Raw genomic sequence first — 243,793 nt, forward strand, 5'->3', positions numbered from 1 at the left:
AGCGCTGACCCTGTGGACTCTGCCAGTCTCTCCCAGCACTGACCCTCTAGACTCTTCCAGTCCCTCCCAGCGCTGACCCTGTGGGCTCTGCCAGTCTCCCCCCATTGCTGACCCTGTGGACTCTGCCAGTCTCTCCCTGTGCTGACCCTGTGGACTCTGCCAGTCTCTCCCAGAACTGGCTATGTAGACTCTGCCAGTGTCTCCCAGCTCTGACCCTGTTTACTCTGCCAGTCTCTCCCAGCACTGACCTATGAACTCTGCCAGTCTCTCCCTGTGCTGACCCTGTGGACTCTGCCAGTTTCTCCCAGCGCTGAGCATGTGGACTCTGCCAGTCTCTCCCAGCGCTGAGCCTGTGGACTCTGCCAGTCTCTCCCAGCGCTGAGCATGTGGACTCTGCCCGCCCTTCCCAGCACGGACCCTGTGGACTCTGCCAGTCTCTCCCAGCGCTGAGCCTGTGGACTCTGCCCGTCCCTCCCAGCACTGACCCTGTGGACTCTGCCAGTCTCACCCTGTGCTGACCCTGTGGACTCTGCCATTCCCTCTCAGCACTGACCCTGTGGAGTCTGGCCGTCCCTCCCAGCACTGACCCTTTGGACTCTGCCTGTCTCTCCCAGCGCTGAGGCTGTGGACACTGCCAGTACCTCCCAGCAATGACCCTCAGGACTCTTCCAGTCCCTCCCAGCGCTGACCCTGTGGATCCTGCCAGTCTCTTCCTGTGCTGACCCTGTGGACTCTCCCAGTCTCTCCCAGTGCTGACCTGGTGGACTCTAACAGTCTCTCCCTGTGCTGAGCCAGTGGACTCTCCCAGTCTCTCCCAGCAGTGAACCTGTGGACTCTCCCAGTCTCTCCCAGCGCTGACCCTGTGGACTCTGCCAGTCTTTACCTGTGCTGACCCTGTGGACTCTGCCATTCTCTCCCTGTGCTGACCCTGTGGACTCTGCCATTCTCTCCCTGTGCTGACCCTGTGGACTCTGCCATTCTCTCCCTGTGCTGACCCTGTGGACTCTGCCATACTCTCCCTGTGCTGACCCTGTGGACTCTGCCATTCTGTCCCAGCACTGACCCTGTGGACTCTGCCAGTCTCTCCCAGCACTCACCCTGTGGACTCTGCCAGTCTCTCCCAGCACTCACCCTGTGGACTCTGCCAGTCTCTCCCAGCACTGACCCTGTGGACTCTGCCAGACTCTCCCAGCGCTGACCCTGTGGACTCTGCCAGTCTCTCCCAGCACTGACCCGGTGCACTCTGCCAGTCTCTCCCAGCACTGACCCTGTGGACTCTGCCAGTCTCTCCCAGCGCTGACACTGTGGACTCTGCCAGTCTCTCCCTGTGCTGACCCTGTGGACTCTGCCAGTCTCTCCCAGCACTGACCCTGTGGACTCTGCCAGTCTCTCCCTGTGCTGACCCTGTGGACTCTGCCAGTCTCTCCCAGCACTGACCCTGTGGACTCTGCCAGTCTCTCCCTGTGCTGACCCTGTGGACTCTGCCAGTCTCTCCCAGCACTGACCCTGTGGACTCTGCCAGTCTCTCCCTTTGCTGACCCTGTGGACTCTGCCAGTCTCTCCCAGCGCTGACACTGTGGACTCTGCCAGTCTCTCCCTGTGCTGACCCTGTGGACTCTGCCAGTCTCTCCCTGAGCTGACCTTGTGGACTCCGCCAGTCTCTCCCTGTGCTGACCCTGTGGACTCTGCCAGTCTCTCCCTGAGCTGACCTTGTGGACTCCGCCAGTCTCTCCCTGTGCTGACCTTGTGGACTCCGCCAGTCTCTCCCAGCGTTGAGCCTGTGGACTCTGCCAGCCTCTCCCAGCACTGACCCTGTGGACCCTGCCAGTCTCTACCAGCACTGACATATGAACTCTGCCAGTCTCTCCCTGTGCTGACCGTGTGGACTCTGCCAGTCTTTCCCAGCGTTAAGCCTGTGGACTCTGCCATTCCCTCTCAGCACTGAGCCTGTGGACTATGCCAGTCTCTCCTAGCGCTGAGCCTTTGGAGTCTGCCAGTCTCTCCCAGCACTGACCATATGAACTCTGCCAATCCCTCCCTGTGCTGACCCTGTGGACTCTACCAGTCTCACCCCGCACTGACCCTGTGGACTCTGCCAGTCTCTCCCAGCACTGACCATATGAACTCTGCCAGTCACTCCCTGTGCTGAGCCTGTGGACTCTACCAGTCTCTCCCAGCGCTGACCTTGTGGACTCTACCAGTCTCTCCCTGTGCTGAGCCTGTGGACTCTACCAGTCTCTCCCAGCGCTGACCTTGTGGACTCTGCCAGTCTCTCCCTGTGCTGACCCTATGGACTCTGCCAGTCTCTCCCAGCACTGACCATATGAACTCTGCCAGTCACTCCCCGTACTGACCCTGTGGATTCTGCCAGTCACTCCCTGCGCTGACCCTGTGGACTCTGCCAGTCTCTCCCTGCGCTGACCCTGTGGACCCTGCCAGTCTGTCCCTGTGCTGACCCTGTGGACTCTGCCAGTCCCTCCCAGCACTGACCCTGTGGACTCTCCCAGTCTCTCCCTGTGCTGACGATGTGGACTCCGTCAGTCCCTCCCAGCGCTGACCCTGTGGACTCTGTCATTCTCTATGTTTGCTGACCATGTGAACTCTGCCAGTCTCTCCCTGTGCTGACCCTGTGAACTCTGCCAGTCTCTCCCTGTGCTGACCCTGTGGACTCTGCCAGTCTCTCCCTGTGCTGACCCTGTGGACTCTGCCAGTTTCTCCCAGCGCTGACCCTGTTTACTCTGCCAGTCCCTGCCAGTGCTGACCCTGTGGACTCTGCCAGTCTTTCCCAGCACTGACCCTGTGGACTCTGCCAGTTTCTCCCAGCGCTGAGCATGTGGACTCTGCCAGTCTTCCCCCATTGCTGACCCTGTGGACTATGCCTGTCTCTACCTTTGCTGACCCTTTGGACTCTGCCAGTCTCTCCCTGTGCTGACCCTGTGGACTCTGCCCGTCCCTCCCAGCACTGGCTATGTAGACTCTGCTAGTGTCTCCCAGCGCTGACCCTGTGGACTCTGCCAGCCTCTCCCAGCACTGACACTGTGGACCCTGCCAGTCTCTCCCAGCACTGACCTATGAACTCTGCCAGTCTCTCCCTGTGCTGACCCTGTGCACTTTGCCATTCCCTCTCAGCACTGACCCTGTGGACTCTGCCAGTTTCTCCCAGCGCTGACCCTGTGGACTTTGGCAGTCCCTCCCAGCTCTGAGCCTGTGGACTCTGCCCGTCCCTCCCAGCATTGACCCTGTGGACTCTGCCAGTCTTTCCCTGTGCTGACCATGTGGACTCTGCTAGTCTTTCCCTTTGCTGACCCTTTGGACTCTGCCAGTCTCTCCCTGTGCTGACCCTGTGGACTCCGCCAGTCTCTCCCAGCATTGAGCCTGTGGACTCTGCCCGTCTCTCCCAGCACTGGCTATGTAGACTCTGCCAGTGTCTCTCAGCGCTGACCCTGTTTACTCTGCCAGTCCCTGCCAGCGCTGACCCTGTGGACTCTGCCAGTCTCTCCCAGCACTGACCCTGTGGACCCTGCCAGTCTCTCCCAGCACTGACCCTGTGGACCCTGCCAGTCTCTCCCAGCACTGACCCTGTGGACTCTGCCAGTCTCTCCCAGCACTGACCTATGAACTCTGCCAGTCTCTCCCTGTGCTGACCCTGTGGACTCTGCCAGTTTCTCCCAGCGCTGAGCATGTGGACTCTGCCCGTCCCTCCCAGCATTGACCCTGTGGACTCTGCCAGTCTTTCCCTGTGCTGACAATGTGGACTCTGCCAGTCCCTCCCTATGCTGACCCTTTGGCCTATGCGAGTCCCCGCAAGCGCTGAGGCTGTGGACTCGGGCCAGTCCCTCCCCACACTGACCCTGTGGACTCTGCCAGTCAGTCCCTGTGCTGACCCTGTGGACTCTACCAATCTGTACCAGCGCTGACCCTGTGGACTCTGCCAGTCTCTACTAGTGCTGACCCTGAGGACTCTGCCAGCCCTCCCAGCGGTGGCCCTGTGGATTCTGCCAGCCTCTCCCAGCAGTGACCCTGTGGACCCTGCCAGTCTCTCCCAGCACTGACCTATGAACTCTGCCAGTCTCTCCCTGTGCTGACCCTGTGGACTCTGCCAGTTTCTCCCAGCGCTGAGCATGTGGACTCTGCCAGTCTCTCCCAGCACTGACCCTGTGGACTATGCCCGTCTCTCCCAGCGCTGAGCCTGTGGACTCTGCCAGTCTCTCCCTGTGCTGACCATGTGGACTCTGCCAGTCTCTACCTTTGCTGACCCTTTGGACTCTGCCAGTCTCTCCCAGCGCTGAGCCTGAGGTCTCTGCCAGCCTCCCCCATTGCTGACCCTGTGGACTCTGCCAGTTTCTCCCTGTGCTGACCCTGTGGACTCTGCCAGTCTCTCCCTGAGCTGACCTTGTGGACTCCGCCAGTCGCTCCCTGAGCTGACCTTGTGGACTCTGCCAGTCTCTCCCAGCGCTGAGCCTGAGGTCTCTGCCAGCCTCCCCCATTGCTGACCCTGTGGACTCTGCAAGTCTCTCCCTGTGCTGGCCCTGTGGACTCTGGCAGTCCCTCCCAGCGCTGAGCCTGTGGACTCTGCCAGTCTCTCCCAGCACTGACCCTGTGGACTATGCCAGTCTCTCCCAGCGCTGAGCCTTTGGAGTCTGCCAGTCTCTCCCTGTGCTGACCCAGTGGACACTGCCTGTCTCTCCCTGTGCTCACCCTGTTGACTCTGCCAATCCCTCCCTGTGCTGACTCTGTGGACTCTGCCAGTCTCTCCCAGCACTGAGCATATGAACTCTGCCAGTCACTCCCTGTGCTGACCATGTGGACTCTGCCAGTCTCTCCCTGTGCTGAACCTGTGGACTCTGCCAGTCTCTCCCTGAGCTGACGATGCGGACTCCGCCAGTCTCTCCCAGCATTGAGCCTGTCGACTCTGCCCGTCTCTCCCAGCACTGACCCTGTGGACTCTGCCAGTTTCTCCCAGCGCTGACCCTGTTTACTCTGCCAGTCCCTGCCAGTGCTGACCCTGTGGACTCTGCCAGTCTTTCCCAGCACTGACCCTGTGGACTCTGCCAGTTTCTCCCAGCGCTGAGCATGTGGACTCTGCCAGTCTCCCCCCATTGCTGACCCTGTGGACTATGCCTGTCTCTACCTTTGCTGACCCTTTGGACTCTGCCAGTCTCTCCCTGTGCTGACCCTGTGGACTCTGCCCGTCCCTCCCAGCACTGGCTATGTAGACTCTGCTAGTGTCTCCCAGCGCTGACCCTGTGGACTCTGCCAGCCTCTCCCAGCACTGACACTGTGGACCCTGCCAGTCTCTCCCAGCACTGACCTATGAACTCTGCCAGTCTCTCCCTGTGCTGACCCTGTGCACTTTGCCATTCCCTCTCAGCACTGACCCTGTGGACTCTGCCAGTTTCTCCCAGCGCTGACCCTGTGGACTTTGGCAGTCCCTCCCAGCTCTGAGCCTGTGGACTCTGCCCGTCCCTCCCAGCATTGACCCTGTGGACTCTGCCAGTCTTTCCCTGTGCTGACCATGTGGACTCTGCTAGTCTTTCCCTTTGCTGACCCTTTGGACTCTGCCAGTCTCTCCCTGTGCTGACCCTGTGGACTCCGCCAGTCTCTCCCAGCATTGAGCCTGTGGACTCTGCCCGTCTCTCCCAGCACTGGCTATGTAGACTCTGCCAGTGTCTCTCAGCGCTGACCCTGTTTACTCTGCCAGTCCCTGCCAGCGCTGACCCTGTGGACTCTGCCAGTCTCTCCCAGCACTGACCCTGTGGACTCTGCCAGTCTCTCCCAGCACTGACCCTGTGGACCCTGCCAGTCTCTCCCAGCACTGACCCTGTGGACTCTGCCAGTCTCTCCCTGCGCTGACCCTGTGGACCCTGCCAGTCTGTCCCTGTGCTGACCCTGTGGACTCTGCCAGTCCCTCCCAGCACTGACCCTGTGGACTCTCCCAGTCTCTCCCTGTGCTGACGATGTGGACTCCGTCAGTCCCTCCCAGCGCTGACCCTGTGGACTCTGTCATTCTCTATGTTTGCTGACCATGTGAACTCTGCCAGTCTCTCCCTGTGCTGACCCTGTGAACTCTGCCAGTCTCTCCCTGTGCTGACCCTGTGGACTCTGCCAGTCTCTCCCTGTGCTGACCCTGTGGACTCTGCCAGTCTCTCCCTGTGCTGACAATGTGGACTCTGCCAGTCCCTCCCTATGCTGACCCTTTGGCCTATGCGAGTCCCCGCAAGCGCTGAGGCTGTGGACTCGGGCCAGTCCCTCCCCACACTGACCCTGTGGACTCTGCCAGTCAGTCCCTGTGCTGACCCTGTGGACTCTGCCAGTCCCTCCCAGCGCTGACCCTGTGGACTCTACCAATCTGTACCAGCGCTGACCCTGTGGACTCTGCCAGTCTCTACTAGTGCTGACCCTGAGGACTCTGCCAGCCCTCCCAGCGGTGGCCCTGTGGATTCTGCCAGCCTCTCCCAGCACTGACCCTGTGGACCCTGCCAGTCTCTCCCAGCACTGACCTATGAACTCTGCCAGTCTCTCCCTGTGCTGACCCTGTGGACTCTGCCAGTTTCTCCCAGCGCTGAGCATGTGGACTCTGCCAGTCTCTCCCAGCACTGACCCTGTGGACTATGCCCGTCTCTCCCAGCGCTGAGCCTGTGGACTCTGCCAGTCTTTCCCTGTGCTGACCATGTGGACTCTGCTAGTCTTTCCCTTTGCTGACCCTTTGGACTCTGCCAGTCTCTCCCTGTGCTGACCCTGTGGACTCCGCCAGTCTCTCCCAGCATTGAGCCTGTGGACTCTGCCCGTCTCTCCCAGCACTGGCTATGTAGACTCTGCCAGTGTCTCTCAGCGCTGACCCTGTTTACTCTGCCAGTCCCTGCCAGCGCTGACCCTGTGGACTCTGCCAGTCTCTCCCAGCACTGACCCTGTGGACCCTGCCAGTCTCTCCCAGCACTGACCCTGTGGACCCTGCCAGTCTCTCCCAGCACTGACCCTGTGGACTCTGCCAGTCTCTCCCTGCGCTGACCCTGTGGACCCTGCCAGTCTGTCCCTGTGCTGACCCTGTGGACTCTGCCAGTCCCTCCCAGCACTGACCCTGTGGACTCTCCCAGTCTCTCCCTGTGCTGACGATGTGGACTCCGTCAGTCCCTCCCAGCGCTGACCCTGTGGACTCTGTCATTCTCTATGTTTGCTGACCATGTGAACTCTGCCAGTCTCTCCCTGTGCTGACCCTGTGAACTCTGCCAGTCTCTCCCTGTGCTGACCCTGTGGACTCTGCCAGTCTCTCCCTGTGCTGACCCTGTGGACTCTGCCAGTCTCTCCCTGTGCTGACAATGTGGACTCTGCCAGTCCCTCCCTATGCTGACCCTTTGGCCTATGCGAGTCCCCGCAAGCGCTGAGGCTGTGGACTCGGGCCAGTCCCTCCCCACACTGACCCTGTGGACTCTGCCAGTCAGTCCCTGTGCTGACCCTGTGGACTCTGCCAGTCCCTCCCAGCGCTGACCCTGTGGACTCTACCAATCTGTACCAGCGCTGACCCTGTGGACTCTGCCAGTCTCTACTAGTGCTGACCCTGAGGACTCTGCCAGCCCTCCCAGCGGTGGCCCTGTGGATTCTGCCAGCCTCTCCCAGCACTGACCCTGTGGACCCTGCCAGTCTCTCCCAGCACTGACCTATGAACTCTGCCAGTCTCTCCCTGTGCTGACCCTGTGGACTCTGCCAGTTTCTCCCAGCGCTGAGCATGTGGACTCTGCCAGTCTCTCCCAGCACTGACCCTGTGGACTATGCCCGTCTCTCCCAGCGCTGAGCCTGTGGACTCTGCCAGTCTCTCCCTGTGCTGACCATGTGGACTCTGCCAGTCTCTACCTTTGCTGACCCTTTGGACTCTGCCAGTCTCTCCCAGCGCTGAGCCTGAGGTCTCTGCCAGCCTCCCCCATTGCTGACCCTGTGGACTCTGCCAGTTTCTCCCTGTGCTGACCCTGTGGACTCTGCCAGTCTCTCCCTGAGCTGACCTTGTGGACTCCGCCAGTCGCTCCCTGAGCTGACCTTGTGGACTCTGCCAGTCTCTCCCAGCGCTGAGCCTGAGGTCTCTGCCAGCCTCCCCCATTGCTGACCCTGTGGACTCTGCAAGTCTCTCCCTGTGCTGGCCCTGTGGACTCTGGCAGTCCCTCCCAGCGCTGAGCCTGTGGACTCTGCCAGTCTCTCCCAGCACTGACCCTGTGGACTCTGCCAGTCTCTACTAGTGCTGACCCTGAGGACTCTGCCAGCCCTCCCAGCGGTGGCCCTGTGGATTCTGCCAGCCTCTCCCAGCACTGACCCTGTGGACCCTGCCAGTCTCTCCCAGCACTGACCTATGAACTCTGCCAGTCTCTCCCTGTGCTGACCCTGTGGACTCTGCCAGTTTCTCCCAGCGCTGAGCATGTGGACTCTGCCAGTCTCTCCCAGCACTGACCCTGTGGACTATGCCCGTCTCTCCCAGCGCTGAGCCTGTGGACTCTGCCAGTCTCTCCCTGTGCTGACCATGTGGACTCTGCCAGTCTCTACCTTTGCTGACCCTTTGGACTCTGCCAGTCTCTCCCAGCGCTGAGCCTGAGGTCTCTGCCAGCCTCCCCCATTGCTGACCCTGTGGACTCTGCCAGTTTCTCCCTGTGCTGACCCTGTGGACTCTGCCAGTCTCTCCCTGAGCTGACCTTGTGGACTCCGCCAGTCGCTCCCTGAGCTGACCTTGTGGACTCTGCCAGTCTCTCCCAGCGCTGAGCCTGAGGTCTCTGCCAGCCTCCCCCATTGCTGACCCTGTGGACTCTGCAAGTCTCTCCCTGTGCTGGCCCTGTGGACTCTGGCAGGCCCTCCCAGCGCTGAGCCTGTGGACTCTGCCAGTCTCTCCCCAGCACTGACCCTGTGGACTATGCCAGTCTCTCCAGCGCTGAGCCTTTGGAGTCTGCCAGTCTCTCCCTGTGCTGACCCAGTGGACACTGCCTGTCTCTCCCTGTGCTCACCCTGTTGACTCTGCCCAATCCCTCCCTGTGCTGACTCTGTGGACTCTGCCAGTCTCTCCCAGCACTGACCTATGAACTCTGCCAGTCTCTCCCTGTGCTGACCCTGTGGACTCTGCCAGTTTCTCCCAGCGCTGAGCATGTGGACTCTGCCCGTCCCTCCCAGCATTGACCCTGTGGACTCTGCCAGTCTTTCCCTGTGCTGACCATGTGGACTCTGCCAGTCTTTCCCTTTGCTGACCCTTTGGACTCTGCCAGTCTCTCCCTGTGCTGACCCTGTGGACTCTGCCAGTCTCTCCCTGAGCTGACGATGCGGACTCCGCCAGTCTCTCCCAGCATTGAGCCTGTGGACTCTGCCCGTCTCTCCCAGCACTGGCTATGTAGACTCTGCCAGTGTCTCCCAGCGCTGACCCTGTTTACTCTGCCAGTCCCTGCCAGCGCTGACCCTGTGGACTCTGCCAGTCTCTCCCAGCACTGACCCTGTGGACCCTGCCAGTCTCTCCCAGCACTGACCCTGTGGACTCTGCCAGTCTCTCCCAGCACTGACCCTGTGGACCCTGCCAGTCTCTCCCAGCACTGACCCTGTTGACCCTGCCAGTCTCTCCCAGCACTGACCCTGTGGACTCTGCCAGTCTCTCCCAGCACTGACCCTGTGGACCCTGCCAGTCTCTCCCAGCACTGACCCTGTGGACCCTGCCAGTCTCTCCCAGCACTGACCCTGTGGACTCTGCCAGTCTCTCCCAGCACTGACCTATGATCTCTGCCAGTCTCTCCCTGTGCTGACCCTGTGGACTCTGCCAGTTTCTCCCAGCGCTGAGCATGTGGACTCTGCCCGTCCTTCCCAGCACTGACCCTGTGGACTCTGCCCGTCCTTCCCAGCACTGACCCTGTGGACTCTGCCAGTCTCTCCCAGCACTGACCCTGTGGACTCTGCCAGTCTCTCCCTGTGCTGACCCTGTGGACTCTGCCAGTCTCTCCCAGCGCTGACCCTGTGGACTCTGCCAGTCTCTCCCTGTGCTGACCCTGTGGACTCTGCCAGTCTCTCCCAGCACTGACCCTGTGGACTCTGCCAGTCTCTCCCTGTGCTGACCCTGTGGAATCTGCCAGTCTCTCCCTGTGCTGACCCTGTGGACTCCGCCAGTCTCTCCCAGCACTGACCCTGTGGACTCTGCCAGACTCTCCCAGCTTTGAGCCTCTGGACTCTGCCAGTCTCTCCCTGCGCTGACCCTGTGGACTCTGCCAGACTCTACCTTTGCTGACCCTTTGGACTCTGCCAGGCTGTCCCAGCACGGACCTTGTGGACTCCGCCATTCTGTCCCAGCACTGACCTATGAACTCTGCCAGTCTGTCCCTGTGCTGACCCAGTGGACTCTGCCAGTCTCTCTCAGCGCTGACCCTGTGGACTCTGCCATTTCCTCTCAGCACTGACCCTGTGGACTCTGCCAGTCTCTAACTTTGCTGACCCTTTGGACTCTGCCAGGCTGTCCCAGCACGGACCTTGTGGACTCCGCCAGTCTCTCCCAGCACTGACCCTGTGGACTCTGCCAGTCTCTCCCAGCACTGACCCTGTGGACCCTGCCAGTCTCTCCCAGCACTGACCCTGTGGACCCTGCCAGTCTCTCCCAGCACTGACCCTGTGGACTCTGCCAGTCTCTCCCAGCACTGACCTATGATCTCTGCCAGTCTCTCCCTGTGCTGACCCTGTGGACTCTGCCAGTTTCTCCCAGCGCTGAGCATGTGGACTCTGCCCGTCCTTCCCAGCACTGACCCTGTGGACTCTGCCCGTCCTTCCCAGCACTGACCCTGTGGACTCTGCCAGTCTCTCCCAGCACTGACCCTGTGGACTCTGCCAGTCTCTCCCTGTGCTGACCCTGTGGACTCTGCCAGTCTCTCCCAGCGCTGACCCTGTGCACTCTGCCAGTCTCTCCCTGTGCTGACCCTGTGGACTCTGCCAGTCTCTCCCAGCGCTGACCCTGTGGACTCTGCCAGTCTCTCCCTGTGCTGACCCTGTGGACTCTGCCAGTCTCTCCCTGTGCTGACCCTGTGGACTCCGCCAGTCTCTCCCAGCACTGACCCTGTGGACTCTGCCAGACTCTCCCAGCGTTGAGCCTCTGGACTCTGCCAGTCTCTCCCTGCGCTGACCCTGTGGACTCTGCCAGACTCTCCCTGCGCTGACCCTGTGGACTCTGCCAGTCTCTACCTTTGCTGACCCTTTGGACTCTGCCAGGCTGTCCCAGCACGGACCTTGTGGACTCCGCCAGTCTGTCCCAGCACTGACCTATGAACTCTGCCAGTCTCTCCCAGCACTGACCCTGTGGACCCTGCCAGTCTCTCCCAGCACTGACCCTGTGGACTCTGCCAGACTCTCCCAGCACTGACCTATGATCTCTGCCAGTCTCTCCCTGTGCTGACCCTTTCGACTCTGCCAGTTTCTCCCAGCGCTGAGCATGTGGACTCTGCCCGTCCTTCCCAGCACTGACCCTGTGGACTCTGCCCGTCCTTCCCAGCACTGACCCTGTGGACTCTGCCAGTCTCTCCCAGCACTGACCCTGTGGACTCTGCCAGTCTCTCCCTGTGCTGACCCTGTGGACTCTGCCAGTCTCTCCCAGCGCTGACCCTGTGGACTCTGCCAGTCTCTCCCTGTGCTGACCCTGTGGACTCTGCCAGTCTCTCCCAGCGCTGACCCTGTGGACTCTGCCAGTCTCTCCCTGTGCTGACCCTGTGGACTCTGCCAGTCTCTCCCTGTGCTGACCCTGTGGACTCCGCCAGTCTCTCCCAGCACTGACCCTGCGGACTCTGCCAGACTCTCCCAGCGTTGAGCCTCTGGACTCTGCCAGTCTCTCCCTGCGCTGACCCTGTGGACCCTGCCAGTCTCTCCCAGCACTGACCCTGTGGACTCTGCCAGTCTCTCCTAGCACTGACCTATGAACTCTGCCAGTCTCTCCCTGTGCTGACCCTGTGGACTCTGCCAGTTTCTCCCAGCGCTGAGCATGTGGACTCTGCCCGTCCCTCCCAGCATTGACCCTGTGGACTCTGCCAGTCTTTCCCTGTGCTGACCATGTGGACTCTGCCAGTCTTTCCCTTTGCTGACCCTTTGGACTCTGCCAGTCTCTCCCTGTGCTGACCCTGTGGACTCTGCCAGTCTCTCCCTGAGCTGACGATGCGGACTCCGCCAGTCTCTCCCAGCATTGAGCCTGTGGACTCTGCCCGTCTCTCCCAGCACTGGCTATGTAGACTCTGCCAGTGTCTCCCAGCGCTGACCCTGTTTACTCTGCCAGTCCCTGCCAGCGCTGACCCTGTGGACTCTGCCAGTCTCTGCCAGCACTGACCCTGTGGACCCTGCCAGTCTCTCCCAGCACTGACCCTGTGGACTCTGCCAGTCTCTCCCAGCACTGACCCTGTGGACCCTGCCAGTCTCTCCCAGCACTGACCCTGTTGACCCTGCCAGTCTCTCCCAGCACTGACCCTGTGGACTCTGCCAGTCTCTCCCAGCACTGACCCTGTGGACCCTGCCAGTCTCTCCCAGCACTGACCCTGTGGACCCTGCCAGTCTCTCCCAGCACTGACCCTGTGGACTCTGCCAGTCTCTCCCAGCACTGACCTATGATCTCTGCCAGTCTCTCCCTGTGCTGACCCTGTGGACTCTGCCAGTTTCTCCCAGCGCTGAGCATGTGGACTCTGCCCGTCCTTCCCAGCACTGACCCTGTGGACTCTGCCCGTCCTTCCCAGCACTGACCCTGTGGACTCTGCCAGTCTCTCCCAGCACTGACCCTGTGGACTCTGCCAGTCTCTCCCTGTGCTGACCCTGTGGACTCTGCCAGTCTCTCCCAGCGCTGACCCTGTGGACTCTGCCAGTCTCTCCCTGTGCTGACCCTGTGGACTCTGCCAGTCTCTCCCAGCACTGACCCTGTGGACTCTGCCAGTCTCTCCCTGTGCTGACCCTGTGGAATCTGCCAGTCTCTCCCTGTGCTGACCCTGTGGACTCCGCCAGTCTCTCCCAGCACTGACCCTGTGGACTCTGCCAGACTCTCCCAGCTTTGAGCCTCTGGACTCTGCCAGTCTCTCCCTGCGCTGACCCTGTGGACTCTGCCAGACTCTACCTTTGCTGACCCTTTGGACTCTGCCAGGCTGTCCCAGCACGGACCTTGTGGACTCCGCCATTCTGTCCCAGCACTGACCTATGAACTCTGCCAGTCTGTCCCTGTGCTGACCCAGTGGACTCTGCCAGTCTCTCTCAGCACTGACCCTGTGGACTCTGCCATTTCCTCTCAGCACTGACCCTGTGGACTCTGCCAGTCTCTAACTTTGCTGACCCTTTGGACTCTGCCAGGCTGTCCCAGCACGGACCTTGTGGACTCCGCCAGTCTCTCCCAGCACTGACCCTGTGGACTCTGCCAGTCTCTCCCAGCACTGACCCTGTGGACCCTGCCAGTCTCTCCCAGCACTGACCCTGTGGACCCTGCCAGTCTCTCCCAGCACTGACCCTGTGGACTCTGCCAGTCTCTCCCAGCACTGACCTATGATCTCTGCCAGTCTCTCCCTGTGCTGACCCTGTGGACTCTGCCAGTTTCTCCCAGCGCTGAGCATGTGGACTCTGCCCGTCCTTCCCAGCACTGACCCTGTGGACTCTGCCCGTCCTTCCCAGCACTGACCCTGTGGACTCTGCCAGTCTCTCCCAGCACTGACCCTGTGGACTCTGCCAGTCTCTCCCTGTGCTGACCCTGTGGACTCTGCCAGTCTCTCCCAGCGCTGACCCTGTGCACTCTGCCAGTCTCTCCCTGTGCTGACCCTGTGGACTCTGCCAGTCTCTCCCAGCGCTGACCCTGTGGACTCTGCCAGTCTCTCCCTGTGCTGACCCTGTGGACTCTGCCAGTCTCTCCCTGTGCTGACCCTGTGGACTCTGCCATTTCCTCTCAGCACTGACCCTGTGGACTCTGCCAGTCTCTAACTTTGCTGACCCTTTGGACTCTGCCAGGCTGTCCCAGCACGGACCTTGTGGACTCCGCCAGTCTCTCCCAGCACTGACCCTGTGGACTCTGCCAGTCTCTCCCAGCACTGACCCTGTGGACCCTGCCAGTCTCTCCCAGCACTGACCCTGTGGACCCTGCCAGTCTCTCCCAGCACTGACCCTGTGGACTCTGCCAGTCTCTCCCAGCACTGACCTATGATCTCTGCCAGTCTCTCCCTGTGCTGACCCTGTGGACTCTGCCAGTTTCTCCCAGCGCTGAGCATGTGGACTCTGCCCGTCCTTCCCAGCACTGACCCTGTGGACTCTGCCCGTCCTTCCCAGCACTGACCCTGTGGACTCTGCCAGTCTCTCCCAGCACTGACCCTGTGGACTCTGCCAGTCTCTCCCTGTGCTGACCCTGTGGACTCTGCCAGTCTCTCCCAGCGCTGACCCTGTGCACTCTGCCAGTCTCTCCCTGTGCTGACCCTGTGGACTCTGCCAGTCTCTCCCAGCGCTGACCCTGTGGACTCTGCCAGTCTCTCCCTGTGCTGACCCTGTGGACTCTGCCAGTCTCTCCCTGTGCTGACCCTGTGGACTCCGCCAGTCTCTCCCAGCACTGACCCTGTGGACTCTGCCAGACTCTCCCAGCGTTGAGCCTCTGGACTCTGCCAGTCTCTCCCTGCGCTGACCCTGTGGACTCTGCCAGACTCTCCCTGCGCTGACCCTGTGGACTCTGCCAGTCTCTACCTTTGCTGACCCTTTGGACTCTGCCAGGCTGTCCCAGCACGGACCTTGTGGACTCCGCCAGTCTGTCCCAGCACTGACCTATGAACTCTGCCAGTCTCTCCCTGTGCTGACCCTGTGGACTCTGCCAGTCTCTCTCAGCGCTGACCCTGTGGACTCTGCCATTTCCTCTCAGCACTGACCCTTTGGACTCTGCCAGGCTGTCCCAGCACGGACCTTGTGGACTCTGCCAGTCTCTCCCAGCACTGACCCTGTGGACCCTGCCAGTCTCTCCCAGCACTGACCCTGTGGACCCTGCCAGTCTCTCCCAGCACTGACCCTGTGGACTCTGCCAGACTCTCCCAGCACTGACCTATGATCTCTGCCAGTCTCTCCCTGTGCTGACCCTTTCGACTCTGCCAGTTTCTCCCAGCGCTGAGCATGTGGACTCTGCCAGTCCTTCCCAGCACTGACCCTGTGGACTCTGCCCGTCCTTCCCAGCACTGACCCTGTGGACTCTGCCAGTCTCTCCCAGCACTGACCCTGTGGACTCTGCCAGTCTCTCCCTGTGCTGACCCTGTGGACTCTGCCAGTCTCTCCCAGCGCTGACCCTGTGGACTCTGCCAGTCTCTCCCTGTGCTGACCCTGTGGACTCTGCCAGTCTCTCCCAGCGCTGACCCTGTGGACTCTGCCAGTCTCTCCCTGTGCTGACCCTGTGGACTCTGCCAGTCTCTCCCTGTGCTGACCCTGTGGACTCCGCCAGTCTCTCCCAGCACTGACCCTGCGGACTCTGCCAGACTCTCCCAGCGTTGAGCCTCTGGACTCTGCCAGTCTCTCCCTGCGCTGACCCTGTGGACCCTGCCAGTCTCTCCCAGCACTGACCCTGTGGACTCTGCCAGTCTCTCCCAGCACTGACCTATGAACTCTGCCAGTCTCTCCCTGTGCTGACCCTGTGGACTCTGCCAGTTTCTCCCAGCGCTGAGCATGTGGACTCTGCCCGTCCCTCCCAGCATTGACCCTGTGGACTCTGCCAGTCTTTCCCTGTGCTGACCATGTGGACTCTGCCAGTCTTTCCCTTTGCTGACCCTTTGGACTCTGCCAGTCTCTCCCTGTGCTGACCCTGTGGACTCTGCCAGTCTCTCCCTGAGCTGACGATGCGGACTCCGCCAGTCTCTCCCAGCATTGAGCCTGTGGACTCTGCCCGTCTCTCCCAGCACTGGCTATGTAGACTCTGCCAGTGTCTCCCAGCGCTGACCCTGTTTACTCTGCCAGTCCCTGCCAGCGCTGACCCTGTGGACTCTGCCAGTCTCTGCCAGCACTGACCCTGTGGACCCTGCCAGTCTCTCCCAGCACTGACCCTGTGGACTCTGCCAGTCTCTCCCAGCACTGACCCTGTGGACCCTGCCAGTCTCTCCCAGCACTGACCCTGTTGACCCTGCCAGTCTCTCCCAGCACTGACCCTGTGGACTCTGCCAGTCTCTCCCAGCACTGACCCTGTGGACCCTGCCAGTCTCTCCCAGCACTGACCCTGTGGACCCTGCCAGTCTCTCCCAGCACTGACCCTGTGGACTCTGCCAGTCTCTCCCAGCACTGACCTATGATCTCTGCCAGTCTCTCCCTGTGCTGACCCTGTGGACTCTGCCAGTTTCTCCCAGCGCTGAGCATGTGGACTCTGCCCGTCCTTCCCAGCACTGACCCTGTGGACTCTGCCCGTCCTTCCCAGCACTGACCCTGTGGACTCTGCCAGTCTCTCCCAGCACTGACCCTGTGGACTCTGCCAGTCTCTCCCTGTGCTGACCCTGTGGACTCTGCCAGTCTCTCCCAGCGCTGACCCTGTGGACTCTGCCAGTCTCTCCCTGTGCTGACCCTGTGGACTCTGCCAGTCTCTCCCAGCACTGACCCTGTGGACTCTGCCAGTCTCTCCCTGTGCTGACCCTGTGGAATCTGCCAGTCTCTCCCTGTGCTGACCCTGTGGACTCCGCCAGTCTCTCCCAGCACTGACCCTGTGGACTCTGCCAGACTCTCCCAGCTTTGAGCCTCTGGACTCTGCCAGTCTCTCCCTGCGCTGACCCTGTGGACTCTGCCAGACTCTACCTTTGCTGACCCTTTGGACTCTGCCAGGCTGTCCCAGCACGGACCTTGTGGACTCCGCCATTCTGTCCCAGCACTGACCTATGAACTCTGCCAGTCTGTCCCTGTGCTGACCCAGTGGACTCTGCCAGTCTCTCTCAGCGCTGACCCTGTGGACTCTGCCATTTCCTCTCAGCACTGACCCTGTGGACTCTGCCAGTCTCTAACTTTGCTGACCCTTTGGACTCTGCCAGGCTGTCCCAGCACGGACCTTGTGGACTCCGCCAGTCTCTCCCAGCACTGACCCTGTGGACTCTGCCAGTCTCTCCCAGCACTGACCCTGTGGACCCTGCCAGTCTCTCCCAGCACTGACCCTGTGGACCCTGCCAGTCTCTCCCAGCACTGACCCTGTGGACTCTGCCAGTCTCTCCCAGCACTGACCTATGATCTCTGCCAGTCTCTCCCTGTGCTGACCCTGTGGACTCTGCCAGTTTCTCCCAGCGCTGAGCATGTGGACTCTGCCCGTCCTTCCCAGCACTGACCCTGTGGACTCTGCCCGTCCTTCCCAGCACTGACCCTGTGGACTCTGCCAGTCTCTCCCAGCACTGACCCTGTGGACTCTGCCAGTCTCTCCCTGTGCTGACCCTGTGGACTCTGCCAGTCTCTCCCAGCGCTGACCCTGTGCACTCTGCCAGTCTCTCCCTGTGCTGACCCTGTGGACTCTGCCAGTCTCTCCCAGCGCTGACCCTGTGGACTCTGCCAGTCTCTCCCTGTGCTGACCCTGTGGACTCTGCCAGTCTCTCCCTGTGCTGACCCTGTGGACTCCGCCAGTCTCTCCCAGCACTGACCCTGTGGACTCTGCCAGACTCTCCCAGCGTTGAGCCTCTGGACTCTGCCAGTCTCTCCCTGCGCTGACCCTGTGGACTCTGCCAGACTCTCCCTGCGCTGACCCTGTGGACTCTGCCAGTCTCTACCTTTGCTGACCCTTTGGACTCTGCCAGGCTGTCCCAGCACGGACCTTGTGGACTCCGCCAGTCTGTCCCAGCACTGACCTATGAACTCTGCCAGTCTCTCCCTGTGCTGACCCTGTGGACTCTGCCAGTCTCTCTCAGCGCTGACCCTGTGGACTCTGCCATTTCCTCTCAGCACTGACCCTTTGGACTCTGCCAGGCTGTCCCAGCACGGACCTTGTGGACTCTGCCAGTCTCTCCCAGCACTGACCCTGTGGACCCTGCCAGTCTCTCCCAGCACTGACCCTGTGGACCCTGCCAGTCTCTCCCAGCACTGACCCTGTGGACTCTGCCAGACTCTCCCAGCACTGACCTATGATCTCTGCCAGTCTCTCCCTGTGCTGACCCTTTCGACTCTGCCAGTTTCTCCCAGCGCTGAGCATGTGGACTCTGCCCGTCCTTCCCAGCACTGACCCTGTGGTTCTGCCAGTCTCTCCCAGCGTTGAGCCTGTGGACTCTGCCATTTCCTCTCAGCACTGACCCTGTGGACTCTGCCAGTCTCTCCCTGTGCTGACCCTGTGGACTCTGCCAGTCTCTCCCAGCGCTGACCCTGTGGACTCTGCCAGTCTCTCCCTGTGCTGACCCTGTGGACTCTGCCAGTCTCTCCCAGCGCTGACCCTGTGGACTCTGCCAGTCTCTCCCTGAGCTGACCCTGTGGACTCTGCCAGTCTCTCCCTGTGCTGACCCTGTGGACTCCGCCAGTCTCTCCCAGCACTGACCCTGCGGACTCTGCCAGACTCTCCCAGCGTTGAGCCTCTGGACTCTGCCAGTCTCTCCCTGCGCTGACCCTGTGGACTCTGCCAGACTCTCCCTGCGCTGACCCTGTGGACTCTGCCAGTCTCTACCTTTGCTGACCCTTTGGACTCTGCCAGGCTGTCCCAGCACGGACCTTGTGGACTCCGCCAGTCTGTCCCAGCACTGACCTATGAACTCTGCCAGTCTCTCCCTGTGCTGACCCTGTGGACTCTGCCAGTCTCTCCCAGCACTGACCCTGTGGACCCTGCCAGTCTCTCCCAGCACTGACCCTGTGGACTCTGCCAGTCTCTCCCAGCACTGACCTATGATCTCTGCCAGTCTCTCCCTGTGCTGACCCTGTGGACTCTGCCAGTTTCTCCCAGCGCTGAGCATGTGGACTCTGCCCGTCCTTCCCAGCACTGACCCTGTGGACTCTGCCCGTCCTTCCCAGCACTGACCCTGTGGACTCTGCCAGTCTCTCCCAGCACTGACCCTGTGGACTCTGCCAGTCTCTCCCTGTGCTGACCCTGTGGACTCTGCCAGTCTCTCCCAGCGCTGACCCTGTGCACTCTGCCAGTCTCTCCCTGTGCTGACCCTGTGGACTCTGCCAGTCTCTCCCAGCGCTGACCCTGTGGACTCTGCCAGTCTCTCCCTGTGCTGACCCTGTGGACTCTGCCAGTCTCTCTCAGCGCTGACCCTGTGTACTCTGCCATTTCCTCTCAGCACTGACCCTGTGGACTCTGCCAGTCTCTAACTTTGCTGACCCTTTGGACTCTGCCAGGCTGTCCCAGCACGGACCTTGTGGACTCCGCCAGTCTCTCCCTGTGCTGACCCTGTGGACTCTGCCAGTCTCTCTCAGCGTTGAGCCTGTGGACTCTGCCATTTCCTCTCAGCACTGACCCTGTGGACTCTGCCAGACTCTCCCTGCGCTGACCCTGTGGACTCTGCCAGTCTCTAACTTTGCTGACCCTTTGGACTCTGCCAGGCTGTCCCAGCAAGGACCTTGTGGACTCCGCCAGTCTCTCCCAGCATTGACCCTGTGGACTCTGCCAGTCTCTCCCTGTGCTCACACTGTGAACTCTCCCAGTCACTCCCAGCGCTGACCCTGTGGACTCTGCCAGTCTTGCCCTGTGCTGACCATGTGGACTCTGCCAGTCCCTTCATTTGCTGACCAATTGGACTCTGCCAGTCTCTCCCAGTGCTGACCCTGTGGACTCTGCCAGTCCCTCCCAGCACTGACCCTGTGGACTCTGCCCGTCCCTCCCAGCACTGACCCTGTGGACTCTGCCCGTCCCTCCCAGCGCTGACCCTGTGGACTCTGCCCGTCCCTCCCAGCGCTGAGCCTTTGGAGTCTGCCAGTCTCTCCCTTTGCTGACCCTGTGAACTCTCCCAGTCTCAACCAGCGCTGACCCTGTGGACTCTGCCAGTCTCTCCCTGTGCTGACCCTCTAGACTCTTCCAGTCCCTCCCAGCGCTGACCCTGTGGATTCTGCCAGTCTCTCCCTGTGCTGACCCTATGGACGCTGCCAGTCTCTCCCTGTGCTGACCCTATGGACGCTGCCAGTCTCTCCCTGTGCTGAGCGAGTGGACTCCCCCAGTCTCTCCCAGCACTGACCCTGTGGACTCCGCCAGTCCCTTTCTTTGCTGACCATGTGGACTCTGCCATTCTCTCCCTGTGCTGACCAAGCGGACTCTGCCATTCTCTCCCTGTGCTGACCATGCGGACTCTGCCATTCTCTCCCTGCGCTGACCCTGTGGACTCTGCCTTTCTCTCCCTGCGCTGACCCTGTGGACTCTGCCATTCTCTCCCTGCGCTGACCCTGTGGACTCTGCCATTCTCTCCCTGCGCTGACCCTGTGGACTCTGCCATTCTCTCCCTGTGCTGACCCTGAGGACTCTGCCATTCTCTCCCAGCGCTGACCCTGTGGACTCTGCCATTCTCTCCCTGTGCTGACCCTTTGGACTCTGCCAGTCTCTCCCCATGCTGAGCCTGTGGACTCTGCCAGTCTCTCCCTGTGCTGACCCTGTGGACTCCGCCAGTCTCTCCCAGCGTTGAGCCTGTGGACTCTGCCAGTGTCTCCCAGCACTGACCGTGTGGACCTTGCCAGACTCTCCCTGTGCTGACCCTGTGGACACTGCCAGTCTCTCCCTGTGCTGACCCTGTGGACTCTGCCAATCCCTCCCTGTGCTGACACTGTGGACTCTGCCAGACCCTCCCAGCATTGACCCTGTGAACTCTGCCAGTCTCTCCCTGTGCTGACCATGCGGACTCTGCCAGTCCCTGCCAGCACTGACCCTGTGGACTCTGCCAGTCTCCCCCATTGCTGACCCTGTGGACTCTGCCAGTCTCTCCCTGTGCTGACCCTGTGGACTCTGCCAGTCTCTCCCTGAGCTGACCTTGTGGACTCCGCCAGTCTCTCCCAGCGTTGAGCCTGTGGGCTCTGCCAGTCTCCCCCCATTGCTGACCCTGTGGACTATGCCTGTCTCTACCTTTGCTGACCCTTTGGACTCTGCCAGTCTCTCCCTGTGCTGACCCTGTGGACTCTGCCAGTCTCTCCCTGAGCTGACCTTGTGGACTCCGCCAGTCTCTCCCAGCGTTGAGCCTGTGGACTCTGCCCGTCCCTCCCAGCACTGGCTATGTAGACTCTGCTAGTGTCTCCCAGCGCTGACCCTGTGGACTCTGCCAGCCTCTCCCAGCACTGACACTGTGGACCCTGCCAGTCTCTCCCAGCACTGACCTATGAACTCTGCCAGTCTCTCCCTGTGCTGACCCTGTGCACTTTGCCATTCCCTCTCAGCACTGACCCTGTGGACTCTGCCAGTTTCTCCCAGCGCTGACCCTGTGGACTTTGGCAGTCCCTCCCAGCTCTGAGCCTGTGGACTCTGCCCGTCCCTCCCAGCATTGACCCTGTGGACTCTGCCAGTCTTTCCCTGTGCTGACCATGTGGACTCTGCCAGTCTTTCCCTTTGCTGACCCTTTGGACTCTGCCAGTCTCTCCCTGTGCTGACCCTGTGGACTCTGCCAGTCTCTCCCTGAGCTGACGATGCGGACTCCGCCAGTCTCTCCCAGCATTGAGCCTGTGGACTCTGCCCGTCTCTCCCAGCACTGGCTATGTAAACTCTGCCAGTGTCTCCCAGCGCTGACCCTGTTTACTCTGCCAGTCCCTGCCAGCGCTGACCCTGTGGACTCTGCCAGTCTCTCCCAGCACTGACCCTGTGGACCCTGCCAGTCTCTCCCAGCACTGACCCTGTGGACTCTGCCAGTCTCTCCCAGCACTGACCCTGTGGACCCTGCCAGTCTCTCCCAGCACTGACCCTGTGGTCCCTGCCAGTCTCTCCCAGCACTGACCCTGTGGACTCTGCCAGTCTCTCCCAGCACTGACCCTGTGGACCCTGCCAGTCTCTCCCAGCACTGACCCTGTGGACCCTGCCAGTCTCCCCCAGCACTGACCCTGTGGACTCTGCCAGTCTCTCCCAGCACTGACCTATGATCTCTGCCAGTCTCTCCCTGTGCTGACCCTGTGGACTCTGCCAGTTTCTCCCAGCGCTGAGCATGTGGACTCTGCCCGTCCTTCCCAGCACTGACCCTGTGGACTCTGCCCGTCCTTCCCAGCACTGACACTGTGGACTCTGCCAGTCTCTCCCAGCACTGACCCTGTGGACTCTGCCAGTCTCTCCCTGTGCTGACACTGTGGAATCTCCCAGTCTCTCCCTGCGCTGACCCTGTGGACTATGCCAATCTCTCCCTGCGCTGACCCTGTGGACTCTGCCAGTCTCTACCTTTGCTGACCCTTTGGACTCTGCCAGTCTCTCCCAGCGCTGAGCCTGTGGTCTCTGCCAGCCTCCCCCATTGCTGACCCTGTGGACTCTGCCAGTCTCTCCCAGCGCTGAGCATGTGGACTCTGCCCGTACTTCGCAGCGCTGACCCTGTGGACTCTGGCAGTCCCTCCCAGCACTGACCCTGTGGACTATGCCAGTCTCTCCCAGCGCTGAGCCTTTGGAGTCGGCCAGTCTCTCCCTGTGCTGACCATGAGGACTCTGCCAGTCTCTCCCAGCACTGACCCTCTGGACTCTGCCAGTCTCTCCCAGCACTGACCATATGAACTCTGCCAGTCTCTCCCTGTGCTGACCCTGTGGACTCTGCCAGTCTCTCCCAGCACTGGCTATGTAGACTCTGCCAGTGTCTCCCAGCGCTGACCCTCTTTACTCTGCCAGTCCCTGCCAGCGCTGACCCTGTGGACTCTGCCAGTCTCTCCCAGCACTGACCCTGTGGACCCTGCCAGTCTCTCCCAGCACTGACCCTGTGGACTCTGCCAGTCTCTCCCAGCACTGACCCTGTGGACCCTGCCAGTCTCTCCCAGCACTGACCCTGTGGTCCCTGCCAGTCTCTCCCAGCACTGACCCTGTGGACTCTGCCAGTCTCTCCCAGCACTGACCCTGTGGACCCTGCCAGTCTCTCCCAGCACTGACCCTGTGGACCCTGCCAGTCTCCCCCAGCACTGACCCTGTGGACTCTGCCAGTCTCTCCCAGCACTGACCTATGATCTCTGCCAGTCTCTCCCTGTGCTGACCCTGTGGACTCTGCCAGTTTCTCCCAGCGCTGAGCATGTGGACTCTGCCCGTCCTTCCCAGCACTGACCCTGTGGACTCTGCCCGTCCTTCCCAGCACTGACACTGTGGACTCTGCCAGTCTCTCCCAGCACTGACCCTGTGGACTCTGCCAATCTCTCCCTGTGCTGACACTGTGGAATCTCCCAGTCTCTCCCTGCGCTGACCCTGTGGACTATGCCAATCTCTCCCTGCGCTGACCCTGTGGACTCTGCCAGTCTCTACCTTTGCTGACCCTTTGGACTCTGCCAGTCTCTCCCAGCGCTGAGCCTGTGGTCTCTGCCAGCCTCCCCCATTGCTGACCCTGTGGACTCTGCCAGTCTCTCCCAGCGCTGAGCATGTGGACTCTGCCCGTACTTCGCAGCGCTGACCCTGTGGACTCTGGCAGTCCCTCCCAGCACTGACCCTGTGGACTATGCCAGTCTCTCCCAGCGCTGAGCCTTTGGAGTCTGCCAGTCTCTCCCTGTGCTGACCATGAGGACTCTGCCAGTCTCTCCCAGCACTGACCCTCTGGACTCTGCCAGTCTCTCCCAGCACTGACCATATGAACTCTGCCAGTCTCTCCCTGTGCTGACCCTGTGGACTCTGCCAGTCTCTCCCAGCGCTGAGCCTGTGGTCTCTGCCAGCCTCCCCCATTGCTGACCCTGTGGACTCTGCCAGTCTCTCCCAGCGCTGAGCATGTGGACTCTGCCCGTACTTCGCAGCGCTGACCCTGTGGACTCTGGCAGTCCCTCCCAGCACTGACCCTGTGGACTATGCCAGTCTCTCCCAGCGCTGAGCCTTTGGAGTCTGCCAGTCTCTCCCTGTGCTGACCATGAGGACTCTGCCAGTCTCTCCCAGCACTGACCCTCTGGACTCTGCCAGTCTCTCCCAGCACTGACCATATGAACTCTGCCAGTCTCTCCCTGTGCTGACCCTGTGGACTCTGCCAGTCTCTCCCTGTGCTGACCCTGTGGACTCCGCCAGTCTCTCCCAGCACTGACCCTGTGGACTCTGCCAGACTCTCCCAGCGTTGAGCCTCTGGACTCTGCCAGTCTCTCCCTGCGCTGACCCTGTGGACTCTGCCAGACTCTCCCTGCGCTGACCCTGTGGACTCTGCCAGTCTCTACCTTTGCTGACCCTTTGGACTCTGCCAGGCTGTCCCAGCACGGACCTTGTGGACTCCGCCAGTCTGTCCCAGCACTGACCTATGAACTCTGCCAGTCTGTCCCTGTGCTGACCCTGTGGACTCTGCCAGTCTCTCTCAGCGCTGACCCTGTGGACTCTGCCATTTCCTCTCAGCACTGACCCTGTGGACTCTGCCAGTCTCTAACTTTGCTGACCCTTTGGACTCTGCCAGGCTGTCCCAGCACGGACCTTGTGGACTCCGCCAGTCTCTCCCTGTGCTGACCCTGTGGACTCTGCCAGTCTCTCTCAGCGTTGAGCCTGTGGACTCTGCCATTTCCTCTCAGCACTGACCCTGTGGACTCTGCCAGACTCTCCCTGCGCTGACCCTGTGGACTCTGCCAGTCTCTAACTTTGCTGACCCTTTGGACTCTGCCAGGCTGTCCCAGCACGGACCTTGTGGACTCCGCCAGTCTCTCCCAGCAGTGACCCTGTGGACTCTGCCAGTCTCTCCCTGTGCTCACACTGTGAACTCTCCCAATCACTCCCAGCGCTGACCCTGTGGACTCTGCCAGTCTTGCCCTGTGCTGACCATGTGGACTCTGCCAGTCCCTTCATTTGCTGACCAATTGGACTCTGCCAGTCTCTCCCAGTGCTGACCCTGTGGACTCTGCCAGTCCCTCCCAGCACTGACCCTGTGGACTCTGCCCGTCCCTCCCAGCACTGACCCTGTGGACTCTGCCCGTCCCTCCCAGCGCTGACCCTGTGGACTCTGCCCGTCCCTCCCAGCGCTGAGCCTTTGGAGTCTGCCAGTCTCTCCCTTTGCTGACCCTGTGAACTCTCCCAGTCTCAACCAGCGCTGACCCTGTGGACTCTGCCAGTCTCTCCCTGTGCTGACCCTCTAGACTCTTCCAGTCCCTCCCAGCGCTGACCCTGTGGATTCTGCCAGTCTCTCCCTGTGCTGACCCTATGGACGCTGCCAGTCTCTCCCTGTGCTGACCCTATGGACGCTGCCAGTCTCTCCCTGTGCTGAGCGAGTGCACTCCCCCAGTCTCTCCCAGCACTGACACTGTGGACTTTGGCAGTCCCTCCCAGCTCTGAGCCTGTGGACTCTGCCCGTCCCTCCCAGCATTGACCCTGTGGACTCTGCCAGTCTTTCCCTGTGCTGACCATGTGGACTCTGCCAGTCTTTCCCTTTGCTGACCCTTTGGACTCTGCCAGTCTCTCCCTGTGCTGACCCTGTGGACTCTGCCAGTCTCTCCCTGAGATGACGATGCGGACTCCGCCAGTCTCTCCCAGCATTGAGCCTGTGGACTCTGCCCGTCTCTCCCAGCACTGGCTATGTAAACTCTGCCAGTGTCTCCCAGCGCTGACCCTGTTTACTCTGCCAGTCCCTGTCAGCGCTGACCCTGTGGACTCTGCCAGTCTCTCCCAGCGCTGACCCTGTGGACTCTGCCAGTCTCTCCCAGCACTGACCCTGTGGACCCTGCCAGTCTCTCCCAGCACTGACCCTGTGGTCCCTGCCAGTCTCTCCCAGCACTGACCCTGTGGACTCTGCCAGTCTCTCCCAGCACTGACCCTGTGGACCCTGCCAGTCTCTCCCAGCACTGACCCTGTGGACCCTGCCAGTCTCTCCCAGCACTGACCCTGTGGACTCTGCCAGTCTCTCCCAGCACTGACCTATGATCTCTGCCAGTCTCTCCCTGTGCTGACCCTGTGGACTCTGCCAGTTTCTCCCAGCGCTGAGCATGTGGACTCTGCCCGTCCTTCCCAGCACTGACCCTGTGGACTCTGCCCGTCCTTCCCAGCACTGACCCTGTGGACTCTGCCAGTCTCTCCCAGCACTGACCCTGTGGACTCTGCCAGTCTCTCCCTGTGCTGACACTGTGGAATCTCCCAGTCTCTCCCTGCGCTGACCCTGTGGACTATGCCAATCTCTCCCTGCGCTGACCCTGTGGACTCTGCCAGTCTCTACCTTTGCTGACCCTTTGGACTCTGCCAGTCTCTCCCAGCGCTGAGCCTGTGGTCTCTGCCAGCCTCCCCCATTGCTGACCCTGTGGACTCTGCCAGTCTCTCCCAGCGCTGAGCATGTGGACTCTGCCCGTACTTCGCAGCGCTGACCCTGTGGACTCTGGCAGTCCCTCCCAGCACTGACCCTGTGGACTATGCCTGTCTCTCCCAGCGCTGAGCCTTTGGAGTCTGCCAGTCTCTCCCTGTGCTGACCATGAGGACTCTGCCAGTCTCTCCCAGCACTGACCCTCTGGACTCTGCCAGTCTCTCCCAGCACTGACCATATGAACTCTGCCAGTCTCTCCCTGTGCTGACCCTGTGGACTCTGCCATTCTCTCCCTGCGCTGACCCTGTGGACTCTGCCATTCTCTCCCTGTGCTGACCCTGAGGACTCTGCCATTCTCTCCCAGCGCTGACCCTGTGGACTCTGCCATTCTCTCCCTGTGCTGACCCTTTGGACTCTGCCAGTCTCTCCCCATGCTGAGCCTGTGGACTCTGCCAGTCTCTCCCTGTGCTGACCCTGTGGACTCTGCCAGTCTCTCCCAGCGTTGAGCCTGTGGACTCTGCCAGTGTCTCCCAGCACTGACCGTGTGGACCTTGCCAGACTCTCCCTGTGCTGACCCTGTGGACACTGCCAGTCTCTCCCTGCGCTGACCCTGTGGACTCTGCCAATCCCTCCCTGTGCTGACACTGTGGACTCTGCCAGACCCTCCCAGCATTGACCCTGTGAACTCTGCCAGTCTCTCCCTGTGCTGACCATGTGGACTCTGCCAGTCCCTTCATTTGCTGACCAATTGGACTCTGCCAGTCTCTCCCAGTGCTGACCCTGTGGACTCTGCCAGTCCCTCCCAGCACTGACCCTGTGGACTCTGCCCGTCCCTCCCAGCACTGACCCTGTGGACTCTGCCCGTCCCTCCCAGCGCTGACCCTGTGGACTCTGCCCGTCCCTCCCAGCGCTGACCCTGTGGATTCTGCCAGTCTCTCCCTGTGCTGACCCTATGGACGCTGCCAGTCTCTCCCTGTGCTGACCCTATGGACGCTGCCAGTCTCTCCCTGTGCTGAGCGAGTGGACTCCCCCAGTCTCTCCCAGCACTGACCCTGTGGACTCCGCCAGTCCTTTTCTTTGCTGACCATGTGGACTCTGCCATTCTCTCCCTGTGCTGACCAAGCGGACTCTGCCATTCTCTCCCTGTGCTGACCATGCGGACTCTGCCATTCTCTCCCTGCGCTGACCCTGTGGACTCTGCCTTTCTCTCCCTGCGCTGACCCTGTGGACTCTGCCATTCTCTCCCTGTGCTGACCCTGAGGACTCTGCCATTCTCTCCCAGCGCTGACCCTGTGGACTATGCCTGTCTCTACGTTTGCTGACCCTTTGGACTCTGCCAGTCTCTCCCTGTGCTGACCCTGTGGACTCTGCCAGTCTCTCCCTGAGCTGACCTTGTGGACTCCGCCAGTCTCTCCCAGCGTTGAGCCTGTGGACTCTGCCCGTCCCTCCCAGCACTGGCTATGTAGACTCTGCTAGTGTCTCCCAGCGCTGACCCTGTGGACTCTGCCAGCCTCTCCCAGCACTGACACTGTGGACCCTGCCAGTCTCTCCCAGCACTGACCTATGAACTCTGCCAGTCTCTCCCTGTGCTGACCCTGTGCACTTTGCCATTCCCTCTCAGCACTGACCCTGTGGACTCTGCCAGTTTCTCCCAGCGCTGACCCTGTGGACTTTGGCAGTCCCTCCCAGCTCTGAGCCTGTGGACTCTGCCCGTCCCTCCCAGCATTGACCCTGTGGACTCTGCCAGTCTTTCCCTGTGCTGACCATGTGGACTCTGCCAGTCTTTCCCTTTGCTGACCCTTTGGACTCTGCCAGTCTCTCCCTGTGCTGACCCTGTGGACTCTGCCAGTCTCTCCCTGAGCTGACGATGCGGACTCCGCCAGTCTCTCCCAGCATTGAGCCTGTGGACTCTGCCCGTCTCTCCCAGCACTGGCTATGTAGACTCTGCCAGTGTCTCCCAGCGCTGACCCTCTTTACTCTGCCAGTCCCTGCCAGCGCTGACCCTGTGGACTCTGCCAGTCTCTCCCAGCACTGACCCTGTGGACCCTGCCAGTCTCTCCCAGCACTGACCCTGTGGACTCTGCCAGTCTCTCCCAGCACTGACCCTGTGGACCCTGCCAGTCTCTCCCAGCACTGACCCTGTGGTCCCTGCCAGTCTCTCCCAGCACTGACCCTGTGGACTCTGCCAGTCTCTCCCAGCACTGACCCTGTGGACCCTGCCAGTCTCTCCCAGCACTGACCCTGTGGACCCTGCCAGTCTCCCCCAGCACTGACCCTGTGGACTCTGCCAGTCTCTCCCAGCACTGACCTATGATCTCTGCCAGTCTCTCCCTGTGCTGACCCTGTGGACTCTGCCAGTTTCTCCCAGCGCTGAGCATGTGGACTCTGCCCGTCCTTCCCAGCACTGACCCTGTGGACTCTGCCCGTCCTTCCCAGCACTGACACTGTGGACTCTGCCAGTCTCTACCAGCACTGACCCTGTGGACTCTGCCAGTCTCTCCCTGTGCTGACACTGTGGAATCTCCCAGTCTCTCCCTGCGCTGACCCTGTGGACTATGCCAATCTCTCCCTGCGCTGACCCTGTGGACTCTGCCAGTCTCTACCTTTGCTGACCCTTTGGACTCTGCCAGTCTCTCCCAGCGCTGAGCCTGTGGTCTCTGCCAGCCTCCCCCATTGCTGACCCTGTGGACTCTGCCAGTCTCTCCCAGCGCTGAGCATGTGGACTCTGCCCGTACTTCGCAGCGCTGACCCTGTGGACTCTGGCAGTCCCTCCCAGCACTGACCCTGTGGACTATGCCAGTCTCTCCCAGCGCTGAGCCTTTGGAGTCGGCCAGTCTCTCCCTGTGCTGACCATGAGGACTCTGCCAGTCTCTCCCAGCACTGACCCTCTGGACTCTGCCAGTCTCTCCCAGCACTGACCATATGAACTCTGCCAGTCTCTCCCTGTGCTGACCCTGTGGACTCTGCCAGTCTCTCCCTGTGCTGACCCTGTGGACTCCGCCAGTCTCTCCCAGCACTGACCCTGTGGACTCTGCCAGACTCTCCCAGCGTTGAGCCTCTGGACTCTGCCAGTCTCTCCCTGCGCTGACCCTGTGGACTCTGCCAGACTCTCCCTGCGCTGACCCTGTGGACTCTGCCAGTCTCTACCTTTGCTGACCCTTTGGACTCTGCCAGGCTGTCCCAGCACGGACCTTGTGGACTCCGCCAGTCTGTCCCAGCACTGACCTATGAACTCTGCCAGTCTGTCCCTGTGCTGACCCTGTGGACTCTGCCAGTCTCTCTCAGCGCTGACCCTGTGGACTCTGCCATTTCCTCTCAGCACTGACCCTGTGGACTCTGCCAGTCTCTAACTTTGCTGACCCTTTGGACTCTGCCAGGCTGTCCCAGCACGGACCTTGTGGACTCCGCCAGTCTCTCCCTGTGCTGACCCTGTGGACTCTGCCAGTCTCTCTCAGCGTTGAGCCTGTGGACTCTGCCATTTCCTCTCAGCACTGACCCTGTGGACTCTGCCAGACTCTCCCTGCGCTGACCCTGTGGACTCTGCCAGTCTCTAACTTTGCTGACCCTTTGGACTCTGCCAGGCTGTCCCAGCACGGACCTTGTGGACTCCGCCAGTCTCTCCCAGCAGTGACCCTGTGGACTCTGCCAGTCTCTCCCTGTGCTCACACTGTGAACTCTCCCAATCACTCCCAGCGCTGACCCTGTGGACTCTGCCAGTCTTGCCCTGTGCTGACCATGTGGACTCTGCCAGTCCCTTCATTTGCTGACCAATTGGACTCTGCCAGTCTCTCCCAGTGCTGACCCTGTGGACTCTGCCAGTCCCTCCCAGCACTGACCCTGTGGACTCTGCCCGTCCCTCCCAGCACTGACCCTGTGGACTCTGCCCGTCCCTCCCAGCGCTGACCCTGTGGACTCTGCCCGTCCCTCCCAGCGCTGAGCCTTTGGAGTCTGCCAGTCTCTCCCTTTGCTGACCCTGTGAACTCTCCCAGTCTCAACCAGCGCTGACCCTGTGGACTCTGCCAGTCTCTCCCTGTGCTGACCCTCTAGACTCTTCCAGTCCCTCCCAGCGCTGACCCTGTGGATTCTGCCAGTCTCTCCCTGTGCTGACCCTATGGACGCTGCCAGTCTCTCCCTGTGCTGACCCTATGGACGCTGCCAGTCTCTCCCTGTGCTGAGCGAGTGCACTCCCCCAGTCTCTCCCAGCACTGACACTGTGGACTCCGCCAGTCCCTTTCTTTGCTGACCATGTGGACTCTGCCATTCTCTCCCTGTGCTGACCAAGCGGACTCTGCCATTCTCTCCCTGTGCTGACCATGCGGACTCTGCCATTCTCTCCCTGCGCTGACCCTGTGGACTCTGCCATTCTCTCCCTGCGCTGACCCTGTGGACTCTGCCATTCTCTCCCTGCGCTGACCCTGTGGACTCTGCCAGTCTCTCCCTGAGCTGACCTTGTGGACTCCGCCAGTCTCTCCCAGCGTTGAGCCTGTGGGCTCTGCCAGTCTCCCCCCATTGCTGACCCTGTGGACTATGCCTGTCTCTACCTTTGCTGACCCTTTGGACTCTGCCAGTCTCTCCCTGTGCTGACCCTGTGGACTCTGCCAGTCTCTCCCTGAGCTGACCTTGTGGACTCCGCCAGTCTCTCCCAGCGTTGAGCCTGTGGACTCTGCCCGTCCCTCCCAGCACTGGCTATGTAGACTCTGCTAGTGTCTCCCAGCGCTGACCCTGTGGACTCTGCCAGCCTCTCCCAGCACTGACACTGTGGACCCTGCCAGTCTCTCCCAGCACTGACCTATGAACTCTGCCAGTCTCTCCCTGTGCTGACCCTGTGCACTTTGCCATTCCCTCTCAGCACTGACCCTGTGGACTCTGCCAGTTTCTCCCAGCGCTGACCCTGTGGACTATGCCAGTCCCTCCCAGCTCTGAGCCTGTGGACTCTGCCCGTCCCTCCCAGCAGTGACCCTGTGGACTCTGCCAGTCTTTCCCTGTGCTGACCATGTGGACTCTGCCAGTCTTTCCCTTTGCTGACCCTTTGGACTCTGCCAGTCTCTCCCTGTGCTGACCCTGTGGACTCTGCCAGTCTCTCCCTGAGCTGACAATGCGGACTCCGCCAGTCTCTCCCAGCATTGAGCCTGTGGACTCTGCCCGTCTCTCCCAGCACTGGCTATGTAAACTCTGCCAGTGTCTCCCAGCGCTGACCCTGTTTACTCTGCCAGTCCCTGTCAGCGCTGACCCTGTGGACTCTGCCAGTCTCTCCCAGCACTGACCCTGTGGACCCTGCCAGTCTCTCCCAGCACTGACCCTGTGGTCCCTGCCAGTCTCTCCCAGCACTGACCCTGTGGACTCTGCCAGTCTCTCCCAGCACTGACCCTGTGGACCCTGCCAGTCTCTCCCAGCACTGACCCTGTGGACCCTGCCAGTCTCTCCCAGCACTGACCCTGTGGACTCTGCCAGTCTCTCCCAGCGCTGAGCCTGTGGTCTCTGCCAGCCTCCCCCATTGCTGACCCTGTGGACTCTGCCAGTCTCTCCCAGCGCTGAGCATGTGGACTCTGCCCGTACTTCGCAGCGCTGACCCTGTGGACTCTGGCAGTCCCTCCCAGCACTGACCCTGTGGACTATGCCAGTCTCTCCCAGCGCTGAGCCTTTGGAGTCGGCCAGTCTCTCCCTGTGCTGACCATGAGGACTCTGCCAGTCTCTCCCAGCACTGACCCTCTGGACTCTGCCAGTCTCTCCCAGCACTGACCATATGAACTCTGCCAGTCTCTCCCTGTGCTGACCCTGTGGACTCTGCCAGTCTCTCCCTGTGCTGACCCTGTGGACTCCGCCAGTCTCTCCCAGCACTGACCCTGTGGACTCTGCCAGACTCTCCCAGCGTTGAGCCTCTGGACTCTGCCAGTCTCTCCCTGCGCTGACCCTGTGGACTCTGCCAGACTCTCCCTGCGCTGACCCTGTGGACTCTGCCAGTCTCTACCTTTGCTGACCCTTTGGACTCTGCCAGGCTGTCCCAGCACGGACCTTGTGGACTCCGCCAGTCTGTCCCAGCACTGACCTATGAACTCTGCCAGTCTGTCCCTGTGCTGACCCTGTGGACTCTGCCAGTCTCTCTCAGCGCTGACCCTGTGGACTCTGCCATTTCCTCTCAGCACTGACCCTGTGGACTCTGCCAGTCTCTAACTTTGCTGACCCTTTGGACTCTGCCAGGCTGTCCCAGCACGGACCTTGTGGACTCCGCCAGTCTCTCCCTGTGCTGACCCTGTGGACTCTGCCAGTCTCTCTCAGCGTTGAGCCTGTGGACTCTGCCATTTCCTCTCAGCACTGACCCTGTGGACTCTGCCAGACTCTCCCTGCGCTGACCCTGTGGACTCTGCCAGTCTCTAACTTTGCTGACCCTTTGGACTCTGCCAGGCTGTCCCAGCACGGACCTTGTGGACTCCGCCAGTCTCTCCCAGCAGTGACCCTGTGGACTCTGCCAGTCTCTCCCTGTGCTCACACTGTGAACTCTCCCAATCACTCCCAGCGCTGACCCTGTGGACTCTGCCAGTCTTGCCCTGTGCTGACCATGTGGACTCTGCCAGTCCCTTCATTTGCTGACCAATTGGACTCTGCCAGTCTCTCCCAGTGCTGACCCTGTGGACTCTGCCAGTCCCTCCCAGCACTGACCCTGTGGACTCTGCCCGTCCCTCCCAGCACTGACCCTGTGGACTCTGCCCGTCCCTCCCAGCGCTGACCCTGTGGACTCTGCCCGTCCCTCCCAGCGCTGAGCCTTTGGAGTCTGCCAGTCTCTCCCTTTGCTGACCCTGTGAACTCTCCCAGTCTCAACCAGCGCTGACCCTGTGGACTCTGCCAGTCTCTCCCTGTGCTGACCCTCTAGACTCTTCCAGTCCCTCCCAGCGCTGACCCTGTGGATTCTGCCAGTCTCTCCCTGTGCTGACCCTATGGACGCTGCCAGTCTCTCCCTGTGCTGACCCTATGGACGCTGCCAGTCTCTCCCTGTGCTGAGCGAGTGCACTCCCCCAGTCTCTCCCAGCACTGACACTGTGGACTCCGCCAGTCCCTTTCTTTGCTGACCATGTGGACTCTGCCATTCTCTCCCTGTGCTGACCAAGCGGACTCTGCCATTCTCTCCCTGTGCTGACCATGCGGACTCTGCCATTCTCTCCCTGCGCTGACCCTGTGGACTCTGCCATTCTCTCCCTGCGCTGACCCTGTGGACTCTGCCATTCTCTCCCTGCGCTGACCCTGTGGACTCTGCCAGTCTCTCCCTGAGCTGACCTTGTGGACTCCGCCAGTCTCTCCCAGCGTTGAGCCTGTGGGCTCTGCCAGTCTCCCCCCATTGCTGACCCTGTGGACTATGCCTGTCTCTACCTTTGCTGACCCTTTGGACTCTGCCAGTCTCTCCCTGTGCTGACCCTGTGGACTCTGCCAGTCTCTCCCTGAGCTGACCTTGTGGACTCCGCCAGTCTCTCCCAGCGTTGAGCCTGTGGACTCTGCCCGTCCCTCCCAGCACTGGCTATGTAGACTCTGCTAGTGTCTCCCAGCGCTGACCCTGTGGACTCTGCCAGCCTCTCCCAGCACTGACACTGTGGACCCTGCCAGTCTCTCCCAGCACTGACCTATGAACTCTGCCAGTCTCTCCCTGTGCTGACCCTGTGCACTTTGCCATTCCCTCTCAGCACTGACCCTGTGGACTCTGCCAGTTTCTCCCAGCGCTGACCCTGTGGACTATGCCAGTCCCTCCCAGCTCTGAGCCTGTGGACTCTGCCCGTCCCTCCCAGCATTGACCCTGTGGACTCTGCCAGTCTTTCCCTGTGCTGACCATGTGGACTCTGCCAGTCTTTCCCTTTGCTGACCCTTTGGACTCTGCCAGTCTCTCCCTGTGCTGACCCTGTGGACTCTGCCAGTCTCTCCCTGAGCTGACAATGCGGACTCCGCCAGTCTCTCCCAGCATTGAGCCTGTGGACTCTGCCCGTCTCTCCCAGCACTGGCTATGTAAACTCTGCCAGTGTCTCCCAGCGCTGACCCTGTTTACTCTGCCAGTCCCTGTCAGCGCTGACCCTGTGGACTCTGCCAGTCTCTCCCAGCACTGACCCTGTGGACCCTGCCAGTCTCTCCCAGCACTGACCCTGTGGACCCTGCCAGTCTCTCCCAGCACTGACCCTGTGGACTCTGCCAGTCTCTCCCAGCACTGACCCTGTGGACCCTGCCAGTCTCTCCCAGCACTGACCCTGTGGACCCTGCCAGTCTCTCCCAGCACTGACCCTGTGGACTCTGCCAGTCTCTCCCAGCACTGACCTATGATCTCTGCCAGTCTCTCCCTGTGCTGACCCTGTGGACTCTGCCAGTTTCTCCCAGCGCTGAGCATGTGGACTCTGCCCGTCCTTCCCAGCACTGACCCTGTGGACTCTGCCCGTCCTTCCCAGCACTGACCCTGTGGACTCTGCCAGTCTCTCCCAGCACTGACCCTGTGGACTCTGCCAGTCTCTCCCTGTGCTGACACTGTGGAATCTCCCAGTCTCTCCCTGCGCTGACCCTGTGGACTATGCCAATCTCTCCCTGCGCTGACCCTGTGGACTCTGCCAGTCTCTACCTTTGCTGACCCTTTGGACTCTGCCAGTCTCTCCCAGCGCTGAGCCTGTGGTCTCTGCCAGCCTCCCCCATTGCTGACCCTGTGGACTCTGCCAGTCTCTCCCAGCGCTGAGCATGTGGACTCTGCCCGTACTTCGCAGCGCTGACCCTGTGGACTCTGGCAGTCCCTCCCAGCACTGACCCTGTGGACTATGCCTGTCTCTCCCAGCGCTGAGCCTTTGGAGTCTGCCAGTCTCTCCCTGTGCTGACCATGAGGACTCTGCCAGTCTCTCCCAGCACTGACCCTCTGGACTCTGCCAGTCTCTCCCAGCACTGACCATATGAACTCTGCCAGTCTCTCCCTGTGCTGACCCTGTGGACACTGCCATTCTCTCCCTGCGCTGACCCTGTGGACTCTGCCATTCTCTCCCTGTGCTGACCCTGAGGACTCTGCCATTCTCTCCCAGCGCTGACCCTGTGGACTCTGCCATTCTCTCCCTGTGCTGACCCTTTGGACTCTGCCAGTCTCTCCCCATGCTGAGCCTGTGGACTCTGCCAGTCTCTCCCTGTGCTGACCCTGTGGACTCCGCCAGTCTCTCCCAGCGTTGAGCCTGTGGACTCTGCCAGTGTCTCCCAGCACTGACCGTGTGGACCTTGCCAGACTCTCCCTGTGCTGACCCTGTGGACACTGCCAGTCTCTCCCTGTGCTGACCCTGTGGACTCTGCCAATCCCTCCCTGTGCTGACACTGTGGACTCTGCCAGACCCTCCCAGCATTGACCCTGTGAACTCTGCCAGTCTCTCCCTGTGCTGACCATGCGGACTCTGCCAGTCCCTGCCAGCACTGACCCTGTGGACTCTGCCAGTCTCCCCCATTGCTGACCCTGTGGACTCTGCCAGTCTCTCCCTGTGCTGACCCTGTGGACTCCGCCAGTCCCTTTCTTTGCTGACCATGTGGACTCTGCCATTCTCTCCCTGTGCTGACCATGCGGACTCTGCCATTCTCTCCCTGCGCTGACCCTGTGGACTCTGCCATTCTCTCCCTGCGCTGACCCTGTGGACTCTGCCATTCTCTCCCTGCGCTGACCCTGTGGACTCTGCCATTCTCTCCCTGCGCTGACCCTGTGGACTCTGCCAGTCTCTCCCTGAGCTGACCTTGTGGACTCCGCCAGTCTCTCCCAGCGTTGAGCCTGTGGGCTCTGCCAGTCTCCCCCCATTGCTGACCCTGTGGACTATGCCTGTCTCTACCTTTGCTGACCCTTTGGACTCTGCCAGTCTCTCCCTGTGCTGACCCTGTGGACTCTGCCAGTCTCTCCCTGAGCTGACCTTGTGGACTCCGCCAGTCTCTCCCAGCGTTGAGCCTGTGGACTCTGCCCGTCCCTCCCAGCACTGGCTATGTAGACTCTGCTAGTGTCTCCCAGCGCTGACCCTGTGGACTCTGCCAGCCTCTCCCAGCACTGACACTGTGGACCCTGCCAGTCTCTCCCAGCACTGACCTATGAACTCTGCCAGTCTCTCCCTGTGCTGACCCTGTGGACTTTGCCATTCCCTCTCAGCACTGACCCTGTGGACTCTGCCAGTTTCTCCCAGCGCTGACCCTGTGGACTTTGGCAGTCCCTCCCAGCTCTGAGCCTGTGGACTCTGCCCGTCCCTCCTAGCATTGACCCTGTGGACTCTGCCAGTCTTTCCCTGTGCTGACCATGTGGACTCTGCCAGTCTTTCCCTCTGCTGACCCTTTGGACTCTGCCAGTCTCTCCCTGTGCTGACCCTGTGGACTCTGCCAGTCTCTCCCTGAGCTGACGATGCGGACTCCGCCAGTCTCTCCCAGCATTGAGCCTGTGGACTCTGCCCGTCTCTCCCAGCACTGGCTATGTAGACTCTGCCAGTGTCTCCCAGCGCTGACCCTGTTTACTCTGCCAGTCCCTGCCAGCGCTGACCCTGTGGACTCTGCCAGTCTCTCCCAGCACTGACCCTGTGGACCCTGCCAGTCTCTCCCAGCACTGACCCTGTGGACTCTGCCAGTCTCTCCCAGCACTGACCCTGTGGACCCTGCCAGTCTCTCCCAGCACTGACCCTGTGGTCCCTGCCAGTCTCTCCCAGCACTGACCCTGTGGACTCTGCCAGTCTCTCCCAGCACTGACCTTGTGGAGCCTGCCAGTCTCTCCCAGCACTGACCCTGTGGACCCTGCCAGTCTCTCCCAGCACTGACCCTGTGGACTCTGCCAGTCTCTCCCAGCACTGACCTATGATCTCTGCCAGTCTCTCCCTGTGCTGACCCTGTGGACTCTGCCAGTTTCTCCCAGCGCTGAGCATGTGGACTCTGCCCGTCCTTCCCAGCACTGACCCTGTGGACTCTGCCCGTCCTTCCCAGCACTGACCCTGTGGACTCTGCCAGTCTCTCCCAGCACTGACCCTGTGGACTCTGCCAGTCTCTCCCTGTGCTGACACTGTGGAATCTCCCAGTCTCTCCCTGCGCTGACCCTGTGGACTATGCCAATCTCTCCCTGCGCTGACCCTGTGGACTCTGCCAGTCTCTACCTTTGCTGACCATTTGGACTCTGCCAGTCTCTCCCAGCGCTGAGCCTGTGGTCTCTGCCAGCCTCCCCCATTGCTGACCCTGTGGACTCTGCCAGTCTCTCCCAGCGCTGAGCATGTGGACTCTGCCCGTACTTCGCAGCGCTGACCCTGTGGACTCTGGCAGTCCCTCCCAGCACTGACCCTGTGGACTATGCCAGTCTCTCCCAGCGCTGAGCCTTTGGAGTCGGCCAGTCTCTCCCTGTGCTGACCATGAGGACTCTGCCAGTCTCTCCCAGCACTGACCCTCTGGACTCTGCCAGTCTCTCCCAGCACTGACCATATGAACTCTGCCAGTCTCTCCCTGTGCTGACCCTGTGGACTCTGCCAGTCTCTCCCTGTGCTGACCCTGTGGACTCCGCCAGTCTCTCCCAGCACTGACCCTGTGGACTCTGCCAGACTCTCCCAGCGTTGAGCCTCTGGACTCTGCCAGTCTCTCCCTGCGCTGACCCTGTGGACTCTGCCAGACTCTCCCTGCGCTGACCCTGTGGACTCTGCCAGTCTCTACCTTTGCTGACCCTTTGGACTCTGCCAGGCTGTCCCAGCACGGACCTTGTGGACTCCGCCAGTCTGTCCCAGCACTGACCTATGAACTCTGCCAGTCTGTCCCTGTGCTGACCCTGTGGACTCTGCCAGTCTCTCTCAGCGCTGACCCTGTGGACTCTGCCATTTCCTCTCAGCACTGACCCTGTGGACTCTGCCAGTCTCTAACTTTGCTGACCCTTTGGACTCTGCCAGGCTGTCCCAGCACGGACCTTGTGGACTCCGCCAGTCTCTCCCTGTGCTGACCCTGTGGACTCTGCCAGTCTCTCTCAGCGTTGAGCCTGTGGACTCTGCCATTTCCTCTCAGCACTGACCCTGTGGACTCTGCCAGACTCTCCCTGCGCTGACCCTGTGGACTCTGCCAGTCTCTAACTTTGCTGACCCTTTGGACTCTGCCAGGCTGTCCCAGCACGGACCTTGTGGACTCCGCCAGTCTCTCCCAGCAGTGACCCTGTGGACTCTGCCAGTCTCTCCCTGTGCTCACACTGTGAACTCTCCCAGTCACTCCCAGCGCTGACCCTGTGGACTCTGCCAGTCTTGCCCTGTGCTGACCATGTGGACTCTGCCAGTCCCTTCATTTGCTGACCAATTGGACTCTGCCAGTCTCTCCCAGTGCTGACCCTGTGGACTCTGCCAGTCCCTCCCAGCACTGACCCTGTGGACTCTGCCCGTCCCTCCCAGCACTGACCCTGTGGACTCTGCCCGTCCCTCCCAGCGCTGACCCTGTGGACTCTGCCCGTCCCTCCCAGCGCTGAGCCTTTGGAGTCTGCCAGTCTCTCCCTTTGCTGACCCTGTGAACTCTCCCAGTCTCAACCAGCGCTGACCCTGTGGACTCTGCCAGTCTCTCCCTGTGCTGACCCTCTAGACTCTTCCAGTCCCTCCCAGCGCTGACCCTGTGGATTCTGCCAGTCTCTCCCTGTGCTGACCCTATGGACGCTGCCAGTCTCTCCCTGTGCTGACCCTATGGACGCTGCCAGTCTCTCCCTGTGCTGAGCGAGTGCACTCCCCCAGTCTCTCCCAGCACTGACACTGTGGACTCCGCCAGTCCCTTTCTTTGCTGACCATGTGGACTCTGCCATTCTCTCCCTGTGCTGACCAAGCGGACTCTGCCATTCTCTCCCTGTGCTGACCATGCGGACTCTGCCATTCTCTCCCTGCGCTGACCCTGTGGACTCTGCCATTCTCTCCCTGCGCTGACCCTGTGGACTCTGCCATTCTCTCCCTGCGCTGACCCTGTGGACTCTGCCAGTCTCTCCCTGAGCTGACCTTGTGGACTCCGCCAGTCTCTCCCAGCGTTGAGCCTGTGGGCTCTGCCAGTCTCCCCCCATTGCTGACCCTGTGGACTATGCCTGTCTCTACCTTTGCTGACCCTTTGGACTCTGCCAGTCTCTCCCTGTGCTGACCCTGTGGACTCTGCCAGTCTCTCCCTGAGCTGACCTTGTGGACTCCGCCAGTCTCTCCCAGCGTTGAGCCTGTGGACTCTGCCCGTCCCTCCCAGCACTGGCTATGTAGACTCTGCTAGTGTCTCCCAGCGCTGACCCTGTGGACTCTGCCAGCCTCTCCCAGCACTGACACTGTGGACCCTGCCAGTCTCTCCCAGCACTGACCTATGAACTCTGCCAGTCTCTCCCTGTGCTGACCCTGTGCACTTTGCCATTCCCTCTCAGCACTGACCCTGTGGACTCTGCCAGTTTCTCCCAGCACTGACCCTGTGGACTTTGGCAGTCCCTCCCAGCTCTGAGCCTGTGGACTCTGCCCGTCCCTCCCAGCATTGACCCTGTGGACTCTGCCAGTCTTTCCCTGTGCTGACCATGTGGACTCTGCCAGTCTTTCCCTTTGCTGACCCTTTGGACTCTGCCAGTCTCTCCCTGTGCTGACCCTGTGGACTCTGCCAGTCTCTCCCTGAGATGACGATGCGGACTCCGCCAGTCTCTCCCAGCATTGAGCCTGTGGACTCTGCCCGTCTCTCCCAGCACTGGCTATGTAAACTCTGCCAGTGTCTCCCAGCGCTGACCCTGTTTACTCTGCCAGTCCCTGTCAGCACTGACCCTGTGGACTCTGCCAGTCTCTCCCAGCGCTGACCCTGTGGACTCTGCCAGTCTCTCCCAGCACTGACCCTGTGGACCCTGCCAGTCTCTCCCAGCACTGACCCTGTGGTCCCTGCCAGTCTCTCCCAGCACTGACCCTGTGGACTCTGCCAGTCTCTCCCAGCACTGACCCTGTGGACCCTGCCAGTCTCTCCCAGCACTGACCCTGTGGACCCTGCCAGTCTCTCCCAGCACTGACCCTGTGGACTCTGCCAGTCTCTCCCAGCACTGACCTATGATCTCTGCCAGTCTCTCCCTGTGCTGACCCTGTGGACTCTGCCAGTTTCTCCCAGCGCTGAGCATGTGGACTCTGCCCGTCCTTCCCAGCACTGACCCTGTGGACTCTGCCCGTCCTTCCCAGCACTGACCCTGTGGACTCTGCCAGTCTCTCCCAGCACTGACCCTGTGGACTCTGCCAGTCTCTCCCTGTGCTGACACTGTGGAATCTCCCAGTCTCTCCCTGCGCTGACCCTGTGGACTATGCCAATCTCTCCCTGCGCTGACCCTGTGGACTCTGCCAGTCTCTACCTTTGCTGACCCTTTGGACTCTGCCAGTCTCTCCCAGCGCTGAGCCTGTGGTCTCTGCCAGCCTCCCCCATTGCTGACCCTGTGGACTCTGCCAGTCTCTCCCAGCGCTGAGCATGTGGACTCTGCCCGTACTTCGCAGCGCTGACCCTGTGGACTCTGGCAGTCCCTCCCAGCACTGACCCTGTGGACTATGCCTGTCTCTCCCAGCGCTGAGCCTTTGGAGTCTGCCAGTCTCTCCCTGTGCTGACCATGAGGACTCTGCCAGTCTCTCCCAGCACTGACCCTCTGGACTCTGCCAGTCTCTCCCAGCACTGACCATATGAACTCTGCCAGTCTCTCCCTGTGCTGACCCTGTGGACTCTGCCATTCTCTCCCTGCGCTGACCCTGTGGACTCTGCCATTCTCTCCCTGTGCTGACCCTGAGGACTCTGCCATTCTCTCCCAGCGCTGACCCTGTGGACTCTGCCATTCTCTCCCTGTGCTGACCCTTTGGACTCTGCCAGTCTCTCCCCATGCTGAGCCTGTGGACTCTGCCAGTCTCTCCCTGTGCTGACCCTGTGGACTCTGCCAGTCTCTCCCAGCGTTGAGCCTGTGGACTCTGCCAGTGTCTCCCAGCACTGACCGTGTGGACCTTGCCAGACTCTCCCTGTGCTGACCCTGTGGACACTGCCAGTCTCTCCCTGCGCTGACCCTGTGGACTCTGCCAATCCCTCCCTGTGCTGACACTGTGGACTCTGCCAGACCCTCCCAGCATTGACCCTGTGAACTCTGCCAGTCTCTCCCTGTGCTGACCATGTGGACTCTGCCAGTCCCTTCATTTGCTGACCAATTGGACTCTGCCAGTCTCTCCCAGTGCTGACCCTGTGGACTCTGCCAGTCCCTCCCAGCACTGACCCTGTGGACTCTGCCCGTCCCTCCCAGCACTGACCCTGTGGACTCTGCCCGTCCCTCCCAGCGCTGACCCTGTGGACTCTGCCCGTCCCTCCCAGCGCTGACCCTGTGGATTCTGCCAGTCTCTCCCTGTGCTGACCCTATGGACGCTGCCAGTCTCTCCCTGTGCTGACCCTATGGACGCTGCCAGTCTCTCCCTGTGCTGAGCGAGTGGACTCCCCCAGTCTCTCCCAGCACTGACCCTGTGGACTCCGCCAGTCCTTTTCTTTGCTGACCATGTGGACTCTGCCATTCTCTCCCTGTGCTGACCAAGCGGACTCTGCCATTCTCTCCCTGTGCTGACCATGCGGACTCTGCCATTCTCTCCCTGCGCTGACCCTGTGGACTCTGCCTTTCTCTCCCTGCGCTGACCCTGTGGACTCTGCCATTCTCTCCCTGTGCTGACCCTGAGGACTCTGCCATTCTCTCCCAGCGCTGACCCTGTGGACTATGCCTGTCTCTACGTTTGCTGACCCTTTGGACTCTGCCAGTCTCTCCCTGTGCTGACCCTGTGGACTCTGCCAGTCTCTCCCTGAGCTGACCTTGTGGACTCCGCCAGTCTCTCCCAGCGTTGAGCCTGTGGACTCTGCCCGTCCCTCCCAGCACTGGCTATGTAGACTCTGCTAGTGTCTCCCAGCGCTGACCCTGTGGACTCTGCCAGCCTCTCCCAGCACTGACACTGTGGACCCTGCCAGTCTCTCCCAGCACTGACCTATGAACTCTGCCAGTCTCTCCCTGTGCTGACCCTGTGCACTTTGCCATTCCCTCTCAGCACTGACCCTGTGGACTCTGCCAGTTTCTCCCAGCGCTGACCCTGTGGACTTTGGCAGTCCCTCCCAGCTCTGAGCCTGTGGACTCTGCCCGTCCCTCCCAGCATTGACCCTGTGGACTCTGCCAGTCTTTCCCTGTGCTGACCATGTGGACTCTGCCAGTCTTTCCCTTTGCTGACCCTTTGGACTCTGCCAGTCTCTCCCTGTGCTGACCCTGTGGACTCTGCCAGTCTCTCCCTGAGCTGACGATGCGGACTCCGCCAGTCTCTCCCAGCATTGAGCCTGTGGACTCTGCCCGTCTCTCCCAGCACTGGCTATGTAGACTCTGCCAGTGTCTCCCAGCGCTGACCCTCTTTACTCTGCCAGTCCCTGCCAGCGCTGACCCTGTGGACTCTGCCAGTCTCTCCCAGCACTGACCCTGTGGACCCTGCCAGTCTCTCCCAGCACTGACCCTGTGGACTCTGCCAGTCTCTCCCAGCACTGACCCTGTGGACCCTGCCAGTCTCTCCCAGCACTGACCCTGTGGTCCCTGCCAGTCTCTCCCAGCACTGACCCTGTGGACTCTGCCAGTCTCTCCCAGCACTGACCCTGTGGACCCTGCCAGTCTCTCCCAGCACTGACCCTGTGGACCCTGCCAGTCTCCCCCAGCACTGACCCTGTGGACTCTGCCAGTCTCTCCCAGCACTGACCTATGATCTCTGCCAGTCTCTCCCTGTGCTGACCCTGTGGACTCTGCCAGTTTCTCCCAGCGCTGAGCATGTGGACTCTGCCCGTCCTTCCCAGCACTGACCCTGTGGACTCTGCCCGTCCTTCCCAGCACTGACACTGTGGACTCTGCCAGTCTCTACCAGCACTGACCCTGTGGACTCTGCCAGTCTCTCCCTGTGCTGACACTGTGGAATCTCCCAGTCTCTCCCTGCGCTGACCCTGTGGACTATGCCAATCTCTCCCTGCGCTGACCCTGTGGACTCTGCCAGTCTCTACCTTTGCTGACCCTTTGGACTCTGCCAGTCTCTCCCAGCGCTGAGCCTGTGGTCTCTGCCAGCCTCCCCCATTGCTGACCCTGTGGACTCTGCCAGTCTCTCCCAGCGCTGAGCATGTGGACTCTGCCCGTACTTCGCAGCGCTGACCCTGTGGACTCTGGCAGTCCCTCCCAGCACTGACCCTGTGGACTATGCCAGTCTCTCCCAGCGCTGAGCCTTTGGAGTCGGCCAGTCTCTCCCTGTGCTGACCATGAGGACTCTGCCAGTCTCTCCCAGCACTGACCCTCTGGACTCTGCCAGTCTCTCCCAGCACTGACCATATGAACTCTGCCAGTCTCTCCCTGTGCTGACCCTGTGGACTCTGCCAGTCTCTCCCTGTGCTGACCCTGTGGACTCCGCCAGTCTCTCCCAGCACTGACCCTGTGGACTCTGCCAGACTCTCCCAGCGTTGAGCCTCTGGACTCTGCCAGTCTCTCCCTGCGCTGACCCTGTGGACTCTGCCAGACTCTCCCTGCGCTGACCCTGTGGACTCTGCCAGTCTCTACCTTTGCTGACCCTTTGGACTCTGCCAGGCTGTCCCAGCACGGACCTTGTGGACTCCGCCAGTCTGTCCCAGCACTGACCTATGAACTCTGCCAGTCTGTCCCTGTGCTGACCCTGTGGACTCTGCCAGTCTCTCTCAGCGCTGACCCTGTGGACTCTGCCATTTCCTCTCAGCACTGACCCTGTGGACTCTGCCAGTCTCTAACTTTGCTGACCCTTTGGACTCTGCCAGGCTGTCCCAGCACGGACCTTGTGGACTCCGCCAGTCTCTCCCTGTGCTGACCCTGTGGACTCTGCCAGTCTCTCTCAGCGTTGAGCCTGTGGACTCTGCCATTTCCTCTCAGCACTGACCCTGTGGACTCTGCCAGACTCTCCCTGCGCTGACCCTGTGGACTCTGCCAGTCTCTAACTTTGCTGACCCTTTGGACTCTGCCAGGCTGTCCCAGCACGGACCTTGTGGACTCCGCCAGTCTCTCCCAGCAGTGACCCTGTGGACTCTGCCAGTCTCTCCCTGTGCTCACACTGTGAACTCTCCCAGTCACTCCCAGCGCTGACCCTGTGGACTCTGCCAGTCTTGCCCTGTGCTGACCATGTGGACTCTGCCAGTCCCTTCATTTGCTGACCAATTGGACTCTGCCAGTCTCTCCCAGTGCTGACCCTGTGGACTCTGCCAGTCCCTCCCAGCACTGACCCTGTGGACTCTGCCCGTCCCTCCCAGCACTGACCCTGTGGACTCTGCCCGTCCCTCCCAGCGCTGACCCTGTGGACTCTGCCCGTCCCTCCCAGCGCTGAGCCTTTGGAGTCTGCCAGTCTCTCCCTTTGCTGACCCTGTGAACTCTCCCAGTCTCAACCAGCGCTGACCCTGTGGACTCTGCCAGTCTCTCCCTGTGCTGACCCTCTAGACTCTTCCAGTCCCTCCCAGCGCTGACCCTGTGGATTCTGCCAGTCTCTCCCTGTGCTGACCCTATGGACGCTGCCAGTCTCTCCCTGTGCTGACCCTATGGACGCTGCCAGTCTCTCCCTGTGCTGAGCGAGTGCACTCCCCCAGTCTCTCCCAGCACTGACACTGTGGACTCCGCCAGTCCCTTTCTTTGCTGACCATGTGGACTCTGCCATTCTCTCCCTGTGCTGACCAAGCGGACTCTGCCATTCTCTCCCTGTGCTGACCATGCGGACTCTGCCATTCTCTCCCTGCGCTGACCCTGTGGACTCTGCCATTCTCTCCCTGCGCTGACCCTGTGGACTCTGCCATTCTCTCCCTGCGCTGACCCTGTGGACTCTGCCAGTCTCTCCCTGAGCTGACCTTGTGGACTCCGCCAGTCTCTCCCAGCGTTGAGCCTGTGGGCTCTGCCAGTCTCCCCCCATTGCTGACCCTGTGGACTATGCCTGTCTCTACCTTTGCTGACCCTTTGGACTCTGCCAGTCTCTCCCTGTGCTGACCCTGTGGACTCTGCCAGTCTCTCCCTGAGCTGACCTTGTGGACTCCGCCAGTCTCTCCCAGCGTTGAGCCTGTGGACTCTGCCCGTCCCTCCCAGCACTGGCAATGTAGACTCTGCTAGTGTCTCCCAGCGCTGACACTGTGGACTCTGCCAGTCTCTCCCAGCACTGACACTGTGGACCCTGCCAGTCTCTCCCAGCACTGACCTATGAACTCTGCCAGTCTCTCCCTGTGCTGACCCTGTGCACTTTGCCATTCCCTCTCAGCACTGACCCTGTGGACTCTGCCAGTTTCTCCCAGCGCTGACCCTGTGGACTATGCCAGTCCCTCCCAGCTCTGAGCCTGTGGACTCTGCCCGTCCCTCCCAGCATTGACCCTGTGGACTCTGCCAGTCTTTCCCTGTGCTGACCATGTGGACTCTGCCAGTCTTTCCCTTTGCTGACCCTTTGGACTCTGCCAGTCTCTCCCTGTGCTGACCCTGTGGACTCTGCCAGTCTCTCCCTGAGCTGACAATGCGGACTCCGCCAGTCTCTCCCAGCCTGAGCCCTGTGGACTCTGCCAGTCTCTCCCAGCACTGACCTGTGGAACTATGCCAGTGCTCTCCCAGCGCTGACCCTGTGTACTCTGCCAGTCCCTCTCCCAGCGCTGACCCTGTGGACTCTGCCAGTCTCTCCCAGCGCTGACCCTGTGGACTCTGCCAGTCTCTCCCAGCACTGACCCTGTGGACTCTGCCAGTCTCTCCCAGCACTGACCCTGTGGACTCTGCCAGTCTCTCCCAGCACTGACCCTGTGGACCTGCCAGTCTCTCCAGCACTGACCCTGTGGACTCTGCCAGTCCTCTCCCAGCACTGACCCTGTGGACTCTGCCAGTCTCTCCCAGCACTGACCTATGATCTCTGCCAGTCTCTCCCTGTGCTGACCCTGTGGACTCTGCCAGTTCTCTCCAGCGCTGAGCCCTGTGGACTCTGCCCGTCCTCCCAGCACTGACCCTGTGGACTCTGCCCGTCCTCCCAGCTCTGACCCTGTGGACTCTGCCAGTCTCTCCCAGCACTGACCCTGTGGACTCTGCCAGTCTCTCCCTGTGCTGACACTGTGGAATCTCCCAGTCTCTCCCTGCGCTGACCCTGTGGACTATGCCAATCTCTCCCTGCGCTGACCCTGTGGACTCTGCCAGTCTCTACCTTTGCTGACCCTGTGGACTCTGCCAGTCTCTCCCAGCGCTGAGCCTGTGGTCTCTGCCAGTCTCCCCCATTGCTGACCCTGTGGACTCTGCCAGTCTCTCCCAGCGCTGAGCATGTGGACTCTGCCCGTACTTCGAAGCGCTGACCCTGTGGACTCTGGCAGTCCCTCCCAGCACTGACCCTGTGGACTATGCCTGTCTCTCCCAGCGCTGAGCCTTTGGAGTCTGCCAGTCTCTCCCTGTGCTGACCATGAGGACTCTGCCAGTCTCTCCCAGCACTGACCCTCTGGACTCTGCCAGTCTCTCCCAGCACTGACCATATGAACTCTGCCAGTCTCTCCCTGTGCTGACCCTGTGGACACTGCCATTCTCTCCCTGCGCTGACCCTGTGGACTCTGCCATTCTCTCCCTGTGCTGACCCTGAGGACTCTGCCATTCTCTCCCAGCGCTGACCCTGTGGACTCTGCCATTCTCTCCCTGTGCTGACCCTTTGGACTCTGCCAGTCTCTCCCCATGCTGAGCCTGTGGACTCTGCCAGTCTCTCCCTATGCTGACCCTGTGGACTCCGCCAGTCTCTCCCAGCGTTGAGCCTGTGGACTCTGCCAGTGTCTCCCAGCACTGACCGTGTGGACCTTGCCAGACTCTCCCTGTGCTGACCCTGTGGACACTGCCAGTCTCTCCCTGTGCTGACCCTGTGGACTCTGCCAATCCCTCCCTGTGCTGACACTGTGGACTCTGCCAGACCCTCCCAGCATTGACCCTGTGAACTCTGCCAGTCTCTCCCTGTGCTGACCATGCGGACTCTGCCAGTCCCTGCCAGCACTGACCCTGTGGACTCTGCCAGTCTCCCCCATTGCTGACCCTGTGGACTCTGCCAGTCTCTCCTGTGCTGACCCTGTGGACTCCGCCAGTCCCTTTCTTTGCTGACCATGTGGACTCTGCCATTCTCTCCCTGTGCTGACCATGCGGACTCTGCCATTCTCTCCCTGCGCTGACCCTGTGGACTCTGCCATTCTCTCCCTGCGCTGACCCTGTGGACTCTGCCATTCTCTCCCTGCGCTGACCCTGTGGACTCTGCCATTCTCTCCCTGCGCTGACCCTGTGGACTCTGCCAGTCTCTCCCTGAGCTGACCTTGTGGACTCCGCCAGTCTCTCCCAGCGTTGAGCCTGTGGGCTCTGCCAGTCTCCCCCCATTGCTGACCCTGTGGACTATGCCTGTCTCTACCTTTGCTGACCATTTGGACTCTGCCAGTCTCTCCCTGTGCTGACCCTGTGGACTCTGCCAGTCTCTCCCTGAGCTGACCTTGTGGACTCCGCCAGTCTCTCCCAGCGTTGAGCCTGTGGACTCTGCCCGTCCCTCCCAGCACTGGCTATGTAGACTCTGCTAGTGTCTCCCAGCGCTGACCCTGTGGACTCTGCCAGCCTCTCCCAGCACTGACACTGTGGACCCTGCCAGTCTCTCCCAGCACTGACCTATGAACTCTGCCAGTCTCTCCCTGTGCTGACCCTGTGGACTTTGCCATTCCCTCTCAGCACTGACCCTGTGGACTCTGCCAGTTTCTCCCAGCGCTGACCCTGTGGACTTTGGCAGTCCCTCCCAGCTCTGAGCCTGTGGACTCTGCCCGTCCCTCCTAGCATTGACCCTGTGGACTCTGCCAGTCTTTCCCTGTGCTGACCATGTGGACTCTGCCAGTCTTTCCCTCTGCTGACCCTTTGGACTCTGCCAGTCTCTCCCTGTGCTGACCCTGTGGACTCTGCCAGTCTCTCCCTGAGCTGACGATGCGGACTCCGCCAGTCTCTCCCAGCATTGAGCCTGTGGACTCTGCCCGTCTCTCCCAGCACTGGCTATGTAGACTCTGCCAGTGTCTCCCAGCGCTGACCCTGTTTACTCTGCCAGTCCCTGCCCTGCGCTGACCCTGTGGACACTGCCAGTCTCTCCCAGCACTGACCCTGTGGACCCTGCCAGTCTCTCCCAGCACTGACCCTGTGGACTCTGCCAGTCTCTCCCAGCACTGACCCTGTGGACCCTGCCAGTCTCTCCCAGCTGCTGACCCTGTGGTCCCTGCCAGTCTCTCCCAGCACTGACCCAGTGGACTCTGCCAGTCTCTCCCAGCACTGACCCTGTGGAGCCTGCCAGTCTCTCCCAGCACTGACCCTGTGGACCCTGCCAGTCTCTCCCAGCACTGACCCTGTGGACTCTGCCAGTCTCTCCCAGCACTGACCTGTGACTCTGCCAGTCTCTCCCTGTGCTGACCCTGTGGACTCTGCCAGTTTCTCCCAGCGCTGAGCATGTGGACTCTGCCCGTCCTTCCCAGCACTGACCCTGTGGACTCTGCCAGTCCCTCCCAGCGCTGACCCTGTGGACTCTGCCAGTCTCTCCCGGCACTGACCCTGTGGACTCTGCCAGTCTCTCCCTGTGCTGACACTGTGGAATCTCCCAGTCTCTCCCTGCGCTGACCCTGTGGACTATGCCAATCTCTCCCTGCGCTGACCCTGTGGACTCTGCCAGTCTCTACCTTTGCTGACCCTGTGGACTCTGCCAGTCTCTCCCAGCGCTGAGCCTGTGGTCTCTGCCAGCCTCCCCCATTGCTGACCCTGTGGACTCTGCCAGTCTCTCCCAGCGCTGAGCATGTGGACTCTGCCCGTACTTCGCAGCGCTGACCCTGTGGACTCTGGCAGTCCCTCCCAGCACTGACCCTGTGGACTATGCCAGTCTCTCCCAGCGCTGAGCCTTTGGAGTCGGCCAGTCTCTCCCTGTGCTGACCATGAGGACTCTGCCAGTCTCTCCCAGCACTGACCCTCTGGACTCTGCCAGTCTCTCCCAGCACTGACCATATGAACTCTGCCAGTCTCTCCCTGTGCTGACCCTGTGGACTCTGCCAGTCTCTCCCTGTGCTGACCCTGTGGACTCCGCCAGTCTCTCCCAGCACTGACCCTGTGGACTCTGCCAGACTCTCCCAGCGTTGAGCCTCTGGACTCTGCCAGTCTCTCCCTGCGCTGACCCTGTGGACTCTGCCAGACTCTCCCTGCGCTGACCCTGTGGACTCTGCCAGTCTCTACCTTTGCTGACCCTTTGGACTCTGCCAGGCTGTCCCAGCACGGACCTTGTGGACTCCGCCAGTCTGTCCCAGCACTGACCTATGAACTCTGCCAGTCTGTCCCTGTGCTGACCCTGTGGACTCTGCCAGTCTCTCTCAGCGCTGACCCTGTGGACTCTGCCATTTCCTCTCAGCACTGACCCTGTGGACTCTGCCAGTCTCTAACTTTGCTGACCCTTTGGACTCTGCCAGGCTGTCCCAGCACGGACCTTGTGGACTCCGCCAGTCTCTCCCTGTGCTGACCCTGTGGACTCTGCCAGTCTCTCTCAGCGGTGAGCCTGTGGACTCTGCCAGTTCCTCTCAGCACTGACCCTGTGGACTCTGCCAGACTCTCCCTGCGCTGACCCTGTGGACTCTGCCAGTCTCTAACTTTGCTGACCCTTTGGACTCTGCCAGGCTGTCCCAGCACGGACCTTGTGGACTCCGCCAGTCTCTCCCAGCAGTGACCCTGTGGACTCTGCCAGTCTCTCCCTGTGCTCACACTGTGAACTCTCCCAGTCACTCCCAGCGCTGACCCTGTGGACTCTGCCAGTCTTGCCCTGTGCTGACCATGTGGACTCTGCCAGTCCCTTCATTTGCTGACCAATTGGACTCTGCCAGTCTCTCCCAGTGCTGACCCTGTGGACTCTGCCAGTCCCTCCCAGCACTGACCCTGTGGACTCTGCCCGTCCCTCCCAGCACTGACCCTGTGGACTCTGCCCGTCCCTCCCAGCGCTGACCCTGTGGACTCTGGCAGTCCCTCCCAGCGCTGAGCCTTTGGAGTCTGCCAGTCTCTCCCTTTGCTGACCCTGTGAACTCTCCCAGTCTCAACCAGCGCTGACCCTGTGGACTCTGCCAGTCTCTCCCTGTGCTGACCCTCTAGACTCTTCCAGTCCCTCCCAGCGCTGACCCTGTGGATTCTGCCAGTCTCTCCCTGTGCTGACCCTATGGACGCTGACAGTCTCTCCCTGTGCTGACCCTATGGACGCTGCCAGTCTCTCCCTGTGCTGAGCGAGTGGACTCCCCCAGTCTCTCCCAGCACTGACCCTGTGGACTCCGCCAGTCCCTTTCTTTGCTGACCATGTGGACTCTGCCATTCTCTCCCTGTGCTGACCATGCGGACTCTGCCATTCTCTCCCTGTGCTGACCATGCGGACTCTGCCATTCTCTCCCTGCGCTGACCCTGTGGACTCTGCCATTCTCTCCCTGCGCTGACCCTGTGGACTCTGCCATTCTCTCCCTGCGCTGACCCTGTGGACTCTGCCATTCTCTCCCTGCGCTGACCTTGTGGACTCCGCCAGTCTCTCCCAGCGTTGAGCCTGTGGGCTCTGCCAGTCTCCCCCCATTGCTGACCCTGTGGACTATGCCTGTCTCTACCTTTGCTGACCCTTTGGACTCTGCCAGTCTCTCCCTGTGCTGACCCTGTGGACTCTGCCAGTCTCTCCCTGAGCTGACCTTGTGGACTCCGCCAGTCTCTCCCAGCGTTGAGCCTGTGGACTCTGCCCGTCCCTCCCAGCACTGGCTATGTAGACTCTGCTAGTGTCTCCCAGCGCTGACCCTGTGGACTCTGCCAGCCTCTCCCAGCACTGACACTGTGGACCCTGCCAGTCTCTCCCAGCACTGACCTATGAACTCTGCCAGTCTCTCCCTGTGCTGACCCTGTGCACTTTGCCATTCCCTCTCAGCACTGACCCTGTGGACTCTGCCAGTTTCTCCCAGCACTGACCCTGTGGACTATGCCAGTCCCTCCCAGCTCTGAGCCTGTGGACTCTGCCCGTCCCTCCCAGCATTGACCCTGTGGACTCTGCCAGTCTTTCCCTGTGCTGACCATGTGGACTCTGCCAGTCTTTCCCTTTGCTGACCCTTTGGACTCTGCCAGTCTCTCCCTGTGCTGACCCTGTGGACTCTGCCAGTCTCTCCCTGAGCTGACGATGCGGACTCCGCCAGTCTCTCCCAGCATTGAGCCTGTGGACTCTGCCCGTCTCTCCCAGCACTGGCTATGTAAACTCTGCCAGTGTCTCCCAGCGCTGACCCTGTTTACTCTGCCAGTCCCTGTCAGCGCTGACCCTGTGGACTCTGCCAGTCTCTCCCAGCACTGACCCTGTGGACCCTGCCAGTCTCTCCCAGCACTGACCCTGTGGTCCCTGCCAGTCTCTCCCAGCACTGACCCTGTGGACTCTGCCAGTCTCTCCCAGCACTGACCCTGTGGACCCTGCCAGTCTCTCCCAGCGCTGACCCTGTGGACTCTGCCAGTCTCTCCCAGCACTGACCCTGTGGACTCTGCCAGTCACTCCCAGCACTGACCCTGTGGACTATGCCAGTCTCTCCCAGCACTGACCCTGTGGACTCTGCCAGTCTCTCCCAGCGCTGACCCTGTGGACTATGCCAGTCTCTCCCAGCACTGACCCTGTGGACTCTGCCCGTCCCTCCCAGTGCTGACCCTGTGGACTCTGCCCGTCCCTCCCAGCGCTGAGCCTTTGGAGTCTGCCAGTCTCTCCCTTTGCTGACCCTGTGAACTCTCCCAGTCTCAACCAGCGCTGACCCTGTGGACTCTGCCAGTCTCTCCCTGTGCTGACCCTCTAGACTCTTCCAGTCCCTCCAAGCGCTGACCCTGTGGATTCTGCCAGTCTCTCCCTGTTCTGACCCTATGGTCGCTGCCAGTCTCTCCCTGTGCTGACCCTATGGACGCTGCCAGTCTCTCCCTGTGCTGAGCGAGTGGACTCCCCCAGTCTCTCCCAGCACTGACCCTGTGGACTCCGCCAGTCCCTTTCTTTGCTGACCATGTGGACTCTGCCATTCTCTCCCTGTGCTGACCATGCGGACTCTGCCATTCTCTCCCTGTGCTGACCATGCGGACTCTGCCATTCTCTCCCTGCGCTGACCCTGTGGACTCTGCCATTCTCTCCCTGCGCTGACCCTGTGGACTCTGCCATTCTCTCCCTGCGCTGACCCTGTGGACTCTGCCATTCTCTCCCTGCGCTGACCCTGTGGACTCTGCCATTCTCTCCCTGTGCTGACCCTGAGGACTCTGCCATTCTCTCCCAGCGCTGACCCTGTGGACTCTGCCATTCTCTCCCTGTGCTGACCATTTGGACTCTGCCAGTCTCTCCCCATGCTGAGCCTGTGGACTCTGCCAGTCTCTCCCTGTGCTGACCCTGTGGACTCCGCCAGTCTCTCCCAGCGTTGAGCCTGTGGACTCTGCCAGTGTCTCCCAGCACTGACCGTGTGGACCTTGCCAGACTCTCCCTGTGCTGACCCTGTGGACACTGCCAGTCTCTCCCTGTGCTGACCCTGTGGACTCTGCCAATCCCTCCCTGTGCTGACACTGTGGACTCTGCCAGACCCTCCCAGCATTGACCCTGTGAACTCTGCCAGTCTCTCCCTGTGCTGAGCCATTGGACTCTGCCAGTCTCTGCCAGCGCTAACCCTTTGGACTCTACCAGTCTCCCCCATGCACTGACCCTGTGGACTCTGCCAGTCTCTCCCTGCGCTGACCCTGTGGACTCTGCCAGTCTCTCCCTTAGCTGACCCTGTGGACTCCGCCAGTCTCTCCCAGCGTTGAGCCTGTGGACTCTGCCAGTCTCCCCCCATTGCTGACCCTGTGGACTATGCCTGTCTCTACCTTTGCTGACCCTTTGGACTCTGCCAGTCTCTCCCTGTGCTGACCCTGTGGACTCTGCCAGTCTCTCCCTGAGCTGACCTTGTGGACTCCGCCAGTCTCTCCCAGCGTTGAGCCTGTGGACTCTGCCCGTCCCTCCCAGCACTGCTCTGCCTCTGTGGACCGCCAGACCTCCCTGCGCTGACCCTGTGGACTCTGCCAGTCTCAACTTTGCTGACCCTTGGACTCTGCCAGGCTGTCCCAGCACGACCTTGTGGACTCCGCAGTCTCTCCCTGTGACCCTGTGGATCTGCCAGTCTCTCCAGTGCCCTGTGACTCTCGCCATCTCTCCAGCGCTGACCTGTGGACTCTGCCAGACTTCCTGTGCTGACGTGGACTCTGCCATTCCTTCATTTGCTGACCCTGACTCTGCCAGACCCTCCCAGCACTGACCCTGTGGACTCTGCCATCCTCCCAGCACTGACCCTGTGGACTCTGCACTCCCTCCAGCGCTGACCCTGTGGACTCTGCCAGTCCCTCCCAGCGTGAGCCTTGGACTCTGCCAGTCCTCCCTTTGCGACCCTGTAACTCTGCCAGTCTCTCCCAGCGCTGACCCTGTGGACTCTGCCAGTCTCTCCCTGTGCTGACCCTCTAGACTCTTCCAGTCCCTCCAAGCGCTGACCCTGTGGATTCTGCCAGTCTCTCCCTGTGCTGACCCTATGGACGCTGCCAGTCTCTCCCTGTGCTGACCCTATGGACGCTGCCAGTCTCTCCCTGTGCTGAGCGAGTGGACTCCCCCAGTCTCTCCCAGCACTGACCCTGTGGACTCCGCCAGTCCCTTTCTTTGTTGACCATGTGGACTCTGCCATTCTCTCCCTGTGCTGACCATGCGGACTCTGCCATTCTCTCCCTGTGCTGACCATGCGGACTCTGCCATTCTCTCCCTGCGCTGACCCTGTGGACTCTGCCATTCTCTCCCTGCGCTGACCCTGTGGACTCTGCCATTCTCTCCCTGCGCTGACCCTGTGGACTCTGCCATTCTCTCCCTGCGCTGACCCTGTGGACTCTGCCATTCTCTCCCTGTGCTGACCCTGAGGACTCTGCCATTCTCTCCCAGCGCTGACCCTGTGGACTCTGCCATTCTCTCCCTGTGCTGACCCTTTGGACTCTGCCAGTCTCTCCCCATGCTGAGCCTGTGGACTCTGCCAGTCTCTCCCTGTGCTGACCCTGTGGACTCCGCCAGTCTCTCCCAGCGTTGAGCCTGTGGACTCTGCCAGTGTCTCCCAGCACTGACCGTGTGGACCTTACCAGACTATCCCTGTGCTGACCCTGTGGACACTGCCAGTCTCTCCCTGTGCTGACCCTGTGGACTCTGCCAATCCCTCCCTGTGCTGACACTGTGGACTCTGCCAGACCCTCCCAGCATTGACCCTGTGAACTCTGCCAGTCTCTCCCTGTGCTGAGCCATTGGACTCTCCCAGTCTCTGCCAGCGCTAACCCTTTGGACTCTACCAGTCCCTCCCAGCACTGACCCTGTGGACTCTCCCAGTCTCTCCCTGCGCTGACCCTGTGGATTCTGCCAGTCTCTACCTTTGCTGACCCTGTGGACTCTGCCAGTCTCTCCCAGCGTTGAGCCTGTGGACTCTGCCCGTCCCTCCCAGCACTGGCTATGTAGACTCTGCTAGTGTCTCCCAGCGCTGACCCTGTGGACTCTGCCAGCCTCTCCCAGCGCTGACACTGTGGACCCTGCCAGTCTCTCCCAGCACTGACCTATGAACTCTGCCAGTCTCTCCCTGTGCTGACCCTGTGGACTTTGCCATTCCCTCTCAGCACTGACCCTGTGGACTCTGCCAGTTTCTCCCAGCGCTGACCCTGTGGACTTTGGCAGTCCCTCCCAGCTCTGAGCCTGTGGACTCTGCCAGTCCCTCCCAGCATTGACCCTGTGGACTCTGCCAGTCTTTCCCTGTGCTGACCATGCGGACTCTGCCAGTCCCTTCCTTTGCTGACCAATTGGACTGTGCCAGTCTCTCCCAGCACTGACCCTGTGGACTATGCCAGTCACTCCCAGCACTGACCCTGTGGACTATGCCAGTCTCTCCCAGCACTGACCCTGTGGACTCTGCCAGTCTCTCCCAGCGCTGACCCTGTGGACTATGCCAGTCTCTCCCAGCACTGACCCTGTGGACTATACCAGTCACTCCCTGTGCTGACCCTGTGGACTCTGCCAGTCTCTCCCTGTGCTGAGCCAGTGGACTCTGCCAGTCTCTCCCTGTGCTGTCCCTGTGGACTCTGCCAGTCTCTCCCTGTGCTGACCATGTGGACTCTGCCAGTCTTTCCCTGTGCTGACCATGTGGACTCTGCCCGTCCCTCCCAGCACTGACCCTGTTGACTCTGCCAATCCCTCCCAGCGCTGTCCCTGTGGACTCTGCCAGTGTCTCCCAGCACTCACCCTCTGAACTCTCCCAGTCTACTCCCAGCGCTGACCCTGTGGACTCTGCCCGTCCCTCCCAGCAATGACCCTGTTGACTCTGCCAATCCCTCCCAGCGCTGTCCCTGTGGACTCTGCCAGTCTCTCCCTGTGCTGACCCTGTGGACTCTGCCAGCCACTCCCAGCACTGACCCTGTGGACTCTGCCAGTCTCTCCCTGTGCTGACACTGTGGACTCTGCCAGCCACTCCCAGCACTGACCCTGTGGACTCTGCCAGTCTCTCCCTGTGCTGACCCTGTTGACTCTGCCTGTCTCTCCCTGTGCTGACCCTGTTGACTCTGCCAGTCTCTCACTGCACTGACCCTGTGGACTATGCCAGTCTCTCCCTGTGCTGAGCCTGTGGACTGTCCCAGTCCCTCCCAGCGCTGAGGCTGTGGACACTGCCAGTACCTCCCAGCACTGAACCTCGGGACTCTTCCAGTCCCTCCCAGCGCTGACCCTGTGGATCCTGCCAGTCTCTCCCTGTGCTGACCCTGTGAACTCTGCCAGTCCCTCCCTGTGCTGACCCTGTGAACTCTGCCAGTCTCTCCCAGCGCTGACCCTGTGAACTCTGCCAGTCTCTCCCAGCGCTGACCCTGTGAACTCTGCCAGTCTCACCCTGTGCTGACCCTGTGGACTCTGCCAGTCTCTCCCAGCACTGACCCTGTGGACTATGCCAGTCTCTCCCAGCGCTGACGCTGTGGATCCTGCCAGTCTCTCCCTGTGCTGAGCCTGTGGACTCTCCCAGTCTCTCCCAGCGCTGACGCTGTGGACTCTGCCAGTCTCTCCCCGTGCTGACCCTGTGGACTCTCCCAGTCTCTCCCAGCGCTGACGCTGTGGACTCTGCCAGTCTCTCCCTGTGCTGACCATGTGGACTCTGCCAGTCCCTTCCTTTGCTGACCAATTGGACTCTGCCAGTCTCTCCCTGTGCTGACCAATTGGACTCTGCCAGTCTCTCCCTGTGCTGACCCTGTGGACTCTGCCAGTCTCTCCTTGTGCTGACCTTGTGGACTCTGTCAGTTTCTCCCAGCGCTGAGCCTGTGGACTCTGCCCGTCCCTCCCAGCACTGATCCTGTTGACTCTGCCAATCCCTCCCTGGGCTGACCCTGTGCACTCTGCCAGTCTCACCCTGTGCTGATCCTGTGGACTCTGCCAGTCTCTCCCAGCACTGAGCCTTTGGTGTCTGCCAGTCTCTCCCTGTGCTGACCCTGTGGACACTGCCAGTCTCTCCCAGCGCTGACCCTGTGGACACTGCCAGTCTCTCCCTGTGCTGACCCTGTGGACTCTGCCAGTCTCTCCCTGTGCTGACCCTGTGGACTCTGCCAGTCTCTCCCTGTGCTGACCCTGTGGACTCTGCCAGTCTCTCCCAGCAATGACCCTGTGGACTTTGCCAGTCACTCCCAGCGCTGGGCCTGTGGACTCTGCCAGTCTCTCCCAGCGTTGAGCCTGTGGACTCTGCCAGTCTCTCCCAGCGTTGAGCCTGTGGACTCTGCCAGTCCCTCCCAGCACTGACCCTGTGGACTCTGCCAGTCTCTCCCAGCACTGACCCAGTGGACTCTGCCAGTCTCTCCCAGCACTGACCCAGTGGACTCTGCCAGTCTCTCCCAGCACTGACCCTGTGGACTCTGCCAGTCTCTCCCAGCACTGACCCAGTGGACTCTGCCAGTCTCTCCCAGCACTGACCCTGTGGACTCTGCCAGTCTCTCCCAGCGCTGACCCTGTGGACTCTGCCAGTCTCTCCCAGCACTGACCCTGTGGACTCTGCCAGTCCCTCCCTGTGCTGACCCTGTGGACTCTGCCAGTCTCCTCCAGCACTGACCCTGTGGACTCTGCCAGTCACTCCCAGCGCTGAGCCTGTGGACTCTGCCAGTCTCTCCCTGTGCTGACCCTGTGGACTCTGCCAGTCTCCTCCAGCACTGAACCTGTGGACTCTGCCAGTCTCTCCCAGCGCTGAGCCTGTGGACTCTGCCAGTCTCTCCCAGCGCTGAGCCTGTGGACTCTGCCAGTCTCTCCCAGCGCTGAGCCTGTGGACTCTGCCAGTCTCTCCCAGCGCTGAGCCTGTGGACTCTGCCAGTCTCTCCCAGCGCTGAGCCTGTGGACTCTGCCAGTCTCTCCCAGCGCTGACCCTGTGGACTCTGCCAGTCTCTCCCAGCGCTGACCCTGTGGACTCTGCCCGTCCCTCCCAGCGCTGAGCCTTTGGAGTCTGCCAGTCTCTCCCTTTGCTGACCCTGTGAACTCTCCCAGTCTCAACCAGCGCTGACCCTGTGGACTCTGCCAGTCTCTCCCTGTGCTGACCCTCTAGACTCTTCCAGTCCCTCCAAGCGCTGACCCTGTGGATTCTGCCAGTCTCTCCCTGTGCTGACCCTATGGACGCTGCCAGTCTCTCCCTGTGCTGACCCTATGGACGCTGCCAGTCTCTCCCTGTGCTGAGCGAGTGGACTCCCCCAGTCTCTCCCAGCACTGACCCTGTGGACTCCGCCAGTCCCTTTCTTTGCTGACCATGTGGACTCTGCCATTCTCTCCCTGTGCTGACCATGCGGACTCTGCCATTCTCTCCCTGTGCTGACCATGCGGACTCTGCCATTCTCTCCCTGCGCTGACCCTGTGGACTCTGCCATTCTCTCCCTGCGCTGACCCTGTGGACTCTGCCATTCTCTCCCTGCGCTGCCTGTGGACTCTGCCATTCTCTCCAGCGCTGACCCTGTGGACTCTGCCATTCTCTCCCTGTGCTGACCCTGAGGACTCTGCCATTCCTCTCCCGCGCTGACCCTGTGGACTCTGCCATTCTCTCTCTGCGCTGACCCTTTGGACTCTGCCAGTCTCTCCCATGCTGCCCTGTGGACTCTGCCAGTCTCTCGCTTTGCTGACCCTGTGGACTCTGCCGTCTCTCCCAAGCGTTGAGCCGTGGACTCTGCCAGAGTCTCCCCAGCGCAGACCTGCTGTGGACTCGCCAAGTCTCTACCTTTGCTGTCCCTTTGGGATCTGCCAGGCTGTCCCAGCACGGGTCCTTGTGGACTCCGCCCAGTTCTGTCCCAGCACTGACTATGACTCTGGCCAGTCTCTCCCTGTGCTGACCCTGGTGGACTCTGCCAGTCTCTCTCAGCACTGACCCTGTGACTCTGCCAGTCTCTCCCTGTGCTGAGCCTGTGGACTCTGCCATTCTCTCCAGCGCTGACCCTGTGGACTCTGCCAGTCTCTCCCAGCACTGACCCTGTGGACTCTGCCAGTCTCTCCCTGCGCTGACCCTGTGGACTCTGCCAGTCACTCCCAGCGCTGACCCTGTGGACTCTGCCAGTCTCTCCCAGCGCTGACCCTGTGGACTCTGCCAGTCTCTCCCAGCGCTGACCCTGTGGACTCTGCCAGTCCCTCCCAGTGCTGACCCTGTGGACTCTGCCAGTCTCTCCCTGTGCTGACCCTGTGGACTCTGCCAGTCTCTCCCTGTGCTGACCCTGTGGACTCTGCCAGTCTCTCCCAGCGCTGACCCTGTGGACTCTGCCAGTCTCTCCCAGCGTTGAGCCTGTGGACTCTGCCAGTCTCTCCCAGCGCTGACCCTGTGGACTCTGCCAGTCTCTCCCAGCACTGACCCTGTGGACTCTGCCAGTCTCTCCCAGCGCTGACGCTGTGGATCCTGCCAGTCTCTCCCTGTGCTGAGCCTGTGGACTCTCCCAGTCTCTCCCAGCGCTGACGCTGTGGACTCTGCCAGTCTCTCCCTGTGCTGAGCCTGTGGACTCTCCCAGTCTCTCCCAGCGCTGACGCTGTGGACTCTGCCAGTCTCTCCCTGTGCTGACCATGTGGACTCTGCCAGTCCCTTCCTTTGCTGACCAATTGGACTCTGCCAGTCTCTCCCTGTGCTGACCAATTGGACTCTGCCAGTCTCTCCCTGTGCTGACCCTGTGGACTCTGCCAGTCTCTCCTTGTGCTGACCTTGTGGACTCTGTCAGTTTCTCCCAGCGCTGAGCCTGTGGACTCTGCCCGTCCCTCCCAGCACTGATCCTGTTGACTCTGCCAATCCCTCCCTGGGCTGACCCTGTGCACTCTGCCAGTCTCACCCTGTGCTGATCCTGTGGACTCTGCCAGACCGTCCCTGTACTGTCCCTGTGGACTCTGCCAGTCTCACCCTGTGCTGACCCTGTGGACTCTGCCAGACCGTCCCTGTACTGTCCCTGTGGACTCTGCAAGTCTCACCCTGTGCTGACCCTGTGGACTCTGCCAAACCGTCCCTGTACTGTCCCTGTGGACTCTGCCAGTCTCTCCCTGTGCTGTCCCTGTGGACTCTGCCAGTCTCTCCCTGTGCTCACACTGTGGACTCACCCAGTCTCTCCCAGCGCTGACCCTGTGGACTCTGCCAGTCTCTCCCTGTGCTGTCCCTGTGGACTCTGCCAGTCTCTCCCTGTGCTGACCATGTGGACTCTGACAGTCCCTCACAGCGCTGACCCTTTGGACTCTGCCAGTCTCTACCTGTGCTCACCCTGTGAACTCTCCCAGTCTCTCCCAGCGCTGACCATGTGGAATCTGCCAGTCTCTCCCAGGTTGAGCCTGTGGACTCTGCCAATCCCTCACTGCACTGACCCTGTGGACTCTGCCAGTTTCTCCCAGCGCTGACCCTGTGGACTCTGGCAGTTCCTCCCAGCGCTGAGCCTGTGGACTCTGCCAGTCTCTCCCAGCACTGAGCCTTTGGTGTCTGCCAGTCTCTCCCTGTGCTGACCCTGTGGACACTGCCAGTCTCTCCCAGCGCTGACCCTGTGGACACTGCCAGTCTCTCCCTGTGCTGACCCTGTGGACTCTGCCAGTCTCTCCCTGTGCTGACCCTGTGGACTCTGCCAGTCTCTCCCTGTGCTGACCCTGTGGACTCTGCCAGTCTCTCCCAGCAATGACCCTGTGGACTTTGCCAGTCACACCCAGCGCTGGGCCTGTGGACTCTGACAGTCTCTCCCAGCGTTGAGCCTGTGGACTCTGCCAGTCTCTCCCAGCGTTGAGCCTGTGGACTCTGCCAGTCCCTCCCAGCACTGACCCTGTGGACTCTGCCAGTCTCTCCCAGCACTGACCCAGTGGACTCTGCCAGTCTCTCCCAGCACTGACCCAGTGGACTCTGCCAGTCTCTCCCAGCACTGACCCTGTGGACTCTGCCAGTCTCTCCCAGCACTGACCCAGTGGACTCTGCCAGTCTCTCCCAGCACTGACCCAGTGGACTCTGCCAGTCTCTCCCAGCACTGACCCTGTGGACTCTGCCAGTCTCTCCCAGCACTGACCCAGTGGACTCTGCCAGTCTCTCCCAGCACTGAACCTGTGGACTCTGACAGTCCCTCCCTGTGCTGACCCTGTGGAGCCTGCCAGTCCCTCCCAGTGCTGACCCTGTGGACTCTGACAGTCCCTCCCTGTGCTGACCCTGTGGACTCTGCCAGTCTCCTCCAGCACTGACCGTGTGGACTCTGCCAGTCTCCTCCAGCACTGACCCTGTGGACTTTGCCAGTCACTCCCAGCGCTGAGCCTGTGGACTCTGCCAGTCTCCTCCAGCACTGAACCTGTGGACTCTGCCAGTCTCTCCCAGCGCTGACCCTGTGGACTCTGCCAGTCACTACCTTGGCTGACTTTGTGGACTCTGCTATTCCCTCCCAGCACTGACCCTGTGAACACTGCCAGTCTCTCTCTGCGCTGACCCTGTGGACTCTGCCATTCTCTATCTTTGCTGACCCTGTGGACTCTGCCAGTCTCTCCCTGTGCTGACCCTGTGCACGCTGCCAGTCTCTCCCAGCGTTGAGCCTGTGGACTCTGCCAGTCCATCCCAGCGCTGACCCTGTGGACTCTGCCAGTCTCTCCCAGCGCTGACCCTGTGGACTTTGCCAGTCACTCCCAGCACTGACCCTGTGGACTCTGCCAGTCTCTCCCTGTGCTGACCCTGTGGACTCTGCCAGTCTCTCCCTGTGCTGACCCTGTGGACTCTGCCAGTCTCTCCCTGTGCTGACCCTGTGCACGCTGCCAGTCTCTCCCAGCGTTGAGCCTGTGGACTCTGCCAGTCCATCCCAGCGCTGACCCTGTGGACTCTGCCAGTCTCTCCCAGCGCTGACCCTGTGGACTTTGCCAGTCACTCCCAGCACTGACCCTGTGGACTCTGCCAGTCTCTCCCAGCGCTGACCCTGTGGACTCTGCCAGTCTCTACATTTGCTGACCCTGTGGACTCGGACAGTCGCTCCCATCACTGACCCAGTGGACTCTGCCAGTCACTACCTTGGCTGACCCTGTGGACTCGGCCAGTCGCTCCCAGCACTGACCCTGTGAACACTGCCAGTCTCTCCCAGTGCTGACCCTGTGAACACTGCCAGTCTCTCCCAGTGCTGAGCCTGTGGACTCTGCCAGTCTCTCCCAGCGCTTGGCCTGTGGACTCTGCCAGCCTCTCCCTGTGCTGACCCTGTGGACAGTCCCTCCCAGCACTGACTCTGTGGACTCTGCCAGTCTCTCCCAACGCTGAGCCTGTGCACGCTGCCAGTCTCTCCCAGCGTTGAGCCTGTGGACTCTGCCAGTCTCTCCCAGTGCTGACCCTGTGGACTCTGCCAATCACTCCCAGCGCTGACCCTGTGGACTCACCCAGTCTCTCCCATCACTGACCCTGTGGGCTCTGCCAGTCTCTCCCTGTGCTGAGCCATTGGACTCTGCCAGTCTCTCCCTGTGCTGACCCTGTGGACTCTGCCAGTCTCTCCCAGCACTGACCCTGTGGACTCTGCCCGTCCCTCCCAGCGCTGACCCTGTGGACTCTGCCCGTCCCTCCCAGCGCTGAGCCTTTGGAGTCTGCCAGTCTCTCCCTTTGCTGACCCTGTGAACTCTCCCAGTCTCAACCTAGCGCTGACCTGTGGACTCTGCCAGTCTCTCCCTGTGCTGACCCTTTAGACTCTTCCAGTCCCTCCCAGCGCTGACCCTGTGGATTCTGCCAGTCTCTCCCTGTGCTGACCCTATGGACGCTGCAGTCTCTCCCTGTGCTGACCTATGGACGCTGCCAGTCTCTCCCTGTGCTGAGCGAGTGGACTCCCCAGTCTCTCCCAGCACTGACCCTGTGGACTCCGCCAGTCCCTTTCTTTGCTGACCATGTGGACTCTGCCATTCTCTCCTGTGCTGACCATGCGGACTCTGCCATTCTCTCCCTGTGCTGACCATGCGGACTCTGCCATTCTCTCCCTGCGCTGACCCTGTGGACTCTGCCATTCTCTCCCTGCGCTGACCCTGTGGACTCTGCCATTCTCTCCCTGCGCTGACCCTGTGGACTCTGCCATTCTCTCCCTGCGCTGACCCTGTGGACTCTGCCATTCTCTCCCTGTGCTGACCCTGAGGACTCTGCCATTCTCTCCCAGCGCTGACCCTGTGGACTCTGCCATTCTCTCCCTGTGCTGACCCTTTGGACTCTGCCAGTCTCTCCCCATGCTGAGCCTGTGGACTCTGCCAGTCTCTCGCTGTGCTGACCCTGTGGACTCTGCCAGTCTCTCCCAGCGTTGAGCCTGTGGACTCTGCCAGTGTCTCCCAGCACTGACCGTGTGGACCTTACCAGACTATCCCTGTGCTGACCCTGTGGACACTGCCAGTCTCTCCCTGTGCTGACCCTGTGGACTCTGCCAATCCCTCCCTGTGCTGACACTGTGGACTCTGCCAGACCCTCCCAGCATTGACCCTGTGAACTCTGCCAGTCTCTCCCTGTGCTGAGCCATTGGACTCTCCCAGTCTCTGCCAGCGCTAACCCTTTGGACTCTACCAGTCCCTCCCAGCACTGACCCTGTGGACTCTGCCAGTCACTCCCTGTGCTGACACTGTGGACTCTGCCAGCCACTCCCAGCACTGACCCTGTGGACTCTGCCAGTCTCTCCCTGTGCTGACCCTGTTGACTCTGCCTGTCTCTCCCTGTGCTGACCCTGTTGACTCTGCCAGTCTCTCACTGCACTGACCCTGTGGATCCTGCCAGTCTCTCCCTGTGCTGACCCTGTGAACTCTGCCAGTCCCTCCCTGTGCTGACCCTGTGAACTCTGCCAGTCTCTCCCAGCGCTGACCCTGTGAACTCTGCCAGTCTCACCCTGTGCTGACCCTGTGGACTCTGGCAGTTTCTCCCAGCACTGACCCTGTGGACTCTGCCAGTCTCTCCCAGCACTGACCCTGTGGACTATGCCAGTCTCTCCCAGCGCTGACGCTGTGGATCCTGCCAGTCTCTCCCTGTGCTGAGCCTGTGGACTCTCCCAGTCTCTCCCAGCGCTGACGCTGTGGACTCTGCCAGTCTCTCCCTGTGCTGAGCCTGTGGACTCTCCCAGTCTCTCCCAGCGCTGACGCTGTGGACTCTGCCAGTCTCTCCCTGTGCTGACCATGTGGACTCTGCCAGTCCCTTCCTTTGCTGACCAATTGGACTCTGCCAGTCTCTCCCTGTGCTGACCAATTGGACTCTGCCAGTCTCTCCCTGTGCTGACCCTGTGGACTCTGCCAGTCTCTCCTTGTGCTGACCTTGTGGACTCTGTCAGTTTCTCCCAGCGCTGAGCCTGTGGACTCTGCCCGTCCCTCCCAGCACTGATCCTGTTGACTCTGCCAATCCCTCCCTGGGCTGACCCTGTGCACTCTGCCAGTCTCTCCCTGTGCTGACCTGTGGACTCTGCCAGACCGTCCCTGTACTGTCCCTGTGGACTCTGCCAGTCTCACCCTGTGCTGACCCTGTGGACTCTGCCAGACCGTCCCTGTACTGTCCCTGTGGACTCTGCAAGTCTCACCCTGTGCTGACCCTGTGGACTCTGCCAAACCGTCCCTGTACTGTCCCTGTGGACTCTGCCAGTCTCTCCCTGTGCTGTCCCTGTGGACTCTGCCAGTCTCTCCCTGTGCTCACACTGTGGACTCACCCAGTCTCTCCCAGCGCTGACCCTGTGGACTCTGCCAGTCTCTCCCTGTGCTGTCCCTGTGGACTCTGCCAGTCTCTCCCTGTGCTGACAATGTGGACTCTGACAGTCCCTCACAGCGCTGACCCTTTGGACTCTGCCAGTCTCTACCTGTGCTCACCCTGTGAACTCTCCCAGTCTCTCCCAGCGCTGACCATGTGGAATCTGCCAGTCTCTCCCAGTGTTGAGCCTGTGGACTCTGCCAATCCCTCACTGCACTGACCCTGTGGACTCTGCCAGTTTCTCCCAGCGCTGACCCTGTGGACTCTGGCAGTTCCTCCCAGCGCTGAGCCTGTGGACTCTGCCAGTCTCTCCCAGCACTGAGCCTTTGGTGTCTGCCAGTCTCTCCCTGTGCTGACCCTGTGGACACTGCCAGTCTCTCCCAGCGCTGACCCTGTGGACACTGCCAGTCTCTCCCTGTGCTGACCCTGTGGACTCTGCCAGTCTCTCCCTGTGCTGACCCTGTGGACTCTGCCAGTCTCTCCCTGTGCTGACCCTGTGTACTCTGCCAGTCTCTCCCAGCAATGACCCTGTGGACTTTGCCAGTCACTACCAGCGCTGGGCCTGTGGACTCTGACAGTCTCTCCCAGCGTTGAGCCTGTGGACTCTGCCAGTCTCTCCCAGCGTTGAGCCTGTGGACTCTGCCAGTCCCTCCCAGCACTGACCCTGTGGACTTTGCCAGTCTCTCCCAGCACTGACCCAGTGGACTCTGCCAGTCTCTCCCTGAGCTGACCCTGTGGATTCTGCCAAACTCTCCTTGTGCTGACCCTGTGGACTCTGCCAGTCTCTCCCAGCACTGACCCTGTGGACTCTGCCAGTCTCTACAATTTGCTGACCTGTGGACTCGGCCAGTCGCTCCCATCACTGACCAGTGGACTCTGCCAGTCCCTCCCAGCACTGACCTGTGGGACTCTGCCAGTCTCTCCCAGCGCTGAGCCTGTGGACTCTGCCAGTCTCTCCCAGCGCTGACCCTGTGGACTCTGCCAGTCACTACCTTGGCTGACCCTGTGGACTCGGCCAGTCGTTTCCAGCACTGACCCTGTGAACACTGCCAGTCTCTCCCAGCGCTGACCCTGTGGACTCTGCCAGTCTCTCCCTGTGCTGACCCTGTGGTGTCTGCCAGTCCCTCCCAGCACTGAATCTCTGGACTCTGCCAGACCGTCCCTGTGCTCACCCTGTGGACTCTGCCAGTCTCTCCCAGCGCTGACCCTGTGGACTCTGCCAGTCACTACCTTGGCTGACTTTGTGGACTCTGCTATTCCCTCCCAGCACTGACCCTGTGAACACTGCCAGTCTCTCTCTGCGCTGACCCTGTGGACTCTGCCATTCTCTATCTTTGCTGACCCTGTGGACTCTGCCAGTCTCTCCCTGTGCTGACCCTGTGCACGCTGCCAGTCTCTCCCAGCGTTGAGCCTGTGGACTCTGCCAGTCCATCCCAGCGCTGACCCTGTGGACTCTGCCAGTCTCTCCCAGCGCTGACCCTGTGGACTTTGCCAGTCACTCCCAGCACTGACCCTGTGGACTCTGCCAGTCTCTCCCTGTGCTGACCCTGTGGACTCTGCCAGTCTCTCCCTGTGCTGACCCTGTGGACTCTGCCAGTCTCTCCCTGTGCTGACCCTGTGCACGCTGCCAGTCTCTCCCAGCGTTGAGCCTGTGGACTCTGCCAGTCCATCCCAGCGCTGACCCTGTGGACTCTGCCAGTCTCTCCCAGCGCTGACCCTGTGGACTTTGCCAGTCACTCCCAGCACTGACCCTGTGGACTCTGCCAGTCTCTCCCAGCGCTGACCCTGTGGACTCTGCCAGTCTCTACATTTGCTGACCCTGTGGACTCGGACAGTCGCTCCCATCACTGACCCAGTGGACTCTGCCAGTCACTACCTTGGCTGACCCTGTGGACTCGGCCAGTCGCTCCCAGCACTGACCCTGTGAACACTGCCAGTCTCTCCCAGTGCTGACCCTGTGAACACTGCCAGTCTCTCCCAGTGCTGAGCCTGTGGACTCTGCCAGTCTCTCCCAGCGCTTGGCCTGTGGACTCTGCCAGCCTCTCCCTGTGCTGACCCTGTGGACAGTCCCTCCCAGCACTGACTCTGTGGACTCTGCCAGTCTCTCCCAACGCTGAGCCTGTGCACGCTGCCAGTCTCTCCCAGCGTTGAGCCTGTGGACTCTGCCAGTCTCTCCCAGTGCTGACCCTGTGGACTCTGCCAATCACTCCCAGCGCTGACCCTGTGGACTCACCCAGTCTCTCCCATCACTGACCCTGTGGGCTCTGCCAGTCTCTACATTTGCTGACCCTGTGGACTCTGCCAGTCTCTCCCATCACTGACCCTGTGGACTATGCCAGTCTCTCCCATCACTGACCCTGTGGACTATGCCAGTCTCTACATTTGCTGACCCTGTGGACTCTGCCAGTCTCTACCTTTGATGACACTGTGGACTCTGCCAGTCCCTCCCAGCGCTGACCCTGTGGACTTTGCCAGTCACTCCCAGCGCTGACCCTGTGGACTTTGCCAGTCACTCCCAGCGCTGAGCCTGTGGAGTCTGCCAGCCTCTCCCTGTGCTGACACTGTGGACTCTGCCAGTCTCTACCTTTGCTGACACTGTGGACTCTGCCAGTCTCTCCCTGTGCTGACACTGTGGACTCTGCCAGTCTCTCCCAGCGTTGAGCCTGTGGACTCTGCCAGTCTCTCCCAGCGCTGACCCTGTGGACTCTGCCAGTCACTCCCAATGCTGAAACTGTGGACTCTGCCAGTCGCTCCCATCACTGACCCTGTGGATGCTGCCAGTCCCTCCCAGCACTGACCCTGTGGACTATGCCAGTCTCTACATTTGCTGACCCTGTGGACTCGGCCAGTCGCTCCCATCACTGACCCAGTGGAGTCTGCCAGTCTCTCCCTGTGCTCACCCTGTGGACTCAGCCATTCCCTCCCTGTGCTGACTCTGTGGACTCTGCCAGTCTCTCCCTGTGCTGACCATGTGGACTCAGCCATTCCCTCCCAGCACTGACCCTGTGGACCCTGCCAGTCCCTCCCAGCGCTGTCCCTGTGGACTTTGCCAGTCCATCCCAGTGCTGACCCTTTGGACTCTGCCAATCTCTCCCTGTGCTGACCCTGTGCCCTCTGCCAGTCTCTCCCAGCGCTGACCCTGTGGACTCTGCCAGTGTCTCCCAGCGCTGACCCTGTGGACTCTGCCAGTCTCTCCCAGCGCTGACCATGTGGACTCTGCCAGTCTCTCCCTGTGCTCACCCTGTGGACTCTGCCAATCGCTCCCATCACTGACCCTGTGGACTATGCCAGTCTCTACATTTGCTGACCCTGTGGACTCTGCCAGTCTCTATCTTTGCTGACCCTGTGGACTCTGCCAGTCTCTCCCAGCGTTGACACTGAGGACTCTGCCAGTCTCTCCCAGCGCTGACGCTGTGGACTCGGCCAGTCTCTCCCTGTGCTGACCATGTGGACTCTGCCAGTCCCTTCCTTTGCTGACCATTTGGACTCTGCCAGTCTCTCCCTGTGCTGACCAATTGGACTCTGCCAGTCTCTCCCTGTGCTGACCCTGTGGACTCTGCCAGTCTCTACCTGTGCTCACCCTGTGAACTCTCCCAGTCTCTCCCAGCGCTGACCATGTGGAATCTGCCAGTCTCTCCCAGCGTTGAGCCTGTGGACTCTGCCAATCCCTCACTGCACTGACCCTGTGGACTCTGCCAGTTTCTCCCAGCGCTGACCCTGTGGACTCTGGCAGTTCCTCCAGCGCTGAGCCTGTGGACTCTGCCAGTCTCTCCCAGCACTGAGCCTTTGGTGTCTGCCAGTCTCTCCCTGTGCTGACCCTGTGGACACTGCCAGTCTCTCCCAGCACTGACCCTGTGGACACTGCCAGTCTCTCCCTGTGCTGACCCTGTGGACTCTGCCAGTCTCTCCCTGTGCTGACCCTGTGGACTCTGCCAGTCTCTCCCTGTGCTGACCCTGTGGACTCTGCCAGTCTCTCCCAGCAATGACCCTGTGGACTTTGCCAGTCACTCCCAGCGCTGGGCCTGTGGACTCTGACAGTCTCTCCCAGCGTTGAGCCTGTGGACTCTGCCAGTCCCTCCCAGCGCTGACCCTGTGGACTCTGCCAGTCTCTCCCAGCACTGACCCTGTGGACTCTGCCAGTCTCTCCCAGCACTGACCCAGTGGACTCTGCCAGTCTCTCCCAGCACTGACCCAGTGGACTCTGCCAGTCTCTCCCAGCGCTGACCCTGTGGACTCTGCCAGTCTCTCCCAGCGCTGAGCCTGTGGACTCTGCCAGTCTCTCCCAGCGCTGACCCTGTGGACTCTGCCAGTCTCTCCCAGCGCTGACCCTGTGGACTCTGCCAGTCTCTCCCAGCGCTGAGCCTGTGGACTCTGCCAGTCTCTCCCAGCGCTGACCCTGTGGACTCTGCCAGTCTCTCCCTGTGCTGACCCTGTGGACTCTGCCAGTCTCTCCCAGCGCTGACCCTGTGGACTCTGCCAGTCTCCTCCAGCACTGACCCTGTGGACTTTGCCAGTCACTCCCAGCGCTGAGCCTGTGGACTCTGCCAGTCTCTCCCTGTGCTGACCCTGTGGACTCTGCCAGTCTCCTCCAGCACTGAACCTGTGGACTCTGCCAGTCTCTCCCAGCGCTGAGCCTGTGGACTCTGCCAGTCTCTCCCTGTGCTGACCCTGTGGACTCTGCCAGTCTCTCCCTGTGCTGACCCTGTGGACTCTGCCAGTCTCTCCCAGCACTGACCCAGTGGACTCTGCCAGTCTCTCCCAGCACTGACCCAGTGGACTCTGCCAGTCTCTCCCAGCACTGACCCTGTGGACTCTGCCAGTCTCTCCCAGCACTGACCCAGTGGACTCTGCCAGTCTCTCCCAGCACTGACCCTGTGGACTCTGACAGTCCCTCCCTGTGCTGACCCTGTGGAGCCTGCCAGTCCCTCCCAGCGCTGACCCTGTGGACTCTGACAGTCCCTCCCTGTGCTGACCCTGTGGACTCTGCCAGTCTCCTCCAGCACTGACCGTGTGGACTCTGCCAGTCTCCTCCAGCACTGACCCTGTGGACTTTGCCAGTCACTCCCAGCGCTGAGCCTGTGGACTCTGCCAGTCTCTCCCTGTGCTGACCCTGTGGACTCTGCCAGTCTCTCCCAGCACTGAACCTGTGGACTCTGCCAGTCACTACCTTGGCTGACTTTGTGGACTCTGCTATTCCCTCCCAGCACTGACCCTGTGAACACTGCCAGTCTCTCTCTGCGCTGACCCTGTGGACTCTGCCATTCTCTATCTTTGCTGACCCTGTGGACTCTGCCAGTCTCTCCCTGTGCTGACCCTGTGCACGCTGCCAGTCTCTCCCAGCGTTGAGCCTGTGGACTCTGCCAGTCCATCCCAGCGCTGACCCTGTGGACTCTGCCAGTCTCTCCCAGCGCTGACCCTGTGGACTTTGCCAGTCACTCCCAGCACTGACCCTGTGGACTCTGCCAGTCTCTCCCTGTGCTGACCCTGTGGACTCTGCCAGTCTCTCCCTGTGCTGACCCTGTGGACTCTGCCAGTCTCTCCCTGTGCTGACCCTGTGCACGCTGCCAGTCTCTCCCAGCGTCGAGCCTGTGGACTCTGCCAGTCCATCCCAGCGCTGACCCTGTGGACTCTGCCAGTCTCTCCCAGCGCTGACCCTGTGGACTTTGCCAGTCACTCCCAGCACTGACCCTGTGGACTCTGCCAGTCTCTCCCAGCGCTGACCCTGTGGACTCTGCCAGTCTCTACATTTGCTGACCCTGTGGACTCGGACAGTCGCTCCCATCACTGACCCAGTGGACTCTGCCAGTCACTACCTTGGCTGACCCTGTGGACTATGCCAGTCGCTCCCAGCACTGACCCTGTGAACACTGCCAGTCTCTCCCAGTGCTGACCCTGTGAACACTGCCAGTCTCTCCCAGTGCTGAGCCTGTGGACTCTGCCAGTCTCTCCCAGCGCTTGGCCTGTGGACTCTGCCAGCCTCTCCCTGTGCTGACCCTGTGGACAGTCCCTCCCAGCACTGACTCTGTGGACTCTGCCAGTCTCTCCCAACGCTGAGCCTGTGCACGCTGCCAGTCTCTCCCAGCGTTGAGCCTGTGGACTCTGCCAGTCTCTCCCAGTGCTGACCCTGTGGACTCTGCCAATCACTCCCAGCGCTGACCCTGTGGACTCACCCAGTCTCTCCCATCACTGACCCTGTGGGCTCTGCCAGTCTCTACATTTGCTGACCCTGTGGACTCTGCCAGTCTCTCCCATCACTGACCCTGTGGACTATGCCAGTCTCTCCCATCACTGACCCTGTGGACTATGCCAGTCTCTACATTTGCTGACCCTGTGGACTCTGCCAGTCTCTACCTTTGATGACACTGTGGACTCTGCCAGTCACTCCCAGCGCTGACCCTGTGGACTTTGCCAGTCACTCCCAGCGCTGACCCTGTGGACTTTGCCAGTCACTCCCAGCGCTGAGCCTGTGGAGTCTGCCAGCCTCTCCCTGTGCTGACACTGTGGACTCTGCTAGTCTCTACCTTTGCTGACACTGTGGACTCTGCCAGTCTCTCACTGTGCTGACACTGTGGACTCTGCCAGTCTCTCCCAGCGTTGAGCCTGTGGACTCTGCCAGTCTCTCCCAGCGCTGACCCTGTGGACTCTGCCAGTCACTCCCAATGCTGAAACTGTGGACTCTGCCAGTCGCTCCCATCACTGACCCTGTGGATGCTGCCAGTCCCTCCCAGCACTGACCCTGTGGACTATGCCAGTCTCTACATTTGCTGACCCTGTGGACTCGGCCAGTCGCTCCCATCACTGACCCAGTGGAGTCTGCCAGTCTCTCCCTGTGCTCACCCTGTGGACTCAGCCATTCCCTCCCTGTGCTGACTCTGTGGACTCTGCCAGTCTCTCCCTGTGCTGACCATGTGGACTCATCCATTCCCTCCCAGCACTGACCCTGTGGACTCTGCCAGTCGCTCCCAGCGCTGTGCCTGTGGACTTTGCCAGTCCATCCCAGTGCTGACCCTTTGGACTCTGCCAGTCTGCCCCTGTGCTGACCCTGTGGACTCTGCCAGTCTCTCCCTGTGCTGACCCTGTGCACTCTGCCAGTCTCTCCCAGCGCTGACCCTGTGGACTTTGCCAGTCCATCCCAGCGCTGACCATGTGGACTCTGCCAGTCTCTCCCTGTGCTCACCCTGTGGACTCTGCCAATCGCTCCCATCACTGACCCTGTGGACTATGCCAGTCTCTACATTTGCTGACCCTGTGGACTCTGCCAGTCTCTATCTTTGCTGACCCTGTGGACTCTGCCAGTCTCTCCCAGGCTTGACACTGAGGACTCTGCCAGTCTCTCCCAGCGCTGACGCTGTGGACTCGGCCAGTCTCTCCCTGTGCTGACCATGTGGACTCTGCCAGTCCCTTCCCTTTGCTGACCATTTGGACTCTGCCAGTCTCTCCCTGTGCTGACCAATTGGACTCTGCAGTCTCTCCCTGTGCTGACCCTGTGGACTCTGCCAGTCTCTACCTGTGCTCACCCTGTGAACTCTCCCAGTCTCTCCCAGCGCTGACCATGTGGAATCTGCCAGTCTCTCCCAGCGTTGAGCCTGTGGACTCTGCCAATCCCTCACTGCACTGACCCTGTGGACTCTGCCAGTTTCTCCCAGCGCTGACCCTGTGGACTCTGGCAGTTCCTCCCAGCGCTGAGCCTGTGGACTCTGCCAGTCTCTCCCAGCACTGAGCCTTTGGTGTCTGCCAGTCTCTCCCTGTGCTGACCCTGTGGACACTGCCAGTCTCTCCCAGCACTGACCCTGTGGACACTGCCAGTCTCTCCCTGTGCTGACCCTGTGGACTCAGCCAGTCTCTCCCTGTGCTGACCCTGTGGACTCTGCCAGTCTCTCCCTGTGCTGACCCTGTGGACTCTGCCAGTCTCTCCCAGCAATGACCCTGTGGACTTTGCCAGTCACTCCCAGCGCTGGGCCTGTGGACTCTGACAGGCTCTCCCAGCGTTGAGCCTGTGGACTCTGCCAGTCCCTCCCAGCACTGACCCTGTGGACTCTGCCAGTCTCTCCCAGCACTGACCCAGTGGACTCTGCCAGTCTCTCCCAGCACTGACCCAGTGGACTCTGCCAGTCTCTCCCAGCACTGACCCAGTGGACTCTGCCAGTCTCTCCCAGCACTGACCCAGTGGACTCTGCCAGTCTCTCCCAGCACTGACCCAGTGGACTCTGCCAGTCTCTCCCAGCACTGACCCTTGGACTCTGCCAGTCTCTCCCAGCACTGACCCAGTGGACTCTGCCAGTCTCTCCCAGCACTGACCCTGTGGACTCTGACAGTCCCTCCCTGTGCTGACCCTGTGGAGCCTGCCAGTCCCTCCCAGCGCTGACCCTGTGGAGTCTGACAGTCCCTCCCTGTGCTGACCCTGTGGACTCTGCCAGTCTCTCCCTGTGCTGACCCTGTGGACTCTGCCAGTCTCTCCCTGTGCTGACCCTGTGCACGCTGCCAGTCTCTCCCAGCGTTGAGCCTGTGGACTCTGCCAGTCCATCCCAGCGCTGACCCTGTGGACTCTGCCAGTCTCTCCCAGCGCTGACCCTGTGGACTTTGCCAGTCACTCCCAGCACTGACCCTGTGGACTCTGCCAGTCTCTCCCAGCGCTGACCCTGTGGACTCTGCCAGTCTCTACATTTGCTGACCCTGTGGACTCGGACAGTCGCTCCCATCACTGACCCAGTGGACTCTGCCAGTCACTACCTTGGCTGACCCTGTGGACTCGGCCAGTCGCTCCCAGCACTGACCCTGTGAACACTGCCAGTCTCTCCCAGTGCTGACCCTGTGAACACTGCCAGTCTCTCCCAGTGCTGAGCCTGTGGACTCTGCCAGTCTCTCCCAGCGCTTGGCCTGTGGACTCTGCCAGCCTCTCCCTGTGCTGACCCTGTGGACAGTCCCTCCCAGCACTGACTCTGTGGACTCTGCCAGTCTCTCCCAACGCTGAGCCTGTGCACGCTGCCAGTCTCTCCCAGCGTTGAGCCTGTGGACTCTGCCAGTCTCTCCCAGTGCTGACCCTGTGGACTATGCCAGTCACTCCCAGCACTGACCCTGTGGACTATGCCAGTCTCTCCCAGCACTGACCCTGTGGACTCTGCCAGTCTCTCCCAGCGCTGACCCTGTGGACTATGCCAGTCTCTCCCAGCACTGACCCTGTGGACTATACCAGTCACTCCCTGTGCTGACCCTGTGGACTCTGCCAGTCTCTCCCTGTGCTGTCCCTGTGGACTCTGCCAGTCTCTCCCGTGCTGACCATGTGGACTCTGCCAGTCTTTCCCTGTGCTGACCATGTGGACTCTGCCCGTCCCTCCCAGCACTGACCCTGTTGACTCTGCCAATCCCTCCCAGCGCTGTCCCTGTGGACTCTGCCAGTGTCTCCCAGCACTCACCCTCTGAACTCTCCCAGTCTACTCCCAGCGCTGACCCTGTGGACTCTGCCCGTCCCTCCCAGCAATGATCCTGTTGACTCTGCCAATCCCTCCCAGCGCTGTCCCTGTGGACTCTGCCAGTCTCTCCCTGTGCTGACCCTGTGGACTCTGCCAGCCACTCCCAGCACTGACCCTGTGGACTCTGCCAGTCTCTCCCTGTGCTGACCCTGTTGACTCTGCCTGTCTCTCCCTGTGCTGACCCTGTTGACTCTGCCAGTCTCTCACTGCACTGACCCTGTGGACTATGCCAGTCTCTCCCTGTGCTGAGCCTGTGGACTGTCCCAGTCCCTCCCAGCGCTGAGGCTGTGGACACTGCCAGTACCTCCCAGCACTGAACCTCGGGACTCTTCCAGTCCCTCCCAGCGCTGACCCTGTGGATCCTGCCAGTCTCTCCCTGTGCTGACCCTGTGAACTCTGCCAGTCCCTCCCTGTGCTGACCCTGTGAACTCTGCCAGTCTCTCCCAGCGCTGACCCTGTGAACTCTGCCAGTCTCACCCTGTGCTGACCCTGTGGACTCTGGCAGTTTCTCCCAGCACTGACCCTGTGGACTCTGCCAGTCTCTCCCAGCACTGACCCTGTGGACTATGCCAGTCTCTCCCAGCGCTGACGCTGTGGATCCTGCCAGTCTCTCCCTGTGCTGAGCCTGTGGACTCTCCCAGTCTCTCCCAGCGCTGACGCTGTGGACTCTGCCAGTCTCTCCCTGTGCTGAGCCTGTGGACTCTCCCAGTCTCTCCCAGCGCTGACGCTGTGGACTCTGCCAGTCTCTCCCTGTGCTGACCATGTGGACTCTGCCAGTCCCTTCCTTTGCTGACCAATTGGACTCTGCCAGTCTCTCCCTGTGCTGACCAATTGGACTCTGCCAGTCTCTCCCTGTGCTGACCCTGTGGACTCTGCCATTCTCTCCTTGTGCTGACCTTGTGGACTCTGTCAGTTTCTCCCAGCGCTGAGCCTGTGGACTCTGCCCGTCCCTCCCAGCACTGATCCTGTTGACTCTGCCAATCCCTCCCTGGGCTGACCCTGTGCACTCTGCCAGTCTCACCCTGTGCTGATCCTGTGGACTCTGCCAGACCGTCCCTGTACTGTCCCTGTGGACTCTGCCAGTCTCACCCTGTGCTGACCCTGTGGACTCTGCCAGACCGTCCCTGTACTGTCCCTGTGGACTCTGCCAGTCTCACCCTGTGCTGACCCTGTGGACTCTGCCAAACCGTCCCTGTACTGTCCCTGTGGACTCTGCCAGTCTCTCCCTGTGCTGTCCCTGTGGACTCTGCCAGTCTCTCCTTGTGCTCACACTGTGGACTCACCCAGTCTCTCCCAGTGCTGACCCTGTGGACTCTGCCAGTCTCTCCCTGTGCTGTCCCTGTGGACTCTGCCAGTCTCTCCCTGTGCTGACCCTGTGGACTCTGACAGTCCCTCACAGCGCTGACCCTTTGGACTCTGCCAGTCTCTACCTGTGCTCACCCTGTGAACTCTCCCAGTCTCTCCCAGCGCTGACCATGTGGAATCTGCCAGTCTCTCCCAGTGTTGAGCCTGTGGACTCTGCCAATCCCTCACTGCACTGACCCTGTGGACTCTGCCAGTTTCTCCCAGCGCTGACCCTGTGGACTCTGGCAGTTCCTCCCAGCGCTGAGCCTGTGGACTCTGCCAGTCTCTCCCAGCACTGAGCCTTTGGTGTCTGCCAGTCTCTCCCTGTGCTGACCCTGTGGACACTGCCAGTCTCTCCCAGCGCTGACCCTGTGGACACTGCCAGTCTCTCCCAGCGCTGACCCTGTGGACTCTGCCAGTCTCTCCCTGTGCTGACCCTGTGGACTCTGCCAGTCTCTCCCAGCACTGAGCCTTTGGTGTCTGCCAGTCTCTCCCTGTGCTGACCCTGTGGACACTGCCAGTCTCTCCCAGCGCTGACCCTGTGGACACTGCCAGTCTCTCCCTGTGCTGACCCTGTGGACTCTGCCAGTCTCTCCCTGTGCTGACCCTGTGGACTCTGCCAGTCTCTCCCTGTGCTGACCCTGTGGACTCTGCCAGTCTCTCCCAGCAATGACCCTGTGGTCTTTGCCAGTCACTACCAGCGCTGGGCCTGTGGACTCTGACAGTGTCTCCCAGCGTTGAGCCTGTGGACTCTGCCAGTCTCTCCCAGCGTTGAGCCTGTGGACTCTGCCAGTCTCTCCCAGCGTTGAGCCTGTGGACTCTGCCAGTCTCTCCCAGCACTGACCCAGTGGACTCTGCCAGTCTCTCCCAGCACTGACCCTGTGGACTCTGCCAGTCTCTCCCAGCACTGACCCAGTGGACTCTGCCAGTCTCTCCCAGCACTGACCCTGTGGACTCTGCCAGTCTCTCCCAGCACTGACCCAGTGGACTCTGCCAGTCTCTCCCAGCACTGACCCAGTGGACTCTGCCAGTCTCTCCCAGCACTGACCCTGTGGACTCTGCCAGTCTCTCCCAGCACTGACCCAGTGGACTCTGCCAGTCTCTCCCAGCACTGACCCTGTGGACTCTGACAGTCCCTCCCTGTGCTGACCCTGTGGAGCCTGCCAGTCCCTCCCAGCGCTGACCCTGTGGACTCTGACAGTCCCTCCCTGTGCTGACCCTGTGGACTCTGCCAGTCTCCTCCAGCACTGACCGTGTGGACTCTGCCAGTCTCCTCCAGCACTGACCCTGTGGACTTTGCCAGTCACTCCCAGCGCTGAGCCTGTGGACTCTGCCAGTCTCCTCCAGCACTGAACCTGTGGACTCTGCCAGTCTCTCCCAGCGCTGACCCTGTGGACTCTGCCAGTCACTACCTTGGCTGACTTTGTGGACTCTGCTATTCCCTCCCAGCACTGACCCTGTGAACACTGCCAGTCTCTCTCTGCGCTGACCCTGTGGACTCTGCCATTCTCTATCTTTGCTGACCCTGTGGACTCTGCCAGTCTCTCCCTGTGCTGACCCTGTGCACGCTGCCAGTCTCTCCCAGCGTTGAGCCTGTGGACTCTGCCAGTCCATCCCAGCGCTGACCCTGTGGACTCTGCCAGTCTCTCCCAGCGCTGACCCTGTGGACTCTGCCAGTCACTCCCAGCGCTGACCCTGTGGACTCTGCCAGTCTCTCCCTGTGCTGACCCTGTGGACTCTGCCAGTCTCTCCCTGTGCTGACCCTGTGGACTCTGCCAGTCTCTCCCTGTGCTGACCCTGTGCACGCTGCCAGTCTCTCCCAGCGTGGAGCCTGTGGACTCTGCCTGTCCATCCCAGCGCTGACCCTGTGGACTCTGCCAGTCTCTCCCAGCGCTGACCCTGTGGACTTTGCCAGTCACTCCCAGCACTGACCCTGTGGACTCTGCCAGTCTCTCCCAGCGCTGACCCTGTGGACTCTGCCAGTCTCTACATTTGCTGACCCTGTGGACTCGGACAGTCGCTCCCATCACTGACCCAGTGGACTCTGCCAGTCACTACCTTGGCTGACCCTGTGGACTCGGCCAGTCGCTCCCAGCACTGACCCTGTGAACACTGCCAGTCTCTCCCAGTGCTGACCCTGTGAACACTGCCAGTCTCTCCCAGTGCTGAGCCTGTGGACTCTGCCAGTCTCTCCCAGCGCTTGGCCTGTGGACTCTGCCAGCCTCTCCCTGTGCTGACCCTGTGGACAGTCCCTCCCAGCACTGACTCTGTGGACTCTGCCAGTCTCTCCCAACGCTGAGCCTGTGCACGCTGCCAGTCTCTCCCAGCGTTGAGCCTGTGGACTCTGCCAGTCTCTCCCAGTGCTGACCCTGTGGACTATGCCAGTCACTCCCAGCACTGACCCTGTGGACTATGCCAGTCTCTCCCAGCACTGACCCTGTGGACTCTGCCAGTCTCTCCCAGCGCTGACCCTGTGGACTATGCCAGTCTCTCCCAGCACTGACCCTGTGGACTATACCAGTCACTCCCTGTGCTGACCCTGTGGACTCTGCCAGTCTCTCCCTGTGCTGTCCCTGTGGACTCTGCCAGTCTCTCCCTGTGCTGACCATGTGGACTCTGCCAGTCTTTCCCTGTGCTGACCATGTGGACTCTGCCCGTCCCTCCCAGCACTGACCCTGTTGACTCTGCCAATCCCTCCCAGCGCTGTCCCTGTGGACTCTGCCAGTGTCTCCCAGCACTCACCCTCTGAACTCTCCCAGTCTCTCCCAGCGCTGACCCTGTGGACTCTGCCCGTCCCTCCCAGCAATGACCCTGTTGACTCTGCCAATCCCTCCCAGCGCTGTCCCTGTGGACTCTGCCAGTCTCTCCCTGTGCTGACCCTGTGGACTCTGCCAGCCACTCCCAGCACTGACCCTGTGGACTCTGCCAGTCTCTCCCTGTGCTGACCCTGTTGACTCTGCCTGTCTCTCCCTGTGCTGACCCTGTTGACTCTGCCAGTCTCTCACTGCACTGACCCTGTGGACTATGCCAGTCTCTCCCTGTGCTGAGCCTGTGGACTGTCCCAGTCCCTCCCAGCGCTGAGGCTGTGGACACTGCCAGTACCTCCCAGCACTGAACCTCGGGACTCTTCCAGTCCCTCCCAGCGCTGACCCTGTGGATCCTGCCAGTCTCTCCCTGTGCTGACCCTGTGAACTCTGCCAGTCCCTCCCTGTGCTGACCCTGTGAACTCTGCCAGTCTCTCCCAGCGCTGACCCTGTGAACTCTGCCAGTCTCACCCTGTGCTGACCCTGTGGACTCTGGCAGTTCCCCCAGCACTGACCCTGTGGACTCTGCCAGTCTCTCCCAGCACTGACCCTGTGGACTATGCCAGTCTCTCCCAGCGCTGACGCTGTGGATCCTGCCAGTCTCTCCCTGTGCTGAGCCTGTGGACTCTCCCAGTCTCTCCCAGCGCTGACGCTGTGGACTCTGCCAGTCTCTCCCTGTGCTGAGCCTGTGGACTCTCCCAGTCTCTCCCAGCGCTGACGCTGTGGACTCTGCCAGTCTCTCCCTGTGCTGACCATGTGGACTCTGCCAGTCCCTTCCTTTGCTGACCAATTGGACTCTGCCAGTCTCTCCCTGTGCTGACCAATTGGACTCTGCCAGTCTCTCCCTGTGCTGACCCTGTGGACTCTGCCATTCTCTCCTTGTGCTGACCTTGTGGACTCTGTCAGTTTCTCCCAGCGCTGAGCCTGTGGACTCGGCCCGTCCCTCCCAGCACTGATCCTGTTGACTCTGCCAATCCCTCCCTGGGCTGACCCTGTGCACTCTGCCAGTCTCACCCTGTGCTGATCCTGTGGACTCTGCCAGACCGTCCCTGTACTGTCCCTGTGGACTCTGCCAGTCTCACCCTGTGCTGACCCTGTGGACTCTGCCAGACCGTCCCTGTACTGTCCCTGTGGACTCTGCCAGTCTCACCCTGTGCTGACCCTGTGGACTCTGCCAAACCGTCCCTGTACTGTCCCTGTGGACTCTGCCAGTCTCTCCCTGTGCTGTCCCTGTGGACTCTGCCAGTCTCTCCCTGTGCTCACACTGTGGACTCACCCAGTCTCTCCCAGCGCTGACCCTGTGGACTCTGCCAGTCTCTCCCTGTGCTGTCCCTGTGGACTCTGCCAGTCTCTCCCTGTGCTGACCCTGTGGACTCTGACAGTCCCTCACAGCGCTGACCCTTTGGACTCTGCCAGTCTCTACCTGTGCTCACCCTGTGAACTCTCCCAGTCTCTCCCAGCGCTGACCATGTGGAATCTGCCAGTCTCTCCCAGCGTTGAGCCTGTGGACTCTGCCAATCCCTCACTGCACTGACCCTGTGGACTCTGCCAGTTTCTCCCAGCGCTGACCCTGTGGACTCTGGCAGTTCCTCCCAGCGCTGAGCCTGTGGACTCTGCCAGTCTCTCCCAGCACTGAGCCTTTGGTGTCTGCCAGTCTCTCCCTGTGCTGACCCTGTGGACACTGCCAGTCTCTCCCAGCGCTGACCCTGTGGACACTGCCAGTCTCTCCCTGTGCTGACCCTGTGGACTCTGCCAGTCTCTCCCTGTGCTGACCCTGTGGACTCTGCCAGTCTCTCCCTGTGCTGACCCTGTGGACTCTGCCAGTCTCTCCCAGCAATGACCCTGTGGTCTTTGCCAGTCACTACCAGCGCTGGGCCTGTGGACTCTGACAGTGTCTCCCAGCGTTGAGCCTGTGGACTCTGCCAGTCTCTCCCAGCGTTGAGCCTGTGGACTCTGCCAGTCTCTCCCAGCGTTGAGCCTGTGGACTCTGCCAGTCTCTCCCAGCACTGACCCTGTGGACTTTGCCAGTCTCTCCCAGCACTGACCCAGTGGACTCTGCCAGTCTCTCCCAGCACTGACCCAGTGGACTCTGCCAGTCTCTCCCAGCACTGACCCTGTGGACTCTGCCAGTCTCTCCAAGCACTGACCCAGTGGACTCTGCCAGTCTCTCCCAGCACTGACCCAGTGGACTCTGCCAGTCTCTCCCAGCACTGACCCTGTGGACTCTGCCAGTCTCTCCCAGCACTGACCCAGTGGACTCTGCCAGTCTCTCCCAGCACTGACCCTGTGGACTCTGACAGTCCCTCCCTGTGCTGACCCTGTGGAGCCAGCCAGTCCCTCCCAGCGCTGACCCTGTGGACTCTGACAGTCCCTCCCTGTGCTGACCCTGTGGACTCTGCCAGTCTCCTCCAGCACTGACCGTGTGGACTCTGCCAGTCTCCTCCAGCACTGACCCTGTGGACTTTGCCAGTCACTCCCAGCGCTCAGCCTGTGGACTCTGCCAGTCTCCTCCAGCACTGAACCAGTGGACTCTGCCAGTCTCTCCCAGCACTGACCCTGTGGACTCTGCCAGTCACTACCTTGGCTGACTTTGTGGACTCTGCTATTCCCTCCCAGCACTGACCCTGTGAACACTGCCAGTCTCTCTCTGCGCTGACCCTGTGGACTCTGCCATTCTCTATCTTTGCTGACCCTGTGGACTCTGCCAGTCTCTCCCTGTGCTGACCCTGTGCACGCTGCCAGTCTCTCCCAGCGTTGAGCCTGTGGACTCTGCCAGTCCATCCCAGCGCTGACCCTGTGGACTCTGCCAGTCTCTCCCAGCGCTGACCCTGTGGACTTTGCCAGTCACTCCCAGCACTGACCCTGTGGACTCTGCCAGTCTCTCCCTGTGCTGACCCTGTGGACTCTGCCAGTCTCTCCCTGTGCTGACCCTGTGGACTCTGCCAGTCTCTCCCTGTGCTGACCCTGTGCACGCTGCCAGTCTCTCCCAGCGTTGAGCCTGTGGACTCTGCCAGTCCATCCCAGCGCTGACCCTGTGGACTCTGCCAGTCTCTCCCAGCGCTGACCCTGTGGACTTTGCCAGTCACTCCCAGCACTGACCCTGTGGACTCTGCCAGTCTCTCCCAGCGCTGACCCTGTGGACTCTGCCAGTCTCTACATTTGCTGACCCTGTGGACTCGGACAGTCGCTCCCATCACTGACCCAGTGGACTCTGCCAGTCACTACCTTGGCTGACCCTGTGGACTCGGCCAGTCGCTCCCAGCACTGACCCTGTGAACACTGCCAGTCTCTCCCAGTGCTGACCCTGTGAACACTGCCAGTCTCTCCCAGTGCTGAGCCTGTGGACTCTGCCAGTCTCTCCCAGCGCTTGGCCTGTGGACTCTGCCAGCCTCTCCCTGTGCTGACCCTGTGGACAGTCCCTCCCAGCACTGACTCTGTGGACTCTGCCAGTCTCTCCCAACGCTGAGCCTGTGCACGCTGCCAGTCTCTCCCAGCGTTGAGCCTGTGGACTCTGCCAGTCTCTCCCAGTGCTGACCCTGTGGACTCTGCCAATCACTCCCAGCGCTGACCCTGTGGACTCACCCAGTCTCTCCCATCACTGACCCTGTGGGCTCTGCCAGTCTCTACATTTGCTGACCCTGTGGACTCTGCCAGTCTCTCCCATCACTGACCCTGTGGACTATGCCAGTCTCTCCCATCACTGACCCTGTGGACTATGCCAGTCTCTACATTTGCTGACCCTGTGGACTCTGCCAGTCTCTACCTTTGATGACACTGTGGACTCTGCCAGTCACTCCCAGCGCTGACCCTGTGGACTTTGCCAGTCACTCCCACCGCTGACCCTGTGGACTTTGCCAGTCACTCCCAGCGCTGAGCCTGTGGAGTCTGCCAGCCTCTCCCTGTGCTGACACTGTGGACTCTGCTAGTCTCTACCTTTGCTGACACTGTGGACTCTGCCAGTCTCTCACTGTGCTGACACTGTGGACTCTGCCAGTCTCTCCCAGCGTTGAGCCTGTGGACTCTGCCAGTCTCTCCCAGCGCTGACCCTGTGGACTCTGCCAGTCACTCCCAATGCTGAAACTGTGGACTCTGCCAGTCGCTCCCATCACTGACCCTGTGGATGCTGCCAGTCCCTCCCAGCACTGACCCTGTGGACTATGCCAGTCTCTACATTTGCTGACCCTGTGGACTCGGCCAGTCGCTCCCATCACTGACCCAGTGGAGTCTGCCAGTCTCTCCCTGTGCTCACCCTGTGGACTCAGCCATTCCCTCCCTGTGCTGACTCTGTGGACTCTGCCAGTCTCTCCCTGTGCTGACCATGTGGACTCATCCATTCCCTCCCAGCACTGACCCTGTGGACTCTGCCAGTCCCTCCCAGCGCTGTCCCTGTGGACTTTGCCAGTCCATCCCAGTGCTGACCCTTTGGACTCTGCCAGTCTGCCCCTGTGCTGACCCTGTGGACTCTGCCAGTCTCTCCCTGTGCTGACCCTGTGCACTCTGCCAGTCTCTCCCATCGCTGACCCTGTGGACTTTGCCAGTCCATCCCAGCGCTGACCATGTGGACTCTGCCAGTCTCTCCCTGTGCTCACCCTGTGGACTCTGCCAATCGCTCCCATCACTGACCCTGTGGACTATGCCAGTCTCTACATTTGCTGACCCTGTGGACTCTGCCAGTCTCTATCTTTGCTGACCCTGTGGACTCTGCCAGTCTCTCCCAGCGCTGACACTGTGGACTCTGCCAGTCTCTCCCAGCGCTGACGCTGTGGACTCGGCCAGTCTCTCCCTGTGCTGACCATGTGGACTCTGCCAGTCCCTTCCTTTGCTGACCAATTGGACTCTGCCAGTCTCTCCCTGTGCTGACCAATTGGACTCTGCCAGTCTCTCCCTGTGCTGACCCTGTGGACTCTGCCAGTCTCTACCTGTGCTCACCCTGTGAACTCTCCCAGTCTCTCCCAGCGCTGACCATGTGGAATCTGCCAGTCTCTCCCAGCGTTGAGCCTGTGGACTCTGCCAATCCCTCACTGCACTGACCCTGTGGACTCTGCCAGTTTCTCCCAGCGCTGACCCTGTGGACTCTGGCAGTTCCTCCCAGCGCTGAGCCTGTGGACTCTGCCAGTCTCTCCCAGCACTGAGCCTTTGGTGTCTGCCAGTCTCTCCCTGTGCTGACCCTGTGGACACTGCCAGTCTCTCCCAGCGCTGACCCTGTGGACACTGCCAGTCTCTCCCTGTGCTGACCCTGTGGACTCTGCCAGTCTCTCCCTGTGCTGACCCTGTGGACTCTGCCAGTCTCTCCCTGTGCTGACCCTGTGGACTCTGCCAGTCTCTCCCAGCAATGACCCTGTGGACTTTGCCAGTCACTCCCAGCGCTGGGCCTGTGGACTCTGACAGTCTCTCCCAGCGTTGAGCCTGTGGACTCTGCCAGTCTCTCCCAGCGTTGAGCCTGTGGACTCTGCCAGTCCCTCCCAGCACTGACCCTGTGGACTCTGCCAGTCACTACCTTGGCTGACTTTGTGGACTCTGCTATTCCCTCCCAGCACTGACCCTGTGAACACTGCCAGTCTCTCTCTGCGCTGACCCTGTGGACTCTGCCATTCTCTATCTTTGCTGACCCTGTGGACTCTGCCAGTCTCTCCCTGTGCTGACCCTGTGCACGCTGCCAGTCTCTCCCAGCGTTGAGCCTGTGGACTCTGCCAGTCCATCCCAGCACTGACCCTGTGGACTCTGTCAGTCTCTCCCAGCGCTGACCCTGTGGACTTTGCCAGTCACTCCCAGCACTGACCCTGTGGACTCTGCCAGTCTCTCCCTGTGCTGACCCTGTGGACTCTGCCAGTCTCTCCCTGTGCTGACCCTGTGGACTCTGCCAGTCTCTCCCTGTGCTGACCCTGTGCACGCTGCCAGTCTCTCCCAGCGTTGAGCCTGTGGACTCTGCCAGTCCATCCCAGCGCTGACCCTGTGGACTCTGCCAGTCTCTCCCAGCGCTGACCCTGTGGACTTTGCCAGTCACTCCCAGCACTGACCCTGTGGACTCTGCCAGTCTCTCCCAGCGCTGACCCTGTGGACTCTGCCAGTCTCTACATTTGCTGACCCTGTGGACTCGGACAGTCGCTCCCATCACTGACCCAGTGGACTCTGCCAGTCACTACCTTGGCTGACCCTGTGGACTCGGCCAGTCGCTCCCAGCACTGACCCTGTGAACACTGCCAGTCTCTCCCAGTGCTGACCCTGTGAACACTGCCAGTCTCTCCCAGTGCTGAGCCTGTGGACTCTGCCAGTCTCTCCCAGCGCTTGGCCTGTGGACTCTGCCAGCCTCTCCCTGTGCTGACCCTGTGGACAGTCCCTCCCAGCACTGACTCTGTGGACTCTGCCAGTCTCTCCCAATGCTAATCCTGTGCACGCTGCCAGTCTCTCCCAGCGTTGAGCCTGTGGACTCTGCCAGTCTCTCCCAGTGCTGACCCTGTGGACTCTGCCAATCACTCCCAGCGCTGACCCTGCGGACTCACCCAGTCTCTCCAATCACTGACCCTGTGGGCTCTGCCAGTCTCTACATTTGCTGACCCTGTGGACTCTGCCAGTCTCTCCCATCACTGACCCTGTGGACTATGCCAGTCTCTCCCATCACTGACCCTGTGGACTATGCCAGTCTCTACATTTGCTGACCCTGTGGACTCTGCCAGTCTCTACCTTTGATGACACTGTGGACTCTGCCAGTCCCTCCCAGCGCTGACCCTGTGGACTTTGCCAGTCACTCCCAGCGCTGACCCTGTGGACTTTGCCAGTCACTCCCAGCACTGAGCCTGTGGAGTCTGCCAGCCTCTCCCTGTGCTGACACTGTGGACTCTGCTAGTCTCTACCTTTGCTGACACTGTGGACTCTGCCAGTCTCTCACTGTGCTGACACTGTGGACTCTGCCAGTCTCTCCCAGCGTTGAGCCTGTGGACTCTGCCAGTCTCTCCCAGCGCTGACCCTGTGGACTCTGCCAGTCACTCCCAATGCTGAAACTGTGGACTCTGCCAGTCGCTCCCATCACTGACCCTGTGGATGCTGCCAGTCCCTCCCAGCACTGACCCTCTGGACTATGCCAGTCTCTACATTTGCTGACCCTGTGGACTCGGCCAGTCGCTCCCATCACTGACCCAGTGGAGTCTGCCAGTCTCTCCCTGTGCTCACCCTGTGGACTCAGCCATTCCCTCCCTGTGCTGACTCTGTGGACTCTGCCAGTCTCTCCCTGTGCTGACCATGTGGACTCAGCCATTCCCTCCCAGCACTGACCCTGTGGACTCTGCCAGTCCCTCCCAGCGCTGTCCCTGTGGACTTTGCCAGTCCATCCCAGTGCTGACCCTTTGGACTCTGCCAGTCTGCCCCTGTGCTGACCCTGTGGACTCTGCCAGTCTCTCCCTGTGCTGACCCTGTGCACTCTGCCAGTCTCTCCCAGCGCTGACCCTGTGGACTTTGCCAGTCCATCCCAGCGCTGACCATGTGGACTCTGCCAGTCTCTCCCTGTGCTCACCCTGTGGACTCTGCCAATCGCTCCCATCACTGACCCTGTGGACTATGCCAGTCTCTACATTTGCTGACCCTGTGGACTCTGCCAGTCTCTATCTTTGCTGACCCTGTGGACTCTGCCAGTCTCTCCCAGCGCTGACACTGTGGACTCTGCCAGTCTCTCCCAGCGCTGACGCTGTGGACTCTGCCAGTCTCTCCCTGTGCTGACCATGTGGACTCTGCCAGTCCCTTCCTTTGCTGACCAATTGGACTCTGCCAGTCTCTCCCTGTGCTGACCAATTGGACTCTGCCAGTCTCTCCCTGTGCTGACCCTGTGGACTCTGCCAGTCTCTACCTGTGCTCACCCTGTGAACTCTCCCAGTCTCTCCCAGCGCTGACCATGTGGAATCTGCCAGTCTCTCCCAGCGTTGAGCCTGTGGACTCTGCCAATCCCTCACTGCACTGACCCTGTGGACTCTGCCAGTTTCTCCCAGCGCTGACCCTGTGGACTCTGGCAGTTCCTCCCAGCGCTGAGCCTGTGGACTCTGCCAGTCTCTCCCAGCACTGAGCCTTTGGTGTCTGCCAGTCTCTCCCTGTGCTGACCCTGTGGACACTGCCAGTCTCTCCCAGCGCTGACCCTGTGGACACTGCCAGTCTCTCCCTGTGCTGACCCTGTGGACTCTGCCAGTCTCTCCCTGTGCTGACCCTGTGGACTCTGCCAGTCTCTCCCTGTGCTGACCCTGTGGACTCTGCCAGTCTCTCCCAGCAATGACCCTGTGGACTTTGCCAGTCACTCCCAGCGCTGGGCCTGTGGACTCTGAGTCTCTCCCAGCGTTGAGCCTGTGGACTCTGCCAGTCTCTCCCAGCGTTGAGCCTGTGGACTCTGCCAGTCCCTCCCAGCACTGACCCTGTGGACTCTGCCAGTCTCTCCCAGCACTGACCCAGTGGACTCTGCCAGTCTCTCCCAGCACTGACCCAGTGGACTCTGCCAGTCTCTCCCAGCACTGACCCTGTGGACTCTGCCAGTCTCTCCCAGCACTGACCCAGTGGACTCTGCCAGTCTCTCCCAGCACTGACCCAGTGGACTCTGCCAGTCTCTCCCAGCACTGACCCTTGGAATCTGCCAGTCTCTCCCAGCACTGACCCAGTGGACTCTGCCAGTCTCTCCCAGCACTGACCCTGTGGACTCTGACAGTCCCTCCCTGTGCTGACCCTGTGGAGCCTGCCAGTCCCTCCCAGCGCTGACCCTGTGGAGTCTGACAGTCCCTCCCTGTGCTGACCCTGTGGACTCTGCCAGTCTCCTCCAGCACTGACCCTGTGGACTCTGCCAGTCTCCTCCAGCACTGACCCTGTGGACTTTGCCAGTCACTCCAAGCGCTGAGCCTGTGGAATCTGCCAGTCTCTCCCAGCACTGACCCAGTGGACTCTGCCAGTCTCTCCCAGCACTGACCCAGTGGACTCTGCCAGTCTCTCCCAGCACTGACCCTGTGGACTCTGCCAGTCTCTCCCAGCACTGACCCTGTGGACTCTGCCAGTCTCTCCCAGCACTGACCCAGTGGACTCTGCCAGTCTCTCCCAGCACTGACACTGTGGACTCTGCCAGTCTCTCCCAGCACTGACCCAGTGGACTCTGCCAGTCTCTCCCAGCACTGACCCTGTGGACTCTGACAGTCCCTCCCTGTGCTGACCCTGTGGAGCCTGCCAGTCCCTCCCAGCGCTGACCCTGTGGACTCTGACAGTCCCTCCCTGTGCTGACCCTGTGGACTCTGCCAGTCTCCTCCAGCACTGACCGTGTGGACTCTGCCAGTCTCCTCCAGCACTGACCCTGTGGACTTTGCCAGTCACTCCCAGCGCTGAGCCTGTGGACTCTGCCAGTCTCCTCCAGCACTGAACCTGTGGACTCTGCCACTCTCTCCAGCGCTGAGCCTGTGGACTCTGCCAGTCTCTCCCAGCGCTGAGCCTGTGGACTCTGCCAGTCTCTCCCAGCGCTGAGCCTGTGGACTCTGCCAGTCTCTCCCTGTGCTGACCCTGTGGACTCTGCCAGTCTCTCCCAGCGCTGACCCTGTGGACTCTGCCAGTCACTACCTTGGCTGACCCTGTGGACTCGGCCAGTCGCTCCCAGCACTGACCCTGTGAACTCTGCCAGCCTCTCCCTGTGCTGACCCTGTGGACAGTCCCTCCCAGCACTGACCCTGTCGACTCTGCCAGTCTCTCCCAACGCTGAGCCTGTAGACTCTGCCAGTCTCTCCCTGTGCTGACCCTGTGGACTCTGCCAATCACTCCCTGTGCTGACACTGTGGACTCTGCCAGTCGCTCCCAGCACTGACCATGTGGATTCTGCCAAACTCTCCTTGTGCTGACCCTGTGGATTCTGCCAAACTCTCCTTGTGCTGACCCTGTGGATTCTGCCAAACTCTCCTTCAGCTGACCCTGTGGACTCTGCCAGTCTCTCCCAGCACTGACCCTGTGGACTCTGCCAGTCTCTACATTTGCTGACCCTGTGGACTCGGCCAGTCGCTCCCATCACTGACCCAGTGGACTCTGCCAGTCCCTCCCAGCACTGACCCTGTGGACTCTGGCAGTTCCTCCCAGCGCTGAGCCTGTGGACTCTGCCAGTCTCTCCCAGCACTGAGCCTTTGGTGTCTGCCAGTCTCTCCCTGTGCTGACCCTGTGGACACTGCCAGTCTCTCCCAGCACTGACCCTGTGGACACTGCCAGTCTCTCCCGGTGCTGACCCTGTGGACTCTGCCAGTCTCTCCCGGTGCTGACCCTGTGGACTCTGCCAGTCTCTCCCTGTGCTGACCCTGTGGACTCTGCCAGTCTCTCCCAGCAATGACCCTGTGGACTTTGCCAGTCACTCCCAGCGCTGGGCCTGTGGACTCTGACAGTCTCTCCCAGCGTTGAGCCTGTGGACTCTGCCAGTCTCACCCAGCTTTGAGCCTGTGGACTCTGCCAGTCCCTCCCAGCACTGACCCTGTGGACTCTGCCAGTCTCTCCCAGCACTGACCCAGTGGACTCTGCCAGTCTCTCCCAGCGCTGACCCAGTGGACTCTGCCAGTCGCTCCCAGCACTGACCATGTGGATTCTGCCAAACTCTCCTTGTGCTGACCCTGTGGATTCTGCCAAACTCTCCTTGTGCTGACCCTGTGGATTCTGCCAAACTCTCCTTCAGCTGACCCTGTGGACTCTGCCAGTCTCTCCCAGCACTGACCCTGTGGACTCTGCCAGTCTCTACATTTGCTGACCCTGTGGACTCGGCCAGTCGCTCCCATCACTGACCCAGTGGACTCTGCCAGTCCCTCCCAGCACTGACCCTGTGGACTCTGCCAGTCTCGCCCAGCGCTGAGCCTGTGGACTCTGCCAGTCTCTCCCAGCTCTGACCCTGTGGACTCTGCCAGTCACTACCTTGGCTGACCCTGTGGACTCGGCCAGTCGCTCCCAGCACTGACCCTGTGAACACTGCCAGTCTCTCCCAGCGCTGACCCTGTGGACTCTGCCAGTCTCTCCCTGTGCTGACCCTGTGGTGTCTGCCAGTCTCTCCCAGCACTGAATCTCTGGACTCTGCCAGACCGTCCCTGTGCTCACCCTGTGGACTCTGCCAGTCTCTCCCAGCGCTGACCCTGTGGACTCTGCCAGTCACTACCTTGGCTGACTTTGTGGACTCTGCTATTCCCTCCCAGCACTGACCCTGTGAACACTGCCAGTCTCTCTCTGCGCTGACCCTGTGGACTCTGCCATTCTCTATCTTTGCTGACCCTGTGGACTCTGCCAGTCTCTCCCTGTGCTGACCCTGTGCACGCTGCCAGTCTCTCCCAGCGTTGAGCCTGTGGACTCTGCCAGTCCATCCCAGCGCTGACCCTGTGGACTCTGCCAGTCTCTCCCAGCGCTGACCCTGTGGACTTTGCCAGTCACTCCCAGCACTGACCCTGTGGACTCTGCCAGTCACTCCCTGTGCTGAGCCTGTGGACTCTGCCAGTCTCCTCCAGCACTGAACCTGTGGACTCTGCCAGTCTCTCCCAGCGCTGAGCCTGTGGACTCTGCCAGTCTCTCCCAGCGCTGAGCCTGTGGACTCTGCCAGTCTCTCCCAGCGCTGAGCCTGTGGACTCTGCCAGTCTCTCCCTGTGCTGACCCTGTGGACTCTGCCAGTCTCTCCCAGCGCTGACCCTGTGGACTCTGCCAGTCACTACCTTGGCTGACCCTGTGGACTCGGCCAGTCGCTCCCAGCACTGACCCTGTGAACTCTGCCAGCCTCTCCCTGTGCTGACCCTGTGGACAGTCCCTCCCAGCACTGACCCTGTCGACTCTGCCAGTCTCTCCCAACGCTGAGCCTGTAGACTCTGCCAGTCTCTCCCTGTGCTGACCCTGTGGACTCTGCCAATCACTCCCTGTGCTGACACTGTGGACTCTGCCAGTCGCTCCCAGCACTGACCATGTGGATTCTGCCAAACTCTCCTTGTGCTGACCCTGTGGATTCTGCCAAACTCTCCTTGTGCTGACCCTGTGGATTCTGCCAAACTCTCCTTCTGCTGACCCTGTGGACTCTGCCAGTCTCTCCCAGCACTGACCCTGTGGACTCTGCCAGTCTCTACATTTGCTGACCCTGTGGACTCGGCCAGTCGCTCCCATCACTGACCCAGTGGACTCTGCCAGTCCCTCCCAGCACTGACCCTGTGGACTCTGGCAGTTCCTCCCATCACTGACCCAGTGGACTCTGCCAGTCCCTCCCAGCACTGACCCTGTGGACTCTGGCAGTTCCTCCCAGCGCTGAGCCTGTGGACTCTGCCAGTCTCTCCCAGCACTGAGCCTTTGGTGTCTGCCAGTCTCTCCCTGTGCTGACCCTGTGGACACTGCCAGTCTCTCCCAGCACTGACCCTGTGGACACTGCCAGTCTCTCCCGGTGCTGACCCTGTGGACTCTGCCAGTCTCTCCCGGTGCTGACCCTGTGGACTCTGCCAGTCTCTCCCTGTGCTGACCCTGTGGACTCTGCCAGTCTCTCCCAGCAATGACCCTGTGGACTTTGCCAGTCACTCCCAGCGCTGGGCCTGTGGACTCTGACAGTCTCTCCCAGCGTTGAGCCTGTGGACTCTGCCAGTCTCACCCAGCTTTGAGCCTGTGGACTCTGCCAGTCTCTCCCAACGCTGAGCCTGTAGACTCTGCCAGTCTCTCCCTGTGCTGACCCTGTGGACTCTGCCAATCACTCCCTGTGCTGACACTGTGGACTCTGCCAGTCGCTCCCAGCACTGACCATGTGGATTCTGCCAAACTCTCCTTGTGCTGACCCTGTGGATTCTGCCAAACTCTCCTTGTGCTGACCCTGTGGATTCTGCCAAACTCTCCTTCTGCTGACCCTGTGGACTCTGCCAGTCTCTCCCAGCACTGACCCTGTGGACTCTGCCAGTCTCTACATTTGCTGACCCTGTGGACTCGGCCAGTCGCTCCCATCACTGACCCAGTGGACTCTGCCAGTCCCTCCCAGCACTGACCCTGTGGACTCTGCCAGTCTCTCCCAGCGCTGAGCCTGTGGACTCTGCCAGTCTCTCCCAGCGCTGACCCTGTGGACTCTGCCAGTCACTACCTTGGCTGACCCTGTGGACTCGGCCAGTCGCTCCCAGCACTGACCCTGTGAACACTGCCAGTCTCTCCCAGCGCTGACCCTGTGGACTCTGCCAGTCTCTCCCTGTGCTGACCCTGTGGTGTCTGCCAGTCCCTCCCAGCACTGAATCTCTGGACTCTGCCAGACCGTCCCTGTGCTCACCCTGTGGACTCTGCCAGTCTCTCCCAGCGCTGACCCTGTGGACTCTGCCAGTCACTACCTTGGCTGACTTTGTGGACTCTGCTATTCCCTCCCAGCACTGACCCTGTGAACACTGCCAGTCTCTCTCTGCGCTGACCCTGTGGACTCTGCCATTCTCTATCTTTGCTGACCCTGTGGACTCTGCCAGTCTCTCCCTGTGCTGACCCTGTGCACGCTGCCAGTCTCTCCCAGCGTTGAGCCTGTGGACTCTGCCAGTCCATCCCAGCGCTGACCCTGTGGACTCTGCCAGTCTCTCCCAGCGCTGACCCTGTGGACTTTGCCAGTCACTCCCAGCACTGACCCTGTGGACTCTGCCAGTCTCTCCCTGTGCTGACCCTGTGGACTCTGCCAGTCTCTCCCTGTGCTGACCCTGTGGACTCTGCCAGTCTCTCCCTGTGCTGACCCTGTGCACGCTGCCAGTCTCTCCCAGCGTTGAGCCTGTGGACTCTGCCAGTCCATCCCAGCGCTGACCCTGTGGACTCTGCCAGTCTCTCCCAGCGCTGACCCTGTGGACTTTGCCAGTCACTCCCAGCACTGACCCTGTGGACTCTGCCAGTCTCTCCCAGCGCTGACCCTGTGGACTCTGCCAGTCTCTACATTTGCTGACCCTGTGGACTCGGACAGTCGCTCCCATCACTGACCCAGTGGACTCTGCCAGTCACTACCTTGGCTGACCCTGTGGACTCGGCCAGTCGCTCCCAGCACTGACCCTGTGAACACTGCCAGTCTCTCCCAGTGCTGACCCTGTGAACACTGCCAGTCTCTCCCAGTGCTGAGCCTGTGGACTCTGCCAGTCTCTCCCAGCGCTTGGCCTGTGGACTCTGCCAGCCTCTCCCTGTGCTGACCCTGTGGACAGTCCCTCCCAGCACTGACTCTGTGGACTCTGCCAGTCTCTCCCAACGCTGAGCCTGTGCACGCTGCCAGTCTCTCCCAGCGTTGAGCCTGTGGACTCTGCCAGTCTCTCCCAGTGCTGACCCTGTGGACTCTGCCAATCACTCCCAGCGCTGACCCTGTGGACTCACCCAGTCTCTCCCATCACTGACCCTGTGGGCTCTGCCAGTCTCTACATTTGCTGACCCTGTAGACTCTGCCAGTCTCTCCCATCACTGACCCTGTGGACTATGCCAGTCTCTACATTTGCTGACCCTGTGGACTCTGCCAGTCTCTACCTTTGATGACACTGTGGACTCTGCCAGTCCCTCCCAGCGCTGACCCTGTGGACTTTGCCAGTCACTCCCAGCGCTGACCCTGTGGACTTTGCCAGTCACTCCCAGCGCTGAGCCTGTGGAGTCTGCCAGCCTCTCCCTGTGCTGACACTGTGGACTCTGCCAGTCTCTACCTTTGCTGACACTGTGGACTCTGCCAGTCTCTCCCAGCGTTGAGCCTGTGGACTCTGCCAGTCTCTCCCAGCGCTGACCCTGTGGACTCTGCCAGTCACTCCCAATGCTGAGCCTGTGGACTCTGCCAGTCGCTCCCATCACTGACCCTGTGGATGCTGCCAGTCCCTCCCAGCACTGACCCTGTGGACTATGCCAGTCTCTACATTTGCTGACCCTGTGGACTCGGCCAGTCGCTCCCATCACTGACCCAGTGGAGTCTGCCAGTCTCTCCCTGTGCTCACCCTGTGGACTCAGCCATTCCCTCCCAGCACTGACCCTGTGGACCCTGCCAGTCCCTCCCAGCGCTGTCCCTGTGGACTTTGCCAGTCCATCCCAGTGCTGAAACTTTGGACTCTGCCAGTCTCTCCCTGTGCTGACCCTGTGCACTCTGCCAGTCTCTCCCAGCGCTGACCCTGTGGACTTTGCCAGTCCATCCCAGCGCTGACCCTGTGGACTCTACCAGTCTCTCCCTGTGCTGACCATGTGGACTCTGCCAGTCTCTCCCTGTGCTCACCCTGTGGACTCTGCCAATCGCTCCCATCACTGACCCTGTGGACTATGCCAGTCTCTACATTTGCTGACCCTGTGGACTCTGCCAGTCTCTATCTTTGCTGACCCTGTGGACTCTGCCAGTCTCTCCCAGCGCTGACACTGTGGACTCTGCCAGTCTCTCCCAGCACTGACCCTGTGGACTCTGCCAGTCTCTCCCAGCACTGACCCTGTGGACTCTGACAGTCTCTCCCTGTGCTGACCCTGTGGACTCTGCCAGGCCCTCCCAGCGCTGACCCTGTGGACTCTGCCAGTCTCTCCCTGTGCTGACCCTGTGGACTCTGCCAGTCCCTCCCAGCGCTGGGCCTGTGGACTCTGCCAGTCTCTACCTTTGCTGACCCTGTGGACTCTACCAGTCACTCCCAATGCTGAGCCTGTAGACTCTGACAGTCCCTCCCTGTGCTCACCCTGTGGACTCTGCCAGTCTCTCCCAGCGCTGTCCCTGTGGACTCTGTCAGTCTGCCCCTGTGCTGACCCTGTGCACTCTGCCAGCCTCTCCCTGTGCTGACCCTGTGGACTCTGCCAGTCTCTCCCTGTGCTGACCCTGTGCACTCTGCCAATCTCTCCCAGCGCTGACCCTGTGGACTCTGCCAGTCCCTCCCTGTGCTGACCCTGTGAACTCTGCCAGTCTCTCCCAGCGCTGACCCTGTGAACTCTGCCAGTCTCACCCTGTGCTGACCCTGTGGACTCTGGCAGTTTCTCCCAGCACTGACCCTGTGGACTCTGCCAGTCTCTCCCAGCACTGACCCTGTGGACTATGCCAGTCTCTCCCAGCGCTGATGCTGTGGATCCTGCCAGTCTCTCCCTGTGCTGAGCCTGTGGACTCTCCCAGTCTCTCCCAGCGCTGACGGTGTGGACTCTACCAGTCTCTCCCTGTGCTGACCAATTGGACTCTGCCAGTCTCTCCCTGTGCTGACCAATTGGACTCTGCCAGTCTCTCCCTGTGCTGACCCTGTGGACTCTGCCAGTCTCTCCTTGTGCTGACCTTGTGGACTCTGTCAGTTTCTCCCAGCGCTGAGCCTGTGGACTCTGCCCGTCCCTCAAAGCACTGATCCTGTTGACTCTGCCAATCCCTCCCTGGGCTGACCCTGTGCACTCTGCCAGTCTCACCCTGTGCTGATCCTGTGGACTCTGCCAGACCGTCCCTGTACTGTCCCTGTGGACTCTGCCAGTCTCACCCAGTGCTGACCCTGTGGACTCTGCCAGACCGTCCCTGTACTGTCCCTGTGGACTCTGCCAGTCTCACCCTGTGCTGACCCTGTGGACTCTGCCAAACAATCCCTGTACTGTCCCTGTGGACTCTGCCAGTCTCTCCCTGTGCTGTCCCTGTGGACTCTGCCAGTCTCTCCCTGTGCTCACACTGTGGACTCACCCAGTCTCTCCCAGCGCTGACCCTGTGGACTCTGCCAGTCTCTCCCTGTGCTGTCCCTGTGGACTCTGCCAGTCTCTCCCTGTGCTGACCATGTGGACTCTGCCAGTCTCTCCCTGTGCTGACCCTGTGGACTCTGCCAGTCTCTCCCTGGGCTGACAATGTGGACTCTGACAGTCCCTCACAGCGCTGACCCTTTGGACTCTGCCAGTCTCTACCTGTGCTCACCCTGTGAACTCTCCCAGTCTCTCCCAGCGCTGACCATGTGGAATCTGCCAGTCTCTCCCAGCGTTGAGCCTGTGGAATCTGCCAATCCCTCACTGCACTGACCCTGTGGACTATGCCAGTTTCTCCCAGCGCTGACCCTGTGGACTCTGGCAGTTCCTCCCAGCGCTGAGCCTGTGGACTCTGCCAGTCTCTCCCAGCACTGAGCCTTTGGTGTCTGCCAGTCTCTCCCTGTGCTGACCCTGTGGACACTGCCAGCCTCTCCCAGCACTGACCCTGTGGACACTGCCAGTCTCTCCCGGTGCTGACCCTGTGGACTCTGCCAGTCTCTCCCTGTGCTGACCCTGTGGACTCTGCCAGTCTCTCCCTGTGCTGACCCTGTGGACTCTGCCAGTCTCTCCCAGCAATGACCCTGTGGACTTTGCCAGTCACTCCCAGCGCTGGGCCTGTGGACTCTGACAGTCTCTCCCAGCGTTGAGCCTGTGGACTCTGCCAGTCTCTCCCAGCTTTGAGCCTGTGGACTCTGCCAGTCCCTCCCAGCACTGACCCTGTGGACTCTGCCAGTCTCTCCCAGCACTGACCCAGTGGACTCTGCCAGTCTCTCCCAGCGCTGACCCAGTGGACTCTGCCAGTCTCTCCCAGCACTGACCCTGTGGACTCTGCCAGTCTCTCCCAGCACTGACCCAGTGGACTCTGCCAGTCTCTCCCAGCACTGACCCTGTGGACTCTGCCAGTCTCTCCCAGCACTGACCCAGTGGACTCTGCCAGTCTCTCCCAGCACTGACCCTGTGGACTCTGCCAGTCTCTCCCAGCGCTGACCCTGTGGACTCTGCCAGTCTCTACATTTGCTGACCCTGTGGACTCGGACAGTCGCTCCCATCACTGACCCAGTGGACTCTGCCAGTCACTACCTTGGCTGACCCTGTGGACTCGGCCAGTCGCTCCCAGCACTGACCCTGTGAACACTGCCAGTCTCTCCCAGTGCTGACCCTGTGAACACTGCCAGTCTCTCCCAGTGCTGAGCCTGTGGACTCTGCCAGTCTCTCCCAGCGCTTGGCCTGTGGACTCTGCCAGCCTCTCCCTGTGCTGACCCTGTGGACAGTCCCTCCCAGCACTGACTCTGTGGACTCTGCCAGTCTCTCCCAACGCTGAGCCTGTGCACGCTGCCAGTCTCTCCCAGCGTTGAGCCTGTGGACTCTGCCAGTCTCTCCCAGTGCTGACCCTGTGGACTCTGCCAATCACTCCCAGCGCTGACCCTGTGGACTCACCCAGTCTCTCCCATCACTGACCCTGTGGGCTCTGCCAGTCTCTACATTTGCTGACCCTGTGGACTCTGCCAGTCTCTCCCATCACTGACCCTGTGGACTATGCCAGTCTCTACATTTGCTGACCCTGTGGACTCTGCCAGTCTCTACCTTTGATGACACTGTGGACTCTGCCAGTCCCTCCCAGCACTGACCCTGTGGACTCTGCCATTCTCTCCCTGCGCTGACCCTGTGGACTCTGCCATTCTCTCCCTGCGCTGACCCTGTGGACTCTGCCATTCTCTCCCTGTGCTGACCCTGAGGACTCTGCCATTCTCTCCCAGCGCTGACCCTGTGGACTCTGCCATTCTCTCCCTGTGCTGACCCTTTGGACTCTGCCAGTCTCTCCCCATGCTGAGCCTGTGGACTCTGCCAGTCTCTCCCTGTGCTGACCCTGTGGACTCCGCCAGTCTCTCCCAGCGTTGAGCCTGTGGACTCTGCCAGTGTCTCCCAGCACTGACCCTGTGGACTCTCCCAGTCTCTCCCTGTGCTGACCCTGTGGACTCTGCCAGTCTCTACCTTTGCTGACCCTGTGGACTCTGCCAGTCTCTCCCTGAGCTGACCTTGTGGACTCCGCCAGTCTCTCCCAGCGTTGAGCCTGTGGACTCTGCCCGTCCCTCCCAGCACTGGCTATGTAGACTCTGCTAGTGTCTCCCAGCGCTGACCCTGTGGACTCTGCCAGCCTCTCCCAGCGCTGACACTGTGGACCCTGCCAGTCTCTCCCAGCACTGACCTATGAACTCTGCCAGTCTCTCCCTGTGCTGACCCTGTGGACTTTGCCATTCCCTCTCAGCACTGACCCTGTGGACTCTGCCAGTTTCTCCCAGCGCTGACCCTGTGGACTTTGGCAGTCCCTCCCAGCTCTGAGCCTGTGGACTCTGCCCGTCCCTCCCAGCATTGACCCTGTGGACTCTGCCAGTCTTTCCCTGTGCTGACCATGCGGACTCTGCCAGTCCCTTCCTTTGCTGACCAATTGGACTGTGCCAGTCTCTCCCAGCACTGACCCTGTGGACTATGCCAGTCACTCCCAGCACTGACCCTGTGGACTATGCCAGTCTCTCCCAGCACTGACCCTGTGGACTCTGCCAGTCTCTCCCAGCACTGACCCTGTGGACTATGCCAGTCTCTCCCAGCACTGACCCTGTGGACTATACCAGTCACTCCCTGTGCTGACCCTGTGGACTCTGCCAGTCTCTCCCTGTGCTGAGCCAGTGGACTCTGCCAGTCTCTCCCTGTGCTGTCCCTGTGGACTCTGCCAGTCTCTCCCTGTGCTGACCATGTGGACTCTGCCAGTCTTTCCCTGTGCTGACCATGTGGACTCTGCCCGTCCCTCCCAGCACTGACCCTGTTGACTCTGCCAATCCCTCCCAGCGCTGTCCCTGTGGACTCTGCCAGTCTCTACATTTGCTGACCCTGTGGACTCGGCCAGTCGCTCCCATCACTGACCCAGTGGAGTCTGCCAGTCTCTCCCTGTGCTCACCCTGTGGACTCAGCCATTCCCTCCCTGTGCTGACTCTGTGGACTCTGCCAGTCTCTACCTGTGCTGACCATGTGGACTCAGCCATTCCCTCCCAGCACTGACCCTGTGGACCCTGCCAGTCCCTCCCAGCGCTGTCCCTGTGGACTTTGCCAGTCCATCCCAGTGCTGAAACTTTGGACTCTGCCAGTCTCTCCCTGTGCTGACCCTGTGCACTCTGCCAGTCTCTCCCAGCGCTGACCCTGTGGACTTTGCCAGTCCATCCCAGCGCTGACCCTGTGGACTCTACCAGTCTCTCCCTGTGCTGACCATGTGGACTCTACCAGTCTCTCCCTGTGCTGACCATGTGGACTCTGCCAGTCTCTCCCTGTGCTCACCCTGTGGACTCTGCCAATCGCTCCCATCACTGACCCTGTGGACTATGCCAGTCTCTACATTTGCTGACCCTGTGGACTCTGCCAGTCTCTATCTTTGCTGACCCTGTGGACTCTGCCAGTCTCTCCCAGTGCTGACACTGTGGACTCTGCCAGTCTCTCCCAGCACTGACCCTGTGGACTCTGCCAGTCTCTCCCAGCACTGACCCTGTGGACTCTGCCAGTCTCTCCCTGTGCTGACCCTGTGGACTCTGCCAGTCCCTCCCAGCGCTGACCCTGTGGACTCTGCCAGTCTCTCCCTGTGCTGACCCTGTGGACTCTGCCAGTCCCTCCCAGCGCTGGGCCTGTGGACTCTGCCAGTCTCTACCTTTGCTGACCCTGTGGACTCTACCAGTCACTCCCAATGCTGAGCCTGTAGACTCTGACAGTCCCTCCCTGTGCTCACCCTGTGGACTCTGCCAGTCTCTCCCAGCGCTGTCCCTGTGGACTCTGCCAGTCTGCCCCTGTGCTGACCCTGTGCACTCTGCCAGCCTCTCCCTGTGCTGACCCTGTGGACTCTGCCAGTCTCTCCCTGTGCTGACCCTGTGCACTCTGCCAATCTCTCCCAGCGCTGACCCTGTGGACTCTGCCAGTCCCTCCCTGTGCTGACCCTGTGAACTCTGCCAGTCTCTCCCAGCGCTGACCCTGTGAACTCTGCCAGTCTCACCCTGTGCTGACCCTGTGGACTCTGGCAGTTTCTCCCAGCACTGACCCTGTGGACTCTGCCAGTCTCTCCCAGCACTGACCCTGTGGACTATGCCAGTCTCTCCCAGCGCTGACGCTGTGGATCCTGCCAGTCTCTCCTGTGCTGAGCCTGTGGACTCTCCCAGTCTCTCCCAGCGCTGACGCTGTGGACTCTGCCAGTCTCTCCCTGTGCTGACCAATTGGACTCTGCCAGTCTCTCCCTGTGCTGACCAATTGGACTCTGCCAGTCTCTCCCTGTGCTGACCCTGTGGACTCTGCCAGTCTCTCCTTGTGCTGACCTTGTGGACTCTGTCAGTTTCTCCCAGCGCTGAGCCTGTGGACTCTGCCCGTCCCTCCCAGCACTGATCCTGTTGACTCTGCCAATCCCTCCCTGGGCTGACCCTGTGCACTCTGCCAGTCTCACCCTGTGCTGATCCTGTGGACTCTGCCAGACCGTCCCTGTACTGTCCCTGTGGACTCTGCCAGTCTCACCCTGTGCTGACCCTGTGGACTCTGCCAGACCGTCCCTGTACTGTCCCTGTGGACTCTGCCAGTCTCACCCTGTGCTGACCCTGTGGACTCTGCCAAACAATCCCTGTACTGTCCCTGTGGACTCTGCCAGTCTCTCCCTGTGCTGTCCCTGTGGACTCTCCCAGTCTCTCCCAGCGCTGATGCTGTGGACTCTGCCAGTCTCTCCCTGTGCTGACCATGTGGACTCTGCCAGTCCCTTCCTTTGCTGACCAATTGGACTCTGCCAGTCTCTCCCTGTGCTGACCAATTGGACTCTGCCAGTCTCTCCCTGTGCTGACCCTGTGGACTCTGCCAGTCTCTCCTTGTGCTGACCTTGTGGACTCTGTCAGTTTCTCCCAGCGCTGAGCCTGTGGACTCTGCCCGTCCCTCCCAGCACTGATGCTGTTGACTCTGCCAATCCCTCCCTGGGCTGACCCTGTGCACTCTGCCAGTCTCACCCTCTGCTGATCCTGTGGACTCTGCCAGACCGTCCCTGTACTGTCCCTGTGGACTCTGCCAGTCTCACCCTGTGCTGACCCTGTGGACTCTGCCAGACCGTCCCTGTACTGTCCCTGTGGACTCTGCCAGTCTCACCCTGTGCTGACCCTGTGGACTCTGCCAAACAATCCCTGTACTGTCCCTGTGGACTCTGCCAGTCTCTCCCTGTGCTGTCCCTGTGGACTCTGCCAGTCTCTCCCTGTGCTGACCCTGTGGACTCTGACAGTCCCTCACAGCGCTGACCCTTTGGACTCTGACAGTCTCTACCTGTGCTCACCCTGTGAACTCTCCCAGTCTCTCCCAGCGCTGACCATGTGGAATCTGCCAGTCTCTCCCAGCGTTGAGCCTGTGGACACTGCCAGTCTCTCCCTGTGCTGACCCTGTGGACACTGCCAGTCTCTCCCTGTGCTGACCCTGTGGACTCTGCCAGTCTTTCCCTGTGCTGACCATGTGGACTCTGCCCGTCCCTCCCAGCACTGACCCTGTTGACTCTGCCAATCCCTCCCAGCGCTGTCCCTGTGGACTCTGCCAGTCTCTACATTTGCTGACCCTGTGGACTCGGCCAGTCGCTCCCATCACTGACCCAGTGGAGTCTGCCAGTCTCTCCCTGTGCTCACCCTGTGGACTCAGCCATTCCCTCCCTGTGCTGACTCTGTGGACTCTGCCAGTCTCTACCTGTGCTGACCATGTGGACTCAGCCATTCCCTCCCAGCACTGACCCTGTGGACCCTGCCAGTCCCTCCCAGCGCTGTCCCTGTGGACTTTGCCAGTCCATCCCAGTGCTGAAACTTTGGACTCTGCCAGTCTCTCCCTGTGCTGACCCTGTGCACTCTGCCAGTCTCTCCCAGCGCTGACCCTGTGGACTTTGCCAGTCCATCCCAGCGCTGACCCTGTGGAGTCTACCAGTCTCTCCCTGTGCTGACCATGTGGACTCTACCAGTCTCTCCCTGTGCTGACCATGTGGACTCTGCCAGTCTCTCCCTGTGCTCACCCTGTGGACTCTGCCAATCGCTCCCATCACTGACCCTGTGGACTATGCCAGTCTCTACATTTGCTGACCCTGTGGACTCTGCCAGTCTCTATCTTTGCTGACCCTGTGGACTCTGCCAGTCTCTCCCAGCGCTGACACTGTGGACTCTGCCAGTCTCTCCCAGCACTGACCCTGTGGACTCTGCCAGTCTCTCCCAGCACTGACCCTGTGGACTCTGCCAGTCTCTCCCTGTGCTGACCCTGTGGACTCTGCCAGTCCCTCCCAGCGCTGACCCTGTGGACTCTGCCAGTCTCTCCCTGTGCTGACCCTGTGGACTCTGCCAGTCCCTCCCAGCGCTGGGCCTGTGGACTCTGCCAGTCTCTACCTTTGCTGACCCTGTGGACTCTACCAGTCACTCCCAATGCTGAGCCTGTAGACTCTGACAGTCCCTCCCTGTGCTCACCCTGTGGACTCTGCCAGTCTCTCCCAGCGCTGTCCCTGTGGACTCTGCCAGTCTGCCCCTGTGCTGACCCTGTGCACTCTGCCAGCCTCTCCCTGTGCTGACCCTGTGGACTCTGCCAGTCTCTCCCTGTGCTGACCCTGTGCACTCTGCCAATCTCTCCCAGCGCTGACCCTGTGGACTCTGCCAGTCCCTCCCTGTGCTGACCCTGTGAACTCTGCCAGTCTCTCCCAGCGCTGACCCTGTGAACTCTGCCAGTCTCACCCTGTGCTGACCCTGTGGACTCTGGCAGTTTCTCCCAGCACTGACCCTGTGGACTCTGCCAGTCTCTCCCAGCACTGACCCTGTGGACTATGCCAGTCTCTCCCAGCGCTGACGCTGTGGATCCTGCCAGTCTCTCCTGTGCTGAGCCTGTGGACTCTCCCAGTCTCTCCCAGCGCTGACGCTGTGGACTCTGCCAGTCTCTCCCTGTGCTGACCAATTGGACTCTGCCAGTCTCTCCCTGTGCTGACCAATTGGACTCTGCCAGTCTCTCCCTGTGCTGACCCTGTGGACTCTGCCAGTCTCTCCTTGTGCTGACCTTGTGGACTCTGTCAGTTTCTCCCAGCGCTGAGCCTGTGGACTCTGCCCGTCCCTCCCAGCACTGATCCTGTTGACTCTGCCAATCCCTCCCTGGGCTGACCCTGTGCACTCTGCCAGTCTCACCCTGTGCTGATCCTGTGGACTCTGCCAGACCGTCCCTGTACTGTCCCTGTGGACTCTGCCAGTCTCACCCTGTGCTGACCCTGTGGACTCTGCCAGACCGTCCCTGTACTGTCCCTGTGGACTCTGCCAGTCTCACCCTGTGCTGACCCTGTGGACTCTGCCAAACAATCCCTGTACTGTCCCTGTGGACTCTGCCAGTCTCTCCCTGTGCTGTCCCTGTGGACTCTCCCAGTCTCTCCCAGCGCTGATGCTGTGGACTCTGCCAGTCTCTCCCTGTGCTGACCATGTGGACTCTGCCAGTCCCTTCCTTTGCTGACCAATTGGACTCTGCCAGTCTCTCCCTGTGCTGACCAATTGGACTCTGCCAGTCTCTCCCTGTGCTGACCCTGTGGACTCTGCCAGTCTCTCCTTGTGCTGACCTTGTGGACTCTGTCAGTTTCTCCCAGCGCTGAGCCTGTGGACTCTGCCCGTCCCTCCCAGCACTGATGCTGTTGACTCTGCCAATCCCTCCCTGGGCTGACCCTGTGCACTCTGCCAGTCTCACCCTCTGCTGATCCTGTGGACTCTTCCAGACCGTCCCTGTACTGTCCCTGTGGACTCTGCCAGTCTCACCCTGTGCTGACCCTGTGGACTCTGCCAGACCGTCCCTGTACTGTCCCTGTGGACTCTGCCAGTCTCACCCTGTGCTGACCCTGTGGACTCTGCCAAACAATCCCTGTACTGTCCCTGTGGACTCTGCCAGTCTCTCCCTGTGCTGTCCCTGTGGACTCTGCCAGTCTCTCCCTGTGCTGACCCTGTGGACTCTGACAGTCCCTCACAGCGCTGACCCTTTGGACTCTGCCAGTCTCTACCTGTGCTCACCCTGTGAACTCTCCCAGTCTCTCCCAGCGCTGACCATGTGGAATCTGCCAGTCTCTCCCAGCGTTGAGCCTGTGGACACTGCCAGTCTCTCCCTGTGCTGACCCTGTGGACACTGCCAGTCTCTCCCTGTGCTGACCCTGTGGACTCTGCCAGTCTCTCCCTGTGCTGACCCTGTGGACTCTGCCAGTCTCTCCCAGCAATGACCCTGTGGACTTTGCCAGTCACTCCCAGCGCTGGGCCTGTGGACTCTGACAGTCTCTCCCAGCGTTGAGCCTGTGGACTCTGCCAGTCTCTCCCAGCGTTGAGCCTGTGGACTCTGCCAGTCTCTCCCAGCGTTGAGCCTGTGGACTCTGCCAGTCCCACCCAGCACTGACCCTGTGGACTTTGCCAGTCTCTCCCAGCACTGACCCAGTGGACTATGCCAGTCTCTCCCAGCACTGACCCAGTGGACTCTGCCAGTCTCTCCCAGCACTGACCCTGTGGACTCTGCCAGTCTCTCCCAGCACTGACCCAGTGGACTCTGCCAGTCTCTCCCAGCACTGACCCAGTGGACTCTGCCAGTCTCTCCCAGCACTGACACTGTGGACTCTGCCAGTCTCTCCCAGCACTGACCCAGTGGACTCTGCCAGTCTCTCCCAGCACTGACCCTGTGGACTCTGACAGTCCCTCCCTGTGCTGACCCTGTGGAGCCTGCCAGTCCCTCCCAGCGCTGACCCTGTGGACTCTGACAGTCCCTCCCTGTGCTGACCCTGTGGACTCTGCCAGTCTCCTCCAGCACTGACCGTGTGGACTCTGCCAGTCTCCTCCAGCACTGACCCTGTGGACTTTGCCAGTCACTCCCAGCGCTGAGCCTGTGGACTCTGCCAGTCTCCTCCAGCACTGAACCTGTGGACTCTGCCAGTCTCTCCCAGCGCTGAGCCTGTGGACTCTGCCAGTCTCTCCCAGCGCTGAGCCTGTGGACTCTGCCAGTCTCTCCCAGTGCTGAGCCTGTGGACTCTGCCAGTCTCTCCCTGTGCTGACCCTGTGGACTCTGCCAGTCTCTCCCAGCGCTGACCCTGTGGACTCTGCCAGTCACTACCTTGGCTGACTTTGTGGACTCTGCTATTCCCTCCCAGCACTGACCCTGTGAACACTGCCAGTCTCTCTCTGCGCTGACCCTGTGGACTCTGCCATTCTCTATCTTTGCTGACCCTGTGGACTCTGCCAGTCTCTCCCTGTGCTGACCCTGTGCACGCTGCCAGTCTCTCCCAGCGTTGAGCCTGTGGACTCTGCCAGTCCATCCCAGCGCTGACCCTGTGGACTCTGCCAGTCTCTCCCAGCGCTGACCCTGTGGACTTTGCCAGTCACTCCCAGCACTGACCCTGTGGACTCTGCCAGTCTCTCCCTGTGCTGACCCTGTGGACTCTGCCAGTCTCTCCCTGTGCTGACCCTGTGGACTCTGCCAGTCTCTCTCTGTGCTGACCCTGTGCACGCTGCCAGTCTCTCCCAGCGTTGAGCCTGTGAACTCTGCCAGTCCATCCCAGCGCTGACCCTGTGGACTCTGCCAGTCTCTCCCAGCGCTGACCCTGTGGACTTTGCCAGTCACTCCCAGCACTGACCCTGTGGACTCTGCCAGTCTCTCCCAGCGCTGACCCTGTGGACTCTGCCAGTCTCTACATTTGCTGACTCTGTGGACTCGGACAGTCGCTCCCATCACTGACCCAGTGGACTCTGCCAGTCACTACCTTGGCTGACCCTGTGGACTCGGCCAGTCGCTCCCAGCACTGACCCTGTGAACACTGCCAGTCTCTCCCAGTGCTGACCCTGTGAACACTGCCAGTCTCTCCCAGTGCTGAGCCTGTGGACTCTGCCAGTCTCTCCCAGCGCTTGGCCTGTGGACTCTGCCAGCCTCTCCCTGTGCTGACCCTGTGGACAGTCCCTCCCAGCACTGACTCTGTGGACTCTGCCAGTCTCTCCCAACGCTGAGCCTGTGCACGCTGCCAGTCTCTCCCAGCGTTGAGCCTGTGGACTCTGCCAGTCTCTCCCAGTGCTGACCCTGTGGACTCTGCCAATCACTCCCAGCGCTGACCCTGTGGACTCACCCAGTCTCTCCCATCACTGACCCTGTGGGCTCTGCCAGTCTCTACATTTGCTGACCCTGTGGACTCTGCCAGTCTCTCCCATCACTGACCCTGTGGACTATGCCAGTCTCTCCCATCACTGACCCTGTGGACTATGCCAGTCTCTACATTTGCTGACCCTGTGGACTCTGCCAGTCTCTACCTTTGATGACACTGTGGACTCTGCCAGTCCCTCCCAGCGCTGACCCTGTGGACTTTGCCAGTCACTCCCAGCGCTGAGCCTGTGGAGTCTGCCAGCCTCTCCCTGTGCTGACACTGTGGACTCTGCTAGTCTCTACCTTTGCTGACACTGTGGACTCTGCCAGTCTCTCACTGTGCTGACACTGTGGACTCTGCCAGTCTCTGCCAGCATTGAGCCGGTGGACTCTGCCAGTCTCTCCCAGCGCTGACCCTGTGGACTCTGCCAGTCACTCCCAATGCTGAAACTGTGGACTCTGCCAGTCACTCCCATCACTGACCCTGTGGATGCTGCCAGTCCCTCCCAGCACTGACCCTGTGGACTATGCCAGTCTCTACATTTGCTGACCCTGTGGACTCGGCCAATCGCTCCCATCACTGACCCAGTGGATTCTGCCAGTCTCTCCCTGTGCTCACCCTGTGGACTCAGCCATTCCCTCCCTGTGCTGACTCTGTGGACTCTGCCAGTCTCTCCCTGTGCTGACCATGTGGACTCAGCCATTCCCTCCCAGCACTGACCCTGTGGACTCTGCCAGTCCCTCCCAGCGCTGTCCCTGTGGACTTTGCCAGTCCATCCCAGTGCTGACCCTTTGGACTCTGCCAGTCTGCCCCTGTGCTGACCCTGTGGACTCTGCCAGTCTCTCCCTGTGCTGACCCTGTGCACTCTGCCAGTCTCTCCCAGCGCTGACCCTGTGGACTTTGCCAGTCCATCCCAGCGCTGACCATGTGGACTCTGCCAGTCTCTCCCAGTGCTCACCCTGTGGACTCTGCCAATCGCTCCCATCACTGACCCTGTGGACTATGCCAGTCTCTACATTTGCTGACCCTGTGGACTCTGCCAGTCTCTATCATTGCTGACCCTGTGGACTCTGCCAGTCTCTCCCAGCGCTGACACTGTGGACTCTGCCAGTCTCTCCCAGCACTGACCCTGTGGACTCTGCCAGTCTCTCCCAGCACTGACCCTGTGGACTCTGCCAGTCTCTCCCTGTGCTGACACTGTGGACTCTGCCAGTCCCTCCCAGCGCTGACCCTGTGGACTCTGCCAGTCCCTCCCAGCGCTGGGCCTGTGGACTCTGCCAGTCTCTACCTTTGCTGACCCTGTGGACTCTACCAGTCACTCCCAATGCTGAGCCTGTAGACTCTGACAGTCCCTCCCTGTGCTGACCCTGTGGACTCTGCCAGTCTCTCCCAGCGCTGTCCCTGTGGACTCTGCCAGTCTGCCCCTGTGCTGACCCTGTGCACTCTGCCAGCCTCTCCCTGTGCTGACCCTGTGGACTCTGCCAGTCTCTCCCTGTGCTGACCCTGTGGACTCTGCCAGTCTCTCCCAGCACTGACCCTGTGGACTCTGCCAGTCTCTCCCAGCGCTGACCCTGTGGACTCTGCCAGTCTCTCCCAGCGCTGACCCTGTGGACTCTGCCAGTCACTCCCAGCGCTGACCCTGTGGACTTTGCCAGTCCATCCCAGCGCTGACCATGTGGACTCTGCCAGTCTCTCCCTGTGCTCACCCTGTAGACTCTGCCAGTCTCTCCCTGTGCTGACCATGTGGATTCTGCCAAACTCTCCTTGTGCTGACCCTGTGGACTCTGCCACTCTGTCCCTGTGCTGATCCTGTGGACTCGGCCAGTCCCTCCCAGCGCTGACCCTGTGGATTCTGCCAAACCCTCCCTGTGCTCACCCTGTGGACTCTGCCAGTCACTCCCAGCGCTGACCCTGTGGACTTTGCCAGTCACTCCCAGCGCTGACCCTGTGGACTTTGCCAGTCTCTACATTTGCTGACCCTGTGGACTCTGCCAGTCTCTCCCAGCGTTGAGCCTGTGGACTCTGCCAGTCCATCCCAGCGCTGGGCCTGTGGACTCTGCCAGTCTCTACCTTTGCTGACCCTGTGGACTCTACCAGTCACTCCCAATGCTGAGCCTGTAGACTCTGACAGTCCCTCCCTGTGCTCACCCTGTGGACTCTGCCAGTCTCTCCCAGCGCTGTCCCTGTGGACTCTGCCAGTCTGCCCCTGTGCTGACCCTGTGCACTCTGCCAGCCTCTCCCTGTGCTGACCCTGTGGACTCTGCCAGTCTCTCCCTGTGCTGACCCTGTGGACTCTGCCAGTCTCTCCCAGCGCTGACCCTGTGGACTCTGCCAGTCTCTCCCAGCGCTGACCCTGTGGACTCTGCCAGTCTCTCCCAGCGCTGACCCTGTGGACTCTGCCAGTCACTCCCAGCGCTGACCCTGTGGACTTTGCCAGTCCATCCCAGCGCTGACCATGTGGACTCTGCCAGTCTCTCCCTGTGCTCACCCTGTAGACTCTGCCAGTCTCTCCCTGTGCTGACCATGCGGATTCTGCCAAACTCTCCTTGTGCTGACCCTGTGGACTCTGCCACTCTGTCCCTGTGCTGATCCTGTGGACTCGGCCAGTCCCTCCCAGCGCTGACCCTGTGGATTCTGCCAAACTCTCCCTTTGCTCACCCTGTGGACTCTGCCAGTCCATCCCAGCGCTGACCCTGTGGACTTTGCCAGTCACTCCCAGCGCTGACCCTGTGGACTTTGCCAGTCTCTCCCAGCGTTGAGCCTGTGGACTCTGCCAGTCTCTCCCAGTGCTGACCCTGTGGACTCTGCCAATCACTCCCTGTGCTGACACTGTGGACTCTGCCAGTCGCTCCCAGCACTGACCATGTGGATTCTGCCAAACTCTCCTTCTGCTGACCCTGTGGATTCTGCCAAACTCTCCTTCTGCTGACCCTGTGGACTCTGCCAGTCTCTCCCAGCGCTGACCCTGTGGACTCTGCCAGTCTCTACATTTGCTGACCCTGTGGACTCGGCCAGTCGCTCCCATCACTGACCCAGTGGACTCTGCCAGTCCCTCCCAGCACTGACCCTGTGGACTCTGCCAGTCTCTCCCAGCACTGACCCTGTGGACTCTGCCAGTCACTACCTTGGCTGACCCTGTGGACTCGGCCAGTCGCTCCCAGCACTGACCCTGTGAACACTGCCAGTCTCTCCCAGCGCTGACCCTGTGGACTCTGCCAGTCACTACCTTGGCTGACCTTGTGGACTCTGCTATTCCCTCCCAGCACTGACCCTGTGAACACTGCCAGTCTCTCTCTGCGCTGACCCTGTGGACTCTGCCATTCTCTATCTTTGCTGACCCTGTGGACTATGCCAGTCTCTACATTTGCTGACCCTGTGGACTCTGCCAGTCTCTCCCAGCGTTGAGCCTGTGGACTCTGCCAGTCCATCCCAGCGCTGACCCTGTGGACTCTGCCAGTCTCTCCCAGCGCTGAGCCTGTGGACTCTGCCAGTCTCTCCCTGTGCTGACCCTGTGGACTCTGCCAGTCTCTCCCTGTGCTGACTCTGTGGACTCTGCCAGTCTCTCCCTGTGGTGACCCTGTGGTGTCTGCCAGTCCCTCCCAGCACTGAATCTCTGGACTCTGCCAGACCGTCCCTGTGCTCACCCTGTGGACTCTGCCAGTCTCTCCCAGCGCTGACCCTGTGGACTCTGCCAGTCTCTACATTTGCTGACCCTGTGGACTCGGCCAGTCGCTCCCATCACTGACCCAGTGGACTCTGCCAGTCCCTCCCAGCACTGACCCTGTGGACTCTGCCAGTCTCTCCCAGCGCTGACCCTGTGGACTCTGCCAGTCACTACCTTGGCTGACCCTGTGGACTCTGACAGTCCCTCCCTGTGCTGCCCCTGTGGACCCTGCCAGTCCCTCCCAGCGCTGACCCTGTGGACTCTGCCAGTCTCTCCCAGCGCTTGGCCTGTGGACTCTGCCAGTCTCTCCCTGTGCTGACCCTGTGGACTCTGCCAGCCTCTCCCTGTGCTGACCCTGTGGACTCTGCCAGCCTCTCCCTGTGCTGACCCTATGCACGCTGCCAGTCTCTCCCAGCGTTGAGCCTGTGGACTCTGCCAGTCTCTCCCTGTGCTGACCCTGTGCACGCTGCCAGTCTCTCCCAGCGTTGAGCCTGTGGACTCTGCTAGTCTCTCCCAGTGCTGACCCTGTGGACTCTGCCAATCACTCCCTGTGCTGACACTGTGGACTCTGCCAATCACTCCCTGTGCTGACCCTGTGGACTCTGCCAAACTCTCCTTGTGCTGACCCTGTGGATTCTGCCAAACTCTCCTTGTGCTGACCCTTTGGATTCTGCCAGTCCCTTCCAGAACGGACCCTGTGGCCTCTGCCAGTCTGTCCCTGTGCTGACCCTGTGGACTCTGCCAGACCCTCCCAGCACTGACCCTGTGAACACTGCCAGTCTCTCTCTGTGCTGACCCTGTGGACTCTGCCAGACCCTCCCAGCACTGACCCTGTGGACTCTGCCAGTCACTCCCTGTGCTGCCCCTGTGGACTCTGCCAGTCCCTCCCAGCGCTGACCCTGTTGACTCTGCCAGTCTCTCCCTGTGCTCACCCAGTGGACTCTGCCAGTCACTCCCTGTGCTGCCCCTGTGGACCCTGCCAGTCCCTCCCAGCGCTGACCCTGTGGACTCTGCCAGGCTCTCCCTGTGCTGACACTGTGGACTCTGCCAGTCTCTACCTTTGCTGACACTGTGGACTCTGCCAGTCTCTCCCAGCGCTGGGCCTGTGGACTCTGCCAGTCTCTCCCAGCGCTGACCCTGTGGACTCTGCCAGTCCATCCCAGCGCTGACCCTGTGGACTCTGCCAGTCTCGCCCTGTGCTGACCCTGTGGACCCTGCCAGACCGTCCCTGTGCTCACCCTGTGGACTCTGCCAGTCTCTCCCAGCACTGACCCTGTGGACTCTGCCAGTCTCTCCCTGTGCTGACCCTGTGCACTCTGCCAGTCTCTCCCAGCGCTGACCCTGTGGACTTTGCCAGTCCATCCCAGCACTGACCCTGTGGACTTTGCCAGTCCATCCCATCACTGACCCTGTGGACTATGCCAGTCCATCCCATCACTGACCCTGTGGACTCTGGCAGTCCCTCCCAGCACTGACCCTGTGGACTCTGCCAGTCCATCCCATCACTGACCCTGTGGACTATGCCAGTCTCTACATTTGCTGACCCTGTGGACTCTGCCAGTCTCTCCCTGTGCTGACCCTGTGGATTCTGCCAAACTCTCCTTGTGCTGACCCTGTGGATTCTGCCAAACTCTCCTTCTGCTGACCCTGTGGACTCGGCCAGTCCCTTCCAGAACGGACCCTGTGGACTCTGCCAGTCTGTCCCTGTGCTGACCGTGTGGATTCTGCCAAACTCTCCTTGTGCTGACCCTGTGGACTCGGCCAGTCCCTCCCAGCACTGACCCTGTGGACTCTTCCAATCCCTCCCAGCGCTGACCCTGTGGATTCTGCCAAACTCTCCTTCTGCTGACCCTGTGGATTCTGCCAAACCCTCCCTGTGCTGACCCTGTGGACTCTCCCAGTCTCTCCCAGCACTGACCCTGTGGACTCTGCTAGTCTCTACATTTGCTGACCCTGTGGACTCTGCCAGTCTCTCCCAGCACTGACCCTGTGGACTCTGCCAGTCTCTCCCTGTGCTGACGCTTTGGTGTCTGCCAGTCCCTCCCAGCACTGAATCTCTGGACTCTGCCAGACCGTCCCTGTGCTCACCCTGTGGACTCTGCCAGTCTCGACATTTGCTGACCCTGTGGACGCTGCCAGTCGCTCCCAGCACTGACCCTGTGGACTCTGCCAGTCTCTACATTTGCTGACCCTGTGGACTCTGCCAGTCGCTCCCATCACTGACCCAGTGGACTCTGCCAGTCTCTCCCAGCACTGAGCCTGTGGAGTCTGCCAGTCTCTCCCTGTGCTCACCCTGTGGACTCAGCCATTCCCTCCCTGTGCTGACCCTGTGGACCCTACCAGTCACTCCCAATGCTGAGCCTGTAGACTCTGACCGTCCCTACCGGTGCTGACCCTGTGGACCCTGCCAGTCCCTCCCAGCGCTGACCCTGTGGACTCTGCCAGTCTCTCCCAGCACTGACCCTGTGGACACTGCCAGTCCCTCCCAGCGCTGAGCCTGTGGACACTGCCAGTCCATCCCAGCGTTGACCATGTGGACTCTGCCAATCGCTCCCAGCGCTGACCCTGTGGACTCTGCCAGTCCCTTCCAGAACAGACCCTGTGGCCTCTGCCAGTCTGCCCCTGTGCTGTCCCTGTAGACTCTGCCATTCCCTCCCAGCGCTGATCCTGTGGACTCTGCCAGTCTCTCCATGTGCTGACCCTGTGGACACTGCCAGTCTCTCCCAGCACTGACCCTGTTGGCTCTGCCAGTCTCTCCCTGTGTTGACCTTGTGGACTCTGCCAGTCTCTCCCTGTGCTGACCTTGTGGACTTTGCCAGTCTCTCCCAGCACTTACCCTGTGGACTCTGCCAGTCTCTCCCTGTGCTGACTCTCTGGACTTTGCCAGTCCCTCCCAGCGCTGACCCTGTGGACTCTGCCAGTCTCTCCCTGTGCTGACCCTGCCAGCCAATCAGATCTCACTGCCACTCAACACAGCTTCCTCTGTTCACATGACTGTTTCCAGCCATGAACCATATTGAGGATGATTGTGGCAGTGTGGCACTTATTCCCAAATCACACCTTAGCCTTACCCTCTATCCCTCTGGCTCCTCTTCCTCCTTTGAGCATCTCAGTGTGTTTTCGCACTGTGATATCTTCACAGCTTTCCTGCCTCAGCCTCTGCACATAGCAACTTCCCATCCTGTTAATTCAACCTCCACCTCCCCTCTGATTTTACTTCCCTCCTATCCTCCCTAAATACCTGCCCTCTGTGTAAATTCCACAGCCCATGATCAAGATCACTTCCATCTCAAATGGCTTCACTATTCCCATCATGTCAATCAGAGAATGCTATCACTTCCACCCACATCACCCTGACTCACCCCCGCCCCCTTTTTATTTACTCTTTCCTGGGATGTGGGCATCATAGGCAAGGCCAGCATTTGTTGCCCATCCTGAATTGCTCTTGAACTTCAGATTTATTAATTGAATTCAAATTCCACCAGTCACCGTGGTGGGATTTGAACTCATGTTCGCCTGGTTACTAGTACCTCTGGATTACTAGTTCAGCAACATTACCAGTACATCATCATCTCCTTCTGTGACCACTGCTCCCCCCAGTTCGCTTACAACTGCACTTCCAAAAGCCTCTCTAGTCTTTCACCCCCCCCGCCCCCCCCACCCATTCACCATGCCATTCTGCAGCTCCCAATCTTTCCAATTACACTCTCGCCTCCACCTTTGCTGCGCTAGTACCCAATAAAACTATTATCCTCTCTCATCCTGGCCATTCTCCCTGGTACAACCCTCATCTAAATTGATGTTTATCTCTGCTCACTTAAGTCCCAGGGACACAGGACTCAAACGATATGGGTGACAACTGATTTGTCCACTGTCCACTTGATCTGGTTCGACTACATAAACCTCCATGGGGTGCTGCCCTCATGTCAAAACTACTCAATATTTTAGGAGCACCCTGGAAAGCAAAGGTAACCCTTGACTTCTCTTTTCTACTGCCAACTATCTTCTTAAAGCCCTGCCCTGTGTCTCCTCCATCCTCCCACCAATAAGAAGCCTCAGGAGCTCATAAACTTTGCGTTGCTAAAATTACAACTGTCCAATCAGCTGCCTCTGCCATTTACCTCCCATCCCATAGCTCACCAGGCCAAATCTCCCCTCGAGTTCCATTGCTGCCCTTGCCCTGAAATCACATCTTTCTTTGGATTCTCTCTAATCTCCCTTCATGCCCCCCTCTGAGCTCATAGAAACATAGAAACTAGGAGCAGGAGTAGGCCATTCGGCCCTTCGAGCCTGCTCCGCCATTCACTATGATCATGGCTGATCATCCAACTCAATAGCCTGCTCCCGCTTTCTCCCCATATCCTTTGATCCCTTTCACCCCAAGAGCTATATCTAACTCCTTCTTGAAAACATACAATGTCTTGGCCTCAACTACTTTCTGTGGTAGCGAATTCCACAGGCTCACCACTCTCTGGGTGAAGAAATTTCTCCTTGTCTCAGTCCTAAATGGTCTACCCCGTATCCTCAGACTGTAATCCTGGTTCTGGACTCCCCCACCATCGGGAACATCCTTCCTGCATCTACCCTGTCTAGTCCTGTTAGAATTTTATAGGTTTCTATGAGATCCCCCCTCATTCTTCTAAGAACTCCAGTGAATATAATCCTAACTGACTCAATCTCTCCTCATATGTCAGTCCCGCCATCCCAGGAATCAGTCTTTGCTGTACTCCCTCTATAGCAAGAACATCCTTCCTCAGATAAGGAGACCAAAACTGCACACAATATTCCAAGTGTGGTCTCACCAAGGCCCTGTACAATTGCAGCAAGACATCCCTGCTCCTGTACTCGAATCCTCTGGCTATGAAGGCCAACATACCATTTACCTTCTTTACCGCCTGCTGTACCTGCATGCTTACCTTCAGTGACTGGTGTACAAGGACACCCAGGTCTCGTTACACATTGCCCTCTCTCAATTTATAGCCATTCAGATAATAATCTGCCTTCCTGTTTTTGCTACCAAATTGGATAAGTCACATTTATCCACATTATATTGCATCTGCCATGCATTTGCCCACTCACTCAGCTTGTCCAAATCACACTGAAGTATCTCTACATCCTCCTCACAGCTCACCCTCCCACCCAGCTTTGTGTCATCTGCAAATTTGGAGATATCACATTTAGTTTCTTCATCTAAATCATTAATATATATTGTGAATAGCTGGGGTCCCAGCACCGATCCCTGTGGTATCCCACTAGTCACTGTCTGCCAATTGGAAAAAGGCTTGATTATTCCTACTCGTTGTTTCCTGTCTGCCAACCAGTCTTCTATCCACCTCGATACGCTACCCCCAATCCTTGCGCTTTAATTTTACACGCTAATCTCTTATGTGGGACTTTGTCAAAAGCCTTCTGTAAGACCAAATAAACCACATCCACTTCACCTCATCAACTCTACTAGTTACATTGTTGAAAAATTCCAGTAGATTTGTCAAGCATGATTTCCTTTTTGTAAATCTATGCTGACTCTGTCCGATTCTGCCACTGTTTTCCAAGTGCTCAGCTATTAAATCTTTTTTAATGGACTCTAGAATTTTCCCCACTACTGACGTCAGGCTGACTGGTCTATAATTCCCTGTTTTCTCTATACCTCTATTTTTAAGTAGTGGGGTTACATTAGCTACCCTCCAATCTGTAGGAGCTGTCCCAGAGCCTATAGAATCTCGGAAGATGACCACCAATGCATCCACTATTTCTAGGGCCACTTCCTTAAGTGCTCTGGGATGTAGATTATCAGGCCCTGGGGATTTATCAGCCTTCAGTCCTATCAATTTCTCCATCACCATTTCCCTACGAATACTGATTTCTTTCAGTTCCTTCCTCTCACTAAACCTTGTCCATGAGACTCACCCTCTACTCCCTGGACCCCATTCCCACTAAAATGCTGGCTGGCCACCCAACTTCCCTGCTCACTCTCATAATATTTGATCTTTCTCTCTCCTTCAAATCTGCAGATACTACCCCTGATGGTGTCAAAGATGATAGTTTCATAGTGATGGGATTTGAACCTATGCCCCAGAACATTATCCTGTGCCCCTGGATTATGAGTCCAGTGAAATTACCACAGCCACAATATCCTGAACATGTAGCACCCCAGATGGGACTCAAACCCACAATCCCTGACTGAAGAGACCAGCGCCTTATCTATTCGGCACTGAAGTAGGCAGCATGCAGCCTTGGGGTCATGTTTGACCCTGAGATGAGTTTCTTTGATGTCTAATTCGGTTTGATAACACTCCTGAGAAGTGACTTGGGATGTTTTGCAACACTAAAAGCACTATATAAATGTAAGTTGTAGTTGTCCATATGGGTCAAGTCCACGATGGATGGAACATCTACCAGCCAGAGAAGATTGTCCACAGAATTTAGCACACTTCATGTAGAATGATGACCTCTTACTTTCCAACAGAATAAACCCCTCAATTCTCTGATTCACCTGTAAGGTGGGAATCAACATTCCACCATAACTAGCCAGATGTACACTCCGTCGCCGGATTGCTGGCTGTGACAGTAATAAGGAAGAATGGAAGAACGTATCTTTCACCACCTTCAGGATGTTGCCAAGTGTATCACTGCTAATTTTGAAGGGTAGTCACTGTTGCACAGTAGGACAGATGCTTTTTTTTCTCTAACATCATTTCAATTGCCTCATGGAAGCAGCGGCCCCGCTTTTAGACCACAAGAGATCCAAATTCCTTCGCTATCAAGTCCCATCAGGTATTTTGATGGTCAAAAGATATGAGTGTAATGAGTTGCTGACTATTCCACATGTTACATGAAGCTGGGAGTGAGAGTGAGGAGACTGGGGGAAGCCAGAGACTGGGAGGAAGGAGGAAGTGAGAGTGGGGGATGGCAAGAGGATAGATAGGGGAATAGAAAGGGGATGGGGATGAACTGGAGCTAGAGAAAGGGGAAGGAAGGGGCGGGTTGGGGAGACGGAGACTGGGAACAGAGAGTTCAGGACAGACAGGAGTGGAGCAGGACCAGATTCCAAGATGGTTTAACAAAATGGTCCATTGAAAAACCTCAAGTTCGGCAGGAGAAAGAGGGGTTGAGGAGGTTTCGGATTGAACAACTTTGATCCTAAGTCAGTAGATCAACTGAATCTCACAGCTAAATTAAATATACTTACTGTAAATCATATACTTATTGTAAATCATGGCGCATTTTTCCAGCCCCAAAAATCATGTTTTTGCAAACACTTGGCCCGTAGGTCGACTCTCCAAACCCCCATCCTCTTCAGCCACAACATGCAATACTCACAATAGTAGTCAAAATAATTTTTTATCACACAAATGCATGTTTTACTTACAGCATATATCTGACATCTACGATTAAATTTGTTTCCTACCTAACTGCACTGACAGAGAGGATTCAATTTGACCCCACCGGAGACAAACCCACATTCAAGGAGAACCTAGCCATCTTCAACCTGATGTGACCATGTTGTCAGACAGATCCTTATCTGACCCGACCCAGCCCAACCCCCACTCTCAGGCCAAACCAAACCCAACCTAAGACAGCCCCACATTCAAGGAGAACCCTACCAGCTTCAGCCCAACCCTATGATCTCGCATAACCCAGCTAACTAAAGAAAGATGGTAACATAGTGGTAACATCACTGGACTGGTAATCCAGTGGTCCAGGCTAACCCTCTGGGGACCTGGGTTCAAATCCTGCTGCAGCAACTTGTGGGATTTAAATTCAAGTAACAAAATCTGGAATTATATAAAGCTGGTAATGGTAACCGTGAACTATCATTGATTATGTAGAGACCATTGGTTCACTTATGCCCCCTTTAGGAAAGGAAATCCGCTATCCTTACTTACATGTGACTCCAGACCCATAACAAGTGGTTGAAATGGCCTAGCAAGCCTTTCAGTTCAAAGGCAGTTAGGGATGGGCAACAAATGCAAGCCTTGCCACTGATGCCCACATCTGATGAAAGAATAAAGACCCAAATATATCATTCGGAGAACCAAACCCCCAAGACCAGATGGAACCCATTTGAAATCAACCCTCCTATCATGAAGAACCCAGCTGTCAGACAGACATTTTAGCAGGGCAGTTGTTCAATGACTTCAGACCATGAACTCTGCCCTCCAATTTGATTCTTTATATTTTGTCAAGTGCCAGTCTGTAACGTGTCTGTAACATGTCTTAGTTCAGACAGAGTTATCCTTTATTCTGTCATTCATACCTACTCTGGACCAATGCTTTGTTTCTTTACTACTACCATTCCCACTCTCTCTCTCTTGGGCTCCTTGACATCTTTACCATTTAATTTCTCCCACCCTTGAACCTATTTTTGACCTTCTATTTTGCTCGACCTGCCTCTCCCCCCTTTTCCAACAGCATAAAACCCATCATATTTTTACCTCTCTTCAGTTCCAAAGAATATTGGACATGAAACATTTACTCTGTTTCACTCCTGACAGATGCTGCCAGACCTGCTGCGTGTTTCCAGCACTTTCTGTTTTTATTTCAGATATCCAGCATCTGCGGTATTTCGCTTTTATTTCATTGCCATTTCTCTTCCAGGACTGCCTACCTTGAAGTTCTGCTCTTTATTCCGACAGGATTTCCATTTGCCTCTTTCACCTCATTCGCCTTCATTGTTTTCCATTTTCCTCTGGGTGTTTGGTAAGGTGCTTGCCAAAACTCGCTTGCACAGCCACATCTCCTTCCTCAAGGGCAGTTATGCCGATTTTGGAGGGTCTTGCTGATGTCCTGTTGAAAGTCTCAGCTATCTGTGCTCCAACAGCATCACCATCTGTTGGGAAGAGGACTCACTGCCTGAAAAGCAGATCTAGCTTGTAGCTAAGGGAGACGGTGTAGTGGTAATGTCACTGGGCTAGTAATCCAGAGGCTCTGGGGGCATATGTTTAAATCCCATTATGGCAGCTAGTAGAATTTGAATTCAATTAATACATTCTGGAATTGAAAGCTAGTGTCAGTTACAATGACAATGAATCAATTTTTTTAAAAAGCCATTTAGTTCACTAATGTCCTTTAGGGAAGGAAATCTGCCATCCTTAGCTGGTCTGGTCTACATGTCACTCCAGATCCACCTCAATGTGGTTGACTATTAACTGCCATCTGAAATGGCCTAGCAAGCCACTTGGTTCAAGGGTGATTAGTGATGGGCAATAAATGCTGGCCTTGTCAGTGACTCCCACATCCCATGAAAGAATTTAAAAAACGGATTGCTTGTACCCTGAGGTTGAGTCTAGTGTTAAGCAGATCGAGAGCACATTTTCCTCATTTGGCTCATTGGTTAAGATTACTCTCTGGATGCCTCCACCCTGTGAAACCCAATTGATTGCTCTTAATGAGAAGGGAACATTAGGCCCATTGAAGACCAGCCCTCTGCTGTGCTAAACTCTGCCAGTACACCATCGAACACTCCTGATGCATTTTCCTTGTTTTCCTCTAGGCCCCCACACGCTGAGATTTGACATGAATGTCCTGTGCCCTATACATAAACATTCAGAGATGCTGAAACATGTAAGTCGCAGGGAATTTCCTTTAGAATATTCAACGCTAAACACTCTTTGCATTGATGAATGTTACAGGATGAATGCTGCTTTACCTTAGTAGCTTCAGCAGCCCTGACGAGTCACACTCCTGGAGGTGTGAGCTCACTATGTGTACACCAGGTAGTTTGAGGAGATTGTTTGCGGGTTTGAGATTATTTGAGACTTGGAAAATATCTTGCAAAGGAAAAGCCGAGGGAACAAGGTTGGGGGTTATTTCCAGGTATGTTTTGCAATGTCTCATACCACACAGAGTGGTAGAGGATAGGGTTGAACTTGCAAATCTTTGCATAGTGAATTCCTGATCCTAGCTGAGCCAGGAGGGAGTAATGAGCCAGAGGGGGCAAAGGCCAATCAGCAGAGGGCAAAGGCCAATGATCAGAGGGCAAAGGCCAATGAGCAGAGGATAGAGAGCAAGATATACTGAGCAAAGGGCAAAGAACAAAGGGCAAAGGACGATGAGGGGAAGACAAGTGAAAGGTTGAGACAAGGTTTAATGTGACTCAAATCTGCCCTTCTATTTGAAACTTCTATGCTGGCCGGGGTTCATAAGTTCATAAGAAAAAGGAGCAGGAATAGGCGATTTGGCCCATCAAACCTGCTCCACCATTCAATAAGACCATAGCTGCTCCTTAACTCCAATTTCTTGCCTGGTCCCCCCCACCCCCAGCCATAACCCTCAACTCCCTTGTAGATCAAAAATCTGTCTAACTCAGCCTTGAATAAACCTAATGGACCAGCCTCCACTGCTTGTTTGAAAACAGAAAATGCCGGAAAAACTCAGGTCTGGCAGCACCTATGGAGAGGGAAATAGGATTAACGTTTCAAGTCCAACCTGTCTCTTCACTGAAACCAAAGAAGAGTCATACAGACTCGAAACGTTAATTCTGTGTCTCTCTCCACAGATGCTGTCAGACCTGCTGGGTTTTTCCAGCATTTTCTGTTTTTATTTCAGATTCCCAGCATCTGCAGTATTTTGCTTTTACTCCAGCCTCCATTGCTCGCTGGGGAAGAGAATTGCAAAGACTAACAACCCCCTGAGAGAAGAAATTCCTCCTTATCTCCAACTTAAATGGGAGGCCCCTTTTTTTGAAACTGAGCCCCTGGTTCTAGATTCCCCCACGAAGGGAAACATCCTCTCGGCATCTACTCTGTCAAACCCCCTCAGAATCTTATATGTTCCAAAAGGTCACCTCTCGGTCTTCTAAACTCCAATGAGTACAGGCCCAGCCTGCTCAACCTTTCCTCATAAGAAATAACCCCTGCATCCCAGGAATCAACTTGTCACCTCCTCTTAGCCTGGCTGTGGAATGTAGATATAGGTGGAAATGAAGGGCAAAAGAAGAGTAAGAGTGCTTTGTAGCAAGCTTCTATGTGAATGTCATGAATCCTATAGATAGGTTAATGATACCCTGAGTGTATAATTTCCAAGTGTGTAACAGAAGTTGGTGCTGCTGAAGGGAATGTTAACGGGGTAATAATTGAGGTTTCTCAAATATGTTGGGCAAGGTTCTTTCCATTCCGAATTTTGGGTCAAGCTTCTTTTTGAACAGGTGTCTTGGCGAGCACATCTACAATATTACCACACGTACAGCCCAAAGGGGATTCTTTACTCCCCCCACCAGCTGGCTTTTGAAGAAAGATCCTGATCGTTACTACATTTTTTAAGTGAGACCCAATAGTGAAACTTCTCTTTTATAGAGGTCTTGTTGGTGATGTGACTCCCTCTTTCAAAGGAAAGAGTCATTCCTTAACCTGAAATAACTCTAGCCTAGAAATGGCTGTTGCCTTGATTATCAACTGTTCATTTCAAACAAGTTCAGGCCTCCTGAATGATGTACAAACTCATATGAATGACATACAAACTCATAAAATATTCATCCAAAAGGTATAAGAGTATTAGGTGTTAATGTCTTGTTAATTACATTGTTAAGATTTGCTAATGTCATTGTTAAGGTTAGGAGAAACAGGTAATGGGTATTAGTTGTTGTTGAGCACATATAAATAGGTGATAGCTGGGACACTGGGTTGTGTGAGAGGAGAGTTGTGAGACTGAACAAGCCAATAAACTCTCTCAATAAAGAAAAGCTCTGTGTCTTGGTTTTGGCTTCACCAATCAGCTTGGATCCTATTAACATTAGAGGGATGTTTCGTTCTTACATGGTAATAACAGCCCATGTTGATTTAAAACTGTAAAATATTCTTCTATTATTACATAGCGACCGCAATTTCTAAGCTCAAAAGGGGTGAAAATAACCAAAAACCATACTTAAAAACCCAGTCAGCTTCCCCACACCCACTTCAGCACACTCCGCCACCCCGTTTGTTCAGCTCACTCTGTCACTGAGTACATTGTCAGCTCCGCTAAATTATCTACTGCGCTTTATTCTTTGTATCCTTCTTTTCTGTTCTGTGTTGCTTGGCTTTTTTGGATTTTCTTTTCTTCAGGCCCGCCTTACTCGACGCACTTTTACTCTTCTCAGGAAGGTTACCTTTGCAGTCCTTGAAAGGGGCATCTTGCACATTCAGCCCCGTGGCGTTTGTCGGGAGGTCGCAGATGGCCGTGACTTTTAGATTGGTATTTTCAATCCACCTTTCAAAAATGAAGTGTGTCAATGAAACAAATTCACTGCTTAAAATAAATACAGGTGACAGTGCATCTCCCCCAGGTGCAACAGGGCACCATAAAAGAATGAATGATCTGCATTTCTCCCATGCCTTTCATCACCTCAGGGCTCTCCAAAGTGCTTCACAACCTATGAAACACTTTTGAAGCGTGAGATGCTGTTGTTATGTAGGAAAAGAGGCAGCCAATTTAATAAGCTCTCACAAAACAATGTGATGGTGCCCCAATATCTGTGTTTTACGTTTTGGTTGAGGGATAAAAATTGGCAAGGACACCAGGGAGAATTCCCCTGCTCATCTTTGAATAATGCTATGGACCTTTTATGACCTCCTGAGAGGGCAAACCAAGCTGTCTCATCCAAAAGACGGCACCTCCAACAGTGGCTTGGAGTGGAACTTGAGCCCATAACCATCTGACCTGGTAGATAATAGTGCCTGCACTGAGCCACAGGGCGTGCAGTGAGTTACGCCAATATTGAATATAACCGAACATCCCAAAATACTTCAGAATAGGGATGGAATGAAGAAGCCAAACAATTCCGGGAGGAATTAGATGATTGATCCGAGGCAGGATCAAAGAAATTGGTTTTGAAATCTTTGAAGATAGAGGTTGGCAGACATCGTCTTCTACCTCATTATGAGGGCCTTGGGAAATTACTTGTGAGCAAGATGCTGGTGGATAAAAGGGTTTCCCCCAATAGGATGGGTATTAACTATAGTAGCCTAGTGCAGACTGAGGGGAGCAGAAACTGCTAACTGGAATGCAAGCATCATGGAAAAGCACCAGAGGCAGATTGGGACAAAACCACAAAGCAACTCGTAAAAAAATGCAATTGTACAAGAGCAAGGAGGTTATATTAAATTGGTATAAAACACTGGTTCGGTCACAGCTGGAGTATTGTGTCCAGTTCTGGTCGCTGTGCTTTAGGAAGGGTGTGAAGGCATTGTTGAGAGAGCAGAAAATATTCACCAGAATGGTTCCAGGGATGAGCAACTTCAGTTATGTAAATAGATTGGAGAAGTTGAAACTGTTTTAAGGCAGAGCTAGATAGATTCTTGATTAACAAGGGAGTGAAAGGTTATTGGGGGTAGGCAGGGATGTGGGGTTACATTTAGATCAGCCACGATCTTATTGAATGGGGGAGCAGGCTCGAGGGACTAGGTGCTCCTAATTCGTATGTTTGTACATTTTCCTTGGAGAAGAGTAGGTTGAGAGGAGATTTGATAGAGGTATTCAAAGTCATGAGGGGGTCTGGACAGGGTAGATAGGGAGAAACTGTTCCCACTTGTGAAAGGATTGAGAGTGGGTGGGCACAGGTTTAATGCAATTAGCAAAAGAAGCAATGGAGACATCGGGAGAAACTTTTTCACGCAGCGAGTGGTTAGGATCTGGAATGTGCTGCTTGAGAGTGTCATTGAGGCAAGTTCAATCGAGGCTTTGAAGAAGGAATTGGATTATTATCTGAAAAGGAAGAATATGCAGGGTTACGGGGAGAAGGCAGCTTAATGGCAGTAAGTGCTTTGCTCATTCAGAGAGCTGACACCGACACAATGGGCCAAATGGCCTCCTTCTGTGCCATAACAATTCTGTGATTCTGTGTTTCAAAGTCTTTGAACTGAGCCTTGGAGAACAGATGAAAGTTGACAAAGGCAGGGGTCGTCGGTGAGTGGGGCTTGAAATGGATTAGGAGGCAGGTGAATGTAAACTAGTGTGTTTAATGGTGTTAGCCCGAAGGTCAAAACCCAACCAGGAGAGACTTTGGAACTCACACACTTGCTCTTCTTGAGTTCCCGTTTCAATAGTTATTGTTATTTTACTGACTTGAAAGCGCTAACTCTTGTCAGGGTCCATTTCCACTCCAGGTAACCCATCACCTCAGCCAGTCACCCAATCACATGAGTAAACTTGGAAATACGTCCGTAGGATATTATAACAATTATAACAAGCACCGACCCATCACAACTGAGATGAAGTTAATTCATCCTGACCAAGGAGGGAACTTAATTATAGAATAGTGCAAATTGACACAGGGCACATAGCCACGGTATAATGGGAGAACTTCCAAAATGACTATATCTATTCTCTTTCTGGTAATGAGCAATTACAGAATATGAATATTACTGAAAAGAGAGACATGTTACCAAAACTTTTCATCTTGCATTCATCAGGACATAAGAACATAGGACTTAGAAGCAGGAATAGGCCATTCAGCCCTGCGAGACTGTCCTGCCATTCAATAAGATCATGGCTGATCTGGTTGTGGTCTCAGCTCCACTTTCCTTTCTGCCCCCCATAACCCTTGACTCCCTTGTCAATCAAAAATCGGTCTAATTCTGCCTTGAATAAATTCAATGACCCAGCCTCCACTGCTCTCTGGGGAAGAGAATTCCACAGACTAATGACCCTCTGAGAGAAAAAATGTCTCACCTTCATCTCCTCTTACCCTTAAACTGTGTCCCCTAGTTCTAGTCTCTCCCACAAGAGGAAACATCCTCCCGGTAGCTAACTTATCAAATCACTTCAGGATCTTAAGTGTTTCAATAAGATTGCCTCTCATTCTTCTAAACTCCAATTGATACAGGCCTGACCTGTTCAACCTTTCTTCATAAGATAAGCCCCTCATCCCAGGATTGAGTCAAGTGAACTTTCTCTGGGAAAATGCAAGAATGCCAAATTTCAAACTATCACAACAATTTATACTACAGGAGAAAATGGTTCTGATTTGTTGGAAAGTTGACGCTGATTTATTGAACCTTTGCCATAGAGAAAGCAACATGGAACTGTAGGTTCCCTTAGCTCAGAATTATTTCCGAATGGTTTGACATTGCAATTGAGAACAAGGCCTAATTGAGCAGTTAGTTATATCTTAGCCAGAAATTGAATGCCTTGGTAGCATTCTAAGACACAAACCACAATTACAATCCCAAATCTGATGTAGACACATGTTAAGAGGTTTTTACCTGCGGAGGTGAAGGAGTGGGCAGTCACAGTTCCAAGGGTTGTTGGAAAGATCAATGGCGTGAAGGTTTGTGAACTTCTTCAGACTGGGAATGTAGCTCAGTTTGTTATTCTCCAGGTGGAGGCTCTCCAGCCCTGTATCCAGTCCGTCAAAGGCCCCATCAAAGATCTGCAGTGGGAAATCGTCAACCCAATGTTACAAGAATAACAACAACATTTTTTATTTCCTGAGATGTGAGCATTGTTGTCATTTATTACCCGTCCGCATAAGTGCCAGGTAATGGCCATCTCCAACAAGAGAGAATCTAACCATTGCCCCTTGACATTCAATGGCATTACCATCACTGAATCCCCCACTATCAACAACCTGGGTGTTACTATTGACCAGAAACTGAACTGAACCAGCCATATAAATACCATGGCTTCAAGAGCAGGTCAGAGACTAGGAATTCTGCAGTGAGCAACTCACCTCCTGATTCCCCAAAGTCTGTCCACCATCTACAAGGCACAAGTCAGAAGTGAGGTGGTGTTGTTATGCCCAGTAAATGCATGTCATATTCATAACTTTAAATATGGACTCTGTGTTCATATAGAAGTTTCTGGAACTGTCTTTTATTTAAAATGGACACCGGATAACATGGCCACCAAAGGCCATGAATATTATCTGTGGAATTCACACTTGCGATTGTTTGGGGATTTACCCAAAACACAAGTCCAAAATCCATGTCTCCACCCACTCCGGCACAGTATAAAATCTATTATATTTCTACTTCTCTTTCACTTAGAAGGCTCCTCAAATGAAGCCATATTTGTAGAACTGAAAAACAAAAAGGGAGCAATCACATTGCTGGGAGTGTACTATAGGCCCCCAAACAGTCAGAGAGAAATAGAAGAACAGATATGTAGGCAAATTTCAAAGAAGTGTAAAAGTAATAGGGTTGTAATAGTGGGGGATTTCAACTTCCCTAACATTAACTGGGTTAAAAGCAAGAAACTGTGGAGCTGGAAATCCAAAACAAAAACAAAAGTACCTGGAAAACTCAGCAGGTCTGGCAGCATCTGTGGAGAGGTGCACAGTTAATGTTTCAAGTCCGTATGACTCTTCAACAGAATATTAACTGCGTTAGTCATAGTGTGATAGGTTTAGAGGGAGCGGAATTCTTAAAATGCATCCAGAAGAGCTTTTTAAGCCAATACATAGAAGATCCTATAAGAGAGGAGGTGGTCCTGGACTTAATTTTAAGGAATGAAGCCAGGCAAGTGGTAGAGGTATCAGTGGAGGAGCATTTTGCATATAGTGATCATAACTCCTTTAGGTTCAAGATTGTTATGGAAAAGGACAAGGATGGGCCAGAAATCAGTTCTAAATTGGGGGAAGGCCGGTTTCAATAAAATCAGATATGCTTTGGCCAGAGTAGACTGGGAGCAGCTACTTTCAGGTAAATCTGCGTCAGAGTAGTGGGACTCATTCAAGAAGGAAATAGGGAGAGTACAGGGCCAACATATTCCAGTAAAGACAAAGGGTGGGACCAACTAGCCCAGGGAATCCTGGAGGTCGAGGGATATACAGGATTGGATAAAGAGAAAAAGGGAGGCTTATGGCAGATACTGAGGGCTCAAAACAGCGGAAGCCCTAGAGGAGTATAGAATGTGTAGGGGGAACTTAAAAAGGAAATTAGGAGAGCAAAAAGGGGGCATGAGGAAACATTGGCAGGTAAAATAAAGGAAAATCCAAAGTTATTTTACAAGTACATTAAGAGTAAGAGGATAACTAGGGAAATATAGGGCCCATTAAGGACCATAGTGGTAATTTGTGCATGGAGCCAGAACTCGTAGGTAGGGTTCTAAATGAATACTTTGTGTCGGTGTTCACAAGTGAGAGGGACAACATGGATATGGAAATCGGCAGAAGGACTCTGATATAATTAGAGAAATTAGCATAGAAAGGGTGGAGGTTCTAAGTGGTCTGGCAGGCTTAAGAGTAGATAAATCTCCAGATCCGGATGAAATGTATCCTAGGTTGTTGAGTGAGGCAAGGGAGGAGATAGTAGGGGCGCTGGCAATAATTTTCAATACCTCTCTGGCCATGGGAGAGTGCCAGAGGACTGGAGAACAGCCAATGTGGTACCGTTATTCAAGAAGAAAGGAAGAGATAAACTAAGGAACTACACACCAGTCAGTCTAACCTCAGTGGTGGGGAAAATATTGGAAGCAATTCTGAGGGACAGAATTAACCTACACTTGGAGAGGCAGGGATTAATCAAAGACAGTCAGCATGGTTATGTTAAGGGAAGGTCATGTCTGACCAATTTGATTTAATTTTTCAAAGAGGTGACCAGATGTGTAGATGAGGACAATGAATTTGACGTAGTCTACTTGGACTTCAGCAAGGTTTTTGATAAGGTCCTGCATGGGAGACTAATAACGAAGGTAAGAGCCCATGGGATCCAAGGCAATTTGGCAAATTGGATCCAGAATTGGCTGAGTGGCAGGAAGCAGAGTGTGATGGTCGAGGGGTGTTTTGGTGACTGGATGAATGTGTCCAGTGGGGTTCCACAGGGATCGGTGTTGGGTCCCTTGCTGTTTGTGGTATACATAAACGATTTAGACTTGAATGTAGGAGGGTTGATCAGTAAGCTCGCAGATGACACAGAAATTGGTGAGGTAAATAGTGAGGAGGAAAGCCTTTGGTTACAGGAGGATTTTGACGGGCTGATCAGATGGGCTGATCAGTGGCAAATGGAATTTAATCCGGATGAGTGTGAGGTGATGCACTTGGGCAGGACAAACAAGACATGGGAATACACGATGAATGGTAGGACCCTGGGAAATACTGTGGATCAGAGGGACCTTGGTGTACATGTCCACTGGTCCCTTAAGGTAGCAGGACGGGTAGATAAGGTGGTTAAGAAGGCATATGGGATACTTACCTTTATTAGTGAGGCAAGGAATATAAGAGCGGGGGGTTATGCTGGAACTGTATAAAACGCTGGTTAGGCCACAACTAGAGTATTGCGTGCAGTTCTGGAATCTGCATTATAGGAAGGATGTGATTGCACTAGAGAGAGTGCAGAGGAGATTTACCAGGATGTTGCCTGAGCTGGAGAGTTTTAGTTATGAGAAGAGATTGGATAGACTGGGGTTATTTTCCCTGGGGAAGAGGAGATTGAGGGGGCACAGCATTGAGGTGTATAAGATTATGAGGGACATAGATAGGGTAGACAGAAAGGAACATTACCCCTTGGTGGAAGGATCAATAACCAGGAAGCATAGATTTAAGGTAAGGGGCAGGAGGTTTAGAGGGGATGTGAGGAAGATTTTTTTCACCCAGAGGGTGGCAGGAATCTGGAATTCACTTCCTGAAAGGGTGGTAAAGGCAGAAATCCTCATAACATTTAAGAAGTATTTGGATGTGCACTTGTGATGCCGTGGCATACAAGGCTATGGGCCTAGTGCTGGAAAATGGGATTAGAATAGTTAGGTACTTGTTTGACCGGCATAGACTCAATGGGCCGAAGGGCCTTTTCCTGTGCTGTAGCCCACTATGACTCTAGCTCTGAAGAAGAGTCATACAGACTCAAAATGTTAACTCTGTTTCCCTCTCCACAGATGCTGCCAGACCTGCTGAGTTTTTCCAGCATTTTTTGTTTTTATTCCATGTCTCCAAGTTGGAATCCTAACATTGACAGCTGGGCAGAAACCAATTCATCCTGAGTAAATGTGAAGAGCCCACCCATTATCTTCATTGTATAGCAAAGGCTTTTAGCTAAGCCCTTCCAGGTGGATAACACCAGTCTTGGACATGTGACTGAAACCGGCTGGAAATAAGAAGTTTTTATCGGAAGACCTAGAGGGACATGGGCAGGCTGCAGAAGCATAAAAAGAGACAGCAGCTGCTGCAAAAGGCTTTGCCGTCTTTTCCTTTAAGAACATGGAGGCCATTTATTTTAAAAGAGCTTCGCAGCCTTATTTCTTTCTCTCAGAAGTCCACCAGTATCCAAACGGGACCTCCTGGCACCAGAACCACAGGTTAACAGCTTTGTGATCTGCTAAAAAATCCATCTCTTTGAAGGAATCCTGCAATAATCCTGACATCCAACTTCAGCTGTCCAAACCCATCTAAACTACAATTTAAGAGTGGAATAGGAATCCTTTCTTTGTTGGGCTGTTGTGACTGTTCCACCACTGTCAATTATCCTTTTGATTTAACACTTGTAGGAGCACATTATCTTCTTTCAGTGTATTTTTCTTGAGTGTATGATGTGTGTTTAGATTTTCAGCATGAGTGTGTGAGTAAATAATCTTTTTTATTTATACCCACGAAAGCTTGCTGCTGTTATTTTTAAATTGACCACACACTCCCGGGCCTAAGAACCACATGTCTTCCTCTCCAAAACCACACTCATTATGGACAGTAAGGGAAGGGAATTGGGGCTTTCAGTTTATCTCTTCTCCCTTGTCCATGAGAGAATACTCTCCGCTTGCCTGGATGAGGGCAGCTCCTACAACGCTCAAGAAGCTCGACACCATTAAGGACAAAACAACTCGCTTGATCAGCACCTTATCCACATTCAATCCCTCCACCACCGATGCACAGGAGCGGCAGTGTGTACTACAAGATGCACGGCAGAAACATGCCAAGGCTCCTTCGACAGCACCTTCCAAACCCATGACCTCTACCACCTAGAAGGAGAAGGACAGCAGATGCATGGGAACACCACTACCTGAAAGTTCCCCTCCAATATCCTGACTCTGGGTTTTAATTTTGCTAACAAGACTAATGTGATAGGCTGTCGAACATATATTGAAAGTTCATAAAAACATCAACAATCACATTCCCCTCATCATCCCTCTCCGTTACTTTATCATAAAGAACTCAATCAATTTAGTTAAACAAAATTTGCCTTTAACAAATCGGCTTTAATTTATGCACCCATATTTTTTCAAATGCCCATTAGTTTTGTCCCACATTATTATCTCAAAATGTTTCTCCACCACCTACATCAGGCTGACTGACCCATATTTGCTGGGTTTATGTCACTCCCCTTTTTGAACAAGAATGTAACGCTTGCAACCCTCCAGTCCTCTGGCATCATACCTAAGTTGCATTAGAAGATTCTTTTACCGGATGTGAGCACCGCTGGCTGGGCCAGCATTTATTGCCCATCCCTAATTGCCCTTGAGAAGGTGGTGGGGAGCTGCCTTCTTGAACTGCTGCAGTCCATATGATGTAGGTACACAGACAGTGCTGTTAGGGAGAGAGTTCCAGGATTTTGACCCAGCGACAGTAAAGGAACGGTGATATATTTCCAAGTCAGGACAGTGAGAGGCTTGGAGGGGAACTTCCAGGTGGTGGTGTTCCCATGTATCTGCTGCCCTTCCCCTTCTAGATGGTAGAGATCACAGGTTTGGAAGGTGCTGCCTAAGGAGTCTTTGGTGAGTTTCTGCCATGCACCTTGTAGATGGTACACACTACTGCTACTGTGCGTCAGTGGTGGAGGGAGCGAGTGTTGAAGTTGGTGGATGGGGTGAATGTTGAAGCGGGTGGATGGGGTGCTGATCAAGCTGCTTTGTCCTGGATGGAGCTTCTTGAGTGTTGTTTACTGCACTCAACCAGGCAAGTGGGGAGTATTCCATCACATTCCTTACTTGTGCCTTGTCAATGGTGGGCAGGCTTCGGGGAGTCAGGAGGTGAGTTACTCACCACAGAATTCACAGACTCTGACCTACCCTTGTAGCAGTCAGAGCCTCCGCAGTATCTGCTCTTACCCAGCTCAGCATCCTTGGATGCATCCCATCTGGTCAGGGTGAACTTTCTACTTTGAACATTGTCGACCTTTTAAGTGCCTCTTTACTTTTATCAAGTCGCTTTCTCTGCTATCTTCTCCTTTGCTATAACACTGACAGCATCCTTTTCTCGACTGATGACAGATGCAAAGTCCTCATTTGGTACCTCAACCATGCCCTCTGCCTCCTTTTTGATGCCTAATCAGCTCCACCTTTCCTTTCATTATCCTTTTACTATTTATATGCTTGTAAGATGCTTTTAGTTGCTCTATTAGCGCAATGTGTAATGTCCCTGCATCTGAGGCAGAAGCTCCGGGTTCGAGTCCCACCCCAGGACTTGATGGTCAAGGAAGGTGAGTTCATAAACCGGACAAACAGGTTGAGAATCAGCCTACAACTCCTTCCAACACCCACCAATGGCAGATGGTAAGAGTGGGAGAGATTCCTGGTCAGCCATGTGATGGAAAGAATGTTGGAGCCTCTACCATCACTATCCATAGCTCCAGGCTACAACATATATGGAAAAGTGCAGGTTGCCACAGCAACTTGGACTCCCTGAGTGACCTATAACATCAAAGGACCTTTTATGCTGCCCTTTAATCTTTTATCATATACTCTCTTCGTCACTTTTATTTTCTTTTTCAGTTCTTCCCTATATGTTTTGTGTTCAGTTTGACTCTATGGAATTATGAATCTTACACTTATCATAAATTCTCTGTTTCATTTTTAGGAGAAAGTTGGCAGAGTTAGATTGGGAGATAAGATTCAATGGTGTTGCGGTCGATAAGCAATTGCAAACACTTAAAGAAATTGTTAATAATTCTCTTGAAGTTATGCTCCCTTGAGGAATGAAAGCCCCACTGGAAAAGTGGTACACCACAGGCTAACTAAGGAAGTTAAGGATAGTACTAGATTAAAAGGAGAGGCTGACAATATTACCAAAAAGAGTAGTGAGAACAAGAACGGTTTTAAATATCAGCAAAAGGAAGACCAAGAAACTAGAAAATGGGAGCAAACTAATCAGAAATACAAAAAACATATTGAAAGAGTTTTTAAAAGTATGTAAAAACGGAGAAATTATCAAAAGTAAACATGGGTCTTTTAGAGGCAGGAGAAATTATAATGGGAAATGTAGTGTAAAGAGTTAATGTGAATATGCAAATGGGACAGTTCACAGCATCCTGGCGAAGTGATGTAAGGTCACACGACCATGAAGATTGGGTGCCCCCAATGCAACCTCATGGAAAGGATGAAGTCTCATTCTAGATGCATTTATTCTTTGTTATGTTTTGAGTAAATGTTTGACAAAGCTATTAAGAGCTTTTTGAGGGCATAACTAGGAAGGTAGATAAGGATGTAGTATATTTGGGTTTTCAGAAGGCGTTCAAGAAGAAATCACATAAGGGTTTTGCTACTCAAGGTTACGGCTCATGGTATTAAGAGTAATATATTAGCATGGATTAAGAATTCAGTAATGGACAGAAAACGGGGTAGGAATAAACAGGATAATTTTCAGGATGGCAGAGTTTCACTAGTGGAGCATCACAAAGATCAGTGCTTGGGCCTCAGCTATTTACAATCTATATCAATGATTCAGGCAAGGGAACCATGTGTAACATGACCACATTTGCTGACGATACATAGCTAGGTGGGAAACTAAGCTGTGAGTAGGACATAAATATGCTGCATTGCGATACAGGCAGGATAAGTGATTGAGCAAGAACATGGCAGATGGAGCATAATGTGTGGAAGAATAAAGTTATCCACTTTGGTAGGAAGGTGGAAAAGCAGAATATATTTTTAAGAGTGAGAGGCGAGTAATTGTTGGGATTCAGAAGGATTTGGATGTCCTTGTATACAAATCGCAGAAAGTTAACATGTACGTACAGCAAGCAATTAGAAAGGCAAATGATACATTAGCCCTTTTTGCGAGGGGGTTTGAATATAATAAGGTAATCTTGCTGCAATTATATCAGACTTTGGTGATACTCCAGCTGGAGTGCTGCGTACAGTTTTGGCCTTCTTACCTAAGGAAGGATATACTTGACTTAGACGGGATGCAGCAATGTTACTTGATTGATCCCTGGGATGAGAGGTCTCTCCTATGAGAAGAGATTGAGTCGAGTGGGCCTATAGTCTCTGGAGTTTGGAAGTAATCTCATGGAAATGTCTAAAGTTCTTAGAGGGCCTTGACAGGTAGATATTGAGAGGCTGTTTTCCCTGATTAGAGAATCCAGAACCAGAGGTCAGAGTCTTAGTATAAGGGCAGGGCCATTTAGGGCTGAAATGAAGAGAAATTTCATCATTCATCCATTCTTTGGAATTCTCTAGCCCACAAGGCTGAGGTTTCTCAGTGAATGAGGATAATCAAGGCTGGACACTGACAGAATCAAGGGATTTGGGAAGAGGATGGGAAAGTGGAGTTGATGTAGAAGTTCACCCATGATCTTAGTGAATGCAGCATAGGCTTGAGGGGCCATATGTTCTAATCCTGCTCCTATTTCTTACATTATCTCTGTAACTTTAGTTTTTTAGGGTTCTTTAGAAAAGGATTCACTTCTTTTCCCCTCATTGAAATGTGTCTAATCTGCTCCTAAAATATCTCCTCCTTCCAATCCTCCCAATGCTCACTCTCTGTCTTACCTGCCAATCTTTGATTCCAATCCAGGGCCAGATCTCCCTTTCAACTCATTGAAATGAGTCCAATTCTGGTTGAGTATTTCCACATGTGATTTTTTACTTGCTCCTTTCCCATACGCTAAACATAATCTTTTTTATTCATTCATGGGATGTGGGCATCGCTGGCTAGGCCAGCATGTATTGCCCATCCTTGGTTGCCCTTGAGAAGGCGGTGGTGAGCTGCCTTCTTGAACCTCTGCAGGACATGTGGTGTAGGTACACCCACAGTGCTATTAGGGAGGGAGTTCCAGAACTTTGACCCAGCAACAGTGAAGGAACGGCGATATATTTCCAAGTCAGGATGATGAGTGGCTTGGATGGGAACTTCCAGGTGGTGGTGTTCCTATTATCTGCTGCCCTTGTCCTTCTAGGTGGTAGTGGCCGTGTGTTTGGAAGGTGCTGTCGAAGGGGCCTTGGTGAATTCCTGCAGTGCATCTTATAGATGCTACTCCAGTGCATTGGTAGTGGAGGGAGTGAATGTTTGTGGATGGGGTGCTAATCAAGCGGGCTACTTTGTCCTAGATGGTATCAAGCTTCTTGAGTGTTGTGGGAGCTGTGCTCATCCAGGCAAGTGGGGAGTATTCCATCACACTCCTGACTTGTGCCATGTAGATGATGGACAGGCTTTGGGGAGTCAGGAGGTGAGTTACTTGTCGCACGATTCCTACCCTCTGACCTGCTCTTTTAGCCACAGTATTTATATGGCTAGTCCAGTTCAGTTTCTGGTCAATGGTAACCCTCAGCATGTTGACAGTGGGGGATTCAGTGATGGTAATGCCATTGAACATCAAGGGGCGATGGTTGGATTCTCTCTTGTTGAAGATGGTCATTGTCTGACACTTGTGTGGCCTGAATGTTACTTACCACTTGTCAACCCAAACCTGGATATTGTCCAGGACTTGCTGCAGTTGGTCATGGACTGCTTCAATATCTGAGGAGTTGTGAATGGTGCAATGAACATTGTGCAATCATCAGTGAACATCCCTACTTCTGACCTTATGATGGAAGGAAGGTCATTGATGAAGCAACTGTTCAGCTGTTTTGCCCATGTTTGAACCAAGGTAGTAACGAGGTCAGGAGCTGAGTGGCCTTGGCAGAACCCAAACTGGGCATCAGTAAGCAGGTTATTGCTAAGCAAGTGCCGCTTGATAACACTGTTGATGACCCCTTCCATTACTTTACATATAGAGTAGACTGATGGGCAGTAATTGGCCAGGTTGGATTTGACAATATTCCAGCAATAGTACTGAAGATTTGTACTCCAGAACTTGCCGCGCTCCTAGCCAAGCTGTTCCTGTACAGGTACAACACTAGCATCTACCCAGCAATGTGAAAAATGCCCAGGTATGTCCTGTACACAAAAAGCAGGACAAAAACAGCCTTGGTTTATACATAGGCAAAAGAGCTGAACTCCACAGGTGAGGTGAGAGTGACTGCCCTTGACATCAAGGCAGCATTTGACCGAGTGTGGCATCAAGAAGCCCCAGCAAAACTAGAGTCAATGGGAATCAAGGAAAACTCTCTGCTGGGTGGAGTCATACCTAGCACAAAGGAAGATGGTTGTGGTTGTTGGAGGTTGATCATCTCAGCTCCAGGACATCACTGCAGGAGTTCCTCAGGGTAGTGTCCTAGGCCCGACGATCTTCAGCTGCTTCATCAATGATCTTCCTTCCATCATAAGGTCAGAAGGGGATGTTGGCTGATGATTGCACAATGTTCAGCACCATTCACAACTCCTCAGATACTGAAGCAGTCCTGGATGCAGCAAGACCTGGACAATATCCAGGCTTAGGCTGATAAATGGCAAGTAACATTCATGCCACAAAAGTGCCAGACAATGACCATCTCCAACAGGAGAGAATGTAACCATTGCCCCATGACTTTCAATGGTATTACCATCACTGAATCCCCCACTATCAACATCCTGGGAGTTACCATTGACCAGAAACTGAACTGGACTAGCCATATAAATACTGCGACTACAAGAGCAGGTCAGAAGCTAGGAATCCTGCGGTGAGTAACTCACCACCTAACTCCCCAAAGCCTGTCCACCATCCACAAGGCATAAGTTAGGAGTGTGATGGAATACTCCCCACTTGCCTGATTGAGTGCAGCCCCAACACTCAAGAAGCTTGACACCATCCAGAACAAAGCAGCCCACTTGATTGGCACCCCATCCACAAACATTCATTCCCTCCACCACTTATGCATAGCAGCAGCAGTGTGTACCATCTACAAGATGCACTGCAGGAACTCACCAAGCCTCCTTCGACAGCACCTTTCAAACCCATGACCACTACCATCTAGAAGGACAAGGGCAGCAGCTACATGGGAACACCACCACCTGCAAGTTCCCCTTCAAGTCACTCACCATCCTGACTTGGAAATATATCACTGTTTTCACACAGCAAGTGGTTAAGGTCTGGAATGCGCTTCCTGAGAGTGTGGTGGAAGCAGGTTCACGCGAGGCTTTCAAGACGGAATTGGATTATTATCTGAAAAGGAAGAATGTGCAGGGTTGTGGGGAGAAGGTGGAGTGACGGCACTAGGTGAATTGCTCATTTGGAGAACTGGTGCAGACATGATGGGCCAAATGGCCTCCTTCTGCGCTATAACAATTCTGTGATTCTGTGATCTCTCGGTCTACCTTGTATTTACCTTTCTGCTTAGGACTCAAAGCAATCTCTTGAATTTATAAAGTGCCTTTAATGTAGGGAAATTCACAGGAATGTGAGCAAGCGATATTTGACATTGAGCCAAACGTTAGCTCAGGTCAAAGAGGAGCATCTTAAAGAGGAGAGCGAATTAGAGAGGTGAGGAGTTTATGAAGGGAATTCCAAAGTTTAGGGACTAGGCAGGTGAAGGCTCAGAACACCAGGTACATTTAATTACAAAGATATCAGGAGAACAGATTTCAGGAATTTCAAGCCAACTCCAAATGAACACAAGTCAACAACACAAACGCACCTCACATTTGAATCTTAAAAAGACCAAAACTATACCTTACCTTCTCCAAACCCATGTCATTCAACCACAAATGTTGGAGAGACCCTGCTACTGGAAGGAAGGCAGCATTGCCTATCTGTTTAATGGGATTGTTGGATAATTTCAGTTCATCCAAAATAGGCATCCCCATTAGAGCAACGGTGGGAACTGCCGTCAGTTTATTTTCGTCCAAGAACAGCTTCTGGAGTTCCCCGATGGACTGTAGAGCAGTTGGGGAAATGTAGGTGATGTTGCTGCCTGTCAGGTAGAGCCATCGTATCTTCTCAGCTCCTTCCATGTTTTCGTCGGTCAGTCGAGGAATGGGATTGTATTCTAAGTGAAGAGCAAAGAGGTTGGGCAGTAGCTTGAATGCTCCCTTGGGTATGACTGATAACTTGTTGTAGTCTAAGTAAAGGTAAGTCAGGTCAGGTAGCCCCTCAAAGATTGCTGGCTGTAGACTCGATATCTCATTGCCAGACAGATACAGGTAAATTAGTTTCTTTAAGCCACGGAAGGCACCAGCATGGATGTCATGAATTTGGCAGTTCTGCATGTGAAGCGAAACAAGGTTTTTCAAATCTGAGAATGAGCCTTTAGGCACTAAGTAGAAATCGTTGTAGCGCATGTCAAGAAGCCGGGCATCTATGGGGAAACCCTTTGGGATCTTGCGTAGACCTTTGCCCTCACAGCTGGAATGCTGTAAGTCATGTTTGCAGTCACAATGCTCTGGGCATGGAAGATTTTCTTGATTATTTGTTTCTGGCTTGCTCTCCAATTTGAGCTCCTCCTCTTCTTCATAGTCTAAAGGGCGGCTTTCACATTTCAGGTCAATTAGCCGCAGGGAATCCAACCGTTCACCTCGAAATACACTTGGTGCACTGCAGAACACCTCTGCCTTAGGCTTGGTGGAGTTGGTCATCCATTCATGGAAAGGCCTCATCAAGCAGTTGCACTGGATTGGGTTCCCTGTCAGATTGATCATTCTCAAGGCCTCAACTCCCTCCAGGGGCTGCATGGCCTGCAGTTGATTGTAACGGAAATCAATAACGGCTAGCTTAGGGCTGTGGACAAAAGCTGCATGAGACACCTCCTGAAGGGCCATGTTGCCCAAAGTCAGATGCTTCAGTGACTGCATCCGGACGGACTCTTCTCCAAGATACGTCATGGGATTCTGGCCAAGATCCAGTCTGGCCACATTTTTGAGCCTGGATAAGGCTTCTGATGGCATGTATTGAAGCTCATTGTCATCCAGACTCAGTCTCTTCAGCGTCCAGAGTCCAGCAAAGGCCTCGTCTGCAATGTTGTTGACCATGTTATTAGATAAGCGTAGGTGTTTAATTTGCTGGAGACCCTGGAAGACCAAGGGAGGCAAATAGACCAGGAGATTCCCTCCCAAGTTTAAGAAGTTTAGGAATCCCAGTTGTCCAAAAGCACCAGGCCTGATCTCTTCAATCCTGTTGTTGTCGATGATGAGTTGTTGAAGGGACATCAGGCCATCAAAGGTCTCCTGATAGATGAATTCAATGCTATTGAAGCCTAAGTTCAGGTAGATCAGTTGACCAAGCCCACGGAAGGCACCTTCTGCAAGATGTTGAACCTTACATTTCTGTAAATTTAAGTGAGTAAGATAAGGAATAGGAAGGAAGGCTCCATTTGGAATGATGTTGATATTGTTCCCCTTGATATCCAGCTTCTTAGTGGCCTGCAAAAGAGATATTGTTAACACTGAATTGTCCACTTTCTGTTTCAGACATGTTTCATTTTTCTCTGCTATTGCCTGAGCATAATATCAGTGTGCAACCTGTAAGGATAGAACAAAACACAAGAAATAGGAGCAAAAGTAAACCATTCAGCCCATCGAGGCTGCTCCGCCATTCAGTACTATCATGGCTAATCTTAGGCTTCAATTCCATTTTTCTGTCCGCTCCCTGAGAGACCAAAAATCTGTCTACCCCAGCCTTAAATATATTCAACAATGGAGCATCCATGGCCCTCTGGGGTAGAGAATTCCAAAGGTTCACAACCCTTTGAGTGAAGAAATTTCTCGTCATCCCAGTCCTAAATGATTGGCCTCTTTTTTTTATTCATTCATGGGACGTGTGTGTCGCTGGCTAGGGTAGCATTTATTGCCCATCCCTAATTGCCCTTAAGAAGGTATTGGTGAGCTGCCCCCGTGTTTTAGATTCTCCAGCTGATGGAAATAACCTCTCAGCCTCTGCCCTATCAGAATCTTGTAGGTTTCAATGAGATCACCTCTCATTCTTCTAAACCCCAGAAAGTATAAGCCCAAGTTACTCAGCCTCTCATCATAGGACAACCCCCTCATCCCGGGAATCAACTTAGTGAATCTGCGCTCTACCACCTCCTTATGGACAGGATAGACTGGCCACTTACTGTTGATCCTCTGTGAGGTCTAGATAAGTGGCTCAAAACGGCCGGCCCTCTATTCCACCCTCACTATGGGTAAAAAAACAAGCTGAAGATCTTTGCCTCATGCAAATGATAGAAAATTGACAACAGAGCTGGGGGGGTGGGGGGGGAGGAGGAGACGGGGGGGGGGGGCGGTAATTCGGCCCATCGTATCCCCTGCTAGGCAAACTCAGGAGTGAGAATCCTGTCATTCCCTGGCTTCCAGAGTGGATTTCAAATTTTGCCCAGAGTATTAGCCAAAAGTATATCTTCTGCTCTCTTACTGAGGAAAAGCCCAAAACCTCTGGTTAACACATGGAAAATAACGGATCCAGCCTCTGGAAAAGACACAGGGCTGACTGCAAATCTAAAGAGAATGAATTAGAAAGAAAGGTTAGGCAAGGAATGGTTACGCATTTTGAAAGTCAACTCTGGTGCTATCAGCTGCCTGGGCCCTAAGCTCCGAGTTCCCTTCCTACACCTCTCTGCCTCACTTTCCTCCTTTAAGATGCTCCTTAAAGCCGACTTCTTTGGCCAAGCTCTTGGTCATCTGACCTAATATCTCTGTGTATGACTCGGTGTCAAATTCTGTCTGACAAGCCTCTGTTAAGCGCCTTGGGATGTTTTGTATGTTAAAGGTGCTACATAAATGCAATTTGGGAGTTTTGATATGGACTTGGAGTCCAGGGGAAAGCTCGCTGCACCCACAGTAACCAAATTAAAAAAAACTGTTCAGCCTCCTTTGGAAGCAAACGCATATCAGAGGCAGGGAGAAAACACAATGATGTGGGGTGGCCAAGTCGCTGCTATTGATAATAGAGTTGATCTGCAGAGATTTCTCAAGTGGAAACATTAAGTTTGTTTACAATATACTCAGCAGCAACTGCACATGTTCTTTCAACTCCAACTCTATCTCCACACTGACTGCTGAGGTAGCCCACGTTTTTCTCCTTTTGGTTACTACAGATCATGTAATCTTTCCTAACACGTATTATTCTTAAAGGCACATTACACACTAAATAAAATCATAATTACTACACACACAGAGAGAAGAAATCCTGAGCCAGGAACTCCTCCGAAACTCAATCGTCTGCAGTAACCTGTTCTATTTGCAACAGAGCCTTCCAGGCGCAGTCTGGTGTTAGCAGTCATCCATGTAACCCACCGGAACCCTAGCAAACACCCCAGATGAATAAAATGGCTATCGTCACCTCAAAGGGCGAATGTGAAGAAATGCAAGTTGATTTTTGTTATCTTAATTTTCCCAGTATAATTTTTCAAACTCCTGTCACTCACTTTTTTAAAAACACTTGCTCATTTTTTTCATTCTTTCATGCGATGTGGGCGTCGCTGGCAAGGCCCAGCATTTGTTGCCCATCCCTAATTGCCCTTGAACTGAGCGGCTTGCCAGGCCACTTCAGAGGGCAGTTAAGAGTCAACCACATTGCTGTGGGTCTGGAGTCACATGTAGGTCAGACCAGGTAAGGACAGCAGATTTCCTTCCCTAAAGGGCATTAGTGAACCAGATGGGTTTTTACAGTAACCGATGATAGCTGTCATGGTCATCATGACCGAAACTAGCTTTACATTTCAGAGTTTTTTCTTAATTGAATCTAAATTCTAGCTGCTATGGTGGTACTAGCCATGGCAATCAATGATAGTGTAAGGCCACTATTACTGGTGATTAGCTTTCAATTCCAGATTTATTAATTTATTAAATTCCACCAGCAGCCGTGGTGGGATTTGAACCCCAGAGCATTAGCCTGGTCCTCTGGATCACTGGTCCCGTGATATTAGCACTGGGCCACCATCTCCTCAATTAGAGTACAACGTATCCTGGGAATTTCTAAACCTGCTGCCATCAATTTACTGTAAAATAAGTTTCTACAAAGGACACAATCCAATTAAATTGATGTTATAAATTTGACAAAACTGATTTGAATCTCTCTGCCTCCTCCAGGTGCATGCGCAGATGAGACCAAGGTCAGCAGGGTCTGGGGTCAGACAATGAGAGTTTTGGAATTGCCCTTGCTTTCAAATGTATAGGGCACAGTAGCCAGGGATAATCAACCCTTAAAAGACTTCAGGGAGTCATATTCAGATTAGCAGACAGATGTCAGATGAAATTTAAGACAGAGCAGTGTGAAGCGATTCATTTTGGTGGGAGGGCTGAGGAGAGGCACAGGAACAGAGAGACCTGGAAGGTGGATGCAGATCTTTGAAGGCGGCAGGTGAAGATGACAGGGCAAGTTGAAAAGCCTTTTTAAAAAGCATATGCGATCCTTGGTTTAATAAATAGAGGCATGGAGTAACAAAGCAAGTGGATTATGTTAGAACTTTATAAAACATTGGTTAGACTTCATATGAAGCGCCGTGTTTAATTCTGGGCACCACTCTTCACGAAGCTTTTGAGGCCTTGAAGCATACACACATGTACCAGCAGAGGGAGTTGCTGGGAAGAGATGATAAGGGGGTCCATGTTTAACAGCTTGTGCAGTTCTAATTCTAAATATCTGAATACATATTAATGTTACTGTCCCAAGAACTCCACATGTATTAGCAGGGTGATCAACTCTGGTCAAAAGAAAGGGGGACATTTTGCCATGCAGTGGGCCAGGGTTGTTGGTGGGGGGGCGGGGAGGTTAATTCTGGCAAATCTGTGAGAACAAGGGGCGAGGGGTGTAGGAGGTTGGTTTTGCAGGCCCAGCAATGAGATCAGGGGGGAGTGGGGTGAGGGCTTGAGGCTGGTGCATCTGTAGCGGAGGGATGCTGGCAACACCTTCAGAGCAGGGGCAGGGGAGGCCTGCAGGTGTGCAAGCCTCCCCGATTCTGTTGCTTCTGTCTGCTGGATTAACCGCCACCCCCATCGCCAACCCCTCCCTGCCCCCGGGCACCCACAGGTAAGCCCCGAGCACCAACCACAAAGCGCCAGTAAAAGGCCCAGAAATCTGGGACAAAATGCAACCAGAAGAGAGGTGACACAAGGAAAAACATTTTTACACAGAGAGTGGTCGTGGACTGGAATGTGCTGTCTGAAAGGGCAGCAGAAGCAGATTCAATAGTTACTTTCAAAAGGGTATTGGGTAAATACTGGAAGGGAAAAGTATTTCAGGGCTGTGGCGACAGAGCAGGAGAGTGGCACTAATTGGACCTCCACTCTAGCGGTAGCACAGGAATGATGGGTTGAATGGCCTCCTTCTGTGCTGTATCGTTCTATGATTCTATCTCTGTAACATCCTCAAACACTACAACTCCTCCAAGATTTTGGTGCTCCTTTAATCTAAACTCTTGAGCAGTCCTGAGTTTAATCACTCCACCACTGGTGGCCATGCCTTCAGCTGTCTGGGACCATATAATCTTCAGGTGAACCCTTCCTGTGGTGTAATATATATATATGAACACATGACTACATGTATAAAAGCCTCAAAAAAAGTAAATGTGCTTACTTAAAAAAGCAATAAAAAATATATTTAAAGAAATAGTTTACATTTATATAGAAAATTGTTAAATAAACTCAGGATTCAGAAAAAGATAAGGAAGGTGGTAAAATACATGGAACTATAAATATTGAACTCTATTTAAATTTAAACTGTGACACTAAAGCAGTCCATGTCCAAATACAGCAAGACCTGGACAATATCCAGGTTTGGGGTGATAAGTGGCAAGCAATACTCATGCCACACAAGTGCCAGGCAATGACCATCTCCAACTAGAGAGAATCTAACCATCGCCCCATGACATTCAATGACATTACCTTCGCTGAATCCCCCACGATCAACATCCTGGGGGTTACCATTGACCAGAAACTGAACTGGGCCATCCATATAAATACTGTGGCTACAAGAGCAGGTCAGAGGCTGGGAATTCTGTAGTGAGTAACTCACCTCCTGACTCCCCAAAGCCTGTCCACCATCTACAAGGCACAAGTCAGGAGTGTGATGGAATACTCTCCACTTGCCTGGATGAGTGCAGTTCCCACAACACTCAAGAAGCCTAACACCATCCAAGACAAAGCAGCCAGTTTGATTGGCACCCCATGCACCACTTTTAACATCCACTCCCTTCACCACCGATGCACAATAGCAGCAGTGTGTACCATCTACAAGATGCACTGCAGGAATTCACCAAGGCTCCTTAGACAGCACCTTCCAAACCTGTGACCTCTACCACTTGGAAGGACAAAGACAGCAGATACATGGGAACACCGCCACCTGCAAGTTCCTCTCCAAGTCACTCACCATCCTGACTTGGAAATATATCACTGTTCTTTCACTGTTGTTGGGTCAAAATCCTGGAACTCCCTCCCTAACAGCACTGTGTGTGTAACTACATCAGATGGACTGCAGCAGTTCAAGAAGGCAGCTCACCCCCACCTTCTCAAGAGTAATTAGGGATGGGCAACAAATGCTGGCCCAGCCAGCGATGCCCACCTTCCATGAATGAATGAAAAAAAGCTCATACCAGGGGCCCCAGTTGAAACTGGTGGATGTCAAAGTTTGGACTGATAGCAGGAAGTTCATTTTAACATAGAGTGGACAATAATGGGGCTTCTGTGAATGGAAACCAAGCCCCCCAGTTGGATAAAAGCAAAATACTGCGGATGCTGGAAATCTGAAACTAAAACAAAAATACCTGGAAAAACCCAGCAGGTCTGACAGCATCTGCGGAGAGGAGCACAGTTAACGTTTCGAGTCTGTATGACCCTCCATCAGTTGGATGCTGTGCCAGGGGAACTGTGCACTCCTCCTGAAGGGATCGTGAACTAAAAGGGGCCATATCTATACCAACCTCGATTTTAAAATTCTCACCCTTGCTTTCAAAGCCTTCCATGCCTGACTCCCTCTCTTGTCCTGCAATCTCCAGTAGCTGTAGAACCCTTCGAGGTCTCTGTGCTCCTCAAACTCTGGCCTCATGAGTGTGGCCTATTTTAATCGCTCCACCATTGGCGATCATGCCTCCAGCCTCGAAAGTCCTAAGTTCTGGAATTCCCTCCTTAAACCTCTCCACCTCTCTGCCTCTCTGACCAAGCTTCTGTCACTATCTCTTTATGCGACTCGGTGTCAAGCTTTGTAATGCTCCAGTGATGTTTTATTATGTTTAAAGGCACTATATAAATTTAAATCATAGTTGTCGGCATTTCTGGGAAGTCAGTGAGTTCTGGACACTCCTTCAAAAAACAACACTGTTTGGATGTGTCACACTAACTCAGCACAAACCCTGCAATCTTGGAAATATAAACAGACAAACATAGATGTACACTCGAATTAGGAGCAGGAATGAGCCACTCAGCCCCTTGTGCCTGCTTTATGTTTTATGAGGTCAAGGGATTAACTATAAATGCCAAAGGTTACAGGTGTAGCCAAGTTTTCTAGGAATGCAGGGGTTTGACAAAATTAGGCTCTAGGTATCACACCTCTCATGTTGGTATAAAAGACCTGAGTAAACTAAGCAACGAGTTAAATGTTTGTTTATTAGAAAGCACAGATGATTTTTCAGAAACCAGATTCTGAAAGGTCAAGGCCAGTAATGTTCTGGGAGTCCTTCCTCCCTCATTGTGCTCTTTTTAAATGTGCTTTTTCCTGAACAGCCCTCTCTGTGGAAAGCTGGTCACTCCCAGCAGGAACTCAGCGCTGAGCTGTGTCTGCCTCGAGTCGACCACAACTCAATGAACCATACCCGGCACTTCTAACTGACCGGCCAACCGTAAATGCACAGACTTGACTAACTATGGATTTTACCTAGGCGTTTGTAACTCTAAATATAATACAGATGAGAAAGACCATTCAGCCCATCAAAAGAAAGGCTGATATTCTTCCTCTTTGCATCAAATTTCATCCTGAGTGATCCCACCTCTTGGCCTTCGGTACCTTAACGGGAAGTTAATTCCCTGTTTTGATCAATTTGTGTGAAGTCATCAGTGTTAAATGGGCTGTTTGTTAGTTTAAAACCCCACCCCCTTGTCCTTGTTAATGGTCTATTAATTAGATTCTTAAGTCACACAGCTGAAAGGGCATTGTTTAATTAAGTACTTAGAGCACCTATAAAGAGAGACTGCTGGGATACTGGGTTAATGGGTAGGAGGCAGACATATGTTATACTGCATTCTGTAAATAAAGGAACTTTCAAGAAAAGGATTTGTGTCTAGTTTCATACTTCTAGCTTGGGAATCCATTTATCAGTCTTAACCTCTAAGAAGTGGTCTTCTGGAATTACTCATGCAGTCAAGGAGAACTTAGGCAAATACACAAGGTGGAAAGGAATAGAAGGATATGCTGATAGCTTGAGATGAAGAGAGATAGGAGGAGGCTTATATGAAGCATAAATGCTAGCATGGATCTGTTTGGCTCAATGGTCTTTTTGGTCATTCTATGTAGGTCATATACCTCTAAAGCATCAGGAAATGTGGATATGGAGGAGCTTGAGCTCCCAGTTTCAGAGCTTAAGTGGGAGCTGGAGTTACTACGGTGCATCCAGGAAGATGAGAACCATGTGGATAGCACATTTCTAGAGGTGGTCACCCTATGGCTTCAGGGTGTGCAGACAGCGAGGGAATGGGCGACTGCCAGGCAGTCAAGCATGAACAGGCAGATGGTGGAGAATTCCCCCCAGTGCATCTCAATCTCCAACTGGTATTCAGTTCTGAGCCATGGTGGGGGTTGATGGGCCCTCTGGGGAGTGCAGTCAAGTCCATGGTACCACAGCTAGGTTAGAGGGATAAGAGGAAAATTGGAAAAGCAATAGTGATAGTTAGTGAAACAGAACTTTCCTGTTTCCTGAGGGGTGAGGATGAACAGCCAGCAGTTGTGGACCACATTGGTACCAATGACATAGGTAGAAAGAGGGATGTGATCCTGCAGGCAGAGATTAGGGAGCTTGGAAGGAGATTAGCAAGCAGGAGCTCAAAGCTGGCGATCTCGCCGTGCGCCGGGCAAGTGAGTATAGAAATAGAAGAACAGAGGAGACAAATGGGTGGCTGGTGAGATGGTGCAAGAGGGAGGGCTTTAGATTCCTGAGATATTGGGGCCAGTTCTGAGGAAGTTGGACCTGTTCAGGTGAACAGGCTGCACCAAAATGGAGCCAGGACCAATGCGAGGCAGTTTGCTAGTGCTGTTGGGGAGGGTTTAAACTAACTTGGCAGGGGTGTGGGAACCAAGATGTAACAAAGAGTAAACGAGGTGCAACAAGGATTGGAAGAGAGAAAAAGCACTAGAGTAAGAAAAAGTAAAGTGTTAGGTGGAGCCAGAGTAAGAGAAAATGTAATAAGGTCTAATTAGGTTTATAGTGCATGTACATATGTAAATACATGAAGCATGGTAAATAAGATTGGCGCTCTATAGCTGCTGGTAGACATGTATAATTATACTGTTGGGGCAATAACAGAGACCTGACTCAAAGTATGGGGGAATTGGGTACAAAATATTCCTGGACATAAAGGATTCAGGAAAGATCAGGAAGGAAAGAAAGGAGGGTGGGTGGCAGTTTTAATTAAGGAGAATATTTAAGAGCTGGAGAGAGAGCGTGTCCCAGAGAGGTCAAGGACAGCAACTAATTTGTTAGAGTTGAGAAACATTAGAAGTAACCATTACTTTGCTAGGTATATTCTATCGGCCACTAACAAGTGGGAAAAGTAGAAAGAAGCAAATTTGCAGGGAAGTTACAGAGAGATGCAATAATAATGGAGTAATTGAGGGGCTTTTAATTATCCTGATTATAAACTGGTGTAATAATACTTTAAAGAGCAGAGCGGTGAGAAGAGTTTCTAAAGTGTGTTCAGGAAAATTGTCTTCCTCAGTATGTTTCTGGAAGGTATCATTGGTAGATCTGGTTTTGGGAATGAGGAGGGTCAAGTGGATTAAGTGTCAGCAAATGACTATTTAGGGAACAGTGATCATAATATCATGAGGTTTAGGTTAGCCATGGGAAAGGACAAAGAGTAATCCAGAGTGAAAATATATAATTGGAGGAGGGGCAGTTTCGATTGGGTGAGAATGGAGTCAAAAATTGGCAGACAAAACTGGAACAGAACAATGTGCTGCCTTTAAAGAGGAGGTGGTTCAGGTACAGCTGCATTGGGGAAAGGTAGGGAAAACAAAGCCAGAGCTCACTGGATGACAAAGGAGATACAGAGTAAGAGAAATGGAAAAAGGTTATGTATAACAGATGTCAATTTGATAATATAAGCAAGAATATAGAAAGCCCAGAGGGGAAGTGAAAGAAGAAATAAGAAGGCAAAGAGCAAGTATGAGAAGAGATGGGCAGTTAATATTAAAGGAACCCAAAAGTCTTTTAAGGTGTCATGCCTCTAAGACATGAAAGAAATCATAAATTGTTTAAATCAAGCCTTAACTTTATGCTTATTTAAAAAGTGGACTTGGTGAACCAAAAGATGGCTGCTACAGGTCACATGATTCACAAGTTGGCTACGGTTTATGTAAATTTCCAACAGCAGTTACAGGACAAAAGCTCAGGCCTCATCCTTGTGGAATTGCACATCTGTCATTGAGAGGACACATTATAATCAATAAAATCAGGGACCAGCAGATGATCCAACTGTCTAGTCACTGTGGCTCTGCTTAGCTCTTGGCTCTGAAGAAGAAATGTTAACTCTGTCTTTCTCTCCACAGATGCTGTTAGACCTGCTCAGTTTTTTCAGCTATTTCTGTTTTTGTTTCAGACTTCCAGCATCCGCAATATTTTGCTTTTATCCCTAGCCACTGAAACTCGTAATACCCACAGAGGTGTTAAAATCCAGCACCTACCTCCTAAGGTGAACCATGCATTTTGACCAGAGCATTGAAGTTGCTTGTCAGCCTGCAACTGACTCATTAATGGGCAACATCACATGAACTAAACTTCTGGCTTTGGAAAGTTTTAATATTATGTTTCCAGACTCACAACAGTCTGCTGTTCGAACTCCAGCCTTCAAACATCAAAGCAGGACTCTAGGCTGACCAACAGGCTGCATCAAGTCTAAGCCTCCTCAGAACCTGTTGCTCTAGAAGATTCCTGCTGAGCAGACCACGTGTCTCTATGCCAACCACATCTCGCTGTGTCTCCATCAACTTTAAAGGAATTCTGCAAATTCTGCTTCAGCTAGCTGAACTCATCTGAACTGTAGCTCCTCTATGAAGGAACGCTTACTGGGCTGTGACTTTCTGGACTCTGGCAATCACATGATTTGATATCCATATCGGCAGTGCTTTTTCTTTTGAGTTATTCATAGGGCAGAATTTTTAAAAACCCTCACGAAACATCATCCTGCCCGTAGATGAGGTTTCATGCTTTTTCTGAAGCCCGCCAGAGCTCCCGGCCTGCCCGCTAACCTTAAGATTGGACGGGCGGGACCATTAATTAGTTAAATTAGTTTTTAAATGGCCTCAATAGGCCGTTGGCAGGTCGGCGGGTGCACAGCTGATTCGGCTGTGCCTCCACCAACCTGAAAATGGAAATGACGCGGGGTGATGTCAGGAGTTTCACCCGACATCATCCTGCGTCATTTTACACGCTGACATGCAGGACCCGCCCCCCACACGTCAAGCAGAAAATTCTGCCCATAGTTGTAAAAACTCCTCTTCCCTATCTTCTTTTTCTGTGCTTATGTGTGTGTGTGTGTGTGTGTGTGTGTGTGTGTGTGTGAAGTTGTGACCATCCCCAGGGTTTGAATGTGTGAATAAACTATACGATTTAACCCTAAAGAGAGTTTGCTGTGAGTCACTTTAAAAATTGACTTCACAAACATAGGGTTTGCCACAGCCTTTTCAAAAATGTTTTAAAAACTATGCTTATGGACAGGCAGTGAAAAAAATAAAGAGTTAGTTTTGCCTCCCTCCCTTGTCCATAACAATAGTCATATAATTAGTGACAGAGTAGTCAAAGGAAGGGTGAGGCTGATTAGGGACAAAAAGGGATTTATGCACAGAGACAAAGGGCATGGGCTGAGGTACTAAATGAATACTTTGCATCTATCTTTATCAAGGACGCAGATACTGCCAAGACAGAGTGAAAGAGAAGGCAGTTGAGATACTGAAATAAAACAGAAAGTTAAAAGCAAAATACTACAGATTCTGGAAATATGAAATAAAAACAGAAAGTGCTGGAAATACTCAGTGGTCCTGGCAGCATGTGTGGAGAGAGAAACGGAGTAAACTTTTCAAGACAAATATGACTCTTCTTCAGAACTGAAGGGAGGTAGAAATGTGATGGGTTTTGTGCTGTTCAAAGGGGGGAGGGGGGAAGAACCAAAGGGAAGGCCTGGGATAAGGTACAGGGCAGAGATTAAATAATAAAGATGTCATGGAACAGAAGGCAAAGGGAGTGGTAATGGTTGGAGTAAAGAAACAAAGCATTGGTCCAGAGTGAGTGTTAATGGCAGAATAATAAACAGCTTTGCCTGAAAGCAAAAGCATGAGAAACAAGATTCAGATTGGCACATGGCAAAAAAAAAGAATCAAAATGGAGGGCTGAGCTCATGGTCAAAGTTGTTGAACTCAACGTTAAGTCTGGAAAGTCTGTAAAGTGCTTAGTTGGAAGATGAGGTGCTGTTCCTCCAGTTTGCCTTGAGCTTCACTGGAACATTGCAGCAAGCCAAGGACGGACATGTAGGCATGAGAGCAGGGTGGAGTGTTAAAATGGCAAGGAAGCTTGAGGTTATGCTTGCAGACTGAGCAGACGGATTTCGCAAAGTGGTCACCCATTCTGTGTTTGATCTCCTCAATGTAAAGCAATGTGAGCAGCAAATAGACTGAATTGAAAGAAGTGCACCCAAAACACTGTTTCACCTGGAGGGAGTATTTGGATGGTGAGGGGAGAGGAGGTAAAAGGGCAGGTGTTACACCTCCTGCGATTGCATGGGGAAGTGCCGTGGGAAGGGAATGAAGCATTGGGGGTGATAGAGGATTGGACCAGGCTATTGCAGTGGGAATGGTTCCTTTGGAATACTGACAGGAAAGGGGAGGAGGAGGTGTGATTGGTGGTAGCATCGTGCTGGATTTGGTGGAAAATGCGGAGGACGATCCTTTAAATGTGGAGGCTGGTGGAGTGAAAAATGAGGATAGGCAGAACCTATCATGGTTCTGAGAGGGAGGAGAAGGGGGAGAGCAGAGTTGGGGGAGATGGATCAGACATGGTTGAGGGCCCTGTCAAACATAGTAGGGGGGGAATCCTCTTGAGCAAAAAGGAAGACATGTCAGAAACACTGTTGTGAAAGTATGCATATCAAAACAGATGTGATGGAGATGAAGGAGCTGGGAGAATGGGATAGAGTCCTTACAGGAGGCAGGGTGTGAGGGGGTGTAGTCGAGGCAGCTGTGGGAGTCAGTGGGCTTATAACAAATACTGGTGGACAGTCTATCACCAGAAATGGAGACAGAGAAGTCAAGAGAGTGTAGGGAAGTGTTGGAGATGGACCATGTGAAGGTGAGAGGATGGTGGAAATTGGAAACAAAGTTGATGAAGTTTTCCACTTCGCGGGGAGAGCAGGAAGCGGCACCGACACAGTCATTGATGTACCGGAAACAGAGTTGGGACGGGGGATGGGTAGCTTGAGTAGGACTGGAGCAAGGAATGTTCTACATGCCCCACAAAAAAGACAGGCCATGGCAACATCTTTTACTTGGAGGAGGTGAGACAAGTTAAAGGAGAAATTGTTCAATAAGAGAACAAGTTCAGCTAGGCAGAGGAGAGTGGTGGTGGAGGGAGCCCAGTTGGGCCTCTGCTCAAGGAAGAAGCCAAAAGCCCTCAGACTGTCCTGGTGGGGGATGGAGGTGTAGAGAGATTGGACATCCATAGTGAAGAGGAGGTCGGACAAGGTTATGAAGGTTGATGGCTTTTCAAGATGGATATTGGCCTGACCTGTCGAGCGTTTTCCAGCGTTTCCTGTTTTCATTTCAGGCTAATAGGCTCCTTTCCACCTCCCTAAACCCAAGCCTGACTACTGCACGGATTTGCAAGGCTTGGTATTGGCCTGGGGTTCCTCACATGCCTTTTACAGCCCTTCTGGTACTAACCTCTGGTATGGTGGTGGGGACCTCTGTGAGCTGTTTCCTGATGCAGGTCACCACACGCTGAAAGTTGTCACAGATGCAGTAAGATGGACAGGCCACAGTACCAGCCACAAGAGTGGTGAGTACAGCTCCCAGCAGCCAGTGACAGGAGCACTGCAAATACATCTGGAAAAAGAAAGCCACTCGTGTTAGATCAGCACTTCCCAAACCTTTACCCAGTGTGACCCCATTTTAATGCCTCTGGTGTGGTGTGACCCCCTTCCCCCCGCAACCAAATTTGGGGGGTGTGAGAGTTGTTGAGCAGGCGGAGTGGGGCGCTTGGGGTGACCCTCAGATGTTGGGCAGGGTGGGTTTGCTGGCAGCACCAAAGTAAAACAAAACAGCAGAATAGTAGCCTTCGATGTTTAATTATTAACCTTCACACAAACATTAAACATCTGAAAAGCTGTGTAGTGAAATTTAAACTATTTCGTGAAAGAGTCAGCCTACTCTCCGGGCCTAATGAGACGGAGATCCTGTACATTCGTGCTTTTGAGAATGGCCCAAACTAGCAAGACGGAAAGTGGTTATTTAAATCTCCGGAGAACAAAAGCTGGAAACATGAAACATCCCAAATGATTTGAAACATGGTCTCAGAAGCCACGATGAATAGACCGAGAATGAGCAGGTTTTAGGCAGGGCCCCATCTCTGGGGATGTCACACTAAAATCAATGACTAGGTTCAAAGACAGAGGGCGGGGTCGTCCCCGATTGGCACTAAGTGCGGTAGCGAGCAGGATAAACGACGTGTTACCCGTTGGTCACAATGGTGGCTTCTCACGCTGTCTCATCCCCAATCATGTGTTCCTGGGAAACAGGCTGTTTAGATGGTGGGCAGGCTCTCATTCACCCGCCACACCATCACCTCATCGCTTCATCTCGCCGGGCGCCATGTTTAAAGACCAGCGGCGCACACACACCTCAGTGCTTCTGGCCCAGGGCTGCTGCACAGGAGACAGGATGGCTCTGAATTCAAAAAGACTGCAGCCCCCAGATTTAATGACGCGTCCCTCGAGCGCCTTTAAAACGCCGTGGAGACTCGCCGTGATGTCCTCTAACCCGCTCTGGCCGCAGGATGGGCAGCTGCATCACCCATCCAGCATGGGAGGCAGTGGCAGCGGTGGTCAGTGCCAATACCCTGCAAAAGAGGTCAGCCACCCAGTGCCACTCCGTTCCACCAGGGTAAGTCACTCTTCTCATCACTCTCAACTCACACTCTCACAAACCCATCACACACCCACAGGGATCTCACACCTCAAGGGACAACACCACTAACTCTCACACACACCCTCACATCTCCATCAGGCTCATATCCTCTGGAGCTCACGTTCTCATCCTGTCCATGGCTCCGCTCACCACACAAACGTTCCCCGCAGTGTCATGTGTCCTGCTCACACTCTCTCCATCTGTTTTCATGCAGGAGAAGTTGGCTCACAACAGCAGGGAAAGGACCCAGACAGGGGGCTGGAGTGGCCCACATTAGGCCCCTCACTCACTTTGAGGAGTGTGCCCTCACGCTGACTGGTGAGGATGTGGACCCTGCCTGTGGTGACAGTAAGGTCGGTGGTGAACACCCACGTGAGGATCCTGCACCACATCATCCCTCTCCCAACACAACTGTGAATGCTCTCTCTCCTGCTTTGACTCTGTTGCCATGCACTAATTATCTCTATGACTTCAGAGCTAAAGAGAATTAGAAATATGATGAAATTTATACCCTTGAGGGGGGGGGTGGAGCAGGTGAAGTTGGATAGAAGGCCGAAGGAGAGCTTGACAAGGTGTCATGAACAGAAGGACAAAGTGGGTGTTAATGGTAGTGGTGAGAGCTAAAGGAGGTGCTGATAGTGGCATTAAGGTAAGAAACCAGATTGTGATAATAGCAGGACAAGGCCCGATGCCAGCGAGCAAGGAAAATTCCACCCAGAGAGAAAAAGATCGGATGCATGTATCATAAGAACATGCAAAATAGGAGCAGGAGGAGGCTATTCAGCCCTTTGAGCCCGCTCAGTCATTCAATGAGATCATGGCCTATCCTCTACCTCAACATCATTTTTCTGCACTATCCCCATATCACCTGATGGGACCTCGGAGCCAGTCCCAGGACTTTTCTGACAGAGTCTCCATTATGGCCTCAGAGCTCGGGACCCCAAAATCTCATCCCATGACCCCGCTGGGGGTCACGAACCACGGTTTGGAGACCCCTGCGTTAGATAGTCTTCTTATGTGCATGCTGAGGATGGGATTGACGTCAACCAGAACTTTTTTTTCTATTCACACAGGTTGTGGGTGATGCTGACTTGGCCAACATTTATTGTCCATCTTTAATTCCCTTGAGATGGTGGAGGTGAGCTGCCTTCCTGAATACAACTGAATGGCTTGCTAGGCCATTTTGAAGGGCGCTTAAGATGATTTTATGACCTTATGATCATCCACGTTGCTGTGGGTATGGAATCAGATGTAGGCCAGACTGAGTAAGGACGGCAGATTTCTTTCCCTAAAGGACATTAGTGAACCAGATGGGTTTTTACAACAATTTAGTAATTTCATGGTCTTTATTACTGAGACCTGCTTTTTATTCCAGATCTATTTAATTAACTCAATTTAAATTCCCGAGTTGTCTTGTGGGATTTGAACTTGTGCTTCCGGGTCATTAGTCCAGGCCTCAGGGTTAATATTCCAGTAATAAGAGAGAATCTAACCATCAACCCTTGACATTCAATAGCATTACCATCGCTGAATCCCCTACTGTCAACATCCTGGGGGTTACCATTGATCAGAAACCAAACTCGACCAGCTATATAAATACTGTGGCTACAAGAGCAGGTCAGAGGCTAGGAATACTTGGCGATTAACTCACCTCCTGACTCCCCACAGCCTGTCCATCATCTACAAGGCACAAGTAAGGAATGTGATGGAATACTCTCCATTTCCCTGAATGAGTGCAGCTCCCACAACACTCAAGAGGCTTGACACCGTCCAGGACAAAGCAGCCCACTTGATTGACACCCCATCCACAAACATTCACTCCCTCCACCACCGACGCACAGTAGCAGCAGTGTGTGTACCATCTACAAGATGCACTGCAGCAACCCACCAAGGCTCCTTCGACAGCACCTTCCAAAACCATGACCACTCCCATCTAGAAAAGGACAAGGGCAGCAGGCACATGGGAACACCACCACCTGCAAGCTCCCCTCCAAGACACTCATCATCCTGACTTGGAAATATATCACCATTCCTTCACTGTCACTAGATCAAAATCCTGCAGCTCCCTCCCTAACAACAGTGTGTGTGTACCTACACCACAGGGACTGCAGCGGTTCAAGAAGGCAGCTCACCACCACCTTCTCAAGGGTAATTAGCGATGGGGAATAAATGCTGGGCTAGTCAGCAACGCCCACATTTTGGGAAAGAATGAGAAAAAACAAGTAGTAAAACAATGGTGCAATCCCCTGAAAATGAAAGCAGGTGCTTGGCTTTGTCTGGAAGTCCTACTTCATTTGAATGCTTCCGTCTCGAGTCAGTCGCCAATATTTCTCTGCGATTGTTTGAGCAAAGGTCACAGGAAACAGATGCAGTTGGAACTTTAACAAAGATGTCAGCTGCGGTTTAATGGGTAACCCTTGCCTCTGAAGCTGTGGTTTCAAGTCCCAAAGCCAAGGGCTTGTGTAACTTATCTGAGGTTGACACATCAGTGCAGTAGTGAGGGGCTGGTGTCATGTGCTGCCTTCAGGTAGATGATAAACTTGATCCTAACTACCCTCTTAGACAGATGTAAAAGATTCCCAGCCAACATTTCTCTGCTGACTAACATCATTACCTTCTTCGATTGCAATCCTATAGCAGGAAGTTAATTAAAATAGTTGTTTTTAACTGTTAAAAACCCTCTCCATCTTTGCAAACTGGTGCCCCAGATCTAAACTCCCTTTCCTGTTCCAAAGTCCTTGAACTTTCTCCCAAATCCATGCCCATCTTTCCCGGAACTTCATGTTTGAATCTCTCCAATTATGTTTCCGCTTGTGTCGCTATGTTGAAAAAGCTCTTACCCAAGTCACAAACGACACACTATGTGACTGTGGCTATGGTAAACTTCCCCTCCTTGTTCTTCTTGACTTGCCTTTGACATGGTTGACCATGCTGCCCTCCTTCAATTCCTCTCCACTGTCATCCAGCTGGGTGGGACTGCTCTCATCTGCCTTTATTTTGCAGTCGTGGACAGATAGTCATCTGGAATGACAACTCTTCACGCTTCCACAATGTTACTCTGGAGTCTTCCAAGGATCTAACCCTGGTGCTCTCTTATCCTTCATTTAAACATATTGCCCAAAAGAACTACGTTAGGTTCCACAATCCATTGCCTGTGGGCCCCACCACCAGCTCCATCCCTCTGCCTGGCAATTGTCCAAGGCTAAATCAGATTGTTCACAGCTTTGGTGTCATATTTGATGCTAAGACGAGCTTCCAACCTGCTTACTTCCAGCTCTGTAAAGTGGCCCACCTCTGTTGCTGCCTCAGCTCATCTGCTGCTGAAGCCCTCATCCATGCCTTTGTTATCTCCAGACCTAACTATTCCACAGCTCTGTTGGCCAGCCTCCCATCCACCATCCTCCATAAACTTCAGTTCATCCAAAATTGTGCTGCCTGTACCCTGACTCACACCAAGTCCAATTCACCCATCACCCTAGTGTTTCGCTGATATACTTTGGCTCCCAGTCTGGCAACGCCTCAATTTTTAAATTCTTATCCCTGATTCCCAATTCCTCCATGGTATCACCCCTTCCTACTTCTAATCTCCTCCAGCCCTATGATTCTCTGAGATATCTATACTGCTCTAATTCTTGCCTCATGCACATCCCCGATTTTAATTACTCTTCCACTGGTGGTTGTGGTAGGGGTTGCCTTGACCCTAAGCTCTGGAACCCCCTCTCTGGAACTCTCTGTCTCTCCAACTCGTTTTCCTCCTTTAAGACACTAATTAAAACCTACCTCTTAGCAAGCATTTGGTCAGCTGATCTAATATCTCCTTAAGTGCCTCAATGCCAAATTTTGTTTGATAAGGCTCCTGTGAAGTGCCTTATGGGACATTAATTGGAGCTATATAAATACCAATTGCTGTTTAAATTTGAGTGAGAGATACTGGGTGGAATTTAATGCCATTCCCCCATCTTTGTTGTCTGTCTCTAGTTTCTATTGTAACTGCAAAAGCAACAGTTCAATCCAAACAGGCTGCAACTTAATTTTAATAACATTCAGAAAAATGAATTAACATTTAATTTTAATATAGTTTAAATTGAGGCATTGCCAGACTGGGTAAATCAGAGAATGTTGGGGTGATGGGTGAATGCATGGGGCTTGCTTCAAGTTAGAACAGGGGGCAGAAGAGTTTTGGATGAGCTCAAGTTTACAGAGGATGCAGAGTCTTTTGGAACCTGATTAACTGTGCGTTGGAATAGTCAAGCCTAGAAGTAACAACGGCATGGGTTTATTAACTGTTGTTATGTCAACAGTTAAAAAGCAGCCACTTATAAAGGATCATTCAGTTTGTGAAAATTTGCTTCAACAACCTTACACATTGTTGATTAACTCTACAATGAATAAGACAGTGGGCGTCAAAGCTGTTTGGGACCAAGTGGATCGCAGCCAAATTTGCTGACGATATAAAGAAAGGTAGGAAAGCAAGTTTGAGGAGGATACAACGAGTCTGTGAAGGGATATAGATAGGTTACGTTTGACAGGAAGAATAGAAAGAGAATATTTTTAAATGGAGAGACACTGCAGAATGCTGCGGTACAGAGGGATCTGGGTGTCCTTGTACATGAATCACAAAAAGTCAGCATGCAGGTACAGCAAATAATTAGGAAGGCAAATGGAATGTTGGCCTTTATTACGAGGGAGATTGAGTATAAAAGTAGGGAAGTCTAGTTACAACTGTACAGGGCATTGGTGAGACCAACATCTGGAGTACTGTGTACAGTTTTGGTCTCCTTACTTAAGAGAGATATAATTGCATTGGAAGCAGTTCAGAGAAGGTTCACTCGTCTGATTCCTGGGATGAAGGGGTTGTCTTATGAAGAGAGTTTGTGCAGGTTGGGCCTATACTCATTGGGGAAGATTCTGAGGGTAGATGCTGAGAGGATGTTTTCCCTCGTGGGGGAACCTAGAACTAGGGGGCACAGGAGTCTCCCATTAAAGACGTAGATGATGAGGAATTTTTTCTCTCAGAGGGTTGTTCATCTTTGGAATTCTCTTCCCCCGAGAGCAGTGGAGGTTGGGTTACTGAATATATTTAAGGCTGAGTTAGACAGATTTTTGATCTACAAGGGAGTCAAGGGTTAGGAGGGCAGACAGGAAAGTGGATTTAAGGCCAGAAACAGATCAGCCATAATCGTATTGGATGGTGGAACAGGCTTGATGGGCCAAATGGCCTACTCCTGCTCCTATTTCTTATGATCTTATTAGGAATGACCCTTCCAACGCTCTAAGTCCATAAAATTCAAATCAGTGGCAGATATGAGTGCCACTGAGATGTTTGAGTTTCTAGGCCGCAGTGGCTCACAGGCCTGTTTTGATCCCCTCCCTGGACATGTGTTGTACACAAAACGCAGCTTTTTCCCAAAATAACATGACTGACAAATGAAATTTTCTCTTATCTCCTGAAGATTCTCGTGCAGTGACACCAGTCCATTCTAGATTCCTCATCCAAGTGGGTAATTTTTCATCTATCAGTGGGTACCATACGTATATAGTTGGGATGTGTCAGTTAAACTCATCCCTGTCCTTGTCTGACCCCCAAATACTGCACTCTCCACCTGGGAAACATTAGACCAGGAACAGGACCTTGCGTTCTAATCCAACTTGTCCCTAAAAGCATTTATGTTATTTGCTTCAATTGGTTCTGCGGTAGCAGCTTCCACATTCTAACCACTCGCTGAGCAAAAAGATTTCACCTGAATTCCCGATTGGATTTATTAGTGACTATCTCATTTTAGGAGATTTTAAGGTGCAGTGGGTAGTGCCCCTGCCTCTGAGGCACAAGCTCCAGGTTCGAGTCCCACCCCAGGACTTGATGGTCAAGGAAGGTGTGTTCATAATGCAGCCAAACAGGTTGAGAATCAACCTGCAAATCCTTCCAACACCTACCAATGGCAGATGGTAAGAGCGGGAGAGATTCCTGGTCAGCTGTGTGATGGAAGGAACATTGGAGCCTCTACCATCGCTATCCATAACTCCAGACCACAACATGAATGGAAAAGAACATGTTACTACAGTAACTCGGACTCCCTGAGTGATCTGTAACACACCACCATATCTTTTAATTATGTCCTCTAGTTTTGGATCCTCCCTATGTCTCAATGTCTACTCTATTGAACTCCCTCATAATTTGAAAGACTTTTATTAGCTAGCACCTCACATCTGGCTACTCAAAGGTACTGAGGCCAATGGTACCAACTTGCATCCTGGCTGGGGTCAGTCAAAGCTCAGAGCTGATGATCGAGCATGGAATATTTCTGAATTAGAGGCCTTAGTGTGACAGCAGCCAGTGCATAAGTGGCCCCTAGTCTTGGTCTCACCAGCCAGGAGTGCATTGGAATAATGAAGTCTTACCAGCAAGTGGAAACATCTCTCCATTTACCATATCAAACCTTTCATACTTGCGCACAAAAATCAGGGTTGACATTGCAGTGCAGTACTGAGGGGGTGCTGCACTGTCAGAGGTGCTGTATTTTGGATGAGACATTAAACTGTGGCCCCTTTCAGGGGTCATAAAAATCCCATGTTGTTATTTGATGAGGAGCAGTGGCATTCTCCCCCCAACCCCGCCCTCCACCGTGTCCCGGTCATTGGGAGCTCAATAATGTTGGAGTTTGTGTTAGTCAACAGACATCATGTCAGCATTCGAGGCAGAGGAAGCATTATCCCCCTAGAGAATGATGCTTCACACCCATGGCCAGATCCAATCTTTTATTTGACTTGGAACGTGTTTTGGCTCATGCATTCCTGACTTGGCCCTCGCTCTGACTGACCCTGAAAATACCAGCTCAGGTCTGCCTCCTCTTACTCACCCAGTGAATGTTATTGTTGGAGCAGAACTCCCACAGGTCACACAGAAAGAAAGGGACAATTCTTAAACCACTGAAGTCCTCGTATGATTAGTTCTTTCTAACGGTGCCTCAACCTCTCAGAGAGCTCAAGAACAGAAGCTGCCCGTTTAGAACAGAATTTTAAGCTGGCAGAGGGACATTTCCTTATAAAGGGATTCCACTGTATTCATAGGCAACTTTCATTTCACCAAAATAACTTTTGATTGAATTTTGATCAAGGAATTTTGAGTGGGGAATAGCGGATTTCTCACTCTTGTATTAAGTTATTGAAAAAAAGGACTGAACAGACTGGAGCTCTTTTCTCTAGAAGAGAGAAGGCTGAGGGGTGACCTGATAGAGGTCTTTAAAATTATGAAAGAGAGACTTACATTTATGTAGCGCCTTTTATGACCACCACATGCCTCAAGGTGCTTTACAGCCAATGAAGTGCTTTTGAGGTGTAATCGCTGTTGTAATGTAGGAAACCTAGCAGCCAAATTGAGCACAGTGAGCTCCTACAATCAGCAATATCATAATGATCAGATAATTTGTTTTTGTGATGTTGATTGATGGATAAATATTGGCCGGGACACGGTGGAGGGCGGGGTGGGGGGTGTGGAGAATGCCACAGCTCCTCATCAAAATAACATCATGGGATATTTTATATGACCCATGAAAGGGGCCACAGTTTAACGTCTCATCCAAAATACAGTGCCTCCAACAGTGCGGCACTCCCTCAGTACTGCACTGCAATGTCAACCCTGATTTTTGTGCTCAAGTATGAAAGGTTTGATAGGGGAAATGTAGAGATGTTTCCAATTGCTGGTAAGACTTCATTATTCCAATGCACTCCTGGCTGGTGAGACCAAGACTAGGGGCTATATCTTTTTTTATTGTCAGTTCTTGGGATGTGAGCATCACTGGCAAGGTCAGCATTTATTGCCCACCCCTATTTTCTCCCCAAAACATGCTTTGTTCATAACATTTGTAAAAGTACATTACAAAACATTTTGACTTGGAAATTACAGAAAGGGCAAGAAAATTCAGCTTGCCTCCATACAGCATGTTCCACTATGAGGTGCCTCTATACAATTGTAATCCTCTTGGTATCTATAAAGTACATTCCATGTCAGGCATACAGGCTGAGGGTATCTTCCAATCTAATGGGGCCTTCCCCGAATCTAGGGAGTTTTGGTAAATTAAGACCAATGCATCAACTATCTCACTAGACACTTCTTTTAAGCCCCTAGGATGAAGCCCATCAGGACCCATGCTTTTGACAGCCCACAGCTCCAACAATTTACTCAGTACCACTTCTCTGGTGACTGTAATTTTCTTGACTTCCTTCCCCACTTCTATTTCCTGGTTTACAGCTGCTTCTGGGATGTTACTTGTATCCTCTATAGTGAAAATTGATGCAAAATATCTGTTCAATTCATCTGCCATCTCCTTGTTTTCCATTATCAATTCTCCAGCCTCACTTTCAATAGGACCAATGCTCACTTTGTTAATTCTTTTCTTTTTTAAAATATTTATAAAAACCATTACTATCTGTTCTTATATTTCCAAACAGCTTTCTCTCATACTCTAATTTTTCCCTCCTTATTAGTCTTTTAGTCATTTTTTGCTGTTCCTTATATTCTGTCCAATCTTCTGGCCTTCCACATATCTTTCCACAATTATATGTTTTTTCTTTAAGTTCGATACTATCTTTAACATTTCAAGTTAACCACAAATGGTGTGTCCATCCCTTATGCTTTTTCTTATTCGTTGGAATGTATCTATTCTGTGCATTCTGAAATATCCCTTTAAATATTAGCCACTGCATCGCTATTGACCTATCCCTTAACCTAATTTGCCAATTCACTTTAGCCAGCTCAGCTTTCATGCCCTCATAATTGTCCTTATTTAAGTTTAAAAACTTAGTCTCAGACCCATTCCTCTCTCCCTCCAACTGAATGTAAAATTCAATCATATTATGGTCACTGCTACCTAGGGGTTCCTTCACTATGAGATAATTAATTGCTCTCATCTCATTGCACAACACCAGGTCTAGGATAGCCTACTCTCTGGTTAGCTCCCGAACATGCTGTTCTAGGAAATTATCCCAAAAACATTCAATGTACTCCCCATCCAGGTTACCTTTGCCCATATGACTTTCCAGTCTATATGTAAATTAGAATCTCCCATGATTATCGCCGTGCCTTTCTGACAAGCTCCAATTATTTCTTCCTTTATGCTCCATCCTACCATGTGGTTACTGTTAGGAGGCCTGTACACGACTCCCACAAGTGACTTCTTATCTTTACCTTTTCTCATCTCTACCCAAACCATTTCCACATCCTGGTTTCCTGAACTTAGGTCATCCCTCTCTATTGTGCTAATACCATCATTAACTAACAGAGCCTCCCCTCCACACTTTCCTTGCTTCCTGTCTTTCCTAAATATCCTGTACCCTTCAATATTCAGGTCCCAATCCAAGTTCTCCTGCAGCCATGTCTCTGTAATGTCTATCAAATCATAACTATTTATTTCTATAGGCGCTCTCAGTTCATCTGTTTTGTTTTGAATGCTACGTACATTCAGATACAGAGCTTTCAGTTTTATCCTTTTATTCTTTTTATATTCTCTAGTTTCATCTGTTGATTTATTGTTAGATTTGTACTCTCTAACCCTTCCTGTCACGGTCTGTTTTTTATTTCCTGTAATAATATCTTTTTCTTTTGTCTTGTCTCTTTGATTTACCGCAGCCAGGATCTTGCATCCCGAGGTGGGGCACGGATCCGACCCGAACGGACGAAGGATCGTGTGAGATGACATCGAGCAAGCGTCCCAACGTCATCATGCACTCGAGTGATATTTCGCGCGGTGGGCGTGTGCAAAAGTTGGAAGCATGCCCGCCAGCAATTAATCGGGCAATTAAGCTCATTAACGGCCCAATCGTCAGTGATTTTTTTGGCGCCCGTCCAACCGTACAGTTGGCGAATGGGCCATTCGGCCAGGCGGGCTTCACATTTTTGCTCAAACCTCAGCCAAGGGCGGATGAAATCTTCATTCGGATTAAAAATTAAAAGAAATATCAGTGCACTGCTTTTTTTTTGTGAGGTACGCTGTCAGGAGCTTGGTTGTGCTGCATGGACATTTTTTTTTGCAGTATTTTTGTGCTTTGTTTTATTCTGGGGGGATCTGCAGCTTCCTGGGGCAGCGAGTCTGCCTTCAGGGAGCTCGCTGGAAACGCGCACCAGCGCCCGCGGGGACATTGGCGCCCGCCCTCTCCCCGCCCCCACCGGCAGTGCTGAGCCTTTCTCCAGGCGTGTTCCACGCTTGCTGGCCGTTTATTGGCCAGCCAGCTTAAGATCACGTTTATATCATGATCTCGGCTTAAAGCAGGTTTTACGTCCACTTCTGTCCGCACCGACCTCAGGTGCACCCCGAGGGTAAATTTCTGGCCCAAATTTGATCCCTTGCCCCCACTATTTAATTTAAAAGCCTCTCAAATTGCCTAATTATGCAGATCACAAGAACACCGGTCCCAGCACGGTTCAGGTGTAGACCATCCCAACGGTACAGATCCCACTTTCCCCAGTATTGGTGCCAGTGTCCCATGAACTGGAACCCATTTCTCCCACACCAGGCTTTCAGCCACACATTCGTCTCCCTAACCTGAATTGTCCTATTCCAATTTGCACATGGCTCAGGTAATAATCCAGAGATTATGACCTTTGAGGTTCCTCTTCTTAATTTGGTGCCAAGCTCCTCATACTGACAGTACAGAATCACCTTCCTCATCCTGCCAATATTGTTGGTACCTACGTGGACCATGACAACTGGGTCCTCCCCCTTCCACTGTAAGTTCCTCTCCAGCCCTGAGCAGATGTCCCTCAGCCTAGCACTATCTGGACTCACGCTCTTTGCTGCAGAGAATGGTGTCAATCCCTCTTGTTATTCACAGTAAGAGGTTGTGGTGGAAGAATTAATTCAGGCTGATCTTTTGGTTCAAGCTGGTTTATTTTCATGACAACTCCTCAGTGCTACTGACTTCCCAGTAGATTCCACACAAAGTGTTCCAGCTGTACCTTTTATTCTGTTTAGATGGGATAATCAATGCCCATTGCCTGTTTAACTAGCAATTGGTTTTTATAAGGTGATTGCCATATTAACACCTCTGATTATACTGTCCCCACTACCACTACATTCCTTTTTGCTCCCCCAACTTGAATGGTTTCCTGTACCACGGTGCCATGGTCAGTTTGTTCATCCACCCTGCAACCCCCACTCTCATCCAAACAAGCTGAGAGAACCTCAGACCTGCTGGGCAATTGCAGAGGCTGACACTCCTGCACTCCTGTCCTCTGGGTCCCCTTTACTACCTCACTCGCAGTCACACTCTCCTGTCCCTGACCACTGACCAAATCAGAAGACCCCGTCCTAAGAGGTGTGACTGCCTCCTGGTACAAAGAATCCAGTTAACTTTCCCCCTTCCTGATGCACTGCAGCATCTGTAGTTCAGCCTCCAGCTCACAAACTCTGAAATGAAGCTGCTCAAACTTCAACCGCTTACTGCAGATGTGGCTCTGTCCAGGTTTGAATGCCTGGCCCCATCTACACTGTTTCTACTGGAAATTCTGTACCATTGCCTTCAAGAATAATTTGCCTCTGTGTGCCCATCTGGATCAAATTGGCATCCAGGACCTCCCACATTCTGCAGCTGTGACACATCCTCAATGTGGTCGAATGTATTTAATTATTTTATGCAATTATACATTTTGCTTTTGTTTTTATATATTTTATTAACCTTACCACCAGTTGCTAGACTATTTCAAACCTTAGGAATAGAATAAACCTTAGTCACTTACTGGATACTCACCATATAATTAGCTTCTTCTCCTGTAGCAGAGTACGATCACTTCCTGAAGGCTGAGAAAGTTAGAAAGCAAACAAGCATCTCTTTCCCTTCCTTCCCTAACTCCCTTAATTACCCACCACCCGGCACTTTGACTAAACTTTTGGTCATCTGATACTATTTCTCCTCACGTGGCTCAGCGTCAGACTTAATAATGCTCTCGTGAAGTGCCTTGGGATGTTTCATTACATTAAAGGCAGTAAATAAATATAAGTTGTTGTTGTGATGTCAACAAGGAAAATGTTTCCTATTCGACAGGCCCTTCAACCCCAGACCTACCCATTGGCATGAGGAGCTGAGGGGAGGGGGGAGAACAAACTTCTCCCTGTAAGGAGTGAAGGGACCCTAGGATTCTTGCTGGATTCAACTGTAGACTAATATCAGGGGGCTAAGACTACACTCTATATTTTTTTATAAAATATATATATCATTATGGCTAACCTATAAAATTTTAAAAACTGGACAATGACTTTAAAATGACTGAAGCCATGGCTGGCAATGATGCAAACAAAATGGCATTCAGAGAAGTTGCCACCTCATTATCTCTGAAGAGATGCTAACAACCCAGTGAGCTGAAGGAAACAAACTTACACGGGAATTGTACAAAGGCCATTTACATTTTTAAAGCCAGGTCTGGCCAATGGAGACTACCAGTCTGATAGGACAAAGAACCCTGAAATCTCTTGTGAAATTCTTAATGGTTGAAACATAACCAAGCTCCTGAATCCAGACAAAGGAATATATATCCTTTGTTAAAGCCAAAGTGGAAAAGTGGGAGTCATGTTACATGACCCATTCCCCCAACCCCACCCCACTGCCATCTTCCAAGCTGCAGCTCAGAAAAGGGGCTCTGTCCAGGTTTGAATGCCTGGCCCCATCTACACTGGAAGTTTCTACTGTACCATCACCTACAAGAATAATTTGCCTCTGCGTGCCCATCTCATTGTGGAAGTCACCTCTGCTGGGAAAGTGAATTATCCAGCCTCAGTTTCAGCCTGCCGACTCTGTGAAGGAATACACCATTTGATTCTGGACTCTGGACTCACGTGAACCAATAATTCTTATTTTCCCTGTGTCTTGTATCTCTTTCTTTCTATATTTCTCTTTTACTGTGTGAATACAAAAAGTGGGGGAGGGGGCTGTGGGGTTGTGGGGGGGGGCGGTTGCATTGCAAACCCTCTTCCCGCATTTTGATTGTGCGTAAAGTAAACTAACCATCTAAGTTTATCCTATCTTGAGTTTGCTGTGAGGTTATTAATAGAGGATCAGATCACAGCAAAACCGAGGGGTTGGGAAATTATAAAGGGGGAAATCAAAAATCAAAAACACCTTTCTGTTTGCCAAAATTAGGGCTATTTAAATTAATCCCCCTCCAGTAAGACTAGAGAATCTGGGATTGCTTACCTTGGAACAGCAAGGAATAGGGGAGAATTGACAGAATGGTTTTGATAGAGTAAATTATGAGGAGGGTTGGTAACCAGAGGGCACAGATCTAAGACAGTGGCAAAAGAACCAGAAAAGGAGAAAAAGAGAATCTTTTTGTTGTGATCTGGAACGTGCTGCCTAGAAGGCAGCGAGAAGCAGATTCACTAGTAACTTTGAAAAGGGAATTGGAGAAATATTTGAAAAAGGAGAAATTCGCAGAGCTGTGAAGGATAAAGCAAGAGAGAGGGACTAATTGGATAGCCCTTCAAAGAGCCAGCACAGACACGCTGGGCTGAATGGCCCCCTTTGTGCTTCTTCTCTATTCGTTCACGGGATGTGGGCGTCGCTGGCTGGGTCAGCCTTTATTGTCCATCCCTAATTGCCCTTGAGAAGGTGGTGGTGAGCTGTCTTCTTGAACCGCTGCACTCCCTGTGGTGTAGGTACACCCACAGTGCTGTTATGGAGGGAGTTCCAGGATTTTGACCCTTCGACAGGGTAGGAATGGTGTTATTCTGTGTTACGAAGGTGCTCTGTTATTCTGTGATTCACACTCTTGTCAGACTGGCTGGGCAGCTCCAGGGAAGAGAGGGAGAAAAAAAGGAGAGAATTCGAGCAAAAGACAACTTCCCAAAAACTCAGCGTCAATTCTCTTTGAGCCATTTGACCTTCGCAGTCAATTTGTGACCCGCAGCGAGCTGGATGACCTCAGCAGGCATTGACCTGTATGGGAGGTTAAAACTGACTTCAGCACAGCCAGGCTACAAAGGGTTAATATTCAGTCCCAGGTTCCACCTCCTGATTGACATCCGACTGCAAAGTGCAGCCATGTGGATGGGATTTGGCAGAGCCATGAACGTGCTGGGCAGCCTGCCAACCCTCACCATCTGAGACACTGCTTCGGTGAGACACCAAAAGCTTGTGGAACTGAGCCCGAGCCTCAGCAAGAGGAGAAAAGAGGGTTTGAGTAAAATAACAATAAAGTTACTTACCTATTAAGCAATCATTTAAAAACACCTACCTTTCCTTACGGTGGAGTCTGTCTGGGAGTTTGACTTGTCCCTGTAACAACCTCAAACTTAACTTGAATGGGAAGGGGAGAGGGAAAAGGGAGGGTTTACTGTGCGCTGGGAGTTTGGAAGAGGGGGTGAGACACGCAGACCTGCCTCCTTCAAATATTTTTGCCCACGGTGTGGATTCAGGAGCAGAAACTGGAAGCTGCTGAGAGATTTCTGGCAAGCTGGAGAAGCGGCCTGACACTTTGAAGGTGACAGGGCAGGTTTGATGCCTTCACATCCTTCCAGAGAGAGGCCCCAAGTTCCACTGTTGCTGTGAGGGCTGGTGTCGGAGAGAGGGGGTGGGGGGCTGGGGTGGGGAAGTGGGGGGGTGGTAGCAAGAGGGGGTTGGGACTGAGAGAGAGGACTTGGAATTTTCCACTGCTTGCAGAATCATCCAAGGATTTTTATTTCCAGAAGGAGCTGCTCCTGAGACTGAAGCGGAGGGAACAAAGAGATCTTTCTCCTCAGCTGTTCACTTGCGCTGTTTACTGAGACTGGCAGGGCTCACTTCAAATACTAATGTTTTTGTTCAAGCTCATTCCTGTAGGAATGGGGGAAAGAGTCCACAGGTGATGACAGTCCACCCATGTTGACACCCTTCATGTACAAGCTAAGGCTCAAAGTTTAGGCAGGCTATTCCACTAGGGAGTGCATCGCTGGCAAGATCAATGAGGTTCTCACCTCATTACCACATGTGCTCTTTCCAACAGGGATGCAGTGAAGGAATCACTGGTTAGTGATTCGATTTGGCCCCTGGCTGATTTTTTTCCTTCCTCTCTGATGCCGGGGGTACAGCAGCCAATTAATGTTTTTCAATATTTCAACTGCACAAAGCTTGGAGGCTAGCCATTCCCTGGTTCATTCCCCACGGAAATGCCTCAGGCAATCAGAATCAACTTGCTTGGTTTGAGTTTAAACAAAAGCATGGCAGTAACTGTTTCCTGGTACTTTCTCCATGGCAACACCTGTACCAAGGCCAGATGGGATCTACCCCAGAGTACTGAGGGAGGCAAGGGAGGAGATTTTTGGGGCCTTGACAGAAATCGTTGTATCCTCACTGGTTGTGGTTGAGGTCCCAGAGGACTGGAGAATGGCCAATGTTGTTCCATTGTTTAAGAAGGGTAGCAGAGATAATCCAGAAAATTACAGGCCAGTGAGCCTTACATCAGTGGTAGGGAAATTATTGGAGAAGATTCTTCGTGACAGGATTTACTACCATTTGGAAGCAAATGGGCTTATTAGTGACAGGCAGCATGGTTTTGTGAGGGGGAGGTCGTGTCTCACTAACTTGATCGAGTTTTTCGAGGAAATGACAAAGATGATCGACGATGGAAGGGTAGTGGATGTTATATACATGGATTTCAGTAAGGCTTTGACAAGGTCCCTCATGGCAGACTGGTACAGAAGGCAAAGTCGCACGGGATCAGAGGTGACCTGGCAAGATGCTTACAGAATTGGTTTGGTCATAGAAGACAGAGGGTAGCAGTGGAAGGGTGCTTTTCTGAATGGAGAGCTATGACTAGTGGTGTTCCGCAGGGATCAGTGCTGGGACCATTGCTGTTTGTAGTATACATAAATGATTTGGAGGAAAATGTAACTGGGCTAATTAGTAAGTTCGGTCACGACACTAAGGTTGGAGGAGTTGCAGATAGTGAAGAGGATTGTCAAAGGATACAACAGGATATAAATCGGTTGGAGACTTGAGCGGAGAAATGGCAGATGGCATTTAATCCGGACAAATGCGAGGTAATGCATTTTGGAAGGTCTAATACAGGCAGGAATTATACAGTAAATGGCAGAACCCTTAAGTGCATCGACGGACAGAGGGATCTGGGTGTACAGGTCCACAGGTCACTGAAAGTGGCAATGCAGGTGGGTAAGGTAGTCAGGAAGGCATATGGCATGCTTGCCTTCATCGGCATAGGCGTTGAGTATAAAAGCTGGGAAGTCATGCTGCAGCTGTATAGAACCTTGGTTAGGTCACAGTTGGAATATTGTGTGCAATTCTGGTCACCACATTACCAGAAGGATATGGAGGCGTTGGAGAGGGTGCAGAGGACGTTTACCAGGATGCTGCCTGGTCTGGAGATTATTAGCTATGAGGAGCGGTTGGAGAAACTCGGATTGTTCTCACTAGAGCGACGGAGATTGAGGGGCGACTTGATAGAAGTTTACAAAATTATGAGTAGCATGGACAGAGTAGATAGTCAGAAGCTTTTTCCCAGGGTGGAAGATTCAATTACTAGGGGACATAGATTTAAGGTGAGAGGAGAAAACTTTAGAGGAGATGTGCAGGGCAAGTTTTTTATGCAGAGGGTAGTGAGTATCCGGAAGTCGCTGCCAGAGGAGGTGGTGGAAGCAGGTACAATATTGGTGTTTAAGAAGTAGCTTGACAAATACATGAATAGGATGCGAATAGAGGGATATGGACCCCGGAAGTACAAAATGTTTTAGTTTGACAGGCAATATGATCAGCGCAGGCTTGGAGGGCTGAAGGGCCTGTTCCTGTGCTGTACTTTTCTTAGTTCTTTGTTCTATGTTCAATCAAGGTCAATTTGCCAACCAATCAGCACCCTCCTGCAGTATAAACTGCTATTCCCTTTGAGATTTGGTATTCTTGCAATTCTGCTCTGATGAGTTCAAGACAAAACACTTGGATAGCATGTCTCCTTTTTCAGCAATACTCAATTAATATTCAGGGCTCGGCCAGGAATTTCCGCTAAGTTTGGCTACTGGGGGGGGTGGGGGGGGTGGTGGGGGGGGATGCTGTGCAGCCTCCTGAGGACAAACAGTGAAATTGGACCCATCCTGACTGAGAGATCCATCCACTCTCAATTGATCAATGTCCTGGGCAAAGCTATGCAACCATGTGTGGCTGCACGAAGCCCAAATGGAGAAACAGCAGCAACTTGTATCTTCTACATAGTAAAATGTCCCAAGGCTCTTTATAGGAACGTAATCAAACAAGGTTTAATACTGAGCCACTTAAGGAGGGATTAGGACAGATGAGTAAAAGCTTGGTCAACAGGTAGGTTTTAAGGAGCACCTCAAAAGAGGAAAGTGAGGTAATGGGGCTGTGAGGTGTAGGGAGAGAATTCCAGAGCCTGGGGCCCAGGCAGCGGAGGAGTCAATTGCTAACCCTCGAGGATTGCGCTGGAGAGTCCAGCATTGAAAGACCAATCTTAAGGACACTGGCTGGGAGCAACACCCAGGAAAGGAGTCACAGGAATTTGTTTAAAAAAAATGATTTTTCATTTATTTTTGAAAGCTTTCAGGAGCAGGATTTTTAGGTTGGCGCACAGGCACGATCAGTGGGCCCGGGAGCGGCCAGGGAATGGTCTGCGATTGGTCCCCGGTCACGGTTTCACGCGGGCTGGCCAATGAATGGACAGGCAGCGTGAAGTGAGCGCGGGTGTGATCAGCGCTGCCGGGGTGGGGGACAGGAGGAGGGCAGCCGCTAAGGTCAGCGCGGGCTCGGGTGAGTGCTGGATGAAAGCTCCCTCAAGGAGAGCTGCCTCAGGGAGCCGAAGACTTCAAAAGTATCAAATAAAGGTTTTTAAATCCAAAAAGAAATGTCCACGCAACACAAGCAGTCACCTGAGCACAGGCATCATAAAAATTCTGCGCATAGGTTTTCATCTTTTAAAATTTAATAATGGAAACCTCATCCCTTCCTTGGAAGAGGTTTCCTGAAAAATGCAAAGGGCACCTGGCCAATTTACCCGACGCCAACTGTAAGGTTATACAGGCAGCAAAAAATCCCAGTTAATTGCACCATTAATAGGTTTAATGGGCACCAAGTTTAGCGCATGCCCACTGACTGAAATATCGCGAGAGTGCGCGATGACGTTGGGATGCTCACCTGATGCCATCAGGCGCTACTTTACGCTCGAGAGGATCGGGCTCAGCAAAAAATTCTGGCCCAAGTTTTAGTTATAAAAACTTTTAAGACGGAGAGAAATGGGGTGTTTGATTGAGAGTCGAGAATCAGGCAATAATGAGTATTTTAATCTTCCAATCGGTGTGGGAAAGGGGGGCACGGTGAGCGTGGGGATACAGACACATGGGAACACCACCCCCTGGAAGTTCCCCTCCAAGCCACTCACCATCCCGACTTGGAAATATATCACCATTCCTTCACTGTCGCTGGGTCAAAATCCTGGAACTCCCTCCCTAACAGCACTGTGGGTGTACCTACACCACAGGGACTGCAGCGGTTCTAGAAGGCAGCTCACCACCACCTTCTCAAGGGCATCTAGGGATGGGCAATAAATGCTGGCCCAGCCACCCAGAAGTAAAAAATAGTAAAAACTGAGAAATAAGAATACTGGTCCAAACTGCTTTTGTATACCTTAAAATGGGACACCAGTTAAAAACTGGAAAACAAGAGTACTGGTCCAAACTGGTTTGCCTTCTGGAAGTTGATTCCCACATTCCCCATGAATGAATAAAAAAAATCCACAGTTATGTAACATCAAGTTCCTGGTGGCCTTTGGCAATGGGTGGGCACTGTAGCATCTCCACTGAGGTGCCCTGAAATAAAAAGTTCAGAGATCCTTGCAAAATAAAGTTTGAAAGTAACTGTGGGTGGACGGACAGTGGCTCTGTGTCTGAGTGTGCAGAACTCCAGTACAGAGCATCCATTGTCTGGTTAATCCTCTCTCCTTGCTGCTACCCTGTAATTTCTGTGTGTATTGGGCAAACATCAAACAGCAAAGAAAAAATAACTTCAGTCTGTCTTAGTATTCCACACTGCCCGTTCTGGAGAAAGGAATAGAGAATTATGCTCATAAAGTAGGGAGGGGGGAAAAAGGGCTCGTGTGGAGCAGAAACACCACCCAGGACCATCTGGCCAAAGGCCTGTTTCTGTGCTGTACAAACTATTTAATTACCTGAATGCTGCTACAAACATTGGAGAGGGTCAGGCCTTACCCAGTCTGCACTCTTTTCTCAATGAGACGTTAAACCGAGGTCCTGTGTAAGATGGATGTAACAGGTCCCAGGGCACTATTTTGAAGAAGAGCAGTTCTCCCCAGTGTCCTGGCTCTTGGGCCAAGATTTATCCCCCCAACCAACATCACACAAACTGGTCAGTCTCCACATTGCTGATTGTGGGAGCTTGCTGTGCACAAGTTGACTTTCTGTTTCCTACCTTACAACAGTGTTTACACTTCAAAAAAAGATACTTTTTTTTTGGCTGTAGAGCACTTTGAGATGTCCTGTGGTAATGAAAGGCGCTATAGAAATGCAAGGTGTAGAGTCATTAATGGCACAGAAGGAGGCCATTTGGCCCATCGAGTCCAAAGTCTTCCTTTTCTTTTCACTCAGCTTTTCGAGGAAAATAAACTAGGAAGCAAGAGGCCCAAACTGCCCTTGATCCCTATCTGCCCCCTGCCCAATGCCTCTCTGAGAAGGATTAGGTGCAGTCTTGCTGTGTCTGACTCTTGGTCTGTGCACCAAAGGTTTTATAAAAGCCCCAGGAAGTCTGCTAACTTTTGGTTGAGGAGAATTAAAAAGTGTCTCCAAGGGAAAACTATCATGACTAAAGGAACTCCAAAGGTGTCCAGAGAAAGGATTGAGTTTATCTGTTATAAGAATCAACCTAGTGAACCTTCTCTGAACTGCCTATAATGCAAGTATCACTCTCTCTCTCTTCTGGGACCATGCCCTAAGAGGGTGTTGGTAACCATGGACTTCCATGTGTTGGGCCATGGTTATTCTTGGCATGGTACATGTAGTGGTTTGCCATTGCAATGCAAGTATATCCAAAACTGTACGCAGTGCTCTAGGTGTGGCCTCCCCAATGCCCTGATTGCTATCCAGCTCCTGCTGGAAGGTATAAACATCAGGTGAACACAAGTTGAAATGCTACAATATTCCTGGTATTGCTTGACTAACACAGAATATATAATCAGTCTGCAGGGGTATGTGAAACACAAGGTTTATTGCTCTAGTTCCACAAGGCTGCACAAAAGAGCAAAGGATGTGATGTTACATCACGTCCTGTGATGATGTCCACGGTATCTGAATGGCATATTAAACAGTTAGAATTAATCCATTATACTACATCTCCCCCCTCCCACCCTGCCAACTCTCTGAATCCCTTTTCTATATTGCAATAAAATCAAGCAAACCACAACTCTAAACTCTGGTGTGCTCATAGGTTAAAATCACAGGTTTATGGCACAGAAAGAGGCCACTTGGCCCATTGTGTCTGCACTGGCCAAAAATCATGCCACTCAGCCTAATCCCACTTCCCAGCATTTGGCCCCTAGCCCTGCAGGTTACGGAACTGGAGGTGCCCATCCAGGCACCTTTCAAATGTTATGAGGGTTTCTGCCCCTCCCACACTTTCAGGCAGTAAGATCCAGACCCCCACAATCCTCTGGGTGAAAAAGCTTTCCTCATAACTCCCCTCTAACTTTCTACCAATCACTTTAAATCGATGCCCCCTAGTCACTGACCCCTCTGCTAAGGTAAATAGGCCCTTCCCATCCACTCTATCCAGGCCGCTCACAGTTTTGTTGCACTCCTTAATCTTGTTTTATTCCCCTTACATCCTCTTCTGTCTTCCCTTCTTCTTCTAAGGATAACAACTGTGGCTGTTCCATGCGCCTACCAGAACGGGTCCTCTTCTCCTTTGAAGGAGATTGGGGATTTGAGTCCTGTGGATGATCTCTCAGGCTCTCCAGACTCAAGTTCACCAGTCAGGTAGTCACCTGGATTAGCGGACGAATGCAGCATCTCAGGATTGGCCTGAAGTCTCCAGGAATTGAAGGTCAATCTCCAGGACACTGCTGTGTGTAACCCTGGAGAAAAATCATAGGGATATAACAAAAGATAGTTTTAAAAAATACTTCTTTTAACATCTCTCTCTGCAAGATGTAAAAATATTGAATACATTGGGGGGGTGGTGGTGGGATGCAGAAAGGTGGTTTCATTTGACATTCAAGCATTATCCAATTGGGTAATGAGTCTTTTTGCTTTCCAATTGGGGTAGGGAGGCAGTGCATCACAAGGATGGATGTGTTGGCCGGAGCATGGGGGAAAGTCATGTGATGAAACCTCCAAGAATACATTTAATCACAGTTGGCAACATTATCTCTGTCTGGATGGATTAGGTAGATGGCTGCTTCCATGGGACAGGAGGCTGTATGGCAACCAGTGCTTATTATCTGTCCATAGTGAGCTTGGTCTTGGATCCAAACTGGTTCCCCTGGTAGGGGAGGTCTGGCAGGTTGCGTGCCTTGTGATGTATGTCATAGTTCCACATGTGGCTGGAATGATATTTCGTTCCAGTCATCAGCTTCTACTTGCAGCGTGAGTGTGTGTGTGTCAGAGTAGGGAGTTGAGCCCTCAGTCATCTTCTTATGAGGAGTTCACATTTCTGGTTGATAGTTCTGCCTGAGATGGGATTGTGTGGGTATGTATGCTGGCCATCCTTTGATGCCGTGCTGTCTGACGTGACCACATTCGTCATCAGATTTCTGTGCATCTCTGATTTTATTCAGTCACTGTGTTGATGAGGTCGGGTTGAGGTTGTTGTCGATGCAAATGTTTCTACCTCTTCAACAACGGCGACATCACCTTGCTCAGGCCTTGCCACTGGGATACAGGGCAGAGCACCTGCTGTATTCTGCTGCTTTCCGCAACATACTGTGTCTCTGCGTCAAACTGCATCATCCTCAGTCTGAATCATTGTACTCGTGGAGGCATGTTTGTTGAACTCCTTAGAATTTAAGGGGGTCACTATCTTGAAGTGGAGATCAAGAAAACAATCTGCAAACTCTCGGCAAGCCCATGCAGCAGCTAAAGCTTCTTTCTCTATCACTGCATATCTCTGTTCAACCTCTGAGAGTGAATGGGATGCATAGTTTACTAGTCCAGGCTTTCCATTCGTCTGTATCTGAAAGTGTACAGCTCCCGAGCCTGTAGAAGGTGTGTCTGCAGCAAGGATAGTGGCTAGTCCTGAGCCACAGAGAGCTAAGATAGCAGGTGACATCATGTGTAAGTCCTGCTTCCTCTAGGCATCTCAGCACAGCTCGCACTCTAGTGTCATGCTCTGTCTGAGTGAATCCATGGATCAGGATGTCATCCATGTGACACACAGCTCCAGCCCAGTCATTCCAGGATGCCTGGCATCGCTCTCGGGAAGATTTCTGGCGCTGAGGGTAACCTGTTAAACAGAGAACTGCTTAAACAGTAACCTGAGGGGATCGTGTTTCCCCTTGTGGGGGTTTCTGGAATCAGGCATCACAGCTTTAAAATTAGGGGTCTTCCATTCGTGGCTGAGATAAGGGGGAATTTTTTTCTCTCAGAGGGTTGTTCATCTTAGGAATTCTCTTCCCCAGAGTAGGCTGAGTCATTGAATATATTCAAGGCTGAGTTAGACAGATCCTTGATCAGCGGGGAGACAAGGGTTGTGGGAGACAGATAGGAATGCAGAGTTAAGGACAAAAACAGGTCAGCCATGATCTTATCGAATGGTGGAGCAGGCTTGAGGGGCCGAGTGGCCTACTCCTGCTCCTAGTTCTTGTGTTCTTGAAGCAAAGCCTCCGAAATGGAGTAATGAACGTTGTGAGCAACTTGAACTCTTCATCAAGGGGTAATTGCCAAAAAACGCTATTTGCATCCAGCTTCATGAAGATTGAACTCTTTCCCAATTTAGTTAAGCTCCTGTCTACAGGCGAGATTAGCGTGTTAAACAAATAGAATTAATCCTTTATATGGCACGTACCCCCAACCCTCAACTGCCCCAACTAGAGTTGCCAACCTTCCAGGAATTCTTTGAAGTCTCCAGGGTTCCAATCTCCAGGAAGCTGCTGCTAGTCTCCCAGGAGAAAACTCCGAGCGGTATTACTAGTTAAAAATATATATTCAGTCAGTCAAGAATAAGGCAACAAGGAGATTGTCTGCTTTCCAACTCGCTGGGAGAAGGTTGGACGACCGGTGGTGGGGCGGGGGGAGGTTATGAGATGCCCCCAGGAATACAGCCAAGTTTATAAGGCTCTGGTTAGGTCACAGTTCAGGTCGCTGCACTTTAGGAAGGATGTGAGGGTCCTTGAGAGGGTGCGGAGGAGATTTACCAGAATGGTTCCAGGGATGGGGGACTTTTAGCTGCAAGTTAAAGTTGGAGAAGCTGGGATTGTTCTCCTTGGAGTGAAGGAGATTGAGGGGAGATTTTTAGAGGTGTACAAGTTGGTGACAGGTTCACTTAAGGTCGACTAGTAAAAGCTGCTCCCTTCAGCCGATGGTACAAGGACTAGGAGATGCAGATTTAAGATTTTGGGCAAGGGATGCAGGGTGAATGCAAGGGTGAACGGCTTTTACGCAGCGAGTGGTAATGATCTGGAAGCCTCTGCCCATAGGGGTGGCGGAAGTGGAAACAATCGATATTTCAGAAGGAAATTGGATGGGCACTTAAGGGAATTAAATTTGCAGGGCTCCTGAGATCGAGCGGGGGAGTGGGACTGACTGGATTGCTCTGTGGGGCGGGGGGGAGGGGGGAAGGGGGGCTGGCATGGGCTTTATTGGCCGAATGGCTTCCTGTGCTGTAAATATCTCTATGGTGTTGTTGGCAACCCTACTCCTGAGAATTAAATCAGCTGTTCACCCTCATTGTCCGGGTTTAAACAAAGCTGGTCGCTAAACAGAGGAGGCCCGAACGGCAAAGTCTCAGCACTTTTAGGAGCAAGAGGAATTGGGAGAGAGGAAAACCCATTTTCCAGCACGGGACACTTCCTTGCTCCTTACTACTGCCCCTTACTGCGTTGCTCTGTTTTCACCACCCTGCTGTACTTGACAGGAACAGGATCTATTATTATTTTCCTTGCTCCTCTCCCAGACTCTCAGACAATGGCAGGAAATTGTCAGCTTCCACCCCCAGCTTCCTGTCCATGCACGAACGGAGCTGCACAGAGACTTGCCCCACAGTTTGATGGACCGTCCACTGACCACAGGAGCCCGCTCTGCCAGCCGACACTCAGGGGTCAGTGAAGCAACCAAATAACCTCCCTCGCAGCACCAGCAACACTGAGCAGCCTTATTCCCCAACAACTCGAGCCCTGCAGTGGGCTCTCTCACTTGTTCTCCCTCCTCAGTGGTGAGTATAAATAACTTATTTCATTGCTGCTTTCTTTCTGTTTACTTTTATTGTGGCAGCCGAGAGTCCTACAGCAGAAAGGGTTCAGCCTGCTTTGTGAAGGGATTACTGGAGTGTTCCTCAATCTCTGATCTTACCCTCGCCCTCGCAGCTGAGGCTCAAGTGGGCAGCACTCTTAGCTTCTGACTTAACAGATGGTGGGGGTGGGAGTGTGGGGCTGGGGGTGTGTGGGGGGGGCGGTCAAATCCCACTCCAGGCAGTTGAGAGCAAAGTCCAGGCTGATACTCTGATGCAGTACTGATGGAGTGCTGCACTGTCATCTTTCAGATGAGACAGATGTGGACTATCTAATGTTGCTTTTTTGGAAAAACACTGGTCGTTCAAGATAAAAGGGACAGATTTGAGATTAAGTATTTTTGAAGAGGCTTTTAAACTCTTATTGAATGTACAATTGAGGGACGGTCAGCATAAGAAAAACGGATACCAAATGGGAAATCGCTTGGTAGTATACAACATGAATTTTTCTGAACAGAGAAACATGTGCTGAAACTTTTTAGTTTCACACTGATTGGGATAAACACAATAATTCCAAATTTCAAACAACCACAACAATTTATACTACAGGAGAAAAGGGTGCTGTCAAGCTAACTCTCATTGGCTGAAGTGTTGCCATGGAGAATGCGACAGGGAACTATAGGCTTCCCAAGTCCCTGTGTAATTCAAAAAAAGGTGCAAGGCTTGAACATATTCCTTTTGTTTACAGAGAATGGGACCCTGTGTATGAATATATGTCACTTCTAACAAGTGTAAATGAGGGCACTCAGGATTGTTCAGCAAGTGCTGTCCAATCACATCACATCTAACAGTAAACGTTTTGCTTTGGGTTTTGCAAAGTGCGGGCTGATTGAATACGATCTTTACTCTGCCTACTACAAACAACTGAAGGAATATGCTGTTTGATTCGATCAGCCAATTGTTAGGACATTTGGTCTATGCCTTGGCATCACACCTGCACTGAAATTCAAACACCATGCTGCTCAATTGTATGATAGACCAAATGTCATTTTTGACTGACAGCAGCATCCTGTTTGTGGAAAATACAGCTGGACTGAGGTGTGCATGTGAAAGTTACCTTGGTTCATTCTCCTACTCGCTCCACCACTGACAGCCATGCCTTCAGCTGCCTGGGCCCTACCTTCTCGAATTCCCTCCTAAACCGCCCCCACTCTCCCCTCCTTTAAGATGCTCCTTAAAACAACCTCTTTGACCAAGCTTTTGGCTGCCTGTCCTGATCACTCTGTGTCAAATTTTGTTTTGTAAAGTGTTATGTTAAAGGCACAAGTTATCATTGCATGCGAGTGAGGGAGTGTGAGGGGTGGTTTACGTACCTTTACAAATTTCTCTGCATATCACTCTATGGCTAAATGTCCGTATGTGCATCACTGAGTCTCCCTCTCTGTTTATCCGTGTGTTTAAATATCTGTGTGTGAGTCTGTCTGACTTGGAAATGGTTATTTCTCCTCAGTTCTCAGGGATTAGATGAGGGTCTGCAAGAAGACGGCCTTACAAGAGGTGACAGCTCAGACCACTTTGGTTGTTTTCTTTTGTATGTCAGTCTTTCTGCTTCGGAGTTGGCTGGTGCAGGAGGTCCATTTTGTCCCAGGGCCTTGCCCTTCCCCTGGCTCACAGCTAGCACTGAACCCTGGCCTGCTGCAGCGAGTTAGGGCACCGTGTTTTTTTTGCTCTCAAGGCTGGGGCTCATCTGGGGCTCATTACGGCCTGTCAAGAGGGCACAAAAAGTCTCGAGCCTCCAAGGAATGGTCAAGCTCCTAAGAGCTGTTCCGTTTCCATGGAAGCGTGCTTGGGATTTTCTAATTGGGCAACGTCTTAATTTGCACACTCCCAAACATTTACGGTGTTGACTCTGGCTGAATTGTAAGGTTATTGCAAGTGTGGTGGAGCTCGCCTCCCCTCCACAAATTGTCCCACTTGTTGGGTGATTTTTCAGAGGAGGAAGATCCCATCTAAACTAGGGATCATGGGTTAATTTAAAGGGATGAGGTTATCTAAAGTCATTTGGCTGCTAATGGCACCAACGATCTGGGTGAGAGGGTATCTGTGGTTAGGCCCCACCAAACCAGCCTAGCAACCCGCTGCCTCCTTCAAGAAGCAGCTGGAGGTTTCCTGTTCAGTTCCCCATGGCTCCAGCCAACACTAATAAAGACAGTGCCACAGGCTGAACCCCCAATCAGGCACCGTACCCCCATCCCACCCCCCCAACCTCACCATAACCCTACCCCAAACCTGAACCCCACCTCATTCCCATATCCCCACAGCAAGCCCGAACGCCACACACACCATACCCCGTTCCGTGTCTCCACCCCAAGCTCAAACCCCATCCCTCTTCTGTATCCCAACCCCAGGCCTGTACCCCAGTCAGGGTTAATGCCTCTCGTGGAGAAAGAAAATGGAAAATCTAGAAGGGAAAAAAAAGGAACAGATGTGCCTTTGCCAGGTACCTCACACAAGGTGAAAAAACATCTAGAAGTCAGATTGTGTGGTAAAGTAGGTTCTGGAAGACAGAGGAGATCTAGTGCTCTGTACGTTCCCATCTCCCCCTACTCTCCTCCTCTGGAAGTGCTGAGTGTGGCAGGATGCTGTGCAACTGGTACCAACAACATCCTAGTACCCTGCCCAAATAGTGAGGTCTTGAGTGCCAGACTGGATCGTGATTGCCCACAGGCTATGTGGCCATGGAAGGCTTCACAGTCAAACACCATGCTGCCAACAGTAAACACTCTCTCACAGTGGGGCACCCAATAGAATGCAGGAGCAGGCAAGCTGCCACAGACAACCAGTGACAGGCAATAAATGTAGCTTAAAAGCAAAAAACTGCGGATGCTGGAAATCCAAAGCAAAAACAAAAATACCTGGAAAAACTCAGCAGGTCTATCAGCATCTGTGGAGAGGAACACAGTTAACATTTCGAGTCCGTATGACTCTTCAACAGAACTGTTCTGTTGAAGGGTCATTCGGACTCGAAACGTTAACTGTATTCCTCTCCACAGATGCTGATAGACCTGCTGAGTTTTTCCAGGTATTTTTGTTTTTGCAATAAATGTAGCTTTCCCAATGTTGCACACATCCCAAGAACAAGTTGTCAAAAAGATCCCTGGAATGAAGAACCAAGGACAATCGTCAACCCAACTGCTGCTCCGCCTCATGTCAATAAGCTGAGGAATTGTATCTGGGGGAAACTACACTACTGACTGTATTTCATTGGGCGTAAAGTACTTGCTATGGCCTGAGGTGAAAGTCACTATATAAATAAAAATCCTTTTTTTTTTACATTCTTATTTGGAATGTGGGCATTGTTGCCCATCCCTATTTGCTCTTGAGAAGGTGGTGGGAAGCTGCCTTCTTGAACCGCTGCAGTCCATGTGGTGTAGGTACACGCACAGTGCTGTTAGGGAGGGAGTTCCAAGATTTTGACCCAGCGGCAGTGAAGGAACGGTGATATATTTCCAAGTCAGGATGGTGAGAGGCTTGGAGGGAACTTCCAGGTGGTGGTGTTCCCATGTGTCTGTTGCCCTTGTCCTTCTAGGTGGGCTTGGAAGGTGCTGTTGAAGGAGCCTTGGTGAATTCCTGCAGTGCACCTTGTAGATGGTACACACTGCTACCACTGTGCTTCGGTGGTGGAGGGTGTGAATGTTTAAGTGGTGGATGGAGTGCTGATCAAGCGAGCTGCTTTGTTCTGGATGGTGTCGAGCTTCTTGTGTGTTGTGGGAGCTGCACTCATCCAGGCAAGTGGGGAGTATTCCATCACACTCCTGACTTGTTGATGATGGACAGGCCTGAGTGGTCAGGAGGTGAGTTACTCACTGCAGAATTTCTAGCTTCTGACCTGCTCTTATAGCCACAGTACTTATATGGTTGGTCCAGTTCAGTTTCTGGCTAATGGTAACCCCAAGGATATTGATAGTGGGGGAATCAGTGATGGTAGTGCCATTGAATGTTAAGGGGAGATGGTTAGATTCTCTTTTGTTGGAGATGGTCATTGCCTGGCACTTGTGTGGCACGAAGATTACTGGGCGAATGTTTCTTTCAGATGCCTGAAGGCATGGCTGCCAATGATGGAGCCATGGAAATTGGGGATGCATAAGAGTTCAGAATTGACATAGTAATGAGATCTCAGATGGCTGTGAGGCTGGATGAAGGTAAAGAGAGGGAGGGGCCAGGCAATGAAGGAATCTGAATACAACAATGACAATTTTAAAATTGAAGCATTGATGAACAATGGCGGGGGGAGCCAATGTAGCTCAGTGAGCATAGTGATGGATGGTACTGACTGTGAATCAGGATATGGAAAGCAGAGATTTAGATGAGCTCAAGTTTGTGGAGAATGGAAGATGGATCACTGACCAGATCAGTGTTTGAATCTAGTCTGGAGGTAACAGAAGCAAGTAGGAGAGTTTCAGGAACAGCTGGACTGAGGCAGGGGTGCTGGACTGTCAGAGGTGCTGCCTTTTGTATGAGACATTAAACCGAGACCCCGTCTGCCCTCTCAGATGGCTGTAAAAGACCCCATTGGCTCTGTTTTGAAGAAGAGCAGGGGAGTTCTGCCCAGTGTCTTGGACAATATTTATTGACATCACGAAGACAGAATATCAGGTCATGATCAGATTGCTGTCTCTGGGAGCTTGCTGTGCGCAAATTAGCTGCTGTGTTTCCTACAGCAGTGACTACACTTCAAAAAAACTTCATCGGCTATAAAATGCTTTGAGATGTCTGGTGGTCATGAAGGGCGCTATATAAATGCAAGTATTTCTTTCCCCTTGTGTTAGGGATGTGATTTGATCTTGGCTTGGTCTTGGGAATTGAAGTTCCAGGTCGAGATGATTCACTGGACCATCAAAGGATTCAGCAGCTGCGTATTCTCATTCAATACATGTTAACAGCTTTAATGTTTGATCCTTATGATACTGATTAACTTCCTGTTGAGTTCATCAGCAGGATTTGCCGATAAAGGACAGTGTTAAAGTGAGGAAAGAAGCCAGCAGGAAAACAAGAGGCACATTGTGCATCTCTGATAAGGGAATCCTATCTGGGATTGTCCAGTTGTCAGCTCCTCTCAGACCATTTACGTCATCAATTTCCAAACACTTTGGAGTTCAAGATACCAATTTGCTCGTTTTACAAGCTGGGAAACAAGTCTGAGTTAACACACTGCTGTTTGCAATAGAGTCCCCATCACTTACCAATCCAGATCCAACAGGGCAACTGTTGGGATTTTGACTTCACGTTGGAGATGAAAATTCATTTATTAACAAATGCCTCTACTTCTGAATAACAAATGTTTCCTTCCATCCTAAAATTTCAGGTTTATTTAGTTTCTGTCTGCTCCGAAATCAATAAGGAAGGAAGGTGTTTGTATTTTTACAGCATCTTATCACCTCAGGACACCCCAAAGCCCTTTACAGCAACTTTTTGAAGTGTGGTCACTTTTGTAAGGTAGGAAACTTGAGACCCACCTTGTGCACAGCAAGCTTCCACAAGGAGCAATCGATAATGATATTCTGCTTTTGCAATATTGGTTGAGGGATAAATATTGGCTGGGAGACCAGGGATAACCTCACTTCTCCTTTTCAAAATAGTGCCATGGAATCTTTTGCTGAGAGGGCTGACAGGAGCTCAGTTTAATGTTCCATCTGAAAAATGGCACCTCGGGGAGTGCAGCACTCCCTCAGTGCTGCTCAGGAATGTCAGCCTAAATTATGTGTTCAAGCACCAATATGGTTCCTTAGTTAGAATAGAGTTTTCATTGAGTCTGTATTGAATGTAACATTGAATATAGAACAGTCCATGTTTCTATTCTTTTCCTGGTGCTTCTCTCCGTGGATTTTTAATCTGGAACTTTGGTTTTCTTCATTGTACACCTGATCGAGATAAACTACTCCCTTTGGTGAGTGAGCTACTAATTTTTTCTTATTCATTCATGGGATGTGAGCGTCACTGGCTGGGCCAGCATTTATTGCCCATCCCTAATTGGTGGTGGTGAGCTGCCTTCTGGAACCGTGCAGTCAAGATTCAAAATCTCTGGCAAAACCTAGAGGGAAGACGGGGGGAAACGGTTTCAGTTGAAGAGCTGTTGGGATCTGGAATACTCGACCTGAAAGGTGCTGGAAGCTGATTCCTCAAATAATTTTAAAAGGAGTACAGCACTAAACATGACTGCTCTAACAAAGAGCCAGCACAGACATGATGGGCTAAATGGCTTCCTTCTGTGCTGTAGTTTTCTGTGATTCTAAGGTACATGAGCAAAATAAAAATACAAAATTTTCTAACTCTTATTTTATGGAAACATTCGTGCCACACAAGTGTCAAGCAATGACCTTCTCCAACAAGAGAGAATCTAACCATCGCCCCTTGATGTTCAATGGCATTACTATCGCTGAATTCCCCACTATCAACATCCTGGGGGTTACCATGGCCCAGAAACTGAACTGGACTAGCCATATAAATAAAAACAGAATTACCTGGAAAAACTCAGCAGGTCTGGCAGCATCGGCCAGACCTGCTGAGTTTTTCCAGGTAATTCTGTTTTTGTCTTGGATTTCCAGCATCCGCAGTTTTTTTGTTCTTAGCCATATAAATACCCTGGCTACAAGAGCAGGTCAGAGGCTAGGAGTCGTGAGATGAGTAACTCACCTCCCGACTCCCCAAAGTTCACTATCTACAAGGCAGAAGTCAGGAGTGTGATGGAATACTCTCCACTTGCCTGGATGAGTGCAACTCCAACACTCAAGAGGCTTAGCACCATCCAGGACAAAGCAGCCCACTTGATGGGTGCCTCATCTACCACATTGAATATTCAGTATCTCCATCACCAAAGCACCGTGGCAGCAGTGTGTACCATCTACAAGATGCACTGCAACAACTCACCAAGGCTCCTTCGACAGCACCTTCCAAACCCACAACTACTACCAAGTAGAAGGTCAAGGGCAGCAGATACATGGGGAACACCACTACCTGGAAGTTCCCTCCAAGCCACTCACCATCCTGACTTGGAAATGTATCGGCCGTTCCTTCACTGTTGCTGGGCCAAAATCCTGGAACTCCCTCCCTAACAGCACTGTGGGTGTACCTACACCACATGGACTGCAGCGGTTCTAGAAGGCAGCTCACCACCACCTTCTCAAGGGCAATTAGGGATAGGCGATAAATGCTGGTTTTTCCAGCCACACTCATATCCCATGAAAGAATAAAAAAGTGTGCTAACTCATGTGAGATCTTTCACTGAAGTTTTACAGGAATGCTTTATCCTGCCCTCCCACTTCTCTTGACAGGTGTAACTGCACACCATAGCACAGTTTCATTGATCTCGGATCCAGACTGCTGGCTACACTTGGGTATAGCCTAGATGGTGAGAGTCAGTAAAGTATCTGACCTGTGGAGGTTGCCTGAGCCCATCCCTACCCTGTCCTCACCTGATATCCACTCCCAGCACACATCATTCAATCACAAAAAGGAACCAAGATGCTATTGTCCATCTAACCTTAGAGTCCTGAGGCTGACTGCAGTGAGTCCACTGCTGCCCCAGGGCAGACTGGGAATCAAACCAGCGGCTCTTTCTGTTGTACAGATCCACTTTCAGTCACTGCATGTACACCCTGAGCTGTTGATGGACTCGCATTGCAGTTCTGGATTTGTGCCCAACAACAACTTATATTTATATGGCGCCTTTAACGTAATAAAATGTCCTAAATGTGCCAAGGTCCTACACAGGAGCATTGTAAAACAAAAGTCTGACACCGAGCCACATAAGGAGATATTAGGTCAGGCGACCAATACCAAAACCTTGGTTTCGAGGAGAGTCTTCAAGGAGAAAGTGAGGTAGAGAGGCGAAGGGAGGGAATCCCAGAGCTTGGGGCCCAGGTAGTTGAAGGCACGGCTGCTATTGGTGGGGCAATTATAATCGGGTATGTTCAAGAGGCCAGAATTAGAAGAGAGTAGATTTCTCCGAAAGTTGTGGGGTTGGAGGAGGTTACAGAGATAGGGAGGGGGGTGAAGCCATGGAGAAATTTGAAAACAAAGATAAGAATTTTAAAATCAAGGCATTGCTTGACTAGAAACCAATGTAGGAGTGATAGGGGAACAGAGTTTTGAAATACTTCAAATAACAACAACAACTTCTATTTGTATAGTGCTTAAAACCTCCCAAGGAGCTACAGATCGGTGTCATCAAACAAGAACTGACACTGAGTCACATAAGGAGGCATTAGGAGAGGTGTTCATACATTTGGTCAGAGGTCGGTTTTCAGGAGCATCTTAAAGGAGGAGAGATGCAGGAAGGATTAGCGAGTTTAGGGTTTAGGCAGCTAAAGAGATGGCTGCCAGCGGTCAAGTGAAAGAAGTGGACAATCCGCAGGAGGCCAGAAGTGGACGAATGTAGAGTCCTTATGTACAGGATAGAATTGGGTACATTGAAAAACTGGAAGATTTCTTTACAGGTCCCAGCCAGGAAAATGTTGACCTGTATAAAGTCACCTTACACAGTGGTGGGTCCTTGCTGCTTGTGAAATAACTGCTGTATCCTAATATGTGATCAACATTGCTCAACTATTTCTCCTCTTGTTTACACAGAACATGGCGCTCTTTGGGATCCTCCTGTATTCAGTTGCACTGATGCAGTGTTTTGCTCTGGCAGTGGACCCTGTTGCCCTTTCAGTGGACATCCAGTGCCCAATCGGCTGCGCCTGCCAGTCCTACCATCACATCAGCTGTGCCAACATCAGTGACCTTCCCACCGAGCTGCCCAGTCTCACCACACAGTTGCAGCTCAGCTCCGGTCACCTGCCAGTGATCTCAGCAGATGCCTTCCTCAACCTGTCCGCTTTGACCACTCTCCACCTGAGCGGCAATAACATTCAGCAGGTCATGCCAGGGGCCTTCAGCGGGCTCAGCCAATTGCAGTTCCTCCATCTTAACAACAACAGCATCGAGGCTCTGGAGGTTGGAGTTTTTGAGAACGTAACCACTGTGACATTCCTGCACCTGGAAAACAACCTCATTGCCAACTTAATACCAGGTAGTCAAGGTTCTTTTACCCATCATCGTTTCAACTTTCATTAGCAAGGTTGGAAGCGATAGCTTACTACCTGGGTATACAACAACAACACACATTTATATAGCGCCTTTAATGTAATAAAGCGTCCCCAAGATGCTCCACAGCAGTAGTGGCAGTCAAAGATTTGCTTGTCATCCTAGCCAGCACCTCAAACATTCACTCCCTCCACCCCCAACGCACAGTAGCAGCAGTGTGTACCGTCTACAAGATGCACTGCAGCAACTCACCAAGGCTCCTTCAACAGCACCTTCCAAACCTGCGACCTCTGCCACCTAGAAGGACAAGGGCAGCAGGTAGATGGGAACACCACCACCTGAAAGTTCCCCTCCAAGTCACTCACCATCCTGACTTGGAAATATATCGCCGTTCCTTCAGTGTCGCTGGGTCAAAATCCTGGAACTCCCTCCTTAACAGCACTGTGTGTGTACCTACACCACATGGACTGCAGCGGCTCAAGAAGGCAGCTCACCCCCACCTTCTCAAGGGACAATTAGGGATGGGCAATGAAAGCTAGCCTAGCCAGCGACGCCCACACCTCATGAATGAATTTTTAATAATCTAAGCTAGCACCCGTGGCTCTGAGCCACTCAGTAATGCACCACCTTAATAGGGGGGCCTACTTCAGTCTTTTGCAGTTCAAGTGTTTCTAACAACAAACAACTATTTTTTTTTAATAACTCCACATCCCTTTCCCTCCCTCACCAGGTGTTTTCTCCTCCTTGGCAAAATTGAACGTTCTCGACCTCCGCAACAACTGCCTCACTACGCTCTTGGACCGGACCTTCCGGAGCCTTTCAGCCCTGCGCTGGCTATTCCTCAGCAATAACCACATCACAGTCATCGCCCCAAAGGCCTTTAGTGGCAACAAGGCCCTGAGGAAGCTTTACCTCGACGGCAACCAACTGACAGCCGTGCCAACCAATGCCATACGTTCCTTGAGGAGACTAAACATCCTGCAGCTAAGCAACAACACCATTCCCAGGCTGAGCGCAGACACTTTTGGCCAAAAGTTAAGAGACCTTCAGGAAGTCTATCTGGACAACACGTTTTTGGAGGAGGCTCCCTCGCAGGCCTTTTCCAGGTTCCGGGCTTTGAAGATCCTGAGCATGAGGAGCAACCGGTTGGCAACCCTCAGCTTCGGCGATGCCTTCCAGTCTGTCAAGCAGTTTGGACTGAGCGGGAACGCCTGGAGGTGTGACTGTGGCCTGATCTGGCTCCGAGCTTGGCTTCTGAAGCAGGCTGCAACGGACCAGAATGAGGTCAGGTGCAGTTCCCCCAGTGCCCATAGGGGGAAACCTCTGGTCAAAGTGCAGGTAAAAAAAAGAGAACTTTCATTCATATAGCGCCCGTCACCACCTCAGGATGTCCCAAAGAGTTTTACAGCCAATGAAGTACTTTTTGAAGTGGTGTAGAGTAGGAAAAAAAATGGCAGCCAACTTATACACAATGGGGTCCCACAAATGGCAATGTGATAATGGTGAGCTAATCGGTTTTTAATGATGTCGATTGACAGATAAATTATACCTCGAGTATCAGGGAGAACGTCTCTGCTCTTCTTCCAAATAGTGCAGTGGGACCTTTCAGACCCTCAGAGGGCAGAACAACCTTTGTTTAGGATCTCACTGAAAAGACAGTGTTTCTGACAGGGCAGTACTCCCTCGGTACTTCACTGGGTGTGTCAACCTGGATTTTGTGCTCAAGTTTCTGGAAACTTGAGCCCACAATCTTCTGACTTAGAGGCAAGAGTGTCAGCATTGAGACAGGTGATAGGGGCCAGGATTTTATGAAGGTAGAGCCCTGGGCCAGGGTGATGTGGTGACATCTTCTCTTCTTCATCAGCAGTCCCTCAGGATCGAGGATGACTTGCTTCCACCCCGGTTCGATGGGTTCTGAGGTGGATGAGAATTCCAATGCACGATCTGTGGTGCATGAAGGGTTGGGTAGATGGGCTGTTTGGGAGTTTGTGCGCTCCCTCCGATGCCTCAACTTCACCTCTGCACATTCCTGACGAAGTCTCTCGATGTGCTTGGGAATGAACCTTCTCCATTTTGGCCGGTCACAAGCCAGGGACTCCCGTGAGTCGGCCGGTGCGTTTAACCTCTTCAGGGATGCTTTGAGGACATCATTAAAGTGTTTCTGAGTGGCCTCTGACCAAGCCTCTGTTTTCCCTGTTCCAGTTCCTGTTGGCACTGCTCATTTTGGCGCGATGAGAAAATAGCTGATCTTGGGATTGTTGATCTTGTCCCTAATGTACTGCAGGTCACCTGACCTAGTTATAAACCCCGTCCCCTCCTCCCCCGAAAAGACTACTTCCTCTCCTTTCCCAAGGGTGGGTGGAATTGGGTTGCCAAGTCTGCTTGGGTGTATTCCTGGAGGCTTACCCACATGAATTCTCCACCTTGAATCATCCTACCCCACACTCCAGTCACCAGTGCATCCTCTAGGTTGACTTGTGAAGAATAGGCCATGGTTTAACAACCTAGTTGATCGTTTTGGTGGAGAGTGTGGTGGTTGCGATGGAACATAATTTAACGGGCAAGGCTGTGGATCATTGGAAACTTGCAAACGTTAACACCATTATTCCTGAAAGGTGAGAGAAAGAGAGCCAGAAATTATAGACCTGTTTGTCTAACATCTGGTTGGGAAGTTAATTGGAATCTATAGTCACAGACGGAGTGACTGAGCTTTTAGAGAAATTTGAACCAAATATAAGAGAGGGAACATGGCTTTGTAAAGGTGATGGTGTGTTACAGGTCACTCAGGGGGTCCGAGTTGCTGTGGCAACCTGCACTTTAGACGCATGTTGTAGTCTGGAGCTATGGATAATGATGGTAGAGGCTCCAACATTCTTTCCATCACATGACCAGGAATCACTCTCACTCTTACCGCCTGCCATTGGCGTGTGTTGGAAGGATTAGTAGGTATTCAACCTGTTTGGCTGCGTTAGGTAAAGCTAAGCTTGCATTCCCTGGAACATAGACAGTTTAAGGGATGGCTTGATAGAAATTCTGGGGGTTTTGAAAGCAAATGATAAGGTGGAGAGAAAGAAACATTTTCAGCTGGTGGGGGACGTCTAGGACAAGGAGACATTACCTTAAAATCAGAACCAGAGAGAAGTTGGGAACCATTGTTCACACAAAAGATGATGGAAGTATGGAACTCCTTCCCACAAGAAGTTTCCACCCTGTGGCATTTGATTGTCCATTCATTGTAGAGTCTGTCTGGCTTGAAATCAATGGAAATGGAAATTAGGGTGGCTGCGCAAAGAGAAAGTGATCAACGTCATCAGCTTATCATGCACATTGAAGATGAAAGTGACCTCCATGCTTTCAAGGCACTACCAGGCCTCACTACCTCTATCCAAGCAGCCACTATGTGTGAATGTGTGTGTTTGTCTCTGTGTGTGGATGTGTGCGTGCATGGGTGTGTGTGTGTGTGAGTGTGTATGAATGAGTGTGTATGAGCATGTGTGCATGTGTGTATGTGTGCGCGTGTGTCTGTACATCCGTCTGTGTGAATGTGTTTGTGTGTATATGTGAGTGTATGTGTGTGTGTATGACTGTGTGTGTGTGTTTCTGTGCATGTGTATGTGTGTGCACGTGTGTTTCTGTATGTGTATGTGCATGTATGTATGTATGAATGCATGTGTGTCTGTGTGTGTGCATGTGTGCGTGTGTGGGCACGTGTAAGAGTGTACGTGCATGTGCGTGTATGTGTGTGCCTGAGTTTGTGTGTATGTGCCTTTGTGTGTATATGAGTGTGTGCTTGTATGTATATACGTGTGAGTGTGTGTTTGCGTGTGTGCATGTGTATGTGCATGTGTTTGCATGTGTGCACATGTGTGTCTGTGTGTGTATGTGTGCATGAATGTGTGTGCCTGTGTGTGTGTGTATATGTGTGTGCATGGGTGTATGTTTGTCTGTCTGTGCGTGTGCATTTGTGTGCCTGCGTGTGTGTTTGTGTGTATGTGCGTTTGTGTGTATGTGCGTCTGTGTGTGTGTGTGTGTGTGTGTGTGTGTGTGCACGCATATGTGCGTTTGTGTGTGTGTTTGTGTCTATGTGCAGGTGTTTGGATGGGTGTGCATGGGGGTGTGTGTGTGCGTCTGTCTGTATGTGTGTGTGTGAGAGACAGTGAGTGAGCTGCAATCCTGTCCTTTCTTGATGTCCACACCCATAGTTTTTCTGACAAGGTGCACTGAATGGAAGATTGGAACCAAAATATTTTCTCTCTCCTTTCTAGCCCAGCTGTCGACAAGGCCCTTTCTACTGGCCTGGCTGAGGCAACATAACCCAGGCTCAGCTCAGCATTGATCCTGGTAGTTTCCTGCTTGGCTCAGTAACAAACAGCCACCTGTACTAAACTTATTGGACAACTTTAACATTGTGAAACATCCCAAGATGCTTCACAGAAGTGTTTAGCAAACAGAATTTAACACTAAGACACAGAAAGAGATACTAAGATTGGTGACAAAAAAAATACTTGACAGAGGATAGGGGGAGAGATTTAAGGGCTTGGGGCCCAGACAGCTGAAGGCACAGCCTTCAGAGATACATATCAATTGCCCTTGAACTGAGTGGCTTGCTGGGCCATTTCAGAGGGCAATTGCTGTGGGTCTGGAGTCACATTTAGGCCAGACCAGGTAAGGATGGCAGATTTCCTTCCCTAAAGGACATTAGTGAACCAGTTGGGTTTTTACAACAATCAATGATGTTTCATGGTCACCATTACTGAAACTAACTTCTAATTCTAGATTTATTAATTGAATTTAAATTCCATCAGCTGCCATGGTGGGATTTGAAGTCATGTATAGAGATAACCTGGACCACTAGGTTACTAGCCAAGTGATATTACCACTACGCCATCGTCTCCCCTCAAGTTTGTCAGGTTGTTTATTGATCAACAGCCATCAGTCATGTTTAGCTAATTATCAGCTTTAAGAATCTTCAGAATCCAAACTGGGGAATTCTGTACAAGAAGGTTGCTGTTTTCCCCATATAGTAAACACAGTCCACCTGTAGAGACATAACCTATTTACCTTAACCCAAAGAACCCAAGCACAAGTAGAACGAACCCCAAAAAAGAAATAGCTGTAGTTGAAATGCTAAAATTATGTCACTGCTCAGTACCTAGGCACTGGTTTAGATACCTCAGAACCACCTTCCCTCATCACCATCGAACAATGGTGTGCGGGGTTACCCGGAGCAGACCCTTCTATATCAGCATACATGGAGTACAGTTTATAATTGCATTATCACTTGCAAGTAACAATTTAGTTAACACAGCATTAAAAAGCATTCGTTCTGATTATAGATGCCTTTACAGGGAAGATAGCAGTTATAAATCAGGAAATGAAAGAGAGGGAAGAACTCAGGAAAATTACAATCGCCAGAGAAGCGGTACTGAGTAAATTGTTGGAACTGTGGGCTGACAAGTCCCCAGGTCCTGACGGACTTCATCCTGGGGTCTTAAGAGAAGTGGCGAGTGAGATAGTTGATGCGTTGGTTTTAATTTTCCAAAATTCCCTAGATTCAGGAAAGGTTCATTAGATTAGAAAATAGCAAATGTAATTCCATTATTCAAAAAGGGAGGGAGACAAAAAGCAGGAAACTACAGGCCAGTTAGCTTAACATCTGTCATAGGGAAAGTGTTAGATGCTTTTATTAAAGAAGTTATAGCAGGGCACTTAGATAAGCTCAAGGTCATCAGGCAGAGTCAACATTTCATGCACACACACACACACACATGCACGCACACACACACACATACACACGCACACGGTTATAGAGGTGGGCGGGATGCAGATTTGAGGTTACTATCAGATCAGCCATGATCTTATTAAATGGCAGAGCAGGCTCGTAAGTTTGTATGTGTGTTCGTATAGACAAGGGAAAGGAATAGAAGATAGTGTTAGATGGAGTAGGGTGGAAGGAGGCTTGTGTGAAGCTTAACACCAGCCCTGACCAGTTAGTCTGAATGGCTGTTTTTGTGTAAATTCGATGTAAGTATATCCTTTAATGACTGTGCTCTGTTCCTCAGCTGCAATATCTGACTTGTCCTCCTGATGCCTCGACAACACCACCTCTGACTGCCAAGAGCCACAGTTCCACTCCCCAAAGTGCTGCTCAAGCCACCCCAGCAAATGCGATCGGCAGACAGGCAAGGACGAGAGCAAAGAATTTGGAAAATGTGATCCCCACAAACCCTGACCCATGTCTCTCCAAAAGGATCAAAGAGGTCATTGTGAGTGAAATCACCACAAGCACTTTGCTGGTGAACTGGAATGTTCTAGAAGATCTGGGTGACGAATACGAGATTTGGTACAGCACCGATGCAGAGATGCAAAGCCTGCGGATGATTGGTGGGGTCAGAGAGGTGGAGCTGAGTGAGCTCAATGCTGGAACCATTTACAAAATCTGTGTCATCCCTCAGAGCAACATGATCACTAAATGCATTGGGCCTTCTGACGGTCAATGCACAGTGGCACATACCCTGGGGCGAGCAGGCAACACGGAGCCCATACAGTCCGAGGGCAAAAAGGGACAGTACGCACTAGGGGCAGGGATCACTGTGATAGTGATCCTATTAATTATCATTGCTTTAATTGTTGCCTTCAAGCTCAAGTCAAGCCGCATTGGCTTCCAAAGACACTTTGATGAGGATGTGTCCACGTATATCGAGCATTTTGAAATTGACCAAGGCAGGATGGACTTTGACCAAATTAACAGCGCTTATGAAAACATTGTTGACAAGGGAAGCGTGTAGATCCCTTCATGTAGTTCAACGTGCAAAGGTCAGGATTGAGAATCCACTGGAACTAGGCAGGGAACCACATCTGGATGCACTCCTCTAACCAACAACTCCAAGAAATGGTGCTCTTGTGGCACTGATGATTCCAAATAGGCAATGGTTAACTCGTCCAAATCTGATAGGCCAATGTCCTTTTGAAAGGAACCGTCTGCCATCACTAAAAAGTAACCATTTAATCCTCAATCTTACCCAAGCGATTTAGAAATTAACTTACACATTGATCCTTTCTGCAGGGGAATCATCATTACTTTAGAGGGGGAAAGAGGTCATTGCCGCTGTTATTCTGATGACACAGGTCAATCATTTGCCAAGGCAAAGATCCTTCGATCCAATTTACTGCAGCATCGTGCCGAGCACTTGAAAAAAGATTTACAGTCCGACATCTATATGTTTGGAATTTCCTGGCCAATATTTATCCCTTAGCCATTATTAACACAGATTATCCTGTCATCATCACATTGCAGTTTATGGGAGCTTGCTGTGCACAAATTGGCCACTAACTAAGTTAGTGTTTCTAACTAAGTCACTAATGACTCAAAAGCACGTCATTGGCTGAAATGCCTTTGGGGCATCCGGTCGTCATGAATGACATTACTGTACAGTATTCCCATTGTAGTATTCCCATTATAAAGTTACAGTATTCCCATTGTAGTATTCCCATTATAAAGTTACAGTATTCCCATTGTAGTATTCCCATTATAAAGTTACAGTATTCCCATTGTAGTATTCCCATTATAAAGTTAAAGTATTTCCATTGTCGAGCCAATTTCTTCCTAATGCTGCTAATGAGCATGTTAGATTACACACTGAAACTGCTGGGCTCTCCTGCCACATACTGTGGCTACACACAGGCATGTTCACAGAAATCAGACATGCTGTTTGAAACTCCTGAGAAAACGGGTCTAGCAAGTCACCCTCTGATGTAACAAACCTCAGCAAAAAAGAAAAAGGGGGACAAGAATAGCACCATTCCAAACACACTGCTGCAACCTTAAGGCATTCAATTCAGACACACCAAAGGCACAGCCAGTCCAGTCAACTCTGTAAAGCCCTTGCTAACATCCAGGACAGATGCCAAAGCTGCTCCGCAGTGAACAGCATCCTGAGCATAGACATCCGCTAACGTTGTAGACTCCCTGGGTATTCACTGCCTCACTGGTGGGTGGACCACCAGAGGTGAGGGCCTTCTGGTGTGAAGTCAGGCCCTGGGAATACTGACTCTGGACCCTCATCAAGTCTCATTGGCTTTAGGACAAACATAGACAAGGAAATCTGCTGATCATTGTCTTCCATCTTCCCTCAGCTTACGAGTTAGGATTCCTTCATGCTGACCATCACTTGGGGGAGACACTGACAGTAGCAAGGGTGCAGGATATACTCTGCATGGGGCACCAAGATTGGTTCACACCACTGGCAAAGCTGGCCGCATTCTCAGGGACCAAGTCACAGGACTGGGTTTACAGGATGGTGAATCAACACAAGGGACTAACCCATTTGATCTCGTCACTTGCCAATCTATTTGTCACAGATGCAGCCGTCCATGACAGTATTGGTCGGAGTGAACACCACACAATCGTTGTGGAAAATGGCTCACCTATTTCCTCTCAGGACAAATCCAATCAGGGGCATCAACAGCCCCTGTACTTCACCAGTAACCTGCTCGCTGAAGCTCCGTTTGTGTTCCATTAGGATCATTCAGCTCCCAAGCCCATAGGGACTGGTGATCTGGGGATCCTCTTGGCTAGAATGAGAATCGACACAGGTAGCTTTTACAATGTAGTATAGCAGGCACTGACACTGCTGGCTGGAAGTGTTAATTAGACTATTACTAGTACAGTTAGCACATTAACTTTACAATCGAGCACAATTCCCACATGTTGAAATTAATGGACAAAGCTTAGAGAGGATACAAAACTGACACCAACCTTATAACGTTTTAATTAGCGCTCCTCAGTGCGAGTGAGGGAACCACTTACAGATACAACCAGAAAGAAGTTCCTAAATTTTCCAGGGGCTGGTATGTGACCCAGACAGGAGAGAGAAGCCCCAAGCAGAAATCTGCAAAAGAGATTCCCCTGAATAATGCAGAGGCCCCTCAACTTGCTTTTGGTTATATCCACCTTAGCTCCTGCTGGCACTGACTGGCTCACAGTAAGCACTGGCTTCTCTCCAATACTTTTGGCCTTTATTTATGTGCAGTCTGTAGGGTTGCCAACCCTCCAGGATTGACCCAGATTCTCCAGGAATCGAAGATCAATCTCCAGGGCACTGCTGTGTGCAATCCTGGAGAACAATCACCGGGACATTAAAAATGGTTTTTTTGGTCATTTTCTTCGAACTTTTCTCTTTACCAGACATAAAAATATTGAAAATGGGGAGGGGTAGGGATGGAAGGAAGGTTGTTTGGCTGACGTCCAATTGGTAAATGGGTCTTTTTGCTTTCCAATTGTCGTAGGAAGGCAATACGTCACAAGGATCAATTAAAGGCTGGAGCTTGGGGGAAAGTCATATGATAGAACCTCCAGGAATACATTTAATCACAGTTGGCAACCCTAGCAGTCTGCAGTAATGAGTGCAGGGAAATCCGTAAAATAAGAAGCCTCATCCGGGCATCACTTGTCAGCCACGTAGCCAGCAAGGGGCCATTGTAGAGCAACAGAGAGAGAACCTTGGCTTTCCCTAACTCTAGGGCACCCCATACAACACCCAGGCTGTGACCAGCTCGCAACACCATGGTCGAACCTTCCTGGTCTATACTTCTTGAAGATGGGACTTTACCTCAGTCCTCAAGGGAGTGATGCCATGTGGCTTAAACATTCTACAACCTGTCTTAATAAATATTCGATAAACAGCACATCTACAGCTATAAACATGGCTCCCTCTGCCACTGGGATGCTATACCTGCAGCGTGTCTTATCTGCCGGCTGCATTGCAGCAGCTCTTCTAGGCCTCTATGAGGGCAGTTTTCATCATTCATGGGATGTGGCCATCACTGGCTAGGCCCAACATTTATTGCCTATCCCTAATTTCCCTTGAGAAGATGGTGGTGAGCTGCCTTCTTGACTAGAATTGGGTGGCTTGTTAGGTGATTTTAGAGTCAACCAGGTTGTGTGGGCCTGCTGTCATATATAGGTCAAACCGGTGGCAGATTTCTTTCCCTAAAGGGCATTAATGAACCAGATGGGTTTTTTTTTTAAACAATAATCTAGTATTCACACACTCATCTTTACTGATAATAGCTTTATAATTCCAGACTTATTTAATTAACTGAACTTAACAAATTTCTGTGGTGGGATTTGAACTTACGGCCTCCGGCTTATAGCCCAGTAACATAACTGTTACGCTACTGTTCCCCTCCCAAATCCAGAACATCTACCACCCAAGACAAAGGCAGCAGGTGCATGAGAATATCACCACCTCCAGGGCACACACAATCCTGATTTGGACATGCGTCTCCGTCCCTTCATGGAACTTAGTGAAAAGCATCCAACGCCCTACCCACCAGGAATCTGAGTGCCTTCAGCACAGATCACCACCTTCGAGGGTAACTAGGGTGGACAATTAGCTAGTGATGCCCCCTATCCAAAGAATTAATTTCTCACACAAGTAAGCAAAACCTCCTCAGGAATCAGCTTTACTCCTTTTGTCACGTGATCATTGCAATGCGCAGATGATGTGGCAGCCAATAATGAACCTAGTTCAAACAGCCCGACAAATTGGTCCTGGGAACAGGAAGAGCCCACTATAATATTAATCAAGGACATCTCTGGGGCAGACTTCAAGCAGAAATGTTGCTGTATATTTTACAAACGAAACAGTGGTAATGTAGCTTGTCGTGCAACAAGAACCTTTCATATGTTCCACATCCCCTCACTACGGGGAGTTGCTCTTTCCTTGTATTCCGATTGCGAATAAATATCGCTGTTGATGAATAACAGTTCTTCACATTTTCCTTTTACAATATTTGCTGTTTCTCTACGTTTTCACGTATCCTTCAACAAGTTCCATTGGAACGAAGTTGCCTTAGCAGAAATGCCAAAAGTGGAGTAAAAACAAAAAATGCCGGAAAATTCTAACAGGTTTAATGTCTCGAGACCACATTATTCTTCTTTGGATCTTAAGGGAAGTAGAAATGTGATGGATTTTAAACTGTCTAAGAGGGGGTGGAGCAGGTAAAACAGGATAGAAGGTCAGGGGTAGGCGGGAACTAAGGAAAGATTGAAAAGATGTCATGGGCACAAGACAAAGGGAGTGTTAATGGTAGTGTTAAAGACTAAAGAAGGTGCTGATAGTGGCATAAAGGTAAGATAGCAGAACGTGTTAATAGCAGAACAAGGGTCAGTGGTCTGTGAAAGCACAACATGGAAACAAGTGACTGATGGCCCTGCAGGACACCAAGCTTGGCAAGACAGAGATGAAAAAGAAGTCACATTTAGGTATGTTTTAAAAGCTAAGGGATGTAGAAGAAATACAGTTGGCACTAGTTAAAGTCCTTTCTATCCAGGTAGAGGTAGTTCCATTCATGCAAGCTAGACTCCCACAGAAAGATGCACTTCTGTGCAAAGCTGTGTGATAGCTCACTCAACAAGTCTGAGTTGTATGGTAACATACACTTTTACATTCACACTATAGGCTGGAGCTATGGATAGTAATGGTAGAGGCTCCAATGTTCTTTCCATCACATGACTGACCAAGAATCTCTCCCACTCTTACCACCTGCCAATGGTGTGTGTCAGAAGGATTTGAAGGTTGATTCTCAATCTGTTTTGGTCATGTTATGAATGCACCTTCCTTGGCCATTGAGTCCTGGGGTGGGACTTGAACCCAGAGCTTCAAGCTCAGAGACAGGGACGCTACCCACTGCACCATATAATCCTCACTGCAACAGCCAGCTGTAAACTACACCTGGTTCGCAATGAATTCACAAACTGCTTCTGGCTGTGGCTACCAGGCACGGTGCCCCCACTAGTCACCTAGGTGTGAGTATCCTATTACTGCGATGTGAACTAAAGCCAGTTAAGGTTTTCCATGCAGTAAGGTTGGAAATGGGAGGAGCTCCACTGTTCAAAAAAAAGTCACTTGGTCCATTTTCCTCTCCTGAAGATGTCAATCTCCTTAGGGATCCGGTTCCACAGCCACCTTCTGGCACTTTGCTCCCATTCCAAAGGCTGACTAGGGAAAGTACTACAGCTGAGTACCACTCTGCATAGGGACCATTCGGCCCATCATATCAGTGTTGGAAGAAGAGTAAAAATTGGTTCAGTGCCCAAGATAGGGAAGGGAAAAGTCAATTAATCAAGGTTCCTGTTGCCAAGCACTATGCATGAAAGTGTATGCGGACAGCAGCAAACTGTGATATAGCCATAGTTCAACTTCATTAAAACTTTTTTCAAAAATATAAATCACATTATAAACCACTCTAAAGAATCCCTGTAGACTGAAAATAAGTTGCTTATAAAATTGAAAATAAGCGATAATGAATCATTCCATCGAATCTAGCTGGCAAGGAAAGAAATGCATTTGACATATTCTGCTTATTACATTTCAATACCATCGAGTGACAGGACACAAATGCTACAAATGCCCAATAAGTCATCCACAATTCTTTCCCCAAATGCTGCAGGACAAAACGATTGAGCACGAAATTAAGGTGCCCAAACATTTAAAGGAACCTCCTTGTCTCAGCATTGATTCAAAGTTTTGACTTCTTGCAGGGTTAGTTTCAGTAGCTCATCCAAATGTCCATGTGAGCCAAGGCATTTACAGGTTTATATCCAAGATGGATATAGACCTGGTCTAGCTGCGTAGTGATCAGGAGTAAAACCCTGGTGGATGATTTCCCCCTCAGTAAACTAGGAGTGCTGAGACCCATCATAGCGTGGTTGAGGGTTTGGATGCGGTAATTTTTCCTGGTCTCAATGATTCACCACCTAAACACACTGATGTCTATAGAGCAGGCCAGTGGGGAAATAAAGTTATTCCCTAGGGTTTGAGGTTAATGAATGTGGCCAATGAAGAATGCCAAATGTTTAGTTTAAGCAAAGTAATGCAACTATCACCCTAAAGTAATAGAGGTCTTTAGACAGTTTAACCGATGGTTTTCTGTGGATTGACCCATTTTGTCCATGTCAATATTTTCATTGAAATGGTACAACAGAGAAGGTAGCCATTCAGTCCAGCATGCCCATGCCAGCTCTTTGAAAGACTGTCCGATTAGTTTCACTCTCCTGCTCTTTCCCCATGAAGACCTGCAATTTTTTCCCCTTCAAATATTTATCCAATTCCCCCACTAAAAGTTACTACTGAATCTACTAGCACTGCCCCCTCAGGCAGAGCCTTCAAAATTATAAATCACTATGGCAAATAATTTTCCACAGCTTCTTTTCCTTAAATCTGTTCTCTGGTTAGTGACACTCCTGCCTGTAGAAAGAGCTTCTCCCTATTTACCCCTCGAAACCTCTCATGATTTTGAGCACCTTTGTGAAAATCTCCCCTTCTCTGTTCTAAGGGAAACAATCCCAGTTTCTCTACTCTCCACAATACTGAAATCCCCCATGCTTGATGCCATTCCAGTAAAGCTCCTCTTTGCCCTGTTGTATGATATTGTATGTGCCCTCATGCCATTATAATGTAAAGGTGCTCGGCTGAGCAAGGGTTAACGTGGCACTGGAGAATGATGTATAGAGTCACATGGTAATAGACTGAGAGAGCAGTCGAGAGAGACCTGACTTGAGAGAACACTAGAAGCAGCCTACCTGCATGGGATTGTTAATAGTTAAAAACTACCAATAAAGGGCACATGTTTAAACATACAAGTCTCAAGACCTCATTATTGAGACATCTAAAGAACCCATATTACAACATGGTGGCAGCAATGGGATCTCCTAAAACATATCACATCAGCGGTAACCTGAAAGGTGGCAGCATTTTAAATGATGAACCCGTAACAGTATCCCTAAGTATGAAAAACTAAAAGCAACTGAAGCTGAACTAGAGAGACATGCAGCTAAGACGTGAGGAAACAGTTGAAGAATCTTTGCTACTGACTTAGAAGTTGAGGAATCCACCAGAGAGAGTGGAAGTCCATTGCGAGAATCCTGAGTGACGCAGAGTAAAAACAAAACCTGGTCAGGTCATAGAGACAGGTGAACACAACTACAAAAAACTTGCAAGACCCTAAGTGACGCTGAGTTATGACATTTAGTTAGATCACAAGGCAGTGCACAAAACTACAAAAAACTGCAAGACCCTGAGTGACATAGTGTGAAGAATACTAGATAGTTCACAAGACAGTGAGCAAAAATTATAGAAAGAAACTGTACTTACATCATAGAATAGGTGGCAATCCCTTGGTTGAGCATATCCATAGAAAAGCTGCAAGTTTAAAAAAACCTGTTAAAAAAGAGACAGAACAAAAAGTTCCTGCAGAGTAGAATAAACAAGGAAAGAATTGCCTAGAAAATAAATGCCCCTACCTTGAAAGTTAAAAAAAAAGCCCCACAATTACTAGGGTCCTCTCCAGCTCAAAAAAGTGCGGGAAAATTACTGCCAAAAATCTGGCAGGCTGCAGATAGACCCCAAAGTTCAAAGCAGGAAAAAAAAAGCCTGCGGAGTCTGGAAAAGGAATCCCATTTCTGTTGGGTCCCCATTTTTAAAAGTTCAAAAAGTTTAAAAACCAGAAGGCCCACTATCACCAGGAAACCCATCAAAATCATAAATCACAGGAGAATCACAGTGACAGAACCAACAGCTGCAGACAGCTTGAAGAGAAAAAAAATAGTTACTGCACACACTGTCTTAAAGGGGTAATGACAATTAAAGCTGTAACTACAAGGAAACAAAAATCAGCCATGCTCAGAAAATTAGAAGAGCTGGATGCATTTCTGCTATGGACAGGGCTAAACCAGATCTAAGAGTGGGATTAAATGAGAATAAATCAGAATGAGCACAGATGATATGTTTTTATTTTTGTTCAGTTCATTTGCTGGTGAAGTACTCCGCAACCAATGTATAAATCAATACTGAACAACATTTGGTGAGATATTGAAAGGCTTTGACAGATATTTTAAACTTCAAGTTGTGGAGAACGCAGACCCGAGGAGAAAGTCTAGCACACCCCAATAAAATGCCAAGGTCAACAAGAGGGCAACTCCTAATAAAGCACCAGGGGCAACAAGAGACCCCAGAGAGAGGGCAACTCCCAATTAAGCACCAGGGGCAACAACAGTCCCCAGAGAGAGGGCAATTCCCAATGAAGGGCCAAAAGCAACAAAAGACCAAAGCGAGGGACAAAGATGGCAGCAGGGAGCGAGCAGATGGATCCGTAAGAAGGCAAGCTATCTGAGGTAACCCAAAAGATGGAAAATGTAAATGAAGCTGTTCTACAGGAAAATGTTTGCATCAGAGCTGAACCGGAAGATTTCAAGCACAAGATTCAAGCTGAGTATATACCTCTGACAACTCAAGCTGAGTAAATACCTCTGACAACGCACGATAAACTTAAGTCTCCAATGAACCAAGCTGTTTGAGATCTGAACTAACAAATTTCAAAGATGACACAAAGGTATCAGGAGTGCATTATGACCCTCAATTCCATGTTGGCAAATCAAAACAGGAGGAGGGTAAACTCAACCAGATGTGCAGCCAAGCAAAATAGCACATAGAAAAGGCACGCAAAGAAATTAGACCACCAATAAAGTGTTCATGTTTAAACATACAAGTCTCAAGATCTCGCCACTGGGATATCTAAAGAACCCATATTACAACACACCCTCTCCAAAGCTTTGATGTCCTTGTTAAAATGTGGTGCCTAGAATTGGATACAACACTCCAACTGGGGCAAAACTAGTGTTTAAATAAATGTTTGGCATAACTTCTTTGATTTTTGTACTTTATTGCTCAATTTGTAAATCCAAGGATCCCATATCTTTTTTCAAAAGCTTTGTCAACTTCTGTCTTCTCCAATTAAAGCTCCCAGGCCTCTCTGTTCCTGCCTCCTCCTTCCCTACTTTAAGATTGGTACCATCTGGTTCATATTACTTCTCCTGATCCTTCCTAAAAAATGTATCAAGTCACACATCACTCCCTTAAATTTCAGCTGCCATGTATCAGTCCATTTTACTAGTCTATGACCTCCTGAAATCTCTTACCATCTTCCTCACTTTACTACACTGAGTTTCATGTCATTTACAAATTTTGAAATGATGGGCGGAATTTTCCCATAATAGAACTAAGTGCAATGGTGGGTGGTTTCTGCAGTGCCCAGCCCGCTGTCTGTAATGGCGGCAACTTGCGCCTAATTCTGCGCTTGGAGCCTCATTAATTATGCAAAGGTGCGTGTCGGTCTGAGTCACCCGGCGGGTCGGGAGTTGATTTGTGCGGCCGCCCTTAGCTGGTGGGTTCGCAGGTCCAGGTGCCATGTTTAAAGGCCACTCCAACTCACAATCTTACTCCCTCCAGCCCACTAGAGATGCCTGGCAGCCAGACCAGGAAGGTCAAGAGCCTGAAGAAGGCGGCAGCAGCCTGCTTCACACACCAGGCCCTCCAGGCCTTGATCAGACGGGTGCAGGCTCACAGGCAAATGCTCCATCCCAGGGGTGGCTGTAGAAAGTACAGCAGCCTCACCTCTCTGGCCTGGGAGACTGTCACAGAGCAGGTCAGCGCTGGCACCCATGCCCGAAGGCCACCCAGTGCAGGAAGAGGATGAGTGATCTCATCCTCTCTGCCAGGTCAAGTCATCCTTCAACACCCTCTAATATCAAACTCTCATCATGGCATCATGCACTCAAACGGCTACTCTCTTCAGGGATCTCACGCAACCATTAGCGGGGGTCACATATCAACACTCATTCTCTCACCGAGACTTTCTCATCACCATCATCCCATCTATCATGTTGCTCACACTCCATCCTCTAGCCCTTCTGCGGAGGGCTCACCACACACAGGGAACATGCACCTTACCCAACCTCTGCCCCATCCCTTCTCACACCTGCCTTCCTTACTTCTTCATACAGGCCAAGCTGACACACAACAGGCGTGAGAGAGCCCAGACCGGAGGAGGGACGACTGACATCTTCACCCTCACTGAGTTTGAGGAGGCTGCAATCGAGCTGGCTGGGGAGGACAGGAGTTGCTCCGGTGGGGAAGGGGAGATCAGCCTCTCCCACCAGCCCAGTACATATCACAGCTCCATCACCTCATCAAATGCGGACATTCACAGTGAGTCATGTGCAGTCTTATCCAGCTCATACTCATTAGCTGAAACTCTATTTTCTACTTTCTAGGCACCAGTAGATCGAGGCCCCAAGCCAGACCAGCAGCAGCATGAACCCCCAGACTTCACCCGAGGTGGAAGGTTCAGAGGAACCATCCTGGTGCTCACACGCACCCTCCACCAGCTCAGAGACACACACACATCGGGGGGGGGCACAGATGGAGATTAGGCTCAGGCTTACTTTCTGGGGAACCCCTCACTGACACGTCCCCGCAGCAGTCAGAGGCAGGGACAGCCCAGGAATCCAGCACTCAGAGGGCTGCTGGAGACCAGCCACATGCTCAGTCCGAGGCAGATGAGCCTCTGGAAGCAGCCGCCAAATCAATGCTGGAGATACAACAACAACAGGCATTGGAACATCAGCAGTGACTCAGCAGACTAGAGTAAACGATGGAGGAGTCTATTCGCGTTCTGCCTGATTCCGTGGCTCTGACATGCGAGTGCCTCGAGGTCACCATGGGAAGGCTGGAAACTACCGTGGAGGCCTTGGTCCAGCAGTTTTGCTGGATTTGCACTCGGCGCTGCGCTCCATGGCCACACACCCTGGTGGGCACCATCAAGATGTAGGCGACATGAGGCCGCAGCACCTCGACCTCTCTCCAGCTGCACCATCTCCTGCAGGAGTCAGGGCAGGGCATTCAGGCACCCACAAAGGGGATGAGCATCAGCCGGACACCCCAGGAGCCTCCACTCAGGACACTCCAAGGGTGTGCAGCTGCTCACAGCCCCTTTGCCTGGGACCACTTCCACTCCAGCTTCTCAGACTGTCAGGGGCACTTCTGCCCCTGAGCAGGTGAGCCCTATCAGGCCAGGACCCCCCAGGCCTTGAGCCACCAGAGGACGTCCACCAAGGTCACCTCAGACATCAGGACGTAGCATTCAGCAGGCTACCTCCACCCCTGCTGCAGATGTCAGGGCTGCACTCAGGTGTAGCGGTAGAGTTAGGAAAGTTGAGAAAAATTGATGTCACCTTTGGGTCATGGGCGTGCTAGACATGTAAATAAATTGCATTTTTGTTAATACATTTGATGGTTATGTGAATGCTCCTGTCAGCTGAAGGCGTTGTGATTTTGTACTTTGGAATCCTCTTATTTCAAGGTTTAGCCTTCCTCCCACTCAGCGATAGTGTCCCACTGTGAGATTCACATTCCTGTGATGTCAACCTCAGTTGAGCTAGTATCTGTGCCCCTTGTGTGATGTCAGGGAGATGTGTTTAAATCTTGGAAATGTGTGATGAATCATTAGATGGTGGTGAAGACTTCAAGTCTTTTCTCGCAGCGACCTTGTTCCTCAGTGGGCTCTCAGTTCCCAGAGTGAGCTCACACACAGGACCCCATGGACCAAAGCAAAGATCATGAGGCAAGTGTGAATGTGGGACTCATTCTCACTGCAGGTGGGTGGACATCCCCCTGAGTTGAAAGAAGATGGCATTGAGGGCTCGGAGAGATGTGGCCACATTCCCTCATTTGACTTTACTCTTCCTGGAACCCGTCAGCGACTAACATATCATGGGCACGTCTCCCAAATCTTCCTTCCTCCATGGCGTGATCGTGCTCATACTGACCTTCAGCAGCCTCCTGAAGTTCCTGGGCCTCTGGATCTTCATCCTCCGATGAGCTCTCATCCTCCTCCAGTTCACCCTCTGGCAGGGAGTCACCTCTTTGCATTGCCAGATTGTGAAGGGTGCAACACACTGCGGCGATGCTGGGAACCCTGTCGGGAGTGTATTGGAGAGAGCCACCTGAGCAATCCAAGCATCTGAAAGATATCTTCAGAAGCCCTGTGGCCTGATCTATATGGGACTGTGTGGAGCTGTGAGCAGCGTTGTAACCTCTCCTCGAAACGACTCTGAGGGTGACGCACTGATGTCACCAACCAACATTTCAGTGGGTGCCCCTTATCCCCAAGCAGCCATCCCTGCAGAGATCATGGCCCCTCAAAAATCTCAGGCACCTGGGAGTGACTCAGGATGTAGGAGTCATGGCAACTCCCAGGGTACCGTGGGCATGTGCAGTATGTGCCTCCGGTGATCACACACCAGTTGTACATTGATGGAATGGTAGCCCTTGTAGTTTATAAACATTAGTGGCTGCTGCCATGGAGCCCGTATAGCCGCATTCTGGGGAAGCCTGAGATGGCGGCGAAGCCAGTGAATCTCGCAGCCTGGCTCTCTTCTTCCAGAGCAAACCAGGCAAAGATGGGCCTTCCCGTAAAGGGCACCTATGACCTCCTTTATGCATCAATATATTGCGAACTGAGAGATGCTGCACAGGTCCCCTGTTGATCCTTGGAAAGAACCAGAAGCCAAGAAATTGAATGCAATGGCCACCTTCAGAGCAACTGGCAGGGGAAACCCTCCAACTCCACGTGGCATCAGGTCCTCATGAAGAACATGGCATATGTGATATACCAGAGATCGGGACAAGTGCAGCCGTGCCCAGCATTGCTGCTCGCTCATTTGTAAATAGGAGACTCTTAGATGAAAAACCCTAGGTTTGATGATTCACCCCCATTGTCTGATCTCTCCTCCTGACCTTCCTGTTCATGCTCTGGCTCCGCTTGACCATGTCCCTCCTGCTGGAGCTGTGCGCAGAGTCACCTCTCCCTCCTTCACCTCCTCCGTTGCATTAGGACCCTGACAACAGCAGCATTGAGCCCTGGATCCATATGTGCTTTTGTCTTCTCTCTGAAAGGAAACATTGAAGACATTAGTTATTCAAGGGGTAAGAAAGTGAAGCTGAAGATGACACGTTTGGAGACTGTGAGAGTCCATAGTTTTTCCTGCCTTACTTGAATGGTGGCTGATGCTGCCTTGTCCCTGAGACACTAACGCACACATCGAGGTGACCAAACTGGCATCGCAGATATGTAACATCTTGATCCCTGCATGGGATACTAAAGTTTAAATGAGATGAGTGACCCAACCAAGCTCTGTGCTCTGATCGCTGATGTGGCGTATTAAAGACCAATCAGTTGCTCATGGTCAATGAGTGGATACCCTTTGGTCCATTAGGAGTGTCACATCTGGTGAACAGATGACAGACCTTCATTGATGGAATGCCATATATGATACAGCTGTGTCGCCCTCACTATTGCCTGCATTCCCAAATTCTACATTCTATGTGTTACACTCGAGATGCAGTGACTGTGATGTGAAGCCACTGAGTTCTGAGTAGCCCTTTAAGTGCTAATGAAGCCATTGGCTTCCAGTGGCTTTCACCGCGAAGTCTTCCTCCTTCCTTTCTAAGCGGACTCCTGCTCACCCTGGCGGCAACAAGAGGTTAGAGGGCAACCCCAGAAAGGCCCCCCTCGTGTCCGCCCTTCCCCCTGACTGCCATTCCACAGCCTTCCCTCCCTGCTGCCCCCTCTTGTTCATCAATCCCACCCTCGCCTCACAGCCCATCCCTGGTTGAAATGCTAGTCTCTGAAAGTGGAGGTCTGCACAGTGATGTTCCTCAGGTCAATGAAAGCAAAGAGGAGCAGACCAACTATACAGCCCCAGCAGACTGGCGGTCATCGCAACAAGACTGGCACAGCGCTGGGGTGGATATGTTCCACTCACCTCAAAGTTACCAGTGAACTGAGGTCTGACTTGTGCACGCCACCCTTTTCAAACGGGTTTAATACCGACATGATATCCGGCTGGAAGATCGGGGGGCCTGGTAAGATTCCGGTGAGCAGCTGTTTTAATGAGCATTCATGACATGCTAGTGATGCAAATGATGTTTGCGCCACTAGTCGGCAGGATGCCCTACCCACCATGAACATACCATCGGGATGAGAAAATTCCGGCCAATGTCTTCTTTACCCAAACTTTCCTGCTTGCTAAAGGTTTGGAATAATCTGCCAGGAAAAGCAATGGAATCAAATCAATTAGAGCTCAAATTCCAAGGGAGAAGCTTTGAAAGGTCTCAACTTGCTTATGCCCCAGCTAATGCCATCTTACCATCATACAACACAGGAGGCCCTAACAGCACTGTGGGTGCACCTACACCACAGGGGCTGCAGTGGCTTAAGAAGGTAGCTCACCACCACCTTCTCAAGGGCAATTAGGGATGGGCAATAAATGCTGGCCTGGCCAGTGACACCCACATTAAATGAAATAATTTTTTAAAAACTTGACACATCGTGCCAGCTCTTTGAAAGAGAAATTCCATTCGTCCCACTCCCCTGCTCTTTCCCGACACTCCTGAAAGCTTTTCCTTTCTGAATACATGTTCAATTCAGCTCTCCCCACCCCCGCACTGCCTCTATGAGGAAGGCTGTCACTTCAGTGTGGCAGACTCATTAAACCAAATCACAGAATGGTTACAGTACAAGAGGCCATTCGGCCCGTTGTTTCCAGGCCGACTCTCTGCCAGGCTGACTCTCTGCAAGAGCAACTCAGTTAGTCCCAATCCTTTCCCCGGCAAAACATCTCTCTTCAGGCGCTTATCCAATTCCCCGGCAAAATATCTCTCTTCAGGCACTTATCCAATTCCCTTTTGAAAGCCATTTTTGTAACGGGTTCCACCACACCTTTTGCAAAGATACTCTTCATTCGTAAAATACCTGAAAGAACATTACAAAACATTTCAAAATGTCCACCAAATGGCAAAAAGTGCAATCAGATTCAAGTTTTCTACATAGATCATGTCGCACTCTGCGGCGCTTCAATACAATCAATGAACATTACAGACATTTCAACATGCTCATTACAGACAGTCAGACAGTGCAATGGTATTTAAGTTGTCTACATAGATCATGTTACACTCAGAGGTGCTTCAATACAATTGTGATAAATGTAATATTCACTGCATACATTCAATGTGGGTCATACGGCCCGAGGGGTCTATACAATTCCCAGCCCCTCGGTGCACTGTGGCTGAAAGGTCTCAAACAGCGACCTCTCCCCATTGCATCTTTGTGGCGGCTGCCCCAAGCTTTAGTGCATCCCTCACCCCTCGCTCTCGGGCAGTATATTTCAGATCTTAACTACTTGCTGCATAAAAAAGATTTTCCTCAAGTCACCATTGGATTTCTTGCCATTCACCTTATAATCAATGTCCTCTGGTTCTCAATCTTCTGCCAATGGCAACAGTGTCTGTCTACTCTGTCTAGATCTCTCATGATTTTGAACACCTCTATCAAATCTCTACTTTAACCTTCTCTTCTCTAAAGAGAACAGTCCAGCTTTTCCAATCTATTCATGTAACTGAAGTCTCCCATTCCTAAAACCATTCCCATAAATCTTTTCTGTACTGTCTCTAATGCCTTCATATCCTTCCTAAATGCGGTTCCCAGATTCGGGCGCAATACACTGAGGCCGAACCAGTGTTTTTTTTTCACCATACTTGTTTGCTTTTGCACTCTATAACTCTGTCTAAAGCCCAGGATCCCATGTGTCTTTTTAACCACTTTCTCAACCTGACCTTACACAGTCACTGATTTCTGCACATACTCTCCCCAGCGTCTCTGCTCCTTCACCTGCTTTAGAACTGTATCCTTTATTTTATATTGCCTCTCCCTCTTCTTCCTACCAAAATAGGTCACTTCTCTGCATTGAATTTAATCTGCCACATGTCGGTCCATTCCACCTTGAAGTCGATCACTAGCTGCCTCACAGTTCACAATACATCCAAGTTTTAGGTCATCTGAAAATTTTGAAATTGTGTCCTGCACACCCAAGTCGATATCATTAATATAAATCAGGAAAAGCTGTAAGCCTGGTGCAGACACCTGGGAAATCCGACCGCTTTTTAAAAATTTGTTCACAGGAAGTGGGCTTCGCTGGCTAGACCAGCATTTATTGCCCATCCCTAATTGCCCTTGAGAAGGTGGTGGTGAGCTGCCTTCCTGAACCACTGCAGTCCATGTGGTGTAGGAACACCCACAATGCTGTTAGGGAGGGAGTTCCAGGACTTTGACCCAGCAACAGTGAAGGAACGGCGATATATTTCCAAGTCAGGATGGTGAGTGACTTGAAGGGGAGCTTCCAGGTGGTGGTGTTCACATCTATCTGCTGCCCTTGTCCTTCTAGATGGTAGTGGTTGTGGGTTTGGAAGGTGCTGTTAAAGAGGCCTTGGTGAGTTTCTGCAGTGCATCTTGTAGATGGTACACACTGCTGCCACTGTGCATCGGTAGTGGTGGGAGTGAATGTTGAAGGTGGTGGGCCAATCATACAAGCTGCTTTGTTCTGGAAGGTGTCAAGCCTCATGTGTTGTTGGGGCCGCACTCATTCAGGCAAGTGGGGAGTATTCCATCGCACTCCTGACTTGTGCCTTGCAGATGGTGGACAGGCTTTGGGGAGGCAGGAGGTGAGTTACTCACTGCAGAATTCCCAGCCTCTGACCTGCTCTTGTAGCCACAGTATTTATATGGCTAGTCTAGTTCAATTTCTGGTCAATGGTAACCCCCAGGATGTTATAGCGGGGGATTCAGCAATGGTAATGCCATTGAATGTCAAGGGGAGATGGTTAGATTCTCTCTTGTTGGAGTTGGTCATTGCTTGAAACTTGTGTGGAATGAATGTTACTTGCCACTTGTCAGCCCAAGCCTGGATATTGTCCAGGTCTTGCTGCATTTGGGCATGGACTGTTTCAGTTTGAGGAGTTGTGAATGGTGATGAACATTGTGCAATCATCAGCGAATGTCCCCGCTTCTGATCTTATGATGGAAGGAAGGTCATTCATGAAGCAGCTGAAGATGGTTGAGCCTAGAACACTATCCTGAGGAACTCCTGCAGTGAAAATTATTTGCAAATCTGATTTGTCCAATCCATATGAAGATTAAAATCACCCACAATTATAGCAGTATCTTTGTGATAAGCCCCCATTATTCTACCTGTGTACTTTGTCCTACAGTCTGGCTACTGTTAGGAAGCCTATAAACTACTCCCACAGATGACGTTTTACAAGTGCTATTTCTTATATCTACCCAGATTGATTATACATCTGGATCTTCTAATGTCATCTATCTATTGAGCTAATGTTATCCTTAATTACCAGAACTACCCCAACACCTTTACCTAGCTTCTTGTCCTTCCAAAATGTCAAATACCCTTGAGTACTTATTTCCTGGTCTTAGTCACCTTGCAACCATGTCCCTGAAATGGCTATCAGGTCATACATATTTATTTCTATTTATGCAATGAATTCATCCATTTTGTTACGAATGCTGCACGTATTCAGATACAGAGCCTTAAATTCTGTCTTTTTACCATTCTTGCAAACTCTGGCCTTACCTGCTGGTGCGCTCCTGGGCCAGGATTTTACGGACTCTCCCGCCTGGCAAGATATTGCGATCTTGCTAAACTGAATGGGGATTTAAATTGCTCGCTGCATCTGCCAGAGGCAGAGACGCCGCGGTGGGTCTGTAAAATCCTGGCCCTACGTGTGCATGCTCTGTCCCTTCCTGCCACACTCTGGTTGTCATTACCTGTATTGTTACCCTGCTGTTTCTGTGTCCTTTCTTTTTCATTTACCACCCCCACCCCACAGACACACACACTCTCACACCACCACCCCCCTCACAACACACACACACACACACAAAAAAGCACACACAATATTCGTTTGAGGTTCTACCCCATCCTCCTCACAGTTCACAGCATTTCCAAGTTTTGTATCACCCATAAATTTTGAAATTGTGCCCTGTACACCAAGGCCTAGGTCATTAATATCCATCAGGAAAAGCAAAGGTCCTACCACTGACCCCTGGTGAACTCCACTACAAACATTCCTCCAGTCTGAAAAACAACCATTAACCACGACTCTCTATTTCCTGTCACCCAGCCATGTTGCTACTGCCCCTTTTATTCCACAAGCTCCACCTTTGCGGAAAAGTCTGTCGTGTGGCACTTTACCAAATGCTCCCTGGAAGTCCATGCACCCCACATCAACAGCATTAACATCAACCCTCTCAAAAAACTCAAACAAGTTAGTTAAATATGATTTGCCCTTAACAAATCCATGCCGGCTTTCCTTAATTAATCCTCCATTTGTCCAAGTGACTGTTAACTTTCTCCCAAATTATTGTTTCTACACGTCCCCCCACCACTTTCTTAAGGGCAGTTGGGGATGTTCGCAAATGCTGGACTTTTGAGCGATGCCCGGTTCACAGGAAGAAATTTTAAAAACTCTCAGTTCCATGTGACATTGAGCAGAGGAATTGTAGGATTAAACATGCTAATGAATAGCAAATTAGTGTGGGAGGGAGGAATTCAGATTCCTGGGGTAATGGAACCTGTTCTGGGGCAGAAAGGACCTGTTCAAGTTGGGCAGCCGGTGCCTCAATAGAACTGGAACCAATAACCTCGCAGGAAGGTTCACTGGTGACTTGGGGAAGGTTTAAACTAATTTGACTGGGGGTTGGTCGCCAGGATGAAACTTTAGAGAGGAGGAGCTAAACACAGTGGATGCTGGAACTAACCTGAAATGTAAACAAAGAATGCTGGAAATACTCAGCAGTCTAGCAGCGTCTGTGGAGAGAGAGAAACAGAGTTAATGGGCTGAATTTTATGTGTCTCCGGCGGGTGTGTTTTCTGCAGGGTTGGCGGGGGGGGGGGGGGTCATATCCATCAATTTCCCTCCCACCCCCGAGCTCACCCCACAATACAGGGGGGTGCGTGGGCGTCGAAATCCACAGTCCGCCCACCATATTTAAACAAACAAATAAGGGTCAATTCAACTTGTTACTAAGCCCATTGACCCTGATGATATGTTACCCGTCTGACGTGGGCAGCAGGGTGGGAGCGGGAAGGCCGATTTTTAAACTGGGCAGGAAGAGAGGTGGGTGCCGCACTTCAGGGCCTGATCTTTGCCGATCGCGGTAGCCCCCATTAGACTGAACCCCATCCCCATTCCTTCCCTGCCTTACACCCACCACCTCTCCCACCACTGCCCCTCTCCCTAACCTTCCCAAACGCTCCCAGTCCAAGACCCTGGACTTACCTGCTCCGGGGAGGTCTTGTCTTCACCAGCAGTCCTGGCAGCTGCCGGGACTGATGGAGCTACTGGCCAATCGGATTGGCCGGTGCCTCCAGAGAGCAGGACCTCCTCCCCAACGAGAGGCCAAAGTCCCACTCAGCCCTTGTTCCTGATGCTCACAGCACTTTATAGCTGCAGGTCGGACCGTGTTGAGCTGGTGGCCTCCATACCCACGCAGTTTCTGGGGGGCGTGGTATTGCCCCCCCCTCCCCCATATTATTCTGCCCAATGTTTCAGGTCTGTGACTTTTCTGTACTGAAGAATAGTTCAGAAATAGGAGGGATCGAACTGAGTATAAGTGCAAAGCAGTCTAAGATGGGTTTGGAGCATCTGTGTGTAAGTGCACGTCACATGGTAAATAAAGTTGATGAACAATAAGCACAAGTCACCACATGGGGCTATGATATTACGGCAATAACAGGACCTGGCTCAAAGGAGAGGTGGATTGGTAACTGAATACTCCAAGCTACAGATATTCAGAACATAAGAAATAAGAAAAAGGAGCAGTACACCATTTGGCCCCTTGAGACATTCAATATGATCATGGCTGATCTTCTGCATTGACTCCACTTTCCTGCCTTCTCCCCATATCCTTGTTTCCCTAAGAGGTCAAAAATCATTCTATCCCAGCCTTGAATTCAATGACAGAGCCCCCAAAGCCCTCTGGAGTAGAGAATTCCAAAGATTTGCATCCGTTGGGGTGAAGATATTTCTCCTCAGTCCTAAATGGCTGATCCCTTATCCTGAGACTGAGGCCCCATGTTCTCGTGTTCCCACCAAGAGGAAACCAGCTCGGAGTGTCTAGCCTGTCAAACCTCTTCAGAATTTTGTATGTTTCAATGAGATCACCTCTCATCCTTTTGAATTCCGGAGACTATAGGCCATTTAGCTCAGAAATAACACGTTTACAAAGTAACACATATTTTCATATTTATACGTTGACCTATAGTGCACAAACTTTAATAATTATATACTGAATGTTACTGCTTCATTGCTGTTTTGTCTCAGCAACTAGGGTCACATAAATTTTTGAGTGTTAAAATGAGGTCACGTTGGAAAACAGTTGAGAAGCACTGGTCTAAGTCATGAATCTCGATTATAAATAGTTGGGGCCCCAGCACTGACCTTGTGGTGCTCGACTAGTTCCAACCTGACAATATACAAACATACATATGTCCAACATATGAATTAGGAGCAGGAGTAGGCTATTCGGCCCCTCAAGCCTGCTCCGCCATTTGATAAAGTCATGGCTGATCTGATTGTGGCCTCACCTCTACGCTCCTATCTACCCCCTACACCCTTTGACTCCCTTGTCAATCAAGAGTCTGTCCAAATTAGATTTAAAAATATTCAATGACCTAGTCTCCACTGCTCTCCTGAAATCCTGTTATTCTTTAATAAACAACTCTTCATTTAGTTTACCAATCATTATGTTTGTTAAGAGCCAATAACATAACATGGTGACAGCGAAGCAGATGTGCATAATGTGTTCAACATAGTGGCAGTGATCTCAAGCACGACATCATGGGAGAAGCCAAAAAAGCCTGGGACTGAAAATGACTGGAAGAAAGAGTGGCAGCAAGACTCAGGACCCTATTCAAAAGTCACCCTCGGAGAGAGTGAGTAATTCAAAGGGGAATTTGATCAGAATGGTAGTCCACCAGAAACACAGTGAGCAGTGGTGCAGAGGCTGAAAGCCAGTTCTGCAGCTATACAGAGCTCAGGGCATGGCCGAGATTCAGTGCTGATAGTGGCCTCTACTTTCCTGTCTACCCTCTATGTTCTTTAATTCCCATGTTAGTCAAGAACCTATCTAACTCAGCCTTTAGAATATTCAATGACTCTGCCTGCACTGCTTTCTAGGGAAGAGAATTCCACAGGCTAATGACTCTCAGAGATTTTCAGGTATCCGGGCCCTAGGTGCTATGACCATAGCCGGTGTTAATTGCTGTGCAAACCAAATCCCAGAGGGAAACTTAGCTTACAGACCATACCCCTTTTTTTTGTATTCTGAAAATGAGGAGGGGATATACTGACCTCAGCAGTAAGAAGTCCTGTAGCACTTTTTGGATTTTAAAAATTAGCAGTAAAAGTTTTATTAACAAGAATAAAAGAAAACATAAACACAAAAGTTTACAATTACACAGTTAAACTTAGTCTTCCAAGTCTCTCTACTTGGTCAGACCCACAAGTAAATACCTTCCAGGCAACACTCCCTCATAGATGTTTAACAGAAGAAATCCAGTAATATTACCCAAGGCAAACTGCTGTAGCTTCAATAAAGACATACCACATAACCTGTAACTCTCTACCACTCTGCTGTGGAAAACCAAACTTCAGGATAAAACTGCTTTTTGCAGCCCAAGACATTTCAGGCTCGACTGGATGGTTGACTCAAACTGCATCCTCTCTCAGCCACAGCTCCAGCTATAGTCCTAGCTGCTGCATCTCACAGCTCCAGCTTAACAGCCCCACAGCTCAAACAGCTCCATCTCCACAGGTACAGCTCAAAAGAGCTACCCTAAGCTCGCCACAGTAGCTCTTAAAATACATTTTTTCCCTATCATCTCAGGTTCCATAGTTTCATACCTTTTTGAAGCTCAAATCCTTCCAAATATAATATCTTCCATGTTTCCATATTATCTTTGCTTTTGGAATATAAAATATATTCCCTCTTCTATTTACCTATGGAACACCTGCAAGATGCAAATAAGTTTCTGAGGCACCTCTGACTCCCCTTTGATATTCAAACAAACTCTCCATTTATCTAAAAATGCAAATGTCAGCTCTAACCTATTCACTTGTACCTCAAACCTAACACTTCTATCCTTTCCATGTTTTAAAACCCCCTACCTGTCTCCTATTAATCTCTGCCCAGCTTAATTAAATCATATAGATGCACACACACACACATGCACACACAGTCTTTTCACAGAATAACACAATATTCCCCCAAAATATAAAAAATAACATCCATTTCTCACATCTGGAATTCCCTCCCTATCTCTCTACCTCTCTCTCATCATGTGAGATCTTTAAGCTTCTTGCTGCACAGTGTACAGGTCCTTGGGGTGATGACTTTGTCTTTGTGGCCATCTGTTCCCTTTGCCTCCTGAATACGTCTCTCCTGAGGATATAGGCCACCTCTCCTCTGTTCCGCATCCTCAACCACAGCCTCCAGTGCAGCATCTGAAAACCTGGTGAATGCACTCTGCCCATGGTCAGCCATTGTTGGGGGGTGTACAGCACTATTCCCAATGACGTCAGCAGTTATTCCAGCTACAATATATGTCCCCTTTAAGGGGATCAGACTAGCTTTAAGGTTCCAAAGAGTCATATTGGACTCGAAACATTAACACTGTTTCTCTCTCCACAGATGCTGCCAAGCCTGCTGAGTTTTTCAGCACTTTGTGTTTTATTTTAGCTTTAAGTGGAGCTGGACACTCACAACACTGGGCTCCCTGCTGTTGTCTGAAACCAATAAACAGGCGGGGGAGCTCTGGCTGGACGCAGAAATCATAATAATGAGCAGGAAGCACAAAGTCTCCAGGAACTGAACATTAATTTCCAGAACACTGCTGTGAGCAACCCTGGAGAAAGGGTCAGGGGCATCAATAAAAAATATTTCCTTTTTATTTTCTTGAAGGTTTTTCATTTATTAGTTAACAATATGGGAGATTGGGGAAACAGAGACCGTTTGACAGACAGAAGCATCAATCGGAAAATGAAGAATCTGTTGGCTTTCCAAAAGCAGTGTGACACAAGGATGGGGTCTTAGCCAATCGATGGGAGTGTAGTGGCAGCGTGGGTCAGAGGCCAAAGGTCACCTGCTGAAACCTCTGCTCCACATAGGGCTTTGGGCCTTGCTGGGTGCAACATTCAATGCTGTGGTTCTGAGGAACTTTTTTTTTTAAGTGTTGAAGCTGTTATAGACCACGGCAGTGGATCCATGGGTCAGATGACAGCCCTGTCTTGAGTGTTTTGAAAGGTGTTAATACCTGGGATGATTTTGGGTTGGCGAGGTTTGGGCTGAGTGCCCAGCTCTGGGACAATCCTGCCATTGAGATCCAGGAGGAATGTTCAGCGTTGTGGCTTTTTCTCCCCTGGCAGAGCTAGATAGATCCTTGATAAACAAGGGGGTGAAAGGTTATTCGAGGTAGGCAGGAAGGTGGGGATGAGGTTACATTCAGATCAGCCATGGGTCTTATTAAATGGCGGAGCAAGCTCAAGGGGCCAAGTGGCCTACTCTTTGCTCCTTGTTCATATGTTCACATGCTCATATAAGGCCTCAGGGACACTGACATTCCATATAACACTGCCAAGTTCTCAGGAGGAGAGCAGCCTAGTCTACACGGCTGCCTTGTGGTCTTTACCCTTGAATGGAGGCAGGGGGTCGCATGGTGAATGCTCCAGGATTTGAGCTCATATTTCTTACTGATTGGTTTGAATTTTGGCAGCATTGCAAGATGAGGACATCTGTTGGAAGAAGGCAGTATTGCAGCTTATGAGAGGCCGATGGTCGCCTCAGCTCTCCATCACTGGGGGCTTTGCTCACCTCATGTCTGGGTCTGTTGGAGACAAATTGATAAGGGTTTGATCACTTTGATTAGTCAACAATTCCATTAACCTTGTATCATGCAACCTCCACAGAATGCGAACTGGATGGACCTTAAGTCTTTTTTCCATTGTTGGGTTCCTACGACATGAAAAGGAAATTCAACACCGTATGCTCAAACTTAACCCTTATTGATATTTCTTTAAAAATGGATTTCCTGCTAGACCAAAAGATGGCTGCTACAAATCACCTGACTACATGGTTGACCCTTTGAGAACCACAACCAGGAATTTCAAGAACAAATAAATTATTTTCTCAGCTTCTGGAATCCCACACATCATTGTACAGATCCCTTGTAATCACAGAAGACCAGGAGGCTTGCACATCCAACATTGTTATGACTAGGGAGGTGCTAACAGACTCATATCACACCTGGGACAGTCCAGACCCATTCCAAAGGGATCCACAGGGCTGTGATTTGCATCTGATAATCTCACCTTGCTAACAGAGACAGTGGTTCTGCCTGAACAATGGCTTCCCAAACATCGGACCGTCAACATAGGTGGTAACTCATTCAACCATTAGTGAGGTTTACCTGGAGATTGATACCTGGAATGAGCAGGTTTTCTTATGAGGAAAGGTTGGATAGACTAGGCTTGTTTCCACTGTGTTTCTCACGTGTCGGCGCAGACTCGATGGGCCGAAGGACCTCTTCTGCACTCTGTGAGCTTAGAAGAGTGTGGGGTGATTTAATTGAACTGAATAGACTTGCCAAGGATGTTTCATTTTGCAGGTGAGTCCAGAACTAGGGGACACTGCTTTAAAATTAGGGGTCACCTTTTTAGGACAGAGATGAGGAGAAATTTGTTCTCTCAGAGGGTTGTGTGACTTTGGAACTCTCTGCTTCAGAAGGTGGTGGAAGCGAGGTTGTTGAATATTTTTAGGTAGAGATAGATTCTTATTAGGCCAAGGGAATCAAAGGTTATTGGGGGTAGATGGGAATGTGGGTTTGAAACGTAAACAGATCAGCCATTATCTTATTGAATGATGGAGCAGGCTCGAGGGGCTGAATGGTCTACTCCTGTTCCTATTTTGAATGTTTATATGATTGGGACATTATCAGACCTGAAATCAAAGCCAACGCTGGATAAACATCCCTTTTGAAGTAATTGTGGAGAAGGCCACACAACCCAAGTGACCATTTTGAAATCCCTACATGCCTTTGAGTACTGAGAACTTGTCAGTTCTGCTGTTTTAACATCCAACTAATGAGCCACCAAGAAGCAGGTCCCACCAGGCAAAGCAACCGCCTGCTCATCAAGCCTGACTCTGCTGGATGATTTTGTACCATCGCCCTCAGAACCAACTCAGTCTCTGCGTACCTATTTCCTCTCGTGGTGAAAGCACCAACTGAAAAGCAAATACTACAACCCTGGTCTTCAGTCAGCTGAACCCAAACATTAAACAATTCCTCATTGGATTCTGATTTTGTACCCTGGAACTCACGTGAACTAATATTCATTTTGGTGGTTCTTGTACTCTAAGACTCTTTTTCTCTATCCTCCGCCGCTTTATTGATTCTGTATGTGTGTGTACATGTGTGTGTGCATGTATGTGTGTGTGCATATGTCTGTGTATGTATATACGTGTGTATGTGTGCGTATATATGTTTGTGTGTGAATATGAATGTGTGTATGTGTATATATGTGTGTGCATGTGTATGTGTCTGTGTGTGTGTGCATGCATGTGTCTGTGTATGTGTTTCTGTGTGTGTGTATGTATATATGTGTGTGTATATATATGTATGTGTGTGTCTGTGTATCTGTATATGTGTGTGCGCATGTGTCTGTGTGTATGTGTGTGTGTGAATGTGTATGTGTGTGTGTGCATGCATGTATGTGCATGTGTGTCTGTGTATCTGTGTGTATATATGTGTGTGTGTATGTGTCTGTGTGTATGTATGTATGTGTATATGTCTGTCTGTGCGTGAATGTGTGTGTGTGTGTGTGTGTGTATGTGTATATATGTGTGTGTGTATGTGCGCGCATGTGTGTGTATGTATGTGTGTGTGTGTGTGTGTGTGTGTGTGTGTGTGTATGTGTGTGTGGAGTGGGACGTTGTGAATGCTCCTTTTCCAGGATTTTTCTGAATGTAAAATTAATTAACCCTCTGAGTTAATCCTAACATGAGTTTGTTGCAGAATTTTAGTAAACTAGATCCCAAAAACCGAGAGACTGGGGAAATACGCCACCACATATTTTAAAAAATAATTCAAAACACCTTCTGCTTATGGACAGGTGGTAGGAGGAAGCTATGCAGTTTGCCTGTTTTGCTCCTGGCCGTAACACCGTAACACCATCCAGTAATTCCAATCTTCCTTTATCACCAGTGATTTGAAAGTTCACTGTGATTCCTTTTGGAAAAAAGCAAATATTTCATTTACTTTCAAAGTCTTTTATTGACCACCAATGGGAACAGACCTTGGCCTCTTGTTAACTTTAACCTGTATGAGGTTGAATATTAAAGGTATTGATTGGTTCAATAAAGTTTGTCTAACAGGAACTCCAGAGTCAACCCCAAACAATATCCATCGCCACCTCCTGTTGCTGGGCAGCGCAATGTAACCACCCCCCCCTTCACCCGCTGTCCTTATCACTTTAACATGTCACATCCTGTCCCAGTTGGGCACCAGATCATAAATTGATTTGGAGAGTGTTCCCTGAGCCCTGTACACAGGGAATTTTCAGGGAGCTTTGTTCCAAAGAAATGGTTAAAAAAAATCTTGGCGAAAGCGTGGAGCAGGCAACAGTGAATTGACTGCCCGATTAACACCTGCCCGTTTAACAACTACCCGGTTATGTTCTCCATTGACTTAAATGGCTGGGGTATTCAAACGGCAGAATATACCAATATGGCAAGGTGTGCCCATAGGTCAGGGTGTACCCATGAACAGGATGCACCCACGAACAGGGTGTGCCCATGGGGCAGGGTGTAACAATAACAGGGTGTACCCATGAACAAGGTGTGCCCATGGGGCAGGGTGTACCCATGAACAGGGTGTACCCATGGGGCAGGGTGTACCCATGGGGCAGGGTGTACCCAAGGGGCAGGGTGTACCCAAGGGGCAGGGTGTACCCAAGGGGCAGGGTGTATCCAAGGGGCAGGGTGTACCCATGGGGCAGGGTGTACTCACCTCAATGGCAACATGCAGAGGGAGAGAGACTCCTGGCGTGTTGGAAGGATCTGACAGGGAGGGCCTTTCTCACCACCAGCCAAGCTACATCTTGGTGCTTGTTGGAAAGTTCTGGTGATAAGGCATTCTGCCAAATGACTTTGACAGCCTGCTCAGGGATCCAACAGGATCCACCCTCTCCTTTTCCCGCAGGGCCTCTAGGATGTTATGTGCCGACCACTGCCTGATGGACTTGTGGTCAAAGGTGTTTCTCTGCATAAATTTTTCCACGAGGGACAGGTGGTACGGCACGGTCCAACTACTTGGAACATTCTGCGGCAGCGTGACCAGACCCATCCTTCGCAACACCGGGGACAGGTAGAACGTCAGACACTTGGTGTCTGCGTACCGAGGGTCTAAGCACAGCTTGATGCAGCCGTACACAAAGATGGCCATCAGTATGAGGGCGATAATAGGTACATTTTTCTCCCTTTATCAAGAGCATTGTGTCCCTGCAAACACGGTCCATTTTCGGCCTCCAGCTAAAGTAGAAGATGATGATGGTGCAGGATCGGGGTCTGGGTCTGGGCAGCAGTGCCACAAGAAATCTAATGATCCATCGTGGGTGGTGAAGGTCACATGGCAGCCCACCCTCATCACTCACACAGCAGCACCCCCTGGAACTCAGGACTAACGGCCTCAAACAGCTCCACCCACCTGAACCTGTCTCCATGTAGCTTCAACTATTCAACCATGGCAGGCACATCACCCAAACACAGTGCAACACAGTCACTGACCCTCTGCCCCCTCTCCTGCAGGACAAGGTGGCCCCAAACAGGGCAGAGCTGGTGAGAGACAAGGATCTCATCTCCTGAGTCCTACAGAGGAGAAGGTTCCCTACATCATGGGGCCCTTAACTCCCTGCTCCCCCTCACCCTGAATAAACAGCTGATGGTGTCACCATGGACCTCCTGCTTTACCCTCCCCCCCACTCACCTTCCCCCTTTCTCATCTCCGGCTTTCAGACACGCCCATCAGTGGGAGGCCGCAGGCAATCGGCAGACACGCCCCCAGAACAATTCATCAATCACACGTCAGAAACGGGATTGAGTGACACTAGGGACAACCAATAAGCAAGGTGAAAAGGCGGGGTTCATTGTGATTGCCATTTACTAAGCCAATCAGCGGCTTGATATCACGCCGAGAGTAATCGTTATCCAATTGGCTAACGGGAGCGGGTATGCAAATAAGGTAACAAATGACTGTGAAGCCTTAAATTGACACGAGGAAAATATCCTCATTTATTTTGAGCACAGATTATACATCACTTCAAGCGCCTAGCATCAGAAAACATTTCATATAAAAAGACTGGGTCGAGGTACACGGTCAATGCGTAGTCACTTTGATGTAAAAGAGGTTAGCCCTGGCAGACACAAGACGAAGGCAACCATTTTAGTTTAATGCACTCACAGTCATTGGATCCGTAAGTGTCCAATGTAATTTTTGGAACGGGGAGGTGGAGGAGGCTCCCTCTTAGGTAGGGGGAGGGCTACCGACAATTGCCATCCTGTTCCATCTCCCTTTTCAAATATTCCTTCAAATGTAAACTGCAGATTGAGACCACCTTAATTACTGCTTTTTCCATGTTAATGCTTAATTGCTGATTTGTTGTAGCCCTGTACCACAGGCAGACTGTGCTCAGTTAGGAGCATCCACCTTTTCTTTTGGCTGATGTCAAGTGGTAATTTTCCAAGTTCCAACTGTTTTCAGTGGATCTTGCTGCTGGATTCAGAGTGAGTGCCAAAGAACACAAGGAAAGGCAACAGTTGAGCTCTGCTAACACAAACAGAATTACCTGGGAAAAACCCAGCAGGTCTGGCAGCATCAGTGGAGAAGAAAAAAGTTGACGTTTCGAGTCCGCCTGACCCGAAGGTTTTTCCAGGTAATTCTGTTTTTGTTTTGGATTTCCAGCATCTGCCGTTTTTTTGTTTTTATCTCTATAGTTGAGCTCTGCTGCTTACTGGTGGATCTTTATGGTTTGGACCTGACGCCAATACAGCAAAGACTCAGCTTTCCAGCTATGGCTGCTGCACACGCCCGAGCTCCAGGCCGGGGAGTTTGGCAATGCTGTCAGAGTGACGTTGAAGTCGTCAGACGAAGGCATGTCCATGGGCAGGGCCTATTTCATTAAGTAGGTCCTTTTCGATTTCTGTGGATTTGAAGATGCAGATATCACTACGTGCTGAGGCTTTTTACCTGTCCCCGGTGTTGTGAAGGATGGGTCTGGCCACGTAGCCATGGAACACTCCAAGTAGTTGGACTGTTTGTTGCTCCTGGAAAAAAATTAATGCAAAGAAACACCTTTGACCACAAGTATCATTCTAGAGGCCCTGTGGGAAAGGGAGATGATGAGTCCTGTTGGATGGTTCCCCGAGCAGACTATCAAAGTCATTTGGCAGAATGCCTCCTCGCCAGATATTTCCAACAAGCACCAAGTAGTGGTGAGAAAGGTCCTCCCCATCAGATCCTTCCTACACGCCAGGAGTCTCACTCCCTCTGCATGTTGCCCTCGAGGTGGCTGTGGTGGGGAAGAGACCGTTGTTCACCTCCTTGTGGATTGTGCCTTTGCAAAGAAGGTCTGGAGAGAGATGCAGTGGTTTCTGTCGAGGTTCATCCCGAGCAGTTCTGTGACACAGGACTCTGCTCTACGGCTGATCCCATGGACACACACTGAGACAAACATCAACTGCAGCTGGAGGATCATCAACTCAGTGAAAGACACTCTTTGGCCTGCCCGAAACTTGTTGGTCTTCCAGTGAAAAAGAGCTGACCGAGTGCTGCAGACTGGCACTTCCAAGGTCCAGGACTACGTGCTGAGGGACGCACTAAAGCTTGGGGCAGCTGCCATAAAGCGCAATGGGAAAGGTCGCTGTCTAAGACCTTTCTGCCACAGTGCACAGAGGGTGGAAGCTGTATAGACCCACTCGGGTTGTATGAGGGGGTATTCACATTGAATGTATGCAGTGAAAACTACGTGTATCACAATTGTATTGAAGCACCTCAGAGTGCAACATGATCTATGTAGAAAACGTGAACTCTCTGTGAAGGCGAACTGGGAGCAGCAATGCAACCAATGCATCCCAACTCCTGGAAACTGGGAGCAGCAATGCAACCAATGCATCCCAACTCCAGGAAACTGGGAGCAGCAATGCACCAATGCATCCCAACTCCGGGAAACTGGGAGCAGCAATGCAGCCAATGCACCCCAACTCCGGGAAGCTGGGAGCAGCCAATGCACTCCAACTCTGGGAAACTGGGAGCAACAATGCAGCCAATGCACCCCAACACTGGGAGCAACAATGCAGCCAATGCACCCCAACACTGGGAAACTGGGAGCAACATTGCAGCCAATGCATCCCAACTCTGGGAAACTGGGAGCAGGTTGGGAGGAAAAATTGCCATTCCTTTGGTCTAGTTATTCTGCTGTGAGGATGCAACTTCACTATCACCCGAAGTTAAGGATGTGGTAGGCGGTCGCCTCCTTGTAGCAAACGTAATGTGCAAAAACACTCCCTGAGACAGATTAATGTGTATTCCCCGGCTCAAAACAGCGAGCAGCTGGTCGTCCTTCAGCAGCTCCCACTGCTGCTGGCGACTTCCAGGCTGGTCATTCTGGGCAGTGACTTCAATTGCATCATCGATGGAGCTGGAAAATCCAGGAGGGCTGATAGCAGACACGTCCAGACTCCCGATGGAAACAGTAAAGGATGGCAAGCTGCACAACATCTTCAGCAACCCTGTAGATGGAGTACAGCAGAGATATATCTGGTCGGAGCCAGACGGGTCCATCCGTTCCAGGATAGGCTTCCTGTTTGTGTCCCAAACATTCATGGTCAGATCCACCAACGTCAAGCCAGTGTTCTTCTCTGTCCACTGCCTCCTACTGGCTGTCACTTACAGGAAGACCAGAGGGTTGGCAGGGGAACATGGAAGTTGAATGTGCAAGTGTGGACCCCAGAGAACACTGAGGAACTGAAGAGGGATTACAAAGGCTGGAGAACTGTGAAACCCCCCCTTTGAGTCTCTGACACACTGGTGGGAAGCGACCAAGGAGAACATCAAGAGCCTTTTCATCCTCAAAGGTGTCCAGAAAGCTAGAAAGGAACAGAGGGAAACGTCCCGGCTCTAGAGAAACATGTAGAACCTGCTCTGGCTGCAGCCAATGGGGGTCGATGTCAAGGAGGAACTCCAAAGGGTGAAGAGCCAGCAAGCCTCGCTCTTTGCCTCAGAGGCCTCCAAGATCATCTTCCGTTCCAGAGTCCGCTCCGTGGAGCAGGATGAGACGTGCTCACGTTTCTTCTTCCAAAAGGTACACAGAGAGAGCTCTGTGATCAGCAGCCTGAAGGAAGAAGACGGCTCAATAAAGTCATCTCAGTCCGACATTTTGAGGATCAGCAAATCCTTTTATGCCGGATTATATGACGTGAAGCCCACAGACAGCACGGCCTCCCAGTCCTTCCTATCCTCTATCACGGAGGTCTTAGATGAGTCTGGACCAACTGCTACCTCTGGATGAAATAAGGCCCTTGAGTCCTCTGAGATGAGTAAAACTCCCGGAAGCAATGGCTTGCCGGCTGAGTTGTATTCGACTCTGTGGGACTGGTTCAGCCCAGACTGGAAGTGTACAAGTGTATGCTTCTGGCCGGCAGCATGTCAGAATCCATGAGGAAAGGCATCATCACCCTCATCTACAAACACAAGCGGGAGAGGGAGGAAATTAGAAATTGGCAACCCATTTTGCTGTTGAATGTGGACTATAAGATCCTGTCGACGGACATCACCAATCAGGTCAAGTCTGCTCTGGAATTGATGATCCACCCTGACCAGACCTGCGCTGTGCCGGGCAGGAAGATCTCTGACAGCCTCACGCTGCTCAGGGAGACGATTGCCGATGTACGGGACAGGGGTGTGGATACCTGCCTCATCAGCCTGGATCAAGAGAAGGCCTTTGACAGAATATCGCACACCTACATGGTGGATGTGCTCTCCAAAATGGGGTTTGGGGAGGGAATCTGCAACTGGATCCAACCGCTCTACACTATCAGTAGTGCAGTCTCAATCAATGGGTGGGAATCAGAAAGCTTTCCAATTAAATCTAGAGTCAGACAGGGCTGCCCTCTCTCCCCTGTTCTGATTGTGTGTTGCATAGAACCCTTTGCTGAGTCCATCAGGAAGGATCCAGGTATAAGAGGAGGGACGATACAAGGCAGAGGAGGCACTCAGATCAAAGCCTCCCTAATACATGGACGATATCGCCGTCTTCTGCTCGGATCCGCTGTCGGTGCACAGACTGATCCACATCTGCGACTAGATTGACTGGCCTCTGGTGCCAAGATAAATTGTGGCAAGAGCAAGACCATGTTCTTTGGGAACTGGGCTGACCGATCCTTTGTCCCCTTCACCGTCAGGTCAGATGGCCTAAAGGTGCTGGGGATATGGTTCGGAGAGTCTGGGGCATGTGCCAAGAACTGGGAGGAGTGTACAACCAAGGCAAGACAGAAACTGGGCATCTGGGAGTGATGCTCTCTCTCTATTGCGGGTAAGAACCTAGTCACCAAGAGTGAAGCTTTCTCAGTGTTTCTGTACATGGCGCAGGTGTGGCCCTTACCCCGATCCTGCACTACAGCAGTCCCTTGAGCCATCTTCGACTTCACCTGGAGATCAAAGATGAACTGCGCAGAGACACCATATACAAAGCTATGGATAGAGGGAAAAACGTGCCCAAAATCACCCTCAACCTGATAGTCACTTTTGTGTGCAGCTGCATCAAGCTGTGCGTAGACCCTCGGTATGCAAACACCAAGTGTCACTACGTGCTGAGGTTCTACTTGTCCCTGGTGTTGCGAAGGATGGGTCTGGCCACTCTGCCGCGGAACGCTCCAAGTAGTTGGACCGTGCCGTACCACCTGTTCCTCGTGGAAAAGTTTATGCAGAGAAACACCTTTGACCACAAGTCCATCATCCTGTCGGATGGTTCCCTGAGCAGACTTCAAACAAGCACAAAGACCTAGCCTGGCTGGTGGTGAGGAGGGCACTCCCCATCAAATCCTTCATGCATGCTCAAATTCTCTACGCCACAGCACGCTGACCTTCAATCAGCTGCAATAAGAAGAGACGATCACACACCTTCTAGAATATGCCTTTGCAAAGAAGGTCTGGAGAGAGATGCAGTGGTTTCTGTCGAGGTTCATCCTGTGCAGTTCTGTGACACAGGACTCTGTGCTCTATGGGCTGTTCCCAGGGGGAGACACCAAGACAAGCATCAACTGCAGCTGGTGAATCATCAACTCAGTGAAAGACGTTCTTTGGTCTGCCCAAAATTTGTTGGTCTTCCTGTGTAAAGAGTTGTCCCTGACCGAGTATTGCAGACTGGCACTTTCCAAGGTCCAGGACTACATGCTGAGGGACACACTAAAGCTTGGGGCAGCCGCTGCGGAGAAGCAATGGGGAAAGACCAGTGTCTACAGCCTTTCAGGTATAGTGCACTGAGGGACTGTAACAGTGTCAGGCCCTTTGGGATGTAAACTTGTTCTTGAATGTATATAGTTAATACAACTGTTTTGAGGCACCTGAAAGTGCAACGCGCTGTATGGAAAAAGTTGCTTGTATATTGCATTTCCTGTATGACAATTTAAAATATATTTTGTAATATTCTTTTAGATATTTATTTTTGAATAAAACATATTTTTGCAAAAGAAAAAATGGGAACTGGGAGATTTTATTATATAGCCTTTTACAGATAACAAAACTCTTTTGAATGCTCTCTTATCAACTTTCCTCCTGTGCACTTTAGACCCAAACCACTCACTGTGTGAAAAACAATTTCCTCATGTCACTATTGGTCCTCTTGTCAATTACCTAAAATCCATGCCCTCTGATGTGGCACCTTATCAAATGCCCTTCGGAAATCCAAGTACACCACATCTACAGCTTCCCATTGATCCACCTAGTTTGCTACTTCCTCAAAAAACGCTAATAAATTAGACAAACACAGTTTCTCTTTCACAAAACCACGTTGACTTTCTAGATGACCTATTACTCCTTAATATTAGATTCTAGCGTTTTCCCTATGACAGATGTTAGACTAACTACCGTGTGATAGCTGCAGCACAAGATCCTCCCCATGTTAAAATACTCCATGCAGGGTTTTTGCCACATGCTGTACTCTGTGACAAACATCCTCCTCCTCCAGAAGAAGTTAGGCTAACTATCCCAGAGTTTCCTGCTTTCTCTCTCCCTCCTTTCTTGAGTGTCGTAGTTGTGATCTCCCAGTCTGCTGGGACCTTTGCAGAGTCTAGAGAATTTTGGAAAATCACAACTAATGCAGCCACATTTTTAAGGCTCTAGGACACAGGCCATCAGATCCAAGGGTCTTATCAGACTTTAGTTCTGAAGTAGTTCTGGAGAAGAGACCTACAGACTAGAAACGTTAACTCTGTTTCTCTCTCTACCAATGCTGCCAGACCTGAGTTTTTTCAGCATTTTCTGTTTTTAATTCCCCTGTTGGTTCCAATAATTTTCCCAGTACCTTTTCCCTAGTGATTGTTTAAGTTCCTGCCTCTCTTTTACCTCTTGATTTTCAAGTATTCTTGAGATGTTTTTCATGCCTTGTACAGTGAAGACAGGCACCAAATACCTGATCAGTGCTTCTGCTATTTCCTTGTTTCCCATTATTAATACACCAGTCTCACCCTCTATTGGCCACTTTAGCTACTCTTTTAATTTTAAATACTTGTAGAAACTCTTACTATCTATTTTTATATTTCTAGCTATCTTTCTCTTAAACTCTAATTTCTAATTGCTGAGAATTATGAAATATCTTTTTAAATGTCGGCCTCTGCTCTTCTACTGTCTTATATTTTAACCTATTTTCTCAGTTCACTTTAGCCAACTCTGTCTTCATAACCTTGTAATTGCCTTCGTTGAAGTTTAAGACACTAGTCATAGACCCATACTTTTTACCCTCGAACTCAATTTGAAATTCTATCATGTTATGATCACTGTTGCCTAGAGATTCCTTTAGTTTTTTTTTATTCATTTATGGGATGTGGGCATCTTTGGTTAAACTAATATTTATTGCCCATCTCTAATTGCCCTTAAGAAGGTGGTGAGTTGCCATCCTGAACCACTGCAGTACATGTGGTGTAGGTACATCCACAGTGTTATTAGGGAGTGAGTTCCAGGATTTTGACCCTGAAGGAAATGGCGATATATTTCCAAGTCAGGACAGTAGCTGGCTTGGAGGAGAGCTTCCAAGTGTTTCCATATGTCTACTGCCCTGATCCTTCTAGATGGTAGTAGCTGTGGTTTGGAAGGTGACGTCTAAGGAGCCTTGGTGAGTTTCTGCAGTGCATCTTGTATATGGTACATCCTGCTGTTACTGTGCATTGATGGTGGAGGGAGTGAATGTTTGTGGGTGGGGTGCCAATCAAGCGGGCTGCTTTGTCTGGATAGTGTCAAGCTTCTTGAGTGGTGTTGGAACTGTACTCATCCAGGCAAGTGGACAGTATTCCATCACACTCCTAACCTGTGCCTTGTAGATGGTGGACAAGCCTTGGGGAGTCAGGAGGTGAGCTATTTGCCACAGGATTCCTAGCCTCTGACTTGCTCTTGTAGCCACAGTATTTATATGGCTAGCCCAGTTCAGTTTCTGGTCAATAGTAACCCCCAGGATGTTGATAGTGGGGGATTCAGCCTCGGTAATGCCATTGAATATCAAGGGGGCGATGGTTAGATTCTCTCTTGTTGAAGATGGTTATTGCCTGACACTTGTGTGACATGAATGTTACTTGCCACTTGTCAGCACAAGCCTGGATATTGTCCAGGTCTTGTTGCATTTGGACATGGACTGCTTCAGTATCTGAGGAGTCGGGAATGGTGCTGAACATTGTGCAATCATCAGCGAACATCCCTACTTCTGACCTTATGTTGGAAGGAAGATCATCGATGAAGCAGCTGAAGATGGTTGGGCCGAGGACACTACCCTGAGGAACTCCTGCAGTGATATCCTGGAGCTGAGATGACTGACCTCCAACAACCTCAACCATCTTCCTTTGTGCGAGGTGTGATTCCAACCAGCAGAGTTTTCCCCGATTCCCATTGAATCCAGTTTTACAAGGACTCCTTGATGCCACACTCGGTAAAATGCTGCCTGATGTTAAGGGCGGTCACTCTCACCTCGCCGCTTGAGTTCAGCTCTTTTGTCCAAGTTTGAACCAAGACTGTAATGAGGTCAGAAGTTAAGTGACCCTGGTGGAAACCAAACTAAGTGTCAGTGAGCAGGTTATTGATAAGCAATAACCTCAATAGCACTGTTGATGACATCTTTCATCACTTTACTGATGATGGAGAGTAGACTGATGGAGCGGTTAATGGCAGGGTTAGGTTTGTCCTGCTTTTTGTATACAGGACATGCCTGGGCAATTTTCCACATACCCGGGTAGATGCCAGTGTTGTAGCTGTACTGGAACAGCTTGGCTAGGGGCATAACATGTTCTGGAGCACAAGTCTTCAGTGCTATTGCATATACATTGTCAGGGCCCATAGCCTTTGTGCTATCCAGTGCCTTCAGCCATTTCTTGATATCACATGGACTGAATTGAATTGGCTGATGCTGGGGACCTCTGGAGGGGGCTGAGATGGATCATCCACTCGGCATTTCTGACTGAAGATTGTTGCTATTGCTTCAGCATTATCTTTAGTACTGATGTGCTGGGCTCCTCTTTCATTGAGGATGGGGATATTTGTGGAGCCGCCTCCTCCTCCAATGAGTTGTTTAATTGTCAGTGGTGACGCAACCAAGCCACTCTTGGCGATGGACGTTGAAGTCACCCACCCAGAGTACATTCTACACCTTTGACACCCTCAGTGCTTCCTCCAAGTGGTGGTCAGCTGAGGCAGGGCAGTACGTGGTAGGAGGTTTCCTTGCCTATGTTTGACCTGGTGCCATGAGACTTCATGGGGTCTGGAGTCAATCTTGAGGACTCTCAGAGCAACTCCACCACCCCCCCTCCGACTGTATACACTGTACCACCATCTCTGCTGGATTTGTCCTGCCCCGGGACAGGACATACCCAGGGACGGTGATGGTGGTGTCTGGGACATGATCTGTAAGATATGATTCCATGAGGATGACTATGTCAGGCTGTTGCTTGACTAGTCTATGAGACAGCTCTCCCAATTTTGGCACAAGCCCCCACATGTTAGAGAGGAGGACTTTGCAGGGTCGACAGGGCTGGGTTTGCCATTGTCATTTCCAGTGCCTAGGTCGGTGTCAGGTGGTCGGTCCAGTTTAATTTCTTTTTATTGACTTTTTAGTGGTTTGATACAACTGAGTGGCTTGCTAGGGCATTTAAGAACCAGGATCCCCAGAGCATTATTGGCTCTCTGAATTACCAGTCCTGTGACAATACCACTATGCCATCACCTTCCCTAAGTCATTAGTTAATCCTGTTTCATTACATATTACCAGGTCTAAAAAAGCCCACTCCCTGACTGGCACTAGAACGCAGTGCACCAAGAAATTGTCCTGAATGGACTCTGTGAACTCATTTACCTACCTGATTTGTCCAATCCATATGAAGATTATTATGAAAGTCAACTTAACTTCTTGGCCGAGAGCAGAGGACAGGGACTTCAAGAATCAACAGATCTTGGACTTTCCGCACATACGCAGGCAGGAGCAGGTTTCGCATGTGCAGTTCAGCATTGTAAGTTCTTTGGGCCGAGTACGGGTACAGTGCACCTGCACACAAAGGAAAACGGTGTGAAAACTGGGTCATGTGTGGCATGCCATTGCAGACAAACGTCCCAAGCAGGGGGCAGAGACAGGTCCCAGGTAAGTTAAGGAAAAAGTAAGAGAGGAGCAGAGAAACAAGCTCCAAGCAGAAAAAGTGCTGCAGTTAGCAGACCTTAAGTGGAGGGGACTCAGGAAAAGCCCTGAATATCCAAGAAGGCAGCAGTAGGTTGGTGACTCTGTGCTATAGGCCACTGGGGAAGGGTACCCCTTTGGAGCAGTAATATTCTGCACAAAGCAGCCAAAGAGCTGAAGCTGTGCTTGTGAGTTTGTGCTTGAGTGCATAGTCTGGAATCCAGGGGAACGGAATCTCAGGAGATGAGATTCAAACGCGTAAGATGGGTCATCATAGATGCCGTTTGAGTTGGAGTGCCTTTGGAGAGAATTCTGAGGTAAAGACAGGGGTCCCTCATTAAGGAGAGAGAATTTCAGTGAGATTGGTTTACTTACTGTGTTTTCTGACGTTCGGTTGCGTCGTTGAGAAATCCATGGACTCTGCCTTGGTCGCATTGCCATTTATTGGTGTGGTGTGTGTTCAACTATGGTTTGCCTGCTAATTCACATGTACCTCATATTAACCCTGAATGTTAGAGTATAAGATAGGTACTGTAAATTGTTTTATCTTTTTTAACTTGTTTAGTAAAGTTTGTTTTTGTTTGTTCAAAAAGTGGAATCTTGTGACTTTGTTCAAATGTCTTGAATCTCAAACTTTGTCTACTTTAAACAAAACATTGTTGGCCCCCTCAACCAGATCTTACCAAAAACTTGGAAGTCTGTCCCAGGATCATAAGATGATTAAAATAACCCATGATTACTGCAGTACCTTTGCTGCAAACCCCCATTATTTTTGCCTGTGTACTCTGCCCTACAGTGTAGCTATATCAAGGGGCCTATAAACTACTCCCACCAGCAATCTTTTACAGGTGTAGAACTTCAAAAGAACACTGTGGGGGGTGGTGGCGTGGAAGGATCACATGAGATGAGATAAATGGCAGCTGCGACCAAGACAGAGTCCATGGATTTCTCAACAACCCACCCAGACATCAGAAAGCACTGAGTAAACCAATCTCACTGAAATTCTCTCATGAGGGATTCCTGTCTTTACCTTCAAAGATCCAAGCCACATTGTTACCCTGTTCTATTGCTCTTTTTCATTTACAAATGCTATTTCTTATCTCTAACCAAACTGATTCTACATCTAGATCTCTGAACTAATGTCATCTCCCACTATTGTACTAATGGTATCCTTAATTAACAGAACTACCCCAACACATTTCCTAAGTTCCTACCCTACCAAAATGTCAAATACCCTTGAATACTTATTTCCCAGTCTTAGTCATTTTGCAACCATACATCTGAAATGGCTATCTAGTTGTACATATTTATTTCTATTGGTGCTATTAGTTCATCTATTTTGTTACAAATGCTGCACATATTCAGATATAGGGCCTTTAATTTTGTCCTTTTTATCATTCTTGCAAACTCTGGCCTTACCTGCTGATGCATTCCTAAGTTTTTATGCTCTGTCCCTTCCTGCCACGCTTGGGTTGTCATTACTCGTATTGTTTCCCTGTTCTGTTGCCTTGTCTTTTCTCTTTCTTTTACCACATCTCCTCTCATGTGATCTTTCCACCCCACCTGCCACCACCTCCCCACCTGCCACCACCTCCCCACCTTCCCCCCCCCACCGACAATGTTCTACTCCATCCTCCTCACAGTTCATAGCACATCCATGTTTTGCATTGTCCATCCATTTGAAATTGTGCTCTGTACAGCAAGGTCTAAGTCATTCATATATATAAGGAAAAGCAAAGGTCCTACCACTGACCCCTGGGGAACTCCACTACAAACATTCCTCCAGTCTGAAAATAAACCACGACTTTCTGCTTCCTGTCACTCAACCAATTTTGTTTCCATGTTGCTACTGCCCCTTTTATTCCAAGAGCTCCACCTTTGCAGAAAAGTCTGTTGTGCGGCATCTTATCAAATGCCTCCTGGAAGTCCATGTACCCCACATCAACAGCATTAACATCAACCATACAAAGATACGAACAAGGAGCAGGAGTAGGCCATTCAGCCCTTCGAGCCTGCACCGCCATTTAATAAGATCATGGCTCATCTGATAGTAAACTCAAATCTGCATACCACCTAGCCCAATAACCTATCACCCCCTTGCTTACCAAGAATCTATCCACATCTGCCTTAAAAATATTCAAAGACTCTGCTTCCACCACCTTTTCAGGAAGAGAGTTCCAAAGACTCACGACCCTCAGAGAAAAAAAATTCCCCTCATCTGCATTTTAAATGGGCGACCTCTTATTTTTGAACAGTGACCCATAGTTTTAGATTCTCCCACAAGAGGAAACATCCATTCCACATCCACCCTGTCAAGATTCCTCAGGATATTACATGTTTAAATCAAGTCACCTCTTACTCTTCTAAATTCCAGCGGATACAAGCCCAGCCTGTCCAACCTTTCCCCATAAGGCATCCCACCCATTCCAGGTATTAGTCTGGTAACCCTTCTCTGAACTGCTTCCAATGCATTTACATCCTTCCTTAAATAAGGAGACGCAATACTGTACACAGTACTCCAGATGTGGTCTTACTAGTGCCCTGTACAACTGAAGCATAACCTCCATACTTCTGTATTCAATTTCCCTCACAATAAATGATAACATTCTATTAGCTTTCCTAATTATTTGCTGTACTGGCAGACTAGCCTTTTGTGATTCATGCACTAAGACACCCAGATCCCATTGCATTTCAGAGCTCTGCAATCTCTCGCCATTTAGATAATATGCTTCTCTTTTTTCCTTCCTGCCAAAATGACAATTTCACATTTTCCCACAATATGCTCCATTTGCCGGATCTTTGCTCACTCACTTAAATTATCTATATTTTTCTGTAGCCTCCTTTTGTCCTCTTCACAACTTACTTTCCTACCTATCTTTGTGTCATCAGCAAATTTGGCAACCATTCCATCCAACCCTTCATCCAAGTAATTTATATAAATTGTAAACAGTTGATCCCTCTGGCACACCACTTGTTACATACTGCCAACCAGAAAAAAACCCATTTATGCCTACTCTCTGCTTCCTGTTAGCCAGCCAATCTTCTACTCATGCCAATGAGCTTTCATTTTCCACAAAAAACTCAAACAATTTAGTTAAATGTGACTTGTCCTTAACAAATCCATGCTGGCTTTCCTCAATTGACCTTCCATTTGTCCAAGTGAGTATTAATTTTGTCCCAAATTATTGTTTCTACACGTTTCCCCACCACCTTCTTAAGGGCAGTTAGGGATGTTCTCAAATGCTGGACTTGCCAGCGATGCCCAGATCCCATGAGGAATTAAAAAGACTCCCAGGTCCATGTGACATTGAGCATAGGAATTGTAGGATTAAACATGTAATGAATGACAAATTGGTGTAGGAGGGATGAATTCAGATTCCTGGGGTAATGGATCCTGTTCTGGGGCAGAAAGGACCTGTTCAGGTTGGGCAGGCGGTGCCTCGATAGAGTTGGGACCAATAACCTCCCAGGAAGGTTCACTGGTAACGCGAGGAAGGTTTAAATTAATTTGGTCGGTGGCTGGTCACCAGGATGAAACTTTGGAGAGGAGAAGCTAAACACTGTAGATGCTGGAATTAACCTGAAATATAAACAGAAAATACTGGAAATACTCAAGTGGTCTGGCAGCATCTGTGGAGAAGAAACAGAGTTCTGTTCTGAAGGATAGTTCGGAAATAGGAGGGATCAGCCTGGGTATAAATGCAGAGCAGTTTAAGTTGGGTTTGGAGTGCCTGTGTGTAAGTGCACGTTACTTGGTAAATAAAGTTAATGAACAATAAGCACAAGTCGCCACATAGGACTACGACATTACAGCAATAACATTTGAGAAGCACTAAGTCATGAATCTAGATTACAAATAGTTGAGGCCCTAGCATCAATCTTTTGGCACTCGACTAGTTGCATCCTGACAACATACAAACATATGAATTAGGAGCAGGAGTAGACCATTTGGTCTGTCACGCCTGCTCCATGGTTGACCTCATTGTGGCCTCAGCTCTATGCTCCTGTTTAACCCCTATATTCTTTGACTCCCCTGTCAATCAAGAATCTAAATAAATAAACTCAGACTTAAAAATATTCAATGCTCTACTGCAATCCTGAATCTTGCTATTCTTTAATAAAGAATTATTCATGTAGTTTATCAATTATCGTTACAATGTTTGGTATGTTTACATTCCTCTAACACAAAAACCCAACAGGAAAGGTGAATCAACTGTGGCTCATAAAAGAAGTTAAGGATTGTATTAGATCAAAGGAAGAGGCTTATAAGGTTGCCAGAAAAATGGTAAACCAGGGGATTGGGAGCAATTTAGAATCCAGCAAAGGAGGATCACGAAACTGATAAAGAAAGGGAAAAGAGAATATGAATGCAAGCTAGCGAGAAACATAAAAGCAATAAAAGCTTCTTTGGGTATGTAGAAAAGATAAGATTTCTAGGACAAATGTGGGTCCATTACAGGTGGAGACAGGAAAGTTTATAATGGAGAAAAGGGAAATTGTGGTAAAACTGAACAATTACTTCGTGCCTGTCTTCATGGAGGAAGATACAGGAAATCTACCAGAAATACTAGGGAACCAAGGGGGCTTGTGAAAATGAGGAACTGAAAGAAATTAGTATTCATAAATAAATTAGTATTATTAAAGAGAATTAATAAATTAGTGTTAATAAATAATTAATAAGAATTGAGGGTTGATAAATCCTCTGGACCTGATGAGCTACATCCTAGAGTGTTGAAGGAGGTGGTTTATAGAGATAGTAGGTGCATTGATGGCTATCTTTCAAAACTCTACAGATTCTGGAAAGGTTCCTGCAGAGTGGAAAGTAGCAAACATACCCGCCACTACTTACAAAGGGAGGAAGAGAGAAAACCGAGAACTATAAGGCCTGTTAGTTTCACTTCAGTAGTGGGGAAAATGTCAGAATCTATTATAAAGGATGTGATAACTGGACACTTAGAAAATAATAATTTGATTGGGCAGAGTCAACATGAATTGATGAAAGGGACATCATGTATGACAAACCTGTTGGAGTTTTTGAGGATTTTACCTGCAGCATAGATAAAGGAGAAGCAGTGGTTGTGGTGTATTTGGATTTTCAGAAGGCTTTTGATAAGGTCCCACACTGGAGGTTAGTAAACAAAATTAGAGCACATGGGATTGGGGGTAATATTCTACTATGGATTGGGAATTGCTTAACAGGCAGAAAACAGAGAGTAGGAATAAACAGGTCATTCTCAGGATAGTAGGCAGTTACTAGCGGGGTACCACAGGGCTCAGTGCTGGGGCCTGGGTATTCTTGTCCACTAAAAGTTAGCATGCAGCTGCAGCAAGCAATTAGGAAGGCAAATGGTATGTTGGCCTTCATCACAGGGGGATTTGAGTACAGGAGTAAAGATGTCTTGCTGCAATTGTATAGAGCCTTGGTGAAACTGTATCTGCAGTATTGTGTACAGTTTTGGTCCCCTTATCTAAGGATATACTTGCCATGGAGGGAGTGCCGCAGAGGTTCACTAGACTAATCTCTGGGATTGCGGGATTGTCTTATGTGGAGAGATGGAGGAAACTGGACCTGTATTCTCTAGAGTTTAGAAGAATGAGAGGTGATCGAATTGGAACTTACAAAATTCTTACAGGGCATGATAGGGTAGATGTTTTGGACGTTTACCCTAGCTGGTGAATCAAGAACCAGAGGCACATTCTCAGAATAAGGGGCAGGCCATTTAGGACTGAGATGAGGAGGAATTTCTTCAGAGAGTGGTGAATCTTTGAAATTCTCTACAATAGAGGGCTGTGGAAGCTCATTCATTGAGTATGTTCAAGACAGAAATAGATAGGTTTCTGGATATTAATGACATCAGGGGAGGTGGTAGCATAGTGGTGTTGTCATTGGACTAGTAATCCAGAGACCCAGGGAAATGCTCTGGGGTCCTGGGTTTGAATCCCACCATAATAAATTTGGAATTAAAAGTCTAATGATGACCATGAATCAATTATCGTAAAAACCTTTTAGAGAAGGAAATCTGCCATCCTTAACTGGTCTGGCCTACATGTGCCTCCAGACTCACAAGTGGTCGACTATTAAGTGCCCTCTGAAAAGGCTTAGTAAGATGTAACAAACTGCTAAAAAGTCTAAAAGGAATGAAACCAGGTGGACCATCCGGCATCGACCTAGGCACCGGAAACAAAACCGGGAAACTCAGCCCTGTCAACCCTGCAAAGTCCTCCTTACTAAAATCTGGTTTTGGGGGGGAGGCGGGGGGGGGGGCGGGTGCGGGGACAGTGCCTATGAAGTCCCATCTTCATTTTGAGGAAACTCTCCATTGTGTTGCGTGGCAATTCCACTGTGATTTCGAATAGATTTAGCAACTCAAGACTGGTCAACCAGGAAATGCTGTGGGTCATCTGCAGAATTGCACTCAACCACAATCTGTAACTTCATGGCCCAGCATATCCTCCACTCTACCATTACCACCAAGCCAGGGGATCAATCCTGGTTCAATGAAGAGTGCAGTGGGGGGTTTGCCAGGAACAGCACCAGGCATACCTAAAAATGAGGTGTCAACCTGGTGAAGATACAATGCAGGATGACTTAAGTGCCAAACATAAGCAGCGAGTGATAGACAGAACTAAGCGATTCCACAACCAATGGATCAAATTTAAGTTCTGCAGTCCTGCCACATCTGGTTGTGAATGATGGTGGGCAATTAAACAACTCACTGGAGGAGGAGGCTCCACAAATACCCCCATCCTGAATGATGGGGAGCCCAGCACATCAGTGCAAAAGATAAGGCCGAAGCATTTGCAGCCATTTTCAGCCGTAAGTACTGAGTGGATGATCCATCTTGGCCTCCTCCTGAGGTCCCCAGCATCACAGATGCCAGTCTTCAGCCAATGTGATTCACTGCACATGATATCAAGAAACTGCTGAAGGCACTGGATACTGCAAAGACAATGGGCCCTGACAATGTACTGGCAATAGTACTGAAGACTTGTGCTCCAGAACTTGCCGCGCCCCTAGCCAAGCTGTTCCAGTACAGCAACAACTCTGGCATCTACCCGGCAATGTGGAAAATTTCCCCAGGTACGTCCTGTGCACAAAAAGCAGGATAAATCCAACCCGACCAATTACTGCCCCATTAGTCTACCCTTGATCATCAGTAAAGGATGGAAAGGGTCATCAACAGTGCTATCAAGCGGCACTTGCTTAGCAATAATCTACTCTCAGATGCTTTGTTTGGCTTCCGCCAGGATCACTCAGCTCCTGACCTCATTCCAGCCTTGGTTCAAACATGGACAAAAGAGCGAAACTCCAGAAGTGAGGTGAGAGTGACTGCCCTTGATATCAAGACACAAATTGGCCGAGTGTGGCATCAAGGAGCCCTAGCAAAACTGGAGTTAATGGGCATCAGGGGGAAATCTCTCTGCTGGTTGGAGTCATATCGAGCACAAAGGAAGATGGTTGAGATTGTTGGAGGTCAATCATCTCAGCTCCAGGACATTACTGCAGGAGTTCCTCAGGGTGGTGTCCTAGGTCCAACCATCTTCAGCTGATTCATCAATGACCTTCCTTTCATCATAAGATCAGAAGTGGGGATGTTCGCTGATGATTGCACAATGTTCAGCACCATTTGCGATTCCTCAGATACTGAAGCAGTCCATGTCCAAATGCAGCAAGACCTGGACGATATCCAGGCTTGGGCTGACAAGTGGCAAGTAACATTCATGTCACACAGGTGCCAGACAATTACCATCTCCAGCACCAGAGTATCTAACCATCACCCCATAACATTCAATGGCACTACTATCACTGAATCCCCAAGGATTAACATCCTGGGGGGTTACCATTGACAAGAAACTGAACTGGACTAGCCATATAACTACTGTTACTACAAGTGCAAGTCAGAGGCTAGGAATCCTGCAGCAAGTAACTCACCTCCTGACTCCCAAAACCTGTCCACCATCGACAAGGCAAAAGTCAGGAGTGTGATGGAATACTCTCCACCTGCCTGGATGAGTGCAGTTCCAAAAACACTCAAGGAGCTTGACACCATCCAGGACAAAGCAGCCCACTTGATTGGCACCCCACCCACAAACATTCACTCCCTCCACCACTGACGCACAGTAGCAGCAGAATGTACCGTCTACAAGTTGCACTGCAGGAACTCACCAAAGGTTCCTTAAACAACACCTTCCAAACTCACAACCACTACCATCTAAAGGGCAAGGGCAGCAAACACATAGAAACACCTGGAGATTCTCCTCCAAGCCACTCATCATCCTGACTTGGAAACACTTCGCTGTTCCTTTACTGTCGCTGGTTCAAAATCCTGGAACTCCCTTCCTAACAGCGCTGTGGGTGTACCTACACCACACGGACTGCAGCGGTTCAAGAAGGCAGCTCACCACCACCTTCTCAAGGGTAATTAGGGCCTAGCCAGCGACATCTACATCCCATGAATTAATATTAAAAATAGGAATATGGCGTTGAGATTTATGATCAGCTATGAACTAATTGAATAACGGAGCAGACTTGAAAGGCCAGTTGGCCTACTCCTGTTCCTAGGTTTCTGTTAAGAGCCAATAACACAATATAGTGGCAGGGAAGTAGATGTGCATAATGTGTTAGTAACAGTGCTCAACATAGTGGCAGTGATCTCAAGCGCGGCATCATGGGAGAAGCCAAAAAGGCCTGGGACTGAAAATGGCTGGAAGCAAGCATGGCAGCAAGATTCAGGACCCTATTCAAAAGACACCCTCGGAGAGAGTGAGTAATTCAAAGGGGCATTTGATCAGAATGGTTGTCGATCAGAAAGACAGTGATCTGGTGGAATTGGGCTCTAGAAAGTTGATCTGAATAGCAGCTGTGAAGCTGCAATGTCATTAAGTGTTGTATCTTTTCCTGCTGTAAAGAGCTCTGTGGGCAGTGGTGGAGAGGCTGAAAGCCGGTTCTGCAGCTACAAAGCTCAGGGCATGACCGAGGTCCAGTGCTGATTGTGGCCTCTACTTTCCTGTCTACCCCCTATAGTCTTTCATTCCCTTGTTAGTCAAGAATCTAAGTCAGCCTTAAAAATATTCAATGATCCTGCCTGCCCTGCTTTCTCATAGAGTCATAGAGGTCTACAGCACAAAAAAAGGCCCTTCAGCCCATCAGGTCTGCACCGGTCAAACAAGTACCTAACTATTCTAATCCCATTTTCCAGCACTAGGCCCATTGCCTTGTATGCCATGGCATCACAAGTGCACATCCAAATACTTCTTAAGTGTTATGAGGATTTCTGCCTGTACCACCCTTTCAAGCAGTGAGTTCCAGATTCCCACCACCCTTTGGGTGAAAAAATTCTTCCTCACATCCCTTCTAAACCTCCTGCTCCTTACCTTAAATTTTATGCCCCCTAGTTATTGATCCCTCCACCAAGGGAAAAAATTCCTTCCTGTCTACCCTATCTATGCCCCTCATAATTTTATACACCTCAATGGTGTGTCCCCTCAGTCTCCTCTGCTCCAGAGAAAATAACCCCAGTCTATCCAGTCTCTTCTCATAACTAAAACTCTCAAGCTCAGGCAACATCCTGGTAAATCTCCTCTGCACTCTGTCTAGTGCAATCATATCCCTCCTATAATGCAGATTCCAGAACTGCACGCAATACTTTAGCTGTGGCTTAACTAGCGTTTTATACAGTTGCAGCATAACCTCCATGCTCTTATATGCCTCGGCTAATAAAAGGCAAGTATCCGATACACCTTATTAACCACCTTTCCCGCTACCTTAAGGGACCGGTGGACATGCACACCAAGGTCCCTCTGATCCTCGGTAGTTCCCAGGATCCTACCATTCATCCTGTATCCCCGTGCCTTGTTTGTACTGCCCAAGTGCATCACCTCACACTTATCTGGACTAAATTCCATTTGCCATTGATCAGCCCATCTGACAAGTCCACCTATATCCTCCTGTAATCTAAGGCTATCCTCCTCACCATGTACCACCTCACCAATTTTTGTGTCATCCATGAACTTACTGATCAAACCTCCTACATTCAAGTCTAAATCATTTACATATACCACAAACAGCAACGGCCCAACACCAATCCCTGTGGAACCCCACTGGACACAGGCATCTAGTCACAAAAACATCCCTCGACCATCACACTCTGCTTCCTACCACTTAGCCAATTCTGGATCCAATTTGCCAAATTGCCTTGGATCTCATGGGCTCTTACCTTCATTATCAGTCTCCCATGCTGGATCTTATCAAAAGCCTTGCTGAAGTCCAAGTAGACTACATCAAATGCATTGCCCCCATCTACACACCTGGTCACCTCTTTGAAAAATTCAATCAAATTGGTCAGACATGACCTCCCCTTAACAAAACCATGCTGACTGTCCTTGATTAATCCCTGCCTCTCGAAGTGTTGATTAATTCTGTCCCTCAGAATTGCTTCCAATAGTTTCCCCACCACTGAGGTTAGACTGACTGGCCTGTAGTTCCCTGGTTTATCCCTTCTTCCCTTCTTGAATAACAGTACCACATTGGCTGTCCTCCAGTCCTCTGGCACCTCCCTTGTGGCCAGAGAGATATTGAAAATTACTGCCAGCGCCCCTGCTATCTCCTCCCTTGCCTCACGCAACAGCCTGGGATACATTTCATCCGGGCCTGGAGATTTATGTACTTTTAAGCCTGCCAGACCACTTAGAACCTCTTCCCTTTCTATGCTAATTTCTTTAATTATATCAAAATCCTTCTTCCGATTTCCATACCCATGTCTTCCCTCTCACTTGTGAACGCCATCACAAAGTATTCATTTAGAACCCTACCTACGTCTTCCAGCTCCACACACAAATTACCACTATAGTCCTTAATGGGCCCTGCTCTTTCCCTAGTTATCCTCTTACTCTTAATGTACTTGTCAAATAACTTTGGATTTTCCTTTATTTTACCTGCCAATGTTTCCTCATGCCCCCTTTTTGCTCTCATAATTTCCTTTTTAAGTTACCCCCTGCACATTTTATACTCCTCTAGGGCTTCCGCTGTTTTGAGCTCTCAGTATCTGCCATAAGCATCCCTTTTTCTCTTTATACAATCCTGTATATCCCTCGGCATCCAGGTTTCCCTGGATTTGTTGGTCCCATCCTTTGTCTTTACTGGAATATGTTGGCCCTTTACTCTCTCTATTTCCTCCTTGAATGAGTCCCACTGCTCTGATGCAGATTTACCTAAAAGCAGCTGCTCCCAGTCCACTCTGGCCAAATCATTTATGATCTTATTAAAATCGGCCTTCCCACGATTTAGAAGTCTGACTTCTGGCCCATCCTTGTCCTTTTCCATAACAACCTTGAATCTAATGGAGTTACGATCACTTTCTGAAAAACGCTCCCCCACTGATACCTCTACCACTTGCCCGGCTTCATTCCCTAAAATTAAGTCCAGAACCATCCCCTCTCTTATAGGACCATCTACGTCCTGGCTTAGAAAGCTCTCCTGGATGTATTTTAAGAATTCCGCTCCCTCTAAACTTATCACACTATGACTAACCCAGTTAATGTTGGGGAAGTTGAAATCCCCTGCTATTACCACCCTACTATTTTTACACTTCTCTGAAATTTGCCTACATATGTGCTCTTCCATTTCTCTCTGGCTGTTTGGGGGCCTATAGTACACTCCCAGCAATGTGATTGCTCCTTTTTTGTTTTTCAGTTGTCACCATATGGCTTCATTTGAACAGCCTTCTAAGATGTCATCCCTCCTTACTGCTGTAATTGATTCCTGAGCAATATTGCGATACCCCCTCCTCTTTACTTCCTTCCCAATCTTGCCTGAAGACCCTATATCTTGGAATATTGAGCTGCCCCTCTTTCAACCATGTCTCTGTGACATTAACGACATCATACTTCCATATGTTAATTTGAGCCCTCAACTCATCTGCCTTATTCGTCAGACTCCTTGCATTAAAATAAATACCATCCAACCTTGCCAAACTCCCTTGTGCCTTACAAAAACAAAAACAGAATTACCTGGAAAAACTCAGCAGGTCTGGCAGCATCGGCGGAGAAGAAAAGAGTTGACGTTTCGAGTCCTCATGACCCTTCGACAGAACTTGAGTTCGAGTCCAAGAAAGAGTTGAAATATAAGCTGGTTTAAGGCCATTGTGTGTGGGGGGCGGAGAGAGAGAGAGAGAGAGATGGAGGCGGGGGGGGCGGTGGTGGCGGTGGGTGTGGTTGTAGGGACAAACAAGCAGTGATAGAAGCAGATCATCAAAAGATGTCAACAACAATGGTACAAAAGAACACATAGGTGTTAAAGTTAAAGTTGGTGATATTATCTAAACGAATGTGCTAATTAAGAATGGATGGTAGGGCACTCAAGGTATAGCTCTAGTGGGGGTGTTTTTTTTAAAATAATGGAAATAGGTAGGAAAAGGAAAATCTTTATAATTTATTGAAAAAAAAAGGGGGGAAACAGAAAGGGGGTGGGGATGGGGGAGGGAGCTCACGACCTAAAGTTGTTGAATTCAATATTCAGTCCGGAAGGCTGTAAAGTGCCTAGTCGGAAGATGAGGTGTTGTTCCTCCAGTTTGCGTTGGGCTTCACTGGAACAATGCAGCAAGCCAAGGACAGACATGTGGGCAAGAGAGCATTTTAACACTCCACCCTGCTCTCTTGCCCACATGTCTGTCCTTGGCTTGCTGCATTGTTCCAGTGAAGCCCAACGCAAACTGGAGGAACAACACCTCATCTTCCGACTAGGCACTTTACAGCCTTCCGGACTGAATATTGAATTCAACAACTTTAGGTCGTGAGCTCCCTCCCCCATCCCCACCCCCTTTCTGTTTCCCCCCTTTTTTTTTCAATAAATTATAAAGATTTTCCTTTTCCTACCTATTTCCATTATTTAAAAAAAAACACCCCCACTAGAGCTATACCTTGAGTGCCCTACCATCCATTCTTAATTAGCACATTCGTTTAGATAATATCACCAACTTTAACTTTAACACCTATGTGTTCTTTTGTACCATTGTTGTTGACATCTTTTGATGATCTGCTTCTATCACTGCTTGTTTGTCCCTACAACCACACCCACCGCCACCACCGCCCCCCCCGCCTCCATCTCTCTCTCTCTCTCTCCGCCCCCCACACACAATGGCCTTAAACCAGCTTATATTTCAACTCTTTCTTGGACTCGAACTCAAGTTCTGTCGAAGGGTCATGAGGACTCGAAACGTCAACTCTTTTCTTCTCCGCCGATGCTGCCAGACTTACTTTTCCAGGTAATTCTGTTTTTGTTTTTGTTTTGGATTTCCAGCATCCGCAGTTTTTTTGTTTTTATCCCTTGTGCCTTAACTGGCCTATAATTTCTATGCCTTCCAGACTCACTTGCTCTCTCTTCTAATTTTGATTGTGCATCTCCCCCTGCTGAACCTCGTCTCAGGATCCCATCCCCTGGCCAAGTTAATTTAAACCCTCCCCAACAGCACTAGCAAACCTCCCCGCAAGGATGTTGGTCCCATTTTGGTCCGCCTTGTACAGGTCTCACCACCCCCAGAAATGGTCCCAATGTCGCAGAAATCTAGAGCCCCCCCCTCCTCTACCATCTCTCCAGCCACGTATTCATCTGGACTAACCTCCTATTTCTATACTAACTAGCGCATGGCACTGGAACTATTCCAGTGATTATTACCTTTGAGGTCCTGTTTTTTAATCCTAGCTCCCTAAATTTTGCTTGCAGAACTTCATCCCTCTTTCTACCTATGTCGTTGGTACCAATATGTACCACGATCTCTTTCAAATGCCCTGCAGCCGTTCAGTGGCATCCTTGACCCTGGCACCAGGGAGGCAACATACCATCATGGAGTCATGTCTGCAGCCGCAGAAAAACCTGTCTGTTCCCCTTACTATCGAGTCTTCTACCATTATTGCTCTTCCCATCTTTTTCCTCCCCCCCTGTGCAGCTGAGCCACTCACAGTGCCATAAGCGTGGCTGCACTCCCCGGAGGAGCCTTCACTCTCACCGTTTTCCAACACAGCAAAGCGTTTCTTGAGCAAGATGCACCTTGGGGATTTCCTGACTATGTGCCTGACACATTTCTTGACTGATGGTCACCCATTCTCTCTGTCTGCACTTCCAAAAGCTGTGGGGGGACCACGTCTAAAAACGTGATATCCACGAAACGCTCAGCCTCGCAAATGCACCTCAGTGCCTCTAGCTGCCGCTCAAGCTCCGAAACTCGAAGCTCAAATAGCTGTAGCTGCTGGCACTTCCTGCACACGTGGTCGGTCAGAATACAAGGAGCAGCTAGGTCTTCCCACATGTTGCAGGTGGCACATAACACTGGACTGAGCTGCCCTGCCATGCCTCTAGTTGAAATAAAAACCCTTACTTTAAGTTAAATACAGTAAAAAAAAATTAAATTATTTAGGTACTTTAAATAAAAACTAGAACCGTTACCTTTCCTTAGTTTAATTTATTTTAAACTGGAGAAAAACACTTACACACTACTCACCAATCAGCACTCACCTTTGTAATGACGTCACTTTTTCAAGCTTCCCTGTACTTGCGCTGGTTCTGATCTCTCCGCTGCTCTCTCGTGCTGTCTTGTGATATCACTCTTGTTATTTTCAACAAGAACTGACTGCAGGACATTCTTCCCAGACTGTTTCACCATGATGCTGACTGCAGGACACTCTTCCCAGACGGCTTCACCGCGATGCTTACTGCAGGACACTCTTCCTGGACTCTAGGGATGAGAATTCCATAGACTAATGACTCTCAGAGATTTTCAGGTATCCGAGCCCTAGGTGTTAATTGCTGCACAAACCAAATCCCAGAGGGAAGCTTAGCTTACAGACCATACCCCTTTTTTTGTAC

At 52.5% G+C, this 243,793-nt stretch overlaps 2 protein-coding genes across 4 annotated transcripts; one reads left to right on the forward strand and one right to left on the reverse strand.

Annotated features, from left to right (window-relative positions):
- Nucleotides 1-120,239: 120,239 nt before the first annotated feature.
- Nucleotides 120,240-243,579, reverse strand: chadlb (chondroadherin-like b). 2 transcript variants are annotated; one of them, XM_041177648.1, is made up of 10 exons: nt 219,000-219,147; nt 217,112-217,244; nt 214,832-214,844; nt 198,364-198,411; nt 187,323-187,450; nt 171,720-171,809; nt 149,501-149,662; nt 135,109-136,788; nt 123,638-123,804; nt 120,240-120,644 (listed from the first exon to the last, which is right to left on the reverse strand). In XM_041177648.1, the coding sequence occupies exons 7-10, from the start codon at nt 149,660-149,662 to the stop codon at nt 120,425-120,427; spliced, it is 2,229 nt and encodes a 742-aa protein (XP_041033582.1). In that variant the 5' UTR covers nt 171,720-171,809; nt 187,323-187,450; nt 198,364-198,411; nt 214,832-214,844; nt 217,112-217,244; nt 219,000-219,147; the 3' UTR covers nt 120,240-120,424. The 2 variants fall into 2 exon arrangements, with proteins under 2 accessions (XP_041033582.1, XP_041033583.1); XM_041177649.1 differs by lacking the exons at nt 217,112-217,244; nt 219,000-219,147 and adding an exon at nt 243,443-243,579.
- Nucleotides 174,923-194,969, forward strand: LOC121271612 (chondroadherin-like). 2 transcript variants are annotated; one of them, XR_005941742.1, is made up of 5 exons: nt 174,923-175,102; nt 183,746-184,190; nt 184,935-185,542; nt 190,267-191,633; nt 191,670-194,969. XR_005941742.1 is itself a non-coding variant. In XM_041177650.1 (4 exons), exons 2-4 carry the CDS (start codon nt 183,749-183,751, stop codon nt 190,990-190,992), a joined length of 1,776 nt encoding a protein of 591 aa, XP_041033584.1. In that variant the 5' UTR covers nt 174,923-175,102; nt 183,746-183,748; the 3' UTR covers nt 190,993-194,969. The 2 variants fall into 2 exon arrangements, 1 of the variants encoding a protein (XP_041033584.1); XM_041177650.1 differs by having other exon boundaries at nt 190,267-194,969.
- Nucleotides 243,580-243,793: the final 214 nt, after the last annotated feature.

Source organism: Carcharodon carcharias, chromosome 31 (assembly GCF_017639515.1).
Source record: "Carcharodon carcharias isolate sCarCar2 chromosome 31, sCarCar2.pri, whole genome shotgun sequence".
NCBI lineage: Eukaryota > Metazoa > Chordata > Chondrichthyes > Lamniformes > Lamnidae > Carcharodon > Carcharodon carcharias.

Bases quoted from the DNA above. Each gene is read 5' to 3' on its own strand.
- chadlb (XM_041177649.1), bottom strand. From the start codon at position 149,662: ATGTATTTGCAGTGCTCCTGTCACTGGCTGCTGGGAGCTGTACTCACC. The intron at 123,805-135,108 runs GTAAGGTATAGT...TTCCCACTGCAG, and splicing joins ATGACATGGGTTTGGAGAAG to ATCTTTGATGGGGCCTTTGA. The intron at 120,645-123,637 runs GTAAAAACCTCT...CATTTTTGAAAG, and splicing joins CCACTCCTTCACCTCCGCAG to GTGGATTGAAAATACCAATC.
- LOC121271612 (XM_041177650.1), top strand. From the start codon at position 183,749: ATGGCGCTCTTTGGGATCCTCCTGTATTCAGTTGCACTGATGCAGTGT. The intron at 184,191-184,934 runs GTAGTCAAGGTT...CTCCCTCACCAG, and splicing joins CATTGCCAACTTAATACCAG to GTGTTTTCTCCTCCTTGGCA. The intron at 185,543-190,266 runs GTAAAAAAAAGA...TCTGTTCCTCAG, and splicing joins AACCTCTGGTCAAAGTGCAG to CTGCAATATCTGACTTGTCC.